Raw genomic sequence first — 261,356 nt, forward strand, 5'->3', positions numbered from 1 at the left:
ATACCAAGTGATCTGACCTATAGCAATCCATTAAATTCGGTAGAGAAGAGGGAAAACAGCAAGGGTGGCTTCCTCGATCCTCCTGGCATGAGGGAATGTATTTGTTTAACCTCCATGAGAGAAGTCTTCGGTTTCCTTCCCTGTTTTAGATTTAAATTGGGTTTCCTTTCTTGTTTTAGATTTAAATTCGATGGATCCACGGTTTTAGAAGATCCATTTTCTCAGTAAAGAGGTTTTGGGTTCGACCCTTGCAAAGGCATTTCATTTCCCGTATTAAAAAAGCATACACAAAAAAAAAAAAAAATCATCAAAAGGAGTTAGTAGGGCTTATTTGGAATTTAGCAGTCTCCTGATGCAAAATCCCTATTAGCTTCTCCAAGGAGCTGACGATCTCCCTTAGCTATGATAAGTGTATGGTTTGATTATCACACTGTCAGTAGAGAAGAGGGAAAACAGCAAGGGTGGCTTCCTTGATCCTCCTGGCATGAGGGAATGTATTTGCTTAACCACCATGAGAGAAGTCTTTAGTTTCCTTCCCTGTTTTAGATTTATATCGGGTTTCCTTTCTTGTTTTAGATTTAAATTCGATGGATCCACCGTTTTAGAAGATCCATACATCTCAGTAGAGAGGTTTTGGGTTCGACCCATGCAGAGGCATTTCATTTCCTGTATTAAAAAAGCATACAAAAAAATCAAAAAAAATCTAAAGGAGTTAGTAGGGCTTATTTGGAATTTAGTAGTCTCTTGATGCAAAAACCCTATTAGCTTCTCCAAGGAGCTGACGATCTCCCTCAATCTGACACTAGTTTGGTTATGACACTGTCATGTAACCTCTATTTGTCAACAGAGATTTTTTCTGAATTCCGTGTTCTATAAAAAGAAACATTCTTGTTTTTTTTCATCTTCTAGAGCACCAAGCATCAAGAAAGATATTTCATCTACATAAGACATTTTTTTCCTTCTTTCCTTTGGCACTAAGGTTCATTTCGGACAGTTTATGTACGCCTAGACTGTATCCTCAAAGGTAGTTTTATATATAATTTAGATACATTGAATTTCGACCCTTGACCTAAGGAGATTCAAATTCTTAATCTCATAATATGAGGCTTTGGTCTTTACTAATTAAACCAACTCCTTTAAGTTCATATAAAAATCTTTTTACTCCATGGTGAATAATCAAATTTATTGATCTTGTTAAAAGACAACGTATCATCATCAAAAAGAGTACTAAACAACCATTAAGCGATGAAGACTAAGAGAAAAACAAATATTCCATCTTACAGTGTGGGTGCTATAGTAATCTAAATCTTGGAAGGGATAAGCATTTGCAACCTTATCCCCATTTCAGTCTGTTTTCATAACCCACAAGTGGGTGAAGACGTAGTAGTATATTGTGTTGGTGTGTGAATTACATTAGATCTCTGTTGTCTTATAATTTATTTCTAATTTTATTTGCAATTTCTTAATGTTCATTCTAATGATGTACATAGTTTCAAAAATTTAACAAATAAAAATATAATCACAGCTTAGATATATGCAATCAAGAGGTGGTGGTTGCCCAGGAATAGAATTGAAAAAAAAAAAAAAAAAATCCTTGATAGACCTGCCTATGATTTTCTTCTTGCAAGCTTTTTCAAAAGCATTAAGCGGTTTTCTATCGAAATTAAACCTTGGAAACTTATAGAAATTGAAAGCATGAGAGACGCCTACCATCTCAACAAGATGTGGTTGCCTATGAAAAAAAATGAAAATACGACGAGTACTTCTTGACTTAAATCACAAAAGCATTTAAGTGGGCTTCAATTACAATCTCTGAAAACTTAAATAGAAGTTGAAAGCATTAGAGACACGAACCATCTCAACAACGACCAATTTCAGAAGAAATTATTGCATATCACTAAATTCACAAATGAGACGTAAGGGATGAGGTAACCTCCATAGCTACTTAGTGACTTTGAATCTATAATTAAAAGTGGAAGTCGTTCTTTTGAATTGGACAAATTTTACATGGACTCAACACTACAAGAAAATTAATGTGTTATTATTGGTGACTCTTTTATAGTGCTACTTAGCCACTAATTTCAAATTTTTTTTTTTGTAGTGCAAGGTCACATCACTTCTGCAAGAATACTATTATCAATTGAGTAATTATACTCTTCAACAGCTTAAGATTTCTTACATGGTTTCTACGTTTGCATTCCAAAATTTTGTGTTTCATTATAGCAACCGTCTATTTGACATTCCCCTTGATTCCCATTCACCTGTGATTTTGGTTGAAACAAACCCACCAAATATTTGATCTGAGTGATAATCGAGATTGGATCAAGTTTTTTGTTTGAAAAGACAACACCATTTCATTCCTGCCATATTAAATAGCAGGAAATGATGAAGACATACACAATCCACGTGGCTCTTTTTTTATCCATTTGAGACTGAATTTTTTGACACATCCTTAAAACTGATGTATCTACCCAGTATTCAGTTCTTAAACCTGCAGGACTAGCCGCGTGGATTATTTTTGTCCAATCACATGAAATCAAAACATGCCAAATAGTTTCCCTTTCCCTCCCACAAGACTCACAATCAGATTGGATGTTAGTCCATTGAGCAATTTTTGCTCATACAGGTAACCCATGATTCAATGTACGCCAAAAGAATATGATGAATTTAGGGTGGATCGATAATTTCCACATAAATTTTCACCAAGATTCCAAATTGTTCATTAAAGGTGATCTACTTTTTTCTATTGCAACCAATGCTAATTTGACCATAAAATCCCCCCTTGAATTCAATCTAGATACCCACCTATCATCATCATCAACTAAAATAGGTAATCGTGGATTGGGGATAGAGACATTAATCAAATTAGTGATGTTAGAGAATACTTCCCTTTCACTCATTTGGGCATTGTTGACGATGCTTGCAAGCTTTTTGAAAGCATTTAAGTGGGCTTCTATCATGACCTCGGAAACTCAGAAATTGAAAGCATGAGTGACACCTACCATCATAACAAGATGTGGTTGCTTTTGGAAAAAAAATAAAATTATTTTGCTTCAATGCACTACGCATTTAATGCGACCACTAAATTCTTGACTTGCAAGTTTTTTCAAAACCATTTAAGTGGCTTCTATCACAATCTTGAAAAGAAGTTGAAAGCATTAGAGACACGAACCATCTCAACAACGACCAATTTCAGAAGAAATTAATGCATACCACTAAATTCTCAAATGAGCTACGCAGTGACTTTGAATCTAAATAAAAGTAGAAGTCGTTCTTTTGAATTGGAATTGGACAAATTTTACACGGACCCAAGGTCACATCACTTCGGCAAGAATACTATTATCAATAGAGTAATTTATACCCTTCAACAGCTTAAGATTTCTTTCATGGTTTCTACGTTGCATTCCAAAATTTTGATTCTCATGGCTCTTCAGAGTATTCTAGTTTTTATATTTTTGTGGAAGCCATCTGATGATTTTAGGAGGGAATAATGAGACAGATCAATTTGCTTTGTTGGAGTTCAAGAAACAAATTGATCTTGATCCGTATGGAGCACTAAGTTCTTGGAACGATTCAATCAAATTTTGCAACTGGGATGGGGTCACATGCGGCCACCGTCATCAACAGCGGGTTGTTAGCCTGAATTTACAAGGCAAGGGCTTGGGAGGTAAGGTATCTCCATTCATAGGAAATCTTTCTTTCCTTCGTTTCCTCAACATTGCAAACAATAGCTTTGATGGTGAAATCCCCCAAGAGGTTGGTCATCTGATTCGACTACAATATATTGTTTTGACGAACAACAGCCTCAAAGGAGAGCTTCCTCTCAGCTTGGCCAACTGCACTCATTTGAAAGAAATTTGGTTATCTCGTAACAATTTTGTGGGGATGATTCCAAGTGAACTCTTTACCTCTTTGTCAAAGTTAGAGATCATTTCTATTAATTATAATGGCTTGATAGGAACCATACCAGCTTCTTTTGGGAACATGTCCTCAATTCGTGTTATCTCCTTGGGTTATAATGGACTACAAGGGAGCATTCCAGAATCCCTTAACCAACTTACAAACTTATACTTTCTTGCACTTCTTGAAAACAACTTAACTGGTACATTCCCCCCCTCAATATATAATCTCTCATCTCTTGAAACTATTTCTTTTGTACAAAACCAATTGCATGGGAGTCTCCCCCAAGACATAGGCCTCTCTCTTCCAAATCTCATAGTCTTGGACATGGGACTAAACCTTTTCTCAGGGAGTATTCCAAATTCCATTTCCAATATTTCAACACTTGAAACAATTGATCTAGGTGATTGCAGTTTCTTTGGCCCTATCCCTAACAACTTGGGTGATCTTCAAAATCTTCAATTTTTGACTATAGCTGGAAATCAATGTGGAACAAGGGAAGCCGGTGATTTAGAGATTTTAAATTCTTTGGTCAACTCTACACATCTTAATCGTTTGGAATTACAATCTAATGATTTTAGAGGTCCAATTCCCAACATTAGAGCAAATCTCTCATCACAACTCTCAATACTTAGATTGGGAAGGAATAAAATATTTGGAACTATTCCTGTGGGGATGGAGAATCTTTTCTACTTAATTGGATTGGACATGGAGGAGAACTTTCTCGAAGGTAATATTCCATCTACTATCGGGAAACTTTCAAACCTTCAAAGACTACACTTGGGTGGAAATAGATTCTCAGGACAGATTCCTTCCTCCATAGGCAACCTCACTCATGTGTATGATCTCCAGTTAGATTTCAATAGCTTGAATGGAAATATCCCTTCTAGCATTGGAAATTGTCAACAACTCCAATATTTAACCCTTCATGTAAACAACCTCCAAGGTCCAATACCTATTCAACTCTTTCTCATTTCCTCGCTATCAATTGGCCTTGACTTATCTTATAATTCTCTTGTCGGTTCCCTACCTAGTGAAATCGGTAACATGAAGAGTCTTTCTGCAATGACTATCTCAAACAACAATATGTCTAAAGAAATCCCCTCCACGTATTGGAAACTGAGAACAAACGACTTAGGAGGGGACAAAAAGGCCAAAAGAATAGAACGAGGGGAAAAATAATCTTGAGGAGAGACCAACAAAGGAAAGAGGGGAAATTGGGAAGAGAAGTGAAAAAGGTTACAAATAAAAAAAGAAACTCTAGAGTAGTGAAAGGGGTGGCGATATTTGAACCTATCTCAGGATAGAAGATCAAAAAGAAAACAGATAGGAAATCTAAAATTTCTTATAGGGCTCTAGGGAGGTTCTAACAACAGTTTGTGTGTGGATATAAAGGTATCAACAAGGTGAAAGGAAAAGGACCAACCAAAACAAAACGGAGCTTTAAGCTGAATGTAAGCATAAGAAAAGATGAAACGATTACTGTGTTCAAGTCTTGATCCAAAAGAAAAAAGGCCTGAGAGTTATAATGGAGAGTAATGGAGGGAGAATAAGGAATAAAATTTGAAAATGAACATGAATGATGTTGCTTTCATGGATACCAAACCAAAGTCAGGATCAAAGGAACAGAAGAGGATGTAGTGATTTTGGTTGAATAAGATCCAAGAAAAATAAACAGGATTGGATTAAAAGGACATGCTATCGACGGTAATAAATCTAGTATTGAATCAATCCAATTTGATAAAATAGCTAATTTGAGTAAGTGACACAAAAAAAAAAAAAAAAAAAAAAAAAAAAAAAAAAAAAAATAAAATACAACAAGGAAAAATAAAAAAGTTTTTGTCCAAAGAAACTAAACAAAGAAATTAATAGAAATGGGGAAGAAGGAGATGTGAACTATGGGATTCTTTTACAGAAAGTCAAAAAGGAAAGAAAATGGGTGAGAACCAGATGAAAGGGGCACTGGATGATTGAAAGGATACACTAGGAGAAGAAATAGAGAAGAAATTGAAGAGGGTGTTGTCAATGAAATTGAAGGTCCTAGTCATATGAGAAAATGACAGGGCTTAATAATTGAGATGAAGGGTATGGAGTCAAATGAAAGAGATGTTGTAAGGAACGAGAATCAAGAAATTTCATGAGATTCAACAATCAAAAAACATAAATAGAGGTGAAGCTGAATTAAAAAATTGATGTTTAGAGTAATAAAGTAACACTGAAACGTGGCAGATATAGGGATTCTTGAGAAGCAAGGAAAAAAAAAGAAAAATAATGGGAAATAAAAGTTGAAGAACATGTAGTTTTTCATAATAAATTAAACAAAAGGATATGTCTCTCAGTCACTTTCATAAAAAATCCAAGAGACAAAAATACACGAAGGAAGGTTCATTAACGAAAAAAAGAAAAGTTATAAAAGAGGTCGGAGAAAAGAAGCCGCACCACCTAGAAGAGAAACTAAAAAATTGAGGAAGGGCTCATCCAACAAAGTAAAGGAAAAATAACAAGCAAAGCATTGTAGGAATAGACCATAGAACTAGATTCTTTTCTTTTGAAGAAAATTCTTTTAAATGATAGAATTTGTTCAAGTTTGACCTGGATAATATGCAATGTAAAATGAATTATATAAATCATTTTAGGTAATTTATATTTTTGAATAAACATGTATTATGTGCATTAATTGCACGTTTAACCTTATTAGTATCTATGTACATATATATAATGAATGCTACAAATGAGCAAAAATGTATTATTGAAAGTAAGAAATCTGCTGAAACTAGAACTAGTGCTCCATAACAATCAAGATCAAGTATTTCAAAACTCAACAATGCAAAGGACTCTCTTATTCTACTCTTACAGTAAGCTCCAACGGAAAAAAGAGAATGAAAACAAAGAATACTCTAAATAGCCATCATAATAAATTTTGGATGCAAATGTAGGAACCAGCAAGAAATCTTAGTTTTGATCAAACTAAGAAGAGTTCTTGAGTGTAGAAGGGTATAAATTACTCTATATTAATAATAGTACTAAAACAAGGATCGACCTATAGCAACCATAAATCAGAGAGAAGAGGAAAAAAAGGGTGGTCTGATCCTGGCATGAGGGAATGTATTTGTTTAACCTCCATGAGATAAGTCTTGGTTTCCTTTGTTTAGATTTAAATCGGGTTCTTTCTTGTTTTAGATTTAAATTCGGTGGATCCACGGTTTTAGAAGAGCCATACATCTCAGTAGAGAGGTTTTGGGTTCGACCCTTGCAGAGGCATTTCATTTCCCGTATTAAAAAAGCATACAAAAAAAAAAAAAAAAAAAAAATCATCAAAAGGAGTTAGTAGGGCTTATTTGGAACTTAGCAGTCTCCTGATGCAAAATCCCTATTAGCTTCTCCTAGGAGCTGACGATCTCCCTCAGCTATGATAAGTGTATGGTTTGTTTATAACACTGTCAGTAGAGAAGAGGAAAACAACAAGGGTGGCTCCGATCCTCCGGCACGAGGGAATGTATGTTTAACCTCCAGAGAGAAGTTGGTCCTCTGTTAGATTTAAATCGGGTTTCTGTTTAGATTTAAATTGATGGATCCACGGTTTAGAAGATCCATACATCTCAAGAGAGAGGTTTTGGGTTCGACCCTTGGAGAGGCATTTCATTTCCGTATTAAAAAAACATACAAAAAAAAAAAAAAAAATCAAAAGGAATTAGTAGGGCTTATTTGGAATTTAGTAGTCTCCTGATGCAAAAACGCTATTAGCTTCTCCAAGGAGCTGACGATCTCCCTCAATCTGACACTAATTTGGTTATGACACTGTCATGTAACCTCTATTTGTCAACAGAGAATTTTTCTGAATTCTGTGTTCTATAAAAAGAAACATTCTTGTTTTTTTTTCATCTTCTAGAGCACCAAGCATCAAGAAAGATATTTCATATACATAAGACATTTTTTTCCTTCGGGTTTCCTTTGGCACTAAGGTTCATTTCGGACAGTTTATGTATGCCTAGACTATATCCTCAAAGGTAGTTTTATATATAATTTAGATACATTGAATTTCGACCCTTGACCTAAGGAGATTCAAATTCTTAATCTCATAATATGAGGCTTTGGTCTTTACTAATTAAACCAACCCCTTTATTGATCTTGTTAAAAGACAATGTATCATCATTACCAAGAGTACAAAACAACCATTAAGCGATGAAGACTAAGAGAATAACAAATATTCCATCTTACAGTGTGGGTGCTAAAGTAATCTAAATCTTGGAAGGGATAAGCATTTGCAACCTTATCCCCATTTCAGTCTGTTTTCATAACCCACAAGTGGGTGCAAACATGTCAGATTCAGATGCGTTGGTGGAATACCATTCATGCGTCCTTATATCATGATAGAATTGAATAATATTCAATAAGTTTTTAGACGGATTTAGTCGGATTTAAATAGTTATTTTTAATATAAAATTTTCTAAATGGGCATGTATACAAGTTAAGTACTATATCTCAACTTCCTATTAACTTTACCATTTATATATAAGGATCAGCTTGAAATTTAAGAATTTAAGAATTTTTTTAGTCTTTGATATTCTTACAATTTTTTGTTGGTGATTTTCTTTGTATTTTGAATAAAAATCTAAAAAAGATATTCACATATCTTAAGTTACAAATTTATATAGGAAACAAAAAAATTCAATAAAATAACTTCTTCAAATAAGTGGAGGTGCAGGGGCTATGATTGAACCTAATAGAACGATCCATTTACCCAATTTAAATATATAAATATGTACCTATGTTCTTCTATTAGGATACTATGAGATTTGTGATTTTTCGCTTATTAGAGTTTTGGGTGAAAGTTTTGTAATATTGTTTTGACAATTGGTTGAGAGATCTTTATTATAATCTCTTTTTATTGTTGTATTATTTTTAATATAATAAAATAATAAACGTTTCATTTAAAATTGGATTTATAAGTGCGGAAACTTTCCTTTGTTTATTTTAGGAAAGTGTGTTATATAGTCCCACATTGGAAACCGAGATGTTGGAATCCAAGTTAATTAATAGGTACTGCCTATTAACTTTGATTTAATATCAAAAGACATGCCAATGCGTGTTAGTGATGAGCGAGGACGGTGACCGTCCGAGGCCAGCGCGGCGTGGGCTGCTAGGTGCGCACGCACAGCACGCTCGAGCGAGATCAGATCTGAACCGTCATTTTGATCAGCGGCAGATCTAGGGCGATGGAAGTAGTTCCATAAATGTCATCTTGATGGTTCAACCGGACCGAGATCGTGCGGCCGAACGATCCAACGGCCGGAATCGAACGCTGGCATTTGTATCCCTAGAGAGGTGCACCCATACGAACAGAGTCATGAATTGTTCAGTAGAGGCACCTCAATGCCTATAAATCCTCTCTAGTTTCTCAACAGCAGAAGATAAGAAAATCCGAAGTTTTCTCGCTCGAGTTTTGTCGGCTGCAAAACTCGGGAAACAACCTGAGTTTGGGCTTGTACCGGGAGACGGTGCTGGTACCTCATAACACCTTCCGTGAGGGGCGAATTACGCCTTAAGGACAGTGACATAGTAACGTGCCTAGAAGCTTCAACTGTCATACTGTTATTTCGTGCTTCTTATTTCACCAGGTTTTACTTTTTCTAACATTTATATTGTAAAATTTGTTTTTTGCTCATAGACGTAGTAGTATATTGTGTTGGTGTGTGATTTACGTTAGATCTTTGTTGTCTTATAACTTATTTCTAGTTTTATTTGTATTTTCTTAATGCTCATTCTAATGATTTACATAACTTCAAAAATTTAACGAATAAAAATATAATCACAGCATAGATATATGCAATCAAGAGGTGGTTGCCCATGAATAGAATTGAGAAAAAAAAAGAAAAATCCTCCATAAGTACCTATGATTTTCTTCTTGCAAGCTTTTTCAAAAGCATTTAAGCGATTTTCTATCGGAACCTTGGAAACTTAAAGAAATTGAAAGCATGAGAGACGTCAACCATCTCAACAAGATGTGGTTGCCTAAGAAAAAAAATGAAAATACGAAGAGTACTTCTTGACTTAAATCACAAAAGCATTTAAGTGGGCTTCAATCACATTCTCTGAAAACTTAAATAGAAGTTGAAAGCATTAGAGACACGAACCATCTCAACAACGACCAATTTCAGAAGAAATTATTGCATATATATCACTAAATTCACAAATGAGACGTAAGGGATGAGGTAACCTCCATAGCTACTTAGTGACTTTGAATCTATAATTAAAAGTGGAAGTCGTTCTTTTGAATTGGACAAATTTTACATGGACTCAACACTACAAGAAAATTAATGTGTTATTATTGGTGACTCTTTTATAGTGCTACTTAGCCACTGATTTCAAATTTTTTTTTTTGTAGTGCAAGGTCACATCACTTTTGCAAGAATACTATTATCAATTGAGTAATTATACTCTTCAACAGCTTAAGATTTCTTACATGGTTTCTACGTTTGCATCCCAAAATTTTGATTCTCATGGCTCTTCAGAGTATTCTAGTTTTTATTCTGTTTTCTGCTGGAAGCTTACCGATGATTTTAGGAGGGAATAATGAGACAGATCGATTTGCTTTGTTGGAGTTCAAGAAACAAATTGATCTTGATCCATATGGAGCACTAAGTTCTTGGAATAATTCAATCAAATTTTGCAACTGGGATGGGATCACATGCAGCCACCGTCATCAACAACGGGTTGTTAGCCTGAATTTACAAGGCAAGGGCTTGGGAGGTAAGATATCTCCTTTCATAGGAAATCTTTCTTTCCTTCATTTCCTCAACATTGGGAATAATAGCTTGGTTGGTGAAATCCCCCAAGAGATTGGTCATCTGATTCGACTACAAGATATTGTTTTGATGAACAATAGCCTCAAAGGAGAACTTCCTCCCAGCTTGGCCAACTGCACTCATCTAAGAGAAATTCACTTATCCAGTAACAATTTTGTGGGGATGATTCCGAGTGAACTCTTTACCTCTTTGTCAAAGCTAGAGCTAATTTCTATGAATTTTAATGGCTTGATAGGAACCATACCAGCTTCTGTTGGGAACATGTCCTCAGTTCGTACTATCTCCTTGGGTTATAATGGACTACAAGGGAACATTCCAGAATCCCTTAGCCAACTAACAAACTTATACTTTCTTGCACTTCATGTAAACAACTTAAGTGGTACGTTCCCCATCTCAATATATAATCTCTCATCTCTTGAAACGATTTCCATTGCACAAAACCAATTACATGGGAGTCTTCCCCAAGACATAGGCCTCTCTCTTCCAAATCTCATACACCTAGGAATGGAACTAAACCTTTTCTCAGGGGGTATTCCAAATTCCATTTCCAATATTTCAACACTTGAAGCAATTGATCTAGCTGACTGCAATTTCATTGGCCCTATCCCTAACAACTTCGGTGGTCTTCAAAATCTTTTATATTTGAGTATACCTGGAAATCAATGTGGAACAAGGGAAGGTGGTGATTTAGATATTTTAAGTTCTTTGCTCAACTCTACACATCTTGAGCACTTGGAACTACAATCTAATGATCTTAAGGGTCCAATTCCCAACTTCAGCGCGAACCTCTCATCACAACTCTCAATACTCGGATTGGGAAGGAATCAAATGTTTGGAACTATTCCTATGGGGATGGAGAATCTTATCAACTTAACTGTATTGGACATGTCGGAGAACTTTCTCGAAGGTAATATTCCATCAACTATTGGGAAACTTTCAAACCTTCAAAAACTATATTTGGATGGAAATAGACTCTCAGGACAGATACCTTCCTCCATAGGCAACCTCACTCATGTGTATGATCTCCATTTAGATTCCAATAGCTTGAACGGAAATATCCCTTCTAGCATTGGAAATTGTCAACAACTCCAATATTTAACCCTTCATGTAAACAACCTCCAAGGTCCAATACCTAATCAACTCTTTCTCATTTCCTCCCTATCGATTTGCCTTAACTTATCTTATAATTCTCTTGTTGGTTCCCTACCTAGTGAAGTCGGTAACATGAAGAGTCTTTCTGCAATGGCTATCTCAAACAACAATTTGTCTAAAGAAATCCCCTCTTCCATCGGTGATTGTAATAGTTTGGAATATCTTGACATGGGGGACAATTTTTTTGAGGGAACCATTCCTCAATCATTGACTCTTTTGAAGGGACTTAGAGAGTTGGATCTCTCAAACAACAATTTAACCGGGCCAATCCCGAATGATTTAGCAAAACATATGGCATTGGAGAGTTTGGATTTGTCGTTCAATAATCTTGTGGGAGAGGTACCAATAAAAGGAATCTTTGGAAATGCAAGTGCAATTGCTGTGTATGGAAATGACAAGCTTTGTGGGGGAATTGCAGAGTTACACCTATCTGCATGCAAAAACCATGGATCTACAAATAAAAAAAGATCCAATCTTTCTAGAGTAGTTATGGCAATAGCTGGTGTGGTTCTTGTTTTTCTTTTGATATCCTCCTTTCTTACTCTCAATTGGATAAGAAGATCAAAAAGTAAATCTCCATCTGCACCATCAAGTGGTAATCAATTCTTAAATCTTTCTTACAAGGAGCTCTTTCAAGCTACTGGAGGATTCTCTTCAACTAATTTCATAGGTTTTGGTGGATTTGGCTCTGTATATAAAGGGATTATCAACCAAAGTGAAACCACTATTGCAATCAAGGTACTCAACCTTCAAAACTCAAAATCGTACAAGAGCTTTATCGCTGAATGTAAAGCATTAAGAAACATTCGGCACCGAAATCTTGTCGGCATTTTAACTTGTTGTTCGAGTCTTGATTCAAAAGGAAAAGATTTCAAGGCCCTTGTTTATGAGTTCATGGCTAATGGAAGCCTAGATGAATGGCTGCATCCGCCGGTAGAGGCACACTATCGATCAAGGAATTTAAATATTCTTGAAAGATTGAACATTGCAATTGATGTTGCTTTTGCATTGGATTACCTTCATTACTACTCCTATATAACAATTGTTCATTGTGATCTGAAGCCAAGCAATATTCTATTTGACCATGATATGGTTGCGCATGTTAGTGACTTTGGTTTGGCGAAGCTACTTTTAGATCCCAAAGACAATTTATCTCAGGATCAAAGTAGTACGATTGGATTAAAAGGATCTATTGGCTATGTTGCACCAAGTAATAAATCTATGTTTTATTTAAATCAATCCAATTTGATAAAATAGCTAATTTGGGTAATGTGATACAATTTCTATACCCAAACTATAGTTTTTTTGTGCTATATATGAAATCTCTTATTGCCATACTAATAGCAAGAGGTTTGTAATTTCAGAATATGGTATGGGTGGAAGGGCAACAACATCAGGAGATGTGTATAGCTATGGGATTCTTTTACTAGAAATGTTCACAGGAAAAAGGCCAACAGATCAAATGTTTACTGGTGACTTAAACCTCCATGACTTTGCAAAGGCGGCTTTACCTGCATGCGTGATGCAAATTTTGGATCCCACACTCTTAGGTAGGGGAGAACATAGAGAAGAAATCGAAGAGGGTGTTATCAATGAAACTGAAGGTCCTAGTCATATGATAGATAAATTGCATGATTGCATGTCCTCAATAATTGAGATTGCATTACGGTGCTCCATGGAGTCGTCTAGAGAACGTATGCAAATGAATGATGTTGTGAAGGAACTACATGTAATCAAGAATATTTTTAATGAAGCATGACTCATTCAATTCAGAAGAACTATACCATACTAGAAGGTGAATCTGATTTTTAAAATTTTTCTTACTTTTTTGATGTTAAGAGTAATATAAGTAACACTGACTATTCTGTGGTCATGCAGCATATATGTGGATTTCTATGAGCAAGTTCAACGTCAGTGATAAAAGGAGAAATTTTAAGTAATTGGTGGAGTCTTCTGCAAATCCAAACCAACTGGAAAGAAATAGCTGATTCCTTGTTGAATTCTTAATGTTCATCTCCTTACCCAAATGTATTTTCTTCTTGTCAACAAGAACTTTTGAGAGTATGTTGTGCCACATCAACTTCTTCATTTCCTCAGGCAGTTTTATCTCACTTCATCCCCATCCCACAGGAATAAAATTGAGATTGCTTTTCAATTCATGTTTAGGTTTTGCACCCGTCGGAGGAGCTTGACAGGCTTACTTGTGGCCAGGATCCCATGGATGGTCTTAGTAAGTGTGCAATTTCTGATATTTGCACGACATATAATTTAGATATTAATGAAGTTTTAAAGTACAGGAATTCAGTGTAGCTAATTGTTGCACATTTTCTTTGCTGTTGGAGACAATTAACAGTAAGGTTTCCAATGAAAGAACTGTGTATTCATTTCTTTTTCACTGAAAATTCTGGGTTGCTTATTTCTGTGCCAAACCCTAAAAAATGAGGAGGGAAAAATGCAGCCCGAGTAGTTGGAGGTATGTAATTTTTTTTTATTGAACTCGCAAATGGAAATCCTGTATTAATAAACATTTGTGTGTTGATCTTCTTTTTCCCCAAGGAGAGTCTACATAAAGTTCACCTCTTGGAGTTTACAGATTCATGTTGGAAAATTAGGTAAGGGAGAGTTAAACTAGAATGGTTTGCAAGAAGTATAAAGAAACCTACATAGTAGACAGATCATCTGTATTTTCATTTCTTTGGCACAACAAATATTTTTGCAGCTTTTTGGTGTCGTTTTTAATCATTTCTATTTTAAATGAATCAGATTAATTGAAAACCCATGGTAAGGTCTAAACTTATCATTTATAATTTAAAAAAAATTGTTTTTCAGCCATTTATGTGAGTAGCTGCGCACAAATGCTAATTCATAAAAAGGAGTAAGATGGTAAATTAAAATGAAAATTAAATACAGAGCTCCCCTTTTGCTTGTCTTTGCACTTTTAATGGTTTCAGCGTAGGCATCCCATTATTATTTTTGTTCTGAAATTTAAGAAAATAAAAATAGAAAGCTAACATGTAGCATACCTGGAAACGCAAAGCTGGTATTACTCAAATGGATTATTCTTTGGCAAAGATATATAAAAAAAGAAAGAAAATAAATAAAAAAGGATTATTCTTTCCCTTTTTGGCAATGTTATCAGCCTTGATTGCTGAAATTGCCATTGGAAATTTGATGAAGGATAAAATCAACCACAATTTTAGAATAGCATTCATTCGTTTGTGGTAGTAATACCTGTCTACCTGCAAATTCAATGGTTCTTGCTCTTGATAATTACTTGAAATTTTGCCAGAACACTAATACCAAACTCAGTCTACCAAACTCAAAATTTGCTGGCCTTAGTCAAAGGAAATGGTACTCCCGAAATAGCCTTAATGTCAGGCAATGGTACTTGTTTTGAGCCTTCGCAGTGGACCAGGTTTAAATAGTTTTCTCTCATTTGCTAGTGGTACCCAAGATCAGCACCTCTCATATTGAAGCCCAAGTCCCAAATTTTCTTATGGTTCTCATAATATGTAGGATGAATCTGATTTTTTGTCAATGTTTAAAGTATGTGTATTGAGTATCATATCGGTCAGGTGATTTTAAGAGATGTATCATCGTGTATTGAGTATTGTATCGTTTTGGTTAATGTATTTTAGTGTAATTCAATAGAGAGACGTATTGAGATGTATCGTATCGGTTTGGTCAAATATGGATATGGAGTGACTAGTATCGTATGATATCGTTGGATACTTTAAACTTCGCTTTTTGTAGTAGAAGCAGTTTGGTTAGTCTCAATCATCATTAGATATAAAAGAATAACATGAAGGCTTTAATAGAAACAAGAAAAGGAGGAGAAAGGCTGAAAGGAATTGGTTTTATCAAAGTGCATTTCATTTTTTGTGTAGTTGCAGCCATCCTTGTAAGGGATTTCCAATAAGTTGCTCCCCTCTCAACTCCCTTATGCTCGGAAATTATATACATATGGTTTCAGACCAATCATTTACTCTGAAGATTATTGGAAGTGTATAAAATTAAGGATATCTATAACATGGAATGATTGTTTAGGTAGGTATCTTTTCTCAATACTTTGTAATAGTCAATTTGTTTCTACTTTGTTTTGTGATATTAAAATGCTTTCAAGGGCTGGACTGTCAGGTTCAGCTTAATCCCAAATAAACCCTCTTTGTGATGAGTTTAAATTGGGTTCTTTTGATGAACAACATAAAGAAATGAAAGACTAGCTTTCATTCTTTTGTCCATTCAGTCAATAGCTTGAGGTTCTCAAAATTAATTTATCTTAAACGAAAAAATATTTCTTGTTTCATATGGCTATAGACAAGTCAACAGTGTTAAATATATCTTAAAAAAAAAAAAAAAAATTCTTCAAACACTATTAGCCTACCTTTGTTTTTCATTTACAAATTTTTATTTGCAAGCAAATCAGCTTCTCATAAAAAACTTCAAAAAAAAGATAGAAATTAATTCACATATAATGACATTTAATATATGAAAAAATAAAAGATAACAAGTAAGTATTTTTCCTTATTATTATTATTATTATTATTTTTTTTAAATTTGGTTTTGGGGGAAGGGTGAGTCATACGTTAGTTATGGCAGAGTTTATAAAATAAGTATTTGCATCGTGGGGAGTGTATTGTAATGGAAGATTATCAAACGGTTGAACATTAGTCTTAGGTGATACTATTCACCCAAAAAAAGTTAAAATCTCTAGTGAAGCTTGATGTCATTTCCATGCGACAGCACTTGAGAGAGGCCAAAACAATAGTCTTAAATCTGAGAAATAGAAATGGTGTATGGACCACAGAAGGGACAGAAATATTAACCCATTTTGATGACATTATCTCCACAGTTGATAGGTACATAAATTTATAATACAATATTAGCCCATTTTAATGACATTTTCTCCAGTGATTTCAAAATGCATTGAAGTTGTAAGAAAATTTGGAGGTCTTGGTTCCTTGAACAGAACCCCATTGCCTTGTGTAACTATAATTTGATCCTGAAATGAACTGGGAGAGGTAGAAAGAGTAGCTATGGAGGGTGATCAAGGGTGAGCTGTGGGGAAGAACCAAACAATTTCGACAAATAAAAGGCCTTTTGATCAACAGATGGATAATTTGATATTTGAAGTCTTGAGTTAATAGTTTACGTTTAAATGTCAATTATTTTAAATTTAGAAATAATAAACTGTAATGTTGTGAGCTTAATTTTTGTACCCAACTTCGAAGATAGATCTATATCAACATATTTAGTGAGTGATCCAAATCACTCGATTCGTGAGATTTATGATGAAAGTGGCTTAATCTGGAGCCCATCACTAATCTTGGCCTATGGTGGAGGTGCAGGGGCTATGATTCAACCTGATCGATAAAATGATGTATTTACCCAATTTAAATTTACAAATATGTACTTCTGTTCTCCTATTTGGATATTGTGAGATTTGAAATTTTCACCTTATTAGAGTTTTAGGTAAGAGTTTTATAGTATCGTTCGAACAAGTGGTTAAGAGATATTTATTGTAATATCTTTTTACAAAGTAAAATTTATTCTTTGCCCATAGATGTTGGAGTAAACTGCATTGGTGTGTGGTGTGTGAACTCTCTTGTACATTCTAATGATGTATATAATTTAAAAAATTTAACAAATAAAAATATACTCACAGCATATATATATATATGCAATCAAGAGGTGGTTGCCTAGAATAGAATTTAGAAAAAAAAAAAAAAGAAAAACCCTCAATAGGTACCTATGATTTTCTTCTTGCAAGCTTTTTCAAAAGCATTTAAGTGTTCTTCTATCACGACCTTTGAAACTCATAAAAATTGAAAGCATGAGAGACACCTACCATCTCAACAAGATTTGGTTGCCTATGAAAAAACATAAAAATACGACAGGTACTTCTTGACTTCTTGCAAGTTTTTTCAAAAGCATTTAAGTGGATTTCTATCACAATCTCTGAAAACTTAAATAGAAGTTGAAAGCATTAGAGACACGTACCATCTCAACAAGCACCAATTTCGGAAGAAATTAATGCATACCATTAAATTCTCAAATGAGATGTAAGGGATTAGGTACCCTCCAAAGCTAAGCAGTGACTTTGAATCTAATTAAAAGTAGAAGTCGTTTTTTTGAATTGGGCAAATTTTACATGGTCCCAAGGTCACATCACTTCCGCAAGAATACTAGTATCAATAGAGTAATTTATACTCTCCAACAGCTTAAGATTTCTTACATGGTTTCTACGTTTGCATTCCGAAATTTTGATTCTCATGGCTCTTCAGAGTATTCTAGTTTTTATTCTGTTTTATGCTGGAAGCTTACTGATGATTTTAGGAGGGAATAATGAGACAGCTCGATTTGCTTTGTTGGAGTTCAAGAAACAAATTGAACTTGATCCGTATGGAGCACTAAGTTCTTGGAATGATTCAATCAAATTTTGCAACTGGGATGGGGTCACATGCAGCCACCGTCATCAACAGCGGGTTGTTAGCCTGAATTTACAAGGCAAGGGCTTGGGAGGTAAGGTATCTCCATTCATAGGAAATCTTTCTTTCCTTCGTTTCCTCAACATTGCAAACAATAGCTTTGATGGTGAAATCCCCCAAGAGGTTGGTCATCCCATTCGACTACAATATATTGTTTTGACGAACAACAGCCTCAAAGGAGAGCTTCCTCTCAGCTTGGCCAACTGCACTCATTTGAAAGAAATTTGGTTATCCCGTAACAATTTTGTGGGGATGATTCCGAGTGAACTCTTTGCCACTTTGTTAAAGTTAGAGATAATTTCTATTAATTATAATGGCTTGATAGGAACCATACCAGCTTCTTTTGGGAACATGTCCTCAATTCGTGTTATCTCCTTGGGTTATAATGGACTACAAGGGAGCATTCCAGAATCCCTTAGCCAACTTACAAACTTATACTTTCTTGCACTTCTTGAAAACAACTTAACTGGTACATTCCCCCCCTCAATATATAATCTCTCATCTCTTGAAACTATTTCTATTGTACAAAACCAATTGCACGGTACTCTCCCCCAAGACATAGGCCTCTCTCTTCCAAATCTCATAAACCTGGACATGGGACTAAACCTTTTCTCAGGGAGTATACCAAATTCCATTTCCAATATTTCAACACTTGAATCAATTGATCTAGGTGACTGCAATTTCATTGGCCCTATCCCTAACAACTTGGGTGATCTTCAAAATCTTCAATATTTGAATATAGCTGGAAATCAATGTGGAGCAAGGGAAGGTGGTGATTTAGATATTTTAAATTCTTTGGTCAACTCTACACATCTTGAGCTTTTGGAACTAGAATCTAATGATTTTAGGGGTCCAATTCCCAACATTAAAGCGAATCTCTCATCCCAACTCTCAATACTTAGATTGGGAAGGAATCAAATATCTGGAACTATTCCTATGGGGATGGAGAATCTCATCTACTTAATTGGGTTGGACATGGAGGAGAACTTTCTCGAAGGTAATATTCCATCTACTATCGGAAAACTTTCAAACCTTCAAAGACTATACTTGGGTGGAAATAGACTCTCAGGACAGATTCCTTCCTCCATAGGCAACCTCACTCATTTGTATGATCTCCATTTAGATTCCAATAGCTTGAATGGAAATATTCCTTCTAGCATTGGAAATTGTCAACTACAATTTTTAGGCCTTTATGCTAACAATCTCCAAGGTTCAATACCTAAACAACTCTTTCTCATTTCCTCCCTATCGATTGGCCTTGACTTATCTTATAATTCTCTTGTTGGTTCTCTACCAATTGAAATTGGTAACATGAAGAGTCTTTCTACACTGGTTATCTCAAACAACAAACTGTCTAAAGAAATTCCCTACTCCATTGGTGATTGTAATAGTTTGGAACATCTTGATATGGGGAATAATTTTCTTGAGGGAACCATTCCTCAATCGTTGACTCTTTTGAAGGGACTTAGAGAGTTGGATCTCTCAAACAACAATTTAACTGGGCCAATCCCAAATGATATGGCAAAACTTGTGGCTTTGCAGAGTTTGAATTTAACGTTCAATAATCTTGAGGGAGAGGTATCGACAAAAGGAATCTTTGGAAATGCAAGTGCAATTGTTGTGTATGGAAATGACAAGCTTTGTGGGGGAATTGTAGAGTTACACCTATCTGCATGCAAAAACCATGGATCTACAAATAAAAAAAGATCCAATCTTTCTAGAGTAGTTCTGGCAATTGCTGGTGTTGTTCTTGGTTTTCTTTTGATATCTTCCTTTCTTACTCTCTATTGGATAAGAAGATCAAAAAGTAAACCTCCACCTGCACCATCAAGTGGTGATCAATTCTTAAATCTTTCTTATAAGGAGCTCTTTCAAGCTACTGGAGGATTTTCATCAACTAATTTCATAGGTTTTGGTGGATTTGGCTTTGTATATAAAGGGATTATCAACCAAGGTGAAACCACTGTTGCAATCAAGGTACTCAACCTTCAAAACTCAAAATCGTACAAGAGCTTTACCGTTGAATGTAAAGCACTAAGAAACATTCGGCATCGAAATCTTGTCCGCATTTTAACTTGTTGTTCAAGTCTTGATTCAAAAGGAAAAGATTTCAAGGCCCTTGTTTATGAGTTCATGGCTAATGGAAGCCTAGATGAATGGCTGCATCCGCCGGTAGAGGCACACTATCGATCAAGGAATTTAAATATTCTTGAAAGATTGAACATTGCAATTGATGTTGCTTCTGCATTGGATTACCTTCATTTCCACTCCTATATAACAATTGTTCATTGTGATTTGATGCCAAGCAATATTCTATTTGACCATGATATGGTTGCGCATGTTAGTGAATTTGGTTTGGCGAAGCTACTTTTAGATCTCAAAGACAATTCATCTCATGATCAAACTAGTATGATTGGATTAAAAGGATCTATTGGCTATGTTGCACCAGGTAATAAATCTATGTTTTATTTGAATCAATCCATTTTGATAAAATAGCTAATTTGAGTAATGTGATCACAATATCTATACCCATATGTGATCACAATTTCTATACCCAAACTATAGTTTTTTGTGCTATATATGAAATCTCTTGTTGCCATACTAATAGCAAGAGGTTTGTAATTTCAGAATATGGCATGGGTGGAAGGGCAACTACATCAGGAGATGTGTATAGCTATGGGATTCTTTTACTAGAAATGTTCACAGGAAAAAGGCCAATAGACCAAATGTTTACTGGTGACTTGAACCTCCATGACTTTGCAAAGGCGGCTTTACCTGCATACATGATGCAAATTTTGGATCCCACACTCTTAGGCAAGGGAGAACATAGAGCAGAAATTGAAGAGGGTGTTGTCAATGAAATTGAAGGTCCTAGTCATATGACAGATAAATTGCATGATTGCGTGTCTTCAATAATTGAGATTGCATTACGGTGCTCCATGGAGTCACCTAGAGAACGTATGCAAATGAATGATGTTGTGAAGGAACTGCATGTAATCAAGAATATTTTTCATGAAGCATGACTCAATCAATTCAGAAGAACTATACCTTACTAGAAGGTGAAGCAGAACTTTTTTTATTTTATTTATTTTTATGTTAAGAGTAATATAAGTAACAGTGAATATTTTGTGGTCATGCAGTATATATGTGGATTTCTTTGAGCAAATTCAAAGGTCAATGATTAAAGAAGAAATTTTAAGCAATTGGTGGAGTCTTCTGCAAATGGCGACAATAACCAATTGTTAAAGAATTTATAATTGTCTTTTGGTGAGTTTCTTTCATAGATTAATTTAAACTAAAATGACTATTTATATCTCTCCGGTTAGCTTCTACTTTCATTGGAATAAACATCCCAAGTTTCTTATGATTTACTTTTTCTTGTTGATTATTATTATTACTACTTTTCTGTATTTTATTATGGGATTGTACTTGGTTCTTGATTTAACTGGTTCATCAATCTTGTTTTGCTGTAAGAAATCCATTGATTCCTCCTAGCAACTTGCTCACTATTGAATTAGTTATAAGAAGAGGGGTCTTAGAGATGATTCAAGCCCTCATATGTCACCATCTTCTTCCTATCTACTAGTCATGACAATCTTCATGTAAGGAAGATTTAGATGTGATGAAGAGACATCTTCATCTCAACCTAAAGTAAAGGGAAAACATCAATGTCAAGCTCAAATGCATATAGGAATTGCAAAATCCATTTCAACTTAGATTCTTTTCTTTTAAAGGAAATTTTCATTTTAAAAGATAGAATTTCTTCAAGTTTGACCTGCAATGTAAAATAAAATATATAAATCATTTTAGGTAATTTATATTTTTGAATAGACATGTATTAAGTGTATTTGCACGTGTAACCTTACTAGTATATATGTACATATAAATAGTGAATGCTACAAATGAACAAAAATATTGGGGAAAAAAGAAGAAGAAGAGGAGTTGTGCTATAGTCTTTTGAGAACAAAATTGTAGAATATTGTCAAGAAATCTTACTGAAACTAGAACAAAAACTAGAACTTAGTGCTCCATAACAATTAAAAGATCAAGTTATTTCTTAAACTCCAACAAAGCAAATGGATCTGTCTTATTCTTCACTTTATTCTTCACTCTTACAATCATCAGTAAGCTCCAACGGAAAAGAGAATGAAAACTAAAAATACTCTAAATAGCCATCATAATTAAATTTTGGATGCAAATGTTGAAACCATGCAAGAAATCTTGAGTTTCTCCTCTCTCTTTTTTGGGTCAACAACGAAGAAGACTTCTTCCTTAAGTGATCTGATCTATTACTGTTTATTGATAATAGTACTCTTCCTTAAGTGATCTGATCAATAGCAATCCATTAAATTCAGTAGAGAAGAGGGAAAACAGCAAGGGTGGCTTTTTTGATCCTTCTGGTATGAGGGCGGGTATTGTTTAACCTCCATGAGACAAGTTTCCCCTTGGGTTTCCTTCCTTGTTTTAGATTTAAATTCAATGGATCCACGGTTTTAGAAGATCTGATCCATACATCTCAGTAGAGAGGTTTTGGGTTCGACCCTTGCGGAGGCATTTCATTTTCCGTATTAAAAAAGCATCAGTACACAAAAATAATAATAAAAAAAAAAAAAAAAAAATAAAAAGGGGGTGGGGGGGGTTTGGGGTGTTTTTTGTTTTCCTCTTAAAAAAAAACCAATAGCTTCTCCAAGGAGCTGACAATCTCCCTCAATGTGTGATTAGTGTATGGTTTGGTTATCACACTGTCATGTAACCTCTATTTGTCAACAGAGAATTTTTATGATTTTTTTTTAATCTTCTAGAGCACCAAGCATCAATAAAGATATTTCATCTACCTAAGACATTTTTTTCTTTCTTTCCTTTGGCACCGAGGTTTATTTCGGACAGTTTATGTACGACTAGACTACATCCTCAAAGGTTAGTTTTTTATATAATTTAGATACATTGAATTTTGACTCTTGACCTAAGGAAATTCAAACTCTTAATTTCATACTATGAGGTTTTGATTTTTAACAATTGAATCAACCCCTTTAGGTTCATATTAAAATCCTTTTACTCCATGGTGAATAATCAAATTTATTATCTTGTTAAAAGACAACGTATCACTATTACAAAGAGTAAACAACCATTAAGCGATGAAGACTAAGAGAAAAACAAATATTCCATCTTACAGAGTGGGTGCTATAGTAATCTAAATCTTGGAAGGGATATAAGCATTTGCAACCTTCCCCCCTTTCAGTCTGTTTTCATACCCACAAGTGGGTGTAAACATGTCAGATTCAGATGCGTTGGTGGAACCCCATACACGCATCCTTATATCATTATGAATATTATCCCACAAGTGGGTGCAAACATGTCAGATTCAGATGCGTTGGTGGAATACATTCATGCATCCTTATATCATGATAGAATTGAATAATATCCAATAAGTTTTTAGACAGATTTAATCGATTCAAATAAAATTTTTTAAATGGGCATGTATACAAGTTAAATACAATATCCAAGGAACAACTTATTGCCGAAATTTGGCAAAATGTCGTCGAATTCATTTTGCCGAATTTCAGTGATATCGCCCCTAGTGAACTGAAACTAGGGGGCAAAACGAGATTTGCGAGATGTATTGCGATATATCAAAATATCGATATTTTATTTTATATATATATATCGATTTTTATGCTATTCTTGCAATTTTTAGGAGATTTCTCTTGTGATTCTACAGCAAAATCTTTAGAATCAATGAACAATCTTACCAATTCTATTCCAATGATTCAAGACACAAAATGTAATGTGCTAAATGTAATTAGGAGGAGAATCTACATAGAATAATTTCTGAAAATAATTCAAATTATGAAGACTTTTTATATAAAATCTTCAATATTAATGAGCAATCTACCAATTATATTCTAGTGATTTAGTCCTCAAAAGTCAACATGCCAAATGTAGTTTGACAAAAAAAAACATCCAAATGTAGTTAGGGAAGAGTGTTTACAATTACATGAAATAATTTTTGGAAACAATTTAACTTGTGAATGAATTTTGTAATAGAATCTTCAGAGTGAATGGATAATCATTCCAATTATGTTTGAATAATGTAGATCTAAGAAGGTAACATGTCAAATGTGGCTAGGTAGGAGAATTTAAATGGAATAATTTATAGGAAATAATTCAAATTTACTACATATTTGCATCAAATTAGGATATGCAACAAATTTACTAAAATTATTGACAAAAAAAACTCCAAAATTGGGGGCGAAATAGCGCCAAAATCTCGGCGATAGTTCACCTGGTTCGTTGGGTAGCGAACCTCGCAAACCGGGCAAAATTTCATTCATTGACTATATCTCAACTTCCTATTAACTTGAAACGGGATAGAAAAAAAGAAAAAACGCAAAGCCCCAGCGCACAACGAGACAACGCCGAAAGAAGAGAGAGAAAAAACAGATAGAGGAAGCCCAAAAAACGCGAAGCCCGGACAACAGAGAAGCCCAAGGCACCGCCAAGAGCCGGATGTCACGGAACCCGGCAACCAGGAGACCGACCAAAACACGAAATCACGAGAACAAACGACGGACCCCGGAAGAAGCAAACAGACACCCACGAAGACCAGCCCAGCAAAAACAACCGACACACCGGAGCGAAATAACCACCACCACGCAAGAACCAACCCGACCACAGGAGCACAAAAGAAAACCCACCGCACCAAGAGAGCAGGGCAAAAAACACCAACCCAACAGAGACCGACGCAACAGGAAGCCCAAGGAACCAACCCGAAAAAAAGGAAAGGAGCCCGACCCCAAAAGACCCCCCAAAGACAAGAGAAAGCAACAAACGACCAAAAGACCCACAAACCGGGGAAAGAGAAGCCGGCAACCCGCAGACAACGGCAAAACCAGAACCGAGGCGAAAAGGCAAAAAAAGGCCGCCGCCCAAGCGGCACAGGCGAGCAACACCGGGACAACCCCGGCCAGCCCACCAAGAACAAACAGAACCAGTGGCAGGCGCCCACAGAAACACCAACGGGCAGAGGCCGGAACCAGGCACCATGAAAAGACCGGGAGAGTACCATGGGGAATCCTATTGAGCGCGCCATTTGTTGATTGTCTTGATCTCCTCCCATCTATCACATAATAAAGGATCATTGCAAGGGTTGAAATTTAAGATTTTTTTTAGTCTTTGATATTCTTACAATTTTTCGATGGTGATTTTCTTTGTATTTATTTGAATAAATCTAAAAAAAAAATTCACATATCTTAAGTTACAAATTTATCTAGCGAACAAAAAAATTCAATAAAATAACTTCTTCAAATAATTTAATCAGTCAAATAATAATAGATATAGAATTAGATGGTACATTACCATATTTGCATCCTATTAGCTATTAGCAATTGGAAGATTAAAGTATCCCTAAATGAATGCAAATGCAAATTTGAAAGCTAATTTCAGTTATTCACGTATAACCTTACCCATAACCTCCAGAGTCCAGACTGCAATAGCTAGGGTAAACCATTGTGTCAAGTCACACTTTGATACTTGCAAACTATAATACTTCTTTTTTTTTTTTCTTTTTCTTTTTTGAGATTGGCAGCTAATATCACCACAAGAAAAAGAAAAATAATTTACATTCTATATAAGACGGGTTGAGCTAATTGCGCAGCATTGAGCTGCCTATGGTCTAGATTAATTCTAACTACCAAACGCAAACTAATAAAATACCCTCCCTCGAGCATCATCTGCAACTCCTCCAACAAGAGCCCCTCACCTGATAACAAAGACTGATTAAGTCTCAAAACCTCCAATCACAACCTCTTAGTGTACATGCACAGGAAGAAAAGATGATCATGGTCCTCACAAATGCCCCACATAGAACACATGAAGCATCTGTCATTCTCCCCCAAGAGAGTGCCCGAGCCCGAGTCAGCAACCATTTGGGAACCGCCATTGAAGCCACAAAGCTAAACTGAATATTAGTAGATACAGACCAGATCAGCCGTTGCCAAGCCACTTTGTCACCCCGTCATTGCACTGCCTCATTAGCACACTGGATCGAGTATTTCCCCTCCACCAAACCCACCAAGACAGGTGAATCATAGTCCAGCCTAGACTGAACTTTGCTGCCGAAGTTCTCACCCCAGCGTTCCTGGATGCAACTATCATCGTGAGCATTCTGCCAAACACCTTCCGGGCTCCACAAAAAGTTGATACAATCATAGTGACTACGCCTCAACAATCAAAGTATTCTCCTTCGCTATAGGATCATCAGGTAACCATGGATCATGCCATAGGAGAGTACTAGACCCATCTTTAATGAGATATCTAATGCACTGCAAAGCCACTGTGCTAGTCTGTAAGAGTGCCTTCATTGTATGAGAGCAATCCCAGGGAATCTCCATAGCTAATAATAATGCAATGTCATAAAATGTGAATACCTGTTAGATGCACCTTCAGATTATCAACCCCCCAAATCCCCGTAACAGTTAGTTAAACCTCTTGCAAAAACTAAGTTAAGAGACTCATTAATTTCAAACCATCGCATTAAAGAATCCAAGCATCTGCATGATTACTTCTTTCCTGAATGCATTACAAACGATACACTTTTATTTATTTTTTATTATTATTTTTTTTGGGGGGGGGGGGGGGGGGGGAGGATAAATTGAACATTCATTACCAAATGAAAGAAGAGGATTGCTTGGGTGAGTGGGGAGTACAATAAAGCACAAGTCAATTACAATGCCCCTCCAAGGCTGCAACTACAAAAGGGAAAGCAAAGAACTACAAAAATGAAGGTGGAAATTCCAAAGAAAACCCAACCTTGACGAAAGCAATCTACCCAGGAGCAGAAAGATATGTAATACCATGATAGAGGGCATGACTCTGATATCCAAACTTGGAGGAAAACCATGCCCATTGGTGAGGAAGAATAGCCTTGATCCATCGTTAATTCAATGAAATAACGGCCCATTGAAGGTGACAAGTTAGTGTTTGAGTCAATCATTAATAAGAGGATCTGGGTCATCAACAGCTTCAAACTGAGAAAACCTCCTATATCAATAAAAGAAAAAGTGTCATTGGAACGTTTACCATCTATAGCATGCAAACACCAAACTTCTAGATATGTGTTATTTGACATCACATTGTCCACTCAATTATAGAAACAAATATTACCTATCCAATAATAAGAGGCAAATCTTCACACTGCACATGCTAAGACACAATGGGGGAGATTGAACTTTATCCTTCTACCTCAGATGACGAGGATTGTACCAGTTGAAGGGTGGTGGAATGGGAAAACTTGGGTGGGAGGGTTAGGAGGTTATCATCTCCAGTCAGCTTCTGTGATGCCATCCCCAGTGCATATCCAAGAGCTCTTGCAACAGGAACAGCCACTGCATTGCCAATCTGACGATACCTGCAGGGGGGGGGGGGGGGGACAAATGAATAGCTACATTTGACGTGGTTTCACTACGAAATTGGGAAGACATTTGAGAAGGAATGAATGACCAGTCAAGTATTGTCTCGTGAGTTAATAATCAGTCAGAAGCATTTCAAGTGGACGTTGCAGGCAGAGCCAGAGATACACACAAGTTCCTACCATAAGATATTTCTTTTTCCAAACCAATGCACTCTTAAAATGTTGATGTCCCTTGAGAACTCCTTATGTTGGATCTTTGCTGCCACCAGACCTTTTGAGTCTTCGCTATTTGAAAGGGAAAGAGGGAAGAGGGCAGAGTTGGGAGCTTGAAGAGTGAAATGGGTAGTTGTAAACTAGTAATGGCTATTTTCATGAAACAGGTAACCTCCATCATAGTCCAACCAGAGAGAAATTTTTAGAGTTCAAACAGATGCTAGTCCTTGAACTGATGTTAAAATGTCACAATATAAGTAAATAGGGAGTTAAATATTGGCACTTCTACCATCTCTCAAGGACTATAAACTGCTTACAAAATCACTCAAGAACCCAGCTGCAAAATTTAGTTCCCACTAACTCACTAAGAGCAATTAGAAAACTCATGAACCCTAAAAGAAATATTTATATTCCTCCCAAATTTCTTGCATGAGGCCTAGGGATTTATCCATGTTCCCAAGGTGTTGAGCATCACAATACATTCATTGGTGTCAACAAGTGCACATGCATACAATGCATGAATATCAGAAAAGCACGTGCATAGCTGTCCAAATAAGATGGCAATGTGATCCAGTGGATTCTGTCATTGACTGGTTCAGTTAATGTTTTTGTTAATGGATGAAGTCAAGTTTTTCATTACAATTGTATCATAATGTCACTTGAGTTTCAGCAAGCTTATTGAATGTATGACTAGAATATTAAATTAACGGTCATCTCAGCAAGGTAAGTCAAGCAATCAACTTATATAGGCCAGTAGTGAATTGAGTCGGAGGGACTCATTTTAATAAGGTGGTTTTGATCAGCCTCATAATTTATGTTTGGACTTGATATGATTGAAAGGATAATGTACTAATGTCCCGGTTAAAAGTTGGGTGTATGAGTTCAGCTAGGCTTTTATCTTTTGCAGCTGGGCTATATAATATTAGATAAGGATAATATGTAAGTCAGCACTTTGGATGGTAAATAGACAATGGATACTATCTAAGCAGCAAATTGTTAGGATAATAGATAATAAACTCAGCAGAGCTCTGAATACTGTTCCATTGGAAAGATTTAGAGGAAAAAAGAAGAGGGATGTTAAATTGTAACTAAAAATATGCATAATATGGCTAAGCTTGCATGTTGCAATTAAGAGATCTCTTCAAGTAGGCAGATCCCTAGTCAAAGTAGGAAAAATAAGTTACGAGAAGAACTTGGAGGAGTACCTCTGCTTTAGTGTCCCACAAAACCTGTAATAATCAGGAAACCCCTGCAATCTTGCATACTCTCGTATAGTAAGGACTCGATCTTGCTCAGGATGTAAAGTTACCTAAAGGCAGTGAAAATCTGTCTCAGTTGGGCATCATTAATACACTTTAAAAGAAAAGCCATGCATTTTGGGTATCAAATGTTCAAGAAAATAACTAAACTGTGATGATACCTTGTTATGAGGCTCAGGTGTAGTCAATATAGTTGGCACTGTCTCATCCCACCACAAACGTCCAAAAGGTCTACATGACAACAAAAACTACTCAGCCTTATCACAGCTAGATAGGGTCAGCCAAATGGATCCTTTTGAAATAAATTAGGTTATAACTGATGTCTTTGTAAAAGTTGTAAATAAATTAGAAGAAATTCAGAAGAGTCAAACACAAAAGGAAATATGTGCATCATCCTAATAAGAATAATCCTCACCTAGTAGACTTTCCTTGCCATAGATTCAGAGCATAATCTGGAACCTGTCAATAATCGAAAACAAAAGACAAATCACTGGTAAGTTAAAATAGGAACACCAAATTCCAGATGCCTTTTGTGCACATATATTTCCCATCAAGTACACAAACTAATAAATGGAAACAAGAAAGATGCATATCTTGGAGGGTAAAAAACAAATTAAAAAAAAAAAAAAAGAAGCAAAATAAACCATCTAAATCAAGTTTCCATGGACTCACTTGGTGGTGGTGGGTTGGGGGAATCTTACCAGTGGTTTTCCAGATGGTAGGAGGATTCGTTCCATCTTTGGATCCAACTGAACAACATTGCCAGCTCCAACAATTACACCAGGAAGGTCTCTAAAGTTTGCTCCCTTTAAAATGAACCAAACATTTAATTGAGTATGTATACATTGACGACAAGCAAATTGACATAGAATGCTTTTGCTTGCCCAACCTTTTTCTTTGGGATTTGACAGACACGCAAATAATCGTCCTCACTTAATGGAAGAGGCCGATGATCATACAGCACAGATCTTTTAGTTATTTCTCCACTTGACAAGGAATTCGTCATCTCTAGACATCAAAGCAATGAAAACTTATCAATACCAGCTGCCCTTTTTCTTTTCTTTTCTTTCTTTTTTTTTTTCTTTCTTTTTTTTTTTTTTTTTTTTTTTTGGGGGGGGGGGGGTTTGGTTGGGGCAGGGAGGGGAGGGAACTATGTGGAGGTACAAGAGTTTGTAGTTTGTACTCTGCAAGATTGTAGTAGTACAAAAGATGATGTATATGATCTGACTTGCAAAAAGTTAAGGAGGTTGGATCATCCAAAAACCAAAACAAGGTAGAAAGTTGAAAAAAGATAAACATATAAAGGGGTCACAGACTGTGTTCTTATAGAAACCCTGCGCAGAAGGATAGATCTCTACACCAGAAAATTGAAAGGTCCAAAGTTGCTCATTCAACAACAATATTTAACAAAAAGCTATTTACTACCATGCAGATCACGTGGAAACACAGGCTAGAGAGAGCTACTGGCCCTCTTGCTGTTAATTTGATGTCCCTTGACGAGACTAGGGATGAAACTCTAAACTCTATTAAGGGCTTTAAGTAAGAGCATAATATGGATAAAAAGCAAAAGGAGCCATAATCCTAACCATTCAATGGCAATTAAGAACATATATTAAGATGGCCTAACCAAGCAATCACATGGTGTCATCATGTATGCTACTTAGCAAGTAGTTCAGCATTCACCATTCTGAAAACCTTGAAATGAAAGTGAAAATGACCGTACGAGTCAACTTTGAAGGTTCCTCAGAGAGTCCAGCCCCAAGTTCCTGCAATTCCTAATTTACCTAAGATTGAGTTCTACCGGAAAGCAGATTCAGAGACACTAGCAAGAAAATAGAGGGGAGAACACATACAATATCAAGATAACATCCCCCAACTCCATGCCAATAGAATATTAGTGTTTATTATCGTACATATTAATTAAAATCTTGAGTGAAATACTAGTTTAATGCTACTGCAGAAGAGGTGATGTAACTGCAAGCAAGAGAGAAAAAGAGGTCAAGTAAGTGAAAGGGGCTGGCCCGAAGTGAAGGAATCCATAGCATTTGAGATGTAAAAAACTTACTTGCACCAACTAAAGGAGTTAGAGGAATATTTTGGTGGTTCAAACCAATGTGGGAGAACCATGGAGTGACTGGTGTGTGATGGTTGAATTAGACCCAACAGTCAGTCCATCAGCTTTATGGTCTATCATGATGGTAGGAATGTCTTGTGAATGTAGACAAGGAGAATAAGATTCAAAATATATAAAAGTAGTTGAACGAAGGGGTAAATGGTGTTGAAGTGGGGAAGGTGATACCAATGATCACACAAGCAAGCAGACCTAATAATAAAATCTGTGACTAGATAGAGATAAAGAAGCAAATTTTGTCAAGGGAAGCAATCAGAATGATTGACGGGAGATGGGACCAATTTTCTTGGGAGGAAAAAGAGAGAAGAAAAGGATTTAGAATATCAATTCCATATGCACTGCTCAACAGCATGAAAATTCTTGAGAATATTATTATTTTCTCAAATCATCTCAAAACATGATACTTGTGAACAGTAAAACAGCCCAAAACATGTGTATACTTCAACACTCCCCCTCAAGCTAGAATATACACAAAGCAAACTTTAGCTTGCACAATAAGAATAAACTTGAAAGTTAGCACTAATCTTGAATGTATGGCAATAGCAGACGTCGATAAACATTGAGAGAACTTCACCCAGGAGATAATCAACACCAACAAAAAAACTTTAACTCTTCATGTTGAACAAACCACCAATAATGAGAACAATCGACACCATTGAAAACGAATAAAATTCATAAGTACAGCAGCATCAAAGGCATTATCTAGTAATGCCAGTAGTAGAGAGGAATATCCACACTAATTCTTCAAAATTGTAGCTCCAATATTCATATAAGTGCTTTGCAAGAAGGCAAGTAGTTGGTAAAGTATGGGTAGGTAAAAAGGAGGTAGTAGGTAAAGCATGGGTGAGTAAAAGACAGTATTGGTTACTGTGGACTAAGTAAGTAGGTAAAATACAATATTAGTTACTGTGGACCAAGTAGGTAGGTAAAAGACAATATATGTTATTGTGCATCAAGTAAATAGGTAAAAGACAATATAGGTTATTATGGACCAAGTAGTTAGGAGGTAGTATAGGTTACTACGGACCACAATTGGGTAGGTAAAGTAGTATAGGTTACTACAAACCAAGTAGATAGGTAAAGGTACTGTTGTAGAATCCCATCTTGAGAGGACAAAGATCTTCACAAATAATATCCTTCAATACACATTGAGTACATATAAAATAAGGTATCATTCTCCCCCTCACGTGTAGTATTATGACAACTAATTATCCAATATAAAAAGATCCCAAGCGACCTTTATGGTAGATATAATCTTCATTCGTTGAGCAAGTAGGAATCCAAGAAACAACTTCCAAACCTCTCCCCATGGTAGATAGGATAATGGCAACATTCTAATAAACCAAATTTTTCAAGAGGCTATTTGTAAATACAGAAGTGATGGACATGAAAGGAACTAGATTTATAAATGGAGGACAGACTTGGAAGGAAAAATTCTTAATGGCAAGATTCTAATATAATATGAGGGAGATGGGTAACCATTAAAGGAAGGTATTGACAAAAAAAAGAGATTAAATATGAAGTATGTAACAGGCAGCCAAATCATGAAATAGGGATATAGAAGGTGGAATTAAAGATAGGACAGGGGTAATAATGTCAATCAGGAAGAAAACTTTTTATATAGAATAATTAACCAAAACCTAAGTGAAACAGCTACCCAAGGATTCGCAGGAAACATTGTATAGCATTGAAGGTTGTTAACTAGTAGCTGAGATGCAAACACAACTAGATAGGTAGATCGCAGCCCTTGTCATATAAAAAAGGAAACAGCTACCTGGGGATTTAATACTAGGTAGATCGCACCTTAGAGAAGACTCAAAAAGGCATGCATAAGAACCATCACATAAAGGATTGCAATCTGAAACATACAGCCAGTCTTTGTGTCAGAGAACAACAAAAAAAACTTGCCCAAAAATCTGTCACATGAAGTGAGTCTGATCTGAAACAACACCAAACTTCATCTGGATTCCTTGGGTTGTTCGTAGCATGGATAAGTACTATTTGAGCCCTTCATAAGTCATCAAAGAAACAAACCATATAAACCAGTGGCTAGAACTTGAAGAAGAATCACAAAATAAATTTTGCAGAGTGCAGAACCGAATGGAGTAGAAAAAAAATCTGCAGTCTGTAGAATCGAATTTGTAACTGTAGGCTAGATAGATAGAAAAAAAAAAAAAAAATGAATTCTGCAGTGTGCAGAAAAGTAGGATTAAGAACAATAGATGAAGTTCTGGTATATTAGGGAATAAAAGGTATAAGAGATCAACTTATATTATCATCTTATCTGACGATAAAATAAGTACAGCAGTAGGTGGCTGCACACCAAAGAGAGGGACACTGAAAGAGAACTTCAGAAGAGAATACTGAGAACAACACCGTTTTGATTCAAAAGAGCTTTGATACCATGTTATAAAATAAACTTTAATCAACCAAACCAGTGCAATAACAAAAAGAACTTAGAAGAAGAAAAAGGAAGAAAAGAAGAGAAGAATAATTGATAGGAATCACATAAGCTTGCGATTCTAGCTTAAAACTCCTTAAATTGCAGCCACTTATTTATAGATATCAACAGTCTAGATTACAACTTGAGAAGCAAGCCATCTTGCCCTCTAAAAAAAGGAAATAAAGAGTACAACTTATGGACAGAATTTTCTAGTATTCTAACTCCTAAAATCTGTCCAAAATAGAAAGTAATGAAAAAGGAAGAAATTAGTAACTAACAGAAAATAGAACTATGCCTTCTAGCATGGAACAAAATTTGATTGATATGGTCGAAATATCGACCAAAATGCCTGCAAATTTTGAAAACGAAACGAAATACAAGGACAAGCACAAAAAGTGTCCTGTATCGTATCGTATTGACCGATATATTGGTTGACACAACACGATATTTCAGCCCGATATGGTATCGAGTCAAAATGATACATTCACAGGTTATAAAGTGTACTGTTTCGAGCTCTTTTTCGACATTTCGTCATTTTCAGGCATATCGAGCCCCTATCGCCAATGAGATTTCGACCTCCTTTTCAAATTTTTTTTATTTCCCTTGTTTTCATCCCTCTTTTCACCTAATTTCTACAACTCCATTTCATTCAAACACTAGATTTGCTCCTCCATTTGTGCATTTTCTCAAATCTTGCAAGGTGAGTAACCAACTTCTTTTTTTATTTTTGTTTTGTTTGTGCCTTAAATCATTTTAGATTGCTTCAAAATTTTTCAAAATTTAAGTATGTTTACTTTAGAGTGTTGATCTATGAATTTGTAGTGTCAAAATTAATTTTTTATTCTTCCTACTATTTTTTTATTTTTCCGTTATTAAAAATTATTTAATAAATTATGTATATTGCTAAAAATGTATATGTATAGTACATGTATGAGCTTCAAATTAATGTATATGACAGTTGAGACACCATATTGCTGTGATGGTGTTGAATTAATTTTTTTTCTGTTAATTATGTAATTTTACTGTATTTAATATATATTTAAATAATTAAACAAATATTTAAATATTAAAAAAAAAAATAATTTATGTTTTAAATTTAAAAATAGGAGAGTATTAGTGGAAGCATGTATGCAATTTTTGGAGCATGTTGTGGAGATTTTTAAGATAGTTAGTGTGTATTTTATATATTTTTAAATTATATATATATATATATATATATATATATATATATCAATAGGAAGTTATTATTAGAAGCATATATGTCATTTTTGGAGCATATTATAGAGCATTTCAAGATACTTAGTGTGTATTTCTTGTATCAAACACTCTCTTTCAAAGATGTCAAACATAGCTTGGCAACACAGGAGGCCACTGACAATTGATAGAAGGAAGAGCAAGTGTAATTACTCCAAGAAACAAATAGGAGGAGGTGGGGCCACTAGACTGAAGGTGCATCTAGCTGATGGAAACAGGGATGTAGTAGGGTGCCAAAAGGTGCCAGTAGAGGTCAAGAAGGCAATGGCCTCATATATTAGTGGTGGAAAGCAAAAGAGGAAAGAGAAGAAAACACAAAGGGAGGAGTTTGAGGATGCATACTTGGATGACCTTCTACATCCCGAGGATTATGGTCTGGATGGAGCCTATTTTATAGCAATATCTCCTACAGATCCGGATCTTGAGATTATTTGTAATGATCCAACTCTATTTAGGAGGCCTGAGCAAAAGCAGAGAAAGTTGAAGTACTTGTGGGGGAGTGTGAAGGAAAAAATGGAGATAGCTTTCTCCAAATGGGCTATGTACCATGGTGTTCTAGTACATACAGCCCAACGGCCCTACTGTAGGGTTATGATTGAGGAGATAGACAAGGTTGGGAGTGGTGTACAAGGGCCCACTCCACATGAGATATATAATGTCTATTTGCCTAAGCAGAAAGAGGACTTAAATGAGTACATTAATGGATTAAAGCCCATGTGATCTTATTATAGAATAATTATGATGACTGATGGTTGGACTGATCCCACTAGACAGTCCATCATCAATCCAGTGAGAAGAAGGATGCAAAATACATTTACAAATTATTGGAGCAAGTGGTGAAGGTGGTTGAAGTGGAGAATGTGATCCAAATTATGATTGATAATAATGGCTCTAACTACAAGAAAGTTGGGTTAAAGATGATGCAGAACTCCAAGTATCAAAACATGCTTCTACTTCTAGTACAAATTTTTATTTTTAAATACATATTACATTACATATACACTTTATGACTTTATATTGATGCCTTAATGGACAAATATAGGCCCTTTTGGACTCCATGTGCTACTCACTGCATTGACTTAATGCTAAAGAATATAGGAAAGGTCAAGCTTGTAAAGAAGACTATGGAGCAAGACTGACAAGTTAATACCTTCATTTATAACCACACATATGCATTAAAGATGATGAGGGACAAGTGTCAGGGTGACTTAGTGAGTCTAGGCAAAACTAGATTTGCTACCAATTGGATAACATTGCAGAGCCTTGAGGGTAGGAAGACTAGCCTTAGGAGCATGTTTGTATTAGAGCAGTGGTTTAACTGGAAAGGTTCTGCATCTGTAGGAGGAAGGAGTGCACAACCATACTCGATGACAGTTTATGAAATAATGTGAGGATAGTGGTGAAGATGCTTAAACTGTGGTGCATGTGTTGAGGATGGTAGACCAATAGAGAAGACCTACTCTACCACACATATGGGATGCAATAGATAGGATCAACACATGCGCCAGGTTACTCAGGTCTACCCACAAGGTAATAAGAAAATCCTTAACATCATTTAAGTTAGATGGGAGTCTATGTTACAGCATCCACTACATAAGGCTGGGGTTGTGAAGTCTAGGAACCAACTTAATTTTCATTATATTATCACTATTAAGTATCGTCTATTCCCTCTTATTTTTGCTTTTTCTTACACAACGTACTATGACTACTATCTAAATCCCAGGTAGCATTACAAAGATAATCTTGGGATAAGGCAAGATTTGATAAATGCCATCTAAACTGTAGTGAAGAGGTTGGAACCAAATCCATCTAAACAGACAATCATCCTTATGGAGGTGAGATTGTGATTTGATTTTCACAATTCATAGTTTCATACTAAGTTATTAAATATTAACCTAATTTTTTTTTTCTTTATATGTTAGATGAAGGCATCTAGGGATGCCATTAGGAGATTCTGTTGTTTCGTGGCCATATTGGGACAAGAATCCTTCCGTGGGGTTAAGTTAATTCAATATATATTTAATCAATTATATTATATCTTTAAGTTAGTTACTTAAGTATTGAAATGACTTGGAGTCTATGTTTGTTGTAGCTGAATGGTGGTTGCAATTTGGATGTGACTCACCCCACTTGAGTATGATTGCATGCAAAGTGCTCTCCCAGATATGTCTTGCCACTGGTTGTGAGCAAAATTGGAGCACCTTCAGCCTCATCCACTCAAAGAAGCGCAACCAATTGGGTGTAAAGTGTCTAAAGGACCTTGTCTATCTACACTATAATATGAGACTGAGGAAGGATCATATTAGATAGGGGCTAGATAGAGAGAGTAACAATATCAAATTGGCCGACATATTTGAGATGGATGATGATGATAACCCAATATTTGACTGGATCAGGGACAATGGAGAGCCCTTGCTGGATGAGGAGGGAGGTCGTCCTAGTAGACATATTGCAGAGGAGATGGGGGCTGGGCGCACCTCATGGCCCAAAAGGGGAGTGCATATGTAGCATCCGCCTATCCCTTCTTGCCACACCCTAGTACATCCACCCAGAGTGAAGATTTGATTGTCTAGTCCAACACAAGGATGATGCAACTCAAGCATCCCCCAACAACGATCATGACGATGATGATGATGATGATGGAGGGGATGAGGAGAGTGTTGGACCTCATGATTAGGATTCAGCTAATCCTAGGGACAGACCACTAGCACCAACACCAATAGTACATGAGAGTTAGGGAGGGGGAGGACGATCACTGAGATTCACAGGTGAGAGTCAGTTCACCCATGCGACACAAGATTCATACTGTGGTGGAGCTACATCTCGAGGCAAAAATATTCCGTCGACATATTCAAGAAAAGGGAAGGGGAGACAGCATGGATATGGCACGGAGGACACACCATCATATGGGTTTTACCATCCGGCTGATGCAGAGAGTTTGGTGGGCTCTATGAGATTGATAAGCATAGATGATTTTATAGACTCCACATTTAGCGGATCTGGATGGCAAAGGCCCGTAGAGTCCTCATATAAGACTATTGTGAAGAGTGTTGGTTCTACTGGGTCCACTTATGGAGCTTATGGTGTCACTCCTAGCTAACAGACTCAGAGTCGGCTATCAATGGAGCCCTAAGGTCATAGAGCTTATGGAGCTTATGGTGTCCCTCCCACTATCACCTATCGAAGTCAGCCACTAGAGCCTTATTATCATTATGGAGCTTATGGTGTCCTTGCCCCTACCAACGACATGGAGTTTCTTCATTTGTTAAGAAAATCTTCCACTCTATACCACAACAATCACCAGTCCTTCCATCTGCAGTTGAGCTAGTTCCTTATCCGAAGATTCCCAACTTCCTGCCATCAGGACATCTTAGGCATGTGGATGAGGCCACATACAAAGCTGCAGTTGTCAACTATATGGAGCAAACATCATGGGATGTGTATTGTCATTTGTATGGGGTGCAAAGGGAAGATGGAGATATGTATTAAGCAGACTTGTAGTTGTTAATATTCTCGATTTTTCTCATATATACTCATACTTGAATGTTACCTTTTCAATGGTTTTTATGGTAAACTAGTAGTTTCATAGTGTGTATTGTGCTTGAAATAGGTAGGATGCAAGATTCCATATCATTTTGAGTCTATATAAGGCTTGACATTGAAGGTCAAAACTTCAGGAAAAAAATCATTGGTTTTGACCGAAATTTTAGTCAAAACCTGGAAATCTCGCACTTTCCCTAGGTCAAAATCTAGGTTTCAACCAAATTTTCTTCCTTGATTGTAGTAATACCAAAATTCACACTTTCCTTGATTTTAGCAGGCCTTTATTTATATTAGAAACTTGCCAAAATAGGAATAGATCTATGTCACTCAGACATAAGTCAGGATTTTCTTAAATCTCACAACGGAAACTGCTGCATTGAAATGAAACGTTAAAATGCCATACTGTTACATCAATGCATCATGTACTCATACACTAATGATCAAAGTTCAAACAAGTTTAATATATTAGACATGTTCATATGTCAAATAACAAAGTTCACATGATAATCCAACAATCAAAGTTAAACCTTGTGATCACATAGTCTTGTCTCACTAAATGGAAAAAGCGACACGTCTTGTGATATCTTGGAGAGATACCTCGTGAATTCTCAAACCAGGGAAGCAATACATATCAGCTCTAAGGTTTCGAACCACTATCGACGTAAGACATCTCTAAGAGAAGACAACTTTATTGTACAATCATGGTAACCTGGTTGCTTTTTTGTTCGAGTTAGTATCCTAAAGAAAATAATAAACTTTTGGGTTTTAGGCAAAGCTCGTGTACAAGTGTACAAGACAAGGACAGATGTCTAGAGCAGACTTTAGATCCTAAAACTCATTAGTGAATCTATTAATGGCATCCGATAAGTAGCAACAAAATGGTATAAGCGCATCTTGAAAAGCCATAAACCTAATCATGTTTCAGAGGAAGCTTTCTAAGAGTCTCGAATGATTAAACTGCCTCTTCATGCAGCATCAAGTCCATATATAGGCACCAAAAGAACAAAGAAAACCAACAGAACAGCTTGATCCACTAAATTTCTGAAGATTCAGGAACTAGGAAGCTAGCAGTCCAAAATGCAAAATAGCTTGAAAATCAGTTCTACCTTTTGATTGAAAACTTACCACATTTAGTTGATCTTATAAACTTTTGGAACTCAGTTTCTGGATGCATTTTGTGTGGCATCTCCTCAAGAGTTTCATGATTTGTCACCTACATACTAACTATTGTAAGACTATAACTTGATTAAACAAAAGTATTGATCAATGAGAAAAAGGATAATAAGTATACAGCTGGGAGGTCAGAGATAGCATCACGAAGAAGAAGTGCTCTTTCTAGTATGCGAGATTGGCCTTCATCATAAGCAACAGTGTTGCGCTGAAATATTTAAGATAAAGCGACAAACTAATCACCAATCAAAGGAAAGATCACACAAAATTAGAAGTCAAATTTAAAAAACTGAAATTACCTCAAATTCATTTGGAGTACCATATCTAAGAATAACATCGTGTGTTGGAAGTGGATATTGAGGTAGTTTCTACAAAAGGAAAAGTAAAAACATAAAAATTAAATATTCTTATGAAAATAAAAATACGCAATTGTCTAAATGCATCTGCACATAAATGCATGCATGCTGGAACATACACATGGAGAGAAGAGAGAGAACTAGCCTCACACGGATGGGCACCCCACAAAAAAACACGCAACCGAAACTGTGGAAGACCATAACAACCGGCAGCCATGATTCCAAGCCTAGCTTGGTAATTCAAATGAACCAAACGGCTTAAAGCATATCTTCCAAGAGAAGCATCAGCAAATCTCAAAATGTCAACCACGTTCTCCATTAAAACAAATTTAGGCTTTAAATACTTCACTATATCCATGAAAAATACCACTTGACGATTTCTTTCATCTTCAAGTGGGGCATCAACATTTCTGAATCGGTTATAGCCACTAATCCCTTGGCATGGAGGTCCTCCACAAACAACATCAGCATCTCCCTGGCAGTAGTCAATTTGATAAGGAGATGGTTTGATAGAAATTTATCCTTTTAAAGGAGTAAAAATTGACGCATCTGAAGTAAGTCTTACCGGAAGTGGCAATATTTTTAACTTAAATCCTTCTCTCACAAAATCCCTTATTCCATCTTGGCATTTACTGGGAAACATATACACTGTAACCAGTAATGTATCATGTTAAGAAAATGGCACAAACCTAGAAAGTGACATACCTCAGCTCTTCAACTGGTTCCCAAGTATCATCATTTGGACCATAACCTTTCCAACGAACCTAAAAGAATGCCATTTGGAACAAAATTATAACAAGTTTCCTCCTTCCTTATCCAATCTATAACACAAGCACTTTACTCATTGTCAGCGAAATCCAAAAACAGAAGGAGATGTTCCCAAAATCTGATGAGGATTATCAGAATTACATCATAGAAATACGATTCTTCTGATAAGAGCACCAAAGGGATGATATTCTGATCTAATGAGTTGAACTCTAACTAGCTTGACCGTTTAAAGTAGACTCTTTTGGAATAATAGGTGGTCACATGGCATTTTGTATTTTTAAAGAAATTTTTTGTAGCAAAAATAATGATATCTCTAATTATAGCCCCTCTGTGATGTTAATATATCTCTTTATACCATCCCTAAGCCAACAACTCAACAAGAAAAATGCATGGCAGAAAAAGACAGGTTGGAAAATCGCAATATATGATTGCTTTCTTTTTAAGTAATCAATATATGGAAGTCTGGCAAAGATAATCAGAACAATTTATGTGGGACCAGAGTAGCCCCATGCTTTATTGAAACCAAAACAATATGAATCCCAAATACAAAGGAGCGGTATGACCAGCCTTACCCCCATCCATGGAAACAAAATACTCGCACAAATTTTAAAAAATAAACCCCCTAAAATGAAAAAAAAAAATTACATTACAAGCATTATGTTCTGGTAAGCCAGCTTTGTCTTCTCATGACTCAATTTATCATGTAACTTCTTCTCAAAATGGAATAATGCACTACACAAATGAGCCACAACACGAATTTGCTGAGCAGTCCACCTCTTGATTGTTTTCTCTATGTTAGGAACCCTCCCTCTAGACTAAGACTAAATTACTAAAAATAATAAGGATAAACACTATGACAAGAAAACAAGGAGATAATCTGGTTTTTATGGTGCCAGTTACCTCCATAGCAACATACTGCACACAGCTAGAGGCTGCCGAAACACTCACATAAAACATTCCATAACCTTTCCTCTCATCTTTCGCCATCTCCCTTCCATAACCCACCAACCAGTAGTCGGTTATGATAAACCCCACTCTCCTCCAGGCAGCATCCTCCCTGGTCCTATCATTCCCGCCACCTCGAATTTCACCTTGTCCTCAGGATGAAGTAAGATCAGATGGTTGGTCTTCCCATGCTTGCCACACAACCACGTTCTCAGAGGCCGAATAGCAGATCCATTTTCAAAGACACACCTCAGGGCCAATGTCACTTACCAATTCAATGACTTGCAGTGTCCTATTCCTTCCATTCTTCACCAAAGCTTCAACTGAAGGCAATTGCCCTACTGTACAAATGGAGACAGGGTTGCTGCCTTCCATGGGTGCCCTCTCATGGAGATGTCCATGCCCTCTGTCCACGTTATCATTGCTCCCGCTGTGTTGGTTGTGCCCTCATTGAACTAAGTTAACGTCTTCATAAACTTTGCATCTTCAAATGAGGATGCAGATTGAGAGTAATAGTAATTGAGTACTCTGTTTCCACACCCTTAAAATCCTCTACATCCAACAAACTTAGGTACTTAATCAACTTCTGCACTTCATCACATAATAAACCTTTGAAACGTCTCCCACTCCATCATTTGGAAATCTGCGTAACCCTGAAATTCTTTAAGCCGGGAAAAAGCAGTTAATGGGTTAAGCATGGGAATCCCAATTTCGTTAACCTGAACCTCAACAAGTGCTCGGCTCCCAATTCCTGCTGTGTCTTTTACCAACTTAGCACTTTTCTGTTCTGTCCTCACTAAAGGCGATTTTGAAGGGGTTCAACATGATTGCTTCCATCCAACTGCACGCAGATGAAATATTGGGGCTCACCATTTAGGTTGCAGATGGGATAGATTCCAAATTTGTGTAATTAATCAACCAAACAGTAATTTCTCTTTGTTCTCTTATAGCTTCACTTATTTTGAACAGTTCTTTGATCTGTTTCAGGTCCTTGATGAAAGTGGCAAGTCCTTCCCATGATTTCTTCCTGAGTATATCCCGTCAGCTCGAGAAAACTATCAGATGCAAATGTATCTCTGTGATAGAAAATCCTTCCGAGGTCATCTTCGATAGTAACAAGCCACATCCCTTGCCTTCAGAGTCAAAGCCACCTCCTCCACCACCGCTCTTGGCCCCTTGAGGTTCAGATATGCAGATTGCTTAACACAATAGGGGGAAAAGAAAATGGAGCAGTGAATTCTTATAATGCCCCTGTTGATAAGGGTTAACAAATGGGCCATTTAAGTTTTGGGCCTCTTCTTGTGTGGGCTCTACATCCACTGCTAGACTAGGCATAGCAGGTTTTCTTTAGATCCCAGTTGCAGAGTCCTACTGCCATGGATTCTATGCAATATGTAATTTTCCATTTTGTTAACTTAGTTTAGGAAATTTTTCCTAGCTGAGGTTTGACTTTATATTATAAATAAAGTACTAGGGGAGAGCCTCAACATACTGTGGACATGAGTTATGGGTAGAGTCCAGAAAATTACCAAATCTTGACTGAGATCTTGATCCAACCACCCTTTGATGTGAATCCAATTCTAGGGTTAGGGTTTCTTGGAAAGATTCCCTCGAATTAAGGATTTGCCCAGAATCTTCTCACTAACAATGGTAAAATAATGTGGACAAGTTTTGGGATGATTTGTGGATCTCTAAGAAATTATGGGAAACCTTAGGGACAAGTTATGATTATTGACAAATCACCCAAGGGATCGTTTGAGATACCCAAGAAGGATATGGGATGAGACAAACATGGGATGGAAGGGAGAGGAAAGGAAAACTGCGATTAGGTATGGGAAGGGTTGAGATAAAGCGACAAGCAATATAAACAATTTGGGATTAGATAGAAGAGATATGAGTTGTAATAGGGTAACCTAAAATTATGTGGAAGGGTGGGAAGGGGAAGGGAAACTTATGGTTAGGGGATGGGGGAGTTCTTGCAATCTTTCTTTCTTTCTTCTTTTCTTTACTTTTTCTTTCTCTCTCTTTTTTTTTTTTTTTTGGGGGGGGGGGGGGGGGCTCTCTTTTCTGTTTTTTTTTTTCCTAAAATTCTGCCTCAAGAACCAAAAATTTACAAAAGAAAAAAAAAGCAGAATAAAGGGGGAAAGAAGGGTACCGCAAGAAATAGAAGGGGGGGGGGGGAGCAGCTGCAGTGAGGAGGGGAAACAGGAAATGCAGAAATTTCTGCAACTTCAAGAAAGCCTGCCATGGGGTTTTCTTGGGTTCTTATGCTGCTGCAGGTTCAAGAAAACCGGGAAAAAAATGGGCCAGAGGAAGGAGAGGGATGGGGAAGGGTTGCAGCAGGGTGGGGAGGGGTCTTGGTTGGATCGCAGGTTAGACGAGGGGCTGGGAAGGGGGTATTAGCTGCTGAACTTACTTGGAAAAGGTGCTGGAGTGGAAGATGGCAGCTGATGTGATAAAGGAAGTTGCTGCAACTTGAATCAAGATTTCTTAAATCTGCCGTGGCTCTCCCAAAGGGAACCACGACTTGTTTCCCCCTAGCAATATTCAATCTTACTCAATGCAGACCAAGCTTACATTCATATGCTGGCATATTATAGCCTTACATCAAAAAGAAAGAATTTAACTGAAATTGGAAGACTCTATCTTGACTCAGCTAGACTTAGAGACCAACTTAACTAGGGTTTCCTTTATAAGTTAGGATACCCTTTACAACCAATTATCAATCACCAAAATTGAAAGAGTTCTTCTTGAAATAACAGTCTAACTAATCTATAAGAGTCCTCTTCAGGAAAAGACTCCTTACCTAAGTAAAACACAATCACTAATAAAGATAGATTCCAATAAAAAAAAAACTCCTAAAAGATACAAACACTTTTTGCAAAAGAGTCTTATCTACAATTTAATGAATGGAAACCAATGGGCTCTTATAATAAAGCTAAAATTTTGAATTTAGATTCCAACAGTAAAATAGGGTCTAAATTACCTAAAATACTCCAGTAATAGGGTTAGGCCAGCCTGCATGGGTGGGCCATGGGGCCCACTTTAGGGTTTGGCTAGGGGGATCAATCTGTGTTCACATCACCCTTTTAAGTCCCACACCTCGTGCGAGATAGATCGAGATCTCAACATGTCTCGCCTCCTCTTGCCTCCTCTTGCCTCCCATCTCACCAACAGCTTCCCAAGTTCATTTTTTGAAGGATTGTTGCCAGAATTTGACTTGCAACACTCCTAAACAAGGTTTAGCACATCCACATCAAGAAAAGAAGATCAATCAAGACCATTTGAAGGAGTCGAGAATGTGATATTCTATTGTACCCGAATGGATGGAATCCTATTGGTATTTAAATTATTTGATGTATCTTATCACTTTCTTTTTACTTATATGTCATAATGGTTTTATATTTCATGTTTTATAGCCTTGCACGATTTCAAACTTAGGGTTGAGTTAGAGCTTACACTTAGTGTTGTTTTCTCACAAATCTAAGGCCATCAAAGTTAGGCTAAATACCAACTTTGAGCTCAACCTGACCCTCAAACCCTCAAGATGGGCCCTCGAGTTCACCCGAGTTGGTTTGGGGAAAAAATACCAAATCTCGAGCCAGATTTCGCTTTTTCTCAAGGGCGAGATCTGGTATTGTTGGAAGAGTGGAAAAAATTCTAGCTTGTGTTTGAATCATAGTTGTCAAGGCGTCGCCTTATTTTTAGGCAATAAGGCGTCCGCCTTTTTTTTTTTTTAATCACGAGAAAGATGCCTAATCGAAGGCATATATTGAAATACTAATTAGATTCCGATTCTAAAGTATCTATTGTTTGAACCTATATGCATATGTATAATGACGCTACATGTGATAAAATGTTAAAATAAAAATAAAAATAAAAACAAACAAAATCGAAAGAGAATAAGTTCTTGATTCAAGTTTGACACTCTCACTCTCACTCTCACTCTAATCCCTAATCTCTTTCTCTCTTCCTCTCTTCTTCTCTTCCATTCCCGCAACGACACTTCGGCAAGCAGTGGCCAAGGACAAACAACTTCTTCTCTTCCTTTCTTCTAGCGACTTTTTATTTAGGACCTATTATGTGTGGTTTGTAGTATGTTGGATGACTTGAGGTAGTCTGATATTTAGTTTTTTTATTATATAAGATATGATAGATTTAGAGTGAATGAGATGTACACTAAAAATTTCACTTAAAATGCCTCAACCGCCTCAAAAGCGCCTCGGAGGTCGCCTCGGAGGTCACCTCGTTGACTCATTGCCTCAATTAGCCTAAACCGCGTTGCATCGCCTCGTCGCCATGACAACTATGGTTTGAATGACACAACAGGAGCTTTATTTATACTTAAAACTTACCAAATACATAACAAACTAAATCTTCCTTGTTTGAAAATCTTACAAGAAAAATAAAATCCTAGCAAATCTACCCTAAATAAGGAAACCCCAAATATGACAAGTAAACCTACTAAATCTGTATTACAGCACTCCCCCTCAAGATGGCGTATAGAAATTTGACTCACTGATTATCTAAGGTAACAAAGGAAACCTGAACCAGCCCGGTCTCAACCTTTTCGTTGACGAAGTGCATGTCGATCTCCACATGCTTGGTCCTATCATACTGTACCAGATTATGAGCCATGTTGATCCATGACTTGCTGTCCAAATATAGCTGTATAGGTACCCCTAAATTTGTCCCAAGCTCCTGAAGAAGCCCCTTCAACCACAATACCTCACAAATACCTTGAGCTAAAGCCCTAAATTCTACTTCAACACTCGATCGTGCAACTACTGCCTGTTTCTTGCTTCTCGACGTACCAAGTTGCCTCCTACATATGCACAATGGCCAAAGGTAAACCTCTTGTCATCTGAACATCCTGTCCAATCTGCAATCTGTGTATGCTTCTACTCCAAGGAGTCCACAAGCTAAAATGAAAATACCTCTCCTTGGAGTAGCCTTCAAATATCTCAAGATCTGGTATACTACACCTGGATGTGAAGAATTAGAATCATATATATACTAAATGACAAGACTAACTACAAATGTGAAATCTGATATAGTGTGTGACGAATAGACCAAACTCCCAACCAACGTTTAATAGCTTGTCTCAACAACTGGTTCTCATTCTACTGCCTTTGAGTGTAGATTAGTCTCAACAAGAGTTTCAGCTGGCCTACAGCCTAACATCCCAGTCTCCTCCAGTAAATCCAAAGTATACTTCCTCTGAGAGAGAGACACCACTAGCCAAATAAGCCACTAACATGAGGAAATACCTAAGTTTGCCCATATCCTTCATCTCAAATTCAATCCTCAAAAAAGTCTTCAAGGTTGAAATTTCTTTCTCACTGCTACTTGTGATCACAATATCATCTACATGAAGTACAATAGCCTGGGAGCCATCTCGCTTAATGAACAAGGTATGGTCTGCATTACTTTACATGTAGCCTTAGGAAACCATGGCTCTATGAAACCTCCCAAACCAAACCCTAGAAGACTGCTTCAGCCCATACAAAGCTCTCTTTAACTTGCACACTTTCCCATGAGTCTTAACAGTAGAATACCCAGGTGGCACATCTATGTACACCTCTTGGAGTTCACCATGTAAAAAAGCATCCTTCACATATAATAGTTGTAGACTCTAGCCTTTATTCACTGCATATGAAACAATAGTCTGAATTGTGTTCATCTTAGCAATAGGGGCAAACGTTTACTGGTAGTCAATGGAAAAGTCTGAGTACAGCCTTTTGCCACCAATCTTGCCTTATACTTCTCAACAGTCCCATCTACCTTGTGCTTAATTACGAACACCCATTTGCACACTATAATCCACTTTCCTACAAGCAAAGTCACCAATTCCCACATTTTGTATTTCTCCAGAGCTCGCATTTCCTCATCTATAGCTTCCTTCCAGTTTAAATGAGATAATGCTTCCTGCCAAGTGTTAGAACATAAGTAGAGGAAAAGGAGGAAATGAAACTTTGAAATTCTAGGGACAAGGACTCATACAAAACATAACTAGAAATAGGATGTTCGGTGCAAGTCTACAGCTGCTTTCTCAATGCAATTGGTAAGCCCAAAGTAGGATTAAAAGAAGGGTCAAGGACAATCTCACTTGAAGGAACGGATTCTTCAAAATTAGGAGCCGAAGCTTCCAACTGGATGGGTTCAAAAGGGGTCACTCACTGCTCTCATTGATAGGTCTTCAGAGGTCTAAGTTTCCCCTGCACATCATCCACTAATTGTTCCTTTCTGGTCACTCCATCTTCTAAAGGAGGATCATCTGCAGGTATCTTAGGAGAAATATCAAGAGGAGGATTCAACAATGGAACCTCTTCAATCAGACTCTCCCCTTGAAGATGTGTAGGGGAAAAAGGAACCTTTTCCTAGAACACAACATCTATAGGGACAGAAATGACGAGAACCAATGTGATAACACTTATATCCCTACCGTGTAGGAGGATAACCCAAAAAAATGCACATTGACCCATGATGATCCAATTTACCATGAACATGGTTTTGGACAAAGGCAACACAACCAAAAACCTTAAGGGGAATTGTAAAGGTTGTTGCCCCTAAAAGAACCTCAAGGGGGCAGTGCTAGTCTAAGACCCAGGAAGGCATTTGGTTAATTACATACGTTGCAATAAGAATTGCATCACCCCAAAACCGAGGAGGCACATGCATAGTAAACATAAAGGACCATACTAACTTAAGTAGACATCTATTATTGCATTCGGCAACCCCATTTAGAGGTGTGGAGTGTCGATGCAATTGGTCTAGTAGTCTAGTGTATGATTCCATGGTCAACAAAGTAAGAAGGGAATGCTCCATCCACGTACTCGGTACCATTATTTGTACGAAGGATTTTGATTATAGGCCCAGACTGAGTCCTAACCTCATTATAAAATTTTGGAAACATGAGAAAACATCACTCTTTTGGTGAAGTAAACCCATATGGTCCTAGTACAACAATTACTAAAGGAAACAAACCATCTATGACCAGACAATGAAACGGTCCTAAAAGGACCCCACACATCAAAATGAATAACTGAAAAAGGAATATAACCACGATGGTCTGAAATTGGGCAAGCATGTCTAGTCTGTTTAGCTAGAATGCAAGCCTCACAATAAAAATCATTTAAATTACATGTTTCAACTAAATTAGGAAACAACTTAGACAAAAATGTGACGAAGACGATTATGCCACAGCAATAAGGGAAAAAATGCAAGAGAAATGGAACTAAAGGCCATAGAAAGAGTTGATGGAAACCCATCCAGTAAGTAGAGCCCCCCTTTCTGTCTACCACTGCCAATTGTACCCGTTTCCAGATCTTGAAACACAAGGTTATCAAGAGTAAAGCTACTAATGGATATAAGGTTAGCCGAAAAATAAGGAACATGCAAAACAAAAGATAAGGTAAAAGAGGGTGAACAAATAATGGATCCCTGCTAATAAATAGGAGAAAGTGACCCGGCAGTTGTTCGAACAACTTGAGTTAAAGGAGTATGACAGTAAGCATGAAACAAGGAAGATGAACCAATCATACGATCGGTTGCTCTAGAGTCAATTACCCAAGAGGGATATATCAATTGACATTGTGTCAACCAAAAATACCTATAAAAGAATGTGGATCAACAAAGGGAACAATGTCAAAAGCTACACTTGCACCGGAAGTCAGCACTGAAGAAGACACGTCAAGCTTGGAAATCAACTGGCAAAGGTGTTGGAGTTTGTTAGAGGAATGGGGTGCCGGAGCACTCAAGTTAGAATTTGTTTGGTCCTTATTTCCACTTCTACCTCCTCCACGAGAATTTGTCGGATGTCCATGCAACTTCCAAGACCTGTCCTTTGTATGATGCTCTTTTTCACAATACTCATACTTCACTGGATAGCGAGAGTCATCAGACCCAAACTTATTATTGCCAAAACCAGCCACTAATGCAGACCAATCAAATGTTTGTGTATACCACATATGCCTGCCGACTATCCTCAGTGTCAACTATAGCATAGGCTTGCTAGAGAAGGAAAAGACTCTCAGAAAAGAATATATGCTCGAATTTGATCACACTCAATATTCAGCCCTGCCAAAAAGTTATACACCCTGAGCTTGTCTTCCCACTTCTAATAGGCAGCAACATCCGCAGCACATGATGGAATAAAACCGTTTTAGAAGTCAAGGGTCTAATAATATCCTCAAAGAGTGTTATAGTGTTGTGACAGGCTAAGCTCCTTCTGTGTTAACTGGTGAATTTTTCTTCTTATTTCAAAGCACTAAGCATCATTCCCAACCTTGGAATACATTTCATTGGAAACTTTCCAAATCGTGGCAGCATTAAAAAGAAGAAGGTAACCCTTTGCAATACTTGGTTCAATAGAATTGAGAAGAAATCCAATAACCAAGCACTCATTTATCTCCCACTTGTTTTGATCTGTACCAAGTGAAGAAGGCTTGATAGAAGTCTTATGATGGCCAGTAAGACCACGAGCACCAATCGCAAGAGAAACAAAACGAGACCAGCGAAGGTAATTAGTCCCATTAAGCTTAACAGTGGCCATCGAGAAACAGAACAAGACTAAGGAAGGTAAATAGTCCAATTAAGCTTAACAGTGGCCATTTGAAAAGGAGAAAAATCATGACCCCGAGAAATAAATGAAACGGGAGGATCCTAAACACCAGATGTACAAGAAGAGGCGGGGATCATTAGATCGGCCATCGCATGAACTATAATAGATACTGAGGAAAAATAGGTTTGGTGGGAGAAAAAGTACTCACCACAAAAAATAACTCACAAAGAATGGCTTAGGATAAGAAAAAAAATTTCTAGATCATGGAAATGGAGAGAGGCGACTTATATTTTGTCCTCCTTCCTTTTTTTTGGGGGGAATAGCTAGTGGTGCCACAAGTTAGAAAGGGGGCTTAGAAGGGAAAAACAGTGACCATGGTTTGGGTTTTGGGTGATCTAACCATGGTTTGGTTGGTTTCTAGTTTTTCCGAATGGGTTAGATGATTTTGGTTGTTTCGATGGTTTTGGCTGAGTTAGATGGTTCGACGGTTGCAATGGAAGAAGTAAAAAAAAGAAAAAAGAAAAAAAAAGAAGAAAGAAAGGTGTGATAGCCAAAGGAGGCTGGCGATGATGGTGGAAGGGTTAAATGGGCCAAAGAACAATGGCGAAAGAGGTTCGATGCTTGATGGTGATCCTACAATGTTTGGTTCCCCTCCCCCTCTCTGTGGAAAGTAAACGGAGTGTTATGCTATTAAGAGTGAAGAGAAGAAAGGGACGATGGAGGAGATGGTGCTTACTGATGGATCAAAGTTGGCTCTAATACCATGTTGGAAGAGTGGAAGAAATCTTGGTTTGTGTCTGAAGGACACAATAGGAGCTTTATTTATACTTAAAACTTATCAAATACAAGACAAACTAAATCTTCCCAGTATGGGAATCTTAGAAGAAAAATAAAATCCTAGCAAATCTATCCTAAACAAGGAAACCCCAAATATGGAAAGTAAACCTACTAGATTTGTATTACAACAGGTACCTTGATAGAATCTCCCAAATCTACTACAACGAAACTATACTGGTGAGATACAAGTCAATGAAGTAATAAGAAAATTAGGAAGTAACAAAAATAATAAGTAACCAAACTAGAAGCTACTAAAGCATAATATCATTAACATTCCCCCTTAAGCTTCAGCATACAAATCAAGGGCTTCAGTTTGGGATAACAAGAACATATTCCAAAATGACTTCATCAATCTTGAGCACAAGTAGCAACAACAGACACGGAAAGAACTACACCCAAGAGATAATCAACTTCAACTTAAATAAAATCTTCATGTCAAACAAACCATATAACAATAAGAATAATAGGTGGTAGTGAAGACAACCATATCCAAAAGTATAACAGCCACAATAAAATCAAGGGCATTATTCAAATAATGCCAGTAGTAGAGAGGAATCTCCACAAAAGAAGGTAAAATGTGCAGCTCCAATGTCCACACAAATAGATGGAATATACAACTCCAATGTCCACACAAGTAAGGTGCGAAAATTTTGCCAAAATTATGGTGGGTTTTTTGGGTCATTCAAGCTTGGTTTCCGGTCTCCAGCCTTTTGAGGCCAATAAACACACCGGGAGTATTATTTTTGCCTAAAACCCAATGCAAAGTGATGTTCTCTCGGGCAATATGCAAGCAAAAATGGAAGTCTAAAACATGAATTTTAACCAATTTATATATGCATATTATGCAAGACAACATAATATTTTCATTAAAATGCAACAACAAATACAACAAGTAGAATTCAATATACAAGTATGCGTCTGGTTGGATCATCCCCTAGGTCATGGAGGAATACTCTAAAAACTGGACACAAGCATGCCATGACATGGTACGGATAAAGTTATCCATATAATCCATCACTAACATAGTAGGTTGTACTGGTCCTAATGGATATCTAAAGATGGAGTCCACAAACAATACACCTAATCCATCTCTCATATGCAGACATGCAACTACAATCAATAGATAAACCACCATATGCTCCACTATATCCATATCCATAGGTCGTATATGGTACAACCCCTTGGAATTCACGAAATTTCACCTGAATTTTCAAGATTTCAGCGTAATTTCCAAAATATCACAAAAATTACTAAAATTTCACCGAAATCTGAGACTTCTTGATTACAATGGGAATTTAGTTTCACCTAGTACCGCAATTTTGCCTCGTGTGGCCGAAATGGAATACCTTGCACACAAGAGGTAATAAATAGTAATTCTGCTCAACCAAAGGCAGAAATAGAGCCTCAAACAAAGGTCTCTGACTCTCTATATGTCTAATATAGGTTACTATGAACCAAGTAGGTGGGTAAAGGACAACATAGGTTACTACGGATAATAGAATGACCACAGCATGCTATACTGAAAAGAAGAAGAAAAAAAAAAAAAAAAAAAAAACAAATGCCTTTTAATTTATTGCATCAAAACGTTAAAACAAAAGGCATAAAAAAATTGTTTCAAGCAAGACCCCTAGAAATGTTTAATTTGTTGGCGTACCTTAAATTTCAACCCGCGTTTCCCTGTTTTATTGGGATCACCATAGCAAATATCTACTAGCCTCAACACTTCATATTCACCAGTCTTATTTTCCAGAATTACTTTTCCCGTGTCTGAGTTTGAAACTCTGTAAGTTTTTCTTAAGTCCATTACATACCGTTTGCAAAGTTTTTCCCATTGCTTCAATAGGTCAAGAAAATCCTCTGCAGATTCATTCCGAATCTGTGAAAGCATGAAACTATAAATATGAATTCCAGCAATTTTTGCAACGTACCTACTTACAATGAGAAGTCAAGGAATATTACTTGTGAATTAGGATGATTTAGGCGCAAGCTTTCACAAGCAGATTCATTTAAGTCGACAGCCCATTTCTACAATAGCAAGGGAAGAAATTATTATTATTCCACAAAGTGGACTGATTTGAAGAGAATATCAGCATGTCCAAAAAACTGAAATCTGTAAGATTTTGAAGATTTACCGTAACAAGATTTACACCAGAAAGTTTAGCACCAATACACAATCCAGTTGACATTCCCCCACAACCAGAAAAGAGATCCAACAGTGTTAGATCTGATTTTTTATATCCATGGTTAGATCTTTCCTCCAAACAGGGCAAACTATCTTCCATACAGACTGAATAAGTGGAACTGGATGATGATAGGTTGCTTGCCTCTTTTGGGTTGTCTGAGGCAACATAGGGAAATTAATTAGATTCAGAAGCAGACAACAATGAAATAAAAACCAACACATACAAAGATAATAAGCTACAATAATGTTTATGTTTTATACATGTTGCATATCTGGATAGTGAATTGGGCAGAACAGAAAAGGGAAGTGATCGATCAGAGAGAGAACCTTTCTTTTGATCTAATACATAAATTAGTGTATGCTGAGTTACGAGTTACGACAACAATATCCTTAATAGAGTATCGATCCAGAATATCTTACAACATGATTCAGTACATCACACAACTATGAATATCTCAAACTCTACCACATCTGTCAAGACAACACAAGGCAGTGGAGGGTGCCTGATTGCTTAGGAAACAAGATGACCTAAGTGTTGTTCTTTAATTCCCTTTTTCTAACATTATTTAGTATGCTATAGGTTTTGTTTGGTTGCAAGGGGAATAAATTGAAGAGAAGGGAAGTGAAATTTTCATACTTAAAAAATAAAATAGAAACTTCCATAATAATTTGTATTTATTACTTTATGTAATTACATGATTATCTCAAAATCATTGCATATTTGGTCAACAAATTCAGTTTACTTTGAATTCATTCCCTACTATTTTAACAAGTTAATGAAGATTACATGTAAAATATATCAATACTGAATACAGTATGAAAATCGTGTAGCTTACACAATCACATGGGATAATAATTACAAAAGTTTCTTTTTTGTTAAAACAAGTTTCACTTTCCTAATGGCTCCCTTCATCTCTAATGGCTCTTGGTCCCCCTCCCCCCACCCTAACCTCATGCATGTATGGGATTCCCTACCTCCCCTCTCTCCCTCTGCTTCTAACCTCACCATATGGCTTCCTTCTCACACCAAATCCTTCACTACCTCTTCAGCTTGAAACCTCATCCGATCCCCATCTCCCTGTGTCCCTTGGGCACCTTTAGTCTGGTTCAAATGCCACAACCCTCGCCATTCCCTTAGCCTTTGTAGCACCCTCAACTTAGCTCTCCCCACCCAAACCTTCCTTATTAGCCGCCACATCTTGGTTGACCCTACTTGCATTTTCTGTGGGAAGGATTCAGAGAACTTAGATCACCTTTTTTTCTCTTGCCCTTTCCCCCGCTCGCTTTGGTCTATAGGCATCTGCCCTATTTGGCCTTGGTCAAGGCGAACTCGTGGTTTTGCTAGTGATTGGAATTGGATCTCGAGAATCTGTCCGGGTTCCTCTATTTGTGACCAAGTACGTAAGCTAGTCTTTGGAGCTACCATCCACCACTTGTGGTGGGAGCGCAACCTCAGGAGATGGACATCCAAATCTCACCCCTTAGACTTGACTTGAAAGGCCATCTATTTTGATGTTTCTTCTAGGCTTTCGTCTCTTCCCCACCCCCTTGTGGCAGATTCCCCAAGGACTAGGCTTATTGTTAGATCATGGGGGCTCTCCGCTACCTTCCGATCCTCTTCTTGATCGGTTTCTTCCCCCCCCCATCTCTCCTCTTTTTTGTATCCTCTTGTTGTCTTAATATATTATTTATTCACCCAAAAAAAAAGTATCACTTCCCTACCCTTTATTTCCACTTGCAACAAAACAAGGCCATAATATCTACCTTATGTCATTGAAAATCAATATTTAATTGCATCAAGCCAAGCCACATTAAGTCATCAAAAATCAACATTTAGACACGAAGTCATAAAAGTCAATACTAGATCATACCAACTCATCAAAAATTAACATCAAGTCACAGCATGCCTTCAAAAGTCAACATAGAACTAGAAGACATCACTCATCAGTAATAAAGAAGCAAGTTATTGAAAGTTTGGAAAAGAGATAATTAAATGATATTTTCATTAATAGTGCAAAACCTGGTTCAATACAAAAGGCCCAAAAGGCCCACTCCAAAGCTGGCCGAATACCGCAGGCATATTTTGTTCATTTTGCAAGCCCTTTCAACTCAAAATGGGTCTGGTTGGAACCCCCTGGATCCAAGGGCCATGGATCTATAATCATTTTTTTTTTATTTGAATTAGTAACTTGTGAGTTATGAGTTATGACAAAGTCTTAGTCTATGTAAGGCTCTGAGTTAAAGTTCAATTTTCAAGTGGGATTTCTTCTCACAGTTAATAAATTGATTGCATATGTTCAAAATGCCTTATGTAAGAGTCCAATTAGGGTTCTTTTAAGAGTCCTTTTGTTATTAGTAAGTTGAGTCCTTTTTGTAATGGAATCTTTTATGGACAAGGTTTTCCTAGTTTGAGACTTTGAGTCTTAGTCAAATTGCTTAGATTGTAAGGCAATAAATAGCCTATTGAGTTAGTATTGCAATCAGTTCATAGTTTAAGAAAAGCAGAGGCTTGGACCATGGGGACGAAACAGGCAGCCTGGGCTGAAGAGTCTTTAAGTTCTGGAATTATAACTCCATCATCATCCTTTCGGCAGCCATTGAAGCTTTTGAATTTCTGCAACTTCTTCAAGGAACACCCTCTTCAAGTACAAACATTCCCCAACCCCTACTCATCCTTTGCTCCCCTTAGCCACCCTCCCAAACCCTAAAATCATAACCCTAATGCTCCTATCACCCCCGTCCCTATTTTTCTGGAAATTTTCTGCAAATTTTGAACTTTTTCTTAGACCTAAAATTCAAGGTCAGATCTATGGCAATCTAACCATTAGATCTGTCCCAAGCATAGTTTTCAAGCGTCCACCTAGGCAGCAAAGCAGTTTTTCAACCGCTTAATTGACGCCCAATTTGCAAAGGAACTCCAAGGCCCAAAGTGAAGCATAAGCCATACTCAACATCAAGAATCAATGAATCAGTAAATGCCTAGGCGAACACTTTGACAACCATGGTTTGATGAGATGAACTTATGTTTGTGTTCTTTTTTTAAATAATTTTTCATAATTATGATTCTTGAATGCTTGTTTTTTTTGGATGAATGTGATTATTGAATATTTGTTTAGCTTATTATAGAAAGTAGTTGTATTGAAAAGTAGTTTAAAAGTAGTTATATTGAAAAAAATTGACCCAACCGCTTTGGTTGCCTTATTGCCGCCTAGGCGCCGCTTTGTCGCCTAATTGCCTAGTCGGAACCCCAGTCACCTTGTCGCTTTGACAACTATGGTCCCAAGCTTTAAGAACATCATTCCCCTAACTGTATTGACCTTCCCTTCCAGTTTCAGCCCAATCGGACGAACCCAATCCCTAGTCTACATAGTCCTAGTTCCACTGAAACTCTCATAACTCCCAAAACCCTACACCTTTTCTACCTTCCCTCCCAATCCGAAAATCCTAAACAAGAGTCCTGAGCCAAGTAGGAAACCTGTTTGGAACCCTAGCCTTGAGGGATTAATTCTGACACTATAAAATAATAAAATCAGAGTTAGTTCTAGGCCTAGAACATAAAAATCCTAGCTTGTAGAATTCCGTAATTGCCTCCCTGTTAAAACAGAATACTCTTCATTAAATTCCAGCCCTAGACCTAATCTGGCCAAACCCTAAACCACTTCCCAATTAACCCTAGAAAATCCTAAATCTAACCCCAACACTTGGGCTTCAAATTAGCCTATCCATGAGGTGTTTGGTGTATTATTTACTTCGGTCCTCTGAGATGTTGACCTAAACAGCAAGGTTTTAATCTTATTAGTGCTACTGGTTCTAATTGGGAGGATCATGAAGACTGGCTCAGACCCTGGGTTACATCAGAGCACCTTGTGCTATGGTGACAATCACCTAGAAACCCCCTGGGGAAAAGCTTTCATACCATGGAATGCCCTGGGAGGCTGGGAGAGATCTTGATCGCGCTATTTTGACATAGCGAGACGAGATGAGAGGCGAGATCTGCGAGATGGGAGATCTCGCCACATCTCGCCGAGATCTAGCCATATCTCACCGAGATCTCGCTGCAACCATAAAAAATTGCCAGAAACTTGATTTTTTTGTTGGAATTTGTTGGGGATTCAACTTCTAAACATCAAATTATCATCATTCAAGCCTATTTTAACTAGATCTACAACAAAGGTAAGATTTTCCCCCAAATTTGAATTTTTTCAAATAGAATATTCTACAATGGGTGTGTGAGTTTAGTGTAAATATATGTTGATCCACAAGCTTTGATCTAACTTTCATGGAAACCAATTTAATGTGACATTTAAACCTATATGTGACATACTATAGTGATGAGTTGACTTGGGAGTCATATGTGGCCCTCGTAATCGGTGATGCGAACTCGAGTGATACCTTGCCTGCCTTGTAGTCTTGTAATCTTATTACTCACATACTCTTGTGATTGTGATTGTGAACTTATGGATTATGATTTATGACTTACTAAAAGTCTAAAAATTCTTATGGTTGTAAAATTTTGAAGCCATTTAAGTTCTTTGATAGTTTGATGTGTTATGTATTTAATACTTTATAGTTGATAACATGAATTACTTGATATCTCTACATTTCGGTTTTATACATAGGGTTGACTTAGAAGACATAGTTAGGGTTATTTTCTCACAATTCTAAGGCCACCAATGTGTTCAAAAGGCCTTAAATAAACTAAATACCAAATTTCAGCCCAACCGGGGCCCTAAAACCCACCGAGATGGGTCACCGAGATTACGCCAATTTTTTGGTAGATCTCGACCGAGATCTCGCCATCTTGGTCGAGATCTCTCTATTTTGGAGTGGCGAGATCTCGCTCGAGAGCGAGATCTCCCACTATGGCTATGAGAGCTGCTAAACAGGGTACTGATCTAGCAATTAGCATCACTTACCCCGCTGCCCGGAGCATATAAATCTCCCCACCCTGCTTCTAACACACGATCAAGCATGGACAATGAGCAGCAGCCTAGTAAAAATATCAGTTTACTGATCTAAATATAAAACATACAAATACTACTAATTTTCTTCAACACTGCATCCCGCACAAAAGGACAATCTACTTCAATATCCTTGGTTCTCTCAAGAAATACAAAGTTTCTACAATATAGAAAGGAGCATCATTATCATAGAACAGACCTATTGAATTACTGACTAAAAAAAAAAGAGAACAGATCCATTGCATTTGTGACTAGAAAAACAAGTTTTCCCATGAAAATTTATAACTATATCAACTCAGTGAAGACATGAGCCAATATTATGGTACTCAGGATGTACGTACCATCCTTTATGGATTTATAGTCAAATAGGACATAGATCTAGGAAACTGGCTTGGAGAGAACGAAAAACTACTACAAGGGACCAAACACAAGATCGATATGGTAAGCAAACCCATATGAAGTCAATCCAAGCTTCAAAAACACGATCAAGATGAAAAAAGGTTGAAACAGTAGACAACCCAAAATCCTGCAGAAATCGATCTCAAAACCCTGTGAAAAAAAAATGAGACTTTTCATGGGTGATCTCTGAAATCATCATGCTATAAGAACTGAGAATCGTAAAGGATAGGGCAGACCCTCAATGTTATGAAAAGGGATCTATGAGAGGGGAAAAGAAAAAGGAGAAATGAAGAACAGTCATGGTAGAGGGCAAAAAGGAGGGCAGAAGAGTTGCCGGCAGCTTGGTGCTAGGGTTAGGTCTAGAGTCCCTAGAGTAGTTCGCGCTCTAACACCATATGGAATAAGGTGAAGTGACTAAATGAGAGAGCTGTTTTTTTTTTTTTTTTTTTTTGGGGGGGGGGGAGAGGAAATAATGAATTACGCATTTTGCGCACAGCCTTGTTTTATTTAAATAAGAGCAGTCCAGGAAATTAACTTTTTGTCCTTCAAAAGATCAACATTTTTTTAAACCCTTCTTCAAGAAAAGAAAAAAAAAATTCCTTGTTGCAATTGGTCCTAGGCTGATCAGATGCTTTGCAATTCTTCCTAGACTACCGTCTACCTTCCATGACCTTCTAAAATTTTTCTTATCTTAAATACATTATTTTTTATTTATTTTTGGAGGTGAGCACTTTTCTCCTACCAAAAATATTTTCTAGCACCTAAACTTCTTTTGTGTTCCTACGATGGCCGATACAGTCTCCTCCGCCTCTTCTAGTGCATCTGGTATGGAGGACCTTCCCGTTTTTCAGTTTCTCATGATTGTGATTTTTACCTTTTTCAAATGACGATTGTTAAGCTTAATGGGATCAATTATCTTCACTAGTCTCATTCCCTTTCTCTTGTGATTATTGCTCGTGGTTTGACTGGACAACTTCATGGAACCACTAATAAGCCTTCTTCTCGCAGATGGTGGCACAAGATAAATTGGAAATAAATGAATGCTTTGTAATGGGCTTTCTCCTCAATTCCATTGAACCAAGTATTTGCAGAGAGTTATCTTCTCTTTCCTGATACTACTACAATATGGAAGGTTGCCAAAGAGACTTAGTCAAAATTCGGAATACTAAAACACTATTCAAGGCTATTATCAAACCCTTAACTTCTATGGCCCTTTTACTCCACCCTGTGCTGTGGATGTTGTTGTCTATCAAAAGTGGGAAGACAAGCTCAGAGTGTATGATTTTTTGGTGGGGTTGAATATTAAGTATGATAAGATTTTTGCACAAATTCTCTCACAAGAACATTTTCCTTCTCTAAAGTAAGCCTATGCTAAGGTTGATACTGAACACAGTTGGAGGACGAGTATGGTACACACTTAGACAGCTAAGAGGTACGTAACTACATATATGCTTGGTTTTGGAAGCAATATATCTAGTTCTAGTGATTCTTGCACTCCAGTGAAGTGCAAGTATTGTGGAAAAGAGCGTCATACAAAAGATAAGCGTTGGAAGTTGTATGGATGACAAGAAAATTCCTATGGAGGAGTTAGGAATGGAAACAGTGGCAGCAATCAAGCATCCACAAACCAAGCTACTTTTAACACCCCAAGTACTCCAGCACCTCGTTCCTCAAATGAGCTCCAACACGTATGGCAATTGATGTCCAGACTTGACACATCTTCTCCAGCGCTGACTTCCAATGCGAATGTAGCTTCTACCATTATTCCCTCTACTGATTCACAACCCTCCATAGGTATTTTTAGTTATCACAGTGTCAAGTCAACTTATCCATCTTGGATAATTGACTCTGGGGCAACCGACCACATGACTTGATAATCTTCCTCGTTTTATAATTTATTCGTCTGCTCCTTCTGCTCAGGATGTTTGAACGGCGATTGGCTCTTTCTTCCCTATCTTTGGGAAGGGATCTATTAACTTTTCGCCAGTTCTTACCCCATCTAATGTCTTCCATGTTCCTAAATTTTTGGCTAATCTTTTATTTATTAGTAGCCTTACTCGTGATATGAACTACAAAATAACATTTTTTTTCCTTCTCACTATGTTTCAGGACTTGGAACGAGGCATGCAATGGTAGGGGTAAACAAAAAGTGGGGCTCTACTTGGTCCTCATTACCTCTTTCTATGGCCTCTAGTTCCACCTTTCTTGCACTTTCTACTTTATTATAGTGGCATCATTGTCTTGGTCATGTTCCTTTACCTGTTTTGCCCAAGTTACTTTCTGAATTGATTAAAAGATGTAATTTGAATGATTTTTATTGTAAGACCTATATTTTGGCCAAAATACTAGGCATGTTTATTCTATTTCAGGCCATCAGAGTAAAGCCTTTTTCAGTTATTCATATGATGTGTAAGGTCCTTCTTGGACCGTGTCTCTGTCTGGCCATAGGTAGTTTATCATGTTTATTGACGGTTGCACTAGGACCACACGGGTCTACTTAAGGTTCACCCAAAGAGTGATATTTTCTCATGTTTCCAATATTTTCATAATATGGTTAGGAGTTAGGACAAAATTTGGGGCCATCAAATGACTAACCCTCTTAAACCAATCCTCCTAACTCACCTGACCATCAAATGACTAACCCTCTTAACCCAAACCCGCCTAACCCATCCTCCCCTCTCTCCCCTCTTAACACTAATAGAAAAAACCCAACCCGTGGCCCATCCCAACCCATTAACCCAACTATCCCCTCTCCTAAGAACACTAACCCCCATTCTCTAAGGGGTAATTCTTCCCATCAAATCCCTTGTTTTCCTAGCCTTCCCACCCCAACCCTTCCTCCCGACACCCCTGTTCACAACCCCACCCTGAAACCCTGTCCCGACCCTTCCACCCTCTCCGGTTCCTCCTCCTTTAGCACCGGGTCCACCATTGACCCTAGTATTTTTGAGATGCCCTCCCCTTTGAGCTCCTCGTTGTGTGAGACTTCGCCCCCCCCCCATCTATTGATGATTTTTTAATTAATCTCAAGTTGGTTTTCAATTCCCCCATCCCTAGTTGCCCCCATTGACTCCCCCCCCCCTTGTAGCAGAATTGATACCCCCCCAAAAAATTGTTCAAATATCTAATATCCTTATTTGGAATGTTAGGGGCTTTAACTCCCTAGCTAAACAAATTGAAGTTAAGCTCCTAATCCAAGGATCGAAAGCCTCTTTTTTTGCCCTCCTTGAAACCCATGTTCATAATGACAATGCCCGTCGAATTGCCCTCTCCATAGCTCCCTCTTAGTATTTTCTCTCTAACTCTTCTCTCTCTCTCTCTCCCAATGTTCGCATTTGGATTCTTTGGAACTCATCTATCTTCTAGCCTTCCCTCCTTTTCTCTTCCCCCCAGCTCATGCATTTCCATCTCTCATCCCCCTCAACCCCTTCCTTCTTCCTTACAATCGTTTATGGTTTCAATCGTTCCTCGGATCGTGCCCCACTCTAGGTCGACCTCCAATCCATCACTCCCTCTATGCTTGGAAAGCCTTGGGGTTTGGAGGTGATTTCAATATTTCCATTACTCCCATGAGAGAGTTGGGGCTCCCTGCCTAACCCTATGGCGGTCGAAGTCTTCAACTCCTAGATCAAGGATGCGAGTTGATGAGCACATGCATTTATGTGTGAAATTCTTAGGGCATAAAGCATGCATTTTATACACTTAGACTGGAGCTACCTTGGGTTTTATGTTGTTTTTGCAGATTTTATGAATTTTTAGGACTTTAGCGAATATTTGGAGTTTTGCGTATGAAACATGCGATTTTAATTTGGAGCATGGTGGGCTAGAGATGCAATTATGAGCCAACTCCAAAATATTTTAGAAATAAATGAGCCAATTTTGATCTACGGCTGAGATTAGATTAGGATTTTTATTTTATTTTTCTTTATTGTAATTGGAAAATGTATGGGCCCACAAGAGTCAAAGATTAGGATTTTCTATTTCTTTTGTTAGATTTTCTAAAAGATTTTATCTTATTGGATTTTATTTATTTCTCTAATTAGTTTTCTCTCTCTCCCCCACTTTCTATTCCTTACACTATTATATTTTATTTTATTCCGAAATTAACCCAAAAACACTTTTCTAAAAATATATACTTTTTTTCTTCTTCTTTCCTTCTCTCCACTTTCTTCTCCACGTGAACTACAAAATACAATTTTTTTTTCTCTCTCTCCCTTAAAATTTCTAACGAATTAGGTCCTTTCTTTATTTGTTTTATTTATTTATTTCACTCTTCTTTATTCTTTATTATTATTATTATTTTATTTATTTCCTTATTTGTAAATCATTCTCCATCTCCTATAAATATTACCTCCCCTCTTAGATCAAAGACACTTTTATTTTCTCTTTAGTTTATTTTAGTCTTGCACTTTCTTTTCTCTTTAGTTTATTTAGGCTTTCTCTAGTTTTCTTTGATTACTTTGTGTGTTCTACTTTCTAGATTGAATGTTTAGGTTTTAATTTTTCTATATATTGCAAGGAATATTGAAGTTGTATAATTTATTTTATGCAAATGTATTTCCTTTCTTTTTATCAATGCAACTTCAATTTCAAGTTCAAATTCAAGTTTCAAGTTTGAGGATTTGTTTTTCTCTGGGTCTAGCAATTGCAGATCTAGAATAATCTAGATCTAGTTGTTAGGGTTGGTTGAGATTCGAATCATTCACTCAAATTTTTGGAGATTCAAAGATGCAAGTAACCTTTGCCAATAATCTTCTCTCCCCCCCCCCTCCATTCCCGCTTTTGTCTACCCCTCTATATTCTTAACTTAGGATTTATTTTCAACATTTATTTATTGTTCTCCTTTCCCCCTGGGTCCTTGATCAAAGATGCCTACAGTCATGCCTCTTTTTGGTTAAGGTCTCCCTTTTCCTTTTATTGCTTTGTTATTTACTTTATGCATTTTTTTTCCTGCATTTTATTTATTCATTTTTTTATTAAATGATGAATGGTTAGGTTTTGTTTGCTTTATTTTTTGTCTCAATTCGAACGCATTAGATGTATGGATTAGGACCGCTCGTTTAGCTTAATTAATTAGTTAACAAATTTGAATCATTGCACTCCCGTATTACCATTAAAAGGTTAAATTTTAAGCAGCATATCTCCCTGAGATCAACCCGTTAGCTACACAATATTGTGCGCTTGCGGTTATTTTTATTTTGCAAACACGGGTCTCTTTGACCTCGTCTCGCCCGCAACCAAGAGGGCAGGCCCGCAGCCCAAGCGACATTCCGCAAGATTCACACTCCCCTCCGCTCCCAGCCCATTCCCCCCCCCCTCCGACCACCCGCACCCCACCCCGACCCTCCTGGCCCAAGCCCAAATCTGATAGGAACCAACGCTTTCTCCCCCCGCCACCAGCTGGTCTAGCAAGTTCCGCCATTCCCTCCCTTTGTGGCTTTTGCCCGAAACCAGATACCAGAAGCCCCCCCCGGAATTCCTCCTCCTTTGACAATATCTCCTCTTGGCTTTCCTCTTGCCGTGCGGACCTCTCTAGGGTTCAATCCCTCCTCCAAAATGATCCTCTCAATCCCTCTTTGGTTGAGGAAGAAAAATATGTCTCCCTCAATCTTTCTTCCCTTGTCTCCCAAGAAGAAAGCTTCCTTCACCAAAAATCGAGAATCAAATGGCTTGAGCTTGGGGATGCTAACACTGCCTATTTCCATTGATCCCTTAAAGCTCGCCTCAATTTCAACTCCTTTCCCTATCTTCTTACTAGCAGTGGGACCTGAATTTATGACCCACCTAGTATTAAGATTGAAGTCATCTCCTTTTGCTCTAAGCTCCTCTCTCCCTCCACAATCCACCCTCCCCTCTAGGGCCCCCTTTCTCCCCCCCTCCACCGTAAATAAGTTTGTTGATCCTTCCTCCCAGCCACTCTTTGCTCCATTCCTTCCTCAGAGGAAATCATCTCTGCCAACCACTCCCATAAATCCAATCAGGCCCTTGGCCCTGACGGTTTTAGTATGGGGTTTTTCCTTGCTTCTTGGGATTTCATTGAGAATGATCTAGTTCATGCTATTCAGAGCTTCTTCCTCAACCCTTCCCAGCTAGCCTCCATCAACCAAACTTTTCTCTACCTTATCCCCAAAAAGCCTAGAGCCTCCTTCCTCTTTGATTTCCGTCCCATCTCCCTCTGTTATCTCCTCTATAAATTCATCTCCAAAATCCTTGCCAATCGAATCAAGCTTGTCTTGCCATCTCTTGTGAGTCCTAACCAGTTAGCCTTTATCTCTGGCCGTAGTATCTCTGACAACATTCTCCTATGTGCAAAAATTGTCAGAGGCTTCGATAACTCCTCCCACTACCCAACGGCTCTCCTTAAGGTTGACCTCCATAAAGCTTTTGACTACATCCGTTGGGACTTTATTAGTGAGGTTCTCTCAACCATGGGTTTCCCTCCTTCCTTTGTCCACTGAATTGAGATCTCCATCTCTTCTATTCATTTCTCCATCATCACTAATGGTTCCCCTGCGGGCTACTTCCCCTCCCGTGTTGGAATCTATCAAGGGTGCTTGCTTTCTCCCTACCTCTTCACCCTGGCCCTAGAAGTCCTATCCCGCCTCCTCCAATCCAAGACTGATCAACTCTTTATTCCCCCATTCCCAAGTGTAAAGCCCTAAAGCTCACCCATCTTGCTTTTGCTGATGATCTCATTATCTTCTCTAAAGTAGACCACTCTTCTATCTCCTCTATTCTCTCCACTCTCTCCTACTTTGAGTCCTTGTTTGGTCTTAAAGTCAATTTAGAGAAATCCACTATCTTCCTCTCGGGCATCTCTGATTCTTCTCGTTCCTCCCTCTTACAACTCTCCGGTTTCAAGCTTGGTGCCTTTCCTATGACCTACTTGGGACTTCCCCTTATCCCTGGTAGGCTTACTCGCCACCATTGCTCCTCTATGCTTGATCACATTAGGAACAAACTCCAACTCTGGAAAGGCAAACTTCTCTCTTTTGCTGGTAGAGTAGTTCTCATCCGTTCTATCCTCCAATCTTCCTATCTCTACTAGTGTGGCATCTTCCCTCTCCCCAAATCTATCATCCATACCATGGAATCCCTCTTTTCTGCTTTTCTCTGGAAGGGCCAACAATCCACTCGTTTTCCTCCATCCTATCAATTGGGCTGTCACCTACCAGCCTAAATCTAAAGAAGGGCTTGGTATCCGCTGGATTTATGATGTTAATTTGGCATGTCTCCTCAAACTCATCTAGAAAATTGCCTCTAAACATGATTTCATTTGGGTATCTTGGGTCTACTTATATCTCCACAAAGCGGAATCCATCTGGACTTCCCCGCCCCTCTCCACCTCTTCTTGGATCTAAAAAAAACTTCTAACTCTTTAGCCCCTTGCCCTTTCTGCAATCTCTACTCAAATCTCCTTTAGCCCCTTGCCCCTGTCCCTTGGACCCCCCCTAGTTTGGTTCAAAGGTCACATCCCCCGCCACTCCCTCACCCTTTGGAGAACCCTCAACTTGGCCCTCCCTACACAAGCTTTCCTCATCAGTCGCCACATCTCGCCAATCCCAAATGTATCCTTTGTTGGAACGGTATTGAGGACCTTGACCACCTTTTCTTCATCTATCCCTTCTCACGATCCATCTGGAGTTTAGCCATTGCTTCTATTTGGCCTAGATCGAGGCGGTCTTTTGGTTTTGCTCGAGTTTGGAAGTGGATCCTAAGAACGTTCTCTTGCTCCACGATTTGCAACCATGTGGTAAGCTATTCTTTGTTGCTACTGTTCACCACTTATGGTGGGAGGACAACATGAGAAGATGGACTTTCAAATCCCGTTGCCGAAGCTTGATTTGAAATGCCATCTATTTTGATGTTTCTTCTAAGCTCATTTCTATGCCTCATCCCCTTGTTTCTAACTCTCCAAGGAATAGGTTGATTGTTAGTTCCTGGAGTCTTAATTCTTCTTTCTAGCCGCCCTCTTGACTAGTTGTCCCCCCCCCCTTTTCCCCTTCATTTTCTCTTTGTATTTCTCTTACGCCGTGGTTTTTTAATATATTTATTTATTCATCCAAAAAAAATTTTTGGGCCATAGTAAAAATCCTTTATACAAATAATGGGACTAAGTACTTGAGAGGTGCATTCCCTTCTTACCTAGCTGACCATAAAATCATACACTAGACTAGTTGTGTTGACACTTCACTTCAAAATGGGGTTGCCAAACGGAAGAACGGACATCTACTTGTGGTAGCACGTTCCCTAATGTTTATTATGCATGTGCTCCTTGTTTTGGGGTGATGCGGTTCTTACTACAGCTCATCTAACTAATTAAATGCCTTCCCAAGTCTTAAACCAGTGCTGCCCCTCGAGGTTCTTCTAGGGACAGCAACCTTTACAATACTACCAAAGGTTTTTGGTTGTGTTGCCTATGCCCAAAACCAACATGTTCATGGTAAATTGGATCCTCGTGGGTTACATGTGCATTTTCTTGGGTTATCCTCCTACACAGAAGGGGTATAAGTATTATCATCCTAGTTTCCATTAGTTCTCTATCTCTATGGATGTTTTGTTCTAGGAGCAAGTTCCTTTCTTCTCCCCTACACCTGTTCAGAGGGAGTCTTAGTGAAAAGGTTCTTGCCTTGATTCCTCCTTTGGATATTTCTCTTGAGATAATTGCAAATGGTCCTCCTCTGGAAGATGGAGTGACCGGACAAGAACAGCTGGTGGATGATGTGCAAGGGGAGCAAAGACCTCTCAAGACCTATAAAAAAGCAGCAAGAACCCTCTTTTGTGCTGAGTCAGTTGGAAGCTTTAACTCCTAGTCCTAAAGAACAAGTGTCTCCTATCTCTGAAGGTAAGCTTGTCTCTGACCCATCTCTTGGTCCTACTTTGACCTACCAATCACATTAAGAAAACAACTACTAACTTGCACCAAACATCCTATTTCCTATTATGTTTCATATCAGTCCCTATACCCAGAATTTCAAAGTTTTGTTTCCTCTTTGGCCTCTATTTCTATTCCTAACTCATGGCAGGAAGCATCATCTCACTCAAACTGGAATGAAGTAATGAATGAGAAAATGCGAGCTCTAGAGAAAAACAAAACGTGGCCGTTGGTGACTTTGCCTACAGGAAAGTAGACTATTGGATGCAAATGGGTGTCCGTGATAAAACACAAGGCGGATGGGACTGTTGAGAGGTACAACGCAAGATCGGTGGCCAAAGGCTTCCCTCCGCCTTATGGGATTGATAATCAAGAGAAGTATGCCCCTGTTGCCAAGATGAACACAGTTCAGGCTGTTCTTTCATGTGCAGTAAATAATGGGTGGAGCCTACAATAGTTGGATGTCAACAATGCTTTTCTACATGAAGAGCTCCAAGAGAAGGTGTACATAGATGTGCCACCTAGGTATTCCACTGCCAGACTCAAAGCAAGGTTTGAAAGTTGAAGAGGGCATAATATGGCTGAAGCAATCTCCAAGAGCATGGTTTGGAAGGATCCATAAGGCCACGGTCTCTAATGGCTACAAACAAAGCAATGCAAACCACACTTTGTTCATTAAAAGAGATGGTTCACACACTAGTATACTTCTAGTATATGTAGATGATATTGTGATCACATGTAGTAGTGCGAATGAAAACTTAGCTAAAACTGAGATTAAAGATATAAGAAAACTCAGATATTTCCAATCAGCTAGTAGTGTGTCTACTTCACAAAGGAAGTATACACTGGATCTAATTGAGAAAACTATGATGCTAGTGTGTAAGCTTGCCAAGACTCCTATTGAGCTTAACCTACACTTGAAGGCAAAAGAAGGAGAACCAGTTGACAAGACAAGGTATCGAAAAATGGTGGGAAAGTTGATCTAGCTATCACATACCAGACCTGACACCACATTTTTAGTTTGTCTTGTAAACCAACATATTCATGACCATACTCTTCACATTTGGATGTAGTGTGTCATATCTTTAGGTACTTGAAGGCCACTCCAAAAAAACATATCTTTAGGTACTTGAAGGCCACTAAAAAAAAAAGGAATTTTGATTTCAGCTCATGGATAATTGAAGATTAAGGCATATACATATGCAATTGGTAGGGTGTCCAGATAATAGGCGATCTACCTCAAGGTATTGAAGATTAAGGCATATACATAAGAAATAGGTTGTGGTTGTGAGGTCCAATGCCAAAGCCGAGTTTAGGGTACTACTTAGGGCATTTATGAGGTAGTATGGCTAAAAGGGTTGCCTCAAGAAATTAGGTTGGATTTAGAGGTTCTTATATAGTTGTACTCAAATGGTAAGTCAGCAATCAGCATAGCTCACAATCCAGTACAACATGAATGAACCAAGCATGTGTGGATTGACAAGCATTTCATCAAAGAAAAACTTTGAGGTTGGGGTTGATTCGTATCACTTTCTTATCTCAAACAATCAACCAGCTGATGAGCTTGCGAAGAGCTTGAGTACCAAGGTGTTCAATAGTATCATTGGCAAGTTGGGCATGATAAATATCTATGACTATCATAAGGTCTTTTCTTGTAGCTGGTACAGTCATATCTTTTTTCGCCAATTTATATTCCATTAATTGCTGAAAACGAAACGAAATTCATAAAAATTCAAAATCTAATAAATCAAATAATTCAAAATACGAGTTTTTGTTTCTCAAATATCCAACCGACTTAAGGGGGAGCATTGAAAGACAAAACTGATTGGAAGGCAAGAATCCATATAGCCGACCCCATTTAGTTGGGACAAGGCTTATTGTTGTTGTTGTTGTACTTTCCTTTTCTGTTCTTTCCTTATTGGGATTAGATTTGCTAGGATCTTATTTTTCTTATAAGATTCCCACACTAGGAAGATTTAATTTGTTATGTATTTAGCAAGTTGCAAGTATAAAAAAAGCTCTTGTTGTGTCCTTTAGACACAAGTCAGGATTCTTCAACCCCTTCAACACATACAACTAACCAAAATTTCAAAATTATATAAACCCAAAATACTCTAGAGCTCATATTAACAATTACTTTAATCTCCCTTTTACAAAGGTACAAAATTATCCAACCACTTAGCTTTATTGCCCTTGGCAATATTAATCCTTCTTCTCCTCATTCTGTCTACCTTCTCTGAACTTTTAGCCCTTGAAGGATTTAATGTTCCAATATGCTAATCTAACCTATGCTAAATATTATTCAATCTCTAAATCTAAAGCTAAGTAACCCATAGGTATTGGGTTTTGCTTCCAAAATGTTCTCTATATTCATGAATATTTTATGAAAATACATACTTTAATATCATGACTAAGCACTATTTGATAAGTCTTAGCATTGTAACAAACCACAATAAACACTATTATTCTTACCATCCAAGATGGTTCGCTTCCAAAATGTTCTCTATATTCATGAATATTTGATGAAAATAAATAAATTAATAACATGACTAAGCACTATTTGATAAGTCATAGTGTTGTAATAAACCATAATAAACACTATTATTCTTACCATCCACGATGGTACAAAATGTTGAACAGTCCACGGAGCATTTCATATCAAAGTAAAAGTAATAAACACTATTATTCTTACCATCCACGATGGTACAAAATGTTGAATAGTCTACAGAGTATTTCATATCAAAGTAAAAGTCACATGGTGGAATATGTTTGGATTTTAAGTCTACCTGCAAAAGAAAAAAATTCAAAAAGAAAATACATTACTAAAAGGTTTAACATAGCAAGAAATGGAAACTTTTAAAAAATGCATTACAAGTTTACAACATAACCATGCATCCAAAACTAAAATTACTACAATGAAAATTCAAAATAAAAACTGAAGCATACACTAGGTGCTACTTGTACGATCTTGACTTTTGAAACAATGCAATTTAATATGTTATCATTCACTAGATCAGAGAAAAATAGGCGCTTCTTGTCATGGAACTCAGCTTGGTCTTTCATAACCTGTGGAAAGTTTAAAAGAGAAAGAAAAAAAGGGGGAAAAAAGAGAGGAATAGTAAGCACAAAAAGAAATCATCAAATGGTCAAATGAAAGTCAACATAATCAACATTCTCACCGTGTCCTCAGCTCGAAAGAACCATTGAACCCTAAAGTAATCTTCTCCATCCATTGTCTTGAAAAACTCTAAGATCTTTCCCACATAATTTGGTCCCCCTTCCTTTCCCTAGAAGATACTTCAGTGTTACTGTGTTAATAAATCATGTAAAGATGAAGAAATCCCAAGACCTATAAAAAGTGTTACCTCAATCATGAGGACAAACTTCAACATCCCACATGGAAATGAAAAAGAAATTATGAATTTTTAATCATAAAAATCCCAAAGCGAACTTACATTTGCCAAGTGAATAGTAAAAATCAACCAAGTTCTTATTAAATTAAACTAATGTAGATCAAAATCATCAATAGAAAGTGGACTCAAGAAAATAACATAACAAATGAAGACTGACGCTGTATCTGATTTCTTGGCCCTATGGCCCCTATCTGGTTTTTATGTAATAAGGGTGCTCTGGGCACTCATTTATTAACTTGCTGAATGCATTGCATTCACAAGTTATACCTTCTGCCTTCCCAAGGAAGTGTATGTGATACCTAATATCATGTTAGGAAATCAATATTGCAAAGAGAAATCTATTCCCTCCTTCATTCAGTCAGACAATTCATCTCTTCTTTTCTCTTCCTCCTCATCTTGACTTCTCTTCAAAACTCTTACCTTCTCCTAGCTTCTCTTTAATCATTCCAATTCTTCCCTACGACATCACATCATACGGGAGGTGCATGGCGGAGGTTTGGGAGGTCACTTTGGCAGGGATAAGACTATCATACAAGTTACCGATCGGTATTATTGGCCCCATATTGCAAAGGATGTTGATCATGTAATCAAGAGATGCAGAGTCTGTCAGCTAGCCAAGGGAACCAAGCAAAATACAGGTTTGTACTCACCATTACCAATTCCTCATGCACCTTGGATTGATATTAATATGGATTTCGTACTTGGGCTACCCTCCACAAAAGAGCAATCCGACTCCATCATGGTTGTGGTTGACCGATTCTCAAAGATGGCTCACTTTATACCATGTTGAAAGACTTTTGATGCATCTTACATTGCAAAGCTATTCTTTAAGGAGGTTGTACGACTACATGGGCTACCAAGTAGCATTGTCTCAGATCGTGACGTCAAGTTCATGAGCTACTTTTGGAAGACATTGTGGCTGAAAAGTAACACAAAGTTACAGTTTTCAACTGCATTCCATCCACAAACTGACGGGCAGACAGAAGTGGTGAATCGAAGCTTGGGAAACTTACTGAGGTGTTTGGTTCGTGACTATGAGAAGACATGGCCATCCATACTCGACATAGCTGAGTTTGCTTACAACAACTCAGTTAATCGTATGATAGGTCGTACTCCTTTTGAGATTCTATTTGGAGTTCAACCTTGACTGCGATTATAGACCTCATTCCATTACCACCACAAGCACGTGTGAGTATTGAGGCTGACGAGTTTTTGCGCCATATCACAGAGGTACATGCTGATGTTCGCCGAAGAATAGCTCTTAACAATGATGTCTACAAGGCTACAGCAGATCATCATCGACGATATGTGGAGCTTCAACCGGGAGACATGGTGATGGTTCATGTCAACTAGGGGTGCAACTTCGGCCCTGGTGGCCCTGACCCGCCCTAAGCAGCCCTGAGCCCAAATAGGGCTTGAGCTAAAGATCTTGGCCCTAAGGGCGAGTTAGGGCCAAAATATTGTGGCCCTGAACTAGGGCCAAGGGCGGGCCTGGGATTACTCTCTGGCCCATCCCGGCCCGGCCCTGATTCTGGCCCTAATCTTGGCCCTGATTCTGGCCCTGATTTTGGCCCTGATCTTGGCCCTGATCTTAGCCCTGATTCTGGCTCTGATCTTGGCCCTGATATTAGCCCTAATCTTGGCCTTGATCTAGGCCCATGATTTTGGCCCTCATTGAGTTTGGACCCTCCACCCATATGTAGAGGAATTAATTATAATCCACATGGGTGAATATTTGACACCTATCAAATTTTAAAAACATGATCATGTTTTGTAAAAAAATTAATAAAAATAAATTATATCTTCATAACCAATGTTAATTTGACCCTGATCATAACCCTGGTTTTGGCCCGATCATAACCCTAATTTTGGCTCTAGTCTTAATGTTAATTTGACCCTGACCATGTATTAGATTTTTACCATAATCTTCACATTAACATTGATATAACTATAAGTCTCGACTTTGACCTTTAACCATTTTGATAATATTAGACTATGAGTTCACTTTTTATATTATTTTTATTTTTTGAATTAAGTCATTTTTAGTTCCAAAAAATCATTGATTTTTTTTTTTTTTTTGACTAAGGCAAGATAATATAGTATAAATAATAAAAGTTAGTATATAGAGAATTAATATCTAACAAATCTACACCCCAACTTCTCATCATGAATATTGACATCTTTCTTTTGCCTCCAATGTGATATTTTAGAGAGAAGAAAAAAAAAACTTATTAAGGATAGATAGCTATGTTTGTAACTAAAATATAATTTTCTTTAACTACGAAAAAAATATCAATACTAAATTATCGTTGGTTTACTTGTTAACAAAGTTTTGAATATGATTTTTTTTTTTTTTTTTTTTTTGGGGTTGAATAAGGATATCAATGGGAGGGTTTTCAATTTCCATCACCAAAGTAACGGGATAGGTTTTCAATTTCCATCATCAAAGCAATGAGAGACTTTTAGAGATCAATATAGAATTATGGAGTATGAATTTATTTATGTTTAAAGCAACACTATCAACTTATTGACTATTTTATCATTTTGTATGAGCTTGAATCATCTTATATTTCTATGAATTTTATTTTTAGTTTACTTATGATACTTTTATTATTATTATTATTATTATTTTTATGAATTTAAATTTGTTATTTTAGGTCCAAGAATATGACCAATTAAGGCTAGGGCCAAGATAGGGTCAATTAGGGCCAGGGACAAGGCTAATTAGGGTCAGGGCCAATTAGGGCCAGGGACAGGGTCAATCAGGGCTAATCAGGATCAAGGCCAATCAAGGTCAAGGTCAGGGCCAATTAGGGCCAGGGCCAATCAAGGCCAACCCATCCCGACCCGGCCCAATTAGGGCCAATTAGGAGCGGGAATGGGCTTGGCTTGGCCCTGTAGGGCTTAGGGCCAAGGACAATATCTTTGGCCCTGAACTAGGGTCAGGACGGGAATGAGCTCAGATTAGAACATATAGGACTGGGCTTGGGATTGCAAAAGCCCGGCCCAATTGCAGCCCTAATGTCAACCCAGAAAGGTTCCAACATGGGGTCAACAACAAACTCCATCCAAAGAAGATGGGATGGGTCCATACAAGGTGCTGAAACGCATTGGACCAAATGCTTATGTACTCGAGCTACCAGAAGAAATGAACATAAGCAATGTCTTCAACGTGGTTGACTTACATCTTTATGTAGGACACCACTCTGATGATGGAGACACTAAACAAATGTTGAGGCTACCCCAACTCAAGCCACCAATCACTGACATCATTGAAGAGGTTTTGGATGACTCTTACAAAACCACTTGTCGTGGCACTGGATACCATGCTTTCCTCGTCAAATGGAAGAATCGTCCACGACATGATAGTACTTGGATTCATGCTGATGATTTCAAGAAACTCGATCCCGATTTGCATGAACGTTACATGTCATTCATTCATTCGTCGGAGACGAATGTTTTCAAGCCGGGGAGAGTTGATGCAGAATTGAAGACATATTTACAAAAGAAGAAGCCCATTGGGTCAGGCCCATCAAAGGCCTAAAGTTGTCACCTGAATCAGCCCATGGTTTTCATGGGCTAGGGCTATTTTAGTGGGTTAAAGTTAGCCCACATATGTTGAACCTCATAGTCTAGACCTAAGCCTAAGTCTAGTTTTTGGAAAGTCAATAAAAGGGGCTTTGGTTTGAAAATAAGAGAACTCATTGTCAAAGGAGTTCTCCTTTGTCAAGAGTTAGGTGGTAGTTGAGTTATTAATAGGTAGGTGGTGTTAGCTAGTGGTTGGATGTTGCCATTAATGTTTATGTCTCTTTAGAATGCTATATAAAGAGACTTAAGCAAGTGGTGAAGACACAACTTATGAATTGAAATCAAATTGCTTGCTAGCATTCCTCCTCTTTGGAGAACTCGTGTTTGATCAAGGTAGGTTGGTGTTCGATCCAATCGATCCACCTTGCGGAGTGAAGCCCGGGTGTTACGTGTTACATTGTTATTGTCACTTTCTTCATTATAGTTTCGTCCCTATTTGAAGATCTATTCATCCCGTTATAATACCATTCTAGTTTCAGCCCTCTTTCCCATCTAAATTATTTTTCACTTTAAGTCCATCAAATTTGCAATTGTCTCCCTGTGAAAAGGTCCTATTTGGGTACTGTTTTGATCAATCAAATTCGGTATCTACATTACTAAGGTTCAATAGTGCAGCACCTAGGAGACCCCACCTATATAACAAGGCTTCTATAGCTTATAAATATAGCCCACAACAATATCCAACATGGTGGGACAAATATATTGAGGTGGGTCGACATTTCATCAAAGAGAAGGACAACTCTTGCTACATATATACCCCTTTTTTGAGGACATCTGATCAGTTGGCTGACATCTGCACCAAAGGGTTCAGTCCTCATGTAAGAGTCTTCAGGATCCTCCTAATTGAACCAGCAGCAAACCAGGGCTTAAATCCTTTCTGTTTTGGGTTGAAACCCTGTGACTAGGTCTGATTGGGTTCCCCATGTTTGGATCTAGTTGTGACGTGTGAGTAGGTCTAGGGTTATGCTTAGGCTACAATTAGGTCTGGAAACTTGAGACAATTATGCAGTTTTTAACAATCTGCAACTGCAGAATTTTTCCAAGTGGAATTAGGTCCGCTATAGGGTTTAGGACTCTTATGCGGGTTAAGGTTTGGATCGAAGCTAAGGTAGGGGGTGGGGATACTAGTCCTAAAAGGGTTTAGGCTTTGGGTTAGGAGTTTAGAAGATACTGGGTAATAAGCAAGAAATAAGCTGGAAGGGCTGAGAAACCAGGTTCAGTCTAGACCGGATGGGCCCATGGTTGGGTCACCGTCAAAAATGGCTTGCGGGGCCAAGGAAATCAACTCCGAAAAGCTAGAGATGAATACTAAGAAGATTCCTTGTGATATAGGGAACCCTTGTCCCCACAGACTTGGGAGACGTAAACAGAAATAAATCCTCCCTAGAAGGAAAGCGAGATACTGTGGGATTCCCAAACGGAATCCAACTCTATACCTAAATCGGACAACTCTAGGTGAAGCTAGCCTAACAGATCTAACGGTCATTACTTAGAGCCAAACCCTATATATACCCCGCATCTAAGCAGGGCCACGCTGCCAAGGTAACTGATTCAATCAATTCTTTCTGAGATCTAGTATTTAGGCTCTATGCATTTGCAGAGTCCTTCAGGTGTTGGTCATACTGACTTGGCCTGCATCTAACCTTGTTTTGCAGGCTTTCAGTAGTCGAGCAGATTCCAAACGCATCACTGGGTTTCTAGTCATTTTAGGGTTTTAGGGTTTCAAGGAAGAAGATGAAGTGCTGGAGAATTCTGCAACTTCAAATAAGGAGCAGTTAGGGTTTTAGAGCTAGGAAAAGAGAGAGAGAGGTGCGATCCTAGTGAAGAAGAAGGGAAGGAAGAGGGCTATACGATTGGGGATTTGGCTTGGGAATAGAGCGGGGAATTGTACTCACTTGCAGAAAGTGGCCTAGTTCACTCTAGGCTGCTGCAGAAGTTGAGAAGAAGATGAACAATTGCAGAATTCTCACACACTTAGCCATGGGGATCCCTCTTGGAACCCACGATTCCAATTCATTGATTACAAGGTACAGGAGCGTTCTTATAGCATCATTACATTGAAAGAGTGCAATTAGGACTCTAACTAATTAAGAAACCTACTTGGACTCAAACTAGGGAATCCAATTTGGACTGGGATTCCCTTTGCAACTCAACTACTTAATAATAAACTAGAAAGGAGTCTTCTAAAGATCTCCTAAATAAAAAAATAACTTGCAAAGTAATTGAATTTCCAGAAGGAATCCTACTTGGAAATTGGATTCCAACTACCACTCCAACTCTGACCAAGACTGTACCCACAATCCAATTGAAAAACAAAAAGTAGATAGGATCCTACAAATATCAGCGAATTTACCAGACCCTTTTGGTGTTCAAGGGGGTGGGGAAAACACCAAAATACCTTTCTGAGGGTTCAGCCAGCCCTTTGGTGTGCCAGTTGGGCTTGGTTCTTGGAAACTTAAAAAATCAAAATACCTAGTCAATATTTCGACCATAACACCAATTCAAGTATGATAGAAAAAAATTCATCTTGATCCAGGGAAAAAAAAAAGCCATTCTGACGGCTCCAAAAGTACTCATGGACAAGTTTGACCCACTCGAAATGGACTAGAAGACAGCACTGGATCCCCAACTAAGTTTTTTTATATCTAAAATCAAAGTCCAACTGTGAAAACATAAAAAGGAAATGACTACAAGAAGTAATCCAAAAATCCCCAAATATTTCTAAAAATGAAGTTAACGTGAATTGAAATATATCAGGATGTCTTGCTTTTTTACCTTCACTTTTTCTATGCTACAGCATGAGTTTTGTATAAAGAAAATAATTCTTGTTTTCCTATTTTTAGTTTAGCATTAATAAAGCATAGTTGCATTATGAGCAAACCGTTTGTGTTTAAGGTAAATCAGCATGTCATACTATTTCTCAGTTGCAGAAGTAATAAAAAGTGTACATACAGTTGAAACTGCTGCTATGTTTTCCCTCAAAACCATCAACATTTAAGCCTCGACATTGCTTCTTCTATTGTAAGACTAAGTCCTAGTTTGTGACAGCTAGATGTGCACACTTATGACTTCTGCTATAAGCCATAAAAAAAAAAAGAGGGCAGGGAGCTTCTGACTAAGATGCTAGAGAGCCTAAGACTAACCTCATCACGGGAACGATCCTATGACAGCACCATGGATGGACTGATGGAGTTCCAGTAACTTCAATCTTTAATGGACAACAGAATGGAACGATTAGCTGTGTTAGAGCCCTATATATGAAATAATTAAGTGGGAATGGTAATCCTGGCTACCTATGACTGCCTGTTGACTATGTTGATTGAAGCAAACTAGTGGTAAAAGACTCAAATCTTGATTATATCACATGATTAGATAACATCCCACTGTATTAGAGTTATCAGAAGTCAGAACTATGTTATAGTTTGTCTTCTGTGAATTACACAATGGTCACTAATTTAACATTCCACCTTGTCCACTGTCTCTAGGAGCCCTTGTAGACCCCTTCCTCACCTCCTCCCTCGTACAACAAGCCCAGTTTTCTAATCCTCCCACCCTTGGGTCCCACCTTTGTACCCTTCCCTCTCCCCTTCACATCTTCTGCCATTGAGATCCTAGTATCCCTCCCTCTCTAGCAGGCCCTACATTGCTTATTCCCTGCTCCACCCTCCAATAACCTTGCCATTGAGTAAGGCTTTTAGTGATCATGCCCCCTGTGGAACTTCAGACTCCAGCTAGTGTGCTTGTTGTGTTGCTAATTGACATCTCCCAACCCCCGCAAACCCCCCCCCCTCCTGCACTTCTTTTTTATGCCCTATCTTTTTGATAGGGCACTGTAACTGGTTGCAGTTGTTTGTCACACAGCCGCACCCCCCCCCCCCCCTTTTGGTAATGAAATTATTTATTTATTCAAAAAAAATTGAGACTAAATTAATTTTATGAGTAGACACTTCACAACGACGGAAAGAAAGGTGAGAAAATATTTATTTATTCATTAAAAAAAAAAAAAAGGAATTTCATACTAAATTAATTTTACAAGTAGACACTTCACAACGACAGAAAGAAAGAGGTCACCTTAACATATGCAAAATCTCCAATTTCAAAAACACACTTGAGAATTTCAGCTTGAGCATAATGACATTTCACATTTAAGATCATTTCATCTTCATTATCACTGCAGAAAGAGAAACATTTTTATTTTGAGAAGCCTAAGAAAGATTATAAACACCACAAAACACAAATATTAGACTATCACTCACTCAACTGCTTTTTGACCCTTGCTCCCTTTATCCTGCAAAATTATATAAAAGAAAAAGACTTACACTCAATATTTCAATGGATAAACAATAAATCTTCATAGTTTCGTTCTACATATTTGACTTTTATTCTGATATATGGCAAAATGATTTCAGGCTGAAACTCATAAGTGTGTGCCTATAGTCTAGGTCCATCAATATAATGAAAACAAAGGAGGACATCTACAATATATAAAGTCTTTTGTAGAGCAATTGGGGCGCCTGGTGACCTGCTTCCCATGCCACAATATAAGATTCTAGTTTTTCCTTTAAGATGGTTTCCATTGATTACTAGAGAGTATAGCATGATAACCAAAACTTGTATACCATGCATGTATCTTTCAAGTAAAATCAATTGGTAAGAGATGGAGAATTAAAGAAGAATTTATCCATGTCACTACCATTCCAATTTCTACAGAAGATAAAAATAACGGTTTTACTCAAATAAAACTCGATATTGAAAAGGCATCAACAACAGTAACTGGGGTAGTTTTAGTGGTCACTTATATGCAACACATCCATTCAAGAACAATAAAATGAACCAGACCTTCCCATCGTAGCGCCAAGGCCATCTTTTGCAAGCTTCATCAAAAGGAATTGGTTCTCCAATAAAGAAACAGTCATTCTCTTTAATCTTCCTAGAAACATAGCATTTATTAGTTGGACCTTCTAACTTTTCTGAATTAACCTTTTGGGTACTGTTCTCTGTCGCCTGCTGAAGCTAAGGATGTCCTCCGAGAACATCTCCACCGTCCTTCCTCCGGCGTTGCCAAACCAGTACTGCAAACCGAGACTTTCTGTTTCTTTGAAAGCTGTTTCTCAGGCAAATCTGCTAATTTTACTGAGTTAGCTTTACGTCCACCTTCCCCAGACCCCACTGGAGCTAACTGTTTACTCGGAGACCGTCTCAGGCAGTGACCCTCCATGGTTTCCAGATCAACAATTACGACCAAAGCACTCCTCTTCTTCACCGGCTGTTTCTCCTCTGAAGCTGTCACATTTCTTCCACTGTCCCCATTCCCCTTCAGTGCTTTAGATATCCTCGGCGACCGTCTCATGCATCTGTCCTCTGACGTATCTGAATCCAAAACAAGAACTTCAGTTTCTTTAGCAGCCAATTTCATTGCATGAGACTTACAAGCACCTTTCCTAGTCCCTTCCACAGAAGAGTTAATCCTCGGAGACCGTCTGACGCATCTTTCCTCCAATTTCTCCGAATCAGCAATCAAAATCGAATCTTTTAGCTTCTTGGAAGTATATTTCTCCGACTGCATTGGATTAGCCACACATGCACTCGACGACAATAATCTTCCAGACCGTCTCAGGGATCTTCCCTCCGACATTGTCAAATTTAGCTTCTTGAAGGTCCGTTCGCGTCTGAAACAGCCAATCAAAGTGCCGAGCAGCTCTTAATAGACTGTTTCATGACTTTTTGGTCCGGCATTGTTAAATCTGACATCGTAGGAGCCATTTGCATCGAACCCAGAAACAGAGGTTATCCTTAACGAACCTCTCAGGGAACCCTTCTTGGGCATTTCCGAAGCTTTAATATTTCTCTACCATCGATCACTGCGATAACCATTCTGAAGCAAATGAGGCGAATCTTGGGTAGGACTCCATGATTCTTGATCTTTTCAAGCTCGCGAACTAAGCTTGCAACCCCTTTACCAGAAAAAAGCTAAGCTCGCAATCCATCCTCTTCCCCAAATTGAGGAATCTTAAAACCCTAGCGTGAAGGAGAGATGAACAAGGATTTATCATTTCCCCGTCAGATCTCCAGAACTGTTCACTTGCACCGAAGCTGCACTATCTACGTTTGGTGAATATATATACTCGAAATAAAAAATTAAAAAACGAAAAAAGATAAAATAAAATTCTTAACCTCTTTTTGCCCTTTTAGTGCATTCAATATTCGTTGAATCTTTTGGCGGGAAATAAATTATCTAACTTTAGTATTCAAGCCGGTTGGGCTTAATGGAGCCACCATTATTGTCAGTATTATTATTTTATTTTATTTTCTGGTAGAAAGGGAGCCACCATTAGAGCACATAAAAATTTGTTTCAGTTATGCGGTTTCCTCAATGCTCTCTAACCATTCCAAGTTGACAACTACAATTGGAGAAGTTGAATGAGCGATTGGAATTGATTTCTCAGACTGTTTTCCATATAATAGATCTTAGATCTCTCAATGTCTTCTTTTCAGGTTATATTTCATGTAAAATTAGAGATATTTTTTTTATCTAATTGTCATCCATTTTAATTCTCACTAAATACTTTAGCACCTGCTAACTTGCTGAAAAACATTTTCTTGTTTTTCATGCTTCCAAAAAAACTCATAAACAATCTTTTGATAAAACCTTTTTGTTTCTGGTTTCAAAACATAAGATGAGATTTATAGAAAACTCTACTGTAAGGAATACTTGCGAAGTTGTGATGCGATTTTGTAGCAAAAATTGGAAGAGTTTGAGTTTAAGTGAAACAATTTCTAGGATGAGTATTTATGTAATTTGCCATTCTCAACATAAGATGTTGAGAACTTTGCTAATACCATCTCATATCGTGATAGAATTCCATTTGTTTCTTCTTCGACCCTATCATTTAGGGCTCATTTTTTTCATCATTTCTATTTCTTAGTAGCAAATTAGAATCATGGAAAGCAACTTTTGAATCAAGAGGCTTTAAAGTAGACAAAATACAGAATATCTAGTTTGTAATTATAATCATGATCGGGTAAACGATGAGGTGATGATACTTGACGATAAAGAGATTCCTCAGAGTGATTGTTTTAGGTACTTAAGTTCAATCATAAATAAAAGAGGTGATATAGAGGATGATGTTTTCCAAATAATTAAAATAGTGTAGATGAAGTAGAGAGGTGTGTCAAGGATTCTGGAGTCTTATGTGATCAGCTTATTCCATTAAAGCTTAAAGGAAAATTTTATAGGACTATTATTCGACCAGCAATGATGTACTGTGCAGAGTGTTGGGTTGTTAAAGAAAATCATATACATAAACTCAATGTAAAAAAATAAAGATGCTAAGATGCATGAGTGGCAAAACTATGAAGTATAAGATAAAGAATAATCATATTAGAGTTGGTTTGGAAGTTGTACGCATAAATGATAAGCTTCGAGAAAGTCATTTGAAGTGGCACGACCACATTCAATAGAGAAGTGATATAATTAAGATTGAAGGGACTAGAAGAGCTAGGGGTAGACCTATGATAATCTTAAGAGAAGTAGTGAGAAATGATATGCATAGTTTAGGTCTTGTATTTAGCATGGCCTCAAATAGAACTAATTGGAAGGCAATAATCCATGTAGCCAATTCCATTTAGTTGGGACAAGGCTTATTGTTGTTGTTGTATTTCTAGTAGCAAAGTTTCTTGCTTATTTTCTTTATCACTGAAAAACCCTAGCCCCTATCCTTTTTTTTTTTTTTTGGTAAGACCCTAGCCCCTATCCTTACGAGAGGTTTTATTGTTCTTTAGCTTCTTTAAACTCCTAGCCCCTAAGTACAACGGAAATCATAATGTGATTAATAAACTGTAACTTTATTGGACCTTGTTCTGTTCAGCGATATTATTGCATTGAACCATTAAGCGATACAACCTTGGCCGCCCAATTGAGATCTCGATCGGACGGTTGAAACCAATGCCTGATGGTTCCACAACTATTTCCAACTTTATTGGTTTATCCTTTACCTCCAAAGTATTGTTGAATGACAAATTTATAAATTAGAAGGGTTAATGCATCAAACAAATGTAATATAAGTAAAATGATTGCAAAAACCAAAGATACTAGAGGAATTCAAGCTCATATCACTGAGTCCTACAGGAGTAAGGAGCCCTAGCAGTCATAATCAAATGGCTGTCCATCATTCTTAGGTAATGATGGATCATTACTGATCTTGGCTATAGGAAGGGAAGAAGTTGCATCCTCTTTAATACCACATAGCTTGTATCAAAGGGGGACTTTGTGGGAACTAATCCAACAAGTAAAGCAAATGATGCACAAATAGATATATTCCGTGATAATGTAAGAGTTGACCCATGACCTCTTTACTAAAAGTTATTAGGTTTATCAATAAACCCTACATTGGCTTTTTGGTAGAAAGTTTCTTAAACTTTTGATGATCTTTTCATCTTGATTGGACATGTTTCTTAATATTCAAGGCTTCTTAGTTGACCAATATATCATGCATCTCATAAATTCTGATATTTACTAATAATAAATAAATAAATACATGTACGACCGAGATGAAATGATCATAAAAAAGGCAAGAAACTTTGTGCTAAATGAGCCAACCCTTGCATAAAGAATTTGAAAGTTGTGGGTAAGAGGAAAAAAATTATATTATAGAATATGAAAAATCAAATTTTAGTCACATTTGTATTGAAGTTCTACTAGTCGTCCCAAGGTGTACATTATGTTTTCTCTAATTTACTCAATATTATACTTTGTTGAATAGAACTTCAGAAAAATTCAAAATCTTGATTTAATATTAATTTTTTATCAACTGAACCAACCTTGATGTTGATGTTGATATTCTAATAATTATTATAAAAAAGAAAAGGAAGAACATACCATAAGACGCAACATACTGTAAGATGTTTCTCTGCAACTATTGCAAATTTCTTAGACAAATTTTTGTTGACGTTCCCTATCAGATATGAATTTAAATTGGAAAATGCTACAGACAGTTTTATGATCCAAACCTAAGCCAATACTTAACAAGAGGTTCTAGGCCTGTGAAAAACCAACACCAGTGAAAGATTGCAGTTCTGCCATCAGCCCATTTTAAATTTTAAGGAAGACCCGTGAAGGCCTTAACCTCCAACAAATTAACCACCATCGATTCCTGCTGCTTGGAAAACTCAGGTTAATATAAAGGCAGCTTAAAAACAATGAACAAGCAGCTGCAAAATCCAAATTCTTTCCTGTTACCAATAACAGGCTCAATGGATCAGAATAGATCATTGAAGAGTTGTTCACGGCCAGATGGTTCAACTTTATGCAGTACATGCAATTAGAGAATCAGGAGCATTACACTATTGGTGAAAAATCTAAGTATCAACGGTTAAGAATATCAAACATCTAGAGCAATCCCTCAAGGCAACTGCGGACGAAGCTTTCTCATCAACCATTTCTTCCTGATTGTCGCATCCAAAGCAAGGAACATCTTTGCTTTTTGTTCATCTTCCAGAAGATCACAAGCATCAAGAAAGAAATCTTCATCTATATCTGGAATAGCCTTGAGAGCATTAACCACATTTTCTAGAGTATTGGCAGAATCATTCTCTTTCTTATTTGTCAGTGAAGTAACTGCAATTGCCATTTCACGAAGAGCATCCACCATCCTCTGATCACTACTGCACTTTTGAATTTTTCTAGGACGTCCTAAGGATGATCGCAGAGAAAATGGGCGTTTGTTCTGTTGATTAGAGATATCCACAGCCTCATCAGATTGTGATGATGATTCCTGCATGTCTGTAAGAGGATCTCCATGGCCTGCAGACATTGGAGAAATTGGTTCTTCCCAAACTTCAATTTCCATTCCTGGGGTGTATTCAAGATCTGCCTCATGTCCAGAAGGACCAGAACAGCTCTGTCTCCCATCAGTAGTTGGATGTCCATATATCATGCACAAATCATTATAGTTTGGTACTGTTTTAGTTCTATATGATCGTGCTTCAGGGTGTGCCTGCATGAGAAATTGTTCAAACACTACGTACTAGCTCATGAAAAAGTCAGGTCATAAAAGCTGTATGAATATAGAATGCACCTTTATATAATCATCCCAAACATGATCATCAGCTGTCACCATTTGTCGTATTTCATCCCAGCGAAAGCCACCATGATCCAAAAGAGTTTTCAGAGCATTGTATTGCATTCTCAATTTCCGGTAGCGGTTCCTCAGAGCTTCCTTATCCAACTCCAACCCAAATTTTGCATTGAACAATGCAAGCATTTGTGCCCATGCTTCTTTCCGAAATGCATTTCCTACCTTATATCCCCTGCTAACTTGATCCATCATTAATTCAATGAAATAACGGTCCATTGGTGGTGTCCAATTTGTCTTTGAACGATCAGTGGTAGGAGGATCTTGGTCATCTATTCCTTCAAACTGAGAAGACCTAAATCAATACAAGGAAACATGACATGATTGGAACACATGTCTCCAAACTAAAGCATGCCAACACCAAACTACCAGATATATGCCAAGTAAAGAAAAACAGAGACCAAGACAGCATGGTATCTTATCAATTTGGCATCACCTTACCACACCTGGATCTCCATGGGCAGCAGATCCAACAGGAGATTGTGACCCTCCCAGAAACCCAGCGATCTTCACTGTCGGACTGCTGTCAAGGTTCACATCATGCAGTAAGCGGTTGACTGTTCCATTAGCAGTTTCATTTCCATAGATGATGCAGAGGTCTTTATAGTTTAGAAGAGTCTTAGTTCTGTATGATCGTGCTTCCGGATGAATCTACATGTATTGTAAGTCACAAGGAAAATGAAAATACATTACATGTAAATAATGAAACATAGTATCAAGTCATAGAAAATGCATAATAAAGAAGCACACCTTCAGATAATCATCCCAAACTTTATCTTCAGCTGTCACCATTTGTCTTGTTTCGTCCCAGCGGAACCCATCATGGTCAAGAAGGGTTTTGATAGCATTGTATTGCAGCCTCAACTTTTTGTGGCGATTCCTCAAGACCTCCTTGTCCAACTGGAATCCAAATTTTGCATTGAATAATGCAACCATGTCTTCCCATGCTTTTTTGCGAAATATATTACCATTCTTGTAGCCCTTATGCACTTGCTCTATCATTATGTCAATAAAGTAACGATCCATTGTCGGTGTCCAATTGGTCCTTGATCGTTCACCACTAGTGGGGAATTGATTATCCATCCCATCAACAAATTGAGAGGACCTAGCAACAATGCAACAATCACCATGTAATGGATGCCTAAATACAGAAGCCACACTAGCTAATTCAATTAAATTACACTGTTCATGTGAAAGAGCAAGAAAACACTGTAGCTTCAGTTTGCCTATACCTCACCACGCATTGATCTTTATGGCCAGATGAGATAGGCACCAACTGCAGACTCTTGGCTGCCACACCTGTCTTCATAACAGGGGTGTTGTAAATGTTCTTTACATCCTGCCCTGAACCCTCAAATCTTCCATCAGTAGTTTCACTTCCAAAGATAGCACACAAATCGCTGTAGTTTGGGAATGATTTTCTCCTGTATGGTTGCACTTCGGGGTGTACCTACATGAATCATTTCTTAGCCACTGGATCTAACAAAAACAGTGTACAAACTATCAAGGTTAAGTAAACAAGAAAGGAACCTTGAGATACTCATTCCAGACATGATCATCTGCAGTGACCATTTTCCGTGCCTCATCCCATTGGAACCCGTTCTGGTCAAGAAGAGTTTTCAAAGAATTATGTTGCAGCCTCAACTTTTTCGATCGATTTCGTAAAATCTCCTTATCCACTTGTATCCCAACAAATTTTGTATTGAATGAAACAACCATATCTTCCCATGCTTTTCGGTGAAATGTATTGCGAATCTTATAACCCTTATGCACTTGTTCTAGCATGATATCAATAAAATAGCGGTTCATCGCCGGTGTCCATATAGTTCTAAGCCGATCACTACTGGGAGGGGCTTGGTTATCCTTTCCTTCTACAAAAGGAGAAGGCAAAATGAGCAGCAGACAAAAGCAATCAGTAAATAAAAAAGCTATCTTCAGACATAAATAATATTGGTAATACTAGCTGGAAGAGACACACATTACATATTCAGAATTTCATAGAACGTGTAAATTTCCAGTAATAGACACAACTGGGTAAAACTGGATCATAGATGTGTTGAAATAAATCAGTTTCCCCAAGAACATAAACAACAATTCAGCCTTACCCCAACTAAACAGGGTCAGCTGCATGGATTCTTGCTCTAAAATCGGCTCTATTTGAGGTCATAAGTGATATAAGGCAGGCCATGCAAGTCTTTCCTCACCACTTATCCAATGCGTCTAATGGTCATTTAGGTCTTTCCCTGCCTTTTAAATTCCTTCAATCTGAATCAAATCTTTATTTTATGCTGGAGCATCCTGAGGCCTTTATTGAACTTGGCTATGCCACCTCAAGTGTCTTTCTCACAGTTTATCATGTATTGGAGCTACTTGGGTCTTCCTAGTTTTGCCACTAATATTTTATCATGTATTAGAGCTAATATGATACTTCCTTAATTTATGCTTCCCAGTTTTGCCACTCATTCATGTCAATACTCTCATATCCACTACAAATATCCATGTAATGTTTTTTAAATGCCTGACATTGACCACCGTTCATCATATTTAGTTGTATGATTGTCCAGTATATATATATATATATATACACACACACACTTATGTAGAAATGCTTTGTACATATGCAATAAAATTGTAGAGGCACCTAGGAGATGGTAGAGGCTTTGTAAACTTCTTGCTTGATCAATAAAATTTGAAGAGCTTTGCCCCCTTTCTTTTAATTTCTATAAGTTTTTAGGAACCCAAGTTAGGTAAAAATGTAGATCTTGGCCTGTCTTTCCCCTTTATTTTCATAATTTCGTAGAGAAAGGATTTGAAGTGGCATGCCTACAATCGTGCCTCTACCATCTCCTAGGCCCCTCTATACTTGCATATTTACAGTGCATTTCTACATGAGGTAGCTTGCATTTGTGCATGGAGAAAGCCAAAACAAAAATCTTAGGCTAGTCTATTTACATATCGGCGCAAACAAAATTTCCTGCTAAAACCCTTCTAAAAAATCTCTACGATTTTTGTCTTGGCTTTCTCTCTATACAAATGCAATCTACCTCATGTAGAAATGCTTTGTACATATGCAAGAAAATTGTAGAGGGGCCTAAGAGATGGTACAAACACAACTGTAGGCATGCCATCTCAAATCTTTCCTCTACAAAAAATGAAGGGAAAAGACAAGGCAAGATCTACATTTTTACCTTACTTGGGTTGCTTAAAACTTAAAGAAATTAAAAGAAAAGGGACCTAGAATTTCTTTGAAGTATTCTAAATGACTACGAAAATGTATGTGTGCCTTTGTAAACTTGCTGCTTGATCCATAAAATTTGAAGAGCTTTCATGGTAAGGGCTCTGCCCCTTTTCTTTTATTTCTTTTTAGTTTTTGGGAACCCAAAAGGGAAGCCAAGTAAGGTAAAAATGCAGATCTTGGCCAGTGTTTTTCCCTTTATTTCTAAATTTCGTAGAGGAAGGATTTGAGGTGGCATGCTTACAGTCGTGCCTCTACCATCTCCTAGGCCCCTCTACAATTTTCTTGCATATGTACAGAGCATACCAATATATATATTATATATATATATATATATATATATATATATATATATATATATATATATATATATATATATATATATATATATATATATATATATATATATATATATATATATATATAGTATGTATGTATGTATATTTTAATAAAGTTTTACAAAGAAATGCATTGACCACACCATACTTTGGATACACCTCTACTTTCCATTCAGCCCATTTTAATTCTTTGTAAAACATCATCTTCTACAACTACTCAGTCTTATCCAAATTAAATGGGATCTTCTACATGGATCCTTGTTCTCCAAGGCTCCAATTAGCTCTATTTGAACACACCAAGAAGTATCATCTTGATAGCCTCTAGCTGAATCACTTATGATAAGCACAAATGAGTAACGGCTTAAAAAAGGCATAATCCAAAATACCCAATTGTGATAGAGAAATTACTATTTTGAACCCCATGGTTCTTATAGTAGTGACTACATGGTCCATACCATCATACATAATTACACATATATTCAGATATGCCCACATATTTACCAAAAACATTTCTATTCTCTAGTACTTGCCAAATTAACTCTTTGGCATGCCAATAAAGACCATATGGAGATCCATCTTGCATTATATAAATCCTTCCAAAAGTCTCCAAGTAAATTGCTTGCATTGTGGATCTTCCTGACATAAAGCAAAAATTGTTCAATATAATAATAGTTTCTTGTCTTCCGCAGATTTCAACAATATTTGCTCATAATCTCATGGTATGCCTTGTTAGTTTTATGCCCCTACAATTATTGTGACCATGGTAGAAGATCTCGCTCTTGAGCGAGATCTTGCCACCTTGAAAAGCCGAGATGTCGGTCGAGATATATGATTTTTTGGCGTCAATTCGGCGACCCATCTCGGTGGATTTTAGGGTCCCAATTGAGCTGAAATTTGGTATTTACCCTATTTAAGGCCTTTTGTACACAATAGTGACCTTGAATTTGTCAGAAAACAACCCAATAACCCATTATATTCTTCTTCCTTCTCTATTTCTTTACTCCCTTTGGGTGGTTCAGCTGACTTTGCCCATTTTCCTTTGATGATGAAACACACTTCTCTTTCTACTTCAACCTAAAATAAGGCATCCAAATTTATAGGTCGTCATTGAAAAACCCCTCAAAATAAAAGGTGTCCAGGATTTAAAGTGGGAGTTTATAAGCAGTCTCTATGTGCTGTTAATTTGTGGCCAAACCCACAAATTACCCATGCTAATGAAATATTCTTTCTCCCATTCAAAAATTTATATATTTTAATTCATCACACCCAAATCGTCTTTGTCTGTTACCTTGCAGAAACCCCCAGATTCTGGAAGAAGCATCTGCTGGAGGAATACTCTGATCAGTTACCCAGGCACCTGCAACCTCCTTCTGGAAGGCAGAGACCAAAAGATTTACTTGCAGTTGAGAGCTTGCACCAGTTTTACGTTGCTTGTAACTCAGAAGTCCAATTAAAAATTCAAATCATACAGATATAATCCCTGAGATTTGTATCTGATTCTAGCCTGAGTCTTCAGATGTCTGAAATTGGCTTTCGAAAAAGAATGCACAACAACAAGAAAGCTGCTTCTGCTTGAAACAAACCCAAAAACGCAGGGGCTATCTCAATTCTCAAGCGTAATTAGTCTCCCATAGACAATGCCTGCTTTTGCTTCCAGGACTCCATGCCTCTATGTGCAACATGCACATTCCATGACATGGTGTTGGTCCAACAGTTTGGTAGTCCAGGACATACCATGTATAGGTCCCATCATTAACATGAGAAAGATCCCAACCTAGGAAATGGGTCACTGAAACTATGAGAGGAAGATGGATGAATTGGGTGTGATTGGTATCGAGAAATGGAGTCCACACAAGATGATCTTGCACATGGTGGGAGATCTCGGAGATCTCGAGAGATATCTCATTTTTTCACGTAGGCGAGACAAGATGGAGGTTGCGAGCAGAGAGTTGGGATATCTCGCCATATCTCGCCCAAGATCTCATTGGAACTCTCAATTTTTGCCTTTTTGTGTGAATTTCGGCTGAATTTTCACTTGCAACTACTCTTAGCACATCTACAACATCGAAGGAAGATCAATCATTCTCTATTTGTCTTATAAACTTATGATTCAATGACATATATAGAACTTATAATGGTTGTATAATTTATTATTCTATTCTTGAAAATTGAGATTGTGATACTCATATGGATGGACTTTTGATAACATTAATGTTGTTTGATGCATTTGATACACTTGCTTTTCATTTATATGCCTTAAAGGTTCTATATTACATGTTGTATAACCTTGCATTCCCTAATCCTACAACATTTCGGTTTCACACTATAGGTAGACTTATAAATCATACATAGGGTGGTTTTTTGACAAATCCAAAGCCACCAATGTGTTCAAAATGCCTTAAATAGGCTAAATACAAAGTTTCAACCCAATTAGGAGCCTAAAATCCCCGAGATGGGCCACCGAGTTGACGCCAAAATATTGTATATCTCGACTAAGATCTTGAGCCGAGATGGTCGAGATCTCGGTTTTTCTAGGAGGCGAGATCTCGCTTGAGAGCAAGATCTTCTACCATGATCTTGCATCTGATCCTTCCTCACAACGGTACGAGCAGGGAACACCCATATTAGGACAGATTTTTATTTTTAAAATGGATTCAACCCCTAAACTAAAGATATACTGAAATACAAAGTTTCAACCCAATTAGGAGCCTAATCCCCGAGACGGGGCCAAAAATTGATATCCGACTAAGATCTTGAGCCGAGATCTCGGCTAGGAGGCGAGATCTCGCTTGAGAGCAAGATCTTCTACCATGATCTTGCATCTGATCCTTCCTCACATACGTGTAGACATAGTAGCAGTGGAACACCCATATTAGGACTAGATTTTTATTTTTTAAAAATGGATTCAAGCCCCTAAACTAAAGATATACTGATTTGAGCAAGAACTAACATATATGGATGAGTCAACCACCAAAAATTCAAGATTTGGGGAAGGACACATCTTTCTTCAAATGAGCTTTAATCCACCTTAATCCAGCAAATGGGAGGAAGAATAAAAAAGAAGCAGAGGGATTTGAGTGAAACATAGAGGTTTGAAATCAAAACACCAATTGGAAGCTAGAAAGGGGCAAAACTACCAAGGCAACTGAGATGAGATTTACGAAACTTGCAGATTTCGGTCGAAACATGAGAATATAAGACAACAGATGGATCGAAATGGTCGAAATACTTCTCGATTTCCCATCAAGTTCCATGATTCCATCTCAGTTTTACAAACACAATGATATTAATTAGACTGATACCATGTGACATTATCAAATCCTAAACAATTCAGCAAATGATAAAGAAATTAAGTGAGCTGGCCTGCTATGGACGGGCTTTCTAGGGAGGGAAATTAATGGAATATGAAGAGGAAAAAGGGGGAAGTAAATACAAAGGAAGGGAATCTAACAAAATAATACTAAGCTTATCTCTATTCAAGCTATTCAATCTGAAATCGTGTCCTAATACAAGCAATCTGAAGTAAATAAAACACAAATCCTAGTTGAACTCAAAATGAAAATTCAAACCATAGTCTAACTCAATCTTACAAAGGAGTACTAAGACAAATAAAAGACAAATTGAACTAAAATAAAATATCTAATTAAGTCCAACTCTTGTTGGACCAAACCCCACTGGACTGGTTCTTTTTGGGTTGGACAAGAACCGACTAAAGAAGTCTATTGATACTGCATCAACTCTCCTCCTGTGAAAAGAACTTGACTCTGGCAAGTTTGTGCCACTGAATTAACCCATCATAGAAGGTATGTACCAGCAGTCTTCTTAAGCTATATAGATGGAAGATCATTAGCTGGGAAGAATTTCATCTCAAGTCCACCATGTTGGAAGAAGTATACGTTTTCATAACCACAATGCCTGGCTTGCTTGTCATGTGACCATGGGTGTACTAAAAGAAAATGGTAGGCTTTTGAAGGAAGACCATCGCAGTGCACCTGACCAATTAATCCACCACTAGAATAGATAAACAAACATCTTTTATTCACTTTTAAGGTTTGTGTTTTCCACCCACACAACCTTGCAGTGGTTCAACTATGGTTCCATCTCCAAGCCCAACTTTCGAACATCATATTCTGCAATGACATTAGTTCAACTGTCTGAGTAAATCACCATATTGCATAGGGTGTTGTTGCATTGCACTCTGGTTTAAAATATATTATTCCAATATCAATCTTTATCTTCCTTATCAGCAGCCTTATGTGCAGCCAAGCAGGGCTGAATAACTTAGCAGTATCATTGTTCATCAGTAGCATCATAAGGCTCTAGATTGATTCTTCCTGTCGGTGGTTGCTCCTTTGGTTCAGAAGGTAAGTTGTCCTTGTCAATGTAGGACACAAATCGATTATGGCATTGACAACTCTTATGCCCATACCCTTTACACATGAAACACTGAATGGCAGAAGGGTTTTGGCATGCTGGGATGGAGAATATGATAAAATAGGCCATGAGCATGGCATTGTTGAGCCAGACACCTATGGCTTGTTGAAGAGCCTTTCTTGAGAGCCATATTAATTGTAACCGTTACCCCTAGAAGAGGTATCTGAAAATTCCTCTGAGTGTGGGTCATTTCAGACTCTCTTCTACTTGATAAGCAACCTGCATAGTGTCTTCCATTGTAGGTAGTCAACTGGAAGCAAGGACAGCACTAATCTAGATGCAGTCTATTAAACTATGCCACCAATACGTCATCCCATTCAAAATCCGTCAAACTATCATAATAATTAAATTTATCAATGCATTCTTAAGTTCCCTTATTTCAATTGTATGAACCTAAGGTGTATGCATTACTTGTAGACTGTAGTTACTAGTTGGTAGGCACAAACCTTTTGTTTATAGATTCATGCATTTCAGCCCAAGTAGTTATTATGTCAATGCCTTGGTTTCTTCGATTTTGTTGTTGTTCCTTGATCCACCATGCTTGAACTATGCCTTTTAGTTTAGCTTCAGCAAATAATATTTTTCGGCCTTCAGTTAAGCCATACCATTTGACAAGGTCTCTGGTCTCCAAACTATGAATTCAGTCAAGGTAAAACATTCAACCTTGTTGCTCTATCAGCTCCACAGCTCATCATAACGACCAGCTCTATGAGGAGGGGGTGGAAGTGGCAGTGCTAGTGGAAGAGTTGGTGATCTTGGTGGTGTACCATGAGGGTCAAGGATGGAAGAATCCCCAAGTAGCATCAGGCGCTTTTCTTTATCTGAAGCTTTTTAATTGATCAATAGATACTACATCAATGAGAGTATTTCTTAGACTATGTCTCTAGCTGAATCCTCCCCATTGTCTATACAGTTAACTAAATGTGAATTTACAATGACATGACTTAACTAAACAGACTATAGATGTACCCTAGCTTGTTACATAGAGGGTAGGCCTTCATGCAACTACAAGGTTGCTCCATTGTGAGCAAATAGTTACAGGTTTAAATAAAAAAACAGCTTCTATGTTTGGTGTACCCTTCCCAAATCCAGCAGCAGTGGAAGCTTCATGCACTGGGTACATCCTTTTATTCCTCAGCTAATTTATCATATAATATCAATTATACCCTTAAAATAATAGATAATACCTAATAAAACTTGACATGATGATGATCACAAATTGCAGTCTTGATTGAGATATGAAGACAACAAGAAGCAAGCACTATAGGCGCATGGAGATGTCTGAACAAAAAGTATTCTTTCAAATTGTTGGTTAGGCTTTTGGAGCCAAGAAAAGGTCCAAAAGTCAAGCAGCAACTCTAGCTCATCAAGACACCTGCCACATGAATCTCAGAAGACTAATTGCTTCCTATCTAGATGCCAAGATGAGCAGAAGTAGTCACCAAATCTATAAATAGACTTTATAGGGCAAGTCCCAGACCAATGCTCTTAACAGCATAATTCAAGATCTTAATCTTGAGGTCCATCTCACCAATTCAAAAAAGAGAATCAGCTTGAGCAGAGTTGGTTGAGTTTTTTTCCCAGCTTGAAGCTCCAACATGAGTATTAGGGTTTATTTCGAGTTAAAACTTGATATCCAGCCTTTTTCAGCCCTTCTAAACACGCTGGGGACCTCAGATTTATGAAAAAAATTACTGTATATTTCCAGTTCAAGTGGAAAACGACTATGCTGAAGTGAAACCTTAAGATGGTCTATAGTAGGCATCTATACTCATACGAATCTATACTCATACATAAATGCTCAAGGTTAAAATTTTCAAACAAGTCTAATACCTAATGCATGTCTATAATTCAATTAAAAAGTTCAAATGATAATCCAATCATCAAAGTTACAACTCAAGGGTCAAGACTTGAGACCCTATGTGCTGAGTACATCGTCTCATCTTGCTGTACGGAAAAAGAGAGATATCTTGCCAGATCTTGAGAGTTAACCTACCATGTTTAAACGACATCAGATGCAGTCCAAACTCCAATGTTCTTGATAGAGGACAAATTGTGGAGAATTCGCATTCACAATCAAAGGTGTTGAAAAATAAATACTATAATCAGGTTAATTAAATAACTGTTAGAGGAATCATATCCACTGGAGGATGACACATAACTTTTTAACAAAAGGTTACCTATATTATCAATACATCCACTTTCAGAAATAACTTCAGTAATTATTGGAGATGATGGGTCCTTTCTATACCTGTTCTGCTTTCAAGATTGTGATTGTTTGACCAACTTCCTTCATCTGTTATCACAGTACCATCAGCAATACCAACCAGTTCATCTTTATCATTCTGGTCATCAGTCTGCAATAATACCTCCTGTTGTGCTGCAAAGAACTCTACCTGGTCCTCCATTCCTGTCATAACCATCATTAGTTAGAATGGAAATTCAGATGCACTACTTTCATTTTCCCCATAAAACCTGAAACCATGCAATAATACAAGCCAAACTCTAAGATGTTCACCAACATGGTTAAATGGGAGATACATCATAAACCCATCAATAATCACTAAGCCTATCTCCCTTTAAAGAAAAGTTAGTGCAGTGCACGTTTGGAACCCAAAACCAGAGTTAAGAAAAAAAAGAAGAGAATTTTACGGCAACTTTTTAAGTATTAAGTTATATTGAAAAAAAGAATACTGAACAAAATTTATCATTCATGATTAATGAGATTCACCGCATCTTGTTTACTAGATTTAACTTCAAAAAAATTCAGGATATCAATAAGAAACTGTGTTTGTACCTGTCTTGCTTTCTGGAATGCAGCCAGCCTGGAGGCCTCCATCTGTAATTAATGTGTCAATCTCATTCCCAAAGTTCTCAACTTTATCATTCTGGCTATCACAGGCCAAGAAAACCTCATGTTGTGTTGTAGAAGGTTCATTTTCTGCTTTAATTCCTTGGCACATCAAAATATTTGTAATATAAGTAAAGAATGTTCAGTAAGAGCATGGGACATACCTATGGAGTTATTTAACTATCTGAAAATAATTAACAAATATTAAAAAAGAATCATCAAAAGGAAACGTGGCAAAAACCAAAACCAGAAGAGGCTCTTTAAAAACCTACAAATTTGCACCTAGTAGTTTTGCGACAATTCAGCGGGCAGCATTGTGGTAAGCTATATGCTACTTTGAATTGCATATCTCCAAGATTAAAGACATTTTACAGGCACAAATTCAATCAGAGGTGCGTTCAGTATTAAGGTTTTCAACACAAATGATTTCATGAAAGCTGACAACACAAAGATCTTAGTAACAGTCCAAGATCAAGAAAAAAAATCATCTTATACCTATCTCATTTTCTGGGATACAATCATTTTGAAGGCTTCCTTGATCTGTCATCAAAGTGTTAACCTCACTTGTGACTTGTTGAACTTTATCAATCTTTTCATCAGAGGTTAATAATGCTTCCTGCTGTACTGTAAAAGACTCCATTTCTTGTTCCATTCCTGTGTACAACAACAGATACCACCCTATGATTAAAAATCATCAACGGAAGGAGTCATATTCATAAATGGTTCCCAACAAATCAAAGATGCTTAAATTGGATTTATATTAAAGGAATTATGCTCTGCTTGAACCGAAGTGCATAGAATGGAAGTAATCTTTTACACAAGTAATATCTTAAGTGACTGATTTACTCAAATGATATTTTGCAGAAGCATGACTAGAAGTTGGTTTAGGCCCAGCAATTAAACTACTGCAAAGAGCTCTCACTGAACAACAGTTCCCTAGACCCCTAGAAATCCACCTGGACACCTAAGGATTCCTTGGCAACCATTGGGAAACACTGAATCTCAATTCTCAAATAATATTAGATTAGAGGTCTATTTCACAACCAAGAAATAGATTAGCATTTCTTTGTATGCCAAATAACCATGGCTAATACCTGTTGAAAATGCTTCCAAAGTACAGCCATTCAACAGTCTTCCTTCATCTGGAAGCACAATCTCATTATCACTCTTGACCTGTTCAATGTTATGACACTGCACATTAGAGGCTAGCAATGATTCTGGCAGAACAGTGGATGGTTCCTTTTTCTCTTCATCATTCTGGTCATTAGAGGATACCAATGCCGTTGGCGGCATAGTAGAGGGCTCCATCTCTTGTTCCTTTCCTGCACACACCGAACATTTCCATATATTACTCAGATTAGTTGAAAAAAGGGAGAAGAAAAATATTCCAAGCTGAATTGTATCTAATGAATTAGTTGTTCAACATTGAAATAGAGCAATTGAATGTCTGGAACAAAATAGGAACATAATCAATTATGGATAACTAAAATAGAGAAGTAATCCCCCTAGAGCATTCATTCTAGCACTCCAAAGGTAATTGGAACATGATGGTTTTTAATTGAATTTTCTGGTTCCATAGGCATAAGCGCATGACTCAATTAAAGCTGAATTGGGGGCAGTTACTGAGGGAATAGAGATAATGAGTAGTCAGATTTAACAGTTGAGGGTGATAAAGACTGGTCACCAGGTGGTGAAGTCATTATTATCTTCCCTTTTTTTCTTTGGGGGGGGGGGGGGGTTGCCTGTGTACCTTCTGTCAAGTAGGAACACTTCTTTTAGATGATGCAACAGACAGACATATAGTGGTAAAATTCCTCCCACCAGTTTCACAGCATAGATAGCTGTTTCTGTTGTCTCTTTGGTCTGGTTTCAAGCTTTTGATATCGTCGCACACATTATTAATATAATCACCTCTCCTTCGCAATAAAATTGCCATTTATTTCCCCAAGTCAAAAAAAAGGGAAAAAAAGAAAAGAGAGAGGGGTGATGCATGCATAGTATTTAGAACAAATTGCACTAGCACCCCAAAATGGAGGCCTTAAAGCACTAACACCCCACTTTATGTTTGAAAAATACACACTCCAAAATTGGATTTTCATTGGACACATTAATCCAATTTGTCACTGAAACTGTAAAAGCACTGGGTTTTTTTCCTTCATATTTTGATAGGATATTTTTGGAATCGAAAGAAAATAAATAGTGATTTAACAGTTTTCAGTGACAAATTGGACTAATGTGTCCAATGAAAATCCAATTTTGGGGTGTCTACGTTCTTCAAACATAAAGTGGGGTGTCACTGCTTTAAAGCCTCCATTTTGGGGTGCCGGTGCAATTTGCTCTAGTTTTTAACCAGACTAAGCAGTAGTTGAACAAAATTAAACAAAAACGATTTGCTTATTCAGTTTAGTTAAAGCATATAATCATCAGGACTGAAACTGAAGTCAACTATATTGTTTTGAATGAATCATCTGGTTTCAGAAGTGACTTTAGAAATCCATTTGGTTCAGTTTAACAATTCCCAGGCTCGATTTGGTTGCAAGAAAATATAATGGGAAGCGAAGTGAAATTATTCAAGTTTAAAAGGGTAACTGATGCATATCTAACTTTGAAGCTTGGATTCCTTGGGATATCGAAAATTCAAGAAAAAGGGGTGAGGGGCTTCTGTTTTTTCCTAATGGACATAGGGGAAGCAATTATGATCAATTTTTTTTGGAAGGGGCAATGTTGGGGACACGTGGGCTTAATATTAAGGAAAACTAATGGCTGGTCTAATGGATAAATGAATCTGCAAGTGATGCAACCTCACCGGGTTGAGGCCAGAATCCAGCATCTAACAAGGAAAATCAGCAAGCCATTAGGGCTTCTAAAGCCCTTCTGTTTAGGGATTCAGGGCTGCTTAAGAGTTTTAGGGTTGCAGGGGGTGGTATACTGGGTACAGCTAGGGTTTAGAGGCTTAGGGTGAATGAAATACAAATCCGAACCTTGCTGTTTAGGTTTCAGATTTAATTTGCTGAAGCCTAGGGTTTAGGGAAACAAAGTTAGTGTTCCAGGGATTTCAGGGGGATGAATACCTCTGCATTTAGGGATTAAGTGTTAGGGAAGGGAACGGGGTGATAAGTCCACAAGGGGGTGAGGTCTGGGTGAGGGGATTGGGAGATATAGTATTTCAGGGTTTGGGGAAGAATGAGGAATGCCACAAGAGAGAGAGGGGGAATTGAGGGATGCGATGGGTAGGGATTGGGGCTGTTAGGGACAAAGACTGACGTTGTTTCAAGGCTAGGGTTGCAGAAATTTCTGCAAGAGAATGCCAAATCAATGCTGCCACAGAGATTCATGCCGTGGAAACCCCTATCTCCACTCTCTTCCTCCTCCAATCAAATTTTAATCAACATATAAACTGTCTGGGTTACACCTGTAAGGCTGTATTTATAGCCTAGACTGAAGACTTATACTTGGGACTCAACTTTGAAATCTAAACAAAGGAACTCTACTTTAAGTAGGACTCCAACTCCAATACTGACTCTTATCTCAAGCTAGAATAATTTAAATTACAACATAAAAGCAGGACTACTCCTTATGAAATTAGGATAGCAACTAAAGGAATACTGTTTTAAATAGAACTCCTAACTAGACTATGACTTTTACTTAACTTGGCATAGGCTGGCTCAAGTATCAAAACAACAACATAATTGGGCTCCAAATAAAATTCTGATTGCAATTAGACCTAATTGGGCTTGCTTAGGACTGCCCAAACTACCAAATTACCCTTCATGCTGGCTGAAACTTCCTAGGCTGCTGGCAGGGCTGCAGGGTGCTAGGCAGTCTTCCTTGGGGTCCTCCGGGGGTAGCCCTGGGTCCCAAATCAGCAAGTCTTTTCTCGGATGGGTCAATTGAGGGTTCTTGGAATAAGAAACAAAAAATAAAGGGGAAAGAAAGGGGTCAGATGAGATGGGCCTGCAATAACCTCACTATTGATTCTGATCTTCAATGGAGTAGCTTGCAGGACTGAGGAAGACTGAATCCAAATTAACAGCAGCACTTCTGGACTTCAAACACCAACATCCAAAACTACACTGGACTTGGAAAAAAAAAATCCTCCGAGCATGGAGAACTTCTAAAAGTCCTAATATAAGCTATAACTTACAACATAAAAAGACTCTTCTGTCCTTGACTTATATTGGAAAAGAAATTAAAACAATTCAACCAACTGAGCCATAATTCAACTAACAACATAAAAACAAACTGAAAATAAAATTAAGCATGGAGGAATTTCATACTCAGCTCAAGTACCATGCTTTATAGGTCCATTAAGTGGGCTGATTACAGTAAAAACCTATGGAATGAGATCCATTAAGTTGGCTGATTACAGTGAGAACCTATGGAATGAAGGCCCAATGCCTGTATGGCCCACCCCTAGGCCAATTCCTAGGAAGAAGAGCCAACTTGGAGATGGATCTGCATCAATATTATTGGCATAGAAACGCCAGTACCACCAAAGTTTCCTAACCATGGTCCATGGATATGAGATTCTCTTATCAGTTGATTCAGAGAAGAGAAAAACAGAATAACAACAGAGAGCCTGATACGCCAGGGAAGAACACGTCAGCCTTGATGAGAGGAACCTACAATGCAGATTGTGAGTAGATGGTACCTGATTCTAGATTGATAATATAAATGTGAAACCACTTATTGCTTCATATTATTAGTCAGAGGAACTCCAAATGCTATTTGTTGATCCTTGGTCTGGCAATAGTGCAAATGAAATTGTAGTCAACCTGGCTTCCCCCCCCCCCCACCCACCCACCCAAAAAAAGGGACATTTCTGTGACAAAACCAACTCTAACAGATAGTTACATACTGGAGATACTGGAGTCAACAATACAAAAATCTATCTACTTAAGATAAAATAAGCTTCTGAATTATAAATAAAAGAGAGTAAAAATTAAAAAGATATCATATGGAACCTCATGGTTATACAGAAGATAAAATAATAATAACCTTATTGGTTGTATATCAGAAGCAGAAGCTCTCAGAGACTGTTAATTGCAAAGAATTGATAGAATAAGTCGACAAGCATATTACACTAAGGCACGAAATAAGATTCAATAACAGTTGGCAAATAAACAGGTTTTCATCCCAGGAACTGAATCAAGTTATCCTTGGATTTAGACTAAATTTAGTTCAAGAAAAGACCAGAATAGCTAACTGGCTTTTTTGGGGGCTTTCTTCAAAATCATCTCTCTCTCTCTCTCTGTATGCCGACTAAAATGATTATAATAACCAAGACAAATGTTCTACAAGGATAAGTGTATCTCCTGTGCCTAGACACATTAACGGTGGGTGAAATGACCACCCTACCACCCCCACTGTTGATGCATCTTTGCATGATTTTATTGGCTTCTGTGCAGGCATAGAACAGCATTCCTGGACAGAAAACATTCCCCCTAATAACTATAACAACAGGTAAATGATGCAGCAACATCCAACATTTACCAGGAAATAAAAGTGATAACCTGCCTATACAATCTGATCGATGCATATTTTGCTTAATCAAATTCTTTGCAAGGTTCAAGTAAAACTTCATATAATCGGGTTACAGAACCTCTTTATTTTGGCCCTATCAGGAGTTCTCCTGACTTTCTCTTAACAGTCGACCAGCTAGTAAAGCTTCCATCATCGCCCACTATCATCATTCATTATTCGGACAAAAAACTGCTGTAAATGCCATCTTCCCCTTCCCTCTTCCACGCGCACACATAACCATATACGAAACTTCAACAACTTTGGCATTCACAGAATCAGCAAAAACAATTAAGAAAAAGAAGATCCCTGAAATCCCAGACTAAACAGATACAACAAAATGCAACCCAACTCCTCACAAGCCGATCCCATTATAGGTCGCATTGTATCCATCAAATATCAAGATTAAATTTCCAAATTCGCATGAACAATTCGACCTTTTCATTCGCAAAACAGCCTGAAGAACGAGATGAAAGATTGAATTTTTTTTTTCATAAAAGAATCCAAAAGGAAGTGCAGAATCACGAACGTACCACGGTTGTTGAGACCCGAGAAGAGAGATGAAACCTAGCTCTTTGAGACTCGAGTCCGAACTGTCAAGGGTCGATAAGCGAATGTGAGCGGGTTATTATATATTGGCCACTGTAGTTGCTTAAAATATCGATATTGCCCCTTCTTTGGATAAGGTATCGAATTCGTCTTTCTCTCTCTCCTCGACGACTGATTTTAGGGGAGAGGTCCAGCGCTGAGAGACGCAGAGAGGTGGAGCGATAAGAGATTGAGAGAGACATGAGAGAGACAGTGAGAACTCAGAGTGAGGAGAGGGGCCCGGGAGCCGCCGTTGCTGACCAGCATCGCCACTCACTCAGTCCCAGGTAACGAACATTCTGTCATCTCTGCAATTTCTTCACCGAGGGTTTAACAATCGGTTGCTGCCGGTATGAGCTGTCATGATTGAAGTGGCAAACTCACGAATTGAGCAACTAGAAGTTCGTCTGAGATGAATTTTTTGTAATCTCCGTGTCAATTCTTTAGTCCAAGCACTGGGATTTCGATTTTAGGCGTGTGAACTCAACTTACTCAAGCTCAAAAGTTCACAGGCATGAAGTTAAATGGTACTATACTGGGTCTTAGCTGGACATAACCAAGCTTAAAATCCATAATTTGGCCAAATTTTGTTGTCTTTTTGTTATCAAGATCTGGATTAAAACAATGTGCTTAATTTTGTATTTCAACACTGTCCATTGATTACATAAATTTTATTGATCTGTCTTCAACTTAATTTCCACCGCTTTCCAAGTTATGAATTGCATGTTTGTCTTAAGTCTGCATTTTCTGTCACTTCCTTTTGCTTGCATTGAAATTTACACAGTTACAGTTCTAGGTGGTATGGGAGTTGAAAAGAAACCCTAGGATCTGGTTGGGCTGAGGTTGGTCCCTGGTGCAATAGTAAAGTTGCTCCATTTTGACCAAGTGGTCACACGTAAAAATCCTCTTTCTGGATGCAGGGCTAAGGCTCTGTACATCATGAATCTTTGACCCTTCCGAGACCCAGCTGTGTATGCTTTTCTATAATTGAAGGGAAGGACTCTCTGCTGTCTAACAGCCATACTCAAACGTCTATGCATATCAACTCCATCCGGTCAAGGTTCTTTCCCATATTAACAGCGTTTTTATCATTGCCTTCTGACAGTTAATAAGCACGGATGGTCTAATTAGAAATGGACTTTTAATGTCCAAAAATAGGGGAGAATGATTTCATGTATTGAATTGATTAACTAAATATTTGGTCCAGTCCATCCTGGAAACCAAACCACCTGTGTAGCCAGATTAGTAAACTGAGTCACCGGCAGCATTTTGCAACTGGTGCTGGTTTCAGTTATTAATTCAATTTGTTTGTATTCTTATAACGGTAATTGATTAGGAACCAAACTGATAGGCCAAGCCTATTAACAGTTAACACCCTTAGCCCATGTAAAAGGGTCCTTGGTGGGAGTTAGTTCCTCATTCAGAAAGTTCTGATGGAAAATCTTGACTATATATTACATTATTACTAGCAAATGGTGTAGATAGACCACATGTCAAATTTCAAACTCAGCTTTTCAGCATTTACCCCCTTCCAATGCCATACCGTTCTATGTATATCCATGGATGGATGGACCTCCTTAGTAGTCATTTTCACTTGTCAAATTCCAAGATTTTTCAATAAAGATCAGTTTTGCCAAGTGGTCAACACCAATTGGACTGAAACTTGACATATGAGAAAGGGACCTTGCGGGTTTTCAAGCCATCTGAAAACTTTCAACATGTTCCAATCTACTACAGGGCAGACCAAGGCATGCTTATGTGGATTGCTAGACTTGAAAACCTTCTCCAATGGATAGTAAGGGATGAAGTTTTCTAGTTCACCTAGTCTTGGAAGTTTCTCTAGACTGTTGCAATATCTACCATGTGGCAGATTGGATAGAAACGAAATTTTGTGGATAAATGGACCTTGAAGTCTGTTACTAATACGTCAAGTGGCATCCAGAAAAAAGTTGGCCCAGTGGCAAAATATGGTTGTGAAAATCGGGTGGGAAAATGGAACTTTCTTATAAAGAAATGGATGGCTGAAAATACAAGGGAATTTGTCAGTATATGGTTGAATGGAATTTGACATGTGGCCAATCTAGACCATTTTCTATTATCTACATGGTCAAGATCACCATATCATCTTTGATTTGGCAAATCGCAGTGTCAGTCACACACTTCCTACCCTTGTTGAAGAAATGTTTGGCTACTAATATCAATAATACTTTCCTTTCTTTAAAAAATTTAATGGGTCATGATGGGAATTAGTTGAGAAACTGGGGTTGACCATTTGACTTGTTTGGCTTGTTTTTGATGTGAGCAAATTGATGTGAATGGTCATGGTCTGGAATGTCCTGCTGTGGAAATCTATGCTCAGACAGATCCAGCTCAACTTGGCTTTTGGGTCCGAGAAGGGTAGTTGGGTTATATTTCTATGTTGGGGTTAAAGAATGTATCTTTAATTTGGGTTTATTTTTGTATGTGTTCTGCATAAGATTGGCTAAGAAGGATGACATAGAAGACAACATTGAGGTGGCATGGTCATGTTCACATGAGGCCTTCGAATTCCCTAGTATGGACTATGGAGGAGGGAATTAATTCAGATTGAGGAAAGCAAAAGAGCCAAGGGCAGATCTAAGAAAATTACATGAGAAGTGTTGAGCAAAGAAACTGAATTTAAGCTTTGTACCATGTAAACTTCAAAGAGAGCTGATTTTCTGTAGCTACAATTGAATGAGGGCCGATGCCAATTGCCAACTCAGCATTTTGTTAGGGTAGGTGGGGTAGATGGGGGATGTCTAATGGGGTTCAAGGGTTTTGGATTTAGTTGAAGGTTCTGGGTGGTGATGGGGAATTAAGTTTGGTTCTCAACTGACAATAAGGAATAGGGTTCTTCGGATTTTGGGTGATATTTGGAGTTTTTGAGATGGGATGATTTTCTCTTTTTGGGATTTGGGTGGTCAGATGAACCAAAGAATCATGGGCTATATTTAGTGACATATAAGACAATCCTATGTTTATTTTGTAGTTTATTGGTCAGGTAAATTTTGGTTTCTTGAACAGTTTTAGGGTTTTAGGGAGTTCCAAGAAACAAGGTTAGCGGGTGATGTATAGGGATGATGCTCTAAGTTATGGGAAAATCTAATGATTAGATTTAACTTCCAAATTTGGGTTTCTTGAGGAATCAAATAATTCAAGAAAGAAGGTAAAATCTTGGATCTTGATGGTAAATTGATGTGTACTCTTGATAAGATGAAGGGAATGATGTGTATATAGGCTGTTAGATGGATTTGGCAGGATTTCTTGGGCGTATATGGGCTGTAGGTGGATCTCTATGAATTGGGGTCTCCAAAAAAGACATAGAAGTTAAAGGGGAAAGAAAACGTGTTCGTAGGGTAGATATCCTTACTAACTAACACTCTCAAGTTGCAACTTGTGTGAGCAGACAACCAGTAGAAGACTGTTTTGTACTTAAAAAATGGAGCTAGTGTTCATAAACCTTGCACCATGAGATCCCTCCATGGCTTTGGACAACCTGAAAACTGGACATTGATACCAGCAGGTTTCCACACAAGGGAAAGAAGCAACATCCAAGTTTGTGTAAACAATTTCCTGACATTCTGAACTACCTTTTTCTCCCATGACGGGGGTATTACTGGGGTCTCACCAGCCTTACAAACTAGAGTCCAATTCACACGTGGAATTGACTAATTCTAATTAAAAGGAAAATGAATCTTAATAGCTAAGTAAAATATTTAAAAAAGACCTATCTACCCTTAAATGGATTCACTAATTATAATTTAGTCATGTAACTCTGGTTTCCTTTTTGTGTTTTGTTTCCCTAGTTTGTGAGGGATACTTCCTCCCTTTGTTCAGTTACCTATTTAATGGAAGATATTGGAGGTCTTCACATCTAATGTGAAACCTAAAACTAAAATATAAAACATAAGCAAATATTTTACTCATATGTTATGACGCTGGGTAGAATTTTCGTTACTAAATCAATTAAGCTAATTAATTAAACTATTTTCTTACTTAAGCTAGTTGCTCCCTTAACAGGCCCATCATTAGTCCGCTTCACTTTAAATATATTGGATCAAGGGCTCATGACATAGTTAACCCAGCCCTAGGTTTATTTAAGAATAAAATAAGCCCAAATTGGTGCTGATACTGCATTGATTTAGTTGTGAGTCTTGTGACGAGGCTGAGCTGTTATTTTTAGCTATCTAGGAGTTACTACTTGTTTTGTTTTCCTAGATTGAGTTTGTTGAGTTTAGATTGAGTTTGTTAGCTCTCTCTCTCTCTCTCTTGTTTGCGCAGTCAAACCAGGTCTTTCTTCTTCTGGTGAGTCCGTCTTGCTCCTTTTCCAGTTGTATGTTCCCATGTTCCTCTTTCCCTTTGTGTTGTCCCTAACCTCTATTGATTACAGTACTGTGAAATCTGAAATAACGGCTATGAAATCTGGGACATATTCTGCTGGATTACTTGACCCTTATGACTGAAACCCTTCCAGTTGTTGGCAATTTCCCAAGACCCATCCATGGAGCTACTGCCCATACTTCTATTTTTGGTAGGAGTCTTTGAAGTCATACTTGCTTGATGATGCTTCTATGGTTATGATGTAGGAATCAATGCAGTGAGTGATTGTTAAATTGTTTGTGGATTCTCATTCTATTGGGAATGCTACTTGAATGGCTGGATTGGTCGTACTGAGCTTCTTCTCACTGTCGAGAGGTTGAAGGCAACCTCAAATTTTAATTTACCAACCCCTTTTTTCACAATTTCCAGAATTATTTTGACTTCATTGATGTCCTTCAAATGGAGATAAATTATAGTTTGCTGCTATTCGTTAATTCCTACTTCTCTTGTTGCTTCTTCCCTTATAAATTTTGCCTATTTATGGTCTTGCCATACCCTGCAAGTTTACTCTCTTATTTGCGAAGTGAATTATTTCCATGGTTCAGGGTTTCTGTTTTGGACAGGCAGAAAACCGAGTTGGGAGATGATCTTCCTGGGATCTCTGCAAGTTGTCATATTCTTTTATTTTTTTAATTTAACTGAAAGCCAGCTTTTGGTGGTTTTTGACCTAGTCAATGCCATTAAACTTGGTAGATAGCTTTCATGGGCTGGTTAAACACAATATCTCTATCAGATTCTCAAATATCAAAGTCCAAAGAGAAGTTTTGACTTTGGACACTAGGGTTGTAAGCTAAAATGTACTAATAAGCCAAATGTTACACATTATTTAGTGGTAGAAAAGATACAATTACAGTAAGATACTTAGATAATATTATGATAGTACAGAGATAGTGCCGAGATCTTGCCATAATACTGAGATCTCAAGTCAATGCTGTTTCCTTGAGTCATCCTCTGTCTCATTGTTGGCCATCAAAAACTGAGATATCTCTGAGTTCCTATGAGACTTTGTTCCATGTTTATTTCAACATCTTCTCTCTGTGGGTCTGTGGGTTCTAATGAAATCTCTTCTGGTCATAAACATAAGTGAACACAATATCTTTGCAATCAAGCCACCCTAGAAATCTTGGAAGCTAGGACTTTGAAATTCATTGCTTTTGGATTAATCATAGGCATCCGGGTTATTGATGACCTGAATTAAAACATTGTTCTAGTCTACTAGAAGCACATTGGATTGAAGGTTTTGTTATTGATGGGCTCAGTTGAAGTAAGGTTTTAGTGGGAATAATGAATTTGAGCATTGTCTTAATTTATCACCCACAAAGCTAGATGACTTATCCATTACTTTGGACAAACTGCTTCAAGAATGTTGGTCCATGATTTCTTGATAAAAAATTATCTTGAAAGTTATGGGAGGACCTTAAGGAGTGGGGAGTGCTGAAATCATGTGGATATCCTCATTCAACGGGGTGGGAGTTTTTTGGGTTGACTTGAGTGTGTTGAATTTATAGGTTTTTATTATCAAATTCAAATGTGAAAGTGATCATATTAAAGCGGTTGTGAAAAGTATTATTCAATTGGTACTTTGAGACATTTTGAGTGTCAGTTTACTTGGATGTTCTGTGTTCCTCCTCACTCTCTCTCTCACACACACACACCTCTTTCTCTCTCTCTCTCTCTCTCTCTCTCTCTCTCTCTCTCTCTCTCTCTCTCTCTCTCTCTCTCTCTCACACACACACACACACACTCACACTCTCTCATAAGTATTAATGCATTTCCTGATCTCCAAATTTTTAAACATGATAGGTGCCAGGGTGGTCTAGGCTGATATCTTACTCCATCATCAATGGATCAAGTGGGTCAACCTCATCGTCCACCAGGATTGAGGCAAATGAATCTGAACAAATCGTTTAAGCTGGGCATACGCTCTCTGCTGATGACTTGTTCTAAGGAGGTTATCATTTTTGTTACCTGTTGGTTTCTTTTCCATTGATTTCACTGTTGCTGTTTATTGTACTAATAAGTTAAATTTCCACCGCCATCTAACAGCACATCCTATATATACAAAAGAGTCCGGATATTGATACAATTCATCTCATTCTTATTTGTACTTTGTAGTAGAGTACTTCAGTAGATTTCGCTTCATTTATCGTTTAGTTCAGTCTTAACTTAATTTAAGAGTTATTCTATGTAAAATGAAATTTCAATAAAAAAAGAGGAGTCTTTTGCTGTCTCCACTGGTGCGGTCTGAAATCTATGGTGTCTAGAGAAAGCAATAGTAAAACAGGAAGTATCAACCTAGGAATCATCAATTGCATGCACAATTCTGTTTAGTTTTTCCCCCCTTCGGTTGAGTTTCTAGTTGTTTTGCGTAATTTGTTTACTGTAGAAACCTTTTAGTCCCTCGAACAGAAATGTTCTTCAAGCATTTGAGTTTTCTCCATTTGGTTGTCATGGTCTGAAATCATATGGATGTGCTCCAATAGCATAAATAGTAAAGAAGGAAGAAGGAGAGAGAGAGAGAGACTATGGGAATCGATGTGTTTGTGTGAACTTGGGAGTTTTCCTAGTTATTGTTGGAGCTCCCACTTCATTCACCATATATATTGAATGATGAACAACTAGGACAAGAAGAAAATATGAAAAACCCTAAACTACCTCTGACCTAAAAAACTGTAGCAGTATAACAAGTAGGTTCAAAATATTTTCTAGCCAAAAGATGTACGGAGAGTCATATTTTGAGAAATCTGTTTTGTTCAGATTTGTACAAACCTAGCTTTGTTTTGGCTTAAAATTTAAAGGGACCTAATTAGCCATCTACTTTGGTATTGTGTCTGATCGGTCAGAAACAGTAGCCAAACATGATTGTTTCACCAAGAATGAAATCCAGTTTTGGGAAGGTTATCAACAACATAAATCAACTGGTTGGATTAATCTTAATAAGATTTATACACCAAATAGGGATTAAAACAATTGTTCTGAGCATGGATACTGGATTGAGACCTCAGCAGAGAATTAGGTGTGGAAATGTAAATCCACAGCAGGAACAGATATGCAGGTTAGAATTGCACCAAATTGAAATCAAGTTATCAATTAGAGAAGGGAACATATGTGGAAAACCTGAGAAGGATTGACAGATTTTACTAATAAGTTGAAAATAAACTAGTAATCACCAAATGAACTTTTTCATGGATGACGTAAATGTATTCTTATAACGGTCTCACTTACCACTCTAAAGCAGAACCAAGAATTTCCAGAACTCTCGAAGTAGAATAATACTTGTTTAGTTGTAGGTAGGAACACAATATATTATGTCCAACTTGAAATAACACCTAGCTTAATGTTAGAACGTGGATCGGTTACATGGTGAAATTGCTGAACTACTGAAATATATATATTTGTTCTCAGTTTGATTGACTATTTCAGAGTGCAATTGTGGAAATAGCTAAAGTGACCGAGAAAGTCAAGTGAGCAAAATAACAAAAATTTCTAAAAAATTGTGCATTTTTAGACGTAAGTTATTCAGATTCCAAAACAAAATGACCACAACTTTGGTTGAAATATTGTCTGCTTTATGTTTTGACATTTCGTATGATGTTTATCTCGTGTATTCAAATTTATCAAAATTTATTTAGTTTGGACTGTCTCCAAGCTGTCTCTTTTTGGCTTGTTTGGCATCTTATCCATGATTTAAGTTTACTTGGGTGAATATGATTTAAGTTATTTGCAGATAAGGATAACTGTTGATTTTTTACACAATTCCATTTTTTTCCCTTGTACTCTAATATTCCAATTCTAAAATAGTACATTCTCTTCTAATTTAATTCCTTATTTTTCCTCGCTCCTGTTAACTTACCACTCCAATACTTGGATTTAATAACAGGAGTACTATTACATACTTATATGTGGAATATTATCATTTGGGCGGGGCTACAGGGCCCAAAACTATGTTTATGGAACCTGGAATGTCTTAGTAATTTACTTTATGCAAATGCACAGGAATTTTTTAAAGCATTTTCAACATTCAACAGGGTGGAGCAGGAACGCCTTCATCGCTTATTTATTCAGGCACATCTTTTTCTCTGCATACTATACTCCTGCAATATATGTTTCATATTTTTTCTATTTGATGCGCCATTTTGGCACCAGACTCATGACTCAGCATGCCTGCTTGGCAGCATGAGATGATGTAAAGCTAAAATTAAATTTCAAGCCAACATTGTGGTACTTGGGATCAAACAATCCTGATGTATATATTTAGGCTTTAGCTTGCTATCTTCAATGGAGTATAAATTTAGACATTGTTAATGTATGAGTATATAAGGATTGACCTGGTCCCAACCCACAAAACTCAAAGCAGTTAACTGACAAATAGCCGCAACAGCAGGGTTTAAACCTCGGCCAAAACCGGGCTTAAGGTTCCATCTGTAATTCAACTAAAACTGAGTAGAGGGCTGCAACTGAAATCGAGTGTAAACCTTAGGGTGCTCTGCACACCCTTCAAATTGAGGCTGAATAGGATGACTGTATATAGGAATTCCAGCAGACCACAAAATAAGGAAGTATAGAACTGGGTGAATAAACTCCAAATCTGACCAAGTGGTGCTGGCAGAGAGGAGAACCTTTGCTGAAGATCTCTGCAATTGCAGTTATGAACTTGGTGGTAGACGGGTAGGCACTCCAATTCAAACAGCCAGAAGTTGTGGGCAGAACTAGGATGAAGTGGAGGTTTAGTAGCAGTGATAAATTCTTCCAAATCTCAGTCTAGTTGGAGCAGTGGTTGTAGGGCTACAACAAGAACGGGCTAGGTCAGGCTTTTTAAAACCCCGGTCAGCCCTGAATGCTTTCAGCTAAGCCCATTCCCACCCTAACTGTGACTTGGGGCTTAAAACTCTTGTCCTTGCCCCAAAACCCTAACAAGCCAAGGCAAGCCCAAACTTGCCCTGACTGTCCTTGGACCAAGTTGAGGCAGGTTGGCCCTATCCTTGTCCCTGATTGGCCCTGGCACCACCCTGATTAGCCCTATTCCTACCTGGTCCTAGAATATAAAATAAAAAATCAATTATTTTAACCTAGAAGAAATTACAAATGTAGATAGTATCAACCCCAAAATAAAGTAACATTTTGGGAAATGATTCCTTTCTCAATCTATAAATTGATTTCGTGTCCTTTCGGGATCAGGGCCAGCATTTCAAGGATGGGTCAGCAGGGGTTAGGTGGAATAACACTATCACAGGCCCGCCTTTAGCCCTGATTTAGGGCCAGAATACTTGGCCTTGACCCTCCCTCAAACCAAAATCTTGAGTCAAAGCCCTGTTCAGTCTTGTGGCTTAATAGGGCTGTTTAGGGCAACCAGGGCTGAACTTGCACGCTTAAGTGGTTGGGAGGATATGAGTCTCAGAAGTTGCAGCAACAAATCAGATCACCAGCAGTGGCAGCCTTAGGTAGAATGTTGGGTAACAGCAACAGCAGCTTTTGGAATTAGTTGGGCATGGATTCTGGCTTTTAGGATGTGTTCTCAGGATGTTGTGGTGGTCACAAACAAATAGGGCTACAGCAGGGACAGGCTGGACTGGGCTTGCCAAACCCAATCCCACTCCTCAATGCTCCTAGTCAAGCCCATTCCTGCTCTGACTCTGATTCAAGGCCTAAGATTCTCATCCTGAACATCAAACCTTGATTGGCCAAGTCAAATCTTTTCCTGATTGTCCCTAATTGGGCCAGCCAAGATGGGTTGGCCTTGACCCTGTCTTTGGTTGGCCTTTTCCTAGTCCCTGATTTGCTTTGTCACTGACCGCAATTGAACAATGAAACTTTCCAAAATCCAGACTGTTATTAAATTTTTGAAGTAAAAACCAAAGCAAAATATAAACTTCCAAGATGTTATTATTAAATTTGATATGGTAATATCTTAACTAGATGTATGACATATAAGTAAAGCTACTGTAACCTAACCTGTTGTTATATCTGAATCATTTGGTATTTAAAAATTAAAAATAATATTAAGGAACAATATAACTTCGATGATACAATTAATATCTGTCCTTGTAAAATCTGAGATCGATAGCATCTCAACTAGGTACAATATAAACTAACTGCCCGGAGTTCATTCTCCGGGGAACTCTGTTTAAATAATTCCGTTTTATTAAATAAAACTGTTGTAGCATAATCTAAACTGTGGTTAAATTTGAATCATCTAATTTAAAAAATAATAAAAAAAATAAATAAATAAGCAATAAGACTTCCAAGCTGCTATTAAATCTTATATCAAAAAAATTAAAAAAAATTGTATGAAGTAAACTAACAATAAAATGCACAAAAGTATGAAAAGATTTGAACTCAATATCGTTTCCTTGTCCACAAAGCAATGAAACAATTTGTAAATTTGTATTTTTACCTTGGCTGCAAAAGCCAGGGACAAAATCAGGGTCAGAATCACAACCAAAATCAGTGATGGCTTTGGTGGGGTAAATACTAATCCCTAGCCCGCCTTTGGCTCCAATTCAAGGTCAAAATCTTGAGCCCAACCCCTATTCGAACTCAAGTGGGTCAGGTCCACCAGGGCCAAACTTGCACCCCTACAAATGACAGCAGCACTAGAGAGATCAATTGAGGGCATGAGAAGAGACAAGAGAAGCAGATAAAGGTGGGCTTTGACAGCCCTCACTTACAGCTGTCCAACTGTTAGGCCATGGTCTAGTCTGACTGTCGAGTGAGCTGTTTTTGCCAAATCATTACATTAATTTATTATGCATCTATTACAAAATCGGCAGATTATTTACTGAAGCAGGCTAGCTTTCAAAATTAGAAAGTAGAAAACAGTAACTACTAAAGCTTGGTGACTTAAGGACAACAGAAGTAACTAGAATTAGAATTCCTAGGCTTAGTAATCCAATTACTTACATGAATTGTCAGGTTAGAAAATAATAGATTTAGTAACTAAGTGTTAAGATTTGACTGCTCAAAGACCAGCTTACTTGTCAAAATTGTGGTTGCCAGCTGGGCTGGCTCGATGGTCCTTTCTGGCTGGCTTGAGTTTGTTGTTGAGTAATTGTCCAATAGGATGTGGTCAAATGCTGCTTGTTCTTCTGCAAGTGAGTCATGCTATCTGCTTCTCATTTTAGAAAGTTCCAGATTGCGTGGTATTCCACCAATTAGTAATCCAAGATTTGAGACATTTATCAAATGAGAGAAAGATCCACCATGGTAAAAAGACTAGAGATACAAGATATGAAGGGGAGTGAATGTAACATTGATTCACCATTCCTTCCTGGCAAAACCTCACCGAGAAAATATCACAGATGCATTGGTGCGACTAAATTCCTGGTGTTCCTTGTATTTCCATTACTATAAATGCATCTCCTGAAATTTTGGCAAAATTCTTTCTTTCATGCCTCCAGTTTCCTCAGATAATACTTGGTTTTGCATATTTCACTCCCTGTAGGGAAGTGGTGCGACATTAAGTTTCTGTTTTACATTGTATGGGTTTGTATCCCCTTTCTTGAAACTACTTGTTCAGTTGAAAAAGAACGGTTGTAGACTTGTTTGACCAAAATGCTTTATTTGGAGTCTTTAGAAACAGAACAGAAAGTTGCAAGAAGAGAAAAATCACAAATTTGCTTATTCATATATTAAATATGCCATGAAGTCCATTTAAGCGGATTGAGAAAAAAGTTATAGAGGTTGTCTAAAAGAGGATATCAGAGGGTTGAACCATTGAAGCAGCTGTGTCTAAATTGGAAAGCACCTAAATATACGTCCCATCTTTGGTATTCACTCAGTACTATACCCTAGTTCATTAGCTTGAGGTTTGCCATCCAACCGTGATTCTCCTATCCCTGTCAGTAAAGAATAGGTTCTTCCCTTTTGGGTCCTTCCCTTAATCTTATCTGCTACAGGACATCATTCTCTCCAAATCTGAGCTCATTCTTCTGGGTAAGTTGGCCTACAGCCACATAGTTATTAATTTGGTGTTTGGGTCCTATCTTCCAATCCAACCATGGGAATCTTATGAAACTTGCAGCAATTGTCCCTTGCAACAAAATTTCATTCAAGCCAAGCCTGATCATACCTTTATTGCTGGTTTGTTTGAGAGCTTACATTTCTAATTTGGATTCTTCTCTCTGATTTTCTAATTGTGTGGGTTTACTGGGGTTAAACAATCCTAATGTTAGCTTTACATTAAGTTTTGGGCAAGGAGAGATTCGAAACCCTGAAATCGTGGTTCATGACCACTTGCCCTAATCTTTGAGCTACAGGCTCCTAGGAGTACCCTCTAAAAGGAATATTTCCTTTCCTCATCCATTCTGGGTTGAAAAAGAGAGAACTAAGTTGCAGCTATTTGGCTCTGGTTGCATATGGATGTTGCCAGCTGATAACCATTTCCAGTATGAAACCGCTGAAGATCATAATTCTATCCTCAGCTTTGCTCAATTCTTGAGCCAAATACATCTTTTTTACTGCTTAGTTCTTTTACTTGGAATCATGTCTGTTAAAAATCCATGTTGCTGAAATTCACCCCCACCATTTATTGTCTGGTAGCTGTTACTGTAGAAACCATATTACATGTGCTGCCCTGATTTAGGCCATGGTACATCATCTATTTTGTCCATCCTGCTACTTAGTTGAAGAGTACAGCAAATGATTAATTTTTTGGCATTTTCTTCATGCATCTTTGTTTAAATTTGTTGCTAGTTTCATGGGTCTCTTTTTTTTTTTTTTTTTTTTTTTTTTTTTTTTGGGGGGGGGGGGGGGGGGTGGGGGAGGGGCATGGTCTCTTTAGTGGATTATGAAGTCTGTTTCATTTTTTAGATGATGGCCATATGTTTTTCTTCCTTTAACATTAGTCTTACTTTTAATTTAGTGTTAACTTCGTGTCTCATCCTCTATCTTTACACTGTTAGTAAGTTCTCTCTAATTTGAAACACTGCTACATGCTTTGCTCTCTGTTTCAGGTCATTACTTCTCTACATGAAAACATTGAGGTAAATTTTCTTTGTGTTTCTTCATTCCCCTTTTTATTTTAGGCTTCAGTTTCCCTTCTTTCTATTGTTTGGATCCATGTAGCCGACCAGTTGGGAGAAGGCTGAGCTTCTTCTTGTTAAAATTTTTTGTGTAATCTTATGTTTCTTTCTTCTTTTTGTAATTTTTTTATTTTTGCTGTTAAATAACAAAAATATTAGAAGCGAGGAAGACTCACAGGAGTAGAAGCGACACCCAGGATCAGTCCCAACTTTGAGCTACAAACAACTGAAAAAGCAACAAAGAGTCTCAAGACAATTTAATTTCTCACAGGGGAAAATTATTCCCAATAGAAGGGTGTCTGTATCCCCCCCCCCCAACAAAAAAAAAAAAAAAAAAAAAAAGAGAAGGAAAAGGAAAAAGGGTGCATTACAACCAGCATTCTCGGGCCTAGGCATCCTGGCCCTTTTTTGGGTCAAGGCGACCTAGTGTCAAGTTGTCAACTAGGCAATGTCTTGTTGCTTGCTTGGTGTTGCCTTGGTTTTTGTTGCCCTCTATCGCCTCTCCTCACCTTGTTGCCTTGACAACTATGATTATATCTATTGGTTACCAAACAACTTTTTATGGTTTGATTTTAAAATAATTTTCAGTAATGGTTTTTGATAAATAAGTAAAATTGAAAAAGAGAAATCATACCGAAGATAGCCTTAACTGAAAAGCTCTTTAACATGACCTATTGTATGTTACCATGGTTTGAGAACTTAGTTTTGAACCAGGTAGGTTGGCTGGTAACCTGAGTTGGGTTTTTTTTTTTTTTTTTTGGGGGGGGGGGGGGGTTGAATAAAAACCATTTTTGGTGGGAAGCATACATCTACAGCAAAATACTGTGATCTCGTTGAGATATGAGATATCTGAGATACTAATTAATATCACATCTAGTCTAGAATCCCCAAAAAGGGTTGATTTTAATAAGTCTGTGGATTCATGACTAGGAACAAGGAGGGAGGTCTATATTATGTTGAACTGTATGCATTCTAAGTGAAATAAATGAACAAATGACGTATCATGTGATTAGTATCATCTAGTTTCATGCAATCTAAATGATGCGAACTAGATCCAGGACCACCCAAAGAAGGCCCAGGGAGGTTACTAGTACCATGCGGCCCTACCAGCAACCCATGGAATTTTGGCCGGCATAGGGGCATTTTGGTCATTTTGGGTACCCCTTACCCAATTCAATTTGATCTTGCCCAAATCAGAATCTTGTTAGGAGTCGAAGTCTATCTTGATTTTGTGATTTTAACTCTTTCTTTATTAAGTTATGAAAGAGGGCTAGTCTAGATAGGATTCCTTATTAGAGAAGGATTCCTTTAGTAGTAGCCCAATTTTATTGGGAAACTAGTTCTACTTTGTTTTTGAAGTTTGGATTTGTTTTGGTCAAGTTATTGAAGAGTCCTAGTTAGGGTGGGAGTCCCAATTAGAGAGGGATCCCCCTAGTTGTAGCCCAATTTCTATTTAGTTGTCATCTGGACCATAGATCTATTTTTTCTCGTCTGGATTAGTATTTTGTGAGTTATTGCATAAACCTTGTCTAGTTCTAGTTCCAAGTTGTGTTGGGATCCCCTAAGTCGAGTCTACCTGTTATTAGGACCCCATATGTACTCTTAGAATCTTAATTGGATCTCTTTGTAGTAAATTATGATAGAGTTCTTGTTTATGTTGAAAGTTGTTAGTCAAGTCAGAGTCCTAATTAGATCTAGTAAGTCAGTTTGAAGTCAACTAAGTTTCCTAGTTAGAGTCTTATTTGTTCCTTATTTCGAGGCTATAAATAAAGCCTCCTTACTCTGTAATTGACAAGTTGAACTGAATAAAATTATCCGAGCAAACTCATGGCTTCCTTTGGAGGGCCACGGCGGATTAACCCCACTCCCATCCCATTCCTTTGCCTCCCTATATGATCACAACTTTTCCTTTCCCCTATCCCTACTTTTAGTTCCATCAAAAGCCTTTTGTCCATTAGGTTCTAAATTTTCTGCAATTTATCTTCAACCTTGAGAAACCCTAAATCCCAGTTTCATTAGAACTCCTACATCTCTCCAACCCCAACTCTAATCACCTCAACCTTTTAGGATTAGCCTTCCAATTCATCTTCCACACTCGATCCCAACCCCAGCCCAGTCCAAGAATCCTAAACCCTATAGGGCTTTTTAAACCTATCCCAAACCAACTGACTGGCCTACACAATCTAGGAATAACCTAAAAGTCTAAAATACCAACAACAGCCCCATACCAAGCCCAATCGAAGCCCTAATATATCATTCCCTAAGTCTAACCTATAAGACCTAACCTAAACGGAAAAAAAGCAGCAGCCGAACCTTTCTACCCCTCTTCCTAACCTCTAAAACTCTTGAAGCTTAGTTTCACATTTTAGGCTTCAATTACAGCAATGATACAAGCTTCCAAACTCAATTTCCCTTTGGTTCTAAGCCTGGCCAAACCCTTCTAGGGTATTGTTCTGTTACATTAAGCCTAGTTCCTCCCAAGAAATCTCCTATAAGACTGCTGGTTCCCAGAGAGAGGGTCTTGGAGGGGACCTCAATCTAAGGCAACATCATTACAAGGTAAACCCCAGAATTTTGGTTCACATTACTTAGTCCAGTAAGAGTCCAAATTCGAGTCACCTTCTAATGTTCAACCCTAGTGTGAGTACACTTATGTAATGCTATATAAACAAAGCCTCCTTAGCTTGTAAAGGACAGATTTGATGATTAATAAAGTCTGAGAATTGGAAGTTGTGAAGGTTGGAGTCTTGGGTTTACCCTAGGAGCAGAGACTTGCCGGCTGCTGTGTGTTCATAATTTCTGCAAATTTGAAGTTCTTCAAGTCCCCTACCCCTTTTCCTTCTTTCCTCTTGCAGCATTCCTTCCCTTCCCCACCCCTAATCCCTTCAAGCCCAGCCCCTCTTTTCCATTTTCTTCTTCTTTCTTCTCTTTTCTCCTTGCAGCAGCTTGGTATTTCCAGGTTTCCTAAACCAGAATTTTCCCAAACCCTAGGAAAGCCTAAACTTCATCTCTTTCACCAAACCTAGTAATCCTAACCCACTTTCATTGATAACTTTGAAACCCTTCATACAAACCCTAATTCCCTTTAGCTCATCCTTCCTCGACCTCTCCTTGACCTTCAATTCTAACCCTAGCCCTAGCCATCCTCCTAGAAACCCTAATTCCTATCAAACCCGAAAATTCAAAGCCCTAAGTCCCTAAACTTAAAAGTTCAGTTCTAAATTTAATTTACAGCAAGGTTTAGGACTGAATTTCAATCAACCCTAGTGTTCAGCCTTAACTGAGCCTAGCCCTCTCCCTTCCCAACCCTAGAACCACCCTATTCATCCCTAAACTTACAACTGCATGGTATTACAAATTTACAATGTAGTTTACTGCTGGTAAATCACTAAATGCTTGAGTACATAAATGTCAAATGGTGTCTGTTATTAAGTGTTTTAAGAAATTTGGTACAACGCTTATGGCTAATGACTATGGAATTGAATCTGATATGATTTATCTAATGAAGTGATTTTATATATCAGTTCATGTGAAAGCAAAGTATGAAAACAAAAAGGAAGAAGTAAATGGAAGAAAACAGAAGTACATATGCATGGTAATTGTGCCAGTCCTTACCTTGGTTAGGGTGCTTGGATGCATAGGGGTAGAGCACATTAGATTAATGTTATAACTCCTACCAAAAAAAAAAAGAATAATGTTTTTATTTTTTATATAGATGAGGGGTTCTCTTCTAGGGCTGTGGTGCCTGGATATAGGAGAGAGCACAAATTATACTGCTGGGCTACGGTGCCCAGTATATGTAGTCTACGCTAGCTGGTGCATTATGGTATTTCACTACATGACGAAAGACCGAACTAGTTAATTTGATGGATGAGATTATTTGAGTAACTATTTATTTGTCTATTATATTTATTGGCACTTTGAGCCTGGACATATGATCATGGGTATTCACTGGACGTAAGCTCTCCATGTATGATTTAATAATTTACATATGAAGAGATGAGAGATGTGGTATTCATAGCTCCATTTTGTGTGTCCTGGTATAGGACTGAGTAGTTATGTAAACTAATCTTTCTTTTACATACAGAGCAATCAGGTCTGTAGACACCAGTGTATGTAAATGGTTTGTACTATGGTGCTTCTGCTATGTCATGTGTGATCTGGGGCTTTAGCTTGTTTATGTGAATGTATGTGACCTTAAGATCAATGCTCTTTTGGATGATGTCTTGAATGCTTTCTGGGTGGCTTGTTATACATGCAGAGGATTAGTTCCTATTCTCTTCTGAACTATGGGATATATTTTTATTTTGGTTGTTTTGACTAATTTTCTTCCCCTGAATGCTTTTATTATAATACAATGATTTTAGCTTCATTCTTCTCACGAAAATTCTTGCCTTTGAATTTTGCAGGAAGAGTTCGAGTCTATATGCCATGAAACACAGGTGCTCTTTTTTTTCACCTTCCCCCCTCCTTTCTTTCTCTTTCCTTTTATTTTTAATTTTTTATCTACATATCATCTATGTTGCTTGTAGTCATAGCTGTCACAGCGTTCTAGACAGTCCCAAGTTGTTGGGGGAGGCCTTGATACCAGATGATACCAACTAAATATCTGGATGAATAGGTGTCGCTTGCAACTGTGCCTGCAATGCAAAATAAGCTGATAAAATTGTTCTTGTGTGGAACATTCTACCGCTTTGTTGATTTGTTTTGAGAACCCTAACCATATTTGATCAGCACTACAAGGAAAATGAGCATGAGTCCATAAATGTTAGTAGTAGAATGGAGTAAAGCGTAGGAATTGAAGAATAAGAAGCTTAAGATACTTCATGTTTATGATTAAAAACCCCTGGATTTTAGTTTCTGATTTTCTTTCACACACACTGTTGGTCAAGTGTTCACATGCTGGATGCTTGGTCACAGGTTCAAGTCCTAGAAACAAGGGTTACTTGCATTTGACCTTCCATAATCCTGGTAAATGCGGGAGCCTTGTTTACTGGGTATGGTCTATTCTTGAACTTTCAATCTATGTTCTCTTGGAAATTTGGAACGTGAGTAGATCTGACATTTTAGTGGAAATGAAATTAGAAAATTATACGTGGATGTCTTAAGCCTCACCTTCCTCCATAGAACATTTCCATTATCATAGAAGGGTTGGTGGATTGAAGGTAACCTTGTTCCATTTTGTTGTGGTAGTGATTTGAATAGACATAATCGTGCATAGTGATTCTTAATGTTCTCAAGGGTTTGACTTAAGTGGTTCACTTCTCCATGCTGATTTGGTGTTTCTTGGACTGTGTCAGCTGGTTTTATTGGAGCACTTCTTTATATTTAACAAAGTGAGCATCTCTCCTTGTACGTACAGTAACACAGTCATGGACTATGGCAGCCAAACTTTTCATGCTTTCCACTTTTCAGCTCAGATTGAAGAATTAAAACTTGTTTATGATACTGTATTTTGTACTTGCGTCTTTCCTATTACTTGTGATGATAATTCTTTCCATATATTTGTATTTTGTTATATCTTTCATTCATGCCTAGCAATGTGTTTAATTCTTGTTCAACTCAGGCGGGCATCACTCTTGATACTGTGGAGCAACTAGTGGAAGAGCAGTCTCTAGACAGTTTGTTTGGAGATAAGTAGGTATCTTCTAACTTCTTAAAGGAGTAAAAAGTGACAAAATGGTTTGCCTATTAGTCAATAAAATAGTTGAGTTCCTGTATCATTCTGGGGGGAAAAAAATTACTTTAGTCTGGGGGTAGCTACAATGATGATGCCTCAAATTGAAAATACTGTTTGCTTGGATCAATTAAGGGTTGCTATAATTTTTAATGTTAATGGAAAATTCATCGAAGGGGTTTTGCCAACAATAGTTCATGACACACGCATCTTTTTGGGATGGCATATGGTATCAAAATAAATCAGCTGCAGTTACTTATTCAAGACCTGGAGGATAAATAGTTTTCTATTTGAGGAAATCAGGGTTTGATTTTTAATGAGGCCCACAGTTTTTAATAAATTGCTTTAATAAGATAGGAAATTGGGCCTTTCTCCATATTAAATAGGCATATAAGTTGGACTCAAAAGTAGGAAAATATGGGAGTACTATTTCTAGTAAGGATTCTCAGTTTGCTTGCTCTTCATGAGTCTGCTAGGAAGTGCTTTACCCCTGAGAGATTTTATTTGGAGTGTTTGTGGAGAAAATTAGTGCCTATCAAGTTGAAGAAGTAGGGCTCTAGACAGGGTCTTGACCACCAAAGGGTCAAGGTTTTGGTTTTGACCTTGGAAGGAACTAGCAACCATATTTTTGGGTTTCGGATAGACTTTACTGTAACTCTGATGTAGATCCCCAGTTGGCCATAAAATAAAAGTTATATCAACTAGATTAGAACTGGAGTGGCTTGAGCCATTAAAGGTAGTGCTCTAGAAGATTTTCCTTGCTAGCAGGAAATGTGGTTCATGACTAGCCAACCTTAGTAGCACTTAGTTACTATTGGTTTCTATTTTTTAGTTATTCATGCTAGTGGTTGGTTCATCTTAGTTTATAGTTCTAGTTGGTTTCTGTTTTCCACAAGTTTCTAGTGTCGCTAGGTGCTATGTTTAGTGGTTACTATTTTCTTGCTTTTAATTTTGTATACTAGCCTACTTCATTAAAAAGAATCGGCCCCTTTAATATTTAAATATTTAGTTAACGGAATTTGTGGCACACTTGCACTCAGATATGGTAGTAAATCCTTGTCTCAGTCATATCTCTGGGTGAGAGATCCAGGGCTTAGAAACCATCCCCATACTGTCGGCGTCTGTTTCTTTCTCTTACTCCCATCCCTATTTCAAATCGACACTTCTGTGCTGATCCTGTGACTGCAATTAATCTCTGTGAGGGTATACTTTGAAGACACAAATCAAGCCTCTGCGATATTCTTGTTAGTTGCTGCAGTTATAGAACCTGAGGAGGCTCCTTCACACCTGAAGATCCACAATTAAAGCCATTGTTAAAGGTATTGGACTCAGACCTGGTTTGTCCAGGTGGAAAACTGAGTTGGTGCAACTTCTTTTAGACTTCAAACCAGGTTTTGGTATAAGTTTCACTTAGGTCATGAAACTTAATATTCAGTCTCTTTTGGGCCATTTAAACATGGAAAAAAGGGCAAACCCAGTGCCGAAGGCTTCCTCATAAGCATGATGACACTAAAAGATTGAATAATCAAAGTTTGAGTTGAATCAGGTTGGTAGGCTATGGCATACTAGTTGGCCCTATTCTACACATAATTTAGTAGCAGACAACAATAACAATATCTCATCAATATAGTGTTGCTGTGATTATACCAAGGTCTCGCCTCGATGTTGTTTCCTTAATGCATCCTCTGTCTCGTCTTGGACCTTTAACAAACTGAGATATCTTGGAGATGTTGGGAAGACCTCTTTCCTGGTTTCGGACCAGTTTCTCCTGCATAATCTGAGCTTTGATTTCTCTGCAACCTGTACTCAGTTTTGCTGAGGTTTGAAGGACTGATCTCACAAGCTAGGGCTGCATTTCATCCTAACTTTTGAGTCCAAAACTCTTCCTGGTTTGCAGGATCACCACATGACCAAGTGTAGTCAGTTACTAGACTTGAAGACTAGTAAAAGAATTCTTAGAAATGCTATTATCATATTGACTCAAGACACTAAGGCTCTTTTTGGTATCTATTATCATTTTCTATTATGGGAATTTCTTATTATTTTAAAGTGTTTGGCATCTATTATCAATTTTATTTTTATTTAAAAAAAAAAAAAAAAAAAAAAAAAACCACAATCCATAATGGAGTTTTTGTCCATTATGGACTTTGGGTGAAATTTAATTTTTCTCATTTATGCGGAGTCACTTAAAATTTTTAAGTTAAGAGTGACGGTAAAATCGTCATTGCACGTTCTATTATGAAAACTATCTTTTTCTTCTTTTCTCACATCTCTCTTTCTCTCTTCTGCAAATCTCGAGTAAGAAAAATATGCTTCTCTCTCATGGTGAACGCCTGCAATTGGATGCCATCATCGTCTTCTTCTCCTTCTCCAGCCAAATCAGTTCGCTGCAACAAAGACGACCACACCACACTGATGAAGATCAAAGCGGCATTTCACAACCCATACCACTTAGCTTCATGGATACCCAACACCGACTACTGCGACTGGTACTGCGTGAAGTGCGATTACAACACTAACCACATCGTCGAGCTCACCATCTTCGAAGCCAACATCTCAGGTCCAGCAGAAATTGGCGACCTCCCATACCTAAACAACCTCGTTTTCTATCACATCACCAACCTCACAGGAACCATTCCCTTCCACCATCACTAAGCTCAAGCTTCTTCGAATGGTTGATCTCAGCTAGACTAATCTATCAGGTCCAATCACTTCTTTCCTAAGCCAAATAAAAAATCTAGAGTTCCTTTATGTCAATTTCAACCCATTCACCGGTTCAATCCCCTCTTCACTCGCCAATCTCCCCAAAGAACTCTACCTCGATCTTAACAGACTCATCCGGAAAAATCCCAAAATCATTTGGGTTTTTCAAACAGTTTATAAATCTCTACCTCTCTCACAACCAGCTCTCCGGTGAAATACCCACAGCTTTGGGAGAAGCAAATTACGTCTCCATAGACTTATCACGAAACAAACTTCAAGGAGACGCTTCCATGTTGTTCAAGCCAAATGGGTCGCTTGAGAGGATTACCCTGTTGAGGAACATGTTCGCATTTGATCTATCAAAGGTGGAATTCAACAAGAACTTGGTGTCTCTAGACATTTCACACAACAAGATCTTTGGGAACATATCAGAAACCATAACGTATTGAATCTGCAATATCTGAATGTGAATTATAACAGATTCTGTGGGAAGATTCCTCAAGGTGGCAATGTTAACAACTTTGATTCCTACAACTTCTATCATAAAAAGTCTCTCTTTTTTAGTATGTCTTTTCATTATCATTTTCTAAAAATTTTTCATTTTTACATACCAAACTTATTTTTTATTTTATATTTATTCTCAACAAAAGTTACCAAACCATTTTTCATTTTTGACTAATAATGAATTCTTGTACTCATTTCTTTTAAATAGGCATAATAGAGAATGAAAATTGATATCAAAAAGAGCCTAAGCTATTGATTCTGTGTGTTGTATAGTGTGCTCTAGGCTCATAGATGCATTTCCCATACGTTTATATATGATCTTCTAATCAGACTCATAGAATGGACTCTTGATCACTCTGATGAACCAAACGGAAATTATGGAATCAAATCAGAATTCTTAACAAAGCTAGTATGTAACCTAGTATAAGCCGAACATTTTAACTGCTAATCCTGTGTATGTAACTTCACCCTGCTTAGGAGGCTTATAGTTGAGGTCCAATATAATAAATAACCCACAGAAAATGTCCCAAACCTATCCATGGCCAATTTCTAGCATGATCCTGAGCCTAATCAGGCAGTCTTAATTGTGTTGGGGTACTCTCCAACCCTCCAATTCAAGGGAGACAATATACAATTACAAGATATAGAAGAGCAAATATATATATATATATATATATATATATATATATATATATATATATAGAGAGAGAGAGAGAGAGAGAGAGAGAGAGAGAGAGAGGGAGAGAGAGAGAGAGAGAATGTTTCATTTGGTGCTAGCAATCATCATCGATGTGTTCATCTTTTACCAAATATTTTTTTGAATGTTGGGTCTTTGAAGTTACATTTATTATGTTATAGGTTGGCACACTTCAAAGGTTAAACTTTTTGTGGATTTACCCTTCTGTATTATTTAATTCTTTTGTGCATCTAAATAAATGCCAAATTGCAAGTATTCTGCAACATGTTATTTTCATTACTTAAATGTAAATAATGGGAATAGGTGGCTTCACTTGTATATTGAGCCAGGGGAAAATAAAATTGATGAAGTCATTCTTGGTAATTATGCTTAAGAATATCAGCTATTTTGAACAAGTTGATGACTGAAATGCAGGACAAATTTTGGTGAAGTCAAGCAGGAGTTGTCTAGAGCAAAAGAGGATGAGATCCAGTATCTGAAGAAGATGCTTGACAAGGTGAGGGGAATTAGATCGAAATCACTGAATTTGACCTGATCTTAGTTACAATTAATGAATCACTGAAAGCATTGTAGTCTCATTTGATTTAGATAAAAAGTAGATACAATTGAGGATTTATTTGTGCAAAGAGGTACAAAACCAATTGCTTTTCTATTGATCCTCTTCTTGACAGACTCAGGGTACAATTCTGGTTCTTTATGCAGTGGTAGCATTTTACTTGGGTTTGGGATTTGATTCTTCCTTGAGCCAACTAATATTTTCCTGCAACCCGAGTGCAGGTTGTAGAGCAGAATCATCTCATGAAAGCTCGTGTGGAATCTCTCAAGAAGGAAAGACAGGACTCCATAGCACCTGGTGCTGTAGATAAGGTATGCTTGATTTACTTTTCCCAGTTATGCACATTGTATTTGGACCTCATTTATTTCATGCTTTTATAATGAGGGTGGTAACAAGGCTGTCCCTTTTGATCAACCTTGCAGTTGAGATGCTGGAATATGACACATAAGCGATAATGCATGTATTGAATGAGTTAATGTATTCTGTAAGCAATGGTCTCAGCTCTTCCTTTCCTCCACCGAGAAAGGTTCATTCCGAGTCACAAGAGCAATCTTTTTTTTTTTAATGATAGATTTTATCTTTTCGTTATGGTAATGCAATGCAAGAGGTTGGAAATCAGGTTCTTTCTGATGATGAAAAGAGCTTTTATGTTATGTGAAATTTATGAAAACCCAATATTTGTTGGTCGGTAATGTTAGAAGGTTGTACGTCCTTGTGCGGTTTGGGAATTAGCGTGTTTAATGAATTGGATTTTCATGGTATAATTGTTTCATTATTTATTTATATGTTCTATGCGTTTCTTCTTCCATAATACAAATGACCTTGTGAATATCTGAAATGGAAATTATCAGGTCTTTGATACTTGAACACGAGATTCAATAGTACGAAATTTGAGACATTTTTTAGAGGTATATCTGAAAAAGAAACTTTTAACCGTACTTCTGGCTCTTCGTTATATTTTTGTATAGAATTGAAAGGTGTGAAGCTGTGATCCATGATCCATCATAACATGATGCTCTTTTGCATTCTGCTTGGTTTGGATTTTTAACATGTACAGTGATGAAATTCCCCAGTTGACTGTATCAGGTGAAAATTCAAATTGCAGTTCCTTTTCTCTCAATACCGCTGTTCATCTCATATCTGATACTACCATTCATCAGTGCTGCTCATGTCCGGTACCACCGTTCAACATCGGTGCTGCTCATGTCTGGTACCAATTCGGCCGATGCACAAGCAAACGTGGTAATGCACGTTTCTCTCCTCAGATCCGAATCGGGCAAGGGAAAGAAACATGGGTGCAGCATGGTGTAAATTTTGATGGAAATCTAAGTTTTGTCCTCAGGCATAATGAAATCTCTAGGTCGATTAAAACTTGGTATTTTTTTTGAAATTTCAATCTTAGGTTTCGGGCCTTATATGACTTCCATTTCATCTGATTTATTGCTTCCTAAATTTTCAAAGCTAAATAATCACAATGAAACTAAGAACTAGTATTTTATCCAAAAAATCATTGAAAATTTATAATTGAAGTATATTAACAAATGATTGGTTCACATAGGTACAAACTATATTGCATAGGGGCATTGAATCATCAATATACATGAATTTTTTGAAAGCTTGTTTAGATATATAACAAGTCAATAAAATACAATGACCAACTAGATCAAGTGATGGTGTTTTATATATGTTAAGTTCAAACATAAATACCATGTAGACATCCATATTCTTTCAAAATAAAAAAATTTGAAAAATGGCAAATTACATATAGATTTCTTGGATCTACAATCAATTACAAATAGCATTTTACTATTATGTAATAAAGTTAAATGAAGATATTATGAGTATTTGCAATTGATTTTTTTTAAGGATAGTAGATGTAATTGATTGAAAATTCAGGGGTCTATATGTATTTTTGTTCTTTAAAAAAAATAGTAGTCATAATCAAAAGATAAGTTTGATAACACACAATCATAAATCATAATTCTAGACTAAACATATTAATTTTAAAACAATACAAGATCGTTTAATGCATGAACAAATCAAAACAAAAAGGGAAGTTTGGAACTGTTAGGAATGGTTTATGCTTCACATTTTGTTGCCAACGGAATTTCCTTTGTAGTTGTTGTGGATTAAAAGGTGTTTGAAGGTAAAAGAGATGTTTAAAGGCAAAGGATGTGTAAAAAGTAAGTGAAAATGGGATTGAAATTAACAAAAACAAAAGAAACACAAATTGTAGTGTTCAAGCCGCGAAATTTCGTTGAAACTTTGAAACTGTGCAGATTTTTTGCATTTTGTTTTGTTTTCAAATTTTACAGGCTTTTCAGTTGAAATTTTCCCGTTGAGGAAGGTAGGAAACCATTCTCTTAGGAGGGCAAACTGCAGAATTAAGCCTTATGCTGAGTTCTATAGTTTTAAACCCAAGGCTAGAGGCTAAATGTTAACAAGAGGTGGTCTTGTGGAGAGAATTCTTACAATCAGCCACCAAAGCTTGAAGAAGAGAATGAGCTAAGATAAATTCTTGTCTAGCAACGGATTCATTGTTTGTCGTTTGACCTTGACATTCCTGAGATTCTTTGCACTTGTTCAGGTGTTGGACCTTAAAGGGTCATGGCATAAATTGTTCTGAGAGAGAATGCAACTTGGTTGTAGGCCCTATATCTCCTATGCCTAGACACAAAATTGCCTTCATCGCTTTGGTTTCCTGCATAGGTAGCAGGGGCTTAAAGTTGTGTCTTCACACTGGACTATTGGAGTACTCTTTGTTGTGTTCTTTTTTCCACAAAGAAATGGGGGTGTCACACCACTCGACAGAAGAATTTAAGGTTGCTTTTGATAGGAAAAGTAGAAGACGGGTGCCAAACTTTTGGTGTTTAAAGTGAATACAAGGGCCTGAAGAATGGCTTAGACAATTCCTTGGGCAAGACACATAAAAGGCCAAAACACACCCCCCCCCCCCCCCCCCTCACCTATGTCTTGCTCTGGGATTTTTCATATTGCAAGTCAAATTGAGAATAATCTTTAGAACAGGTTTATCAAACCCAAGAATGGTAACTCACTATAGAAACATGGAAAAACGGTTCTACAAGTAACTAGTCACCCAAAAGGGATTACTACCAAACGCATGGTGAGAAGGTGTCCTATGCAATTCCTACATTGACATTGTGGAAGTGATCTTCTTCCGCATATATTCATCAAAAATCAATTTTTATACCCAAAAACCAAATACAAGCATACTTTATACTCAAATTGCTTGCAAGGATTGAACCAATACATGAAACAAATTGTATTATTGAGGATCAGAAGTGAAACCTTGGTTTTCTCCCTCTTTTTATTTTTTATTTTTTTCTCAAATAGAAGCTAGTGAAAGTGACATTTGGACTGATATTTGCATGGATTTCCTTATGGACGTGTGACATGTGTCCTAGTATCACATCAAAGGGTTGACGTCTATTTATAAGTCACATTCATTTTTTTTTAAAAAAATTAATTACAATTCTTTGATATGACTTGCAAATGAACATCAACCTTTTGATGTGACGTTAAAACACATGTCACACATCTCACAAGGAAATGGATGATCCATATCTGAGTCGCTAGGGGTGTAAACGGATCGGATTCGGATCGGATAGTGGTAATACCATATCCGCATTCTGTTATATTAGGACGGATTTGAATAATATCCTATCGGATTTTGGACGGATTCATCCGGATTCGGATGATAATCGGATAGTTATTTTCTTGAATAAATTATTCTAAATGGCAATGAATATAGATTGAATACAAGTTTTCCTTAAATTGGATTCCCATGCATGAAGGACGAGACTTCGGTCATCAAGAAATACGTTTTAAGTTAAACAATCGTGAAAATGGGATTTTGGGAGAGCAATACGAGTGCCATACTGCTTGGTGAAGCGGTGGAATACTTCACCCTAGATGGCGAGAGTCGAAAAGTAGAATCACATGTGCATCACTAAGAATAACAATAGAACTAGGGTTTCAACTAGTTGGTCTACAAATACCTTTATAGTGGCTCCATTTTAGAGTGCCAAAGAAAATAACAAGTAACCACAACATCTACAAATACATCTAGTGGCTCTGTTTTAGGGTGTCAAAGAAAATAACAATAACCACAATTAGAGAGAATAACCACTTGAGAGAAGCCCAATCCAGTTCACTTATAAGAAACAAACTGGAGACAAAGATCTTCCAAGGAGAAGTTACAAAAATGGCCCAAATGCGTTCATTTACAGGAAAGAAATTAGTGGCAATGAGTTTGAATAAGCTGTACAAATACCATGCCCTAATACTGTTTTTCAAATGAGAGGACTCTTCTAGCGGGTCCTTCACTTTTTGGCAGCCCAATTTAGCCAATGAAAAACCGAAGAATATTGTACAACGAAAGAAAGAAGAAAAAGATCAAACACAAAATACACAAGAATTTACGTTAAAAACCGTCAAGGAAAAGTCATGGATTTCACCCTTGCAGACAACATGTAATATCCACACCCTCCCCCCCCCCCCCCCCCCAATGAATATATAAAAATGTCATGTTGCAAAAAAAAAAAATTACACTCGTAGTCTTTTGTTTTGATTAAAATATTTAGTTTTTGAATTTAATAGTAAGTAAAAAATAAATAAATAAATCTTGTATCCATGAAGTTCGATATTCCATATCCTGACTTGACATTCTATTTTCCTCACAGAATATAATTTTTCAAAATTTCGTATTTTAGTCATTTTAACAATTATTGGCATTTCTCAAATTACGAAAATGTGACACTGTATATTCAAAGCCAGCTAATTCCTCGTTTATATTATTCATTCAGAGGAAAACAGTATTTTCTATTGAAACCCTTGTATCAATATCACATCTTTTCAGTAGATGATATATCTAAGCATTTCTCACTCTGCAAATATTTTCACATAAACAACAAACAACCAGATCAGCATTTCACATCAGGTAGACTCCACTTCCCCAACATTAGAAGCCACACCTGTAAGCATAAATTCTGTTTATTAATTCAACCCTAAAACATGGCTATGATACAGATTCAGTTCACCATCAGCAAGTCGATAAAACAATGGCTGCCCAAAGACTCTGAACAAGCCTGCAACGTTTAAGAACTTAGATCCAGGTGAATAGGATGGTAATGTGATTATTTGAGCCAACCAAACATCTAATAATCCAATGTTACAACATAAGACAACAGTATAGATTCTACATTTTTAAGCAGGTTACAGGCTCTGGAGTTTCTATGATCGGTGTTTGATTAAATAACTAAACCAATCTCATGCTACTGCATTAACTACTTTACAATTCTAAACTATAACCCACCAATCCAGAAGAAAAGCTAAATCTCTGGTCCATCTATCTTGAGGTAGCACCAAGGACCTGTTTCATGAAGACTACACACACTGAAAGTAGCATTTGGAAAAGAACCCAGCCACCCTAAGTTCCTCAATATGTAAGTTCAGGTCATCATAGCTTATGCTGGAATACATCCATGTTGCCTAACGGGGTAAGCAAAGCATGACCAGGCCCAAGTTCTTGGCATTATCAAAAATTGCCAACTGGAAGTCCTTCAGCATCTCAGTTGCAAATAACCACTGGAAATATGATTTTTGAGGTGAACAGGCAGTAGATGAACTCTGGTGTATTGGTGGTACAAGATTATTGATCCCATGTAGCAATTTACATTGCCTTTCTATAACTGTTTCCTTTCTTTGTCTCCCTTCAACACTCCATGATAAGCAGGCCTTGGAGGCCTTCCAACTGCTTCCAGTAACCTACTAAACACCAATTTCACAGGGATGCAAGTAACTGTAGTCAGCCCAGTTTCTACTGGTTTGATCAGCCCCACCATGTTACTCTTAGTTGCATGCTTCAGGTTGCCACTCTTGCCATTCGATTTCTGGTCAATGGCAATTGAAGACAATGTCCTCGTTTTCTGGCTAGAAATACTTACCTTCTTCAAGAGCTTCTTCGGGAACTTCTTCTCTGTTATTGAAGGCCGGCGAATTTGAGACAAGCTCTTTTTCATCAGCCTCGCTTTGTGACTTAAATTCCCAGGATATGGCTTCCTATAAGGAGGCTTACTTTCAACATTTGCATAAGGATGGAGTTCAGCAGTCTCATCGCCATCCAGTGCAGAAGAAAGTTGGGGGCGAGGGACCCTGTGCATTGCTGTCCTCCTGGCAGTTCTCCAGACAGGTGGGAGTCCCGTACTTCCATCATTGATCTCATGTTCCGCATCAAAACCACCATGTGTAGCAAGAAGTCTATCAGATGTACCGTCTTCTAGTGCTTCAATTTGGATTGGATGCCCAACTATTGCTTTCCCATTCAATCTACTCATCAGAGAAACCAAAGGGACATGCTCTCCTTGATAGCTTGCTTGGACCTTTATATCCACATCCACCAATGTGGATTCCATCCCGTTACCAAGACGATGACCACCATATATTGGATCGAAGTACTCACCTCGATTGTCCCAGTATCCTCCTAGAACCGATTGAGATAATCCATCTGCCCCCCAAACTGGATCTTCCTCTGAATCAACAGCATCAGGGATAATCCTATTCCAATCTTTGGAATCAGATTTCGCCAAAGGGTATCTTCTATTTCCAAATCCAGATACCTGGGCCCGCATTGCATCCTTCTCAAACAAATCACCTTCGCCATAGACATAGTTCAGATCCTCCCCTCCAGGATAAAAACCTGGTCCAGGTGCCCTTTGGTTTAAGTTGTTTTCCCTTCCTTCAATATATGGTTCACAAAAGGATCCATTAGAGAATTTTCCATCTACTGCCTCCATGGGCCTCTTGGTTAAATTCCGAATGTTCCTTTTCCCTTTCTGTTGCCATTTTGATACCCCTACATCGGCAGCAACAGTTGCAGTCTGGTCAAGCTCCTCACTGCTCATGCTTTCTGACTGACCTTGAACTCGAAAACCATCAGTGCTCCTGTATCTACCAGAACTCGGTTCCATGGGTTGTACTTGAGTGTTAGCACCTGCAACCAGACGGAACAAGAGTTGACAAATTAAGAAGACAAATTACAAAAGCCTAGGAAAATAAAAATCGGACTAATAAGAGAAATACTCATATATAACACAAACCCTTCAGGGAAAGCAACAAATTGCAGGATATCATCCCAGAAACAGCCAACTCAGCAAACTCTACTGTATGTCACTTATCTTTTAGAAAACTAACCAGTTTTATCCTAGGACTAATTAAATATAATGAGAAAAGCATCAGGAGTTAAAGTTACTCGTTTTTCTCCTTTCCTCAGGACAATATCAGATGCTTAAGTGAATTCCAGATCATATGGAACTCCACAAGGGGAAAAAATGTCTGCAGACTTTGATTGATTTCATTGAGGGAAATAAAATAAAGACTAAAAAATTATATCTAGAAGACTAGACAGTCAAAGTCATCAAGGCATTTGTCTAGGTCACTTTGACAATAACTGTTGCCTTGTTGGTGACACCTGTCACGCCCCTTCTAATGCCCAGGTTTGCTTAGACTTCATGATAACTACAAATGCAGTGTGGTTATAACAAAAAGAATATTTCAATATGTAACTGAATCATGAGTGAATAACCTGAATATACAGTTGTCTCTCCGTCTGGGACAGGTTCCAGGTAATTCCCCCCGGGATTGTCAGATTCCACATCTTCCATCGATTCATCAGAAGTGCATCCTTCTGACAAAGAACCAGGGGGAGGGTGACAATTATCCATTCCAAACTGTGTCTGTGACATCTGCTGCATCTGGTCTGGAGAAGGTTCTGTATGATCCATACCATTAGAGCCTGTGGGAAAATATACACATTTGGTCCTCTTGGCACGGTAGATCTGTTCTTTTTCACCATGCATAGGTGTAGAGCCAGCACTGTCGTCAGACTGGAAAGAGTGTGATACTGGCAATTTTGCACTACTCTGTAATACTTGAACAAGAGGACGCCGTCTATCACGTCTCTTGACAACTGATTCCTCAGGCATCCCACCCTGTGATCTTTTTCTTTTGGTGGCCAAAGAATTCTTACTGCTGCTGACATGATTTGCATTCCCCACACTTCGGCCACCATTTGAAAGGATATCCATATGATCAACCTCCACGAACCTACGAGAACCCTCTGGAGCGGTAGAGGTAGAAAGCTTTCTTTTTGAAGAAGCAATCCTCAGCCCAAAATCCTGCAAGCCTCTCATCCGAGGAATTGCTTCTGTATCTTCCAAGTTAACCTGCTTCCCCTGTTTGACTTTTTGCACAAGTGCAGGATCTCCAATATTCTCATCCTGTGATTTGAAATTTCCACATTTGCTATGATCATTTCCCATTTGAGATATATTCTTCCCAGAAATTTTATTGCTTGTAGAATTAGAAACAATGCATAGTTTTTGCTGCTCCTTCTCAAGCTCAAGAGCATGAAGAATAGCATCTTCTCGACGTGCATATTTCTCTCTTTTCTTTATAGGAATGCCCTGGGATGATTCAGCCCTTTCAATACAATCATCAAATTCCCCACAACGAAATGCCTTGACGCGCTTGGATTTCTCTAAATTGTACCAATCCCTGAAATGACGATAGCAAAGAATAAATAACTCAAACCAATACACATAACCCCAGAAAAGGGGGGTTTAGAGACTCACTTCTCTCAGTATTTTTATCCATGTAAAAACAAACAAACAAAAAAGAAAAGAAAAGAGAGACAACCCAAAAATAAAAAGAAAATAAAAATAATTAAAATTGTAAACAACCAGAATAGGGAATCTTGAGAAAAGAGAGTTTGGTAAGATGCTCAGAAGCACCCTAAACATCAACCTATCTGCCAGATGAAAATCAGAAACCAAGAGAAGGAGGGAGGGAGGTGAGAGGGAGAGAGAGAGAGAGAGAGAGAGAGGGGAGGGGAGGGAAAAACAAAAAGGGCACCCTAATCATCAACTTACTACTAGTTGAGAATTGGGAACCAAGAAAATATAAGGACCTGCAATTTCTCTGAGCACAATTATCAAAGCATATTTTCAAGGGATCTTCACCAAGGGAGAATTAAAACATTGCAGTATATTGTTTCCATCCTCCCAGGACCCATCCTGTGACATCGTAATAAAACACGCCCTGGTTGGTCAAAGCCAAAAATAAAGTCACATCCAATTGGTTGCAATCTGGACCAAAAATCTTTCACAGATTCAGGAAGAGAACATTAGATATTAAAAAACTCAAAACACATGATGTAATTCAACTTCAAGTCCATGAATACTTCAGATGTTATTAAAAAACTCAAATCACATGTTATGGGAATTCAAGGGCGGGAACTCTTTGATGTTGATGTAGAACGAAATTTGAAAGATTAAATTCCAAGTTAAAATGGACAATCCTGGCAGACCTAGAAGGATATTAAGGTGATAAACCAGCAAACCAAAAATAGAAAACAAGGTAACCAATCTAATACTAAATTCAGTTATGAAATACAAATTAAACAGAACACAGCAACAGTACTTCAAACAAGAAATTTAACAATATTTAGGTAAAACAGTAATTAAACAGAGAAATAAGAGATCAGAAAATCAGGACTGTAAACATATACAAGACTCTGAAATTCAACACTAAACACCAGATTTAGGCTCTGTATGGTACGATGCTGTTTTTGGGCAAGCATTTTTCTACTTGTTGCGTCTTTTTCTGAACACTCAACATACAGAGCTTTAGTAACTCACTCACTAGAAGCAGAAGCATGCTAAGATTACGGTAAGGAAGGTCTGCAATGGAGGACAAAGCCTTCAGACAGCTTCTTAAATCAACAACAGAATGGTGCCCATGATCTGGAAGATGTAGCACGATCTTCAAGACTCTTCCACTCACAACCCCACTCCAATACCATGTAACAAAAGGCCATCTAAGCTTCCCAATAGAACTCAGACAGGATTTGTAATGATTAAGATTGGGGAAATAGATTAGAAACAAGGGGACACAGGAGGAGGGAAGAATAAGGAGATAAGACCAAGGCTTCCCACCAATGGTCTTGGTCAGTATCTTAAGATTCTTAACCACATTGAAACCTTACTGCTCACTTGTTTCCCACGGCAACACAAGGCACAAGAACCAGGCTTCCTTAATTTGATTGACTGAAGTATATGTACCAAAGACCTCAAGATATATAGAGGGTTGTAGCAACCACTAGAAAAAAAAACAGGAAATAGCACGATAAGGACAAGGCCCACTGACATTAGTGGGCGCCTCATACAATAAGAAACCGAGGAAATATAGAGACAAGTAATAAGTAGCAACTACCAATTCAATATAACACAAAAGCGTTATCCCTAGTAAATGAGATCATTTACATGGATCCTTTTTTGCGTCATCCCTAGGAAATGGGATCATTGACATGGATCCTTTTTCTCCTATCAGCTCCAAGCAAATGATTGAAAACCACACTAGTAAATAGTCATGAGCTATGTATATCTTTCCTCAACACTTCCCTAGACTCATATCAGGCCTTCCCTTGTTCTTTTAGCAATTCATTCTAAAATCAGATCAACTCACCATATTGGAACAATTTAACAACTTCCACTGCACATCCACGTCACCTCAAAGGATTTTTTCACTATTTATCATGAATGGAATGAACTACCCATACATTAGTGCTAATTTGTTCCTTTCCAATTTATCCTGCGTAGTTTTACCACTCATCCACCTCAAAATCCTCATTTATGCAAATACTAAATTTATTTATGCATCCCTCTTCACTGACCAACATTCAGCTCCATAAACCATTTCCTGAACATATTACTGTCCAATAGATTTTTCTCTAAGTTTTAGCAGAATAGTGTCACTCCCACAACATTCAGAATGAACCTCTCCATTTTTCATCCTATTTTAATTCTTTGTACAACACCATCCTCCATTTCCCTTTTATTAATGAAGAAATATACATACCCAAAATTTTCCCTGTATGACAATGTGGCACTAAACTGAAAGGGATCTAGGGGCCAATTACACAAGATCTGCAATGAACAGCAGTTTGGTCATAACTGGTTGTCCAGCCCACTTGAATGCTAAAGTCAGGGTTTGATGATAGCGGGAGTTTATCAGTGAAGGTTTGGTTCCGCAGATAAGTTTTAAATGCTGAATTTTAGATTCTAGAACATAAGGTTTGCTTCCAGATTCTGATCAAAATAAAAAAGGAATCTTTTATAAAATTTGGGTGAGAGTTCGAATCCAGGGTTGGGGGTGGGTTCAAGTTCTAGGGACAGCTATAACTTATAGTTGACTCAAATATGGTTGAGCTGCGATGGTTTGGATTTTGAGGTCTGGAATTGGGCCTTCCTGTAACTAGTTGGTAAGGTGGAATCTAAGGTATATGCTAGACAGATTAAGCGGTAAGGCAGGTCAAGTATAGCGGTTAGCGTGGGGAGGCTGTATCCAAACATTGAAGAATTCTAATGGCTGAATGCAAAATAAATGCAGTTTTGTGCACTTAGAAACCCAGAGATGAAATTGCATGGGGGCCTTGGAGATTTTAAACAACTTATTATTGTTGAGGAAGAACATCGGCAGAAGCTTGCTGCTGGATCAATTTGAATAAAAACTGCGAACTTAGAGATCTTTCAAATAGAAGGGACACGCCAGATCAAGCTTCCCAAGCAATTTCCTACTTCAAGGAGTCAATTGGTACTAGACTGATCCCACTAGAGTTTAGATCATGCATAGGCTCCACAATAGAGGGAAAAGGCAGCAGTAGCTTGCATAAGCAAATCTCGAAAATCAGGAGTCGGAACTGTCCCCCACCCCCCAAATTTCTTTGACTTATGGGAAGGAATGAAGGCCTTATGCAGCTCGGGAGTTGTACTCTTAGGCTGAGTCTTCTTTTTTTTTCTTTTTTTTTTTTTTTTTTTTTTTTTTTTTTTTTTTTTTTTTTTTTTTTTTTTGGGGGGGGGGGGGGGGGGGAGGTTACTCTTTTTGAAATCATGAAGGGTGGAACTACTTATAACTTAAAAGATCACACCCACTAGCTAAGGGAATATTTATATGACTTGAATTAGATTAAATTTAGTTTATTTTGAACCACCGGTTCAAACAACAAAACCATTTTAATCTTAAAACATAAAATAAATTAAATATAGAAGCTAATTTCGTACCTAACCTAGTCACCCACAGTTTAGGAGTGGCCATGCACATAGAAAACCCTTGGAATCAAAGGTTCAACATGTATATAACCCAACCTTAGATTTATTCCTTGAATTTGGTGATGAATCTGGCATCATACACCATCTACTGTCAATTTTCACTCTCTCACTTTTAATCCAGTTGCAGCTAAAGTTAAACACATATGCTATATTTAACTTTAAATCTTTTGACACCAAGTTTAATCTATATATTTCAGGTGGAATTTCCTGCTGCGTTCATTCACCAAAACAATATCATCAACAGAAAAGCATAAACAAAGGGATATTATCCTGATTGTCTCATCCAGCAGAAAGTCATCAAAAGAAGAAAACACACACACACACCCCATGAAATCTGATCCTGAATGTCTCTATTCAACTTGTCTATTATTAATCGACTAGTGCATATAAATACTGGCCTAAGTAAGGGTTTTCCAACTGCCATATACTTGAATGAGTAACCATGTTTAACATATAGAAGCTACCGATCCAACACCCCATGATTCTGGTTTTTAGTAAACCAGTAACCACCAAAACATTGGCAAAACATTGGCTCAGTCTGGTAGTTGCCAAAAGATCCAGTTGAAGAACCATAGGCCTAAGTAAGGGCCCAGGTATTCTCAAGCATATGATATTACTGCTTGCTGTAGTGCTTATCTACATCAGATACCCTTGGCTTAGAAACACTTTTAAGCGTACAATGACACTTCAATTTTCTATTGTAGGACAAAGTAAAACCAATCAGGAACAGCACATAGGAATACTGTATGGATCATATAATGAAGTATCACATCAGTGGATATATAGAATCCAGATCTGCCGAATCAAAAATGTTGTGATCTTCTACATCCTAGGTCTCACCATTCCATCATCTGGCTTATGCTCTTCATGCAGCATTGATACCAAATGACTATAAATTAAGTCAATACTTCCAAATATTACAGTTACTAGGAGTCATCTCTATATTCCCCCCCCCCCCAGAGGTTGTTAGAATTCATTCACCGCTTAGTTTTCAATCCACCTTTAACCATCAATAAAATGTAATAAACTGTTTTCTCTCCGAAACCACGAGGCACCTAGTTTTGTCAGTAGTGCATCAAACAATTTTGTCTTGTCTTCTCCATATTACCATATCTCTAGAGTCAATAATTTGATATAAAGCAACTACTGAACTCAATCACTTGCAGCCCTTACTCTTCAGTGTTCTATTGAGGTCTACCTCGTTGTAGTACAAAAATTGAAGAAAAAACCAGATGTTTCTTTTGCCCTTTCCAGGCAATTGAGAAATAAAGAAATGGTAAATATATTCATGATAATTGAATATTTACAAAAGTACCATCTCAATTCATCTTATTTCATCAAGGCCAATAAATGATATGGTTCTGAAGGATGAATTGGATGCGTACAATTCCAGTAAGATTTCATCCTTGAACGAAAAACCTTTTTTATTTACCACATCAATTCCACAGCGAGAACAGAGGGGCATACGTTACACCAAGATTTTGAATCAGAAGAGAGATTTTAAGAAATGGCAAAGTTATTTACTCTATCAATAACCTAGTTGGACCTTATGTATCATGAGGGATATGCCTATCTACTGATTACTAGTTGGATCCGGAAAAAAAATCCTAAATGAGGTTGCACCAATAGGGATGAATTGAAAAAGAAATCTTTATTTGGTTCTACCTCCTAGTTCTTATGAAAAGAATGAAACTTTACATTGATGGATCAAGAAAAAGAGGGGCAGATTTCTCGCAGGAATGATTTGGAAGGTCATTAACAAAAAAAAGTGGCATTTGCTAGCAACAACATTAGAGGCAGCCAATCAGTGTAGGTCAATTCGAAATTTGATTCAATCCAATAAACCCCCAACGGGTACATGAGAAATGTATCTAACCAATTCTTTTCAATAGGCAGATCCAATTGCAGCTTCACATATGGAACTTAAAGGGATCAAATAGGAACCGATACTCTAGATCATACAACTATAATGAAATATACTACCAACCAACATTTCTCAAACTACAAAGTCAGTAGAAACGAGGTTTGTACCTCTTATCTTTCAACCGAAGGGATCCATTAACCAGGATCTGGATCCATATAGATACATATGGTCCAATGATAGCAAGAACTTAGAGAAAATTTTGGAATATTGCACTTCTAAGCGAAAGAGTTTTTTGACTTCCCTTTATCTTTGTGGATAGGTCTAAGATCCACATATCATATCATACTATACTACTATCTAAAAGGAAAACTAACAAAACTTCTGGTATGTATTTTACTTGACCAAACTACCCCCTTTAAATAGAAAGGTGCCTGCTCATAAAACCCTGAACAACCCACCCCCAACACTCCAAAACGAGGTGCCTCATCAATGGGCAGCAGGACCAAAATGTACCTGTCCACTGCCGCACGCTTAAAAATTAAGGACAACGTCCACAGTCAACTCTGCAATCGGTTCTTTGAATCAATAGGTCTTCAAATTATTCATATGAAAAAAATAAATTCAGCCTTCTTATTGGCTGATCATGATACTTCTCAAAAACCAAAATTATTGATCCATGGAGGAACAATATCACTATTTTTGTTCAACTCAGCTGTTTACACCAACCATTCAATACGCAGATAGCTCCGCAGCAGCCTTACTCCATTATGCTGATTTCTAATTCCATACACTAGATCTTTTTGATGGTTCAACCATCCATCTTTAAAGAGAACCCACTGCAACCATTTTTTAGTAGGACCATTGCAACCATAATCATTAGGAAGGGTGTATACTAAAAATATGTGCTGAGCATCATGCTTTTGTGGATCCCAAAGGGCCAAAGCCAAGCCCCACATCAATAGAATAAAGATACAATGGGTTCATAGTTTCAGCAACAAAAAACCTCAGAAACCAACAAAAAGATAGAAACCCAGGGTGTACTGAATAAACCCATATTAGATAACTAACATAACTAACAAACCAGAACTCATATGGTCATGAAACTAAGGCCATACAACACCAGAGTATAGGTGAAAAACCCCCACAGAATTTGACACATAAGCTAACAGCACTGTGATATAGGTAAACAACCCCTCAAATATGGCATTAATGCAGGCCAGGACATACAAGCAAAGTACTAAACTCAGTAACATCTCAAGAAACTAGCAGCTTACTAATGTCCAGCAAATTAACTGGTAGATGACACTCAACTCTTGGTCAATGATAGGATACTAACAGTAGAACACTTCAACATCTCCAGGAAAATAGATGGCCAGATAAAGAGACAATAACACAATCTGAAATGAGAACTAATCAGGTTTAATAACTGACTTACTAGAAGCAGACCAAGCCAGTAAATGAGCTCACCGAGGATAAGGAAGGCCTTTAATGGGGTGAGGCCTTCAGAACCATACTTGATTCTGATGGATAGACTTGTAGTTATAGGGGGACCAAAATTTGCAGAAATGAAACATCAAGAAAAGGCTGCTGCAGGATGTGGAAGACGTAGCAGGATCATCACTAATATTATCTCCCAGACAACAGCATTTCAAAACCATGTCACAGCAGGCAATATCTCAAGCTTCAATAGGCCTTGAACAAGAACTTGTAGCGGACAAGAATGCAGGGGGGGGGAATTAGAAACAAAGGAAAGAAGGAAGGGAGTGTATGGACAAATAGAAGCATATGACCAAGGCCTCTCATCTGTGGCCATCCTCAGTATGCAACTAAACGCAATAGCATCACATCACTCACTTTTTTTTAGTAACAAAGATGCAAAAGCCAAATTTTCTTCACAACCTATATATCATATGGGATACAGGCACCAAGACCCTCACAGTTTACACAATATACAGCCTCTAGAAAGGAAACCAAAAAATAAAGAGTGATATGAAGCAGCCCATGAATGTTTAACCTAGTACAATAAGAATGGAAGAAAATAGGATGCAAGTAATACTTAACTAGCAACTAACCAATACCCAAATTAGTAACCAGATTTAATAAATAGAAACTAAAATTCAACCCCTCATAAATCTGGAATTCAGGGAACCAGATACAATCAGAAATGGTTGTGAAACAGAAGGCCCGTTTGAAGAACCATTGACCTCAGCACTACCCTGGTTCTTATCAAGCCTATGACGATACTGCTACATCACCTATCAATCAAAGCTCATTATTAAGTGTCTAATCTAACATCCTAAACTTTCTAATTAATTTACATAGGATAAACAGAAATTACACACAACAAACCCGACAACACCCCACCCCGTGGAAAAAAAATAAAAAATATGAAGAGTGCAGTGTAACAGACTTGAGAATATCAAAATCCTTCAAACTTAAAAGTCATATAGATCCCAATAACCAGCCCAAGAACTAACCATTATTAGGAAAACAAGCAGCTAAAATCAGATCTGATTACAGGAGAGAATAGATCTAACCTTGACTTTAGCTTCACAATACCATAGGTTCTCAAAGCACAACTGATGGAGCCTCGTTTGAACGAAGGCCAAAACTGCCAAGATCTTAGGCCAGAATTAATTCCAGGCTCAAAAATAAGGGGTTGAGATAGGTTTGGTAATGCTATGTGGATGAGTATTGGTGTTTGGCTATCAGAGGATGGGTTTCATGGATAATGATGGATATCTTAATGAAGAAGGGCTTAAGAATCACACAAGGAGTGGTACGATTAGGTTTCAAGGGGTTTCAAACACAGCACATGGGGTAATATGGGGTAATTCTCTTCAGATGGGTTTGGAGGCCCTAATGAGTTAAGATGGAATAAAACTTGGATTGAACCTTGTGCTACAAGCTTGATTTGGAATGAAGTATAGAAAGCTGCCAATGCAGCCACAGCAAGTACATAGGTTTGATCTCACCTTAGAAAGTTTTTTTCTTTAATCTTGGAACTGCTCTTACCAAATTGGACAAAAATGGCAGTTGCAGCAGCAAGCACTCTCAAGTGGCATTCAAATCTGAGAAAAATATTTAATAGACTGAATGGTGCCTATTCCAATTAATTGGGGGGGGGGGGGTTGTTTATACCCTTACAAGAGAGTCCTACCAGAAATAGGACTTGGAAATAGACTCCGACCAGGAACAGAAACAGCAACTAAAGAGGTACTCTAAATCAGACCTTTACCTCTGAGCTCTTAAAGAGGTCCTTTAGACAGCAACTGACTTTCAATAAATGCTAATAGGATTAAACAGCCCCTGCTATGAGGCAGAATAACTAGACTGTCCCTGCCTGATAAAAAATAAGAAAATGCTGGGGAAAAAAAAAACTAAGTATGGACAATCTCCATTTATTCAAGTGCAGCTGAGCAGCAGCCCTAGGAGCTTCTCCTGGTCTTAACCTTCCATTTGAGGTGGGAAGGATTGGCCCTACATCAGAAGCTCAGCAGAAAAGGGTCACCCAAGGGTTTTAGTTGACAATCCCAAGATTGGGATTGGAGGACCAAAGCATTAGAGAGATCAAACAGGCTATCATAAAAGTAGTTTAACGCATAAACGGAACAGAGAACAATAAGGAGGAAGAGAAGCAGGGAAGAGGAAAGAGCTAAAGGACTTGCCAGTGGAAGAGGAGTCAAACTAGCATGAACGAGAAGGAAAGGAGAGAAGACAAAAAATGTAGGGCCAGCCAGCCATGTCTAACATACCACAGCAAAACTCAAAAAGGTACTCTTTAATTTATTTCTCAATGTACTAAAATTGAGGGTTACATGCTCTAGTATATAAAAAGAAAACAAAGCATGAAAATAGGAATCCTCTAATCATAAGCTAATACTACAATAGAAGAAAAATCAAAATCTATTTTGGGTTTCCTACCTTGAATAAAAATAAATATGAAAAAAAATAATAAAAAACACTTAAATATCTTATTGAACTAAAACCTAACTTGGACCTGATTCTTCTCAGGTTGGACTTCCAAACAGACTTGAGTCAGCTGCAGAAGCACTGCTTCATTAATCACATTCTAACATTCATAAGGTGGCATTTGCAGCAAGTGAAACAGCAGATAATTTAAAGTAATGTTTCATGAGTGGGGAAGGAGTAACAGCTCTAGGGTCATTATTCACATTCTAACATTCATAAGGTGGCATTTGTAACAAGTGAAACAGCAGATAATTAAAAGTAACGTTTCAAGAGTGGGGAAGGAGTAACAGCTCTAGGGTAAGAATATCAGCAAGAATGCAATAGTGAGTGGAGGCTTATGTATAACATTCTTTCAGTTTCCTGAGTTGAGTCAGAATTTGTTTTCCTGATTTGATCTTCTCCTTGGCCTAATTTTGCTCGAATCTTGTAGTCAGTAGAAATTTCTTCCAGTAACTTCAGAAATATAAAGGACGATCCCACAGATACCATTAATCCTTGAATTAACTCATGCCAATCCACTATTCGTAACATAACATGAAGGCCAAAATTCCTAACTTGTAATTGCAGACCAACACAAATGAACCAAACCACTACAGCGCTGCCATAAAAAAAGGAACCCCACCAAAAAAAAAATATGGTATCACAAAATTAAGCATGACGCAGACAAGGACTGAGAAAAGAAGTAAACGAATTAAAGCAAAGCAATATAACCAAAACACAGCTAATCAGCAATATAGCTCACTTGAGAGATCAGCATGCACCCAAGAAAAAGAAGAAGAAAAAATGTCAAACGAACTTACACACTGGCATCTTCCCTTCCAAGAAGCTTGACCGGAGTTCCCGATCTGGGTGACATAAGATGAGAAGCAGAGAGCTCATTTGGGCCGAGTATCCTTCCTGGCCACCAAGACCCATTCCTCCGGCGAACCCAAACAATACTTCCAACGCTACAATCAACCCCATCTGATCCCTCCAAACCATCTGAAATCCCCATCCCCCTACTTCACCCACAGAAGATGTGTGTCTCTCTCTACCTATCTTCGCTCAACCCACCGAAAAATAGAAAAAATAAAAGAAAATTTCCCCAAAAAAAGGAAAAAACGAAAGGGAACCTGGAAATTAAAGAGATGATGATGAAGGCGACTCAGAGGCTCAAACCACGAACCTGCTCAACCTCCGGCAAAGAAGAAAGTGAAATTGCAATGTCGGCAGTGAATTGGAGAATCGCCATTTCTGGTAAATCCACTTATGTTCGTAAAAGTTAGGGTTTCCATTAAAATCAAAACCCAAGAGAATCACATTCTTAGGGTTTTGCATATATCCCATTCACAGTCCTTCTGTCTTCTACTCCGATTTGCAGACATATAGATCAAAATATGACTTTTTCGCTCTCTTCTCACCTTGATTTCAACAGTTAGATGGATTTTCCGCTCCTCTCTCTCTTTCTCTCTCTTCTCTTTTTCCTTCTTTTTTTTTTTAATATATTTTTATGACGAAGGATTTGCAAGTGTAGACGGATAGACCCCCTCTCTCTCTCTCTCTCCGGTTCGGATATAAACCGGGATACATCTTCTTATATATTTATTTATATCATATTAATATATTATTATTATATATTCGGAAACAACAATAAAAAACTACTACTATTATATGATTTTTTATTTTTTGTTTTGGTAAACATTAAAGTCCAAGATTGCCTGTGATTAATTCATATTCAATGCCAATTCAGATTGTTAGATAATTTTTGAAGTCATCAAACTCGAATCAGATGGTGGAGATTTAATTTCTAACATAATGGATTCCATCAAATTAGTTTATGAAAAGTCTTGAATGTCCTTGTACAACAATATGATTCAAATTCACCATAATAACAGTTACTAGTCAGTAATAAGTAATGACCGGTACATTTTAGTAAAAGATCATAAGTTCGACTCTCGTGTGTTGTGGTTGTGACAATTCATACTAAGAGAAAATGTTACTTAGATCAAACCTTACATGTGCATGGTAGCCAATGAGAGTGAATTCACATGCATAGTTTAGATATAATTTATTTAGCAATTTAACGGGACCATGATTATTCTCTCCTCAAGAAAGAGATGATTTTGTGTCTAAGTGTAGAATCACACTGATATATTCAAGGTGATGTTCTTTTTCTTTTCATATTTTTTTCTTTTCAAAAAAGTATTACTTATCAAGTGCTAGAAGATATGGAAGCGAAGAAGAACAAATGAGGGCCTTTTTATCAATTTAATCGAAAGAAGTCATTTTATAAAGAATGAGAAAGAAAGAAAGAAAAGGGGTTGCTAATGAGGCAACTACATCCATGGCTGGAAATATTCCACTCTTGGAAAGATGATTGAGGATTCTTTGTGCATGCAACATGAAGGACCATATCAAATTAAGATGGCATCTAGATCTTCACCAACTCTACAACTACCCCAACTTCATACAAGCAAGGGTGATCCAACACTGAGCAATTTTTTGGGTAGGGGTATGGTCATCACTTCACCTGCCTGTGTAAGGTTCAAGGTGCGATATTCTGGCGAGATTCACCGGTTCGCCCTTTGGCAAAACCTGGCGAACCGGAGAATTTCACCGATTGTTTGCTGATATTTTTAAGTGGAGTTCAACATTTTCAAAGGTGCGTGCAGACACACTTTCAAGTGGAGTTCGACATTTTCAGAGTTGCAGTGCAGGGTGTGATCTTCAGCTTTGGGATGGAAGGGTTTGTGAGGTCTGGGGGAGAGAGTTGGAAGAACTCAAGCGAGAAGAAGAGGATGAGGCAGTAGCAACCATGGATTCCGACAATTTGCATGTATTTCGTCAATTCGCCTGAAGCTAATTTTCCGGTGATATATACCATAAATCGATTTCGCCGTCATTTTCGTTTCGCTCTTCACTAAATCTAAGAAAATTTGGCTAAAGTTAGAGGGAATTGGGATGGACAGCGAGTTGAAGGGGATTCTCATCCCCAACTATGTGCAAGAAAATTGTAACATAAACTAGATGATGGCGAGGCTATTTCATGTGACGAGAAAAACTCAGATGTATCATTGCAACCAACCCTGGTCAAAGTCAAAGTTTATTAGGTAAGAAAACGTTGTTTGGTTGTTTACACTAATAACGAGGACAACAAACCACATGAGATTTTAGGGGCAATGGTTTTCTTTCTTTTTTTTCTTCATCAGTTCTTTTGGATTTTTAAAAATATTGTTTTTTGGTAATAGCTATTTATTTTTACCGACGGGATAAATGGATCGGATTCAGATTGGATAGTAACAATATCATATCTGCATTCTATTATATTTGGACAGATTTGAATAATATCCTATCGGTTTTTGGACAGATTCAGTCGGATTCGAAAGATAATCGGACAGTAATTTACTTAAGTAGATTCTAAATGGACATGCATACAAGTTTTCTACTATCTGATTACATCTTTACCATTTTATTTATAAGTGCTAGGTTTGAAATTTAAAAATTTAACAAGTTTGATAGTTATTTTAATAGAAAATCTAGAAAAAGAGTCACTTATCACATGTAAAAAATTTATAAAATAAGAAAATAAATCTAAATAAATAACTTAACTCGATAATTTTATCGGATGGATAATAATCGATAAGAAAGGGGTATACCACATCTGCATTCTATTAGTAATCGGCCGGATTCGGATACCCTAAACGGATGCGAATGCAAATTCAGAAATAGATTTTGGTTATCCATTTACACGCCTACTTTTACCATATGACTTTCTATTAAAAAGAAAGAGAAAAAGAGTATAATTTTTTTGAAACCAAGCAAATGCAACTAAAATGTGTGAAAGATGCCTTACTTTGGCAATCTAAAGGAAACCATGTAGATTGTTGATACAAAATTCTGCTCATCCTCCCTTGCCAAGTTCCTACAAAACACGTGCTCAACCTTGGGGGTCGAAGTACATCTCCGACGAACACCAAGGAGATATGAACTCAATTACTCAATAATCCATTCAAGAATATAAATATATCTACTTTCTTATGCCTGTTTGTAGTGTTTATATAGTTTAAGATGATAAAGTTAAACTCGGACTCCCACCATCGGAAGAGTTATTTACTTGTCTCCTTGTGGATAGTTGATAAACAACATAAGACTACCTTGACCGAACTTCCTTGACAGGATAGTCAGACCGACCCTTGATCGGACGGTAGACCAAGTCGGACCAACTTCTCTAAACCTGATGGTCGGACCGGTCAGAAGATAATGGTCATTCCGGTCATTAACATAGATGAAACTAATATATTTGAAGTATTATAAATTTCTCATTCATATCTCAAGAAATCCCATAAAGACTCAATAACATTCAATTTTTTTACAAGTTCAAAGAAAAACAACGTTCCAAATCTTTTGATAAGTCAAGATTTTTTTTCTAAATCGCTTAAAAGTGTGTGAAAATAGTAAATATGACTAAGCCGTAGATGGAAAGAATAAGCATTTATCCCTAAAGAATCAAGAACTCCTTTACTTTAATTTCACAGTAGAACTAAGCTAAACCGTTTAATTGAGATTAGCACCATTCATATTAAGCGATTGGTAGAGAGCAGCTTTAAGTTTTGAATTTTTAAAAATTAGCAAAAAATACAATAATATTACTTCACAGCAATAATTGTTGCTGGAATGGGATTTCTCTCTATGTATGATCTCTTCTGCATCACCTTTGTCACAAAGCTTCTTGGAAAAATTTGCTATCATGTTGAAGGATCTACCAAGCCTGGTAACCTTCCTTCTGAAATTTCCATAGCTGTCAACTGAGCTGCATTTTATGGTACTCTTGCATGAGAGTTCTTCTTGGGCGGTTAGGAGACAAGAGGCTGAAAGAGAGTTTATGGTGTAACCTTTGTGATCATGACTATCTTCTCCATTGGTTCTAGCCTTTCCTTCAGAAGCAATCCCATGGCTGTGGCGGCGACCTTGTTTTTCTTTAGGTTTTGGCTTGGGTTTGGAATTGGGGGAGATTACCCTGTTTCTGCAACTATCATGTCTGAATATTCAAATAAGAACACTCGAGGGGCTTTTATTGCTGTTGTTTTTGCAATGCAAAGGTTCAAAGTTCTTGCTGTTGGGACTATGGCTACCATTCTCTCAGCTTTTTTCAAGCATAAATTTCCAACACCCATATACTTTGTTGATCCCCTTGGCTCAACATTCCTTAAAGCTGACTATATATGAAGGATTATTCTCATGCTTGGGGTTATTTTGATAGCAATGATATATACACTATTGGCGAATGAAAAATACCAGAGACAAAGCTTCAAGTGACATGACTAAGGCCCTTCAAGTTAAGATTGAAGAAGAGCATGAGAAGGTGGAGAGCATTAGAAAACCAAGCCAATTCATTTGGGCTTTTCTCCAAACAGTTCATACATCGACATGGGCCTCACTTGTCAGGAAGTAGGAACTAAAACTTAGTTCTTGATAGCCATATGTGGTTTGTTGTGCTGTTTGACTGATCTTCTTATTAAAGACTAATTATAACTAATTTATGATTAAAAAAAACACATCCAATATATAATAAATTGCCCTAAATTTCTTCCCTAAATCCAAAGGAGAGAAAAATCATCAATGGAGCTGAACATAAATCTCACACAGGTAGAAAAGTGGATACAGAGGGACTGAAGAAAATTATAAGTTTCTATCCCTATACAAGATGTTGTCAAGCTTATGTAACATTAAAGTTATTGCTGGAACATACACATGGATTGATATTGAAAAACTCACTATGAATTGAGCTAGGTAGTTACCAAGGATTGTTTGGTCACTTCCAACCCTAAAAAGGCTGAATAGTTCTCCCAGAAATGAAAACTAGAAAAGGACTTTATAAATGACATCCCACCATTTTCCACTTTTGCAATAAAGTAATAAAATCTGTTCATAATAAGGGAACAATGTCACTAATCAAAATATTTGACTTCTAAGGGTTTTCACAATAACATCAGGGCTCAAAGTTGCATCAATTGTAAGTATGCCTTCACCAACATCAATCTCAAGCAAATCCAATTGAGATTGCAACAGTGAAGCTGGCATGTAATGTTTTCCTTCTTCCTCTCTTCTTTTAAGTCGAGCTGCTAATACATCAGCTGGAACATCTAACAGAACAAACTTAATGCAACTACCACCATCAACACCACCACCACCATCAGGGTCGGCCATTCGAAGAATTTCTCTGTATTTCTTTTTTAGAGCTGAACATGCAAGAATTACAGTTTTACCGTTGCTTATGTATCCATGGAGTGTATCACTTAATATATTGAGCCAAGGGATTCGATCTTCATCTGTTAATGGTTGTCCTTTTTTCATCTTTTCTGCATCAATTGATTGAGAAATTATAAAAATTTAGTTACCATAAACCTTTGTTCTTTTACCCAAAAACATAAAAGGAAAACAAAGTATACCTTTGTTTGATTCTGGGTGGAAATCATCAGCATCAAGAAAACTGCAATTCACAGCCTTTTGGAGCATAGTTCCTATTGTTCTGTAAATTTTAAGTGCCAGTCAGAATGAGAACAATATTACTATTCAGGAAGCTTGATCTCAACTTAATCTTAAAAGAAAAAAAACAAATCTGTTGCCACTTCCACATAATCAAGAGTCTTAATGTAATATAGGGCCTCCTGAACTACAATTATGGAGTTTGAATCACCTCCTCACTAGGGAAAACAAGGGTGTCTCAACCAACCATTAAAGGTGGGATCTACCTCTAAATATTATCAAAGCTTGTCCCTAGTGGGTCCCACATATGGGTCGAAATTTTGATCTCGACCGTCTATTTTGAATCTGTTGAAAACCGAAATGGGTTAATAGCACATGCTGTCCATTAAATGCACGGCATTCAAGCTCAACCGTTTGTTGTTGAACTTTAGTAAATGCGCAGCATTACGGTCGAGATCAAATCTAGACTTAGACCGAGATTTAGATCTTGACCGTCCAAATCTCTTGACTGTCCGTTTCAGTTTTCAACACCTTCGAAATGGACGGTAATCTAGACCGTCAGCAGCACATGCTGCACACCATTCAATGGCCGACAACACATTGTTCTCCCAGACAAGAAGGTGATCTACTGGACACAAAACAATTTTCCCGATCAATGTGCCAAGGTCAATGCTGCTGGCTGCATACATATATTTCTGTGTTGAATTTGTAAACAAAAAAGATGGGGAAGAGATGAGATAGCTTACGATTTGCCTGAACCAGAGACACCCATTATCACAACTGCCAATCCTGAAGTTCATCTCATCCACAGAGAAAGAGAAACCAGATTTTAATGAATCAAATGCCAGAAGCAATAAGACAAATACCCATGAAGAAAGAAATCTGAAATGAATCCTTTTCTTCTTCATCTCAGATCCTTCTGTCTATCAAAGAACTCTAAAAACAAACAAACAAACCCTTTCTTGAAACAATTCATCCATTAAATTTAGAGATAAAAGAGGAGAGATCTGACCTTTTGGACTGGAATCCATGGCTGCTACGGAGATTAACGAAACAGAAGAGAAGGGAAGGTAAGAGAAGAGAAGAAGAAGAACGGAAGCTTGAAACCTGAGTCCCTGGCTGCAATCTCTATCTAATAACACGTGAGCAACTGGATAGGGTGCTTTTCAAGATGACGTCATCCTTAACCAATTAGCCGTTAGATAATCTTTGAACTTTAACACGATACCAATGTAACAGTCCAGGTTTGATGATCATTCAAAACTTCACTGGTCAAAGTGGGAAATGGATCAGCATGGAACAGGAGGGTTGAGTTTGGATTTAGCCACATGACATCTTCTAATTTAATTGTTAGGATTAATCCCAACAACTACCCTTGGATTAAAATATTATACGCGCCACTGATTGATCCTAATTCTGAGTGATCCAATATGGTCAATTCCAAATGACTCAGTTTGATTGGGACAAATTGACTCAACTCACTCGAGTCGAGTAGGTCATAAATCGTCCTAGTGAACCATGAATTCGATTCATAAATAATCATAGCTTATGAAAGCAGTGGTGAATGGAGGCTATGCAATGATTACCAAAAAAAAAGAATGGAGGCTATGCAATAGAACCATAGAAGTACCGAGTACCTCTTTTCATTTAAATGCAGTTCTCACCTTAATCACTTCTAAAGTCATGACGTAGGGACTGAGCTTGGGAGCAGCGCAAATGCATTTTGAAGTTTAGAGTAAATCTTGACCACTGAATGAACGCTTCACTCAATGGTCAAAATTTGCTCTAAACTCCAAAACGCATCGCTGGGAGCAGCAAAATCAATGACATATAATGAAATATTAGGAAGAAGAAGATTCCTAGCGCGCTTTGACCTTCTTTGGTTTTCTTAGTTGCAATAATCTAGGAAACATGTCAATGCAGGGTTAGTTGAGTGGTAAGATCTATACTTTTCAGTAGAGAGGTAATGGGTTCGATCCTTGCGGATGACAAAGCTCCCTCTGAGGATGTAATCGAGATGTGTGCAAGCGGGCTTAGATAAACCTCAGATAAAAAAAATTAAAAAATCTAGAAAAACCAACCTCCTTAAACAATGAACTGAAAAGTTCTCTCTCATCAAGGAAGTTATTTGGTGGGTGATTCAATCGAGTGCAGCTCATTGATTGAGTGCTTCACTTGGTTACTCGTTACATGACAAACTTTAGATAAGACTTGCACCTAAAGAATCTCAGAATGAGAAACGTAAAACAACTAGAAACCCATATGATATCATTGTCTAATTTGTAATTTCTTAATTCTTGCCAACCCATGGACCAAGCTGCTTTTATCATTTACCTTTTCTCTGTCTCTGGATAAACAAACAATTGGGGTGGTCATGATCGAATCTTTTCCTCATCAGCATATCATGAATTTCCAAACATGACCTAGCCTAAGCCCGATGGCTCTTCTATTAGAAGCCGGTTTGTTTGATCACATTTGTGTTAAATCATATTCACACTGATAAATATTAACCCATGATCCCATCCCTGGATGAATTTTTTTCTTTTTTCTTTGGGATAATTACTATTGCCCCCCTGTGTTATAACTTTATTACTAAAAGAACCCTACTCCTTATGAAATTACTGTTGCCCCCCCCTCAATTCTAACAGTGTTAAGCGACCGTTAAGGTTGAATGTTTAATGTCTATTTTGCCCTTTTATAAAAAGAATGCCAAATAAAATATTATCCTCATTTAGAAAAGAAAAAAATCATATGAAATTGTTTTACATGTGTATTTTTATCATCTTGAATTAAAAAGAAAAAGGCACCATATTGGTAGTAGGACTTCTTAAAATAGCTAACGTCAAATTAGATAAATAAATAATAATCTATTGAAAGTAGAAACTTCTTAAACTGATAACATTAAACTAGAAAGTAAATAACAAAATTAAAAATAACACAAAAAATTAGGAATTACTATTTATTTATTACCAAATTGAAAAGTACATATCGAAATTTGAAAATGTGTATTCCTTGATTTTCTCTCTTTTTTTAGACTAGGAAAGAAGATTGTTTAAATAGGTTTAAGTTTTCCCTAATTATTCAGGATAGTAATGTAATTTAATATAAAGTGTAAATAAATAATATAAGACTATAGGGTTAATTTGGGATTTTTAAATAAATAAAATATGCCATATCATCATTTAACTAACGGAGTTTAATAGTAGGGGGACAATAGTAATTACAAGCAAAGTTGAAGGTTGAATTAGTAATTTCAAAAAGTACAGGGGATACATTAGTAATTAAGCTATAGTACGGGGGGACAATAGTAATTATCCCTTTTTCTTTAACAGATCCCCACCCAATTCAATGGGCTCTCACGGGTATTATGCTCTCTTTAAATATTTCTACCACACATGAGAAGGAAATCCAAGTAAAATCCAAAACTTTCCCTTGATTGAAACCATATATGGAAGGACTTACACTTACCTCTCTTGATGATTCAAATCTTGGTCTTGTGTCTTATCAGCATATCATGAAAATTTTCACATGCCTCCCTCTTTCTACTGTACACCTTTTTTACCTGGTAACGTTCCTGACTTAATTTTTTTTTTTTTTTTTTTGGCTCTATGAGCTTCAGATTTGGCCACTCAATTCAATAATAATAATACCTGGTTAGAAGAAATAATAATACCACCAAGAATAGAAGCCCCTAATCTTTGAAGTTGAGCATACAATACTTCTTGATACAACCTTTTTTAAAATAAAATCATCACTTACAGTAAAGAAACTCAAATGGAGACTTCCACTGTATTTACAGACTTTATTAGGCAAATATGGATGCTGATCAAAAGATAATGTCAGAAGAGCAAAACATGTTTCTTCTTGATTAGAAATCCCTTGGCATTTAAGAGCTAGATGGTTCATATATGGGTGAAATTAGGTAAATAAAACCTTTACATAAAAAATTTAAAAAAAAAAACAACCCAAAAAATAAATTAAAAAAAGACTTCAATTAAAAAAAGGACTTCCATCTATTTCTTTCAATATCCTGGCAAAACAAGGTACGGTACTGCAGAGGAGATACCTAGCTGCTATCCTAATCTTCAACAACAAAGAATGGGATTCCCCTGAAGAAATGAGCAAAACCAGAAAATTAGTGCTCTTCCATGACAAGTCACAATCATTTTTTCTTTTTGTTCTTGTTTTTGTTTTTTGTCATCATAAACCAAAGTAAAATGGAAATCCAGGATGTTTTGAACTTCGGCATACTAACCTACTTATACACTGTGCCCACCAAAACCAAATTCTACCAAGTTTCATGTTTGTTTTGGTGCAACATTTTACAGCAAAAGGAACAAGTGTTCATAAATATAAAATTTTACATGTTAAAAAATTTCCAATGTTTGTTTCCATCAAAAACAAAATTGGAAGACTTTCCAACATGTAAAATTTTATGGAGGTTTACACCAAAACAAACAGAGCTTGACGGGAAGTCCTTGTACAACTACCATGGAAAGTGGCAGACCCCTAAACATTGGATTCAGAATTTTTACCACTGGAAATGACATTCCCCAACCCACCCATCACTCTCTTTGACTGTAGAAAGAAGGGAAATTCTATAAGAATAAAGTTTTGATCACAGAAACATGAGCTTGAACCAATGCCAATTATGAAAATAGTCGATCACAGAAACAAGATTCCATATTAAATGGTACACTTCATAAAACCTTACCAGCCACCATGCCTAGAGAAATAGTCATTGTCAAGTGACACAGCAAGAGCGACGGCAACAGCTCTCTCTGACAGAGTAAGAGGGCGAAATATTTCTAATTCTTCAACCTGAAAAAGAAAAGGCACAACAGCCATGAAAATTAAACAAAAAATAATAATCAAATCAATTTTTAGATACTTATTGATAAAATACCGTTCTAACGGGCCCAGTCTGGAAGCTTGGATCAGCACTGCCAAATCGAATCACGTACTGACCAGCATCAGTAAAGAGCTGCAGCAAAAATTACCAATAATGAAAATTTCTTCTAGGATGGCAGTCTCATGGGAAAACCCAGCTTATGGAAATGTCCATCAAAGTAATCAAGTATTTCACACTTTCTGAATATTGATGTACAATTTCTATCTAAGAGAAATGTCAATATACGCTCTTCTAGTTATTTTCTTCAATTTGTTTCTTTTTCAATGAAAAATTGGCAACTAAACACCTGAAAAAAGTAATAGTTTAAAATTATAACCACTACTAAATTACACTAACTTCAATATGGAGAGCCAGGTACTACTCAATGTAACAAAACCAAGACATGAATATGGATATTCACTTGGGTATCAAATTCAACATATCAACGCCTTGCTCTAAGTTACATGTAATTTAGTAAGGCTTTTTTTCTTTAAATTCTACATATAAAATATAAATCCTATGCACCAGCACACTGCATTCAAAACACATTAACTGCTGAACTCCCTACATTTATCCTATTACTGCCTCAGATTTGCACAAATATGACTCATCACAGATCCAAACCATTTCTATTGGTTTTCCCTCATCATCCGACTAATATTATTGAAGCAACCAGTGACTTCCCATAAATGGATTTTGATTTTGACTTCCCATAAATGGATTTTGATTTTATCATGCTTAAGTCTTTCACTAATCCATATGACCAGCAAGTACTAATTACATTTATTTGTTATTACCTAACACACATCTTCACATGGCATCTCTAGTCCATAGCCAACTAATTACATCTACCTTCCACTTAAGGGAAACAATAACAAAGCAGACCAGAAATTCTTCACTTCAACCACCCAGTTCTTATTCTTCAAGAAGCATCCAGATCACTCTCCCACCTCAGTTGTCACTGAACAATTATAACAAAAAGGGTCCTCTCTTGAGGTATTGAATCAGAAGGCCCAGAATGAAACCAACAACCCAATACAAAATAGAAAGGCAAATAGCAGCACCTAGCCATGTACGAAGCCACAAGCACTTCTATAAGTAAAATGAACAAAGAACAGAAGAGAGTGACCTTGTAATTTCAGATCTTCATTCAAACCTCAAAATGTGAAATGAGATATAATAGACAACAATAGAAAACCACCCACAATAGATGCTTCAACTTGAATGACAACTAGAACTCTTATCAGCACAGGGGACCCACATATATCTGATCTTAAGGGGCTCTATTAAGTTATCATTACATTTACTACATTTTTGCATACCAATTATAAAATTGTGACATTTTTTTGTAAGCCTTTCATCCTGATGGATATCCTTGTAATTCTGATTTAGAAGCCCATAATTTTGGTTTAAAATTTTTTTGGATGACTTAAAATATATATTAATATTTGACTCTCAACAATATTAATAAATATTTAAAATTCATCCAAAAGAAATTTAAACAAAAAATAATGGGCTTCTACATCAGAATTACAAGGATATCCATCATAATGGAAAGGCCCACAAAAGAATATTGCAATTTTACGGGAATGATAAAAAGTCAATGGTAAACATCACAACTTTATGCAGATGATAAAGCCAATTGGGCACCTCACAAGCCATACAGGCATTTCCATTGGCTATGATAGCAGATAACTATTTTAGGATGTGAACAAAGATATCAAACCGAGGTCTCCAACATCAAGTAGTACTGATAAACATAAAACAGCTAAGATATCCTGGACCTTCAAGACAAAAAATAATTTTCTATGGTTAAGCACAAAAGAAAAGACACAACCTCAAAGCCAAAACCCCTCCAGTAACGATCAATCTGAGCCAGTACATTTCCATCAATATCCTTCAAAGTAAAAGTCCAGTTCCAAAATCCAGGGTTTACAACCTCTGCAAACTGCTTATTCCTACATAAAATTTCACAGGCAAGGATGAAAGTAATCAGTACAGTTACAATGAATATCCTGCTGTCAGACTAGAAAAATCCTTCTACCCAAGGCAGATACAGATATAATTCTGATAGAGAAACTAAGATTATTACTTGAGTGGTAGTACCACATGGTTAGCTAAGAAAAGCCCCAATTAATTTGAACAGCATCCATTGTTTAATATTGACGAAAGAAAATTCAAAAGCTAATACCATAAATAATCCAGCACATGGCAGTACTTCAGTAGGATTGCACGTGGACTGTGAGGTAAGCCATAGTCATCAAATAATGAAAAGTACAACTCACTCCACAAAAGATTATTTACAGACTGAGTAGTCAAAAATTGCAGGATTCACAATAAGAATTTCAAGTCAGACAGGAAAACAACATAAAGCATCCTGTTCCTTTCTGTGTGAAACTTCAACAAATAAATAACGCACCATTTGGCATCATTGAAAGTTGTCAACTGCAAAAGATATTTTTGCTGACCAACTATATTGATTTACATATTTATGTCATCCTCTAGAACAATAAACAGGTACTTTTCTTTGAGAATCAATAGTAATGTTCCTATGGAGGTAGAAATACAGAAAACACATAGTACAATCAAGTGAACACTAGTAGACCCTTAAATAAAGCTAGGAAAAGAAAAAGCAACACACATTCATCACAGGTCTGGCTATTATCACCAGCCCATTTTTAGAAGAATGAATGAGGCTGATGCATGATTTGGAATAAAAAAGAGACATTGGTGGTAAAGTACAGGATAAAGGAACTGTGATAAAGAACACAGTTATCTAAACTAGATATTGGAAATCAAATAATCTGCCTTGAACAATTAAAGTTACTTCAACTAGTATAGACCACCCAGAACTTGGTCTATTGAGTCAAGATATTACCAACATAGAATTCATGTAATATGAAATTTCTCTGCCATTTTGAAAGGAAGATACATGGCAAATAATTTCTAAGAAACAAGATCCGAATGAACACGATGCAGTAAGGATCATAATAAAAATCCTTTTCATACCCAACACTAAGACTTATCCATAAATGATAAATGTCATCACAGCTATCAAGGTGGTGACCAGTCAACCAGCTATGATTCAAAAAAGGACGGATAGAATGTAAAATATGGCTTTTTAACAATTTGCAAATGTTAAGAGTGAGTTATACGTAAATTATAAAACACTGATGCACAGCTAGACTAGCAGGCTAGCAGCTGCAATAAGATTCAATCAGTTGACCAACTTAATGATTTAATTGGCACAGAACCAACAGTATCTCAGTTAAACATAGAGAGTATATACAATTGTTCTAAAGCAGTAACATGGTCAAGTTCCCCTTGAGTCAGAATGGAAAGTTTTTCCATGTTATGGACAGGTATCTGAGAAAAGACGGAGGAAGCCATGTAAGGAAGAATGTCCAACCCTACCCCTCTTCTTTTCCCTTCACTCTCTTCCATTGCTCTGGCAATCTCTGCCCCTTCTGGCCCTCCTTCCTCCCCCTTCCCCCAGACTTCCCTCGTCTCCCCTCCCTCTCTTTCCTCCCATGCAGGACTTCCTCTTTACTTGATCACTCCCCCCTAGTGGATGGTTGAAAGTCTGCATTCTGCCTTGCTGGAGTGTTAGATGTCAAAGCTTCTCACTGGAACTGCTGCCTTATCGGTCACTTCCTAGCTCAAGACCCTGTTAAAGCCTCAATTTTGAAGCAATGGAAACCTGCTGGAATGCTGGAAAACCCATTTTCTTCAAGACCCTCATGGCTTCTTCCTTTTCAAGTTTGCTGACGAGAAAGATAAATGCAGAGCCCTTGAGGGTGGTCCATGGTTGGTAGCGAGAAAACCCATTTTCCTCCATCAATAGCACCGTCACCTTCAGCTGAACATGGAGGATTTTCCTTGTTTTCCTCCTTGGGTCTCCTTACTCAGTCTCACCCTCCACTTCTGGTGAGCTGAAGACCTAAGCATTGTAGGCTCTGCAATCGGGAATCCCCTATACATTCTCGGGCACAATGATGAAAAACAACAGGCTTTCCTTCACTCATTTGAGGTCCCTGCAGATTCACCCCTGCCTTCATCTATCACTCTCTCTGAAGAAAATAGGACCAGCTTCAATCAAGAAGTTGGGTTTGAATGGATCCCTCCTCATTGCCTAACATGCAACCTCTTTGGCCACCAGCCTTGTGGATCGGCAAATGGTTATGGGGCTCCAGATGTGTTTGCTTCTGCTCCCACCCAGCTGGCCTGACCATGTGCTGCCTCTGCTCCAGCAACTGACACCAGGGACTCTTCTAGGGGCAGGGAGAGATGATCTACAGCTGGAAAAATTCCCAGAATCAGGGGCAGGGAGAGATGATCTACAGCTGGAAAAATCCCCAGAATCAGGGGCAGGTAATTCTTCAGTCTTATCAAAAAGAAGCAACAGCGATAAATACTGATTCTCTCCCTACTTCAAATCGGTTTGGCCCTCTTCTGACTCCCACCATTGATCCCTCTTCTTTGGATTCTGCAGCTGAGTCTCCTTCAGGAATCGATGCCATCACCCCAGCCGTGTCTGTCGTGGTAGTTGCTGCCACTGCAACTCTCTCCCCCGTTGCCAACATGGTCCCCTCCCCCCGCCGCTGCCAATTCCCTAACTGAGTCAGCCGCTGAGCCTCTGACTTCCTCTGCCATTCCCGCTGACCCATCACCTACCTTGTCTGCTAGTCTGACCTCTGGGTTCCCTCTGTCTTCTTCCCCCTGTGCTTTCCTCCCCTTCAGTCGCTTTCTCCTCATGAATTATCCTGTGCCTCTCCTCAAGTTTCTCTCATCTCTTGCTTTGTCTCAGCTTTTGACCTTAGTCTTTTGCAAATTTTAGCTTCTTGTGTTGCTTGCTTTGTGCCATTTGGCTTTGTAGGTCTACACTGTTGCTTCTTGTATCTCCTCATTCTCCTCCCCCCCCCCCCTTTTTATTTCCCTTTTGGTTAATGATTCATCCAAAAGAAATTGTTCTGAGTGACAGGTTTTAGTTCACTATATTGGTTTCGGATCATAGTTGACACCCTTAATTTCTAAAAAACAGACTCAAAAGTAGGACATCTTAAAATTGATGCCAGAAACTTAATGGATTAGAACAGTAATAACAGATACTATTCATCAATAAAATTAGGGACATGTCCCAAGCTCAGAATTGAGAAAAGTAGAACGAAAAACAAGACTTTGGAACAGTTTGAGTTCGGAGGAGGAAAGATAGAAATCAGCCAAAAAAGAATGAAGATTTTAAACTGTAACGAAATACAGGAAGAAGAAGAAGAGAAGCAGAAAGAATAAGAAACCCCACTTGATCATTGGCGTTGAAGACCCCACCCCAGACCCTAGCTGAATCACCAACAGATTTTTACTGAACCACAACAGAAGGAGCTCAGAATCTCACAGAACCAAAGGATAAAAGACAATTCATACATCAAATGCTCTTAAAACCGTAGAAAAAAATACTCAAAGCTTTAGACTACTCCAAACAATAGCTTGCCGTGGAGGTACTCTGAACAGACTACAACTTGGCATAAAATAAAGTAAAGCACCTTGAGACTAGGTTGGGTTTATAGAGTTCCTAATCCAGCCAACTACCAGAAATTAACAATAACTAAAAAACAAAGATCTCGGATGCTAAGCTAACTACACAAACTAAAAAAACTAAACCCTGTATCCCTTACACCCAAACCATATTTTCAGGCCCAGTAAAGGGGCTGAATACAAGAAAACCAGCTGAAGATTTATGTAACTCAGAGGTTTATTTTCCACTCATCAAAACAGCCTCTCAGTGTAAATTCCTGGGAAAGACTGCATAAAAAAAGTGCCTACCCCCCCCCCCAAACACTGCTTGTGCAGAAGCCTTCGGCACTGGCTCACCCTTTTTAGAGGCTTATTTTCCACTATAAATGAGAACACTTTTGTGTTTTATCCACGTAGTAGAGTTTTAAGCTCATGACATAGCAATTAGATTGAATGAAAGAGCCAGTAAATCCCAATAGTACATTGACATATATGGAGTCATCACTATTAACAACATGCATGGTTTGAGAACTCAGTTTGTGCCCAATTTGGTCAGCCAAAAAAGAGTTGGACCAAGCTCATTGAATTGGTCACGTTTTTGTTCTTTGTGTGTGTGTGTGTGTGTGTGTGTTTTTTTTTTTTGGGGGGGGGGGGGGGGGGGGGGAAGAGGGTTGAAAGAAAGCCAAGTTTCAGTGGGAAATACCGAGATATTAACTCCAATATGTTTTCATCTTGGAATCCACAAAAAGAACGTGATTTCAGCTCGATCTATGAGAACATCCATGAAACATTCAAACCATGGTAAGAATCTTGGTCTCAAGGCCAATCTTGGTCAGCCAGAAAACTGAGATCTGAGCCGAGATATGGTAATTTTTTGGGCCTAACTCAGGTGAATTGAGGACCCATCTTGGGGGAGGGGGGCTTAAGGGACAGGTTGGGCTAAAACTTGGTATTTAGCCCATTTTAGGCTTTCTAAACACACTAGTGGCCTTGGACTTGTGAGACAACAAGGCTATGTATGAGTTTCAACTCGACCCTAAGTTTGAAATCAAAATGCTGTAGGAATGAACATGCAATCTAATAAAATATGAAACTTAGAACCATTAACTGATATCAATGAAAACCAAGTTATAAGATACATCAAATAACTTAAATTGTTCAGAATTCTGTCCACGTCAGTAGTTCAGTACCCAACAGACAAAACAACATCATTAGTCTCGAGAATACAGTAGTACAAGCATCATAACTCCAGAAATTGTTAAACATACAATTAATACACATTCAAAGACCTATTCTACAACATAATATTTGGGGGGAAAAAAATCAAATTTGAGGGGAAAGAAATAACTTGCTTGATAACACTTTCAAACATGGTAAGAAATCTCAGTCTCGAGGCCAATCTTGGCCTTCCAGAAAACCAAGATCTCGGTTGAGATACGGGTAATTTTTTGGGCCCAACTGGAGTGAACTCGAGGGCCCATTTCAAGGGGTTTTAAGGATCAAGTTGGGTTGAAACTTGGTACTTAGCCTCTTTAGTTCCAACTCAAACTAAGTTTGAAAAGGAAATGCTGCCAGAATGAACATGCAATGTTATAATAAAGCATGAAATATATAACCAATAATTGATATAAATGAAAACCAAGTGATAAGATACATCAAATAACTTAAATTGTTCATAGTTCCATCCATATCAGTAGTTTAGTACTTAATAGAACAACCCAACATCATTAGTCTTGCCTCTTGAGAACATAGTAGTTCAGTACTCAGTAGAACAATACAACATGATCAAATTTAAGGAAAAATTCACCCTGCTTGAAGATTACATTTAAATGGTCTTGATTGATGTTGTTTTGTTGATGTAGATGAGCTAAAGAATCCTTAGGAGTGTTGCATGTGAAAATCCGGCAAGATACTAAAGAAAAATTCGACAAAGAAGAGGGTACGAGGCTGCTATCGAGAGAGGTGACCAAGAGGTGTGAGAGAACGAGTCAAGACAAGATCCTATCTTGTCTCGTCTCGTCTCAACCAAGACTTGGTAAAAAAGGCCTGGTCTCTATGGAGACCCTTGGTTGAACCGAGATCTCAACTTAACCAAGATCTCGGTCGAGTTGTGGTTATTTTCGGGTCTCACGCTAGAACTTATCTCAACTTTGGAGAAAACCAAGATCTCACGAAGTTCTCTGACTATACCTTCAAATACCCTTGATTGATGTTTTGTTGTTGTAGATCAGCTAGAAGTGTTGTTGGTGAAAATCCAGCAAGATTCCCGTCAAAAGTCCAACAATAATTGATGGAAGAACCTGTTGTGTGACTTGTGTCAAGTTCTCGCCAAGAACACCGACTGGGTATAGAGGGGCTAAACTCGATTGAGATCCCTTGTCAAACTGAGATCTCGGTCAGTTGGGGTACTTTTCTGGTTTCACACATGATCTCATCTCAACGACTCGACCTAGTGAAAAAATGAGATCTCACAAGTTCCCGTACAATGATTCAAATTAATCAACAAATACCCAAAGGGGGAAAATAAAAGAAAAGGGATGGACAACTTCAGGCCTTCCATCTCCTGACTAGTGTTGTTTTTCCAAGACACTAGTTAAGGAGCAATTTTTTTACCACATGACTAAGAAATATGACTGGTTATGTTAATATGTAAATCTCCCAACCTTTGAAAAAATAATCAATTCTAGCATAAGAAATCAAGCTCAATTGATGTAGTGATGATACCCCCCAGAAAAAGTTCCATATAAATCCAAGAATGACATATTACCCCAAATACAAATCATACACCCTCCTCCACAGATGCCACCTCCTATGAACCACACCGATTTCCTACAAACGATAAATGAATTGGAATCATTATATATAGATCTCATTTTTACCTACAACGATACTATAGTCTCAACCAACTACAAAGGAATCAAGGATAAGCCAACTTGCAAGTTGCAACGGAAACCAAATTTCCATACCTTACCATCTATCTCAACATATATGGTGCTCGTTATCCACCAAAAAGGCCTGCGAATCTAAAGCAACTAATAGATAAGTTGCAAACACTATACATCAAAGGTGGTATAAGAAGAAAATAAAATATAGTACATGGGCAAGAAATAAAAAGGAACTGCAAGATAGTACAACAGCAAGGATGTCATAGGTTCTCACCCTAATGAGCTCGTTACCCGAGGCATCAGTTATATAAGCAACAAAGGGACGCCTAGTGCGAAGCAGCTGCAGAATTGTACCATAAGATCCAACATGTCAGCAAAAGTTCCTCTTTTCCCTCTCCAGGGGGATGGCTGGGAAGAGAGATACAGGAGTAATATTAAATATAATAGTGCAAGCAGAAGATACAGATTCTTATTTCCATGGAAATTTATCTTTGGGCATAAATGCAGAAAAAGTTGATCTAAGATAGTTAAAGAACTTCAAATGGTTTGCAAATGAAGAAACAGAATCTCACCACCGCAAATTCTCATTTTCATGTCTCTTCTGGTGCTGGTCCTTCCTAGCTTCTTGATTGTGGAGCTTCAGATCATATGGCTAGTTCCTCAGAACTATTTTACTCATACCTTCCTGGTTTTGGTAAGGGACAAAGTTTGAGTAGCTAATGGATCCTTGTCATCCATTTCTGGTAAAAGTCCACGTAAATGTTCTCAAAATATACCATTGTCCTCATTTTACGTGTTCCAAATTCTTATGTAATTTTTTTTTTTTTTCATTTGTCATCCCAAAGTGGAATAAAATTATTCGGTCCCAACTACATTCCATCTACTGAGTGATGTAACCAGGGAGGACCATCCCAATTTTCTCTGCAGCCCCACAGGAAATCTGTATCTGACCAGGGGTATTTTGGTCATTTTACCCCCTCTTTTGGCCCCAGTAGGGCTAGTTAGACGCACACTGCCATTTGGAGACTATATCTAGCGTTATTTTTAATTTGGTTTTGTTTTTGTCAAGTTATTGAAGAGTCCCAATCCCAGTCTGGTTAGGAGTCCAAATTAGAGAGGGATTCCCTTAAGTTGACTCCTTAAAAGGAGTCTAGATCTACTCTTATTTTATAATTTGGATCATTCCTTGATGAGTTATGATGGAGTCCTTGTTGGAGTGAGAGTCCCTGTCTAAATAAGAGTCCCAATTTGGAATCCAACTTTCAAGTAGAATTCCTTCTGGAAGTTGGTTGTTTATTTTGCAAATTATCTTTGTTCAAGAGTTCTCTAGAGACTCCATTTCCAGTTGTTTTGAGAGTCCTTTTTTAAGTTGTTGAGTTGTAAAAGGAATCCTAATCCAAATTCAATTTCCTAAGTTGAGTCTTAGTTGGTTTCCCTCAATTGTAAGGCTATTCAAAGCCCCCACCTCACTATGAGCAAGGCAGTTTTGAATATTGAATAGAAACCAGACTTGGAGTGGTGGGGGAACAAAGCCCACAACCTGGGTTTTTGAGGGATATGAGTTTTCTGCAAATTCTGCAATTTTCAAGTTCTTCATCTTCTTCAAACTTGCAGCAGTCAGAGAGTTCATCAAATTCAGAACCAATTGGGAGGATCTTCTTCCTCACCAAGCCCATCCCCTACCCTTTCCCAACTGTAACACCCTTCCCCAAGCCATGCGCAATTCATCCCTTCCCCTTCTCCTTCCCTACAGTAGTAGCCTCTGTCCCCTACATAAAACCGTAGAAACCCCCCAACCATCCCCCTTTCCCCTATTAACACAATACAGCTCACTCCTCTTAGTTGCAGAATTTTCTGCACTTCATCTCCAACCTCAAGATCTAGAACCCTAATGTCATTCAAGTTCTTGTATCTTCCTAACCTCTCATCCAAACTACAAAATCCTTTAGGGGTCATCATCATCATCTACCCACACCCTCCCTACCTCCCTTCCAAACCCTAACACTATCAAGGAGTCCTAAGCCAACTAGGAAACCTAATTTGAACCATAGCCTTAAGGTATCAATTCTGATTCCTGGAAGATAACAGTCCAATTAAAACAGAATAATTCCTCAATTTCCAGAACTAGACCTAAGCCTGGCCGAACCCTACAAGCCCTTTCCAATTAACCCTAGACCACCCTAAAATCCTGAAGACTCACCTAGACCCTGGGTTAAATCAATTGGTATCAGAGCTAAGGATGAATCAGCAGCATCGAGGACCATGGAGAGTATCTAGGAAACCCTAGAAGATGTGCTTACAGAATTACAAAGACTGACAGTACAAATACAGCGACTGTCACTGAAGTGACTCAATTAGAGCCATCCAACAAAAAAAGGGAAGTAGCCCCTCCCCACCCATTTGGAAAAACTCATCAAGCCTTACTACTTTGGTGGACATGATCATTATGGGGTATGCGACACTCAGGGTGCCATCCACAGGAGAGATCCTCCATACACCAATCCACTCACACTTGACTCAATATGGGTATACAACACTCAGGGTACTGTGCATTGTTAATATGCCCATCTCACTTTTCCCTTTTCCTAGTCCATTACCCCTCTTAATCCCAATCCTCTCTCCACTCCCCTGCATCCCCTGACAGCCCTGGCCCATTCTCCCAGCCCAGGCCCTTGTGCCATCTGGGCCCTCTTTCTTTTCTTTCCTTTCCTCTGGTCACTTCCCCAATTCTCTCAGCTGTCCTTCTCTCTGGCCCATTCCACTTTCACCTCTCCCCCCTTTCTAGCCAAGCCATGGATGCCATCCCTTACCCTTTGTCGGATCCCAGATAGTGTGGGTTGTTGAAAGGAGCTACCGCATCCATTAAGGGCAACTCCAAATCGGCGAAGTCTTCATCGTTGATTTTATGTTGCCGTGTTTTAAGAAGAAGAAAATCTTTAATTTGGCGCAGCTTTGTATGACTTGTTTGCTCACTATTGCGCTCTTCGGTGGCTGCTAAATTTGTTGCCTATTTGGCTGCTCATTTGTCAAGCCTGGCTCTCATTGCTCGGGCTTTGCCCTATGTACTATTGTATTTTTATTCTCTTTGGCAATGAATTTATTATTCATCCAAAAAATAATAATAATAATAATAATAATAATAACTCTCATGGAAATGTCCATAGGAGGGATCCACCATCCACCAATCCATTCAAACTTGACTCCACCCACACAATTTTCACACTACCTCCTAAGGTAGATTACAAGGGAACAGGCTATACCAACTACAGCAACTCCAGAGAGTATCTGTATGAAGAGGGTAACTTTACCAGAGATTGCCCACAAAGAAAGGGGGTTATTGTCCTCAAAGCCCACCAACAAACCCCTGAAGAAGTTCTTTGCTCACCTCTAGAAGCAACACTAGAAGACTTCTTTGGTGAAGATGAAGCCCTGGACAATTATCATGAACTTACCATATGGTGGAAGATAAGGAGTTGTTGCCCATGCCTACTGAAGCAATGACAAAAAAGACCAATAACAACCACAAGCCTCAAACAGTGAAGGATCAAGAGTTGACTCAAGCACTTGAATTAAAACTCCTTGCTTCACTTACAGACTCCACACATAACACCCTCCCCACTACCTTACATACCAAAACGCTCCTAACTGCTATTCCTTATCCAATACTTCTTGCCAAATGGTGTCACCTGGCCAATCGCCTCTTGCCACCTGTCCCTTCTAACTGAGTTTGTTCCCTAAGTGTTCAGCTGGGGTTGATCCCCTGTAGCAGCTGATATTGATCCTGTGTTTCTCCCTCTCTTCTTGCACCTGTACACTCAAGCTATTAGGGGCTTATCAATTGCAAATACATAATTGGAGTTGAATGTTTGGACCCAGAGTTAATTTTGTGTTTCATACATTAGTATCATTGTGTAGCTAAAGGTTTCATACATTAGTGCCATTGTGTAGCTAAAGCAAAGCCCTTGGGGCAAGAAAAAGAAAGAGCGGAAAAAGGTAGGAGTCTCAAAAAGGAAACCAACAAGATCAAATACCATACCTGTCTAGCAATAAGGTTACTTTGCTCACGAATCAAACCCACTGGCTGGAAATGATAACAAGGTTAACCATTAGAAATTCAGTAAGTTCAAATTAAGAAATAGAAATATTTTTAATATAACTGGAAGTTGGGGGTGGAAACATTAAAAGATTACAAACTAAGAAGATACAGACCGCCTGAGGGAAGCAAGCATCTACTATTGCATACCTATTCTCCTGCAATCGCAATATTAGCATTAGTCAATTAAATATAAAAATAGGCTTGTTGAATGAATACTAACATTTGACGAACACTCTGATTAGGGGCAACAATTGTACATACAACCTAAAAATAAAAGAAATTGCTCTGTACAGTATGGTTGGAAATTATAAATTCAGAGGGAAGTCATGAATACTGTATTCTCAGCTACTGAAATCTGCAACCTGTCTTTCTCAGTGTTTTTTGAGGAGGTGGAGGGGCAGTAGATCAGATGGCATGAACAGAACCATGCTAGTCCGATTGAAGGTACAAAATTTGCATGTAAAAGAAAAATGAACTTATAACCAGTGTCTGTAACACATATCATCAGTGCATCTAAATTCAATGTTAATCTAAAAATTAGTAGCCATACCAACTAGGCTGGAACAACCAAATGTGAACCAGAACCACAAAATAACAGGTACAACAAACAGTCATGTACACAAATAGAACTGAAAAATATAGCCCCAACCCGCCCCCCCAAAAAAAAAAAAAAAACTCAATCATCCCATCAACCAGAAAGTATTCACTTGATACAGAATGCTCCCTCCAGCATAAGCTAACCTCTTCAGTGTGCCAACATCTGTCTCTCCCCATCCAACCAAGTTCTATTTACCACACATCCTCCCCAATATATTTATGACTTTACAAATGAAATCCAGCAGGAGAGGAAATGTCTTCCTCTACCAGGAAAATTCCCTGGGAAAACCCTAAAGTGTAGACCTTTCAGTACACTATACTAACAAACCAAGATTTTATCCCAGAAAGCCTCCAATATCTACCTTGACCACTTCTGTTGGCTGCTTGACCAAGAACTTGTAAAATATAATGTAAGATCAGAATTCAGAAAAAATGCAAGATTCTAGGCAACTAAATCTCACAGTCAAGTATTCCACAATTCATATCATCCTGTCTTAGATTCTCAAGAGGGAATTTAAATGGAGCATATATATGGGTTAGAAAGAGACTCATTAAAAAGAATTACCTGCTCAAAACCAAGCATAAGATTTGCCCACTCTATATCTCTAGTAATGACCAAATTGGACCTGGCAAGAAGAGGTGCAACCTTCTCCTGAATTTTAAAAGATAAAAAAGAACTAAGTTACTCTAAATATTAATATGAAACACGTAGAAAAATATCTTCTTATGTATTACAACAATAGCACAAACTTTTGGGGGGGGGGGGGGGGGGAACTCTTTTTAAAGTAGATAGGAAAGCAGCCAACTTGTCAGTGGTTAGTGGGTCAACACAATAGTATTACTGTTTTCTATTTTTTGTAAGTAATGCAAGACAATTCTGGATTCTAGTTTTATGTTATCAAAACTCTTAGGTAACTACCAAGCAAGCGAGCAAATTGGTATCATGTATATGTTTGGACAAGACCATAAAGAATATGTAATTCACCTCAACATGGACATTAAAGATACATGTTTTGTGTATTGTTGGTCTGGACAAGTTTTTGTTCCAGTACATGCCTCCGACCAAAATTTTAAAACCTAGCGGTTTGGGTCAGTGGATTCAGCTAAATGGGCAAAGCCACCCAGTTGAAATTAACAAGTGAAAAGAATATAGTCAATATGTAAATGAAAATAAAAAGAGAAAAGGGAAATGGAAAGGAGCACAGCCCAGCAGATCAGGAAAACTCAGCTAAATGGGGTGTAAGATACACAAGTCCTGGCCCTCCACTCAGCTCTATCAGAAGTCATACCTGGGACAAGCCCGAGGATAAGCATGTTATTTCTCACAGCTTCCCCAGTGATCATTTTAGGTCTACCTCCAATTTGCTGCCAATTAACATTATAAAATCATACAAACTAGATTTATGCATGTTATTATACCAATGCTTCATGCATAATCCAAACACTAGAGCACAGGCTCTCAGCTCCACATACAAAGCATACCTAAGCAATCATTGGTTCCTGGCAGCATATTTGCAACAGCATGGAATGCAAAAATGGTCATCTTGTGCAATTGTTTTACTGTATCACCACTCTCCCTATTCTCCATAACATTCTTCTCAAGTTCAATACCATGGTTGTCACTAGTACAACTATAATGACCTAGTCTTATAAATAGGCAGGACAGAACTTATTTGCACCACCAATCTCGTGGATAATGTGGTAAATAAACAAAAAATTATTTCTCGAAGCATCATACCTAAGCTTCTAGTTTGAAAAGCTTTACATATTTCGTGTTTTAGTTCTATCAAGAATGAAAAACAATACCCCACCAGGATAACATTTATGGGAAAATGAGGCGCCTGAATAGATAAGCGAGTTAGCCATATCTGTTTAGTTGTGCAAGAATTTTCTTAAGAAGGCTGACCTGACAATTCGCAACATGTTTTCTCGTCCAAATGGAAGCAAAATATCTTTCTAACCAAGTCTATGAGTGGAGCACAAAGACAATAGATGAGATGAGAAGCAGGGACTATCATCCTGCACATTGCTTCTAAGATCTTCTTGGAGGTCAATCTACCACTCACATGAATTTTCAGCCACCAAGACACTGAAAAGAGTGAATATTTTTGCAAACTCTATGAAATTCTCTCATTCATTAATTTTAACTTTTATTCTAGTTTCTAATTGGCGTGGATCTAATCATGTCCAAAGGGATGCATACATTTGCCCCTTCCAGACCCTGAAACAGTGAGAATGTTACCATCAGGAGAATCATCTTTTTCCAATCATATTCAAAATTAAAAAGCAACACAGGCATTTACAGAACCACTGTCTCTCATCCATATAATTAATCATCCATTTTATCAAAGTAGTAATTCTTACAAATGTGACCCCATGGCATCAAACCAACCACAAGCCTAAGATATCCCAGTAAAACATTTACAAGGGGCAGAAATTCCATGTCTTTATATTAACAACTAACATTTCAAATTAATGTAACAAGCTCAGCAAGTAAAATGTTGATTTGGTTTCCAAAATCAGATAACTAGACTTTTAAATGCTTGTGCATCTTAAAGATTACTCAAGATAATTGGAAATTGAAAAATAAATAAATAAAACTGATAAGAAAACCAATATTGTTAAAAGAAAACAAATATTTAGTCACCTCCTCTAGGGATGCTGGTTCTAGATAACCTGTAATAGATTGGCTAGGAGGTGGCTGCTTAAGAACCCGTTCACCCAAATCGTAATGTCTTTCTTCTGGAACAGATGCACCTGAAAACCACCTTGGCATTTGAAAAGAAGGAAAAGTATCATATCCGGCATCTCTAGTATGGTTCCGTTGAATCTTCTTTCTTTTGCGTCTGTTTCTCTTCATTTTCTCGTCCTCCAACCAAAGCTGTGCTAGAACCTCTCTACTTAGGGAGGAAAAATCACTTGCTTTTGTCCGCGCAAACTGACGGAATATGGTTAAATCACTAGGTTTCGATGAAGGCAGTGAAAATCCCTCAAAACCATTTTTTCCCCAGATGGGCCTTTCTTGAAGACTCATGATACCAGGTCGCAAGAAATTCTTTTGTTCCACATTATGCAAAGATGAACCCAATTGAGAAATATTTCCTGTATTTCCTTTATACTTCGCGAACAGACGCAAACCGTTTACCCACCTCATCGAGTTAATGTACAACAGTGGAGGCTGTCAAAAGACTTACAATAACAAAAAAAAAAGGGACCATTTAGCACAGTTTCGTGTCTTTCAAGATGAAAAAACAAGAAGAGTATGAAACAAAACAATCTACGACCAGTTTCAGATTAAGAAAACCGCGAAAGAAAAACCAGATTGAGGGAGTACAAGATTATAAAGAATCGCAGAATTTTGAAATAAAATACGAGAATTAGATTATCAAACAGACCTGGTGCGAGCTCGGAGAGCAGAATAACAGCAATGATCAATGAAGAAACCTAAAATATTAACTAGCTTAAATCTTTGGCAGATGGGAAATTTGAGCGTGAAAACGAGAAACACCGAGCGGGGAATTCTGTAATCTGTACTACTGAGAGAAAGAAAGTGTTCGTCCTAACTCTCTATTTACGGCAACAGAGGAAAAGTAAAGAAGTACAATCCATTTGTTTTGAGTTTTGACTTCCCATCCTGTGTCCTAAAAAAAAATAGAAAAATTGATCATTCTTGGGGGACCCCACTAAATCCCAATGCTCTCATACACTATGCAAAGAGTTTAAATCCTCTCCACCCAGCCTGCCTGTGCTCCCATCCTTCCCTTCTCCAGAGGCTTGACACGGGCTTAGAGGGAGAATGAGGGCACAGACAAGTTGGTGGAGAGGATCTCAACTAAGGCACTGACTTAGGGCCCGTTTGGTTACATGAGTCAAGATTCCAAATATTTAGAGATTTCAAATATGTGGAATTAAATCTATGGATTCATCACTGATTTTTGTAAATGCGCAAATATTTCGAGTTTTTTTAGTAGGGATGAAATCTCCGGATTTCACTAAATACTCATAAATCTATAGATTCACATTTTTAGTGTAAAAAGATGAATATCTAGATTTCATAAATCTAGAGATTTTCACAACTGAATAGGTATAAATCTCGCATTCATGAATCAAGAGATTCGAATTATCTGGATTCATATAACCAAACAGACCCTACATGAGGGCCTGTTTGGTTTCATGAATATCTGGAGATTTCAAATCTATGGAGTAATAATTTATAAAATTAAATGTTTGGTTAATTGAATATGTGGAATGAAATGAAATATATGGATTCATCTGTGATTTTTGTGAATATGTAAAAGTCTAGCGTTTTTATAGTAGGGATGAAATCTCTGGATTTCACCTCACACCCATAAATTTATAGATACGTGGAGGCCGAAACGGTTTCGGGCGGGGAACGTCTAGATTCCCGTTTGGTGTAAAAATCTCTAGATTCCATGAATATAGATTTTTACCAACGCGGGGGGGGACGGAAAGACACCGGAAAAGGGCGTCTCCCCAACATTTTTCTGTAATTTGTTTCAAATGTTTTGCCGCCCTAACCAAACGGGTTTAAATCTTGCATTCATGAATCTAGAGATTTGAAAGCAATGGATTGAATTTTTTTTTTTTCTTTTCTTGAGAGTTGGTAGTTTTTTTCTTGGATAGAAAGAAGTCGTTAATTTGATGAGAATACATTTGCTAGATATCCAGATCTTTTAACCCTTGAGTTTTATCACATTTAATCTCAAATATATAATTTTTTTCCCATTGGATTTATGGAAATTTATTGCATATATATCTTCAAAAGTCATGCCTCACTTTCAACCAAAATATTCATGCCGAATTCAAGATGTGGTTCTCTAGAGTGCTAAAAGTTTGGTATGGCCGATAGGTCATCTAAATACTTGGGATTGCTTACTGAATTTAGGGTTACCAATAAGATTACTATTGATGAGGTTAAAGCAAAAACTATCTCAAAACTACAAAGATGAAAAGGAGAGCATTGCTAGAAAGGAAGTACTATTGAAAGCAGCAGTCTTTCAATGTCAAATTATGCATGTACACATTTTAACCTTCCAAATGTCCTTTCACAACTTTGTTAGAAAGGCATCTGTAAAAAATTTTGGGGGGTGACCCAGAAGAGGCTAGGAAAACAAATTGAATCTCATGGGCCAGGATGTTTATGCCAAAGGCAATGAGAGGTTTGGGCTTTAAAATACTTAGTTACAAAACATGGCTCTACCAGTAAAGATGGATTGATAATATGGGAAGACCCAACTCTGTTTGGGCTAAATTTCATAAATCTATTTATTTTCTTAGAATTGAATTTTGACATGCTGGGCTAGGAAACAATCCATCAAGGGGTAGCGTAGTCTTTTACTTAGTCGTTCACATTCTAATGGAGTATAAATTGATGTGGATCCAATGTGTAGAAGGTGTGACCAGGTTGTTGAGACAGCAGATCATTTGTTCTTGGACTGCCTATATGCAAGACAACTATGGTTTGGAAGTACCTTAAAATATTGCTCGAACTTGAATGATGGGCATTTAACGCGCAATATGTGCTGCTGATGGTTGAGATTTCCATCTCACCCATCAATTTTGAAAGTATTGTAAACCAAAATGGATGGTTAAGATTGAAATTTCGATGAAAATTTGATCTCAACCATCGGCAGCATAGAAGCTCAACCGTTAAAATACACCCCCCAACCACACAATGAACCCTTGTATTATAACTTAGTTATAAAGATGGGATGAGAATTTGTATCTCAAGCATAAACTAGGACGTATAACACTTGCACATGTATCTTTTATCTTAACTTGCACAGTAAAAGTAAAAGTTAAGATTATTTCAACATGAAAAGGAGAAAAATAGTCAATGTAAGGTTGGTAGAGTGGTAAGATCCATACTTATCAGTGGAGAGATCATGGGTTCATGGGTTCGACCTTGCAGATGACAAGCATCCCCTGAGGATGTAATCATGGTGCGCGCAAGTTGGGCCAAATAAACCTCAGATAAAAAAAATTAAAGAAAAAAAAAATCTAGATTATTATACATGTGAGGTGTTCCTATGCCTTTATTTTTTTCACAAGAATAATATTTTAGACCAACTACTATTAGGTAGATATTAATGACGAGAATGTTTCACCTAAAAAATGGTTGAAATTGAGCAATCAATTTTTATTTTTATTTTTCTTAGAAATGAGAGTGTGAGACTAATCAAATGAATGAGAATTCTTACACCCAAAAAAAAAAGAAATAAATGAAAAAAAAAAAATCAAATATAAGAATTCCTTACTTCTCTTAGAGCTAAAACCATTATTTTATCATCTTGGTAGATAGAATGAGTGGATCATCAGCAATTTCCCTCGGTAGTCTGATCAGAATCTTTAACTACCATTCTACCTTATTGTCTTCACAGAGATTCGAAAATTGTGGTTTTGAGGTAAGGTCCACGGTGTTAAATTTGAACCGTAAGATCTATTTCTATTCCAAATGTGTTTTTGGTAGAATTATTTCCAAAAGGTATCCGTAAGCAAAATATAAGGTGGTTTTTTTATTTTTTTTAAATTTTTTTGATAATAATAAATATAAAGAGTTTCACTCTCCGTTCAGTGAGTTCGTATGACAGGAAGGGAGAGTTGCAGAGCTTCTCGTGCTCCACTCCTCAAAACCCTAAGAATTTTCCTGAAATTTCAGTTATTCTTGTGGTCGAAGCCCTAAATGTGGCTTCACTGCAACAACTATTAGCTCAGATTCTTCTCCAATCTTGCATATCTTGTGGTTCGTGTGTGGTATTTACATTATAAATGGATAGAGAATCTTCTTCAGACGAAGAAGAGGATCGACAAAACTTGATCGATCCAAATGAAAGGAAGCCGGATAGATCAAGCTTCGAAATTGAGGAATTCAAGAATAGGATCTCTCGTCGTTTCAAGAACCTTAGTTTCAGTAAAAGGTACCTGCTTTTGATCTGCCTCTTACTGTTCCTAGTTTTATTTCTTTTCTCCGTTGATGTTAGAAGCTTGTTCCGTCGTGTTGCGACTGTCAGAGTTGATTCTACGAGTAGTAGGATGAGAGAAGCAGAATTGGAAGCATTGTTTTTGTTAAGGAAGCAACGATTGGGGCTTCTTAATATGTGGAATATTACATCTAATTATTCGGTTGTTTCTTCGGAGAATAAATCGAACTCTACTTCGGGGTCGGGTTTGAATTCAACTTCGGGCTCGGGATTGGAAAGGGAAGATCTTTTGCGGTCATCAATGCTGTTTGATGATTTCAGATCTGCAGTGCTCAAGCAGATTACGATGAATAATGAAATTCAGCAAGCTCTGTTGTCACCTCATCGTACTGGGAACTTTTCGGCAATGGTTGATGAGAATGTGGATCCACTTGGCAATTTTCGATTTGATAGGTGTCGACCTGTTGACCACAGGTCAGAGAGACGAACAATTGAGTGGAAACCTAACCCTAATAAGTATTTGTTTGCTATCTGTGTCTCTGGCCAGATGTCTAACCATTTGATTTGTCTAGAAAAACATATGTTCTTCGCAGCTATTCTTGGTCGTATTTTGGTCATCCCAAGCTCCAAAGTTGATTACCAGTACAGCCGGGTTATTGATATTGATCATGTGAACAGATGCTTGGGGAGAAAGGTTGTAGTCTCATTTGAAGAGTTTTCTGAAACAAAAAAGAATCACTTGCACATAGACAAGTTTATCTGTTATGTCTCATTGCCTCAGCATTGTTTTGTGGATGAAGAACACATTAAAAAGCTAAAAAATACAGGCCTCTCTATGGGTAAGCTAGAGGCTGCCTGGGTTGAAGATGTCAAGAAGCCAACAGAAAGAACGATGGAGGACTTCAAGGCAAAGTTTTCTTCTAATGATGATGTTCTTGCAATAGGGGATGTGTTCTATTCAAAGGTGGAACAAGATTGGTTTTTGCAGCCAGGTGGTCCACTTGCTCACAACTGCAAGAGTCTAATTGAGCCGAATCGACTTATTAAGCTTACAGCCCAGCGGTTTATACAAACTTTCATGGGAAAGAACTTTGTAGCCTTTCATTTCCGTCGACACGGATTTCTAAAATTCTGGTATGTTACATTTGCCTTGTGGAGCAATATTCTGTTATCGATTGTTATATTGACTTGTTTGTGCATGCATGTGTTATTAGAGTATATGAAACAGTGTCTATCAAGTATCTTTAGTAGCAGTAGGAATGAAGTACGTATGGGTAGTGGAAACAAGAGATATTGTTAGGAGGTGGTTGCTCCAAAAAATCATAGTTGTCAGTGTTGACAAAGATTTTAAACTGTACTTTCAGCATTGCAACTTTATATTAGGTAATTTGAGGCAGTTGTGAATGAAACCATGCATTCTGGCTGAAGAAAAATAAAACAAATATTTTGAAGCTTAGCTTAAGAATATTTTAGTACTTAAGAAGCTTGATATAGTATCTGTTCATGCAAAACTGTTTTGTGTGGAATCTTACTAGTGAAGTCAGTGGATGGAGCAATGAATAGGTGTTGCTATCATGAAAGATGGATGGAGAAATGGAGAAATGTATCAAACTTGTTCTTTGGGTACTAGGCCTCTTTGGCCTCAGTGAGGAGGCTTTTGATTATGGAGGATGTGGTCTTGAAGTTTATTTAGCGAATAACTGAAAGGTATTTAAGCAATGCAATCAAATATCTTGCTTTTTTTTTTTCTTTCTGCCTGTCACTTTGAGTAGGAGCTTGTCTATGTCGTGATGCATTTCAAAATTCAAGGGTTTTGAGAATTGAGATAAAACCCTAAAATTGGGTCACTCCAGGATCCTCTTTCTGTGAATCCGCAGTCTTCTAGGGCTCTAGATACTTGTAAATTAAAGACTTCTTGGAGGAATTGGGGTTCTAAGGAAAGGGTTCGGCCAACTGCAGGATTAGGGAACTCTGGGTTTTGAAACTTAGAACCTTTGTGTCACTAAGAATGAAGATTCATATCTGGTTTATAGGGTTGGGTTAGATTTTATGAGGTTTTAGGGTTCAGTTGCTGCACTGTACTTGAGTTCCATAACTGAGTATGTAAGTTAGGGCTTAGGGTCAGCTGTAGGGGTTCAATTGGTCTTAGAAAGGGGCTGTTGTTAGCGGTTTATAATTTCAGGTTAAGTATATAGGTTTAGGTCAGTCCTAGATGGGTTAGGATGTGTTTGAAGAGTCCTAAGGGGTTTGGGATTCTTGGATTGGGCTGGGGTTTGGGTCAAGTGTTAAAAGAAGGGATGGGGATGCTAATCCTAAAATGGGAAGGCAATTGAAGTTGGGGTTAGAGAGATATAGGAGATCTAGTTCAAAAGGGTGTGAACCTAAGGGGAAAGGGAGGGAGTGAAAGGATTAGGGGATCTAAGAGTTCCATTGGGAGAGGGATGCTGCTGCGTTAGGAGGGGATGAGTTTTTTTTTTTTTTTTTTTTTTTTTTGGGGGGGGGGGGGGCTGGGGCACTAGGGGGGGTGTTAGGGAGGGCTGGAGTTGTTTACTTTCTTGAAGTAGAAAGTAGGCTGCTGTTAGGGCTGAACTGCTGCTGGAATTGAAGATTGATTGCTGGAATTGAAGAAGAATGGCTGAACTTGAAGAACATGAACGCTCAAATCCGCTGTGGCCCCTCCCAAGAAGACCACGACCGTACTTGCCTCCAAACTCAGAATTTTATTCATCAATTGGAATTTAGTGATTACAGAGCAAGGAGACTTTATTTATGGCCTCAAATAAGATAACATGAAAGGACTTTAAGTTGGAAATCCAGCTAGAACTCTAATTTGCTTATCCAACAAACTCTATAACTAACTCTAGAGGACGCCAAACACCAATCTGAATTCTATGAATAGAGATGGAGTCCTAAAAATAGGCCAACCTAACTGGGAATCTCACCTAAAAATATCTTGCAAAATAATAGTCAGAAAATAAAAATATAAATAGATCTAGGTCCAGACAACGCACTGGACTTAATGGGACTCAAACCTAAGACACTCTAATTTTGTCAAAGTTACCAAAATACCCTTGGTGTCAGTCGAAATTCTGGTTCGATGGTGGGGCCGTAGGGCACTGGCAAGCCCTGTGGGCCCTCTCCTTATGTTGTCCTGGAGGCTGCTTACATCGTGTTGCCTCTTGATTCCATAAGGCCATAGTTGTCCAGGTGATGCCTGCGTAAGAATTTTTGTTTCAATGTCCAGCTGGTCACCAACTGTCTAGGTGCCTGGACTTGAAATCAAAATGGTAATGAGGAAAATAAACTTCATGAATTTATGGAAAACAAAAGAAATTGTGGGCAGAAAACATGTCTGGTACTTCTGAGAATAAAAAACAAACAGCAGCAATTACAGCCAACATCACTGCTGGAAGGGGGGGGGGGGGATGGTAATAGTGGAGAAACAGCAGCAGCAGTGATCGCCTAACTGCTTCCTGCTGGATGGAGGAGGTGATTAGGAAGAAGTAGAAACAAATTGCTGCCACTATTGCTGATGGAAAATAAGAAGAGAACAGAAAAATTAAAAGCTGGAGTAGAAGTCTTGTCTATCACAGCAGTTGGAGTCTCTGCGGAGAAGCTGGCGGAGTTGCAAGGAGAACTTGAGAGTTTCAAATCTCAATTAAGTTCTGCATCTCAGCCCGCTTTGTTTTCATACTTATTTACTTAGTTTTAAAAAGATTGCATGATTCCATGTTGTCTACTGGATGAAAATGGGGTACACTAACCGAAAAAAAAATCCGGCATTTTACTTCCTACAACCTAAAAACCATACACTAAAACTTTTCAACTCCATATGTTTTACCTTCCACCCTTAATCCCATATTTTGCTTTGATGCCTAGGTGCCCTGCTGCCATTTAGGTTGCCTTGTTGCCATGACAACTGTGATAAGGACCTATGGTCCATAAAGATTCTAATTTTCTTACTTATAACTCAGTTCCTATCCTAGATGACAAAGGTGATACGTAGGAGCCATGCCAATGCCTTGGTTACTTATTGCCATGATAAATATGACAAGGGCTCATGGTCCATGAAGATGCTAAGTTTGTACTCTTATCCTAGCTGAGGAGTCGCTGTATTGGAAGTTCTTTTTATCTCTTTGGTCTACTCTACCTAGTTGATGTATTGAACAATGGCTCTTTTCATTTTGCTTTAGTCTTACTAGTTATGGATTGGTAGGTTTAGGCCTTTCCTTTTTGCCATCCAAGTCTATTTTTGAGTCATTTATATAAGTTTGTAATGGAGGCCAATATTGTACACGAATTTGAAAAATGAAATATTGGTTTGCTCCTTTGTGGAAATCTTGAGATAGGATAGGTTACAGAGTCTTAGGGTGGGATGCCCATTCTGTTCTCCCATCCCCTTCTATTGATGTTATCAGCAACCCTCGTTGATCCCAATAAGCTGTTCAAGATTGCTGGAAATGTCTTTAGACGCCAGTTCATCACTCTTTGCAGTTTTCTTGTGCAACTGTGGGGATCAGTTCTCCATCATCAGTCCTTGAAAGGAATCTGGGGTTTCAAAACCCTCAAGTGATGGTCGATCTCTGATTCTGATCTTCTGATTTGGGGTTTCATTCTGGAACGTCAAGATTATTCAACTCCAATTCCATCTTCAACAGTTTATTATTTTTGTGAGATTATTTCTCTTGGTTTTCTTTTGAGATCTCATAATTTTTGTTATTTTGAGATCCCATTGTTCTATTTGGGATCCAATTGCACTCTTTCCTGTTCTCTGGAAGTTTGCTATTTATCCTGCCTGGGAATAGACATGTTTTGGTTCTAGTCCTACGTCATAAGTATTATCATGATGCTTGATATGACTTTTGTGTTGAATATAAGCATTATTGTATAAAATATATGTTTAAAATCTTGCAATGCATGCCTAGGCAAGTGTCTTGTTGCGTAGGACCCTTCTAGTGCCTTGGATAGCCAGTCGCCTTGACAAATGTGATTATGATCCTTCAAATGATGTCTAGAAGAGCATTCATATTTGTGACGTACCTGTTACGTCACTTGACAAACATGTTAGAATCGTCAAAACAATACTATCGATATGCAATATGCAGGCTGGGGTTGAAAATTGGAAGAATTGCAGAACTAAACTGTAGGGATAATGCCAGTTGAGTGGCCAGCAGGCCTAAGGCTCTCCATTAGGAGTTGTAAGATAGATCGCTATTCTTGGTGAAGCAGAGAGATTTAGCTGCTTTCATTTATTAGATAATTTTGAATTGTCCAATCTAGATTTTTGCTGATACCTTCTTTTACTATAAAGTTTCATCTTCAGTATGAGGTGTTTTTTTAGTTGGAACTTGGAAGAGTACTTCAGTGATCAGTCTGTTGAAAGTCACTGGAAAACTTGTTTACAGGATTTTACTTGTGCAAGTAGATATAAGTGTGTTAATTTCTCTGTCGAGGTTCTGCGAAGTGGGTGCACTGGTGTAAGTAATATCAGAGTATGCTACTTTGAAGTTCCAAATTTTCATTAGTTCACATTGAACGGTGGGTTTATGCAGAAGCTATTTTTGCTTTTCTCCGTTATTTTTTTTTTGTTGTTAGTTCTTTGCGGCCTGCTATTGTTTTGGTTCTATCAAGTTCATTACCCACAGCCGTGAATAATCATATCATTCTTTTATTGGTTGAATAAAAATGCCCAATTCGTGATCTTGATCACCTTAATCAGCTGGCCATTAAAATTAAAAAGATCCTGTAATAATTTCATAGTAAAAATCGTTACCCAGCATGCACTCCTTAAAAATTTAACATGAATTAGGTTTCAGAAAGTCAAATTCTGTGGCTGATTTGCTACATGATTTCAGGCACGGATTGGGGAGTTTGGGTTTGATGTAAATGATTTCTCTTGGAACATTCAGATTTTAGTGGAGAAATATAACCCAAGGTTCCTTTCTGTTTTGTTCTTTGTTTTATTTATTTATTTAATTTTTTTTTGGGGGGTTGAAGACGAGAGAGTTTTAGTGTATAAGAGCTCCTAATTTACTTACCTTTTTGCAATTCCTGTCATATACTTTTGGTTGCTGACATCACCTAGTATCAAATGGCACTGTTCTGCAGAAGCTGTGAAATTGCTTGACATCGCCCCTTCAAGTTTCTTTCTATCTTGGATGGGGGCCATGCATCTCTTTTGTAACATAATCTTCAGGCCAAACTCATCAGGAGGTGGTTCATTGTTTAGATAATCATGTACTGAGTTAATACAAGAATGTTTCTTTGAGTTTTGGACTCTTATTATGTCCCTGCACTGAGTTGAAGCATTCTCTTTAAGACTTTAACAATGCTTCTTTCTGTTGTTCAGTAATGCTAAGAAGACAAGTTGCTTTTTCCCAATTCCTCAAGCAGCAGAATGCATTACTCGAGTGTTGGAAAGGGCCAATGCACCAGTAATCTATCTGTCCACAGATGCAGCTGAAAGTGAAACTGATCTTCTGCAATCACTAGTCATGCTCAATGGTAAAGTTGTACCACTGGTCAAAAGGCCATCTCGCAATTCTGCTGAGAAATGGGATGCCTTGCTCTATAGACATGGCCTAGAAGGCGATTCCCAGGTGAGATTATGTTACGTTTTTATTTTATTCAAGGGAAATAGTCGAGATGGAATTCAGCCCATTTTGTTCTTGTACTAAATGAATCTCCAACTTCCATATCCTTGAAATGGTTCTTCTAAATGGAGCAGTGTCTACCATTGTATGGGACATAAATCAACCTGCCATAGATGGGCTTGCAACAATTCCATAATCTCTGATCCGTGAAGCTTCTTGAGCCCATTAAGGGGTTCTATTGCTTTAAAATGTATTGGAATATGACATGACCTAAGAATGTGAATTCACTCTTATACTCAAAACCTTGCCGGGTATTGTCTACTTGAGGCAGGGTTGTAGCAAATTTCCTTGGGCTCTATAGACTTGGCCTTTATGGGTAATGGGGGAATAGAAGACCTTACCTTAAGGAATAATGAAAGGAGTATTAAAAAAAAGTTGTTGAAATGTCAGATTTTTATCATTTTTAATGAGATTAATGATTCCAATTTCTAACACACACAACTCTATCAGTTCACTCATGCAATGCTTAGTAACGATAGAACATTTCCCTAATTAATAGCTTTTCTTTCATATGAAAGGTTGAAGCAATGCTGGATAAGACCATCTGTGCTTTGTCAAGTGTGTTCATTGGAGCTTCTGGATCAACATTCACGGAAGACATACTTCGGCTCCGAAAAGATTGGGGATCGGCTTCTGTTTGTGATGAGTACCTCTGCCAGGGTGAGCTACCCAACTTCATAGCAGAAAATGAATGAACGAGGACTACCAGTAGTTGCTGATGAGTCTGCTATTGAATGTTTTTTGGCTTCATTGTATCTATGCAATTCAATGATGACCCTCAGCCTTGTTACTTGGTTTTGTCCTGATAATTGTTTGACCTGTATTTTAGTGTATGATAGTATATTTGTCTAGTAAAACCTTTATTCTGTATTGTTATTCATGTTACCAGGGCCTTGTACCATATGAAAAAAGAAAATGGGGAAAAAAATAAAAATTGCAGTCTGAGTGGCTGTTTGAACCAAAATTAGTGAATGTTTGTGGTTCATGCCATACAGCATTTCTGTTGTTCGAATAACCTAACCAAAATTTCGCACAAGGTCCTTAAAGTCAGAACTTCCCACTCGATCTGGATTCTGGGATGGAATGTTATTAAAAAAAATTCAGGTATTACAAATTGGTACACTTGGTAGAGGCATGCACGGATGGAAGGCAAATTCTGGGAAGGAGGAAATTTAGAACTGCATTCACCACAAGCAGATGACCCAATCTCCAAATGCTCGACTCTTTCACTGAATCCAAGAGATTTTTCTTTATCAGATGCGGTCATGGTAAAACATTTTGTTGAAATTTGACTGGTTCAAATACTGCTGAAATAAAATGCTCGTCGAAATCGATATTTCAAAAAATCACCGAAAAATCATTGATTTGCCTGCGAAAATTCCAAAAACTTCGTTGAAGTTGACAGACTTGAAAGGAGAATTACAAGGAAGTAACAAAGGCACTTTGAACTTCGAAAGTAAGGGTGAAACCCAAAATCAACAAACTGATGGAGTAAAAGTCATGGGAACTGTTGGCAACGGAATGTAAGGAAAAAAAAAAAAATCCTTAAAACACATGCAAACCTAAAAGTCATGGGAACTGTCGGCAACGGAATGTAAGGAAGAAAAAAAATCCTTAAAACACATGCAAACCAGTCGAGCTTCAAATATGTACTAACAGCGGTGACGAAGAGGATATATACACCAAACACGGAAGGCAGAACTAGAGAAAAGCCAGAGAAACTAACGGCAGTGGAATGCAAGAAAAAAAATCCAGAAACACTTGCAAACCAGTTGAGCTTCGAATCTGTATTAGCAGCAGTGAAGAACAACATGATAAGGAGCCGATTAAGTTTAAATGGCAGACCAAGTGAGAACAGCTCAACGACGACATAACTTCCATGGATGAAGAAGCCAAATGGGAGATGCGACCAGGACGAATGGCGTTTTCTGATTGTAATGGGTGAGAGAGGCGACGACTATATGTCACACAATGGGTGGAATTCCTATCCTTGAGGCTGTATTTGATAATCAAGAGAAGCATAGAAATGAAGATTTTTGATAATACAAAAATAATGATGATGCAATGATAGTGTAATGTGTATATCTTTCTCTTCAATTTTCAAAATGTTTTGAAAAATTTCTTGTTCTTTTTTCATTCTCGGCTAGCCTGCAATCATGGGTATCAAGTTTCAATGGTAAGGTCCCTACCCTATATGTGAAGCTGCTTTCACCTTAATCCTATGGACCCCCTATAATTCGTGGTCAACAACCATTGGAGAGACAATCCCAAATTCCCAAATCCTCGCCAATCTATTGCCTCTCCAATCTTGAGAAACTAAAGTAATTGACAACAGCAATAGTGGCACGGCAACCGTTTCTGCTGAAATCTCATAGAATCCTAAAAGTAAACTTCAGGGTATCTTACTTTAAGTCATTACTCAGTATTCTCTTCAGACATAAAACATAAACTTCAAAAAATCGAAGACTAGTTGAAGGGTAAGTTAAATTCCCGAAATCTCAACCCTAACGCTCATCAATAAAGTGGTAAAGATGTCAAAGAGTAATAAAAAAATTTGACTTCAATCCATATTGGCACCCCTTTAGGAGAAACTATCCAAATACTATCGCAATCCAACTAAGTTCATCCAAAGGAAAGCTAGCAAGACTCCCTCTAGTGTCATCAACAATACTCAAACCATTATGAACCATTATGAATCTCAAATTTTCTTTCATCACAACAAAAAGGAGCTAGTTTGATTTCTAAATTGAAGTTGTAAACATTTTTAATATTTAATTTATTTTTTCCTTAAAAAAAAAAACAAGCAACATTTGCTGTAAACCATAAACAGATCATATTCGGGTCAGATACACCACTATTCTAATCCGTACCTGATTAGTAAAACTGCTATCTGAATCCGAATCCGGTGAAAAATTTCAGATGATAATCTGATCTAATAAACTATCCGATTTTTTATTGTTGATTTTAATTTTTTTTTTCCGTTACTAATTTTTCCATGGTTTTTGAATCCGATTATCAACAACTTTTAGAGAAAAATGTTTAATACTTGGCTATAACCGGATAATTTCCGATTTTCCAATTTTCGATAACAGCTGTTCGAGTCCGATTATCAATCATTTTCAAAGGAAAAAATGTTAAATAATCTACTCTTAACTGGATAAAATCTTATCTAGATATTATCCGATCCAATATGCAATTATCTGCATCCAAATTCAATTGCTTATCGGACAAATATAGATATTGTCTAGTAAGAAAAATTCTGAACTCGAACCCCCTTAAATGAAAATGAATGCGAATTCGAAAGTAAATTTTGACCATCCATTTACAGGTATAGCATTTGGAATGGAAGAGACCATACCACTTAGATCCAAGGGCATCAATCGACCCATTAATCCCTGGCAAGGCCAATCCCATTACTTACTCCTTTAATCGTCGATTGCATCTGCATCAGCATGGTATAGTGAAGTAATATAGCTAATGTGGCAAGCGGTAACAATGAATGCCATCAGAAAGAATATCGGGTTTGATTCAGTCTCTCCACACTTATAAGCCATAGAATGGTGAGTTGAAAACCAAGGCTGCATTTGCCATGCATTCTAGGTTGATTCTTGGATGGTGAAAGTAGTAAATATCATCTTCTGGGAATGTAAAATCAATGTAGAATGCAAACCAAACACAACTCAAGTAATCATATGATATCCAGCACTAGCCAGTTACCATATAGTTCTCACCTGAAAAGATTCCTCCCTTACTGAGACTCTTACCTATCTTAATAACCATTCTAAATTTTAACAGTCGTATAACAAATGGGATTTGCTAACTCCAGCAGCCAATATCTCCTGTTCCCATCATCTCCAACTGGTTGTTGCTTTATTGGAGCTCAACGATCTTTTTTCTCTTTTTTGGTTGATCATTCTCCAAGGAATTTTCTTGATCTCTCGTTGGTTTTCTGGAGTTTTCAGATGAGCATCTTCTCTTATCCTCATCGTCGTCACTGTCACTATTACTGTCACTGTCACTGCTTTCTGTGTATAATCCGCTACTACCGGTTCCCAAAATAGATGCTGGTTGTGAGCTAGCAATGGCAGACTCAGCAGCTGCTACTGCCTCCGGGGTGTGAAGATCAGCAATGCCCAGCAACAAATCCTATATGTGACACGGTAACTGACTTAAGTAAATAAATTTGTAGGCTTCAGGATAGCCTCTGAGAGAGAGAGAGAGAGAGAGAGAGAGAGAGAGAGAGAGAGAGAGAGAGAGAGAGAGAGAGAGAGAGAGAGAGAGAGAGGAGGAAATAAGTTCACTAACCATTTCAATATATTCGGTTTCATTACCGGTGAGCACTTCGATATCATAGTCATCACAAGATTTTTCCTGCATACAAGTGGGTTTTGTACTTGAGCTAAAATTTTAAGAGAGGAGGGATCAAACAGTAATGAAGAATGGTTTCCTAATTTGGGTGTTCTTTCTACCTGTGCATCAAGCTGCAAACTTTTATTAGCTTTCTCCATAACTCCTAAGAAATCCTTCACTTTTCCAAGAACTGTGACAATAGAAACAATCAAATGCTGCATTTAAGGAAAAGAATAATAATAAATCAAAAAGAAGTCCAACAGTGAACTAGGCCATCAAACTGGAACAAAGATGGACTAATATGTTTAACTTTGAGATGTAAGCCACAGGCTTAATAATTTTGGGATTACTACCATATGGGCCTAATTATACAAGCTCAAGATCATGGATATGTGTCCTATACAGGACTAGTGTAAGTAAAATTTCAGACACCCCAAAAACTTTGCCCAAATGCACAGGCACCTCATGGAAATGCGTAATTGGCACATGTCCCCTTTTCTGTTGGAAACTTAGAACCGTCAAGTCTAAATATGAAAAGACTATTACAGCCGTTCTTTTGTTGATTTTCTATTTACTATCTTCCATTTCTAAACCACTGACTGCTAGTTTTTCTCCTCTTACCTTTCTTCTCCATTGGAGAACTGCAACTTAATAACTTTTTGCATTCTTGGATTTTTGATTAGGACATCCCCATGGTAGATCTCTTAAGAAGCCTTATTTGTCTGAGCAAATAAAACTCCAAACCAGAAAATGGTTTCTCTATTTTTGAAACCCAACTATGTAGGAAGAAGGAAGCCATGGAAGCAACATTCTCTTTCTCCCACATCAATTCTTTCCATACGTCCCTGTGTCCTATGTACCCTTCTGGAACCTAACAATATTCCTTCATTTCAGTCATGGCTGATGCAGTCGGAGAGAGATAAGATAGGGAATTTGGGATCATTCCAATTTGTATGAAGAAACTGAAACACCCTGGTTGGAATTGATAATCTGCTTTTTGTACATAAGATCAGTAAATAAATCTGATTTTGGTTGAGGAAACTGAAATGCTCTGATTCAAATACCATACCTGCTAATCTTACAAGTGATCCATTAAAAAGGAGGGGGGGGGGAGTCAAAATTCCTCCAACATGGAATTCAGTTGCAGGCAATCTCAATGAGGCTTTGGACTTGGAACAACTTCACAGCTGAGTATTTTAATTTGTAGCATCACATCTTGGGCTTTGGGTTAAGCTGAATGCAGATCCAATTTTGAAGGTGCTAAAGTAAAATATGAGAGACTAGCTTGAGATGGACATTGGTCAGGGTTTTCTTAGTCTTCAACTCTATGGCTTTGATCTTTGAACCCAGGGCTTTGGATTCTCAAGGAGGGTTTACAAAGCACTAAAATGCTTTGAAAGGTTTTTCTATTGCTCAATGCAAGTAGCAAGGTGGCTCTTTTGGACTTAAAGTTGTTGCATATCTTTTGACTTTGAACTATGAATACATTTAGGAAGAAAAGAAGCAGAGGTGAGATGGAGCAAGGTGGGGTTGTAGGGCTGGAGGGAAGTGTCACCAGGTTGAGAATACACGTGGGGTGGGGGCATGGTGAGGAGAGTAGGGATGGATTTCACAGCAGGCATAGAGTATTAGAAAGATGAGAGGAAATAAGAATTCTAATATAGGATCATTGGCCAATATTATAGATAAGAAAAAATAATTTTTTAATTAATGATTGCAATTTACAAGAGCTGAGAACCGGTTACTAGAACAGGTAATTTGGCGATCTTAAACCTGTAGGGAGAAGAAAAAGTGTGAGTTAAGTTTTTTTGGGGGAATCAGAGAGGTAACTTCCAACAGGGAAGTTTCGTAAATAGGATGTAAGTTCAGCCGAGCAAAATAAATTTTTCCACAAATAAATAAAAGAAGAAAAGAGATAACAAACTATTAAAAAAAATAAAAAAATAAAAAGACAGAGAAAAAGCCATCACTGTTGGGTCCAAAACAAAGTCCCTGTCTACCTTTAAAAAAGAGTATTTGTTATAAAAGGTTGTGGTTTTACACTCTTGATCCTAGTGTAAAGACATCACAACATGTGCTCATTAAGAGCCTCGCATAAACATGATAACTGCAATCTCAATTTCAAAATCAAAAGAACTTTCACTTTATTCAGAAGTTCTCTTTCTTTGATTCAATTCCATTGTGATAAGGTGTAGAAATCAAACCAAACAATTTTTGAAATCAAAATAGCCCATTAAATTGATATTGAAAAAAAAAATCATACGAACACAATCCTTAGTCCACTCAAGCAAAAATTTGACTGCATCAGACCTGTCTTCTCTGTGTAATCAAATCTCAATTGGTGGATTTGGTTCATATACTCTCTAAGACTCTTGAGTTACATGAGGTTTTCTACCCATAATACTTGCATGATTAGAATCTCTACCACACAATATTAGAGACATGAAGGACAAAGAGCCAACTATGTTGACAGGACAATGTCAAGGGTTCTTAAATTCCATCTCCAATCGAACGATGATTATATGAATCTCAATTGGCATAACCATGAAGCTCTTGTGAATCTTTTTCATGACATGGAGAGTTAATGCAGTTTAAATGAGCAAGAAAGCCAGCAAATTGGACCATCCCAACTGGACCAGAATGGACTAAGGCACCTAACTTTGAGTGTACAATGCATTATATGAAGCCAGAGCCTACCATATTTTGGTTGACTAATGTAATGATCCAATTCCACAAGCCTAAATATGAGATACCTGAGCCCTATACAACATTATTGTTTTCGGATGAGATATCACATTATTATTGGTTTCTATTTTATTAGGTTTAATTCTCCCTTAGTGATGTTTTTAGAAGAAGTGGGTAGATATGCTACTATCCAACCATAGTTTCTATTATGTTAAAGTTCAAGCTTAGTTTGTATTTTGAAGAAGGTTTACTTGTAAGCAATTCGCCCTACCCTGCATGAGAGCTTCCTAACCACTATTGAACAACTAGTTTCAGCTTATGCTTACTAATTTCTATGAGATGCAGAACTCCTTTGAACTCTGAAGTGAGATTCAGTCGAGTTCTGGATGAAATGCCAAGGTAGCTTGGTGGGATGCCATGTCTGATTGTGGACCAAGTCTAGTTTTATATGGGAAGATATAAAATGAGATATTACCAATATCTCAGTGAATTCCTGATCCATGGTACTATAGTAAACCATGTTGAGAACAAAAGGACTCATCCTTGATTGGTTACCTAGAGATATGGTTCATATTTTCAGTTGAACTGATTTAGCAGTTCTTCATCTGCTAACTGGGGACTGAAAGGGTCTAACAGGGCAAAGAAAAGTCAGCACAGAATATAAAGTAATAAATCAACAAATGAATCACATGCAGCAGATGTCAAAATTCAAGCCCCAAGTTCCCAAAACAGATGGCTGCCCCAAACCAATGCCATTAACAATATCAGCTTATCAATTAAGCAAAGGTAACCGGACTTTGCGAGGACTACCATAGAAACATCTTGGAATCATGGTCGCAGAAGGGCATATGAATGATAGTACAAGTTCTCTGCAACCTTTAACCAATTTCCTCTTTGAGGGAATCAGATTGTTAATCAATAAATATTACACCAGTCAGAAATCCATGGAAGAAAAACATGTAGCAGATCTCACATGTCCAAGCCCAGGTCTATAACAAGGGTTGTCTCTCCGCTGCTGCAGGCAAGCTCAGCTGGCCGAAGGAAAAGGTACAGCGCAAATATTCATTAACCAGTGAACTAAAAAGTAGAGAGCCTGAGCAACACCTCTATAGGTGTACTTAGAACTTGACACCATTTAGTTGCCCCTTGTCTTATTCTCAAATGCTTTTAAGATTGGAGTACTAAAAAATTTCTTCAAAATAATTTGAAGGTGACATATTATCATGCCATTATCAATCTGTTATATTCATGCAAAATTTTTTGAGTAGCCACATGAAGTGCCACTATCACCCTCATTGGGAAAACTGTGTAATACCAAAAGGGCAGAAATACTAAGGCTATAAAGAACTTGACTCCTTGAAAAGGGTCAACTATTAAATTTACCTGCACTTGTAGGAACAGAAGTTGTTGACAGCTTTTCATTAGTTTGAGATGGTTTGGGAGTTTTGGAGACGGATTCCTTGTTGCAAACATGAAGTATAGATTCTGCAGAATACAAACCAAGTCGGTTTTCAGAAATCCGAAAATTGGTAAATGACAGATTAATGAATCACCATGGGCAATAAAATCAAATAATCAACAGTAACAATCTCAAAAATACTAGAGGGACCTGAACAGGTTGAAGAATTCTCTCTTTCCAAGCTCAAAAGATCTTTACTGGTTGGCCCCATTGGTATGAATCTAAATGATGATTGATGGTAGAACTCCTGATGAACTCCACAAAGCCAAGAAAGCAAGACGCAAAGACACACCAAAGCCAACTTGGACTAAACCAGTATAATGGCACACCCAGTGTCCAAATCTTCTTATAGAGATTCAGAAGGTGTTGATGGATATCGTCTCAGGGAAGAAACAGTAGTAAGGTTGACAGACTTTCTCCTGCAGTTCGATACACATATATTACAGAATGCTTCTCCAGGAAACAAATATGAAATAGCTCACAAAAATTAAACCAGTCGAACAAAAAGGAGCAGGGGGGGAGTATACATCCCAGATATCTCAACTTTTGAGGGACTAATACCAGGAAAATTTTGTTAATTTCTTTCACCACTTTGCTATTCTTTGCATGTACATCATCAAATCCAGTTGGAAAGTAACTTTCAAATAATTGAAACAGGGGTGGGAGCAAAAGTAGCCACAGGAACAGAATGCGGTATACATGTGACAAAAGGTTCAATGTGTTTGTTGCTGTGCTCATAATCAACATTAAATGATAAACCACCTTGAGTTACTCAATCCATCTAGTTTTCTGATTTCATAAATCTCCACACTAACACCCAAAAAAAAAAAGTTTTCTTCCTATATACTCATCAAAGTATTCAAATTCAGTTTTCTTGTTCCTCAACTCCAAGTCCTAGCTTTTCAAACACTACAGATTTTGGAAGAAAATATAATCTTCAACATCTTCTTCCTCTCCCAGCACCACCCACTCCCCCACCCCCAAGAAAAAATAAAAATATATAACTCCTTGGGGGAAGAATCGGGTTGGGTTGGAAGAAATTTCACTAGTGAACTCAAAAATATCACTCTCAGACCAAAATCAAACGATTGCTTTGGGTTTTCTCCAGATAACCTAATAACAACACAAACATTCACATTCAAACTGGCAAGACACTAGTTCAGGAAATAAAACCCACACCCACAACTGTAGCATAAGAAGAGGCCATTTTTAAGTATCAAGAAAAGGAAAAAACCGAATACCTGGAATCGATGAAGTCGTTTAAGTGCTACAAATCGAAAGAGAGTGATTATATTGAGATATATAGCAGGCAGAGTAGCTACTAGCAGTGACGCTGAAGAGTTGAGCTAATGCAAAGTCCGCCTTGTTTCTCCTTTTGTGGATGGCGGTGGAAGAAGATGCACCCGTTCTGCCGTTCAAGGGTTAGATTTGATTTTGCATCAAGTCGGTTTTCCGTCCTTTCTGAGTAAGCAACGTGGACGGCCATGTCCACCCCTTGGGGTAGGGGTAAGGTTTAAAGTATCACGATACCATACGACACTAGGTGTTGTGTATCCATATTTGATCCAATCAATACATCTCTCTATTGAATTATATTAAAATCTAAAATACATTAGCCAAAGCGATATAATATTCGATACAGGATTATACGTAATTTAAAATCAGACCGATACGATATTCGATACCGATAATTTAAACCTTGGGTAGGGGTGTATATGGTTCGGGTTGTGTGGTTTCGGTTTAGGCTTGACGATTTTATCATTTTCATGTTAAAAATACTAAACCCAAACACGAACTATTTGTGAAATAAAGATTTTGATTTGATGTAGTTTATGTATGAGTTAACTAATGGTTTAGACTAATAGCTTAGATTTGAGTTGGCTCGTTTTGAGACCTTTTGGTGTAGAATGAATGATCTTAGCCCAGTCAGCTTGTGTTGATCCCAGCTCGCTTTTGACCCAACCTATTACCCTGAGATCAAACCATGCATGAGAGTGGACGCCTCACAAGACAATTAGCCACCTCCGAAGATTAAGTTAGTCTAGATAATGGAAGTTGGAGTTCCTCCCCAGGAAGGGATCTTCCTAGAGAGTGAAGAGGAGAAATTCATCCAATTTCTTGGGGAGATCAGAATTCTCTTATTTGTGCATACGCTCTTTGGAGATAAATAGCAGGTTCGCACCTATTGCAGCGGGAGGTGGTCCTCTACTCTTAGATGGGGATCTTGCTCAGTGGAGGGTGGAGATGGCTTTGTCGACTAGGCTGGTGCGACGAATTTGATGACTTGACTGCCCAGCCATCGTGTTGTCTTGTCACTGGATGAGCTGTCAGTACTTATCATGACAACGTCCCATAGCCGCCTGGGCAGAGGAGTAGCCAGCGGTAGGCTCAAGGGAAACTCTGAACTGATCAGAAGCTTCCATATCCGCAACGGGATATCAGAGATCCTACGTACGCATTAAGCACGGAAAAGACACTTGAGAGATCCTTTATTTTCATCGAGAAAGTCTTCTATGAGTAGAAGTACTGCACTACCCTTTGGTTTATTCTCCCAAAGAGCTAACCTCCTCGAGAAGTCCTTATTAGACCGTTCTTGCCCGATTGTGGACCTCTAGCTTTGGTCCAAGTGACGACTTCCGGTTCATACGATTTTGGTTGACAACCAGACCATTACAGATCTGTTATCAAACCCCCTTAGTCCCTTTCAAATAAAAATTTTTAAGGATCTTGCTTTTTAGGCTTAAGGTCGAAATAAACCTGTGTTTTTAATTTTTTAAACATTTAAAAAAAAAAAAAAAACTCAGAAGCTTATTGAAAAAAAGAATATATCAGATATCAATATAGAAACATAAAAAACTATCATTTTAACATAGTTAACAAGCCAATATAATTATATAGTGGTTTGGTTTGGTAATGGTCATCTATTTGGTTTGGTGTAACAAGTCACTAACAGGTTGGACTGAACCAGCCGGAAATCATTTGATTTTTGACCTCTCAGCTTGAACTCTGTCCAATAACCCTCGCGTTGGTTCAATTCACTATAACATGTTTAATTGGTTTGGTTAAAATTGACATCCTTACGCGCCTCAACTAATCTTGCACAAGTATTTGGTCTAGATATGGTTCAATTCTAAGCACTAGAAGTGATATCAAAATCCGACCAATTTCCAACCACATAAGAGACTAGCAAGAATCATGTTAACTAATAAACCCACTTCGATCAATTAGCCAAGATTTTGACGGGTATTTTTATGGGGATTCTATCTATCGCTATAGGATTTCTATTCAAGATCACTGCAGTTCTTTTCAGGTAGCTGTAGGATGGCCGGCCGCCTATAAGTGGTATAAGTGGTAGGGTAGGGTGTTACCGCTCAAATTGCGGCCAATCTTTCTAACCGCGCGCAGGCCGGGCTTAGAGCGCGTGAAACTCATCACTACCTCCTAAGGTACACAAAAGCGTCGCTTTCTCTGGAGTGTTGTCACACAGCTACCGCCTAGAAGAGCCACTCGCTCCGTAGTGTTGTCGCACAAGATAAGCACTAGCCCGCCTGCTGGCCGGGCAAATCAAAGTTATTTTCCGGTCAACCGTCCACTAGTAAGTGCAAAAAACACAGTGAAATCACGCAATGCACGCTGGAATCATGTTCACTACTTAACGTACGATTACTTCATTCATTACTAGATCCAGAATTTTTTTTACCTTTTTAGGATCAACACATCCAATTTAAATTTAGTTATGCTCCTAGGTTCTCATTCAATTGTGATAATCAAGAAACATGATAAATCAATATATAATGACTAAACAATGTAATTTTATCCTCATTTGCTTATTTATAAAATAAATCGCCCTTTGTACCAAGAAAAAAAAAGAAAGAAAGGAAGAAAAAAGCACAAATTTAATTGGTTACCCTGATTCATCCTAAAAAACCATTTTTTTAGTTTTTAGAGCTGTTGATAATTTTGTTAGGTACTCCACTTGAAACCAAGACTTCAAATTGGAACATAGTCGATCCCTATTGTGCTTTTTTGTGTGGAAGTGTTTCTGAAAACAATCTGACAATTCTTTATTTTGTTGTAACTTGACTGAAAGTATGAGAATGAAGTGTCTCTCCCATTTTACTCTGGCTGAAGGCCTTCAAGAGTTGACCTCTTCTGCTAGGATCCTTTCTAACAAAAAGTTGTGTTACAAAGCATCTTGGACAACATTAGCTGCATTGAAGCAAGGCACTGCAGAATCAACTCATACAGCCCTCAATTTACAGAATGAGGAGGTTTATAGGTGATCAAAAGGTGTTCTCTTAGATTGACAAAAACAAAGTGAATGTCTTGCACCAAGAACCAGCTGACCTAAGTTATGTAAGTATATGAAGAGAGTTTTTCATTGGCAACAACATTTGATTGCATTCTAAAGCAATAAAATCTTGATAGGATTTGAAGCCTAAGCACCGTAGACTTGTCTTCAACCATACAACTGAAATCAAATAATTAAACAAAGCATCTTGGAAACCTAAGTACCGTAAACTTGTCTTTAAACAACTGATACGCATAAAGTAAACAATGCACGTCAATATCCTTCACTTAGGGGTTTCATTAAGAGAAAATACACATGTTGAAGTGTCTTTAATCTTACCATCTATATCTACTTCACAGTTTTGATGAAGGTGTCTGTAGGTACTCATTTTCAAATGAACAATCTCATAAGCCAAAAGAAAAATGACGGAAAAGAAGGAAGTAGCACCCATATAGCACTATATTGAGAATGAAATTCTCTATGGAGGTGCAACAAATAATTGAAGGAAGCAGTGCTAGAACAGGGAAAACACCAAATGTGATTCTCTGCTTCAATGTAGACATTCTCCACATCCAAAAGCAGAAACTAATTTTCAATTAGAAAAACATTACATTAACAAGAAGATACTAGCATCAATTATTGTTGGAAAAACCAAATTTATTTACTCAAGTAGTTTCTTAGAAAGCCAGTTACTTGGTCTGGTCAAACCTGGTTTGACAGAGTCATGTTTTTATTTATTAACAATATAAATCCTCCCGTGACAAGCTTCTTCGCAAACTAAGAAAGACCAGGCATATATTTCAGACAAGTTCAGGGAACCCCTAACCAAATTTGAGGATTTAAGGATATCAAATAGCTCTGGCCATGCTCTGTTCTGTGTGTAGAATTCGAAATTTAAAGATTGCCCCGAAGTTAATCATTTTGGGACTGTACATAATTGGAGACCCACAACTCAAGATGCCTTACAGGGAGCAACCTAGAGAATGAGAAGGGAAGTGGGGGGAGAGAGGAAGATAATGAATATTTAATGGAAACCCCATGACTTGCAACTCAGAATGACAAGGATATGCAAAGGAAGTGGCTCACTGGCTTGCTTGGGAATAAAATGAATGACGACCCTACGATTCAAGAAGATGCTACTTGTGTAGTCCTTTGCCTAAAAGAGAACTTTAGTAAGAGAGAGGGGCCGGATGTGTGAGGCCAGGGACTAGAGCAAAAGTAAGAGGGACGGAGAGGTTACTGTGTGGGGTTCTGATGGATGTCCCCTTCACCCCTTTTTCATCTCATTTTCCCATCATTCTCTCTAAAGCCCAACATAGCAGATAACCCTTGGTTGCAACCCATCAAGCTTTTTTATTTCTCTATTCACTCGCTGCCTTAACTGATATTCCATCTTCTTCAATACAATTCAGAACATACATTTATAAGAAGGTCACATTAATAAACCATCATCACCACATTCAATAACAACAGAGAATAAATCAATGATATGATATGCCTTGAAGAAATATTCTGCCAAATTTTCAAACAAATTCTGTAGTAACTGCAAAAACCTTTTTGTTTTTCTTGATCTAAATAACCCATAGGCAGAATTTCATACATAAATTTGAATAAAATGAAAATCCAATTAGTCAAAAGGAAATAGTTTTCCTTTGACTTTAATTAGGATATTCATTGGAATAGAAATGTATCAGGAAAAGAACATTGAACTGGAGTACTGAATATGCAATAGATATCCCTGGCTACAGCTCTCACATCCAATTAATACAATATTTATTCTAGTTTTGTTCAATCTCCTGGTTTTGCTAAATGCTTCTACCAGAAGCATCAAAGCTATTTATGTGATTTATATTGTATATTTTTTCATTTTTCTAATTCTATACTCGCAACTCCGCAAGTACTTAATGCAACAATGTTTATACCACAATTATGGATGCGGATATAGTCTAGACAGAGGTTGTTTTGTCAATGGATCCACTCCGTAGATGATCTGGGTTACTTTAGCTTCAGTTTACTTGTTTGGTAAGTTCAGAACAAGCTGCCAAAATCCAGGACACTAATAAAAGAAAAAACAGATAGTTTTTTGTCCTTCGGTCAGACTCACTCAAAATCTTGTTTAAATCAAACCTCATTTGTTCTCTTTGAAATGACCCAAGAAACTGATTCCATATGAGCAGATTTCATTTGGGTCTAACAGTAGCAGTTACTTGGACGGTCTCTACTTTCACCATCATCTCATGTATCTCTGATAACAGCCCCAAATCCAAGAGTTCTTTAACCATCAGCCCCATGTTCTATGCCTGTTTAACTGTCATCACTTTGATGCTAGTATGGATGGAACGCATTCAGGTTAGAAAATTTTTATTTATTAAACATTAGTTGCACTCCAGTTCTGCTATATAGAGAGAATCTTTCATCTCAGCCACTAGCAGTCGTCATACAATACCAAAAATGAGCATTAGTGGTTTCAATGAATATATAGTTTAAATATTTCTTTCATGAGATCATTTTTGGTAAGGAGTAAGCGAAACTTGGGGCCTCAAGGTGTTGGGAGAGGCTTGGAACATCCAGATAAACTTGGGAGGTTTGCTAGGTCTACTAGAGTTTGGAGCTGTAGAACCTCATCTATACAACATACGAAGCACACTCTCACACAGGAGTGTACTTCAGCTGCATATGCAGCTCCAGAACACAACAAAAGGTGAAAAATCCATTTTCAGTTACCTATGTGAGGAGAAATACTCTCTGATCAATTGTTTTGCTTTTTCCCATAGATATGCATGCTATGGACTCTCCTTTGTTTTTTCATGTATCAGTTTTAAGAACTCAATTATTCCTTGCTACTCAATTATTCCTTGCTGTTCAATTAGTATCATCCCATTTGCCGTTCATTTTACATGTCATTGTTTTGCTGACGTTCCAAGGTGGACATTTCTACATTCCTAGCATTGGTTTAACATTCAAATTTTATGTTCATGTACTCCGATATTTTATGAGGTTCCTGATATCCTGTTATTTATTAATTCTTTGTGGCCTTGTGGAGCTGTAGCCACCCATTATCTTTAGTTTGCAGGATTATATAATCAGGTCTGAAGTTCTTCCATATAGCAAATTAGGTTCTGATTCATTCCTACTTACAAGCTACATGACTTGTTTATCTCAAACTTATATCCAAGTTTCTGTCTGCATGATTCATTCTTCACAGCTGTAGGGATCCCTTTATGATACATTGCCACAAACAAGTAATCCAAAAGAAAAGCAGTAAAAGAAAAGGTACATTGCAGACATGAAATTGAATCTGAGTGTCAGAAATCTTCCATGTCTTTCATATTCAACCTCTAAAACCTGAGGAGTAAGAAGAACCGGCTCCACCCAAATAATATGAATCAGATGAACCATTTCACACTGAAACTTCACGGTGTCGCAACATCATAATCGCTAACTTCCATCAACTTATGTCAGTATATTTACAAAATTCAGGGTTATTGGCTGAAATCAAAATCAAATAAAATCATACACTCTAAATTAGAAACATATGAACCTAAAAGATATCAAATCCCAATATAAACAAGCAAGCGTGGACAGGAAATATTCAAGTAATTAGCAAAGTCATTAACAACTCAAAACCCAAATGAACCTCCATCAAAATCCGGCCGTCTCACGGATACAAATAGTCGAAAAACCCAATATAATCTGCACTAAACCACATACACCAACACCACATATCCAGGAATTTATATATTTGGGAATTAGAATACAAGTAATAGAAGAAGTTCATATCTTTTGTAACTCCATGACGCTTTTAACTTTGGGAGCGTACAATGAGTAGACGATGGCCTGCCTTTTAGCTATTTGGAGCTGAGACTTCCCATCTAAAAATGCAGAAGAAACTGCCGCAGGATCCGTAAGGTTGCGGTTCTGACGGAATCCATCAATTGTTCTTCGCTTGGCGTAGGATCTGATGTTGTAATCTGAAAAGTCTTTAGCAACTCGTAGCAGCGAACGGAATAGGGAGAGGATTTCAGTTCTTGAAGGGGTTGAAGCCGCAACCGTCATCGCCAGAGAGAGAAAGAACTCTCACCACGAACAGATTCCAGAGAGAGCCAGAGAGGGGATTTCAGTTCTTAGAGTGTCAATTTAAGCCCAGAACCGAGAACCGGATTTCGACCAACCGGTTAACTCATTGGTCAGGTTGGTTTAGTTCGGTTCGCTCAATGGTTTCATTCGATAGATCAATTTGGAAGCATTGAAGATAAAATCACTGGCCACTAACCATGGAGATTCCTTTGGATTTTCATCAAGTTCATTTCTGAAAAGAAAACTTCTTATGGATGAGTTCATGGTCTAAAATTATTTACCTAAATGGCAGAATTTTAAATCAGATTAACATGTTTCTTAGATGAGAAACCAATTGTGGACTGCCCATATTTGTTGTATTTATAGCCAATTCCATTTAAGGTGTAGATTCAGAGTTCCAATCATTCATATTATGGCTGTTGAATTTTGGGTACTTAAATATGAGATTCATCAGCCATTTACTTCATTATGACCTTGACTCTGATACATTTTAGCAAGTTTTCCAAATTCTAGTACCAATTTTTGTCATGAAATATGTGAAAGAAATCGAAGAGTTGTGTTTACTGTTATACATGGAAACATGATTGTGTACATATAGTTGGGGTAGAAATTTCTTAAATATTTTCATGACTGACAGAGATTAAGACATGTCTTGTATATGTATTTTTGGAGATATTGCGATAGAAAATGTTGGGTTTGTGATAAAAATCATTTTATCTCTTTTGAGTTTAAAATTTGAATTTAGTGGGTCCCACTTAGAATTAAACATGGGTTAGGTGTTTGGTATAATTAAGAGCAAGGTTTAAAGTATCGGTAAGGTGATTTTAGGAGACGTATCGTCTAATTCAATGGAGAGATGTATCAATATGTATCGTATCGGTAGGGTCAAATATGGATACGTATCGGCTAGTATCGTATAGTATCGTGGGATACTTTAAACCTTGATTAAGAGGGCCTTGTGAGAGGTAAATGGGGTGAGAAAAAAAGAGTTTCTAGAGAGTTCTAAAGTGGGTTTTGACCAAATCGGGATTGCACTTTTGTAGTCTTTTTCTTCTTGTGGTTTTGCAAGAAAAGGGTTTCTTCTCTCTTGTGTTCTTTTCCATTGCAACTCTATTGAAGCTTAAGCTTGGATTGAAGGGTTTTCTTCAAGAGCTTGAGGTGGAATGGTATTTTCAAGGAGGTTTGAGAGGTGATATGACCGGTTGAGGTAACATTGTATTATTCTTAAATCTTGTACTATTTTGAAGTTTAAAATAGTGAAATACCTCCCCGTGAATGTAGCTAATCTCGATTATTTCGGGTTAGTGAACCACGTAAAATTCTTGTGTGTTGTTTGCATTTCTCTTTCATTCTTGTGGCGGTTTGTTTTGTTATTTTCTTTGTGATTGTCTTCCAACTTATTTCCACAAGATTCTTGGTATATTTTGTTCATTTGTGTGATTTGTTTAGTTACCCGATTCCTTGGATTGAGTATTGTCTTCTACAGAAAACTCATCAGTCTACAAATGGAATGACTGTTATTAACAACACTCAATGACTTTGGATCAAACTTCTTAATTCGTTGTACCTATTGTAAAACACTATCAGTCTTCTAAGCATTGTTTTGAAGAAAACTGTGTTCCTATGAGTGTGAATTCAATTTGTTTGCTATATATATTCATACAATTCATCTGTGAGATGGATATCAACTAGTCTTCAAGATTCTTCTTTAATCCAATTCATCTTTCTCTCTGTTAATATTAGGCTTCTGCTACAATTATCAAAATTGGCAGGTGGCCAGGGAGGTCCAGCCATAACTTTTGCCAGGTGGCCAAGCAAAACTTGAATGTGGGACGAAGCTTAGGAGGTCCAATCATGCATTCTTCGTGTTTCTGACCTTCCATCATCATCAACCATGGAATTAGCTAGTATTCTCTGCTGAAATGGTAGTGCTTCACATCGATGATCTTCTGCTAGCTTCACGTCATGTTTATTCACATGAATTTTTCTCTTCAATATGTTTGCTTTAGTCCAAGGAACCCTGTTTGTTTGGGGTTCAAGGGGTGGGGATAAGCTTGGATGTGGATTCCAAGAAGTGTTTACCAAAATTGTCCACTTTCTTTTATCCCATTTTGTTCAAACAATGAAAAGATCTTCTATTGTGATTTTCCCCCACCTCATCTTTGCTTAATTCTTGAAGGGATTGTAGATGATTGAGCCCTTCTATGCTGCAATATTCTCGCTTTCAACATTAACAGAGGAATTTGAGGATGTTTATATTTGATGTACATTGATGCTGCCTTTGGAACCTTCATTTCCCCATTCTTGTACACCAGGTATTGAGAGAGATCTTTGCTTGCCTCCACTATAGAGCATCAATCTTTTCCTATTCACAGAAGCAGAAAAGAACTGTCTAATGACCATCCCTATGAACTTCTCTGTGCTGGTGTCGGCTGTGCCTTGTCCAAGGATAATTCTCTGGAAGAGCTCTTTTTCCACATCAATTATAGATAAGCTGGTCAGCCTGCAACTTCTCCAGAGGTATTTTCTTGTTTGTTGACAGAGCTTTTGCACCTTTTACCCAGCTAAGAGGATATAATTAGCCAAAAACCAATGGTATGTTATTACTTCTATGAGTCTTATTTGATTTTCATGTGTTAATCATATATAGAGAACAAGAGAAGGTCAGAAGGATTGTCCAATGCAAATGCCAAAAGATGTCCTCTTACACCAAGACTCGGGAAGGTTCTGCTGAAGTTGTATATGTGCACTTCCAAGCCTGGTATCTGCTATAGTTGTTGATGTAACATGTATTGTGTATGAATAGTAAGTAATGGGACTGCCATCCCATTCAATCAATAAGTATGTGAAAGAAATCCAAAGAGTTGTCTACTGCTATATATGGAAATATGATTATGTACATATATTTGAGGAAGAGATTTCTTAAATTTTTTCATGATTTGCAGTGATTAAGATGTATGTTGCATAAGAGTTGTCTATGAATGGAATGACTGTTATTCACTGGGCTCAATGAGTTTGGATCAAACCTAGTTATTCACTGGGCTCAATGAGTTTGGATCAAACCTATTAATCCATTATACATAATGTGAAACATTGTCCATCTTCTGAACATTGTTTGGAAGAAATCTGTGTTTCTTGATGTTTTGTGTGGTCATAATGTGGGTCAGAAAGAATGACCATACTTATGACCTTACCTCCACTGCAGAGCATCAAACTTTTCCTATTGATAGACACAGAATAATTGTGTAATATCTGTCTCAAATTGAGAACAAGACTGATGCAATTTTTGTTATGTGGTTTTCCCCCTCTACATTGGAGGGTTTTTCATCCTAAAATAACATGAATTCTTTGGTAATAGAATTTCTAGTATTATTTTATTATTTTTTCGCTAAATTGTCGTTTATCTTAAAGTGGAAAAGAATTATAACAACTGTATAAAACCATATAGAGTAGGAACCAAACCATTCAACCCACAACTTTAGTTGCATCCAATACATCAAACCTCACTAGTTCTAAGGAATAACGTGACTAAAAATTCAACAGAGAGGTGTTACTGAGAAAAAAAAGAGAGTACACTTTTGAGACCCCAAAAAGAGAGAAGGTATTTAGAACATAAGTTTTAACCTAAATTTATTATCTCTAAATAAAAAATACCACCAATAGGCCAAAAGTACATCTACTCACCATTTTAATTTAAACTTTATAAAGTGACAAACCCTTCTCTAAGATTTCTTTTATATTTCAAAAGAGTTCAACTTGAAATGCATAAAAAGCAAAAAAGAGTTCTACAAAAAAAAGAAGCAAAACAGAATTCGTTTGGTAATGAGCAATATATACTTTAGTTGTATAGGGATAGCTTCTTATTCGAGTACTATCTTGCTAATGAGTAATGGCTGAGATATTTGTCATGAAAAACTCTGCCGCCAAATGGCTGGGCCAGTTACTCTTTTCCAAGGAGTGCCGAGAGATTAGTCTAGAACCAATAGGCTAGTCCAAAATCTGAAATTTCGGGAAAAGCTAAGGGGTTAATTAGTCCGAAGACTGAATTTCAAGGAGAGCCAAGCGGATGGACAGAAGATTGTCCTGAACTTGAATGTTGCAATCGGCTTCTTTTATTTCCGTTGATTTTTTAAGGAGAGTAAGAAATAAAAAAGAGAAATGGACAAGCCTGGTATCATTCATTACTTATATAACATGAATCTGCCCAAATTGAAACTATCAAATCCTGAACATGAACACAGTGCACACAAACAAGAACGGAAAACGTAGATTTTTTTTTCCGGGTAACCAATAGAAAATTTCCAGCTGGTTCTAGGTGATGCAGCATGTTGATGATTGGACATTGCCAACTTAGACCCTGGGTTGTATTGAACTTAGCAAAGCAAGGCTTAGGTTGAGACATTATAACTCAAGAGTCAAATTGAGGGGACCTAGCAAAAAAGGCCTCAGAGTTAGGTTTAAGTTTTAAAAAACCGGTCCAATCTGTTGTGACTAAAATATCTACTTTTGGTTTATACCGGTCTAACCAGGTTCAACCGGATTCAGCTGATGAGATGAATGAATTTAAGGGTCCGCCCAAAGGTTAAACAAAGGCTTAATCATAGCCATCCGATCTATATTTTCCATCCAACGGTCATCAATGATAAGAGACAACGTATTAAAGTCTATAAATAGAGCCAAGATTCTGATGAAAGGTAAGCTCATTCGAATATTCACACTCTTCTCGCTCATTTTCCATTAAAGCTCTCTGAGAGCTCTACTCTGATCATCTACTGACTAGATCGTCGGAGACGGGCCGATCAAGACGATCGGCTTCGTTTCTCACTGGTGTTCTATCTTTCAGGAGCGAGAGGTTGATTGACTGAAGAGCGAGTCAGATCGATCCAGATCTGAGTGGATTGGTGCGAAGGATTACGGTTCAAAGCCTCCGGCAATTTTAGCACCAACATTTGGCGCCGTCTGTGGGAACCTGAGCAAGAAGCTATGGCTCAACTACCGGAAGAGCAAGATGATTCATTGATCGTTCTTTTGCAATCTTTTTGTTCGAAGATCTTTGGCTCAACGATCAAGTTTTCCTTCTAAGATCTGTTTCATTTTCTGGATTCTTGAATAGTTACTATGAAGTTTTGTTGAAATCAACAATATATTGCTGTGATCCACAAAAAAAAAAGGGAGAAGGAATAGACATTGGTGAAATATGCATTCTGTTAGTATTGTATATAGTTAACTTATGACGGAAGTTTGAGTAAATAGAATATAAGTTTAGAGGAGTCATAGAAGTTTTTATTTTGTTTTGTATGTTTCTGTTAATTGCATATAGATATCAGTACCCTAAACAAACATTTGTGAAGTGTCTTATTTGTTTTTATTATTAATCATAAAAGAATGTCTAGTTATCCTTCCCTATAGTCTTATCTTTAATGAGATAACGTTTTATCTTTAATGAGGTAGGAATCCCATATATTCTATACTGAATTGATATGAAATGCTTAGTTCCTAACTATTCATTAATCAGTCTTTTTATTAAGTTTCTAACCGTGGGCTTCCCTATAGTGTTATGATATATTATTCTCCTTTTATGATTGTCAGGTATAGAATTGAAGCTTTAAGTTTGCAGGTGGAAACAGAGAAAAGGAGGAAATACATCTTGGGAGTTCATCAGTCCAAAACTACATAAATTAAAATTTCTTGAGGAGTTGCAATTATTGCAAACTTCAAATTATCATTTTATTATTTGATCTTGCACTTTATGGCAAACTTTGATCTTTTACTCTGCTCAATTTTAACAGGCTGAACATTAAAGCATTGATCATTGTGCAACTTTCTCTAAAGGCTTCTCTTAGCCACATAAAAGGTTGATCTCGGTTATGAAGGCTTCTGACCAGCAATTTTCTATAGAGCGAGAGACTGATCATCATTCTTGAAGACTTACATTATTCTTGAAGACTTATATTATTCTTGAAGACTTATTTCTATCATTAGAAAGGAGACAGGATTTTCTGGTATTCTTGGAGAAATCATCTTATTAAGCGTGGTCATCTAAAATTTCTTCTTCATTATTAATCCAAAAGACATTTATACGAACCAGTCTCTTCTGATCAAGCCATTTCAACGCTGATCCAGGGTCATTCTTTTTGAGGATGATCCCGACTTTCCGAAGTCAGACCCAAGTGGTCGACCTTCCGAGGCCCGGTCATGCTTTCCAAGGCGATCACTGATCATTCCGCACCGAGGGTGATCCTGACTTTTCGTAAGTCAGGCTCAAGTAGCCAGCCTTCCGAGGCCTGGTCATGCTTTCCGAAGCTGATCACGGATCATTCCTTCCGAGGGTGGTCCCGACTTTACGTAAGTCAGGCTCAGGTAACCAGGTCATGCTAGCTTAATCATGGATCATTCCTTCCGAGGGTGGTCCCGACTTTCCGAAGTCAGGCTCAAGTAGCCAGCTTTCCAAGGCAACCTTTTTATCGAAAGCGAAGGAGCTGATCAAGAAAATTTCTCACAAAGCAGATTATATTGAAGATTCTAATCAAAGTTGCTAAGACTCTCTTCAACTATTGTCTAAGGACAGAAAGTTTCTAATCAACTATTGAGGCTCTCATCAGCCATTTTCTCAAAAAGGCATCTAATCAGTTATTAAGGCTTTCGTCAGCTGTTTTCTCAAAAAGCTTCATCAGCCACTCTTTCCTAAGAATACTTCATCAGCAACTGATCAAAGATACAACAAGTGATCAGAAGTATAGTCTGTGGTCAGATGTGCAGCAGGTCAAAGATTGATGCCCCCTCTATGTTCCTTTCATTCTCAAGATTCTCTTCCGTTGTTCATTTTTTCCTTTCTATAATGATTTGGGGGCTGAATATTTTCCAAATGCAAGAGAAGATCAAGATTGGATGAAAAAGCAATTTTTTCAACTGAATGATGAACACATCGTTCAAATAATCCCCCATAACTGGAGATGAGCTCAAGTACTGAAGAATTCCCACAACCAATACAAGATGCTGAATATTCTAAAGTCATTTGGGAGAGAGATTCAAACCTCCTGACTAGAGTCTCATACAAGTTCAACCTGATCAGCAGGCTTGGGGGCTTGTGTTGTGACTAAAATATCCACTTTTGGTTTATACCGGTCTAACCAGGTTCAACCGGATTCAGCTGATGAGATGAATGAATTTAAGGGTCCGCCCAAAGGTTAAACAAAGGCTTAATCATAGCCATCCGATCTATATTTTCCATCCAACGGTCATCAATGATAAGAGACAACGTATTAAAGTCTATAAATAGAGCCAAGATTCTGATGAAAGGTAAGCTCATTCGAATATTCACACTCTTCTCGCTCATTTTCCATTAAAGCTCTCTGAGAGCTCTACTCTGATCATCTACTGACTAGATCGTCGGAGACGGGCCGATCAAGACGATCGGCTTCGTTTCTCACTGGTGTTCTATCTTTCAGGAGCGAGAGGTTGATTGACTGAAGAGCGAGTCAGATCGATCCAGATCTGAGTGGATTGGTGCGAAGGATTACGGTTCAAAGCCTCCGGCAATTTTAGCACCAACACAATCCAAACCTGTTTCACATCTAATAACCATTTACCCCCATACAATAGTTACAAATATGGATGATACAAATGTTGGACACACACAAAATCCTTTCCCTTCAAATTTAATTTGAACATGTTTCACTAGATTTTATCCATTGGTAATTTGAATAAATACCTCCTCTGTGTGTAGACTACTTGTTTATATAGGTTTTATCTCTGATTATCGATCGTTGGATGTGTTTATGATCTTCATTGGTGGCCGTCCGATTGGAAGGTTTTGCCTAATTTTCTTGGGGGTGGAAGTGGTTTACATGTTTAATATGATTACCCACTCCTCAGAGTAGCAGTAACCATTTATATCTCAATCACATATCTCGAAATCTTCGGGGTCAAAAACTGAACCAAACGTAGACCTAGTTCGGTAATATTTTATCGACAACAATAAGTTCAATAAAAAAAAAAACCCTAATTATTAAAAATTGAGACCTAGATAATTTAAGTCGGTGGGTTTTTTATATGAGTGGTATGAGTTACCTAACACATGTTGGTCTCAACAAAGCATGCATGGGATATTGATTGGCTAGCTAGCTGGCAGCGCAAGTGGTGTTAAAATAAAATCGAAATAATTAATTGATGGTCGATGCCCAGACTTAATAATTATTATATCTCAACTACTGGTTATATTATTTATAGCAAAATGTTGAATAAAGTAGAGATAATGAACCACGGAGATTGATTGGCTGGAGTGATTGCGTGGGACTCAATTATTGTAGACCAAAGGATAAGGTGCTGCAAAGGGCTGATTACAAATGTGACTTCCTCAGCGTGCATCTGTACCAGGAAGGAAGTTTGCTTTCATCTCTCCTTTCAGGTTCTTTCTTTCTTTCTTGAATCTTCTTCTCTGCTACTTTCTGGATATCATCACTAGCATCGACAATGGTTGATGCTCTTGTTTCTACTGTCATCGACAAACTGAGCACCGTCATTTGGGATGAGATCAAGCAAGAAGTGCAGTTGGTCGTGGGTGTGGAGAACGATGTTGAGAACCTCAAACGTGCTCTTATTGCAATCCAGGATGTTCTGGATGATGCTGAAAAGAAGCAATTCATGGAAAGGTCAGTGAAACTTTGGTTACAGGATTTGAAGGATGTAGCTTATGACATCGATGATCTTTTGGATGAATGGAACACTGCAATTCTCAAATCACAACAACTAGAGCAATGCAGATCAAGAGTTGTTGATGATGATGATGATGCTCGTCGCACCAACTCGAGTAGTAGTGCTTCTAAGAAGGTATGCCTCGGCAACTTGTTTTCTCTTCCTTCCTGTTGCTTTCCGGTGAAGCAAGTTGGTTTGTGCCATCACACTGGCAGCAGGATAAAAATGATAAATGAAAAGATGGTTGAAATTGCAAAGTCACGAGAGCAATTTGATTTTATTCGTAAAACTACTACTAGAAGTTGCAATGGTGAAATACGTGACAATGAGTCAAAAAGTATATTTAAAACTAGCTCCTCCGTTGATGTCTCAGAGGTGTTTGGTCGTGACGACGATAGAGCTAGAATAATAAGCGAGTTGCTGGGAGAGGGTAGCAGTAGCCAACAACAACTAGTGGTTCCTACTAGTACAATCCTTGTCATCTCCATTGTGGGGATGGGCGGATTAGGTAAAACCACACTTGCCCAGTTTGTTTTCAATGAAGAAAGGGTGGTGAAACATTTTGAAAAGAGAGTGTGGGTACATGTGGGATCCCAATCATTTGATAAAAAGAAGGTTGCCATCGATATTATTAGAGAAATTGGGGGTTGTGGAGACTCCATCAATCAATTAGATGATGATTATAATAATAATACATGGCAATCCGTGCATGATCAACTGAACAAGTCCGTTAATGCGAAGCATTTCCTCCTCGTTTTGGACGATGTCTGGAATGAGAATCCAAGGGAATGGGACCCGTTAAGGATATCCCTCAAACATGGTTCTCCAGGAAGCACAATCATCGTCAAAACACGTAAATCAGAAGTTGCAAAAATGATGCGTGCAACTTATGTCCATGATTTGGATAAGTTGTCTGAGGAAGCTTGTTGGTCATTATTAAGAATTTATGCCTTTGTTGGAAGGCAAGAAGAAGAGTGCAAGAAGTTGGAAGGAATTGGTAAGGAACTTGCAGAGAAATGTGGGGGATTGCCACTTTCTATAAGGACTCTCGGAGGTGTGTTGCATTCTAAAATATCTAGGCAAGATTGGCAAAGTGTGTTGGACGATGATCTATGGAATGTTATATCCACTGATGATCAAATTTTGCCTTCCTTACTAATAAGCTATAATGAGTTAGACCCTCATTTGAAACAATGCTTTGCATATTGTTCACACATCCCGAGAGGTTATACACTAATAAAAGAAAACATGATCTTTAAATGGGTGGGACAAGGCTATCTTAGTGACCTTACTAGCGATTTATTTACAGTGGGTGAAGAGTACTACAATCACTTGGTTAAACTCTCATTTTTTTCAAAAAAAAAGTTACAGAATCAAGTGGCTCGTCAAAGTATTACAACATGCATGATTTGATATATGATTTTGCGAAATCCCTCGAAGAGAATGCATGCATTTCTTTGGAAATTAGAGATACTACTAGAACTGAGAAACTCAATAGTAGAGCTCGTCATTTATCTCTAGTTTTTGAAGGGATAAATGAAATTCCTTCTTTCATTTATGAAGCAAAAAATCTACGTACTTTTGAAGTCTATGGAAGTATTCCCAAAATTTCCTCCGAGTTGTTTTGTCACCTAACGTGCTTGAGGACCCTAGATCTGTCTAAAGCTTACCTCGAAGAGCTTCCAAATGAAATAGATAAGCTGATACATTTAAGGTTCCTTGACTTGACCCAGTCAAGATTTGAAGAGTTGCCTAAATCAGTGCTAGTCTATATAATTTGCAAACATTATGGCTTGGCAATTGCTCAAATCTTCGTAAACTACCCGAAGGGATTGGGAGAATGATCAATTTGGTAAATATTGAGTTGGTAGAATGTCGGCAATTAAGTCACCTACCAGAAGGAATTGGGAGATTAATCAAACTGCGTTGATGAAGAAGGAGAAGAAGAAGAAGAAGAAGAAGAAGTAGAAGAAGAAGAAGAAGAAGACGAAGAAGAAGAAGAAGGAGGAGGAGGAGGAGGGGAAGAACGAGAACAGGTTGATGGAGGAGGTAAAATAGAAGAAAAACGAGATGATGAAGGAGGAGAAGACGAAGAAGAAGAAGGAGAAGATATGTTGTTGTGGAGGAGGAGGATGGAGGATGTGCTGGAAGGTCTCAAACCGCATCCAAACATTGAGAAACTATCAATTAGGGACTACCCCGGTGTTGTGATACCCAATTGGTTAGATAGTCCTACGGGGTGCATCCATTTATTATCCAATCTAGTTTCCTTGGATCTCTCTGATTGGAGAAAATGTAAGCAATTGCCTTCGACTCTCGGGAAACTGCCATCTCTTGAAACCCTTGTAATTGATGGAATGAATGAGGTGAAATTCATGGGAGTAGAGTTTTTTGGAATCAAGGATGATGATGGGGTTGACACAATTGCGTTTCCAAAGTTGAAAGTGTTTCAGTTGGATGAAATGCTGAATTTGGAAGAGTGGGATATGAGGGTAAAGCAAGCAGTAAAAGATGAAAAGCATAAAGCAGCAGCAAGAGGGTTCATCTTTATGCCATGTCTCCAGTATCTTCATCTAAACACTCTACCCAAGTTAAGGTCAATTCCACAACACCTTACCCAGTCGACGTCAATAAGGAAATTGGTGATATGGAACTGTCCAAACTTGACTTGGATGCTACCGTCTCCATCGCACTCCCATCTTCCATCTCCTCCATTTCTACATATTGAGGAGTTGATTTTAAAAAAAGACGCAGGTTCACTTTCAAAGTCATTGTTGTTGTTCCCTAAGCTCAAGTTACTGCGTGTGAGGGTATCACCATACTCTTCCTTACCTCAAGGCTTAGGGCAGCTCACATCCCTTGAGATTCTCGATATCCGAACCTGCTCCAAGATCAAGTCCATAATACCTCAAGGAGAGGAGGATGGAGTGTTGCAGCATCTCCCCACACTCCAAAAGTTGAACATCACGAGGTGTCCTGCCTTGAGACGAAGTTGCCAAAAAGAAATCGGTGATGATTGGAGTAAGATATCCCACATCCCAAACATCTCCATTGATGATGAGAAGATCAGGTGATTAAGGAGGACAAACACCAAGAGAACAGCTAGCGCACTCCACTGAAAACACTCGGGAATTTGAAGGTATTTTATTTCCAGCTGGGTCTCTATATTTCTTCACATTTCTATTCATTTTTGGACTTCTTGTTTAGTTCTTTCGTTTGTTTTAGGTGTTTTGAGGTTCAAGATATATATTGGAGAATCTTCTCTACGACTTGGCAAGATTTCTAGTTGATCAGGTCATTCTACTTTAAAATATTCATTTTCTTCTTTTTTTTCAATCCTTAATCGATTTGCCTGCTTCTACGTAGCAACTCTGATTTGTGCTTTGTATATTTTAATACAGAACAGGGTGACGATAATAACAGCTGATGTCAACAGAGCTTCTCCATCACAATTTCCCTTTCTTATGTTTGTATATTGCTTTCCATCTTCATTGATTGCTTACTTTGTTTGTTGGATTTTTTCTTTATTTCTCTGTTGAACTGTTGCTTGTTCTAATTAGGGGAATCAAAGTTCAAGATGCCAGGGAATTAAATGCTACATACCTAATGCTCACCCTACTCCGATGGTTTTACTTTTATGCGCATCATGGTGCCAAAGCTCAAATGCTAAATCATTTTGTGTAACTCAAAGGGAAACTTGAGGATAATTGCTTCGAGAACGATCATTTGTTTTCTCTGTGCCTTGGTGAACTCATGAGGTATGAAAAAAGCATGTAGTTTAATGATCCAGGTTAAAGGTTACAAGTGTAAATCTTGATTCAATTGGTTTCTTGAAGGGGTTGAAGCCGCAACCATTATTGTGGATAAAAAAAATATATATATTTATATATTTAAAAATAACTGGAATATGATTTTATTTGAAATTTCCAAACTTATAAATTGAGTTTTTTTTTTTTTGTCAACCTCGGTTTGCGACACTTTGCCCTGACTAATCCGGTGTTCGACCGGGGTCGCACAGCTGGTTGTGGTGGATGAGTCTCCTAGCGGGGATTTTTTGCAGACCCTTGCTTAAGATGACCAAGCTACTTACCACTTGGACCAACCCCCATTGGTTATAAATTGAGTTTTTATGTATATATATTGCATACTTCTTGCCAAGGAAATGAGGGTAAAATGAAAATTTTGAGAATACAATCATGTATCTCATTATTCAAATGGTAGGGTTAAGCTTGATGTATAATTTGATAAACAGGGGGTAAAAGCATACTAGAAAAGTTTCAATAGAATGTAATCGTAATAATTTACAAATCTAGGGTGATGTATATATGTAATTTGTTCTTCCACAAAGAAAGGAAAGGATTCAGTTTGGGTTTTCTTGTAAGAACTGGCCCCTAACAGCATTAATCTTAAATATATTTTTATTATTTTTTATCTGTAGGTCTCACTTATTTTTGTGGTTATAAAGTGCAAGGGGAGTGTATGCTTCCCGTTAGGGACGATAATCTGGATTCGAACTATCATGCATTGCCTAATACCACCACTTGTGACGACATATCTGTCTTTATTGAATCTTATCATAATTGTAGAAAAAAAAAAAAAACCTAAAAAAAACTAGAATACAATTATAATCAGGCTACACTTTACTTGTGGATGTACTTATAGTGCCGTTCTATCTAGGTCTTCAGCGGGCCGTAATTTTGGGTTCACCAAGTCATTATTTATTTGACAGAACCGGAGTAATTTGTTCCGAAGCCAACTATATAGCATGGTCTTTACACCTACTATGTATATCGCTTAGTATTTCTAGGCTACTTACCAGTAGTAGGGAACTTATAGCATTTTGTAAAAGTGTAGACACTCACTTCTTAGATCATAGTGCTCTAATTATGGACTAGTTACTATTGAACCTTTTTAATATCTTTTTGTATTATATTTCTTTTGCTAATAAGAAAAAAGGTTTCTTTCTACAACGAAAAGAAAAAAGAAGTCTTCAAAATCCTCAAGGTAGTTTTTAATTCATTCAAACTTATTAATTTTTTGGCAAAGGATTCATTGAAGGCATTCAAGATCAAAATTTTAATCCAGCCTATTTATGTTATGTTATTCCCAGATTGACACTGAGAGGGGGGGTGAATCAGTGTCTTCAAAAATTCACCACAATGTGGCTGGGTCTACCAGACAGTGTACCACCACTCTGCAATCAAGGCACTCCAATATGTGCAACAAAGAAAAATAAACAAAAACGCAATGCACCAGAGTTTACCTAGTTCGGCCAAATTGCCTACATCCACGGAATAATACCCTACCTAGGGTTTCGTATATTACTCAATACACTCTTAGATATTTTGACTGCTACAACAGTCCAGGAACACCAATCCCTGTTATAGTCTAAAATGCAATTCAGACAAGGGCACCAACCCCAACCCCCTAGACAAGCTCCAACTTGCTAGATCATAATGTAAACAAATAATTCAAGTTCTCCAAATTACATTCATGAGCTAGATTCTTCATCACTAAACATAACCTAGAAAATAATAGACAATCACTTGTGAATACGGTTACCTCAACTTGTGTAAGATGCATGGTAACAATACTTGTTTCTCTTTTTCTCCAACTCCTTTTTTTTTTCTTTTTCTCTTTTCAATTTTTTTCAGTTTTCTCTCTTTAAAAAAGCCATACAACCATGTTCCCTTCTTTTCTTCTGCTGCTTCTTTTTTCTTCTCTTTCACTTTCTTTCTTGTTCAGCAAAACAAAAGACTTCTTATTCCCAAGCTTCAGATCTCCATAGCCAACCAACGTCTTCTGATTAGACCTCCACGCTATTCCCAAGCTCCTCAAAACGTCTTCCTCTTCTGCTGGAGTTTGCTCTCCTTTTATAGATTAATTTAACTCAGAGTTTGAATCAAACTCAGAGTTCCTATCTGACTTAAACAAGGAGTGTTTTAACGTACAAATCGGACTAACTTCAAGATCTCCAATGAACAATCCCACCGTTGGATTTGAAGATCAAGAAGTCGTGAAGCTCTCCTCCAAAAATCGGCTCAATCGGACATTGGATGACCGTCCGATTAAGTGGTTGATCAAAACTGGACTCAGAGTTTGAATCAAACTCAGAGTTCCTATCTGACTTAAACAAGGAGTGTTTTGACGTGCCAATCGGACTAACTTAGAGATCTCCAATGAACAATCCCACCGTTGGATTTGAAGATCAAGAAGTCGTAAAGCTCTCCTCCAAAAATCGGCTCAATCGGACATTGGATGACCATCCGATGAAGAGGTTGATCAAAACTGGACTCAGAGTTTGAATCAAACTCAGAGTTCCTATCTAACTTAAACAAGGAGTGTTTTGACGTACCAATCGGACTAACTTAGAGATCTCCAATGAACAATACCACCGTTGGATTTGAAGATCAAGAAATCGTGAAGCTCTTCTCCAAAAATCGGCTCAATCGGACACTGGATGACCATCCGATGAAGAGGTTGATCAAAACTGGACAGAGACCCTCAAAAACGGAATTCTTGAGTTTTCTTTATTTGAATTGGATTCTTTCTCTCGGAACCTTTTTGTGTGTTGCTGTACCATATCAAAACCCACTTAAGTTGCCAACAATGACAATACCTTCATTTTAGGCCAATGGAACAACATGTTACATCTTGGTGATTAGGAAGTCTAATTGTTAATGAGAGTTATTAGCTAGGAAGGACTTTTCTATCTATATTACGTATGACAAAATGACAAAATCTCACTCCAAAAGCATTTGAATTTTTATCCATCCAGCCTAAAATGACTGGTTCTTTTTCTATTCATGGTTGATTTCTTACGGCAAAATGAAGACTTCAATGCTCATAAGTGATTTTTTTTTTTTTTTTTTTTTTAGTTATCTGTAGTTGGTTGATTGTGTTGATTTTGATGGGCTGCCTTGCACAATTTGCCTGATAAAAAATTTATCTTTTATTAATTGAGCAATTAGGTGGCTCTTAATCATGCCGATATTGCTAGGCTGGCAGCTAGCATAAGTTGTATTAAAAAAATATATGGTGCATGGTGGCTTAATCAAATGGATAATAATCGGTAACAAAAGGGGTGTATCATATCTTCATATTATTAGTAATCAGATGTATTCGAATATTGCTAATTAAACGGATGCGGATGTGAATTCAGGAGTAAATTTTGGTTATTCATTTATACCCTTACTTATAGTGCCGTTCTATCGAGGTTGGGGCTTCAGGGGGCTGTAATTTTGGGTTCACAAATTCATTACTGATTGGATAGAATTGAAGTAATTTGTTCCGAAATGACGACTTCAATGCTCATATATATATATTTTTTTAAATTATCAGTAGTTTGCTTGATACTGATAGTGTTGATTTTGATGGGCTGCTTAGCAAAATTTGCCTGATAATTGAAAAAAAAAAAAAAACTCAAAGTCTTCTAAGGTTTTTAATTCATCAAATCTTATTATTTTCTTACATTTTTAATCTCCCAAGCAACCTCCCTGGCGCTATCCTTCCTATTTATTTTGCATTTCGGGTCGTAAGTTCAGTGTCTCTTCTGAAGTCTAATTGTTTATGAGAATTATTAGTTGGAATGGACCGGTCTGGCCATATCGTATATGACAAAATCACCAAATTCCACTCCGTACGTAATTGAATGATTCCTATAATTTTTTCATGTGAAGTGTAAGTGTGAAACACTTATTCTTTTACTCATGGTTTATCTGATGGAATGAAGGCTTCAACGGCCAAAAATGATTTCTTTTTTCATTTTTTTTTTATGTAGTGGTTGATCTATTGTGATGGGCTACCTAACACAGGTTAATTGTATGAGTTTGATATTACAACTTGTTTGTTCCATCTGAATCTACATGTATAGGGTTCCTTTTTCGTGAAAATTAAAAACGATGGTGAACTTCAATTCGATATTGTTATAGAAAAATACTCTATAAACAATGGAGATTGGTCGGCTGGCTAGCACAAGTTGTGTTAAAATAATTTACCGTCAATGCCGAGTAACCTAATTTTATATTTCAGTTGGTAAGGTACTGCAACTGCCAGATTTAGATCCAATGTTATAAATGTGACTTCCTCAACACCAACTGGAGCATCTGTACCAAGAAATTAGCGTTCATCTCTTTCAGGTTCTTTATTTCCTGAATCTTCTTCTTTACTATTTTCTGGATATCATCACTAGGACCGACAATGGTTGAGGCTATTGTTTCTACTGTCATCACGAAACTGGCCGCCATCATGTGGGATGAGATCAAGAAAGAAGTGCAATTGGTCGTGGGTGTAGAGGAGGATGTTGAGAAACTCAAATCTACTTTTATCGAAATTCAGGATGTTCTCGATGATGCTGAAAAGAAGCAATTCGTGAATACGTCAGTGAAACGTTGGTTACATCAGTTGAAGGATGTAGCCTATGACATCGATGATGTTTTGGATGAGTGGAACACTGCAATTCTCAAATCACAACTAGAGCAACAGAGACCAAGAGTTGATGATGATGCTCGTCCCACCAACTTGAGCAGTACTTTTAGGAAGGTATGCCTCGACAACATGTTTTATCTTTTTTCCTGTTGCTTTTCAGTGAAGCAAGTGGGTTTGCGCCATGACACTGGCCATAGGATAAAAATGATAAATGAAAAGATGGATGATATTGCAAAGTTACCAAAGCAATTTAATTTTATTCGTAAAACTTCTACTAGAAGTAGCAACGGTGAAACAAGTGACAAAGAGTCAAAAAGTATATTAGAAACTAGCTCCTTCTTTGATGTCACAGAGGTGTTTGGCCGTGAGAATGATAGAGCTAGAATAATAAGCAAGTTGCTGGGAGAGGGTAGTAGTAGCCAACAACTAGTAGTGGCTCCTGCTAGTACAATCCCTGTCATCTCCATTGTGGGGATGGGCGGACGAGGTAAAACCACACTTGCCCAACTTGTTTTCAATGAAGAAAGGGTGGTGAAACATTTTGAAAAAAGAGTGTGGGTGCATGTGGGATCCCAATCCTTTGATAAAAAGAAAGTTGCCATTAATATTATTAGAGAAATTGGGGGTAGCGGAGACTCCATCAACAAATTAGATGGTGATTATAATAATAATACATGGCAATCTGTGCATGATCAACTGAATAAGTCCGTTAATGTAAAGCATTTCCTCCTTGTTTTGGATGATGTCTGGAATGAGAATTCAAGGGAATGGGACCCGTTAAGGATATCCCTCAAACATGGTTCTCCTGGAAGCGCAATCATCGTCACAACACGCAAATTAAAAGTTGCAAACATCATGGGTGCAACTTATGTCCATAATTTGGAGTTATTGTCTGAGGAAGCTTGTTGGTCATTATTAAAAAGTTATGCCTTTGTTGGAAGGCAAGAAGACGAGTGTGTGAAGTTGGAAGAAACTGGTAGAAAACTCGCAGAGAAATGTAAGGGATTGCCACTTTCTGTAAGGATTCTCGGAGGTGTTTTGCATTCTAAAAAATGCGAAGATTGGGAAAGTGTGTTGAAAGATAATCTATGGACTGTTATGGTTGCTGATGATCAACTTTTGCCTTCCCTATTAATAAGCTATAATGATTTAGCCTCTCATTTGAAACAATGCTTTGTATATTGTTCACACATCCCGAGAGGTTATTGCCTGTATAAACAAGACATCATCATTAAATGGATGGGACAAGGCTTTCTTAGTGATCAGACCGGCGATTTATTTACAAGGGGTGAAGAGAACTTCAATCATTTGGTTAAATGCTCATTATTTCATAAAAATGTTACAAAATCAAGTGGCTCGTTTGAGTGTTACAAGATGCATGATTTGACATATGATTTTGCGAAATTCCTTGAAGAGAATGCATGCATTTCTTTGGAAATTAAAGATACTACTACACCTGAGAAACTTAGTAGTAGAGCCCGTCATTTATCTCTAGTTTTCGAAGGGATAAATGAAATTCCTTCTTTCATTTATGAAGCAAAAAATCTACGTACTTTTCAAGTCAATGGATGGATTCCCAAAATTTCCTCTGAGTTGTTTTGTCACCTAACATGCTTGAGGACCCTAGATCTATCTTATACTTACCTGGAAGAGCTTCCAAATGAGATAGACAAGCTAATACATCTAAGGTCCCTTGACTTGACCATGGCAAGAATTAAAGAATTGCCTAAATCAGTGACTAGTCTATATAATTTGCAAACATTATGGCTTGGCGGTTGCTCCATCCTTCGTAAACTACCCGAAGGGATTGGGGAAATGATCAATTTGGTATATGTTGAGTTGACAGAATGTCGGCAATTAAGTCACCTACCAGAAGGAATTGGGAGATTAATCAAACTGCGCGGATTATCAGACTTCATTGTTGGCAGTGGTGGTGGGGTAGAAAGGGGAGGATGTAAGATTGCAGAACTTAAAGATCTCGACTCCCTTCACGATACTCTTAGGATAGGAGGTTTGGAAAGAGTGGAAAATGGTAGTGATGCTGAGACGGCATGCTTGAAAAATAAGCAACACCTTCGTGCTTTGTATTTCTATTTTGATCAATTTACCGGTGCCGCACGAGTTGATGAGGAAAGCATTGGGGATGAAGGAGAAGAAGAAGAAGAAGAAGTTGAAGGAGGAGGGGAAGAACAAGAACAGGTTGCTGAAGAAGAAAGGATGAAGGATGTGCTAGAAGGTCTCAAACCGCATCCAAACATTAAGAAACTATCAATTAAGGACTACCCTGGTGTTGTGATACCCAATTGGTTAGCTAGTCCTACAGAGTGCATCAATTTATTATCCAATCTAATTTTCTTGGAACTCTATCAATGGAGAAAATGTAAGCAATTGCCTTCGACTCTAGGAAAACTGCCATCTCTTGAAACACTCGTAATAAGTGGAATGGATGAGGTGAAATTCATGGGCGTAGAGTTTTTTGGAATTGAGTCTGATGATGCTGTTGACACAATTGCGTTTCCAAAGTTGAAAGTGCTTCAGTTGAGTAACATGCCGAATTTGGAAGACTGGGATGTGAGGGTACAACCAGCAGTTGAAGACGGGAAGCATAAAGCAAGTACAAGAGGGTTCATCTTTATGCCAGGTCTTCAAGATCTTCATCTAAATGGTCTACCCAAGTTATGGTCAATTCCACAACACCTTACCCAGTCGACATCACTAACGAAATTGTTGATATGGAGATGTCCAAAGCTGACTTGGACGTTACCAACTCCATTGCTCTCCCATCTTCCTCTTCCCTCTCTATATGTTGAGGAGTTGATTTTAAAAGAAGACGCAGGTTCACTTTCAAAGTCATTGTTGTGGTTGTTTCCAAAGCTCAAGTTTCTGCGTGTGAGGGTATCACCATACTCCTCCTTACCTCTAGGCTTAGGGCAGCTCACATCCCTTGAGATTCTCGATATCCGAACCTGCTCTAACATCAAGTCCATAATACCTCGTGGGGAGGAGGATGGAGTGTTGCAGTGTCTCCCTGCACTCCGAGAGTTGAAAATCACGAGGTGTCCTGCGTTGAGACAAAGTTGCCAAAAAGAAATCGGTGAGGATTGGAGCAAGATATCCCACATCCCAAACATCTTAATCGATGGGCAGAAGATCAAGTAATAATTGAGGAGGACAAATACCAAGACAACAGCTAGCACACTCCACAGAAAACACTCGCGAATTGAAGGTAATTCTACTTCCAGCTGTGTCTCTACATTTCTTCCCCTTTCTGTTCATTTTCTTGATATGTTGTTCAATTCTTTCATTTGTTTTAGGTGTTTTGAGGTTCAAGATTTATATTGGAGAATCTTCTTTACAACTTGGCAAGATTTCTAGTTGATCAGGTCAGCCTAATGGATGTAGATGTTCTTTAATTCTCACGCCAACTATGTCACAACTATCGTCGAGTTTCTAAGTTCTTTAGATTGAGAGAGTTTTTCGATGATGACAGCTGATGTCAACGTAGCTTCTTCATCGCAATTTCCCTTTCCTATGCTTGTATACTGCTTTCCATCTCCACTGATTACTTACTTTGTTTGTTGGGTTCTTTCTTTATTTCTCTGCAATCCTTTGCTGAACTATTGGTTGTTCTGATTAGGGATTTGAAGTTCAAGATGCCAGGAAATTCAATGCTACATGCTTAAAATCCTCACCTTACTTCGATGGTTTTACTTTTCTGCACATCTTGGTGTGAGCTCAAATGGTAAATCATTTTGTGCAACTCCAAGGTGAACTTGAGGATAATAACTTTGAAAACAATCGTCTGTTTTCTCTGTGCCCTGGTGAACTCACAAGGCATGAAAGAACATGCAAATCTAATGATCCAGGTTAAAGGTTACAAGGGTAAATCTTGATGAGTCTATATTCTTGCTGCTTATTTGTTGCATTTGCTGCTGAACTGGATGATAATAACTTTAAGAACAACCCCTTTTGCCAATTTCCAGAATTTCTCTATTTTCTCTCTGGTTAACTCATGAGGCATTGAAGAGCATGGAAACTAATGTATCAGGCTATAAGTTATAACGGTAAATTGAATCGATATTCTTGCTACTTATCTGTTGAATTTGTTATTTTCATAAACAAGTTATCCATTTGTGCTCCTTCCTTCCTTTGGTTACTGGCCAAATGCCAGAGACACTTCTAATTGCATCCAATGATCCAGACAAATTCAGATCTATAGAATTTGCAGATATCTATGCTATCCTTTCTAAAAAGCTCCACTAATTGCAGCAAGTCCAGATCAATGTAAGATATTTTCATTTAACCCCCTTTTTCCCATTCATGTCCTAAATGCTTAGATTCACATACACTGGTTTCTTGGTCTTATTCATTTCTAACATTCTGTTTTACAGCTTCTGTTGCAGAACCTTTTCTGGACCTTTAGGATTGTATCTCAACCAACTTTGAATCATGGAGGTGAGATTTATAGTAAGTATGAGATCTGAATTTCAATTCATCAAGCTCATACTTACCTTATGGAATTAATTACAAGGCCTCAAAAGCACTGAATAAAGGATTTCACAATTTCCAGGAATCAATGCTTTACCCCTTCTTTTTTTTTCTTCCTGATATGAGATGAAAGCAAGATGTCAAATACTCCTTTGGAAGGATAAGCAAGAGATCAATTCCTCCATAAGGTAATGACATTATATAGAAACATTCCTAAAGAGAAAAAGTGAAAGTTAAATATTGATATATTCTTGCTGTTGCATGCTGCAGGTATCCACCAGGTTTTAACTTTTAAGTAACTAGGATTTCTCTCATGAAGCAAGGAATCTATAACATGAATTGGAACTGAAGCATGAAGCATCATTCACTCATTACCTCAACCTGGTACAATTCACTTCATTTATGACCTTGAATCCTCTGATATATTTTAGCAATTTCTCCAGACTCTGGTTTAATCCAGTTCTTTTCTTATTTGGAGGATACAGTTTCTTCTGCAATCATTGAGTGTGATTTGGTTCTGCTCTTCTGTTTTGTCATTTTCATCATCACCTAAATCTGCGTCAGCAAAACTGGCAGGTGGTTGGGAGGCCCTTTCATCCCTTTCACACCTTCCTCATCTTCATCTGCAGTAGAACCCGACATTCGTGGAGGCTGGGGTGACCCAATCGTCACTTTTAATTAACAACCTTTCTCATCGACTGCCAAGATGGTCAGGTACGGCAACATCATCCTTCTGTCCTTTATCATGATCTGCAGCTGGACACGGATTCTCCTCATCATCTGTCAACTTTGTCATGTTCACAGTGCTTCCATCAACTGATCTTCTGTTTCTCATCACATTTAACCTCTAATATGTTTGCTTTAGAGACAAGGTAACCCCGTTTCTTTGGGGTTCCATCTTCCATGGGTGGGTATACACTTGAATTTTGCCCTTGTGTAGGGATAGGGATGTAGATGTATTTCCCATTTTACTTAAACAAAGAAAAGATCTTCTTTGGTGATTTTCCGCACCTCATCCTTGTTTTATTCTTGAAGGGATTTTTAGATGAGCACACCTTCTATACCACAGTAATCTTGCATTCAACATTAGCAAAGGAATTTGAGGATGTCAAAATTTGATGAACATGGATGTTGCTTTTGGAACGTTTATTTTCCCATTCTTGTACACCCTGAGATAGAGGGAGATCTTTGCTTCCCTCCATTGTAGCGCATCAATCTTTTTCCTATTGATGGATGCAGAGAATGAATGTCTAACGACCATACTTATGACCTTCTCTATGCTAGTGTTTTTTTTAATCTTGTGGCAGACCAAAAGGATGATTCTTCAGAAGAGCTCTTTTTCCAGATCAATTATAAATAGGTTGGTCGGCACTTCTCCATGCATAGCTTCTGCACCCTTCACCCGAATTTAAACACATGCTAAAGGTTAATAGGATCAAATGAGCCAAAAAGAATGCTTAATATCAGTGGTATGAATTACTAGTAGCCCCGACCATAGATAGGAATTAGTTTGGCCTTGATGATCTCCCCTTTGCGTATAGGCCATTCTTTATGATCACAGCGCAGATATGCAGCCATTGGTATAAACATGGCCAGCAAAATAAATGACCGCAAGAAGTAACGACCAGTTCCTTATTAGCTAAATCCAAACAGATGTTGCCGTCAAAATTTGCACCAACACTATTCTGCTCCTTTTCCTCTTCCAAATCCTCAGCAGCATCACCTTCCAAACTTGTTTTTTGTGCCCCACAGGGAGCTTTAGGAGATCTAGATCTTTCAACTGGTGTTTGATCATTATCAGGGTGACGACTTCCCGAAGAAAACGCACCCAATCAGGGCAAAATCTGTATGGAATTGATGATCTGAACCTCCTGAGCCGCCATTGATGACTTGATTCAATCAATCTCTCGAAACAAATTTGTGGATATTGAAGAAACTCCCAACGTAGAGCTTCCCCAGTTTGTGCAGCTGTTCGATATGCAACGAAACTCATCCCTTCAGGTAATGCATCGGTGTGGACTTCAGTAGTTGGGATATAAGGGATATTGGTGGCCGGGTCATTATCTTGAAACAGTTGTTAATCGAGCTCATGAGCGGGTGAGAATGATGCTGGAACAAAAGTGGGTGAATGCAGGGCATATTCAGTATGGTTGCTATCTTCGGGAAATCCGGTTGAATCATCATGCTCGAGAGTTGAACCCGGAATTTACACAGGAGAGTAAGGTGCATGATCAATTGAATCTGTTAAATCATCACTCTGAGGTCCTTGTAACTGGTTCAATGACAATCAAAAGAATTCCAACCACACTTGTGCTTTTACACCTGCCTTCTGTAAAAGAGAGATTAGGGTGATGATGATGACAGCTGATCTCAAAAGAGCTTCTCCATCACAATTTCCATTTCGTATGTTCGTATATCACTCCCATCTCCATTGATTACTTGCTTTGTTTGTTGTGTTCTTTCTTTATTTCTCTGCAATTCTTTTCTGAACTATTGTTTCTTTTAATCAAGGATTTGAAGTTCATGATGCCAGGGAATCCATTGCTTGATACTTAATGCTCACCCTTCATGCTGATTTGGCTTTTTGAAATATGAGGAACTATCATTCAAAGACTTTCTTCCTTCCATTCTGATGGTTCTACTTTTCTGCACACCATAAATTTTCTGTAACTCGACACTGAACAGGAGGATAACAACTTTGCGAACAATCCCTTTTTGCCAGTTTCCAGATTTTCTGTATTTTATAGGTGGGGTGGTGGACTTATGAGGCATGGAACAGCATGCAACCTAATGTATCAGGCTAAGGTTCCTAGGGTAAATCTATTGATATTCTTCCTTCTTTTTTCTTTTTTTTTTTTTGAAGTTTTTTTTTTGGTGGGGGGATCATTAGCTTTATATTAGTTGGTGGAGACTATTACATATATCAGAAGGAGTGTCAAACTGGTGTCCTCTTCACTATCTAACTGAAGCCTATCATTACCGACTGAGGCAACACTTGGATGGCAAATCTAATTGATATTCTAATTTCTAAGTGCTTATCTGCTGCATTTGTCAGTCTTAGAATCAGGTTCATCCATTTTGCTCCTCACTTCTTTGGTTACAGGTCAAATGCCAGAGAAACTGAAATTTGTAGACTTTCTAGTTATCAGTGTTACGTCTTCCAAGAAGTTTCTACAATTTGCAGCAAGTCCATATCAAGGTAAGATATTGTCAGTTAAACTCCCTCTGTTGCAGAACCTTTTCTAGACCCTCAGATTATATCCTAACCAACTTCAATTTCATGAAGGTGAGATTGATTCAAAGTATGACATGCAAATTTGGATTCATAAAGTTGATAGTTATCGTTTGAATTTAATTACAAGGCCCCAAAAGCGCTGAATAAAGGATTCTGTGGTTTCTAGCAGTTCACAGTCCAAAATTATTTACGTAATGTCTCTACCAGAATTTTAAACTTGATAAACATGTTTCTTTAATTTGTTTTTTTCTTAGTACATATTAAGCTGCTTCTTAGATGATAAACCACTTGTGGACTGCCTATATTTATTGCATTGTAGTTGATTCCATTTAAGGTGTAAATTTAGACTATAAGAATTCAAAGGGTATAGATTTATGGTTTTGTAGATATGGTGCTTAAATATAAAATTAATCAGCGATTCACTTCATTTATGACCTTTGACTCATCTGAATCATTTTAGCAAGTCATCTAACTTCGTTTCAGCATCTTAATCATCACCTGAATCTGCATCAACAAAACTAGGAAGTGGTGAGGGAGGATCTTTCATCACTCGCATGCCTTCCTCATTTTCCTCTCCTGTAGAACTCGGCAATTGGTGGAGGTTGAGGAGACCCAATCTTTGCTTTTAACACCTTTTTCATCTTTCATTAACAGCCACTGTGGTCCAAGCATGGTAAAATCATCTTCCTGCCCTTTATCCTGAAACTGGCTATTGCATCGATAGTGCTTCGGATTAGTGGTCTTCTGCATCTCAAGCATCGAATTATGTTTAACTAGTACTTCGATTTTTTTTTCTCCCTTCAATATGTTTGCTTTAGAGTTGAGGGAACCCTGTTTTGTTGAGGTCCAACGGGAAGGAATACAGTTTTGCACTTGTAGTGTAGAAATGCAGAGCTTTTACCCTCAAAATGTGGAATCCAAGAAGTGTATATCCACATTTCTTTTTTCCAGTTGCTCAATCACTAAAAAGATCTTCTGTCGTGATTTTTTCCTCACCTCATCTTTGTTTAATTCTTGAAGGGATTTGAAGATGAGCAGACCTTCTATGCGCAGTATTCATCCATTAAACATTAGCAGAGGAATTTGAGGATGTCAAAATTTGATGTACATGGATGCTGCCTTTGGAACCTTTATTTCCCCATTCTTATAGGCCCTGGAATTGTGAGAGATCTTTGCTTGCCTCCATTTCAGAGCATCAATCTTTTTCGGATGACCTTCCGCCACTGATTATAAATAGGCAAATCAGCCCTCAACTTCTCCAGAGGTATTTCCTTTGTTTCTTCTCACAGCTTCTGTAGTTTTCTACCAAATTTACGTACACATTGCTTAAGGTTAAGAGGATATAGTGAGCCAAAAAGAATGCTTTAGTTCCAGAACTATGCATTACTAGCAGCTGAGCATTGGATTGTGCTACTTCTATGAGTCTTATGTGGTTCATGTATTAATCATATAATAGAGAGCTTGAGGAGGTCAAGAGGATTGTCCCTGCGTCCCTGCATACACTATGCCAATGCCAGAAGATGTGTGCACTCTACTTGCTGATCAGAGAGGGCTCCCTTGAAGTTTGGAAGAATGAGTAAGCTCTCATTCACTTACACAGGATATAGAAGCATCTGAAGGAGTTGTGTGCACTTCCAAGCGGGATATCTGCTAAGAAATCCAAGAGCGCTGTGTCTACTAGTGTATATGTAAATATGATTGTGAACATATATCTAAGGATGAAAATTTGATAAATGTTTTCATGAGTTGCAGAGATTAAGACATGTATTGTGTATGTGTTATTGGAGATCTTAGAGGTAGAAAACTCATCGGTCTACGAATGGAATGACTGTTATTCACAGGGTTTGGATCAAAACTTCTTATTACATTGTTCATAATTATGTGAAACACTATCCATCTTCCGAGCATTGTTTTAAAAAATTTGTGTGTTTCTTTGAATGTGAATCACAATATCTTATAGAAGTTTGTATTGTTCCACCTTTCTTAGAGAATGGGCTATTGGTTATTTAATTGTGATTGTACTTGATTCAGTGGATTTCTTCCCCCCAGATTCTGCTTAGGACAGTTAAATGATGAGTAAATCAGTGAAAATTCCATGCTTTTGCTTAAGCTAGTTGAAAAGGAGAAGATGCATTGACATACATGGGAGGGAGGATGGGAGAGTTTCTTCTGTTTGCCAAAATATCACATACATGCGAGAGAATGCCATTACTTGGTACAATAAATGATTGAACTCAGGCTTAAAATTTGGGATTTTTGTTGGCGATCGCTGCCCTCGAGGCCTTGATCCAAGCCAACCTAGTCTTGACCAGATTAAACCTTGCTTTTCTAATTAGTTGTAAAGAATCCAGATAACTAATGTGGAAAACATAAACTACAATTGAAAGGGAGACTTCAAAATGATAATGGAGTAATATCATTACTAAACTCATAAATATATAGTCGATGAAAAATTACATCATATACCTTTCTATTCATAAACCCACCTCTATATCACATCTATATCACATCTATATCACATCTAGATTGAATTGATACAAAGACTTTAAAAGACCAATACAAGATTTGGGCTATGGTTTACAATCCACTTGTGAACTCAGATTACAAGATAAGATTGAAAAAAAAGGCTAATTAGAGAAGGCTCTTCATTTCAATTTTGACCCTGATTCACCATACCTTTGCCTTTCTTTTGAACATGGGAATCTATAATAATAGAATGGGGAGAGACTTACAAGCCGAATGAACATTATTAAACCAATATGTTATATACATCTCTGCACCATATAATTAGGACAGGAGATATGTTTGGACACTGACAAGTGAGACCTTCTTCCTAAATATGTGTGACGTAGGGATGTGAAAGTAGTGATATCTCTCTTTTCTCTTTTTTTTTCTTTTCACAATTTAGTTGTGTTTGCTTTGCATTCATAAAAGGAATAACGCGACTAAAAATTCAACAGAGAGATGCTGCTGAGAATAAAGAGAGAGTATACTTTTGAGGCCCCAAAAAGAGAGAATGTATTTAGAACAGAAGTTTGAACCTATGACCTTTTCAAAATTTACTATCTCTAAATAAAAAATACCACCAATAGGCCAAAAGTACATCCACTCACCATTTTAATTTAAACTTTATAAAGTGACAAACCCCTCTCTAAGATTTCTTTTATATTTCAAAAGAGTTCAAATTGAAATACATAAAAAGCAAAAAAAAAAAAAAATAGAACAAAGTTATTCGATTGGTAATGAGCAATACTTTAGTTGTATAGGGATAACTTCTTATTTGAGTACGATCTTTCTAATGAGTAAAGGCTGAGATATTTGTCATGAAAAAATCTGCCGCCAAGTGGCTGGGCCAGTTACTCTTTTCCAAGGAGTGCCGAGAGATTAGTCTAGAACTAATAGGCTAGTTCAAAATCTGAATTTCGGGAAGAGCTAAGGGGTTAATTAGTCCGAAGACTGAATTTCAAGGAGAGCCAAGCGGCTGGACAGAAGACTGTCCTGAACTTAAATGTTGCAATCGACTTCTTTTACTTCCGTTGATTTTTGAAGGAGAGTAAGAAATGAAAAAGAGAAATGGACAAGCCTGAATATCTGGTACCATTCATTACTTATATAACATGAATCTGCCAAAATTTAAATTTATATTCTTCCTATAACAAATTAAGCCTTTATTCTCATAGACTTAGAAACTATCAAATCCTGAACATGAACACAATGCACACAAACAAGAACAGAAAACGTAATTTTTTTTTTTTTGGGGTAAACCAATAGAAAATTTCCAGCTGGTTCTAGGTGATGCAGCATGTTGATGATTGGACATTGCCAACTTAGACCCTGGGTTGTATTGAACTTAGCAAAGCAAGGCTTAGGTTGAGACATTATAACCCAAGAGTCAAATTGAGGGGACCTAGCAAAAAAGGCCTCAAAGTTAGGTTTAAGTTTGAAAAAACCGGTCCAATCCAAACCTGTTTCACATCTAATAACCTTTCACCCCATACAATAGTTACAAATATGAATGATACAAATGTTGGACACACACAAAATCCTTTCCCTTCAAATTTAATTTGAACATGTTTCACTAGATTTTATCCATTGGTAATTTGAATAAACTTTAAATCTCACATATGGTTGGAAACAAACTTGGGTTTGGTTTAACCCGAGCCTTCAAGCTAAAGTTTTGGAAAAATTAATCACCAATCATGTAGACAAGGTTGAAATTTTACTTGAGATACCACTACCACCAACTTGATGAGTTTAATCGTCTTTTTAGAAAAGCATAAGTGTTCATTTAAGTTGAGTAAACATGTAAAATTTAAATTTTAAAAAAGGAACAAAATATAAACCCTCATCACTCTTATTTTCTTCAATGGTATAATTTGTGTAAGTGATGTGTCTAAAATCTGCTTAGTCTTGAGATCCCTGGGGAATGACTTATAAAACAGTATTAGATGTGGCCCAACTATGGGGTTGGGAGGCCACCTCTGAAGACTAAGTCAGTTAAGGAACTGATCACAAAGCTCTGACTAGTTGCAGAGCATAAATTGAATACGAGAGTAAGGGAAGCGATTCAAATACCTCCTCTGTGTGTAGACTACTTGTTTATATAGGTTTTATCTCTGATTATCGATCGTTGGATGTGTTTATGATCTTCATTGGTGGCCGTCCGATTGGAAGGTTTTGCCTCATTTTCTCGGGGGTGGAAGTTGTTTTCATGTTTAATATGATTACCCACTCCTCAGAGTAGCAGTAACCGTTTATAACTCAATCTTCGACTAGGGTCAAAAACTGAACCGAAGGTAGACCCAGTTGGGTAATATACTATCTACAACAATAAGTTCAATAAAAAAAAAAAAAAAACCTAATTATTAAAAATTGAGACCTAGATAATTTAAGTCAGTGGGTGTTTTATATGAGTGGTTGGTTGATCCATTGAATTTTGATGAGTTACCTAACATATGTTGGTCTCATTAAAATAACTCTCCAAGGGCTTCCAATGGGCTATCATTAATTATACAAATCCTTGTTGGCTGCTAATAATTAAGTCGATGGATTGATATCAATTTGAAATTTCTACTTGTTTGCTCGTTCCTTGTGAATTCACACGCATGAGATTCCCTCTTTTTGAATTTTTTTTTCTTTCTTTTTTTTACTTGTAGATGTACTTATAGAGCTGTTCTATCAAGGTTGGGGCTTCAGTGGGCTGTAATTATGGGTTCACCAGTCATTATTGATTGGACAGAATCAGAGTAATTTGTTCCGAAGCCAACAATACATGGTCTTTGCAAAAGCTACATTATAGTGTTGATTTTGAGAGTCTGGATCAGCTTCCCGTCGGGATAGACGGCTTTATCACCATAAAAACAGGAGGGCCCAGGGGTGGGGTGATGGGAGGGTTTTTTTTATTTTTTACGGGTGGGCCCCACCATATTTGTGGTGGAAAAGCTACCGGGGAGCACAAAGTGCTCTCCGTCAGGGGTGATGATCCGAATCCTGATTTTGATGGGCTGCCTAACACAATTTGCCTGAGAAAAAAAAATTACCCTTTGTTAATTATACAATTAGGTGGTTCCCTAATCGTGCCAATATTGCTAGGCTGGCAGGTAGCACAAGTTGTATTAAAATAATATATGGTGCATGGTGTCCTAGTTTTATATCTCAATGGTTCAATAATGCAACACCTTGATCTGGATCCAGTATTACAAAATTGGGAAGAGGTTTTGCATACAAAATAATGTAGAGTAAATAACTTATTTTAATAGACTTTAAAGTCTTTTAAAAAAAAAAAAAAAAAAAAAAAGACTTCAAAGTCTTTTAATTAAGGTTTTTAATTCATCGAATCTTATTTTTTTTCTTACATTTTTAATCTCCCAAGCAATCTCCCTGTCGCTATCTGCCTATTTATATTGCATTTCAGGAATCGTTTATGAGAATTATTAGTTGGAATGGGTCGGTCTGGTTTTATTGTATATGACAAAATCACCCAATTTCATTCCGTAATTGAATGATTCCTGTAATTTTTTTTAATAGAAAATTGCTCTATAAACAATTGAGATTGGTCGGCTGGCTGCTAGCTCAAGTTGTGTTAAAATAATTTACAGTCGATGCAGAGTGGCCTAATTTTATATTTCAGTTGGTAAGGTACTGCAACGCCCAGATTTAGATCCAATGTTATAAATGTGACTTCCTCAACCCCAACTGGAGCATCTGTACCAAGAAACTAGCATTCATCTCTTTCAGGTTGTTTCTTTCTTTCTTTCCTAAATCTTCTTCTTTGCTACTTTCTGGATATCGTCACTAGCACCGACAATGGTTGATGCTATTGTTTCTAATGTCCTCGACAAATTGACCACCATCGTTTGGGATGAGATCAAGCAAGAAGTGCAATTGATTGTGGGTGTGGAGGAGGATGTTAAGAAGCTCAAATCTGCTTTTACTGCAATCCAGGATGTTCTCGACGATGCTGAAAAGAAGCAATTCATGAAAAGGTCAGTGAAACTTTGGTTACAGGATTTGAAGGATGTAGCCTATGACATCGAGGATGTCTTGGATGAGTGGAACACTGCGATTCTCAAATCACAACTAGAGCAACGGAGATCAAGAGTTGACGATGATGCTCGTCGGACCAACTCTGGTAGTACTTCTAAGAAGGTATGCCTCGGCAACTTGTTTTCTCTTCCTTCCTGTTGCTTTCCGGTGAAGCAAGTTGGTTTGCGCCATCACACTGGCAGTAGGATAAAAATGATAAATGAAAAGATGGTTGAAATTGCTAAGTCTCGAGAGCAATTTGATTTTATTCGTAAAACTACTACTATAAGTAGCAACGCTGAAATACATGACAAAGAGTCAAAAAGTATATTAGAAACTAGCTCCTCCGTTGATGTCTCAGAGGTGTTTGGCCGTGACGATGATAGAGCTACAATAATAAGCAAGTTGCTGGGAGAGGGTAGCAGTAGCCAACAACAACTAGTGGTTCCTGCTAGTACAATCCCTGTCATCTGCATTGTGGGGATGGGCGGACTAGGTAAAACCACACTTGCACAATTTGTTTTCAATGAAGAAAGGGTGGTGAATCATTTTGAAAAGAGAGTGTGGGTACATGTGGGATCCCAAGCCTTTGATAAAAAGAAGGTTGCCATCGATATTATTAGAGAAATTGGGGGTAGTGGAGACTCCATCAACCAATTAGATGGTGATTATAATAATAATACATGGCAATCCATGCATGATCAACTGAACAAGTCCGTTAATGGAAAGCATTTCCTCCTCGTTTTGGACGATGTCTGGAATGAGAATTCAAGGGAATGGGACCCATTAAGGATATCCCTCAAACATGGTTCTCCAGGAAGCACAATCATCGTCACAACACGCAAATTAGAAGTTGCAAACATGATGGGTGCAACTTATATCTATAATTTGAATATATTGTCTAAGGAAGCTTGTTGGTCATTATTAAGAAGCTATGCTTTTGTTGGAAGGCAAGAAGAAGAGTGCAATAAGTTGGAAGAAACTGGTAGGAAACTTGCAGAGAAATGTAAGGGATTGCCACTTTCTATAAGGACTCTCGGAGGTGTTTTGCGTTCTAAAAACTCTAGGCAAGATTGGCAAAGTGTGTTGGACAATGATCTGTGGAATGTTATATCCACTAATGGTCAAATTTTGCCTTCCCTACTGATAAGCTATAATGAGTTAGATCCTTATTTGAAACAATGCTTTGCATATTGTTCACACATCCCGAGAGGTTATCTATTGGGCAAACAAGGCATGATCATTAAATGGATGGGACAAGGCTTTCTTAGTGACCATACTGGTGATTTATTTACAGTGGGTGAAGAGTACTTCAATCATTTGGTTAAACGCTCATTTTTTCAGAAAAATGTTACAGAATCAAGTGGCTCGTCAAAGTATTACAACATGCATGATTTGATATATGATTTTGCGAAATCCCTTGAAGAGAATGCATGCATTTCTTTGGAAATTAGAGATACTACTAGAACTGAGAAACTCAGTAGTAGAGCCCGTCATTTATCTCTAGTTTTAGAAGGGATAAAAGAAATTCCTTCTTTCATTTATGAAGCAAAAAATCTACGTACTTTTCAAGTCTGTGGAAGGATTCCCAAAATTTCCTCTGAGTTGTTTTGTCACCTAACGTGCTTGAGGACTCTAGATTTGTCTCATACTTACCTCGAAGAGCTTCCAAATGAAATAGAGAAGCTGATACATCTAAGGTACCTTAACTTGTCCGACTCAAGATTTGAAGAGTTACCTAAATCAGTGACTGGTCTACATAATTTGCAAACATTATTGCTTTACAGCTGCTCAAATCTTTGTAAACTACCCGAAGGAATTGGGGAAATGATCAATTTGGTAGCGCTTAGATTGACAGAATGTCGAAAATTAAGTTATCTACCAAAAGGAATTGGGAGATTAATCAAACTGCGTGAGTTAACAAACTTCATTATTGGTAGTGGTGGTGGGGTAGAAAGGGAGGGATGTAAGATTGCAGAACTTAAAGATCTCAACTTCCTCCACGATGCTCTTCAGATAATAAGTCTGGTAAGAGTGGAAAATGGTAGTGATGCTGAGATGGCATGCTTGAAGGATAAGCAACACCTTCGTGCTCTGTATTTCTATTTTGGTCAATATACCGGTATTGCACGAGTTGATGATGGTAGTGATGATGAAGGAGAAGAAGAAGAAGAAGAAGAAGAAGAAGTCCAAGAAGTCGAAGAAGGAGGAGGGGAAGAACTAGAACAGGTTGATGGAGGAGGTAAAACAGAAGAAAAACGAGATGATGAAGGAGGAGAAGAAGAAGAGGAAGAAGGAAAAGATATGTTGTTGTGGAGGAGGAGGATGGAGGATGTGCTGGAAGGTCTCAAACCGCATCCAAACATTGAGAAACTATCAATCATTGACTACCCCGGTGTTACGTTCCCTAATTGGATAGCTAGTCCGACAGAGTGCATCAATTTTTCCAATATGGTGTTCTTGGAACTTTGTAATTGCACAAAATGTAAGCAAGTTGCCTTCTACTCGAGGAAACTGCCATCTCTTGAAACCCTTGTAATAATAGGAATGGATGTGGTGAAATTGATGGGCGTAGAGTTTTTTGGAATCAAGGATGATGATGGGGTTGACACAATTGCGTTTCCAAAGTTGAAAGTGTTTCAGTTGAGTAGCATGTCATATTTGGAAGAGTGGGATGTGAGGGTACAACAAGCAGTAGAAGATGGGAAGCATAAAGCAGCAGTAGTAGGGTTCATCTTTATGCCATGTCTTCAGTATCTTCATCTAAATGGTCTGCCCAAGTTAAGGTCGATTCCACAACACCTTACCCAGTCGACGTCAATAAGGAAATTGGTGATATGGTCTTGTCCAAACTTGACTTGGACGTTGTCAACTCCATCACTCTCCCATCTTCCTCCTTCATTTCCACATGTTGAGGAGTTGATTTTAAAAGAAGACGCAGGTTCACTTTCAAAGTCATTGTTGTTGTTCCCTAAGCTCAAGTTACTACGTGTGAGGGTATCACGGCACTCCTCATTACCTCGAGGCTTAGGGCAGCTCACATCACTAGAGGTTCTGGATATCCGAACCTGTTCCAAGATCAAGTCCATAATACCTCAGGGGGAGGAGGAGGGAGTGTTGCAGCATCTCCCCGCACTCCGAGAGTTGAAAATCATGAGGTGTCTTTCCTTGAGACAAAGTTGCCAAAAAGAAATCGGTAATGATTGGAGCAAGATATCTCACATCCCAAACATCTTCATTGATGGCAAGAAGATCAAGTAATAATTGAGGATGACAAACACCAAGAGAATAACTAGTGCACTCCACAGGGGAACTAAAGGTAATTTTGCTTCCAGTTGTCTCTACATTTCTTCCCATTTCTGGATTTGTTGTTTAATTCGTTCTTTTGTTTTAGGTGTTTGAGGCTCAAGATACTGAAGAATCTACATACATGTGGAGATTTCAAATTGATCAGGTCAACCTACTGTAAACTATTAGTTTTCTTCTTTATTTTCAATCCTCAATCTCGATTTGTCTGCTTCTGATTTGCAATTTGCATATTTTAATTAACATGTATAGAGATCTATATATTTTTTTTATTTGCCACACCAACTATCTTGCAATGATCTTGGAATTTTTGTGTTCCTGAGCTCGAGAGAGTTTTTGGCTTTATTTCTCCACAATCCTTTTCTGAAGTATTGGTTGTTCTAATTAGGGATTTGAAGTTCAAGATACTAGGGAATTCAGTGCTACGTACCTAATGCACTCTACTCTGATGGGTTTACTTTTCTGCACATCTTGGTGCCAAAGCTCAAATGCTAAATGATCTTCTGTAACTCAAAGGTGAACTAGAGCTTTAATCCGTTTTCTCTGTGCCTGGTGAACTCAGGAGGCATGAAAATGCATGCAAATCTAATGAACTAGGCTAAAGGTTACACGGGTAAATCTTGATCAATCGATATTCTTGCTGCTTTTTGTTGCATTTGTTGTTTTTAGAAACAGGTTATCCATTTCTCTTCCTCCCTTCTTTAAAAGAAAATAGGTTTATGTTATTCTAATGATAGACCTTTTAAAAACTCAAGATAACAGGTAGCTCACTCGATTCTATTTTCCTGAGTTTCTCTCGACCAAATTAAATATAGAATAACATAAACCTGTTTATCCATTTGTCCCTTTTAAAAACTTTTATACAATAACTTGATGTCGGGGAACTCTCTCGATTCTATGGCATCATCAATGATCTTGGAGTTTCTAGTTCCTGAGGTTGAGAGAGTTTTAATTAGGGATTTGAAGTTCAGGATGCCAGAATTTCAATGCTTGATATCTAATGCTCACCCTGTTTGCCAATGTTTTGGCTGTTTCAAATATGAGAAACTATCATTCAAAGACTTTCTTCCTTCCATTCTGAGGGTTTTACTTTTCTGCACATCATAATTTTCTGCAACTCGGAGCTGAACTGGAGGATAAAAAACTTTTAAGATCAACCCTTTTTGCCAATTTCCAGAATTTCTTTGTTTTCTATGTGGTGTGGTGAACTCATGAAGCATTGAAGAGCATGCAACCTAATGTATCAGGGTAAATTGAATTGATATTCTTGCTATTTACTCTGTTGAATTTGTTATTTTCATAAACAAATTATCCATTTGTGCTCCTCCCTTCCTTTGGTTACAGGCCAATGCCAGAGACACTTCTAATTGCTTCCAATGATCCAGAAAAATTCAGATCTATAGACTCTGCAGATATCAATGTTATCTTTTCTAAAAAGCTCCAACAATTTGCAGCAAGCCCGAATCAATGTAATATGTTTCTGTCTAAACCCCTTTTCCCATTCCATGTCCTAAATGCTTAGATTCACATGCATTGGTTTCTCGGTCTTATTCATTTCTAACATTCTGTTTTACACTTCTGTTGCAGAACCTTTTCTGGAGCTTTAGGCTTGTATCTTAACCAACTTTGATTCATGAAGGTGAGATTTTGATTTATACAAAGTATGAGATCTAAATTTCAATTTAACAAGCTTATACTTACCTTATGGATTTAAATACAAAGCCTCAAAAGGACTAAATAAGGATTTCACAATTTCCAGGAATCAGTGGAATCTCACCTCCTCCTTTAGGCCTTCCAAGCATGGTAACACCATCTTCCTCACCTTTGTCATGAAACTAGCTATTGCTTCGGTTTGATCATTCCCATTACTAGAAACAGATTTTTCTCATCGTCTATGGGTTCAGCTGCATTGGTAGTGCTTCCATCGATGACCTGCTTCTCATCATGTTTAACCTCTTGAATTTTTTTTCCTTCAATATGCTTGCTTTAGAGTCCAAGGAACCCTGTTTCTTTGGGGTTCAATGGGTGGAGATACACTTGGATGTGGATTTCAGTAAGTGTATACCAAAATTATCCACATTCTTTTATTTCATTTAGCTCAGACAAGGAAAAGTCTTCAATTGTAATTTTCCCCACCTCATCTTTGTTTAATTCTTGAAGAGATCGATTGTAGCTGATCTCGCCTTTCTATGCTGCAGTTTTCTTGCTTTCAACATTAACAGAGGAATTTGAGGATGCTAGTATTTAATGTACATGGATGCTGCCTTTGGAACCTTTATTTCCCATTTCTTGTACACCCTGGGATTAAGAGAGATCTTTGCTTGCCTCCATTACAGTGCATCAATCTTTTCCTATTGACAGAAGCAGAGAATAAATGTTTGATGAACTTACCTGTGAACCTCTCTATGCTGGTGTCGACTGGGTCTTGTCCAAGGATAATTCTCCAGAAGAGCTCTTTTCCACATCAATTACAAATAGGCTGGCAGCCCTCAACTTCTCCGTAAGTATTTTCTTGTTTGTTTCCACAGCTTTTGCACTTTTCACCCGAATTTTATCGCACACTACTCAAGGCTAAGAGAATATAATTAGCCAAAATTTATGCTTAATACCAATGGTATGTATTACTTCTATGGGTCTTATGTGTATTCATGTTGTGTTAATCATAGAACAGAGAGCTTGAGGAGATCAGAAGGATTGTCCCTGCCTCCCTACATCCTTGCTTATACAACTCCAATGCTAGAAGATTCGTGTCCTCTGCTTATTGATTAGCAAGGGCGCCCATCAAAGTTTGGAAGGATGAGCAATCAAGTATATATATATTCAAAGACTTTGAAGATTCTGGAGGAGTTATATATATATGCACTTCCAAGCCTGATATCTGCTAGACTTGTTCATGTAACATAAATCAAGTATGAAATCGTAAGTAATGGGACTGATACCCATTAAGTCATGAAGTATGTGAAAGAAATCCTAGACTTGTCTCTACTATCATACATGGAAATATGATTGTGTACATATATGTGAGGAAAAAAATTCCTTGAATGTTTTCATTAATAGCAAAGAATTAAGGTTTTGTATGTGTATTTTTGGAGATCTTAGTGATAGAAAACTCATCAGTCTACCAATGGAATGACTGTTATTCACAGTTATTATTTGACCCAAAAAAAAAGTTAATAACATATTTAAAATTCAACCTTAATTGTAGACCGCAACAAACTATCCAAATTTTAGGTAATTTAAAAAAATTAAATTAAAAGAGAAATCCTAGGTTATAATTGAAAGATTCTAATTCAATGACCTTAAATATGATGGTGTGTAATCCCTACCAGCTACAGCCCCTTAATTGATTTTGTATGCAATTACATAAATTGTATCAACACTTAACATTGACTTTAATTACATAGATGGTTTAAGATGAACTTACCGATCCCACATATGATGGCTTCCAATCCCATCCTTCTATTGGAGTATAAGTGGAGACAGATCTTCAACCTTCATCCACCTAAGACCAAGAACAAGTGAAAGAATGCAAATGGATCAACAGTTTTATGCTTTTTTTATATATAGAGAATGGAGATACTACATATGCCATCAACAAAAATGTAAACTGATCAATAGTTGGTAATTTTTTTACTGTATTATTGTGAAATTAATTGGAATCATTTCCTCTTTGAATAGACATTTTCAGACCAAGACAATTAATGGAGTACATTTTGCAACTCTTCCTGGTTCACCCACTTAATTTTGGAGACTCTCTTGCTTAGGCCCTGGGGAAATTCCAAAGCTCAATTTACGTAGAAGCTTGCCTCTTTCCTTCTGAAGGGGTCTTTTTCTCTATAGGTGATTCTGCTTCGTTTACTTTTGACAAAATGGAAGGGATGCAAGGGATGCTATATACTAAGCGAAATAATCTTCCCTATTTTCTCCTTTCAATCTCAGTATAACCACCATTGAAGCAATGCTCAAAAACAATTAGCTTTTAAACAAACGTTTTGTACTACCTAGAATGGTCTGTGAGGGGTTTCCCCATCATTAATTGAGTGTGTACTTGATGGTATTACAAGTACAACAGATCTCCCACATCTCTAAAAACCCACCTTTTCAAATCCTGCAATCACTGATCTACTCTTTCTACAACATAAAATCTAGCAAGCATTAACACTGAGTGATGTTTTAATCCCTCAAATGACAAATGAATATCCAACAACAGCACCAGCAGACTGCTGCCAGAACAGAGCATAGACAATTAGAAGGAAAGTACATCAGTGAATCTTCACAGCAAATTCTTCGGAATTGAGAAACCATGTCTCTTATGTTAACACACTTACGCTGGTTCACCGAGCTGGCTTGGCTTGAACTAGTTGGCCTATCACCCAAGGCCACCAAAATAGCCCAAAAGGAATTACATTGGCTAGAATAGCCAGCCATGTTACAATAAAGAAATATTTCTGAAACAACCATTCTGGGATGTCTGATATAGTTAGTTTAGACCAAGAACCCTGTAAATAAGGCCACCAAAATATATCGATTATCTCCAAAAGGTGAATACAACCTAGTATTGAAGAAAGAGAGAAATGTGCTAACATGAATGGGCAGACAAACGGATGCACCATCCCACTTAGTACTCTTTTAACAACAATCATCCAACCTAACAGATATACCTTGACATTAAGGAGAGTGGGAATACAAGAGATACCCAGAAGCTCATTCACCCAAGTAGCCAAGGAATGAATCAACAGGGGCTAAGAATTATCTTCTGCCTGCTTCCGCATTCAGACACAACAGCCAAGCTGCCACATGAAATTTGAACTAATCTTTAAACAAAGATACAAACAGGTCACAAAGTTAGAAGAGTTTATACCACAGTACTAGAATATTTCACAGATTCAATCAATCTTCTCTGATCAAAAGGCCAAAGGATTAAAATTTTCATGCATATTTTGATGCCCAAAAAATAACGAGGGGCAAAATCAAGATGTAACGAAAACAGACCACAGTGGAAAAAAAGGAAATATGATAACTTGCCTGAAAGATACAACAAAATATAAATTGAACTATAAACTACAGTATACAGCCGCGCAAGAGCTACAATCCGCCCATATGAGAAAGCCGAAAAAATAGATTCTTAATTTAAAAGCTTTGTTCTATTACAAATTAGTTTATCCGTCTCCTCTTGCGTGCTGGAGGAGACCCTCCATCTACATCTAATGAGACAACCAGACCATTTCTTCTCCGCCTCCTAGGAGGAGCATGGGAAGAACCCACACTATTTCGTTCTGCAGGAGCATCAAAATGCAGTCCAGCATCACCCTGTATCACAGCCATTGTGCTTGAAGCAGAAGCAGCTTGATCTGCAGCTACAACTGCCTCCCGAGGACCCTGTACAGTTGCAATATTAGTAACCCGAGGGCTTGCTGACGTTGAGGCCCCAGAATGGTTACCACTGCTTCCCACTCTCACACTAGAAACATCAGCAGCTATTGGAGCAAATCTATCAGTCGAAGTAGAACTAAAGAAACCATGTTGAGCCGACGAAATAATCCCATGTCGTGAAAGACCAGGGGAAGAGCTTATAGGTCCACCTCCATGAAACAGATTGGTAGTGGAGCTACCACTGCGGGCATGGGCATGGTCTGAATCCAACTCACTAGCGTTGCGAGAAGGTCCACTTCCCAACAAGTGTATCAGATTTCGTAAGTTCTCTGCCCTGTGTATGTTCTCTGCCCTGTGCAGATTCTCCGCCCTATTTGAATTTTCCGCACTTCGAAGTCGCTGAACCTCAATCAGCCTAGTCAAGGCCCGATGGTGGTTAGCTGCATTAATAACTCCATGCAGAGCCGGATCCCCCGCCTATCAGTCCTGTTCTCATTTTGCCTTTCTTCACCTTGTATAACTCTCCGTGATAGACGTTCTTCCATGGATCTCCTTATATAAGGTCTCCGCATACTCTGCCTCAAACTCTCATACCTTTGCCCACGGGGCCTGGGTGGTATCTTCAAAGCTGAATCCCCATCTTCCTCTCTCTTCTTGTCAGACTCCATTCCTGAACTCCCCCGACCATAGATAGGAATCAGTTTGGCCTCAATGACCTGTCCTTTGCATACAGGACATTCTTTATGATCACAGTGCAGATGCAGCCATTGGTATAAACATGGCCAGCAAAATAAATGACCGCAAGAAGTAACTACCGGCTCCTTGGCTACATCCAAACAGATATTGCAATCAAAGTTAGCACCAACACTATTTTGCTCCTTTTCCTCTTCCAAATCCTCAGCAGCATGACCTTCCAAACTTGTTTTTTGTGCATCACAGTGAGCTTCAGGAGATCTTTCAACCGGGGTCTCATCATTATCAGAGTGATGACTTCCCGAAGAAATGGCACCCAAATCAGCACGAAATCTGTATGGAATTGATGACCTGAACCTCCTCCTAAATTGATGAGTCGATTCAATTGATTCAATCAATCTCCGGAAACGAACTTGAGGATATTGAAGAAACTCCCGACGCAGAGCTTCCCTAGTTTGTGTAGCTGTTTGATATGCAACAAAACCCATCCCTTCGGATAATGCATCAGTGTGGACTTCAGTAGTTGGGATATCAGGGATATAGGGGGGATCATTATCTTGAATCAGTTGCTCATCGAGATCATGAGCGGGAGAGAATGATGCTGGGACATAGGTGGGTGAATGTGGGGCATATTCAGCATGGTTAATGTCCTCAGGAAACCATTGTTCATCATCATGCTCGACGGCTGAACCTGGGATATAGACAGGAGAGTAAGGTGCATGATCAATTGGCTCTGTTAAATCATCACTTTGAGGTCCTAGCCCAGCTTCTGCAATGGGGGAAACAGGAATAAATGATGGAGAGTAAGGGTTATACTCAAGATGAGACCTTCCTTCATGAACATGTAGTTCATCACTAGGATCGATTGGCAGTGCAACAGAAGTAAAAGCCGGTTGTGGGCGGTAATCAGAATACTCAAAAGGTGAATTCTCATCAGGGTCAAGGCGTTCAACAACCTGAGGATTAGGGGAGTATGAAGCATGAGATGGCGAATATGGAGCATGAGAATCAGAAGCCTCTACGTAACCAGACATCTCAGTTGAGCCTTGAATTTCGCCTTCACCTGGTATTGGTAAGGACCCAAGTGAAAGATCAGAACCAAGATCCGGTTCTGCTCGCCGAGGTGATCGAGGTAGACCCAAATACAAATTCAAATCCATTCTCCTGTTTTGATCTTCGGTTCCATCATAGGCCATTGGTAACCAAACTCAAAAACCCTTAATACCCAAATCCTCCCTTCCTTGGTTCCTTCAGTTCCTAATTTCAATTAGAAACAACAGAAGCTCGGAACCCTAAAATTTCATCATCAAAGGGAAACAAAAAAGGAACAAAACCCTAGTTCATTTCAGCTTCGGAAATAGAAAATTCATCAAATTTCAAGAGCCCAGAAGCGAAAAACCATAGCGAACCAAAAGGGTTTGTTACTTTCTATTCTGAAGAAGCAAATAAAACCCTAACCATTCAAAACCCAAATCCCATTACCCTATCCAGCGATTCGTACCTGTGGAGTAAAGAAGAAGCGAAGAACAATGGCGAAATCATAGGGGACTGATGCAGACCCTCAAATTCGGTCGTTCCCTCAGCTTCTTCTGAAGAACACGCTAAGGATTTACAAATTCCTCGCTTCCTTCAACGACTGGGAACTCGAACGACGCCACTGGAAGAGCTATACTTTCATCTTTTTTCAATTTTCCCCCACGACTTTAATGTATTTTTAATAGAGGTTTCCTTATAAGTAATAACAAGGGAAGGGTGTTTTTGCAATTTAAACAATTTTATATATGAAAATCAAATTGTCTAAAATGGACTATACTTAATGCCAATGTCAAATTCAATCATTTACACAATAATATTTGAAGGTTAAAAACATTTCATGTATGGTAATGAATCCCTAATCCCCACTATTGTTCAACCATTCTTTGTATTTAGGGTGTCAATTTGGTAGAAAAATGATATTTAGTTCAGTGTATAATAAATTTACCTATGTATCATTATTATAGACAAAACAGTCAACTATGTCATCTCAATATCGTCTTACATTTATTCAGTACGGCATGGTACAATATAAAAGACATAGCTTCGATTTAGGTAAAAGTACACAAAATGGATACACACCCTTGTATTGGACGTGTTGTGTAAACATTGGGAGAAAAAAGTATCTTTACACTGAGCCATACACCAGAATGCATAACCCTACCACCCTGCCATCGGTGAAGTGAAAATCATCATCTACGCTAATATCATTGCATGAGTTTTGATTTTTTTTGGGTAAAAATAATTATTATTTATTAAAAACTAAAAGGAAATACAAAGTTAACCACATGTTAACATAAGTGAATGCATATATCCAACATCCAGGAGTGGAATTTGATTGAACTGTCATGCATGTGATAGATCTTCATCAAAATCTTCTTCTATGCATAGTGAAAATCAGTAGATACGTTTCCTTGGTGTGTTGACCACATTAAATCTCTATTGTTATCTTGATTTGTTTCTATTTTATGTCGTAGTTTCCTGGTGGTTGTTCTAAACATATAATGTATCTCTTATTGCCTCGTACACATATCAACTCCTTGTATTTCTAACCTAAATACAGAATTATTAAGATCTTTAACCTATTGAATATCTAATCCAACCCTCCCATCTTTGTCTCCACTCCTTTTATCTGTAGCTTCACCATACCTGCCTGCTTTGACAAGAAATGGCCTATTTGTATTCTCACTTAATCCTCAGGCCTTAAGACAGTAGTAAAACTTAACAAGGTTGTAAAACCAATTCAAAACTCATTATGTTATCCTTCATTTCAGTCCCCTTTCTCTCAACTCAAAGTTTATTTTGCAACTATTGCATCCATTAGTTATTCTGGAGAGGAAGTTTCTAATTTGGCTAGAAAGTTTGAATCACACACCTGGGCTCTGCTTGTGCCGAAGCCTTCTGCACTGGGCTGTCCTTTTTAAGTCATTGCGAGGTTCAGCCAGAGGAAGAGATTCTTGTTTGCTAGGTTTTATTTGTCAAATCTTGTGAATTTAAGACAGGAAGTTGCAGCATTTAGTTATGTGATTCACTAAACCAGAACTTAACTTTCTGAAATCGCTGCTTCTGCAACTTACATTGATATGAAGTTGATTTCCCTTTTCTCTTGCTAGGTAGAAACACCACCTCAGAACTAGTGATCAGATAGATCCCCAAGTGTATGGATTGCCGAGTCTAACTTTCCATCACAGGCTAAAAGGAAATGCTGCAGTGACCAAAAAAATCTGAAATGGGGATTTATCCATCTTTGATCTAATCCTAGATTATTGAAGACATGGCTGAATTATTAGTGCCCAATAATATTATATGATAAGAGGCTACATTGTCTTAGAATAGTGGTAAATAATATTAGTAGCCCTGATTATTTCACTTTGCACTTGATTTCAAAATACCTTCACTGTTCTACTCTATTTTGGTACCAACCCTAACACTCATGCAACTTCTATAAATGAACCAGGAAATGCGTTGTCACCAGGGGAATGCAGACAAATTTTATCCAGAACCCAAAAAGAGGCCAGGGAAGTGGTTGGAAAAATCTAACTTGCAGGGAGTAGGGCTTCATTGAATGAACAAAGGTTGCAGGAAGAGCTATTAAAGAGGGTAATAGAGAACCTGGGTTTGTTTCAGTTCCAGCAGTAGAATCAGGGGAAAGGAGTCCTGAAACAAGGTCTGTCAATGAACGGGATTAATTCAGATATAATATGTAATCTTAGTAACTCTGGTTGTGCATGCAATATCAATCAAACTCACCAATTCAGTAAGACATGATATAATGCTAATTTCTCAACAAAAAAAAGATTTAAAGATTCCAACTTGTTCAATTATATAATCTGTAGCTTCTGAAAGCTTACATAGTTCTGAAAGCTTACTTTGAACTTTGTCAAATACTAGTATAAAATAGTACAAGAATTCGCACATAGGCCAAAGAAACTTGGTCGGTACAGGGAGAAATTTGTATTCTTTATGCTTCAACAGAATTAACAATACATAGTGTGCTTCATTGGATCATATATTCAATAAAGATACAAAATTTTCTTCTATTTTGTTGGTAATATGGATACGGGTATTGCCTATATCCATGCTCTGAATGTGTAGCATTTAGCTCCAGAAGTAGCTATGCCTCTGCAACTTCTGCCAGTTCCAGGACCAAGATTCTATTTCACTGCATGGGACTAGTAGAGGAAAGTGTGCGCAGCACCGTGAAGCCAACGTCGAGATCGAAATCTCAGTCAGTAGTTGATCAGCAATTCTTGGAACTCACCATGAAATCAATCTGCTAGTAGGACCTGTTTTGGCTTCTGAAGAGTCTTGGTGTGAGCATCAACACCAAAAGCCATAAACTAGATAGGCATTGATTGTCCTTGTGCATTGCAGAACATCAACAGTTTCTTCAAGACTTTAATAGCCAGCAGAAACCTTCAGTTCCATAGCTGATTTGAGGAAGAGAGCAACAACCTCACAATTGCAATCATCAGTTTCATATTTGAATAGATTTGAAGCAAGACAGCTGCTTTCCGTCCACAATTAGTGATTCTATGTGAAACTTGGTAAATCCTTTTGCATGTATCTTATTCTTTCACTCATTTATATATTTTGGCTAAGACAATTCTCTGTTTCTATCTGTATGATCCACAAAGAAAACTAAAAACACAGCATGTGAACATCAGGATTCATCCGTAGACCATTCAGATTTTGTTAGTGGTTAATGTTAATCAAAGCAACGAAGCACTAAAGAGAAAAACAAACACCTCATAATTTTGTAAATTTGACAATTTTTCCATGGTAAACTAAGTTTGATGAATTCCATCAGCCATAAATCCATAACATGTAGAAGGGGCAAACCAAGGTTTCAACCCCACAGTCAATACCACCAACCAACAATAAAAAATTAAAAAAAAAAAAAGATCAATCCAGAGTTATTGGCCCATCCGACGAGTCTCTTCTTGCCTTTAATTCTTGTTGAGAGTCTGCAGAGCTGTTCTTTTATTTTCCAGCTGCTCTTCCTGCCAATATCATACCATAGAACAATATCAGAAACCCAAACAAAATTTAGAAAACAAATCACCTTGGAAGAAATATTTCTTCCCTCACCTTCTCTTTTATCAATCTTTTCATTTTTACTATACTGATATCCTTGTATTCCTTCTGCGAGTTGGCCACTTTTGTCTTACTCATGTCCTTGTATTCCTTGTATGAACTGGAAACATTCTGGTTATTTTCTTTGCTGCCCCCAGAGACTGTCATCCGAATTGGCGTCCGTCTCTTGCTGGCTGATTTCACAGGCGTCTTCAATGATTTTACAGGGGTTGTAAGTGGACTGATGGCAGATGACCCTGCAGAAGTCGCATCCTTGATATGCAAAACAGAGGTTAAATCATCATTGCCAATATCCTCATTGAGCATTGGGACCTCATAGTCAATGGCAGCAGTGGAGGTGTCCTCTGCCGAAGAGAAGAGTTTAGACGATTGAATGTTGTAGACTTCTTCTCCCTCAGAGCAAAACAAAGAAATTACTGCATCGTCTCGTGCCTCGATCAGCTTACCAGGCTCTTTAGTCTGATCACATTTCTCAGATGCCCCAGTGGCAGAATTCTTACTTTCAAAGCAAAAATCAGTCAAAACTTCAGCAGGGAATAGCTCAGGCCCAACTCCCTGAACGGTGGTAGTGTCATCTGTGGCTGTAACATTAGCTGATACGGAAGAGAAGACTGTCAGCGACTGAACATTCAAGACATTCTCTACATTGGAGAAAGTTGAAAAAAATACGGCATCTTGTCCTGCCTCCATCATCGTACCAGGTGCTTCAGTATGATAACATTTCACAGATGCACCAGTGGCGGAATTTCTTTTGACATACTGAAAATTGCTCAAAACGTCAGTAGAGAGCTCGGTGATATTAAAAACTGATGCTTCACCAGAGCCATGTTCTGTTCCCTCTCCATGACCAGCAGCAGTTTCACCTGCTTTTGTAACAGCAGTTGCTATGGAAGAGTCTGTAGGAGATTGAGCATTCAAGACTTCCTCTCCCTTGGAGCAAAATGAAGATACTCTGTCTTGTCCTGCATCAATCACTGTACCAGACTCCGTAGTCAGATCACATTTCTCAATTGCACCTATAGCAGAATTCCTGTTTTCGGAGTGAAATTCGATTGGAACATCAGCAGAGAATGGCCCAGCATAATTAGAAGCTGATGACAAACTAGATTGATGATCCTCCTCTCCCTGAGCAGCAACAGTGTCATCTGCTTCTGTAACATTATCTTCCATGGAACTGAGGACTGTGGAAGAATGAATGTTGAGAACTTCCTCCTTGGAGAAAAACGAGGAAATAACAGCATCTTTTCCTGTCTCCATCACTACACTAGGCTCCTTAATCTGATCACGTTCCTCAGATGCACTAATGGCAGAATTCCTATTTTCAGAGTGAAAATCAGTTAAAACTTCAGCAGAGAATAACCCAGAATTACTAAAAATTGGTGAAGAACTCAATTCACGATCCTCTCCTCCCTGAGCATTGGCAGTGTCCTTTGCTTCTGTAACATGATCTGCCATGGAAGAGAACAGTGTGGGGGGAGAAGATTGAATATTGAAAACTTCCTCCTTTGTGTAAAACAAGGAAACCTCAGCATCTTGTCCTGCCTCCGTCAATATACTGGCCTCTTTAGTCTGATCACTTTTTGCAGAAGCACTAATGGCAGAACCCTTATTTTCAGAGTGAAAATCTGTCAAAGTTAAAGCAGATAATGCCCCAACAACATTAAAAACTAATGCTTCACTTGACTCAGATTGCTCCCCTCCTTCCTTAGCAGAAGATGAATCCAACAAATCACTTCCTGCATTCGTCCGAGTGTCAGACTCTGCAACATGATGATCACATTTCCCAATTTCACCAATGGAATTATCATCTGCTACTACTGCTTGATCAGCGACCTTCTCTTCCACGCCATCAGAACAGATTAAAGAATCATCAATTCCTCCCTTCGATGCTGCAACACAGTCATGAATCTCAGATACATTAATGGGAGAACTCTTCTTTCCTGAACATTTTTCATCGACCGAGGCAGCTTCAGTGAGAAATGGGTTCCCTGCATTCTCCAGCTCAGGAACGATGTCAGATTTATCCAAATGGTCGCTTACACAGTTCAACATTTCCAACAAAATATCATCATTTTTGCAGGGGGACAAATTGATTCCATTATTCATATCAAGGCCTGGATCACATTTCTGTACTTGATCAGGTATAAAACCCTCAATTCCAGATGGAGAGACTGGTTCTTCACCAGCAAGTTTATCAGCATCGTTTATCCCCTCAACATCTTCATCCACCACTCCTGGTTTCTCAATGGGACAAAAACCCAAACATCTTGTCTCTAAGAATTCCATTTCACTGGTTTTTTCAAGTGATAGAGAAGAAATATCTTCCAATTCAATCACAGACTCTTCAGTGAGCTCGCCACTTTCATCCGTGAGAAGACCCTCAGATACTTTGGTTTGCATCTTTTCAAGAACAAACACTGGGCCTTCTTCATTATTGCCTTCACAGCGTTCATCAACCTTGAGCTTATCCATCCCCTGTTTCTCGTCTCCAATAGAATCTCCAACAGTTGACTCCTTGCTTGGTGAGAATTTGCTTGCCTTTGGCAATGAAGCCTCCACCATGGACTCCTTGCTTTCTGACTCACAGATTTCTTCAGGAGACAAGGATTCTTTAACAAGGGTGGCACCATCTTGATCCTCCATTGAAAGTAGTTCAGACAGACAATAAATCTTCTCCTCCTTCTCTAGCTTGTCTGTTGTCAGAGACCCACTTCCCTGAAACTCTGCAGACAGAGGATCAGCATCAGAAACGACATCAACAGTAACAGGCTTATCCCCTTCTTCACCATCTTGAACATAGGGACCCCTTGAATCCACCACAGAGCTCTCCTCTGTGTTACAAATCTCAGAGGTGCTGTGGTTGATGACGACTATGTTATCAGAAACCTTAAGATCAGTTACTGCAATGATAGAAAAAACATCAAAAGCTGAAAAACGATACAAGTAAATATGAGGAACGAAATTCACTCTAATCATGAGAATTGATCTTGAAAACTTTATTATTTGAAATTAAAATTATAAATAAACTGATACTTGAATATCTAGTACTAAATACCAAGTGGGCTTATCGATGGTTACCTTCGTTTTCTTTGCTCATAGAATTCTCAGAACCTTCTATCAGTTTCTCTTTCTCCAAATACTCTGATTCTTCTTCACATAAGACTGCAAATTTTACTGCTTCTATTCTTCTTGAATCCTTCGTCTGAGCCGATTCACGTAGTCGTTTCTCAGACAGTCTTGCAGATCTCCTCACACTGAGAACCGGAATACTTGGGTCTTCTTTCCCTGAAACGTTTTTATTATCTTTCTTTTCAGTTTCAGTCAATGTTCTTCGCCGAGTTGATGTTCTTGGGGTGGTACTAGAAAGCTCTCCAATATCTAATATTTTGGCTGCATCAAAGATTGATTCTGGGTTTTCTAACAACCCTTCAACCTGATCGATTGGAACAAAAACATGAACATATAATTAAAGAATCAAAGAAAATGAAAATCTGGAAACAGAATTTGGATAACCTGAGAAGGACTTACGTGGTGAAGAGCTTTCAGTGCATCAGCCATGGCTGCGTTGGTCATATTAGCTGGAATCTTGTTCTTCTTGCATAGAACTTGAAGTTCCCTCCTTGTGAGATTCTGGAAATCCATTGCGGCTGATATTGAAATTTTGGTATTTCGTAGCAGATTAACGAGAACAAAGAAAATTCAGAATTCCAGAAAACGCTATAAACAACATACAGAAGAATAGCATTCGCAGACGTTGGAATTTGTAGAAAATGATTCAAAAAAAAAATGATCGTTACTCATGGATTTTGAATTCAAATTAGTTTGTTAATTTTTATTTTTTTGGGGAGAAATTCAAACTTGTTTGTTGGATTTACTTAAAAGTCGATCTTTCCAAACCGGAAAAGATTTTGTAAAATCGATTAACGGACGAATTTCTTATAGATCTTTTTTCGATTGACCATTTGACCCTTCATATCGTGTATTTTCACTTTTGCCCTTTTCTAAAATCTTCTCATTGAGAGAATCAGTATTTTTACGTCCGTCTAATTATTTTCTAACACACCAAAAAGAATTTGGATGTACATTACCAAAAAAAAAAAAAAGAATTTGGATGTGTAAAATAATAGCTTGTATTAAGTATTAACCATGAATTTGCTACCTGGTGGAGTCCTTTAAAAAAAAAATTTGAAAATTCATCCTAAATTTGAATTATGTTTTGGACTTTTCTTCTTTTTTTTTTGTCTTGCAGTAGTCATGTATAAGGGTGTCAATCGCTACAGTACCGACTTTAAATACCGAAAACAGGACTAAACCGTAGCAAATTTACACGGTACTGTACAGTTTTGGTATGAAATCCATGCAAAAAAAATATTTAAACACAGTATATAGTGTAGTATAATTTCCATACCAAATAACCCATTCCACTTTTATTATTGGTTTATTATGATCCTATGCTCTAAAAGAAAAGTCTTTATTGCAATATATGTACTTATTACCCTAGGATTATGAAAAATAATTTAGAGCTTGTTTGGTTACATGAATCTAGAGATTTGAAATCTCTAGATTCATGAATTCGAGATTTATACCCGTTTGGTTGTGAAAATTCCTCGATTCATGAAATCTAGAGATTCATCTTTTTACACTAAAAACGTGAATCTATAGATTTATGAGTATGAGGTGAAATCCAAAGATTTCATCCATACTATAAAAATACTAAATATTTTTGTATTCACAAAAATTACAGATGAATCCACAGATTTCATCCACATGTTCAGTTAACCAAACAATTAAGGGCCTGTTTGGTTACATGAGTGGAGATTTCAAATATCTAGAGATTTCAAATCTATGGAGTTATAATTTATAAAATTAAATGTTTGGTTGTGGAATGAAATCTTTGGATTCATCCTAAAAAACTATTTGATCGATGTGATTTTTGTGAATGAGCAAATGTATAGCTTTTTTGAAATCTCTGGATTACACCCCTTACCCATAAATTTACAGATTCACGATTTTAGTGTAAAAATGTGAATCTCTAGATTTCATGAATCTAAAGATTTTTACAACCAAACGGGTATAATTCTCAAATTCATGAATCTAGAGATTTGAAATATCTGAATTCATGTAACCAAACAAGCTCTTAATCAAATAGGCCATTAATGATTTTTACCTATATCATCAAATATCTAATCAAGAAGAATATAATTCAAAATAAATAATTCAGAATAAGATTTTTATTAGGTCATTGTAGATATGATTTTCAATACAGCAGCTTGTACGTTGAATTAGACACAAAGGAACCTCCAGCAACGTGTACTTTAAATGTCAAGGGGCTAATCAGCTTACTTGACTTAAAACACCAAGCAAATAATATTTAATGTAAACTTTAAACACTAAATGATTCTCTCACAAAGTATAAAGACATTTTTTCAGTTGAAAATTACATATATAGCCTCTATTTGATATGGTATATGGTTTTATATGGTACCATACCGGTTTATGTAAATTCAGTACGGTTTTGAAACATACCGTGATATGGTTCCATCAAAATTGGTGTCATACCGAATTGAATTTTAAAATTTGGTTTTGGTACATACCGAATCAATTTTGAACAGTGCAATTTTAGATGGTGCAATACGGTAAGGTTGAACTATGTCGGTATACAATTGACACCCTTAAACTCATGTAGAGTCCAATTGGCACAATTTTATTTCTTAGAAATAGATTAAACGAATCTTGGTGGTGAGGCCTTTGGGATTGAGAACTAAGCTTTTCTCTCAGAATTTCATGTTTCATCTCAGTAATTTCTTTATATCCAGTTACTAGAGAAATCCTCTCTACATTGGCTTTCTTTGTTACTTTGCATGGACTACTTTTTTTGGTAATTGTTATTGCAAAAATCTTGCTTGTCCACTCGAACAATCTAACTTGCAAGAACGTGCTTGATCGGGTTGGTCAAGTAACCCCTCAAAAGATCAAGTTAGCAAGTTGCAGGGTTTAGGAATAAGAAAGCTCAATATAGCTCTTGATGCCAAGGGAGAATAACTCTAGAATGCTTACCTGTTAATGGTGAAGGTGTTTGTATTTATAGATTAGGAAAAGTTACCTTAATTGTGTAGTGATGGAGTTCGATTTAAACTCTATAATTGTTGCTAACTTCCTAGAAAATAGGAGGAATCTTATCTGCTAAGAGAGTATTACTTGGATTGTAGTTGTGGAGTTCAAGCTGGACTCTAAGAGCAATTTGAATTATCGGACTTGATCAGGATCTTTTATCCCTATCCTTAAGGAGATTGGTTACGATTCATATTTTACACGTTGCTTAATGCATACATTACTTATGTTTATTTGTGGTCCAACCAAGGTTTGGTCAATCAAGTTTTATCCTTGGTCACCCCAAGTCAGCCTATTATTGTTCGGCCACATCAGTAATAAAGACTTTCATTGAGAAAAGATCGAGAAAGAGCAATTGGATCCAAGGCAACAAAAGAACTACTTGGAAATTTGGACTTTTATTGGAAAAGTTTTCAAGTTATTAACATGGGAGGCTAGGAATTGATAATCTTGTGGAGGCTATAATTACTTGCATTCATTTTGGTATAGGTCACGCTTAACTTACTTCATGTCAGGTCTAAGAGAATTTTTTTTTATTCTTTTTTTTTTATTTTTTTTTATTTTTTTGGACATCTTGGATAAAATTGAGAATATTAATTTTTCATCTTTTAAGATTTTTTTATTTTTTTTACATGTTTTGTACATGTGGTTAATGTTTAATATATTTTTCTCTAAAAAAAATTACCAATATTTGAATTTCTTTTCTAGTTTTTTCATTTTAAAGACAACCGGATCATTAGGTTTTTTCTCAAAAACTAAGATTCTTAACCAAGAAACTAACAAAGCTATTTTGCTCATTTGGAATATTAGAGAAATTATATGAAACAAACAAGAGTGATAAATGACTTCCAAAGAGATTGACCCAAAAAAATTACCCCTCGCTCAATTTGCAAAAACCTTAACATATGTGTAACGTCACCCTTAAGAATTAGTCGAGATGCACACAAGCTGATTTGAAAAATAGAAAAAGTGATAAATGAATTCTCGTAAACACAATTCTTATCGTTAACATCCTTTAGCACCTCTAAGCCTGCCCTAGCTGCAAGTTTGGCTTTAAAAACACCAAGATCCAACCTACCAGGTTAATAGCATCCACTTCTACTTTTAATAGGAGTTTGAATAGGTTTCTTTTTACTTTGATTCTAGTAGGAACTTTGAACCCCCACTAAGAAAAGATAGCTATTATTAAGGGTGGCATCCTTTCATCCAGACAAGGAATAGGATGTATGTGTCGACCAAATAATTTCATCTAGACAAGGAATAGAATGTATGTGTCTACCAAATAATTTCATCTAGACAAGGAATAGGATGTATGTGTCTACTGAATAATTTCATGTGCCCATCAAGCATTTAAGGCATGTGAGTATGTTATATTAGGAAATATATCGATCTAGTGGTTAATAGTTAACCTCTAATTTTAAATACCTACACTCAAATTTTCATTTGACGTCGATCGTTAATGTTGATGTGGAGTACTTACACCTATAAGGTGCACAGTGAATTCTCAAAGTGAGGTTGGGTAGGAGCTCAATTTTATGTAAATGTGTTGCAGTACACGCATGCATGTTATTTGGGTGCATGCGCAAGGTCCAATTCATTTTCCAGTCGGGAGAGTATAGTATGCACCTCTGAGTATAGTGGGTGGAGTTTAACAATATTTAAAGTGGGCCCACATACTATGTGTGGTAGAAAAGTGTCGGAAAAGCATATTGTGCTTCCTTGACGGAGAGGTATTCCAGACTCGATGTGCATATATATGAATGTCATTAAGAGAGAGAGATTGAAATCCTTCATTAAATGTGAAGGAAAGATAAAGAGAGGTTATAAAGTTTATTAAATGAATGTTTAATAGGAAAAAGATACAAATATAGAAAGAAGAAATAAAGTTTTGACAGAATGATACAATACCCTTGTCATTGAATGCATTTGGTTTTTTATATTTAATAGAAAAAACTTCTATATAAATGATATATAAAAAAAAAAAAAAAAAAAAAAAAACACAAAGGACGACTGAGGAGGACGAGCAGAAGGAAGAGGTTGACGAAAAGAAGGAAAAGAATTTCAACTAGGCTTAGCAGAGGTAATCTTTCTCAGTTATTTCTCACTTAGATGTCATGTTTTACTTACAATGCTAAGTTATATCAGTCTCATTTTATTTCTAATATGTTTCGGATTGCAATGTCAGCCAAGGCTTCCATATTTTTTCTTTTGCTAGAAGTAAAATTTCCTAATAGTATGCCTTGGATCTTAGATCATTTTTTCTTTTTTGGCAAACTCATGATTGTGTCCAACCATAGGAATTCTCCAAATCCTCATCAAGATCTATGTGGTTCTTTTGTTTTTCAGGTTATTAGATATATACAATGACCCAACCTCCAAAGAAATGAGATTCTGTAATGTAAATATGAAGAAAACATAAGAATAGTGCAGACCTAAAACGGCAACACACCTAGGGTAACAGTTAGAACTGTACCTATTGACAATATTACTGACCTAAGGACCAGACCCCTACTAACTTAAATCACTACCACATCTTTTGATTGAACTTCAACAATCTTCTTTTCTTTTTTTATAACTTTTTAACTCTCCTAGGAACTTAGATCTGCTATAAGCGATGTGTTTGTATATAGAACATTTGGTTAAGGAACACAGTTAATAACAAATCCTTTCTTCACTTTAACAAGAAATGTAAATATTTTTCTATAAGTCACAGTTCAAGCATGTAGGTGTGTGTGTGAGAGAGAGATTATGGTACCTTTCACCAATGAGACAACAATAAACATAGACATAACTGAGAAAAGATAACACGTTAGGAAAAAAGAGTTAAGTATGGAAAATAAATAATAGGATTCTTTCACTAAATGAGACAACAATAAACATAGATAGAACTTACTGGTTCTTATCAAATGAGAGAAGAGGCCACCTTAGGGAAAAAGATTTTAGAATGGGAAATAAATAAATTCTTGAAGAGATGACACAAACCACTTGTCATTGGATGCATTTAGTTCTTCAAGTTTAAAAGAAAAAAAAAATTAAAATTATTTAGAAAGAAATGACTTCTGAAGTCAAGAATTGACTTCATAGGAAACTTAAATTTTATATTTTGAATTGTATGTATATGATTCTACATCTACAAGATTTATTATAGAAACCCAGATAGGAAGGAATGAGAATTGAGAGATTGTTCTATCATCTTTTTAACAAGGAATGAGAACATGAGTTTTGAGTGTAACTGTGGTTAGAGTTCATGCATGCATATATCTATGCACATATGTGTGTGTGAGAGCAAGGGATTCTTAAACTTTATCCCAGAAAATATAAAGCTAGAGATTCTTGAAAGCAGAAGATACCACCTTCAAGACGGGAACTTACCTAGGATGAAAATTTAGATGATTGTAACTTAGAGAGACTGTTTCTGGAAAGTTAGCCAAATTCGACTCCTCTAGGTTCTTGGCCTACTTCAACTGAAGATAGCCTCAGATTTGATGCCCAAGGGAAATAGATTTGGTTTTTTTTTTTTTTTGCATGCTTCGTTTTTACTCTTTAAGAACCTTATGTATACTTCTTGATGACCTGCAGATGGCAATCTCATAAGACATAAGTGATGGCCTACTCATGTATACTAGTTGTTTCTATCTTATCCTAATTAGAGTTGAATTTATAGTCTACAACACCAATATGTCTTGCAAAGTTAAGAGTTTTGTTGATATTTTTGCGGTATGGAAATTCTTCTATCAAAAATAAAAACCTAATAATAGTAATAGATACATTTCTATTGCGTTCACTATGTTTATGATTATATCCTTTTTCATAAGTCTCCACGCTATAAAGGAAAGGATACTTTCAGGAAATACGTAAAAACACTACTAGAGCATACTTATTGATGCAAAAGTAACATCTGGCTTCTTAAGACCTGAATTGGTATGATTGCAATGCAAATCTACTAAACTAAGGTACGAAAATTCACCAGATTTAGGGGTTTCGCTGGCTAGTGAAACCCACGAAACCCTGAAATGTTGGCGAAAGTTCGCCGACATTATCCAGGAGAAACAATCAGACTTCGCCAGAAAAATAGGAAATCGATGGGCATAGGCATTAAGGTTTAAGGCATATGAGCCATATTTCACCGGCAGATGATCTATGGTTGAGTTTGAGTCCGGTTCTTGAAGTCTTACACGCATGGAGGTAGTTGAGTTTGAGTGAAGTTTTTAAAGCCTTGAGTGGATCTACTCAACGTGCTCTTCTGCTCGCATAATGCAACTTCGCCTTCGGGTCTAAAATATTCGAAAATGTAACAATAGCATTCATGATTACCTTCTTCACATCAAAAACATTTCCAATCAACTGACCGTTGTGGGACAGCCTATGAATGATGAAGAACTCTGTCTTCATGTCTTGAATGATTTGGGAGTTGAATACTCTCCTTTTGTGACTACCATTACCACTCACAATTCTTCCATCTCCTATGATGAATTTCGAGGTATGTTATTGACTCAAGAAAATCGGTTAAGAAATGAAGTAACGAATATTGACTCTTCTTCTCCTATGAGATTCTCATGGCCACTAGCCAACCCACCCCAATTAGGCCTCCACATTAGCCTTACGGGCGGTTTTTCTCCAAGAGGCAGATGTGGTCGTGATCGTTTTTCTTCTCATTGTGGCTCTCATACACATCAACCACCTCATCAAATTAGCAATTATCTGCTAGATTTGTGATCATCCTGGGCATAGAGCAAAGGACTATTACCAGCGTTTCAATCATGTCATTCAAGGTACCTTTAATACAACATCATCTGTGAATATTTCTGAGCTTTCTAGTGCTTCTCTTCCAACTGAAAATTGGTACCCTGACTCTAGCGCTACACATCACATCACCAATGCTCTTGAGAATCTCCATATTGTGCAATCCTACCATGGTTCAGATCGGGTTCAAGTTGGTAATGGTATTGGTCTTCCTATTAATAATATTGGTACATCTTCTTCTCCAGTCTATCTGAATTTTGTTCTTCATATGCCCTCTATACTCAAGAGACTCTAGCAGATTACATCTTATCCATAAGTGGATTAGACTCAGAGTTGCACTCAAACACACAAGAGACATAGTTCATACCAAATACAAATGGATAAGTTGAGTAATTCAAACTTTAGAGTTAGAGTCCAAGATTAATGTTGAGCAGGACTTTTATAACTATAAATATGTAATATGTACTACAATCAATCTCAAGGAAGCAAATCGCATTTCCACGGATGTAGGTTGCAAAGATCAACTGAACCACATAAAAAATCTCTCTCTCTCTCTCTGTCTGCTAGCGCTGATACAACAAACTCTAAGTTGGGACTATGCTAGAAAACCAAGATTTCAGTTTGGTTTTTAAGTCATGAACTTTTGTGAGTTGCACCGTGTTCTTTACAAGGTTTCAGTGAGTTTGGTTGTATTGGGTGCAAATGCTATTGCGGGATGAGTGATTATGGTTGCCTGACACAGTGTAGATAATGTAAAGTTGTAATTTTACTTTCACTATTTTAATAGAATTTACCTTTTAGCCCAAAAAAACACTTAATTAATTAAAATTCCTATAATCTTCCTTTTGAACCACATTCTCAAGACATTAGTACTTAGTATCCAATTAATTCTATCGAGGATCCAACTTTATGCCAATAATCAAACCAAAACAAGAACTCTAGCATTTTATTGAATATCATCAAGACAACTATAAAGAGTGGGGGATAACGAAATTAATCCAACCCCGAAACCTCTTTATCTCATTCCAAAGAAATAAAACCAAACGATTCAAAATACATTACAGTTTACAAACTAGGGAACCAGATTTGTCCTCTCATAAAATTCTTCTAATTGTGTAAGGAATGTTTTGCCTTAATAAATATGAGAATTAGCAATGTAAGACATAGATTCCCAAGAATTCAATCATGTCGTTCCTTTCTTAAAACGAGGAATTTTGGTTTACAACAAGAGGCCTAGTTTTGAAAATTTCCAAAAACCAATACCAACAACACCAGAATAAAGTGAGAACATAAGGGAACACTCACAACAACAACAACAACAACAACAACAACAACAATAACAATAAGCCATGTCCCAACTAAATGGGGTCGCTTACATGGATTCTTGCCTTCCAATCTGTTATGTTTGAGGTCATGCTACATACAAGGTCTAACCTATGCATATCCTTTCTCACCACTTCTCTTAAGGTTGTCTTACGTCTACCCCTAGCTCTTCTAGTTCCTTCAATTTGGATTATATCACTTTCCCTTACAAGGGCACTTATAGGTCTCCGTTAAACATGGTCATGCCACCTCAAACGACTTTCCCGAAGCTTATAACTTATGGGAACAACTCTCAGACTAACTCTGATATGATCGATTATTATCTTATCCTTCCTAGTTTTGCCACTCATTCATCTTAGCATCCTCATTTATGTTACACTAAATTTATCTTATGATTCTTTTTAACAGCCCAACATTCTACACCGTGCATCATAGCTAGTCAAACGACAATCCTATAGAATTTTCCTTTAAGCTTTAAAGGAATGATCGGTCATACAAGATCTCGGACACACTTCTCCACTTCGTCCACCCTATTTTAATTCTTTGGGAAATATCTCATCTATATTACCTCTTTTTATTTATGATTAAACCTACGTACCTAAAAGAATCACTATGAGGCTTAATCGGACTCACTATTGTCGCCTATTTTGTTTTCACCCAAACCTTAACCAAATGGAGCTGCCTCACTACCTCAAAACCCTCATAACGGCTTCAATTTATATTTGAAATCTAGTAGGCAAACCAATAAAAAAAAGGAACACATGCACAATTTGATAATTTTCATCTCTAAATACACCACCTAAATCAGCACTTCTGGAATACTATTTGAGCTGCCATCTATGTTAATTTTAATCCACCCTAGCAAAGGTTTACACCAGTAGAGCTCTTCAAGTCTCCTAATGCTACCTGGATGCACCACCAGCCCAAGACTGCGAGTAAGCATGAGATCATGCACATGCAGAAGCTGTTTCTCTTGAAGATATCCTGCAACAAAATCATTTAGAAACCAAAGGAAATCAACTTTTAGTATAGCTTCACTTTTTGTAATATTCACATCCATTGATCTGCCAATTTAAGCAAACAAATCAGTTTTCTTAGGTATTGACCTTTTTCAAACTTGCTTAATGGAGAAACTCCATTAGAAGCTGGATTCCATACAAGTTTCTCAAATCAGCTGGTAGTCAATTAATTAGGTGCATGCAGATCCCATTGACCATCTTTATTTAGGATAGACATGACCTAGATTTCCTAAGACAATCTTCCTACCAAAAGTATAATGTTGCCCTACACAAACAATCTAAATAGAATTAGATAAAAGGAAGGATGTAATCATTCTTGAAGAACTTTGATTTCTAGAGGATTTTAGTCTCTTTTAGAGGCTCAAATGCTTATGTCATATATTTTACAAAATAAATTCTGCATAGATAGTTTTCTCATCATCACTTTTTGAATCTCCAAGCAGGTTAAGATAAAAGGGATAGAATTTCTTTAGCTGATGAATTAACACTTAAAGCTGGAACTTCCAACCATACTCTTATATATATGTGTTATAGACAATCTTGGTACTTTTCATATTGTTCAACTTATAAATTTTTTATTTTCTTATAAAACAAGGGTATCAATATGGCAGAAATTTGAAACAAGTCTTCTGAAGGCATCTGAGGAGTCTTTGAGATTTAAATATCAGTGTCTTGTTCTTTATGTTGAGCTGCCCTAGAAAGTAGAAACCATTTAGCTTTTCACTGTAGTTTCATGAGTAGGATATGAAGAAAGATCTGGTATCTCTATTCTCATAATCAAAGACAAGCTCCAAATATCTTATTAGAAGTCAAATGGTTATCAAAAGAGTTATGGGGAAGAAGAAGCTTGAGGGACTGCATTTATCTATTGTTCAGTTTATCTTTTGCCATCTTGAATAGTATTTATCATCTAAATCCTTTCTCCACTACGTGTAGTATCTATTATCATCTCAATATTATATACATTTAAAATTTTCTTTATTATTTGATAAAGATTATTGTGTGGGGATGATATCATATAATATTATTTCTGCAACTACATTACCTACAGCACCACAGTTTTCAATTTCTTATCTGAAAATTTTTCTCCAATATTAGTCATCCCTTGGGTATGTTGGAGTTATAAATTTGAAGTATGTTCTATTTCAAAATACAGTATGAAAGAATTTTGGGTTGATTTTCTGCTTTGATTGGAAGTCCTTGACTTGCCCCTTTTTTTAATGTATCTTGAGTTTCTATACTGTTTGCTCTTTCGTCTGCATCTTGGAATCTAATCACTGAATTTTGATCAAACTTTCGAAGGTTTGGTTCTGGTTTTTGGATCAAATGACTAGGTACTTTCCAAGTCTTCACATTTAGATGATTGAATCAAAGCCAGCATTACTAACACAATTAAATAGTTAATTGCAGGTGGGTCAGAGCGGGGAAGGATGCAACCTCTTTCCGAATCCATCAAAGTCTATCAGGTTCTTTAATAATGCATTCACTGTAGTTTAAGCATTTTTTGTGTTGTGTGTGCTTTTGTGTGTGTCCGTTTGGGGGGGGGGTGTTGGAGCGGGCATAAATATATATCACTTTTGAATAACATATGCCTTTGACGTATCTGTTCAACATCTCAATATTTTGCTGTGGCTTCCTTAATTGGTCCCTATATAATAGTATCACCATATAAATCCATAACCCATAAAAGGTTTCTAAGTGAGAAGCATTATGAATGCGTATTCTAGAGTATTTCTAGAGTCTCTATGGTTGATTAGCTTCACTTCACACAACTAGAAGGGAGAAAGGGGGGGGGGGTGGCAAGGTTTTAAAAAGCCCACCTCAACCGAACCTTGTTGTAGCCTAGTGGAGTTTTCTATTTGTATTCCTTTCCTCTTATTCTTTCTCCTATTTTAGAGGAGAAGAATTTGAGCCTCATAAAGTGAGTATTTTATCCACTTTATGTCACATGATAAAAAAGAAAGAAAATATTGATGTCACATGATAGTTAAAAAGGGCCTAATTGGATGATATAACTGTTACGGACAAGATACATTCGGGTATATGTCCAGGTTCTCACCCGGTTTGTATGACAAACATGCCCAGTTTATTGGTCGAGAGGTTGACATATTGGTCAAGTGACCCTAGAAGGAATTCCACGCCATGCCGGTACAATGAGGACATGAGTCCGCACAAGGAAAGAAACCTTCCATCGAGGGATTTATTCATGGAGACAACTGATGAGCGAGTGCGCGAGATCTCACTATAGGTAAAAAAGGTATCTTACATAGTATTAATAGTGGGCTCGCATCCAAAGGTAAAGATATATACTCTTTCTCAATTTTCTCTGAGTAAGCTTGGCTCGGAGCCTTCGTCTGATCCTCTACTGACTTAACCATTAGAGGCAGATTCCCAGCATACTAGTGGGCGCGCCGCTGACCTTTCTTTTGCAATATCAACTACTTGGTCGGGACGTGGATCAACTACTTGGTCTGGACGTTGGTCAAATGCAACAATAACTATACTGTAGTTTTGTTTCTTCGACAACACCATGATAACACAAACACACATCTACCTGATAGGACGTTTCAGTACCCTTAGACCTTGAAGTATCTATCCCTGATAGTCTGGAATGCCATCATTCTTTTGTCTTACATTTGGATTAACTTAGTTCCCCTTTGAGCATTATTTGTTTGGCTATTATTTCATAGTGAAGCTAGGGTGCAAGTTGCCTTGATTGATCAAGGAGGATGATGACAATATGGATGCATGTTAGAAAAGATAACCATGAGCACTTTATAAGACTTTGCATTACAAACATAACATAATTAGAACTAAACCATATCAAGGATACTTACTTCAAGGTCTAAGGGTACTGAAATGTGCTATCAGGTAGATATGTGCTTGTACCTTCAAATCAATCAGCTGCTAATCACTAAGATGCATCCTAGTAGTGAATACTTAGGGTGTTGTAATATTCAATGTTTAAAGTGAGAGCAACATAGGAAAGAGAGGAGGAAAAATGAATGATTTTATGTGTCTGAATTTAGGCTAGGGTAAGGATATGTTAGGTAACCTACAAGAGGCCCACATGGACTCAACAGCAACAAATCTCAATAAGAATGGTTGAAGAGTTATATAAACCTCAAGTGAACACCTCGGTTTGACTCGCTCAAATTAGGTGATCCTTATCATCTGCCACTCAAATTTGAAATTCAAACTTATACCTCAAGCAAAACACCTCGGTTTTACTCATTCGAATTTGGTGATCCTCATCGTGAGAAATTCAAAACCAGAGTTGTAACAATAACATTCTTGGACATTTTTGTAAGAGAACATGTATGACTCAAATTCAAATCCATAAGAAAAATAAGCAGTAATATGTAGCTTTAAGTGAGACTATGATATTGCAATTAATCACAAGACAAATAATTTTATAGTGGTTCAACTTTACAAATCTGCGTCCACTCCTCTCTTGGTCTTAAGAGAGTATTACACTAGTGATTCTCTTTCAATACAATGAGTAGAGAGATCAAACACTTACAATTCTATAGAGCAAAAGCACCCTTTATAATCTTTGTTTTTTGTAGAGCAAGAGTACCTGTTTACAATATTTATTCTATGCTAGGGCAAGAGCACCCTTTAAACAATTCTAATCAACCTAGAGTAGAATTGAACAAACACAATACAAGAAGTTAAAAATATGTATATACCTAACAAGGGGTGTGACACTTTACCCCTTGTGTGCGTGTGATGAATAAGAATGAATGTTTGAATGAGAATGGATGCACCACTACTTAGACACCAATAGCCACCAATCACCTCAAGCTTGGCTTCAATGAGCTTGCGTAGACACATTGGTATGTTCTTCAAGGTTGAGTGAGGTTGGAAGGCAAGTAACAAATGATTCTTCACAATTTGAGAGCTTGAGAATGGGAGTTATTGCTCAAAAAATACAAGGTAGAGGCTCTCAAATGGGGCTGGTTGGGCTTTAAAGATGGCATTCAATTACTTGTCCCAATCTCCCAACGGATAGAATTTTTCACCTAGTTTTCAGTCTAGATGGACAACCGTCT

The 261,356-nt window shown here is 37.6% G+C and overlaps 15 protein-coding genes, 1 long non-coding RNA gene and 3 pseudogenes across 25 annotated transcripts; 10 read left to right on the forward strand and 9 right to left on the reverse strand.

The window, feature by feature from the left end:
- The first annotated feature begins 10,363 nt into the window (after positions 1–10,363).
- Positions 10,364–13,617, forward strand: LOC149000039 (uncharacterized). The gene is made up of 2 exons (XM_089139114.1): positions 10,364–13,068; positions 13,223–13,617. The coding sequence occupies exons 1-2, from the start codon at positions 10,401–10,403 to the stop codon at positions 13,615–13,617; spliced, it is 3,063 nt and encodes a 1,020-aa protein (XP_088995240.1). The 5' UTR covers positions 10,364–10,400.
- Positions 13,618–18,093: 4,476 nt separating this feature from the next.
- Positions 18,094–21,399, forward strand: LOC149000040 (uncharacterized). The gene is made up of 2 exons (XM_089140574.1): positions 18,094–20,795; positions 20,975–21,399. The coding sequence occupies exons 1-2, from the start codon at positions 18,131–18,133 to the stop codon at positions 21,367–21,369; spliced, it is 3,060 nt and encodes a 1,019-aa protein (XP_088996700.1). The 5' UTR covers positions 18,094–18,130; the 3' UTR covers positions 21,370–21,399.
- A 5,587-nt stretch (positions 21,400–26,986) lies between these two features.
- On the reverse strand, positions 26,987–80,766 carry LOC149000041 (DNA (cytosine-5)-methyltransferase CMT2-like). The gene is given in 23 exon segments (XM_089139804.1): positions 26,987–27,385; positions 27,509–27,752; positions 29,174–29,277; positions 29,389–29,458; positions 29,643–29,686; positions 29,929–30,033; positions 30,117–30,235; positions 39,724–39,811; positions 39,890–39,976; positions 40,068–40,136; positions 40,270–40,599; positions 40,690–40,756; positions 40,830–40,888; positions 52,892–53,113; positions 53,197–53,262; positions 53,370–53,575; positions 70,347–70,440; positions 70,601–70,720; positions 70,834–70,941; positions 78,727–78,826; positions 78,912–78,943; positions 79,495–79,659; positions 79,661–80,766. Coding segments are annotated over 22 exon segments (3,063 nt in total). The 5' UTR covers positions 80,291–80,766; the 3' UTR covers positions 26,987–27,385; positions 27,509–27,574.
- A 2,504-nt stretch (positions 80,767–83,270) lies between these two features.
- Positions 83,271–101,760, reverse strand: LOC149000042 (uncharacterized). Of its 3 annotated transcripts, none has more exons than XM_089139628.1 (11): positions 101,700–101,760; positions 96,741–96,968; positions 96,142–96,300; positions 95,593–95,748; positions 95,047–95,205; positions 86,319–86,659; positions 86,021–86,238; positions 85,539–85,893; positions 85,230–85,439; positions 84,732–85,073; positions 83,271–84,650 (listed from the first exon to the last, which is right to left on the reverse strand). In XM_089139628.1, the coding sequence occupies exons 2-11, from the start codon at positions 96,952–96,954 to the stop codon at positions 84,057–84,059; spliced, it is 2,748 nt and encodes a 915-aa protein (XP_088995754.1). In that variant the 5' UTR covers positions 96,955–96,968; positions 101,700–101,760; the 3' UTR covers positions 83,271–84,056. The 3 variants fall into 3 exon arrangements, with proteins under 3 accessions (XP_088995754.1, XP_088995753.1, XP_088995752.1); XM_089139627.1 differs by lacking the exon at positions 101,700–101,760 and adding an exon at positions 101,249–101,693 and having other exon boundaries at positions 84,732–85,083; positions 85,225–85,439; XM_089139626.1 differs by having other exon boundaries at positions 83,272–84,650; positions 84,732–85,083; positions 85,225–85,439.
- Positions 101,761–107,902: 6,142 nt separating this feature from the next.
- Positions 107,903–127,008, forward strand: EMB3006 (embryo defective 3006). Its single transcript, XM_089139400.1, has 8 exons — positions 107,903–108,106; positions 110,152–110,220; positions 115,107–115,136; positions 119,585–119,617; positions 120,742–120,812; positions 125,171–125,252; positions 125,534–125,623; positions 125,735–127,008. The coding sequence occupies exons 1-8, from the start codon at positions 107,999–108,001 to the stop codon at positions 125,765–125,767; spliced, it is 516 nt and encodes a 171-aa protein (XP_088995526.1). The 5' UTR covers positions 107,903–107,998; the 3' UTR covers positions 125,768–127,008.
- LOC149000044 (polygalacturonase inhibitor 1-like) lies at positions 120,823–124,705 on the forward strand (annotated as a pseudogene).
- Positions 127,009–130,049: 3,041 nt separating the features above from the next.
- On the reverse strand, positions 130,050–144,822 carry LOC149000045 (Tudor/PWWP/MBT superfamily protein). The gene is made up of 3 exons (XM_089139533.1): positions 144,134–144,822; positions 132,916–133,886; positions 130,050–132,324 (listed from the first exon to the last, which is right to left on the reverse strand). Exons 1-3 carry the CDS (start codon positions 144,325–144,327, stop codon positions 131,018–131,020), a joined length of 2,472 nt encoding a protein of 823 aa, XP_088995659.1. The 5' UTR covers positions 144,328–144,822; the 3' UTR covers positions 130,050–131,017.
- Positions 144,823–148,262: 3,440 nt separating this feature from the next.
- LOC149000046 (low affinity inorganic phosphate transporter 1-like) lies at positions 148,263–148,771 on the forward strand (annotated as a pseudogene).
- Positions 148,772–148,883: 112 nt separating this feature from the next.
- On the reverse strand, positions 148,884–151,056 carry LOC149000047 (P-loop containing nucleoside triphosphate hydrolases superfamily protein). The gene is made up of 4 exons (XM_089140283.1): positions 150,811–151,056; positions 150,545–150,587; positions 149,762–149,841; positions 148,884–149,671 (listed from the first exon to the last, which is right to left on the reverse strand). Exons 1-4 carry the CDS (start codon positions 150,827–150,829, stop codon positions 149,265–149,267), a joined length of 549 nt encoding a protein of 182 aa, XP_088996409.1. The 5' UTR covers positions 150,830–151,056; the 3' UTR covers positions 148,884–149,264.
- A 2,162-nt stretch (positions 151,057–153,218) lies between these two features.
- Positions 153,219–171,371, reverse strand: LOC149000048 (scramblase-like protein). Its single transcript, XM_089139715.1, has 12 exons — positions 171,174–171,371; positions 170,426–170,967; positions 168,344–168,430; positions 167,295–167,336; positions 167,122–167,166; positions 163,360–163,425; positions 163,167–163,223; positions 162,968–163,029; positions 156,527–156,647; positions 154,705–154,782; positions 154,513–154,619; positions 153,219–153,907 (listed from the first exon to the last, which is right to left on the reverse strand). The coding sequence occupies exons 2-12, from the start codon at positions 170,930–170,932 to the stop codon at positions 153,877–153,879; spliced, it is 1,203 nt and encodes a 400-aa protein (XP_088995841.1). The 5' UTR covers positions 170,933–170,967; positions 171,174–171,371; the 3' UTR covers positions 153,219–153,876.
- Positions 171,372–174,361: 2,990 nt separating this feature from the next.
- On the forward strand, positions 174,362–182,607 carry LOC149000049 (O-fucosyltransferase 36-like). Its single transcript, XM_089140069.1, has 3 exons — positions 174,362–175,853; positions 181,069–181,318; positions 181,891–182,607. The coding sequence occupies exons 1-3, from the start codon at positions 174,568–174,570 to the stop codon at positions 182,065–182,067; spliced, it is 1,713 nt and encodes a 570-aa protein (XP_088996195.1). The 5' UTR covers positions 174,362–174,567; the 3' UTR covers positions 182,068–182,607.
- A 2,166-nt stretch (positions 182,608–184,773) lies between these two features.
- LOC149000050 (uncharacterized) lies at positions 184,774–191,335 on the reverse strand. The gene is made up of 6 exons (XM_089140823.1): positions 191,108–191,335; positions 190,017–190,285; positions 189,791–189,892; positions 185,842–185,912; positions 185,678–185,743; positions 184,774–185,518 (listed from the first exon to the last, which is right to left on the reverse strand). The coding sequence occupies exons 2-6, from the start codon at positions 190,075–190,077 to the stop codon at positions 185,243–185,245; spliced, it is 576 nt and encodes a 191-aa protein (XP_088996949.1). The 5' UTR covers positions 190,078–190,285; positions 191,108–191,335; the 3' UTR covers positions 184,774–185,242.
- A 6,323-nt stretch (positions 191,336–197,658) lies between these two features.
- On the reverse strand, positions 197,659–198,255 carry LOC149000051 (LYR family of Fe/S cluster biogenesis protein). The gene has a single exon (XM_089141040.1). It carries the CDS (start codon positions 198,211–198,213, stop codon positions 197,932–197,934), a length of 282 nt encoding a protein of 93 aa, XP_088997166.1. The 5' UTR covers positions 198,214–198,255; the 3' UTR covers positions 197,659–197,931.
- Positions 198,256–206,572: 8,317 nt separating this feature from the next.
- Positions 206,573–210,781, forward strand: LOC149000052 (disease resistance protein RGA2-like; annotated as a pseudogene). Its single transcript, XR_016170782.1, has 3 exons — positions 206,573–210,067; positions 210,154–210,222; positions 210,330–210,781. The product of XR_016170782.1 is annotated as a disease resistance protein RGA2-like (transcript).
- A 4,312-nt stretch (positions 210,782–215,093) lies between these two features.
- Positions 215,094–218,547, forward strand: LOC149000053 (disease resistance protein RGA2-like). Its single transcript, XM_089140689.1, has one exon. It carries the CDS (start codon positions 215,128–215,130, stop codon positions 218,512–218,514), a length of 3,387 nt encoding a protein of 1,128 aa, XP_088996815.1. The 5' UTR covers positions 215,094–215,127; the 3' UTR covers positions 218,515–218,547.
- A 4,410-nt stretch (positions 218,548–222,957) lies between these two features.
- LOC149000054 (uncharacterized) lies at positions 222,958–224,731 on the forward strand. Its single transcript, XR_016170686.1, has 3 exons — positions 222,958–223,042; positions 224,099–224,342; positions 224,535–224,731. It is a non-coding gene; the product is annotated as an uncharacterized LOC149000054 (long non-coding RNA).
- A 4,570-nt stretch (positions 224,732–229,301) lies between these two features.
- On the forward strand, positions 229,302–236,393 carry LOC149000055 (disease resistance protein RGA2-like). Of its 7 annotated transcripts, none has more exons than XM_089140341.1 (7): positions 229,302–232,922; positions 232,998–233,057; positions 233,298–234,157; positions 234,254–234,378; positions 234,497–234,548; positions 234,669–235,409; positions 235,576–236,393. In XM_089140341.1, exon 1 carries the CDS (start codon positions 229,385–229,387, stop codon positions 232,862–232,864), a length of 3,480 nt encoding a protein of 1,159 aa, XP_088996467.1. In that variant the 5' UTR covers positions 229,302–229,384; the 3' UTR covers positions 232,865–232,922; positions 232,998–233,057; positions 233,298–234,157; positions 234,254–234,378; positions 234,497–234,548; positions 234,669–235,409; positions 235,576–236,393. The 7 variants fall into 7 exon arrangements, with proteins under 7 accessions (XP_088996467.1, XP_088996472.1, XP_088996469.1 ...); XM_089140346.1 differs by having other exon boundaries at positions 233,298–234,378; positions 234,669–234,712; positions 235,246–235,409; positions 235,576–236,392; XM_089140343.1 differs by having other exon boundaries at positions 233,298–233,425; positions 234,087–234,378; positions 235,576–236,391.
- Positions 236,394–237,231: 838 nt separating this feature from the next.
- LOC149000056 (uncharacterized) lies at positions 237,232–240,663 on the reverse strand. Its single transcript, XM_089140839.1, has 2 exons — positions 240,477–240,663; positions 237,232–240,267 (listed from the first exon to the last, which is right to left on the reverse strand). Exon 2 carries the CDS (start codon positions 240,169–240,171, stop codon positions 238,702–238,704), a length of 1,470 nt encoding a protein of 489 aa, XP_088996965.1. The 5' UTR covers positions 240,172–240,267; positions 240,477–240,663; the 3' UTR covers positions 237,232–238,701.
- Positions 240,664–243,768: 3,105 nt separating this feature from the next.
- Positions 243,769–247,987, reverse strand: LOC149000057 (uncharacterized). Its single transcript, XM_089139027.1, has 4 exons — positions 247,634–247,987; positions 247,184–247,538; positions 244,100–247,005; positions 243,769–244,011 (listed from the first exon to the last, which is right to left on the reverse strand). Exons 1-4 carry the CDS (start codon positions 247,745–247,747, stop codon positions 243,958–243,960), a joined length of 3,429 nt encoding a protein of 1,142 aa, XP_088995153.1. The 5' UTR covers positions 247,748–247,987; the 3' UTR covers positions 243,769–243,957.
- Between the last annotated feature and the right edge of the window lie 13,369 nt (positions 247,988–261,356).

The sequence above is a fragment of the Hakea prostrata genome, chromosome 11 (genome assembly GCF_041222555.1).
Source record: "Hakea prostrata isolate BN-2017 chromosome 11, UWA_Hpros_2, whole genome shotgun sequence".
In the NCBI taxonomy this organism is placed as follows: Eukaryota; Viridiplantae; Streptophyta; class Magnoliopsida; order Proteales; family Proteaceae; genus Hakea; species Hakea prostrata.

Coding starts and splice junctions, on each gene's coding strand:
- LOC149000039 (XM_089139114.1), top strand. CDS start 10,401: ATGGCTCTTCAGAGTATTCTAGTTTTTATTCTGTTTTCTGCTGGAAGC. Junction 13,069..13,222: donor TATTGGCTATGTTGCACCAA/GTAATAAATCTA, acceptor TTGTAATTTCAG/AATATGGTATGGGTGGAAGG.
- LOC149000040 (XM_089140574.1), top strand. CDS start 18,131: ATGGCTCTTCAGAGTATTCTAGTTTTTATTCTGTTTTATGCTGGAAGC. Junction 20,796..20,974: donor TATTGGCTATGTTGCACCAG/GTAATAAATCTA, acceptor TTGTAATTTCAG/AATATGGCATGGGTGGAAGG.
- LOC149000042 (XM_089139627.1), bottom strand. CDS start 96,954: ATGGAGCCCTCTACTATGCCGCCAACGGCATTGGTATCCTCTAATGAC. Junction 95,206..95,592: donor CATTCCAGAAAGCAAGACAG/GTACAAACACAG, acceptor TGGTTATGACAG/GAATGGAGGACCAGGTAGAG. Junction 86,660..95,046: donor CAATCTTGAAAGCAGAACAG/GTATAGAAAGGA, acceptor CTCCTTTTGTAG/AAGGAAAGGATAACCAAGCC.
- EMB3006 (XM_089139400.1), top strand. CDS start 107,999: ATGGATCAAGTGGGTCAACCTCATCGTCCACCAGGATTGAGGCAAATG. Junction 108,107..110,151: donor TGATGACTTGTTCTAAGGAG/GTTATCATTTTT, acceptor GCAAATGCACAG/GAATTTTTTAAAGCATTTTC. Junction 119,618..120,741: donor CTATATGCCATGAAACACAG/GTGCTCTTTTTT, acceptor TGTTCAACTCAG/GCGGGCATCACTCTTGATAC.
- LOC149000045 (XM_089139533.1), bottom strand. CDS start 144,327: ATGGGGATTTCAGATGGTTTGGAGGGATCAGATGGGGTTGATTGTAGC. Junction 133,887..144,133: donor GGAAGGGAAGATGCCAGTGT/GTAAGTTCGTTT, acceptor TCGTCATTTCAG/GGATTGGTACAATTTAGAGA. Junction 132,325..132,915: donor AGAGACAACTGTATATTCAG/GTTATTCACTCA, acceptor GTCTGGTTGCAG/GTGCTAACACTCAAGTACAA.
- LOC149000047 (XM_089140283.1), bottom strand. Junction 149,842..150,544: donor GTCTCTGGTTCAGGCAAATC/GTAAGCTATCTC, acceptor TAAAATTTACAG/AACAATAGGAACTATGCTCC. Junction 149,672..149,761: donor CCACCCAGAATCAAACAAAG/GTATACTTTGTT, acceptor CAATTGATGCAG/AAAAGATGAAAAAAGGACAA.
- LOC149000048 (XM_089139715.1), bottom strand. CDS start 170,932: ATGAGGTGGGTAAACGGTTTGCGTCTGTTCGCGAAGTATAAAGGAAAT. Junction 167,337..168,343: donor TTATGCTTGGTTTTGAGCAG/GTAATTCTTTTT, acceptor TTGCGATTGCAG/GAGAATAGGTATGCAATAGT. Junction 156,648..162,967: donor GTGTATGATTTGTATTTGGG/GTAATATGTCAT, acceptor AATTTTATGTAG/GAATAAGCAGTTTGCAGAGG.
- LOC149000049 (XM_089140069.1), top strand. CDS start 174,568: ATGGATAGAGAATCTTCTTCAGACGAAGAAGAGGATCGACAAAACTTG. Junction 175,854..181,068: donor CACGGATTTCTAAAATTCTG/GTATGTTACATT, acceptor TCTGTTGTTCAG/TAATGCTAAGAAGACAAGTT. Junction 181,319..181,890: donor GCCTAGAAGGCGATTCCCAG/GTGAGATTATGT, acceptor TTCATATGAAAG/GTTGAAGCAATGCTGGATAA.
- LOC149000050 (XM_089140823.1), bottom strand. CDS start 190,077: ATGGGGCCAACCAGTAAAGATCTTTTGAGCTTGGAAAGAGAGAATTCT. Junction 185,913..189,790: donor TTCTGTTCCTACAAGTGCAG/GTAAATTTAATA, acceptor CTATTGTCACAG/TTCTTGGAAAAGTGAAGGAT. Junction 185,519..185,677: donor AAACCGAATATATTGAAATG/GTTAGTGAACTT, acceptor TGTCACATATAG/GATTTGTTGCTGGGCATTGC.
- LOC149000051 (XM_089141040.1), bottom strand. CDS start 198,213: ATGACGGTTGCGGCTTCAACCCCTTCAAGAACTGAAATCCTCTCCCTA.
- LOC149000053 (XM_089140689.1), top strand. CDS start 215,128: ATGGTTGAGGCTATTGTTTCTACTGTCATCACGAAACTGGCCGCCATC.
- LOC149000055 (XM_089140340.1), top strand. CDS start 229,385: ATGGTTGATGCTATTGTTTCTAATGTCCTCGACAAATTGACCACCATC.
- LOC149000056 (XM_089140839.1), bottom strand. CDS start 240,171: ATGGCCTATGATGGAACCGAAGATCAAAACAGGAGAATGGATTTGAAT.
- LOC149000057 (XM_089139027.1), bottom strand. CDS start 247,747: ATGGATTTCCAGAATCTCACAAGGAGGGAACTTCAAGTTCTATGCAAG. Junction 247,539..247,633: donor CACTGAAAGCTCTTCACCAC/GTAAGTCCTTCT, acceptor CCAATCGATCAG/GTTGAAGGGTTGTTAGAAAA. Junction 247,006..247,183: donor TATGAGCAAAGAAAACGAAG/GTAACCATCGAT, acceptor CTATCATTGCAG/TAACTGATCTTAAGGTTTCT.